We start from the raw sequence: 272,007 nt of genomic DNA on the forward strand, positions 1-272,007 counted from the left end.
AATAAGTGGAATAATGGGAAAATACACCTCAATAGGCATGAGAATTAACATGTCCAAATCCGCTCTCATCCATGTTAAAGGGATAGAGTTTTCTGATACAAAAGGTTGGAACAAAGTCGATGGCCAAAATATATTAGGGCTATGGTGGGAGAAAGACCTTGCCGCCACCATTAATAAAAATTGGGACATGGCAACCGCAAAAATTCGGAAAACCATATTTGGCTATGCGGAATACAACACGCAGATTACATCAAAAATAAAACTACTCAACGAAGTTCTATTCCCAAACCTATGGTATGTGGCTCACGTCTGGCCAATGCCTGAAAGAGTAAACGCTAGCGTTATAAAGATGACGAACAAATTTATTTGGAGCGGCTTCCTTCAAAAAGTTGCAAGGAAAAGGCTATACGCGCCCCCAAAACTGGGTGGTCTAAACCTAATCAACACAGCAATAAAGGCACGGATAATAGCTATTAAAAATATCGCTAAGATCTTACACGCAGATGATAACGAAAGAAAACGTTTATTGGTTAACTCCATGGAAAAAACAAGGGGGCTGAGGTACTTTAAGAAAATCGTGCACGAAGCAAATAATTTCGGGAACAAATATGCATTTAACAATACTCTGCAGTCCACTAAACAAATATACGAGCGCGTGCTAAAGGAGGAGCTGGAAGCGACTCCTTACACAAGGTCAAGCAGAACCTGGGAAAATTACTCCAGGCTGGGAAGTGGTGCGAGGGAGGCGGGCATAATGTTCAGCATATGTTCGGACTGCCTGGTGACTAATGCGATGAGAAAGAGACTAGGTCTACGAGCAGAGGACGAGTGTCCGGATTGTGGGAGGCATGACGACATACCGCACACTGTTCTTGGTTGTCAAGAAAAGCACGATGTATTTTGGCAAACGTTGAAAAACATATATAAAGAATTCGATGCTTTCGGCACGGGAAGAATTAACGATGAGGATCTATTAAAATTGAATTTCCAACTCTTCCCATGCACGAAGAAAAAGATTTTAACTGAACTTGTGGCTGCTTATGTTTTTAGCAAACACTATAGAGGAGACATCAGGTATAGTTTAATTGAAAAAGTGAGATTTCTAAACAAAACTGTAAATATTACAAAGGAACAGAAGGAGTGGTTGCAAAATGTTTTTTAATTAAAAAAAAAAAAGTAAGTGATCTCTGCTTTGGCTCATTTCTCTCTTTCTTTTTCTTATTATATAGTGCTGCCTATGTATATCTTCACTCTCTTTTTTACATAAATATTTATAAAAATGCATGTATAAAGGTGTGCCATATAACTATTCTAAATATTTGTATAACTGTAAGTGATTTTAAAGCATATTTAAAAAATATGTAAATATGTAAATTTTTATATATTGTACTGTGCCAAAGTAAGCAATAAATGCTTTTTAAACGTAGCTTATCTGAATGAAGTACTTGACCGTGAATCGGAGGATCCGGGTTCGAATCGCGGTAAAGGCGAATGATTCTTTCGCTGTGAAATTTTCACACAATTTTTTTTTTTCGTGGGTGACTCCGTGGGTGACTGCCCTGGCCCGGAGGAAGAGTGGACCGGATTGTGGTCCAATCTGGGCCAGGTAAAATAAAAAGCTTAGTCAAGTCCGTTAAAGTGATCACCGTGGCTAGTCCCGGTATACTTAAAATATTTAAGTTAACATCTCGGTTTTTTGACTGCAGGGAAAGTGGATCCGCTGAAGATAAATATGTTTTATGAAGCATTTGACTCTTACATAATTGAGGACGCAATTTAATCAGAAGAGAGTACAAGGTGGATGACATGACTTGACTTGTATATTTGTTTAAACAGGCCCAGATGAGGCAACAATCCTGCCCCTTTCTTCCCCTGGGCCTGGGCTCTTTTACAGAAGATATTATTGAGCATTTGAATTTGGTTGGCACGTATGGCGGTAAGTCCAATACATATTATTATTATTATAATATTCTACCGGTTAAGGTAGGTTTCCATGGAGTACTAAAGAGGTGATCTGGGAGCCTCCCTTTCCTTCCAGCACTGCCTTCTTTAATTCACTGTAAGGCCTACTCTCTTTCAATCTATCTAAAAATCCTATTCTTTTCCTTCCCCTCCCTCGTTTCCCCAACATTCTACCCTCCAACACCATTTTCAACATCCCCTCCCCGCTAAGCACTAACTCCATCCAAACCTTCTGTCTCCTGCGTATCTCATCTAAAAGCTGCCTCTCCTCGCCAACCATATCCAGCACTTCGTCGTTCCTTTTCCTCTTCGTCCATTTCACCCTCTCCATTCTTCTCCATACCCACATCTAGAACGCCTCCAATCTTCTCTCGTCTTCTTTCCTCAGAGTCCACGTTTCCGCACCGTAGAGAGCTACACTCCAAATCAAACTCTTCACTAACCTTTTCTTTAAACTCTTACACAACTCTCTCAGAAGCTGCTTCCTGCTCATGAACGCCTCCTTCGCTAATGCTATTCTCTTCCTGATGTCCTTACTACTGTATCCGTTTTCCTCTAACGTACTGCCTAAATAGTTGAATTGCTCAACCTGCTCAAGTTTTTCACCACCCACCTTTATCTTAAGTCTCACATTCCTCGCTCGTGATGCTTTACAAAACCGCATTACCTTAGTTTTCTTGTGATTAATCCTCATCCCTAACTCCTCGCAACGTTCGTATAACGCATCCACTAGGGCCTGAAGCCCCCCTTGCTGACTGACTGATCAACGCCTGGTCATCCGCGAATCTCACTGATTTGAACATCATTCCTCCCACTTTTATCCCAGCTTCTAACTCATCCCACGCTTCCCTTACCATCTCTTCAGCATACACGTTAAAGAGCAGTGGCGATAGAGGACAGCCTTGCCTCACACCTCGGCCAATGCTTGCCCACCCAGATTCTCCGTCCGCTATCCTCACTTGCGCAGTCTGGGCCATATACAGATTATGAATCAGTCGTCTATCCCTCCAGTCTACACCTATTCTCTTGAGAATATCCCAATACATATGGTCCTTGAATATTCCGTCAAGTCAGGATACTGCTACGGTGTGGTGAGACTCCTTTCATCCACCGATGTAATTAAGGCAGCCTCCGTATAGTGGGCACCACGGGACTCACCACAGTTGATAAATAAATAAATAAATAAAGAAATGAAAAATTTAGTGCATGCAAATATTAAAACAGACAATTTTGTTAAGATATGGTTAATAGATAGTAAGAAGAATATACGAAACTGAGTTTTCAACAAATAGTTAGGTCAAAATTAAAGTGTGTTAAATGAAAGTTAAATGAGAGAGGAGTTGTCTTACATGTGGGCGTGAGACACGTGGGGAGATGAGAAAACATGAAAGGAAAGCTTTGTACCTTAAGATATGAAGAGGGGAGAGAGAGAAGATTACCCCGAGGGTCGACGGGAGAAGAAATAACACGGAGCGGAGGAAATGGGATGAGATTAAATTGTACGAATAAAATATAATAAAAGAGTCAAAAGATTAAAAAAAATTAAGAAAGCCAATCTTCATAGTGGTACTGGGTTTTCTCTTTCTCTGACGAGGTAGGGTTGTGGGGTCAAATGAGGTCTGTTGGTAGGAGGCGGCTCTCAGCTAATGGTGGCTGTTAAGAGAGAAGGCAATTTGAAGGGAGGGAAGCGAATGTATTAGCAGCAAAACGGAGGGAAAGGAAGTTGGCTCACAAAGGGATCGTTGCAGAGTGGAAGGGAAGGGGTTGTCGCATTCAGAGGGAGAGGATTTTGCGGTCTTCAAGGATGAAGTAGAAATGGGTGCTTAGTGTTTGAGATGTAAAATACCCGTATATTATCAAATAAGGATAAATACCCTCAGTATGATCCATTTTATCGCGCGTGTCTTCATGGAATGTACTAAATATAGTGAAACCTAAAAAAATGTAATTACACCAACCTACTGTATAACCTAGGTTTTGATGTGGTGCGTCAACATCTGGTAATGAATTTATGCGCCATTACGAAGCTTATTACATTTCACTATAGAGAACTATCAGTGTTTACCTGGATTTTTAAACAAAATTTATTATTATTGGAGATACGTAAGTAGTATTTAAGTATAGCGCAAATAAATCCCTAATATGGCATAATAGCCGTTTTCTATCAACGCGTTTAGTATTGAGGTTAATATTTCTATTAATTTCATTATTATATCTTATAGTTTCATTAATCACAAAGTACCTCACCCTGAACTAAGCTACAGGCGTGTGAATATCACAGATTTAAGGCTCGATTTGCAAAGAATTTGTTTGAGAGTGTCCGAAGGGCCAGGGAAAGGAAGTGGTCTCCAGATCTGAATGAGTGAAGTTCACGCTAGGGGGTGATCTCTACCCTCACCTAAGCAAACCAATCCTTCGGGTTGAATCACTGAGTGGTCTTAGCCCTCTGACGTCCAAGGGACATATCGATGGCTTCGTTCTAACAACACCTATCTCAAAAATGGTAACTTTTCTGGAGAGGAAAAAAACCATTAATTTCTTTTACTTGCACGCTGAAATTAAATACCGAAAGTTCATAAAACTGAAAAAGAAGCATTCATTTGCAAAAAAAGAGTTGTTCTTAGCTTGTATTTTTTTAATGTCATTACACTTTGTTTAAGATACCTGTCTCAAACTGGCTGAATTTGAGATACGTGTTCTTAGAACTTAGCCATCGATATATGACCCAACATTTTGAAATTCTCTCAAATTGAGAACGTGTATGATTGTTAAAAATGGTTATATTGAATAATAGGCTATTGGCTTCTAGTTTAAAATCCTGTGTGTGATATTCTTCCGATATTGTAGTTCATGCTAAAATATTTCTTTGAGTGTAGGTCAACGTATGTTTTACAAAAAAGTTATAGCCAACGTTTCCGTTTGTTTTAAACCATCATCATGGCTTAACTTTGTACCCATTTATTGATAAATAATCGTAGCAATAAATAAAATAATAATATCAATAAATGTGTACAAAGTTAAGCCATGATGATGGTTTAAAACAAACGGAAACGTTGGCTATAACTTTTTTGTACAGCAGACGTTGACCTACACTCCAAGAAATATTTTAGCATGAATTAAACGAGGTCAAGATGAGGAAAAAAAGATATTGTAGTTTACACATTGTTAAAAAAATTCACTTGAAATGATGTTTACGAAGTGGAAATTTGATATTTGATAACAAATTAGTGAGAAGGTCAATCATAACAGGACTTAAAGCCTGTGGAGTTAATGCGATAAACTCCGTATTTGGCGCTTTAATTTAAAAAAATTAGTGTTTTTATGCCATGGGACAAATGGGACCATAAGGTAGCGAGAGTAGGGTGGTTTCCTATAATTTTTTTATTGCCTAAATCGAAAGATTATTACTCCTGGAGTACGCATTTCACGCTCTTAGATTTTCGAATGGCAATATATGTTTTTCGCGATTAAACGAAAAGTGAACATTTTCTAGCGCGCGAAAACGCGACGGCTAAGTAGGAATGATGGGAAAAGTCCGTGTGATGTATTTCTGGTTCCAGCTCGCCCTTTGAGGTAACCTTGAGGCGAGGCTTGAGCGCTGATACGACGCAGGCTGCTAGCAGGTAGCCGAGTACCCTGCTAGCAGGTAGCGCTTGGCTTAAATACGGATAATTACTACCTTATCAAGCGAAGGAAACTTTCCAAACTTAGGTAATTTTAATGGGTGATTATTATGAGATGTTTCCCTAAGCTCTGTGACTCATGCATGCATTGGTAATCTCAGACGATGAAAAACTCCTATCTACTCGTGTAGAAACTAGGTCCCTGTGACGTCACGTGGAGTGGAATCGCATGGGCGCCAATCTGGCCTTTTTAAAATGAGCTTAAAATTGACCATTGCCATTCGTTTAAACTGGATTTCTTAAACCAAATAATTTGTACATTATGAATACACTAATGGTGGGTAAGGAATCGCAATCAAAACCTTACGTTTTCTTTCATGAAGGAAACTACCCTATTGGTATTATTTCACGTCTCAGACTGTTTCTTAGAAACTATTACAGATATAATATGAATGTTTTTGGAATCTACGCATAAATATTAGCCTAAAAACGTATTTTTTGATGCAATCTAAAATGGCTGCAATCCTTATTGACCTTGGAGGGTTAATGGATGAAGTAGAAATGAGTGCCTAGAGCTACTGATGTGAAATACCGGAGCATTTTCATATCAGGATAAATTATTGTCGGTGTTTTAACCTGGATATGCTTACTGAAGTCATGATACCGAACTAGTATATGAGAAACAATTTGTTATTTGAATGAGAGTATTTTACCGGTTAAGGTATGTTTCCATGGAGTATTTATGAAGCATTTTAGGATTCTCTCCTTCCTTCAAGCACTTCCCTCTTTAAATCACCGTGAAACCTTCTCCTCTTCATTCTATCTAAAAATCCCATTCTACTCCTTTCTCTCCCACACGTGGAAAGGATGTTGAAAACGGTCCTATAAGGTAAAATGTTAGGTAAACGGGGGAGAGGATGGATTTTTTAATTTATTCAGTAAAGATAATATCTACGATGGTAAAGAAGTGGTTTGGTGTACAAATAGTTTTGTATTTAGGTTTAATATTCATTCAATTTTCATAGTTTTAATTGAGTGTCTTCGGAAGGTAAAGTAGTAAGGTGACCTTATATTAGTTGGTGCCTAGGTTTAGTGATGTGAAATACCCCTTAATTTTTATAGCAGGAAAAATGTATTAATCATCCGATTATTCTGTGAACATCATTGTGAGGTGAATTTAGTTAAAATAGGCAGTTGCCGTATAAAATATATTTTTTGGTGGATTATGTTATAGAGAATGAAGACTTATGTTCCTGCGAGATCCTACTATTTGGTGATCGTCACAAATATATGCGGTTATCAATTAAAAATACATGCTCGTATTTCGCATTTAGTGGCTGTGGAAGATGCGCGAATTTAAGATTATTGTTCTTTCTAAGGGTGAGAGGGGGGAGCAAATTGAGGAGGATATTAAGTCACTGACACTTGATTGAAAGTTCTTCCTCTGAGAAATATGTACTAATATAAGGCACTAAAATATTTTATGGTAGAAGCAGCAATGTGCCTAAAAAAAGGACTCAATTATTATATCTATAATATTCGCAGAGGTACTGGGTAATTTATAATTGTTCGTTTTTATTCATTGAAATGTATTTCCACAGAGTTGAGCCTGTGACTATAGAGAAGTAGAGATTCCTAGTAAAAAATACCTGTTAAGCATCACTCCTAGGTATGTACAACTATTTGTTTCCGTCAGTATATTGCCGATGATACAGTAATCATTCAATATAGCACGCCTACTTTTTCCAAAAATCGAAAAATTTTTCCTCGGAATCAGTCTTTTTTTCGACGAACGTGGGCAGAAGCTGAAGCCATTTCTCTCTCTCTGTGGCGATTTGTGGCCCAACTTGGCTTCTCTCACACGTCCCCCGAGTGCATTTTCAAAACCGCCGAGACGCGCGCCAACCGTCACCCTTCTCCAAGCCATAAGTCAATCCACTGTGCATGAAGCGCAGTCCGCCAGCGAGTCGTTTTGTGGTTTTCGTCTGCAGCGATCCAGACTCAATCCAGCATAATGCTATTTTTTATTGTGCTGAATGGAGTACTCCCCAGCTGCACATTGGTGTATCGTGTTATTCTTTGCGCGTTTAAACGACCGCGGCTTCCGCGATGGTAGCGTTTACGGACGAATATTGCTCAATTAGATCGTAAATTTTTACTTGATTTAAAATTTTCCTAAAACGTGGTGCTGTGTTGTAATTGCAGCTCAATAGGAATGCACAGTTTGGGGAATGATGAACGTTCTGACTAACTTCTAATTTAGTTTTTCATTTGGGTAATTACTATTGGGAGAAGATTAAACTAAACTATTGGATATTTTTGAGTTATTTTACCTTTTCCGAACATTATACTTTTTAGTTCGCAAGGAGCCAAAATTTCCTATTTCGTCACGTATTTATTAATTGAGCAATACATAATATTGAGACATTTTGTATGCGAAGCTCGAGTGCTTATCTGGGCCTCGGCCCGCGTGAGTTAAAGAATAAAGTCCAACCCTGGAGTTGCTTCTGAGTCCAATATTCCCGAAGCGCCTGCACTTATCGTGAAAACTACTTCAAGGCTAAGATACAAGCCTGGGAAAGTTTGCGATTTTCTTTCATTAACTCCTCGTGCAAGAAAAATTCGATGGCATGCTGTTTTACTCGCCATATCGTATTCGCTCAGTCTTCCCTTCATAAGTTTGTTTGGATATATGAGGGGAAGAGCTCCCACAGACTAAAGACTTGTGTCTACTCGAGACAAAAATTCGGCTTTAAAATGTCTAGTTAGCTTTAACCATAACTGTCGTAACTTAAACTCAAGAATATTTGGAAGATAAAGTTTAGAAAAGTAGTTCACAATATCGTTTGGATAAACACATGGCATTAAGTTGATTATATTGTTAACTCTGATCTTCATGCTTCGATAAAACTTCATGAAACATTATAAATCGGCCCTTAAATCTCGAAGTGGAGTCTCAAGTGTCGAGTGATATTTGGAGAGCTTAGAAACATATTGGCGTATTTAAAAATCAAAATTTTCCAATAGTTAAATAATAATTTCCAAAGAAGTTGGAATTGTGCATTAACAGTCGAACTCCCGGTTTGTGCTGCTACCTTGCGGTTCCAGGTGTGACTCGCAACATCATACTTTTAGGTGGATATACTATTTTGGAATTTGTTGCTATGGATGCCGAAGAATCAACAAAAATTTACTTCTACACCAATATGTTTCTCAGCCTTCCAATTGTAAAAGGGAATGATACTGTTTAGGATATAACATACGAAAAGTTTAGGAGAATTAAATTTTTGCCAGTAGGCACGCATAATTCCCTGTTCTAGATCGACGAAATCTCAGAATTCTAACCAAAACTGTTTTTCTCAGATCTCAAAATACCTATAGCTGCGTGATTTTCAGTGATTCTCCTTTCATTTATACATTGCTGTTTTGGAGAGGTCTCCGAGGTTAGAGTCTTTATAGTAATTGATCTCAAAGTTAATCAAAGTACATCTATTAAAAATAATAGAAGTAAAGATGGTTTTACAGTTATAATTAATAAATATACGGGTAAAATTCATGCAGTTTCAATATTTTGACCATCTAATACATTTCGATTTAATTTTGTCTCTCATCATAGGGATAGTATTACGTATCCTACTATTATTGTAATAGTAAGTAGAATTATAATTGTGTGATCATGAAAATAAACTGTTAGTTCTATTATTCATGATGAAGCTTCTTGAAAACTTACTGTGCTCACGTTGCCATTTTTAATCGGAGGAATCGGGATTTAGGAATACCTACTTTTCAGCCAAATTAAAACGTAATTATTAGTGGCAATTTTGGATTCTGATAGCTTTGTTCAGTTGAAGGTGTTTTTTGGTACCTTTTAATTGAAGAATGCATTAAATTCGTTGCTAAAACTTGCTATTTCTGGATACTAAACAAGAGCATAATAACAATTATTATCGAGATCGATCTACCCAATATAGATTTCATGCGGTATATGAGTCAAGATAATCCGAATGCCATCGAGGGTTTCAAGTTAATCATAAAAAGTGTTGAAGGAAATTTTTAAGTTTACTCTAATTAATATTGTTAATAATTGTACTTTCAAAATTTTTCGGTTCGTAGAAGTTCCCGTAAACAGTGGGAACCACTGAATCGGAGACATGTCGGAGTTTAGCACTAGCCTCCAATCGATACAGTTCTCAGAGAAATGTATAGATCAAGATCAAGCATTATTTGGCCACCAGTGACACGTGCTTTAAAGCACTGGTGTTCTAATATCTCACGCTCCGGTTAGCGACTTCATTCCCTTGCCTTCATTCCGCCTACATTGCGAGGAAGTTTGCTTCGAGGTGTCTATCCGAGATCCTGCCCTGAAGCCCATCGGAAGGAAACCATGAGGGCTCCTCGATCAATTAGTGGCAGTGGTCTCGAGTTGAAAAGTAAGCATGAAGTATGCAACGCAGTATATCCGGAGTGACTTTTTAATTGACTCCCTCAGTTTCTATGGACAGACGACCAACTTTTGTTTCGTATGCTGCTGGTGACGCAATATTTTCCGCCTCCAAATTAGCCAAGCCATTGATGCACGGTATCCAATTTCCTGCTAACTTCTCCGCTGTGTGACTATATTCTGTGACTCTCCCATTGAAATTGGGGCTCGTGCGAGAAAATATTGGCTGAGCTTACATTCGCGTCGCGGAAGAAACTTGGCGGAGCGTATATGAATGTCGTTACGAGCCACTGGTTTCATTTTCCCGTCGGTTATTCGTGCGCAAAAGACAATGGTGCTAAGTTATACACTGGAGGCGTCCTAGTAGTTTACCAGGACTGGCTGCAAGCAATTCAAGTTTTGGATAGGAGGCTGAATAATATCGACTCTGAGGCGGAGGACGTCAGAAGCATAAATAACTAGTGGAGTTCTCGAAGGAATTGAATCGCGAAATTAAAGGATCGGGGACAATTTAGAATGCAAGCAACGCATATCGGTATTTTCTCGCAGGGTGCAAGCGTCTGAGTCCCATGACTGAGAGGAATGCAGTCGGTATAAGTTTCAAAAAAGAGTTCATGCGAAAAGTTACGCTCAAATTACGAGTTATTCTGACCTTGATTTGGACTAGCAAGTAATCTGAAGGAGACAGTTTACTGCAAGTTTCATAGAGATAACGTGTGTCAATTTTATTCTCATATTACAAAGTTGTTTGAATTGAGTAAGTGCTAATTAGAATTCTTTAAACGAAAGCGTGCTGAATCTAGCGCAAACAATGGCACGAGCAATAATTAGGGATTGCCGTTGCAATAAAAATGAATACTTACCGTGAAATTAGTATGGAAAGTGAGAAATATTTTAAAATAAAAGAAATGAAATTCTCTCCTGGCAATAAGTTATGGAAAAGAATCAATAAAATTAGAAATAAAATTTTAGGAGATAATACAAGATGACAGTTTCCATCAAGAGTTTCTTCGTCTGATATGCATGTTGACTACGTAAAATTCTGGACTTCAAATTGCCTTAGGATTCTCGCTTTCGTATGGTTGATCTGTACTTGTTTTAAAATTTAGACTTTTCTCCGTCAGGAGGAAATTTTTTCCATCTCATTCAGGATATTAAAAAGACAGACCTTGGCTGTAAAGGCCACATATTCCTCTCCACAGTCATTATCTATTTCTTTTAATTGACATGCATAATTATATGACAGCGAGAGATATTTTAAAATAAGGGGTGGAAAAAAGGATGCTTTGATATTTCTGGCTAAGGGAAACGTTTAAAGAGCTAAACCACTACATCTGATGTATCACAAACGTTTATTCAATATGTTTACCAGCGCTGTTACGCGGATATAAAATCCGTTTATCTATAGCAATCTGAAATATTCAGTCGGAAGTTCTTTACAAATTTTAGCTCATCAATACTTCTAACACCATGCTGGTTTTCCATCAATCACCCACTTTCTTTTCCTCAGTACATTGCTCTCGTCAGATTTTTCTAACGAATATTTTGGGCTGCAGAACGTGTCCAATTACCATGCTCTTTCTTCGCTTCTTAAATTAAACCTTCACCTCTTCTCGCCTTCAATTTCCCTGAGAACTCAACTGTTGCTCTATTTTGGCCATCATCCTTATTCTTTTTATCCTTCTCATATTTCGCATGTTAATTGATTTCAACCGAGAAATTTAGTTCTAATTTTACGTAATTCCAGTTTCAAATTTGCAATACTTATTTATTTAAAGCATATTGCCATAAGTACGCTGTCGCCTGGAGGTAACGTTAGAACCAAAATAGTTGAATGAAAACCATACATACTTAAAAGAATTTTAAGGAACAGTAAATATACTTACAGGATACAAAAAGCAACACCATACTACTAAAAAAACGGAAATTTGAGCCAAATATCCTTTTACCTCAATAATTTACTATGCTCTTAAAGGAACCACATTGACATCAGCAAAGTATCGCGGAACATTTACTATTAAAATTTTTAATAATTTCGGGGAAGATCTTGAATGCCTTCAGTCGAGTCATGTAACTCATTAATACCTCGATGCAGAAAGGGCTCCTTCAAAATATTCGTTTTCTGCTTCTTAATTTTCAATTCCTATGTAGCAGGGTGATTGCAGCTTTTAGGCCTTTTCCTTCCAATTCAGCGCATGTCTAAACGATTTGTAGACCACATAAGACCTATTAATGGCTCTCCTTAATTGAAATGGTTTCCATCCAAACACCCCGGTATAGCATATCTGTGGCATTGTCCCCTTTTTCGCTTAGATTGTATACAAATTGCCTGGCTGCCTTCCTTTGAACTTTGTCAAGCTTTGAGTTACTTGTTTTACTATGAGGATTGTTATGACGTCGGTACATTTTGAAAATGATAATTACTATTATTTCTTATTTTAAAGCATTTTTTCAGTGCCATTGATGCCGTACTTAGCAGAAAAAAGTTGCGATATGGCTAGGGAATTGACGCTAAAAAGATGAATGCAATTCCTCTCTTAATATTTAGTTCTATTGCATAAGTAGAAAGTCTGTGAACTGTGAATATATTTATCCTAAGCTGTTATTACTTTATAATTACTTGTTCTCTTCCTTTTGAGGGCTAGCAATTCAATTGATCCTTGGAGTTTTTTAACAATACTTCGTACCTTCTATAATGCACTCGCTTGGGACTCCTTGGGGTTTTTTTAGTCGTAAAAAGTACATAACTTTATTTATTAGCTAGGATAACATTTACTTCGATTTTGCTTGACCGCTTGATGCAGCTGCAGTCAATATTTTCTCAAATGAGGACAACTACCGTTTAAATAAGCAATTTAATTATAATTTAATGTCACTCATAAGATAATAGTTAAAATGTTTGACTTAGGTCCTTTAGGCACGAATAAATTTGCTCTACGAAATGTTCACACCTTGCGGATGAGATTAACGTAACTACAACTGCCTTTCGATAAACACGCGGGAAAATCAAAATTTTCACTTTTGATTACTGAAATATAAACTCTTTATGCTTACTCAAATGCAACGATTACTCGCCCGTGCTTTGGGGAACATATTACAAGTAAAATTACTTTTTTAAAATGTACCGATCACGAGTAAAAATTACCAAATAATTAATCGTCAACAATTATTCGATTAACTTTACTTCGTTTTATCACATCATTGCTTGTGTGCTAGGCTGGAATGAGTTTTACCCTCACCTACCCAAGCCAACCCTTACATTGAAGCATCTTTTTCAACATTTTCTCTAATGCTCCGATATCAATAATGGGTGAATAATTATTTTTATTAAAGGGTAACCGTCCGACAGAAAACTCGAACTGCATCATAATAGGGACTGAATACCACCCTACTCATTAAACCTTAAAAACAACCAGTAGCATTGACAAATATAACACGATTAAAAATATTTAAACCATAATTAAAAATCAGATGGAGTGAAAATTTTCCGTTTAGGTGACATAAGGAAATACGCATTTTGTACGCAAGAGTTACCATCAAAGCTTCCGGTAGCAATTATGAATCGGTTGCTTATAGGGTAAGGAAAAGATTAATTCTCCAAAAGCCGTACTTAAGGTTAAAAAATGAGATGTCCTATGTTTCCCTGCACTATAGTGAGCACATTATTACAAGAACCTTTCTTACAATACCACGGAAATCAAAAGGAAGTACGTCATGAGGATCGCAAGAGGCTATTGATAAATAGAATCCTCGTAAGCAAAACTAGTGCATTTGAGAACTCAATACACATTTAGTTACTCTGAGGTAAAGACATTTTCAATAGAATACGATCATAAATGTTACGCGCTAAAGAAGGTTCAGGGCTTGAAATAAATCCGATCATTGTAAGGAGGTTCATTTCCTTAGAATCGATACTAGGACTATATTATCAAAATTTCCTAGCAAATAAACTGATTGATTACGATTTTATTTGTATTCTCTGCAAATAGTTGGACCAAACACAAATACTACTAAGAATTGAGGCGGAACAAATTTCTCACAAGAGGAAAAGGGGAAAAAGTTTCTAAACGCATCCATTAACCAGGTGTGTTCTCCATGTTGATGCCTTTGGTAGCTCTACCAAAATTATCGTAAAAAACTTCGAATCAACGACCTAAATCTAACTTTTTTCTTTAAAAGAAAATTAATAGTTGGGAATGTTAATAATGACCCATACATATATGCCTAGTACTATCCTTGTAGAACAGATTCATCTCGGGGTTAGCAGAACCATTATTCTCGGCATCTAGATTTATATATCCATTTAAAAAATATGGACAGTTCTAAGTTGGGTACAGTGTGATAAATTATTGGTTATCAAAGGATCATTGATTAATTATATTAATATCATAAATTCACGATTGCATAACTAGGAACTAGAACTCTTATATTTTTTTCCAAATATGTAGGGATAAAAATAATACCCCAGCTGACCCAATTTTACGTTCATCCTGGCTGTGGAGAGTACGACATTTACCTTATCATATATTTAAGCTTTTATCTCATATTTCAGAACTATTAGGAATTAAAAGTGATAATAACATGTGAAAGAGTTGCACCTCTCTCTAGTCATCATAACCTTTCGTAATTTCGAATCAAAACGCAATAAGGAACCATCACACGAGAAGCCTCCAGCCTCCTCCATGAACCAATGAGAAGAAGCCTGACTCCGTGTATAGAACACGGTCGACACCAACACTGCACTTTCTCAACGGAAGGAGGCAGCTGCAATGCCGGTGAAACTGTTGACTGCAAAGGTGGACACACACTCGGTGCATATCCGGTACATCTCTCCGCTGAATGCTAACCAGGGATGATTGGACCACAATTCAGAACAACCACGAATGCTTCAGGTGATGCGAACACTTCCATTATGATATATCAATGATGAATCTCTGGGACCTCTTCGATTTGGTAAATCTGTGCTTCATTGCAGCTGACCTTATAGAACACATGTCTTAGGATAGCATGGAGAACCATCGAAAACTTAGCATCTAAGGTATTATTCTCCTTCTTTCATAAGGACAATTTCAATGCGAAAGAAAAGAAGAATGTAAGCATAGTGTCTTAGGGACATGAGAGTTGGAATTAAATACAAAATAGTCTGCGATAATAACAAAAATGTGAAACGTTACCGTTCAAATTTTCCAACCTCGTGGCGGAGGAAAAATTTAAAAAAATATTTGGCTTTCATTGGAACTCCAATGCTCTAAATCGAGAGAGAATGGTCAAAGGCCATCGTACTATTGCACACAAACCATCGTCGCGAGCTATCTGGCAGCTCGATGTGGCAGGCTGTAGTCTCGCAGATGCGTCTCACTGACAGGAGTGACAAAACAAGATGAATGGACTGCAGAGCCGCCGGAGACTCGTCCCCATGGACCAAGACCACGGATGCCAAGCTGCGAGCTCACAAATCACCGCCAATACACCGTTGGAGACGGATTGTTAAAGCTTCTGCCGGCGGGGTTTTCGGGAAATAAAACAGATCGACGTCCCTAGGAAGAGTGAGTGCATTTGGCCACATACGGGTGGAGTTTCAAGTGAATAGGATGACAACGTTTGCTGCACGGCCCGTATGGTCATGCCAGTTAACACTGAAAGGACTAGACCCGTGATTTTGTCGTTTAACCTCTACTTAATTTATTATATTGCCTAGCTTTTTTCTGTGCTCATTTTTTTTGACTTTTATTAATTTTTACGGTACGTATTATGTAGTCTTGGAGTATATATCAGGGAAATGAATTGCAAAATTGTTTGACAATCTTTCGATACTTTCCTGTACCTATCTTCATCAGGGCAATGAATAATGGTTAAAATGAATAAATGAATGAGGGCAAGGACGATTTTTAAATTTTTTACAAGAAAAAATTAAAATAATTTTATTGTAAATAAATTAATAGAAAAGGCGATAATTTTGGCATTTAATGAACGTATTTTGATTGGAAGGTATTATGTTAAAATTTAATTTGATTTTTTCACCTAGAAATGAAGTTATACCACCTGTATAATCTAAAAGACTAACTTCCGTTCAGGAAAAGGATATGCTCCCTACCCTTGATTGTGAGATAGTCGTACGCTTCGCAGCAGTGATGACAAAATATAGAAAAGATGACATCGAGCTCAATCACAATTACACTGTCAACATTTTTATTAATTACAATCACAAATCAATCTTTGGAGAAGTAATTAGCAGGATTACTTTTACTTCAATTTTAACCACTAACTAGGATACCCCAAGATGAATCTTACTACAAGGATAGTACTAGGCATATATGCATGGGTCATTATTTACATTCCCAACTATTCATTTTCTTTTAAAGAAAAAAGTTAGATTTAGGTCGTTGATTCGAAGTTTTTTACGATAATTTTGGTAGAGCTACCAAAGGCATCAACATGGAGAATACACCTGGTTAATGGATGCGTTTAGAAACTTTTTCCCCTTCACCAACCAAAATCGGTCTAAATTTTACCAGATGAAGCCACGGATCCATCAGTTTTTTTTTGTTTTTCCCACTTTTTCTTACTTTTCCCATGTCTCTTTATGGTTAGATTCCCAAGATGCCTTACCAGATACCCGCTGGTAATAAACACCATCGATCATCTTTCTTCACCGTTCATTTGACTCATTTTAACCAGGTCAAATTCATATAGGCTATCTATACAGTGCAATGTAGAGTGAAGTTGCTTAAGTAACGATTTCATCCTCAAGATGTTATATCGCCAAATTTTAGCCACTCTAGTCATCGATTGAATTTGCGAAAGATGATTAAACATTAGAAAAAAATTCGTAATTCATTCGTGTTTCATGGGCCTCCGTGTTTTAGAGGATGTTGAATTTTTTAGATAGATATATCGTTGTGAAAAATGAAAGTAAACGATGAGTGTAGTAAGAAGTTAAATAAAAAATAAAATTATCTTTTAATATTCCTCACCATAATCTTGAAAAATGTGAATAACTTTGTATATTTTGCTCGAAAATATCACCTCCACGCTGTATGCCGTTCATCCGCCGTTTCCAAACCTTCCTTAATGTCCCCCATTCGTCGTTCAAGTGCGTTTGCCGGCCCTGGCCGTGTAATCCTCACCCCTTCTGAGCGAACCCTTTGGGACGGAAGGGGCGTGGTGAAGGGGGGGGGGGGGAAGGGAAGGGAGTGCGTTGCGTGGCCGTGGAAACGGAAAGATGAACTCCCCCCCCCCCACACTAACCTCCAATCCACTCTCTCCATCCCCTCAATCACCATTCTTCCTGCCTGTCACCATCCATCGACACCCGTACACGCAGTTGGGTCTCTGAGGGCCTCCGCTCCTCATATAGAACCTGCTTCCAGAATTCGGGGTGATGCGCTACCTTGAATAACTTCTAGGTTCCCAACTCGAGTATCCGTGGTCCAATTCCAGCATACGGCGGAGATTTAGCATTGGAATATTCTTCTAGCAAACCTGTTACCTTCCGCGCGAATAGAAAAAATCTGATATATAATTAAATATTGAACTGCTAACATAAAGAAGAATATCTTAAATGTCTTGTTTGTGGTTAGGACTGGTTCTTCATACATTGGTGTGAATCGCACGTGCTCACTAGTGGCTTGTCAATTGGCTCTTATTTTGTATCCCAAAAGAAAACCAAATATTGAAAAGTCTTGAACTTTCAAAATATTTTTTGAAAAATGAAGTTGTGAATATAAATGTTGAGCTATGTTGAATAAAAACTTTTGGGCTATGTCGCCGCGTCAATTCTTGGGTGGCCCCAACCTTCCCGACCGATGCTGGTCGCTTTCTCAAGGGATTCTGAAGAGGTGGGAATTTAAATTCTTATATGTAGGTATCTGTGTCAGGTGGTGGGGGGAGGGGAACGGGAGGTTGGAGGAGTGGGTTGCTGATTGTTTTTTCTCACTACGGGTTGCAAAGTGCGGCTAATTTTAATGCCGGTGTCCCTGTTGAAATTATTCTTTTCTTCTTTAGATATTTCAATGGCTTCTCTGCACAGTCTCTGTTTAAAACATTTTAGGGTACTTCGGCAACGATTGTTGCTTCCTTAAGGACCCTGTTTTAAAAAAATTTCCCCCCCCTGATTTTGGACCCCCCCTGCGAGCAAACCTCCCCTCCTGGCAACGCCACTGTCTTCAATAAATGCTAGGTGGAACTTCGTTGGAGAATTTCCTGTTTATTTTTAACGGCTGGTATTTTAATACCCACTGCCACACACCTATTGAGACGGCAGAAGTACGTAGATGCAGAAGTGTTGAAGTCCAAAGTCTGCCATTAATGGATGATGATAGAACTCATTAGCGCCTCAAATGGGATACTACCGATTCGCCACCTTTGTAACTACTACCAGCGAGATATTATTTAGAAGTAGAGGCAGTTTCTAGGGCTCTCCACTCTGTTATCTTCTATCGCGGTATATCGCTGGCCAGCCCGGCTGTTAATAGGTCCCATGGGCGGGATTCGAACTCGTGACTGGGGGGAGAACGGGCGTGGGTTTCGTTCGGAGGTAGGGGAATGCCTAACAACCCCTTTCCTCATTTTACCCTCGTCTCCTCCATATCTCTATTTGCCCCTCTTCCGTGCGCGCGTCCGCCATCATCCCCCCTACTACTACCCTCCTTGGCCGCATCTCCTCCCGCCCCCGCAATCCTTTATGGTCCCCCCTCTTTTCTCCGTAGTGTGGCGAAGCAACCCCCTTCCGTTTCTTCCCCATTACTCTCCCCTCGGTGGCTTCCGCTGATCTGGACAGCACTCACGTCCACCGCCTCTGGCTGCTGTTACTGCTTTTCCCTCTTCGCACCGACTCTACCTTCCCACCTTCCAAAAACTCTCTTACGAGAGCAAACGCTTGCCCACGCAGGTTACTGATAGCGAGTGTTTCGAGAGTGTAGCGAGAGGCCACCGCTCTGGAGACTGTGAACCTCTTTGTGTAAACAATACGTGGAACTGAAGTGCCATTTAGTGGGATTCTTCGATCATTTTAGGCTGGGTAGAGTTCAAGTAGAGTTCAGTATCACTATGCCAGCTCATATTTGGCCATGTTTTACCGCGACGAAATTTTTGTTAGGAAAAATATGTGTATACAAGTAATATAAGTGCGCGTGACTTGGTGGAATTCCTTAATTGGAGTTGAAGGAATAAAAAAATTTGCTTTTTTCACATGGCGATTTTTTCTCTCCGTAGCATGGTTTCGTTAGAGCGTGAAATTTTCATGGTGAACTAGGAAATTGGTCAACTTTGAAATGTGAAGCTTTAACGAAATCATGGTCGGAAAAAATAAATTACCATGTGGAAAAAGCAAAGTTTTTATTCCTCCCCTCAGGGAAAATATGTATTTGCGCAATACCTGCGCTCTTTTTCTAGGTAAGATTATTAATTTTTTGTTTGTTTCATGCAAAGAATACTAAATCCTTTTTATTTTACGTTTAATTTTTTTCTTAAACAACGTCACATTATCGATTGACAATGAAAGTGGCTGTACCCAAAATATTCAATCATTTACCAAAGACATTTCACAGTAAAGGGACATGTAATACGATCATAGCTAAGGAAATATCTATTAGAAATGTGAAACAGAAAATTATTTAAAAACTTTTACGAAATAATTGCACTTTAATAAATGCTGCATAAAAAACGCTATTTGACTGACACGTGATTTTATACGTATTATGAATTACTTATTGTATGCGATGTAGCATTTTATTGTATATGATTTAATAATTATTTTAAAATTCATTTTTCAATGAAGGAATTTGAATTTAAAGTATACCGAGACTAGCCACGGTGATACATTATACGGGAGTACCCGCAATGCACAATCGTGCAAAAGATCCACAGAGAAAAAGTCATCCGCCTTGACCGGGATATTAGGAAAAACCTCACCACGGAGCCCGGCTTCCCGGAGTCTGACGGCTCGGCGTCTGCGGGGACGTGAATTACCTCAGTGCATTCCATCCGCTAATCTTAATTTTTATGGGGCATTTGCCCCTGGAGTTTGACTCTTGGTTTGCTAGCTCAGTCACGTCCGTGTCCGTCCTCGTCTGCTCTTTTTGCCGTGAAGGCAAGGAATGCAGGTTACTCCATGTGCCAACTTTCCAAGTTTATACCGACCAGACTCTATCAGTTAAGTGGGTCTCCTGAGTGTCTGTATATTATTAAAAACGATAGAACATTCGGGTGGTACGAAAAAGGACTTGATGCAGCAAAATACCTGACTGAAATATTATATTTTCCATATTATTCGTGCTGTGGGATTTCGATAAAAGCGAAAAACGACATCCCCGGAAAACAAAAAATGAATTTTCGCCATCAAAGTTTTATAACGACAGCAGTGGTTAATATGGGTTAAAGTGGATAAGAAAAAAATATAATGCTGTCATACTATGTGTCTGAAAAAATATTATTTAGGTTAGATTTTAACCACCAAATTCGTTTTGCCTGCGTGGAAAATCCTCTGCCTTACCACTAGGCCAACTTAATCACCGATTCCAGTGTTGTTTCATTACGAGCTTTCCAAATTCATGCAAGGAAATAAACCAGTCTTCTAGTATCACTAAAGCAAAACGAAATTTTAACACGCAAAAGCACTATTTGCAGTGATATTGAGGCGGATATTTTTTGTGTATGTTATGTTTGCTATCTCTCATCGAAAAACTTCAGCATTAATTGTAAGAAAATATAAAGCGGCGGATCGGCCAGTTTAAGAGAGAAGATAAAGTGAAGTTCTGGAGGTTGATTTATTATATTTATTTATTACTACATATTGCTTCGAGTAGGTAATTGTCTAGTGGCAGCATTAGATTTTCATACATGAATAACGAATTTACCAATATAATAACTAAGTAAGAAACAGAAAAAAACACCTATAGAAAAAAAACATTAATAACATGAGCTGCACAATATATTTGGCATTAAACACAACACATATCCCGCATACATTTCCCTTTAATAATGTTGTAAAGAAATATTGCGGAAGGTGAGAATGTTATTTAAATTTCCCTCCTACTGTTACAAAATCAAATAGGTACCGAAACTCAATTTTCAAACTGCGGCGAAAGTGGCGCCGCTCCATTCGTTGCAATACTTTTAAATCCGTCTGTAGCAAAGGAAAACATTCTTTCTTTCAAGCATTCCTCATCGCGATATTAATCGAATGAAATCTAAAGAGCTTTCATCTTAAAATATAGTCTCCACTTGTAAGTTACGCTCTATAGCCTGTTACTGTCAGTAAGCCTTTAGTAAATATTCCGTCTTTTTCGATACAATGAATATACTCGTTTCCTGCCTATGTGACTAATATTCCTATATCACCCAGAGATTTCACCGGGTACTGCATTATCTGTATGCTAGACGTCACGAGAAGTTTTCATATTCACCGCCGAGATACCTCTAGCTCGTGATGAATGGCCGCATCAAACCTCTCACGGTTTGCAAGGAAATAGGATTCCCAGCGCATTTTGAATGCTGTTTTGCCTTATGGTCTAATTCCGAGGATCAAGATTTAATTTTAGTCAGCGACTCGGGGACCGTGGATGGGCTAGTTAAATGGGCTGGCCTAGTCTGGAGATTCTCGGAAATGCCTCCTGTTATTCAAGTGGCATTTTGCTCTCCACCTTCTTTGCAATTAACCTCGTTTGTCGGGGTCCAGAAGTGAAATAATAGCCGTGATTCAGCGTTTTATAGAACTTAATTTGGCGTGCTCACCAACCGCAGTTGCTCTCCTAGATATTATCATTCTTATGTTGATTTTGCTGACGTATTTTTGTATTTATGCATGTATTTTTGATGTATTCTTGCGCTATATAATTTAGAGTCACTTGTTTATTAAATCCTCTTGTTGTTACAACACACACCTTTTATCCATCATCTTGATTTTTTCTCGCAATTATATATATACTGTTTTGAATGACCGATTTACCGTCAAACCACAAGTGACATCGTAGAATATATTTCTTTATTCTTGGCCTTTCGTTCATATATAAATATACACTGTTAAGGTATACGTATATCGCTTGGTGATACTTAAGTCTGAATCGTAATACATTACATAATTTCATGCTCTCAAAAATTTACTTTCATGTAATTAAATATCTATTTTAATTTAGAGTCATCCTCTTCTCATTAAATTTTCATTTTATTCACTTCAATGCTTGTAACATTTCCTCTTTTATTGAATGGGAAAGGTAAATTTTTTCATTGGTAAGTATTCTTTAATATGGACTCCATTCCTTGGCTTGTCTACCATGCAGATCATCTTCTTTATTTGCGTCCATAGGGTAAAACAGTTGTCCTATCAAGCGTAAATTAATGTCCCCATTTTTGCAACGCACTAACCATATTGAAATTTATATAAATATTTTTTATATAAACCAATTTTATATGGTTACATCGATTTTATATAGATTATATGACATTTTCATAGCATAAATCAATATTTCATGACATGTTCCGTAGGACGGTACATCTCGATTGCAAAAAATAGGATTTAACAGTATAAATTATTTAAATGATGTCATACAGATTTAACCATGGAACCATACCCAATAGCCATGCGATTCATGAAAAACACACTTTAGATTTTGGTTAGTTACTCGAAAATCGCGGAAGGCTAGTTAAATGCACTGGCATAGTCTTAACGGTATCTGTTTTAAACTATTTAAAGCTCTTCTAAGTTATAACTCCTCTATTTGGCAAAGAGGAGATATTTTGACGTGAAATGCAGATGGATCGTTCCACCTCATTTCAACAAACGTTTGCCCCTTATCTTAGACATGGCTCAGATTAATATTAAAATTTCTCTAAGAATCTATATCCACTTCATTTGTGAAAAACAATTTGGTGCGATTTATGAGAATTTTACGTTTTCGAATTTAAAAAAATGTGCTTGTGATAAAATCACATAAATCTTTCTTTTTTACCTCAAAATTTTCCTGCAACCATGATTTATGGCGTTAATCTAATACTTTGCATAACTAACAGAATGAGTGAAAATTGGTCAAATTTTGGTCAATTTCCTGCTTTCAATTAAATGTAAATGATTAAAAAAATTTCATTTACTTAAAAAATAACTGATATTTTTTCCTAGTCAATATCTAATATCAATGAGGAACGCTAAAAATGAATCAGTAACACCGGGGGTAAACTATTGGAGGAATAAAATTCATTATGATATTAATCTATATATGCGTATTAAAATACCTCTCTTTAATGCGTCATAATAAGCTTTGTTAATGAGACTGGCGTTCAAACTGAATTGGATATTTAAATTTGAAAATAAATACAGAAAAAATTAATTCAATCATTTTCGTAATTAGATAAATTATGGTAAGTGTTAATTATTTATCATTTTAAATTTTCCTACACACGAAATGTGGAAACAAATAACAGCAACCAGTGGTTATTATGGCCGATGGAAGTGCATATATGGTTTACATTAAAAGAAAAGTGGGTAAAATATAGCACAGTGAACGCTATTACCTACCAAATATGAGTCGGAGGTCTGAATAAGCAAGAATTAATCCTCTAACAGCCATAAAATGGCAATAAATTAATAAATATCAACTAAAATGTATACACTTGGTTCTATAAATATATATGAAATTGAGAGATTTTACAACCACTTATCTCGCAGCAAACCTCTATCCGTCCATCCGCGACCCAATGGTCGCACTCGGTGGCGTTCAGCTCAGCCGCAAGGTTTATAAATTAGTTTTTTTTAAGTATAATAATTATATAAATAGAGAATAAGTAAATTAACATTCCTAAATAATATAAAATATCAACACTGATTGCCAAATGCAATGCTAATGCCTAATGCAACTCATTACCTTACGGCAAAACAAACACAAAAACGTTGCTACGGAAACTCCAGTTCATTTGAAGCCTGAAAATGTGTCGAAGCGAACGTCATCGTTAGAGAACGCGATAATTTCTCTGCTTCTGCTGACTTAAGAGTGCCAAAGACTGTCGTCTACTGAGTTATTAAGAGTATTGAAGACTTTTTTTCGCCTTTGGTACCGAGTGTTCGTGACCATTGTCCAGGAAATATATTTAAAGCGTTCATCGCAAGATGGGTGCGATCTGTGAGTATGAACTTAATTTTTTGAAACCTATGAAAGATAAATTTGCTAACATTACGCGCACACCAGCTTCATAAGTTAAAAATATTGCAAAATACATGGCCTTTAAGACTTAAGAGTTCAAATATACAAAATCCATTATGTACGTCTAAAAAGTCAAAATGCATTTGTTCAAATTAACGATATCTATATACATAAAAGAAAGTCGAAAATCGTGTTAGTTAGAACACTAATAACTCGAGAACGGCTGCACCGATTTTAATGATATTAGGTTCTTTGGATTCGTCTCAGCCCCGGATAACATATAGGACATTAAATAAAGGATAGTTTCCCAAAAAAATTAATCTCTTTCTCAGTGATGTTTTTAGGAGTTAGTAACGCAACAACAATTGATAAGTCGGTCAAAACTACAAATTAAATTATTTGTTTTGTGTTTACCAATTTAATAACTGAACTTTGTAGCAACATGACATTTCAATTACTAAATATATTCAAAATATCGAATTGTATTTAAAAATTTAATTCGAGCTAATTGTAAGCCCAGCTCTGTTTGACACTTCACTACCGTGTTTGTAAACAAATCTCCAAGCAATTGTTGACAAACGGTAATGTCTGTTTTGCATTCGTGATAACGATTAACAAATCGCATGGTCAATCTTTCAGTTTTTGTGATGTTTTGTGCTCATGTGCTAATGAAAACCCATGATTTTCTTATGATCAATTAAACGAGGTATGTTAACGAGTCGGTAAACCATACGCTGTGTTTCTTCCTTCGCTTCAAGAGTGCAACTAGGAATTAAGGATAGGGGGGTTTTAGGTGCAGCTAATACTACGGGTCTGTAGGGTATAGAAAACTCGCTTAAGTAAGCGAAAGGTACGGGGGCCGTCCCCCAGATATTTTTTAAGATAAATGGTTCAAAATAGTTGGTTTTGCGGCTGTGTGAATAGTTAAATATGTTTTGTTTGTTACTCATCCGTCCCCAGATATTAGTAACATTTTTTTATAAAAATATTCTCTGAGCTCTTGGGGGTTTTATCCCCCAAAAACCCCCCTCGCTGCGTCACCGCTTCGCTTCGCTATATTTATTTAGCTTCATCCGCTTTATGTTGCACCTGATAACAAAGCAAAAACTGTTGTTTATCAGAAGGTGCTTCACGCAAGACATTAAACCCGAATGAGTAGGGCACACCGTTGTGCGTTTACGCATGCAGCACGTTTACGCAGTGCATTTTTTCCAAACAGAGACACTATAACTGGCGCGCCTAAAGTCATTTGATACAAATGCTGCTTCATAGGGGCTTTTCTTACGCGATTTTGAGCATCAGCCAAGTGTCGGTCTGGCGTTGTGTTAACCTGCTCCGTGAATGGGCCAAGTTTACGCCACAGACTTGGACCTAAAAACATTTTTTACGGTTAATAACACAAATAGCCAACAACTGAATCCGTAAAATTTTTATTTCATTAACTGCATTACAAAATCACAATGTCCAAAATTTCTTAAGCTAAAACGTAAGAAAATTCATTGAAAAAATCCGCGTAAACGTGCTCCGATCCACCCCATGTAGATTAAATAAAGAATATGTCTTTCTGACAAACAATTTCGATTTTAATTTACGTAGTTTTATTGAATTTGTATCTTTATTTTATTATAATAAATTAACTATGATTAAAAACGATAGAGCCACTCTTGATTTATAAATGGTGTGACTAAACTGTAAGTTAATGGATTGTTAGGCGGTACGAAGTTCGCCGGGTCAGCTAGTTACTTTATAAGAAGAAATGCGTAAGTAATACAACTATTTCATGCATATGTGATTAAATAGAAAATTTTGGAGTCCTATTGTTAGTTACAATGCCAATTGTGTTAATTTTATCTTAATTTTAGACTAGAAAATATATAATAGAAAAAAATAAATGCCTTATACACAGTAATAATTTCTTTTTTACCGTTCCAAATAGGCGTTTACTAATTGATTAATTATTTTTGAGAATTTAAGACTACAAAAGAATTAATAGAAATTTGTTTGAAATGTATGCCTTAAAAAAGGCAAAAGTTACTCTTATCGTACCTAATGTGCATTTACTAGTTAAAAGGAGAAATTCAAGTGGTGATTGTTGAACAAAAGTCTTAGAGTAAATTATCATTCCGCTCGTTTGGATAAATTCACCCACGATTCATCGAAACAGCTCAATTTCAATCATTTCCACGATCGATTCAAATGGATAGAGGATGATAATGCGAAGTGAAAATATTTCACTTCCTATTATCAACCTCTTTCCTTTCTTCATCACTTTGTGATAATGATTCTAATGGAAAAAATAAAGTTAATATGTTGTAATTCCTAATAGGTTATTGAATAACCCAGACCACGGATTAGAAAGATATGAAAAATAGTTTTATTTAAACATGAGTTTTATAATTCTATATCAACCACTTAATTTAATTTACAAATAAAGTCGTCGCCCAATTACATTCAAAATATTTAAAATCAGCATTTTTTCTGGGTTGAAGATTTGTATTTTTGGGACTTCACCGGCCGAAATTGAGAAGTGGCTTTGAGCCACGCTATCAAAGAATCCTATGGTACAATTAATTTCTGCTATCGTTTAAACTATTGGAAAACAAATTATTCGTCAAAAATAAAATTCTTGATATGAGATGATAAAATAAGATTTAATGATAAAAATAATACGATAAAATTGGAAAACCCAATGACTGGCGATCTAAAAGAGCAAACTCCGTGAAATGAAGCCAGTAACATCTGCGTGGCAGACCTCCGTGGAAATTATATTAAAAAGTTTGAGGATAGGTCACTTCGTCCTAACACATTCAAACCTATTCATGGAATAGAATATTCAGACCTAATGCGTAGATTACGATTGCCCACTCACAGACATCTCCTGACAGACTGCGAAATATACCGGGTCACAATGCGATAATTTTTTACTCGTGGAGTAGTTTTTAATAGCATGATAATTATTGATGTATTTTGGTGAATGCATGTGAGTTATGTTTTTATTTATAACGATGCATGAAATCATGTTCAATTGAAAAATTTGTGCATAAATTTCCTCATGATATAACTTTGAAATAAAATATTAGCTTATTAAAACATCAATTAAAAAAAGACTTGGCTTAAATATACCTTGCACTATTTTTAATTACCTCCTTTAGAAAAGTATCTAATATGCTAGGAAAAAATCCAGGACATCTTTCTCAAATCATCATATACTTACGCTCAGCTGACCTTTTTAATAAAACATAATTAATACTTTGTTTTAATTTTTCCAATGTATTTTAAGATCAGACCTGCTTTTTTATAGGAATTATTATTTTTTTCTATTCTCCTGTCATTTTCTTCTTTATTATTATTTCTCTTTCACAGAATGGCCTTAATCCTCAATGCACTCTATAAATATTATACCACTACTTTGTGAGGAAAAAGTTCAGGCTTAACGCGTGCCCAATAGGGTAGTTTCCTTCATCAAGAAAGCGAAATACATTGACTGCGATTCCTTACCCACCATTAGTGTATTCATAATATACAAATTATTTGGTTCTAGAAATCCCAGTTTAGACGAATGGCAATGGTCAAGTAAGCCTCATTTGAAAATGGCCAGATTGGCGCCCATGCGATTCCACTCCACGTGACGTCACCTATATTTTATACGAGTAGATAGAAGTTATACTTTGTCTGAGATTACCAATGCATGCATGAGGCACAGAGCTCAGGGAAACATGTCTTAATAATCACCTATTAAAACTGCCTAAGGTCGGAAAGTTTCCTTCATTAGATAGGGTATTAATCATCTTTTTTAAGCCAAGCGCTACCTTCTGGCAGGGTACTCTGCTACCTGCTAGCAGCCTGTAACGTATCAGCGCTCAAAGCCACGCCCCAAGGTCACCTCACACGGAGACGGCGGGAACCAGAATGACGTCACAGGGGTTTTTCCCAGCATTCATACTTGGCCGTCGCGTTTTCGCGCGCTTGAAAATTTTCACTTTTATTTAATCGCGGAAAATAGACATCGTCATTAAAAAATCTAAAAGCGTGAAATACGTACTCCAGGAATAATATTATTTCGATTTAGGCAATAAAAAATAATAGGAAACCACCATATTGTTCAGTCAAAATGGGAAATTAATGGGAAATGCTAGGTATCTAATCAATTTCCTTCTCATTCCAGGCGGCTGTTTTAAGAAGAACAAGGAGGAGAAGACGGATTTATTGGACTTATACATCAATCGAAACACCCTGCGTAAATCCATTGACTCCGAAATAGCCATTCTCCTGGACCTTGAATTTGAACCTCTAGATCTACATATTGACCCTTACACCCACCCCCCTGTAGCCGATCTACTGGATTTGGTATTGGAACAAAATTTTCTGTTAGAAGATTTCGACCCAGACATTTCGGAAACCACGCCATCATCTCCATCAAGCGAAACCCAACCACCTTCTGTCCCACCCCAGCGCAACCAGTTTGATATCCAGTTAGAAGAAAATTCCGAGTATCAAGCAACTATTCCGGACGATAAAAAATTATCAGTATCAACCCTACCACCTTACCCCAAAATTGAAACGATGCTCTTTGAGTTGCGGGAGAAAAAAAATATTCAGATACTGGTTATATTTTGAAATTATCAGTCCATGTAAGAAAATTTGATAAAATATTCATACATTCTTTGAATTAAATGAGCCAATATATATTACTTTCGTCATCCGAATTTCAATAGCGTAATTATTTATATGAACTGCCATGAGAAAAAAATTCTTGGGACCGGGAATCGAACCAATGCGTAGACCATAGCTCTCGTGGTTCCTGATCTCCCTTGGCAATTTTACCGAGGCTCATGGTACTATATTAACTAAATTAATGGCAAGCCATAAGTCTGTTGCTACATTCCCGGTGCAGTAGAATTTTTTCTCATGGAAATTCATGCATATGTCATCCCTGTGCACGCAGTAGGTTTTGAAATATCTTGAATTGTAATTATGAAATTATTTTGGTGAGGGCGTATTTCAATTTTAGCTAACGTATTTAAATTAAGATGCATGCAAAAATTCTCATTTAGTAAAGTTGTGCATAAATTGAAAAATGTTTTAACATTCAAATGAAATAATAACTCATAATAGTCATAAATTTAAAAAAAACTCCGCTTAATTGCATCTTGCATGAAACTATTTTTAATCGGCAAAATGCTCTATCAATAACATGCCGTAACATACGTAATATTTTTGCATATCCACTTAGAAATTGCTGATAAATATTGCATGGCCTTTCCTTCTTTCACTTTGAAGAGTTAAAAGTTAATTATTTAAGAATATTGTGGATGTGAAATAAGAACCGTGTACAAATCCTCAGCATGGTGTATAACAACGGAAAAAATTTAAGTTCCATGAATTTATGGTAAAATATTAGCAAAGAATACAAAATTATAGCAAACACATTTTTAGCATCTAATCGCCAGTTACGCATATATAAGCAATTTTTTCCATCAATAGCCTAGCATTTTCTAACAGATTACTCTATTTTCAGTGAAATCATCATGAAGATCGATTAATGCCCGGATCCGTCTTACAGTTTTTGAAATGTATTCAAAATTATTGATTGTAAGCAAAATTTATTTTAAAAAATTTCTCTGGATATAAATTTTTGATAATAAATTGAATGTTTGGAATTGCGAAAATGGAGAATAAAATTAACAAGGAAAGCATTTGCAGACTTGTCAACACTAAATTATGGACTTACATATCGTAATTATTAGGCATGAAAAGAATGTCTTATTTAATTTATATATTAAAATAAGAAAATTTGGGGAAATGATGACTCAAAATTTGGTATCTTTTATTTCTGGCCCCTTAGGAAGTAGAGAAAGATGCGAATAAGTCACTAAACCGTCGAGCATCTTTAATTTTTATATCTGATATATTTGTATAACTCGCCATAAAATGTAGTATTATGCAGAAAAGATTAGTTATTTGAATGGATAATGCACTATGGAGAAGTACACGAAAGTTACCCACGAAATATTTAGGATATGGCAGCACTGGTCTTTCTTAACCGAATTTAGAGGCTGTGTGTACATAAAGCAATAGATATTTTAAATTCTCCATGAATATTAATGACCATTTTTTTTACCATGAAAACAGTCGTAGGATGGGCTATTCTACAACTGTGAACTTGAATGTCTCATACCACTATTTTAATATGCCTTGAGTAAACTTAACAAATAATCTACGCATTCTAGTAGTACATTATTAAGCAAAGAAAAATTATCCGCTTGTTCCATGAAACTGCATGAACGGATATTTGAATTATGGTCCAGAATTAAAATTGAAATTCGTCCTAATTAGTGTAGCCGGAAAAGTATTTGTTCCCTAAATGTAATTAAAATTATTATGATATAAAGTAATCCAGTAAAATGAAATTCAATAGACAATATTCAGTGAACGAGGGGATGTTACTTCTTGGTCATTTTTTGTTAAATTATTTCTTTCAATTATGCGTCCATTTTAATATTTTCCGTGTTCTGTTTAAGGTAAAGAGTTATAGGTACGTATGATTTTACACTTTCCCGGCGAATAACTATAGAAAAATCTTCTCGGGATTGCGCGCGGGTTAGATTATTTAAGAGCGCCATAAATAATCTAACCCGCGCGCAATCCCGAGAAGATTTTTCTATAGTTATAGGTACCTTGGAGGGGGTTGTAAATACGCGTTAAACGGAGATTTGTAGGACGAAAAGTCATCTCTTTTGGCATTTGATCCGAGAATTTGGGTCTTTATTTTGTCTTTCAATGTTTTTTTTAAAGCGCAGAAAAAAACTCATTGTAGTTCGCATCGTATACTAAGCAACTCGGAGTTTGTAAGCCAAGGAAACTTCAAATTTCGGCATTTGTGATATTAAGGAAAATTAAAGAACAATCTTTTTTAGTCCCACGGTAACTGTGTAGTAGACAGTGTAACCTATTATGTGGCTTTTTAACTATCTACGTATCTATGTGACATCACAACTGTGTTAACAAACTCTCATTGTGCTTTTTCAAATATATTAGTGGCCCTAACAAAATTTATTCTTCCATTTACTATAATTGTAACGTGTCTCACAGTTAATCCTATTTTAGTCATTTATAATTTGCAATATTTTTTATCATTATTATGGATATATTTGCAACTGACTTGTTCCCTTTTAATAAAATCCGAAGATCCTAGCGTTATGGAGTGGGATATTTCCATATTGAAATATAAACCTGCAATCCTCCACGTTTAATAGTTGTATCAATTAATAAATGGTTCTTTTTTTACCTTGAAGGCGTAGCAACAACGAAGCCTAGGTCGGGAATAAATTCCATAATTGTAAGTTTTTATTTCAATATTGTCACTTTTGAACGTGAAAATAACATTTAAAACGTATAAATTAGGTGTCCATTGTGTGCACTTAAAGTTTGCTCCTGAAAATGGATCTTCTCATCCCATCTCGTTGTCTCTCTACCACTGATGAGGTTTCGGCTTCCTTCCAAATGTCCGCGTTGAATTTTGAATTCTGTCTCTTTCCCGTCGATATCATCATCCCCATCTCCAACGCCTCCCTTTATCTTCGCTGACCCCCCCGTCCGTCAAAGTCCCTAATCCACACTCGCGGTCACTGTCTGCTCTCCAAACCCTCTCTTGACCCGTGGGGATGATTGCTTGCCCCTCCTCTTTTGACTCCGCTCCGACTTAATATCCATGGCTACCATTCACTCCGCCCTTTGCGACTACCCTTTGTCAAACGCATCCATATTCCCACGACTTTGTCCCGACTGACATGCGAAGGATATCCTTATCCCCATTGTTTTCGGTCGGATGGGGATATTTTGGATTGAGTGGACGGAGGAAGTACTTTTCCGGATATGATAAGGGCTCCTCCTGGTGTCCTGTCGCGAAACCTGGTCAACCGAGATGTATTTCGTAGTGTATACGTGTGAACCCGAGTAGCTATCAAACCGGGAGTCTCTTACGGAACAGTTTTGTGAAAGTGGATCGTATTGAAGATTATCATGTATTACTGTCATTTTTGGCCCAGGGATTGAAGCTAAAACCATACATTATCTGAGTGATTTTCATAAATCATATGAGTGCTATGTAAATTGAGCTTGTAAATAAATTTTAAAATTTATTTCTTAAGGGTGTTCAATGCCTCGTACTAATGCATCGCTGCAGGCCATCACGATTAAATCTTTCGTTTCTTAGTCTTTGCCAATAATTAGGCCATTGGTGCATTTAAATTTTTGAGTATATTCAAAAGCGAAGAATGCCCTTGCTGACTAATTGTATCCGTTCCTTAGATTTGACGGAAGTAAGCTGCATTACATTACTCGCGCCAAAACAACCTTTTAAGACACTTGGCTAGCCATCACCTGGCAAATTTTACGGCATGATCATGGAAAATGTCATCAATGGAAAATATGTAGGGAGTTTTCACACTTTTTAGTGTGCAATCGGCATATTTTTCTGCGTAAATTAATTTATATGCGTCATATGCAAGCATAAAAACTTTGAGTATATTACATTGGCACATGAAAGAAGCCTATTTTTTTACGGTGGGGATATTTTGGAATGGACGGAGGACTACTTCTACTAAGGAAACGATAAGGGCTCCTTCTGTGGTTGTATCGCGAAACTTGGTCCACACAGATGTTTTTTTTCGTGTATACTTGTGTGGTCCGAGAAAAACTAATGCCGGTAGAGTCTTACATAATAGTGATGAAGAGGTAGAACCTAATGAAGATTATCGTCTATGGAGACTGCTATGTCAGCCGCACGGAGTGAAAGTTAGACCTCCTTTCATAAGCCGCGCGAGAACTTTTCATTGTTCCATGTTAATTTAGCATTTCAAATTCATTTATAAAGAGTGTATTTCAGTGTGAGTTTATTATGCCATAATTAGGGAAAATACCATCAACGGAAATTATTAAGAGATTTTTGGCACTTCTAGGGATGTGACCTCGATATATTTAGTTCGATACCCTGCCAGAAAGCGTCGCTGCATACCATCGTGATTACATATATCGGTCCTTTGTCATGGCCATGGCCATGATGCATTAAAAATTTTCAATAAATGCTTAGGCGACGAGTTCTCGTAAGGAATAATTGCACCCGTTTATTTGACTTAACAGAGGCAAACTTCTTTGGAGTCGCTGCCTCAAGACAACCTCACAATGTTATTTGTTAGTTATCACCTGTCAAAATTTACGGTATGACTAGATAAAATACCATCGATGCTAAATACTTCGGGATTTTTTATCCTTTTAAAAGTGTCCTCGGAACATTTTGCGGTATCAACTTGTCTCTATGTATGATATTAATGCATTAAAACCTTTGGAGTAAATTTGAATAACACATGGTTGATTCGATTGCTGTAGTTATTCATGAAGATATGCGATTTATAAACTTGGTTTAAACTTTTTAAAGTATTTGACCGATTTAAGTTTGGATCGAAAGGAATTTTCTTCCATCACCCAATAAATGGCGCACTGTGGGCTGAAAACTAAAAAAGATAAATGAATTGTTCACTTTTTACTTCAGAAAAACTATGATTTTTTCTAATAATCGAATAATAATTGAACTCATAAGTGAAGGAATCTACGTGCTAAGTCTTTTTTTAGACCAGGACACCTTTTTGTATTTATTTTGACTTTTTTTGTGTGTTAAGGTTATATAAAATGATATAAAAAATGTTTTCCATTTTTTCAGAAAATTTACAGAAAGGCTTGAGAGGGGCCTCACTTTGATCATTCAATGTACTTCTTATGATTAGTATTATTTACATAATAAATTATTAGTTAAACTATATACTTTCTTACTGAAAACTATCAATTACAATGAAATGAACCTTCATAATTCAGTGGTCCAACTAGTTTATTTTTAGATTTTTCGGTCTCCTTGATTTTATTTAAAAGTGCTTCACGGATCATAATTTGGGCAGAATGTTATTGATCCATATCATATAGCTTAAATACTCGTGGTTGGAAAGATTTCATCGAGATAGTTAAAAAAAATATGGAAGATATTATTTTCGACCAGCTTTTGTCGATTTCAGCCCCCTGTGCGACTCTACCTCAAACATTTGATACCAATCTATATTTCTCTCTCTGAACGATGTTCTATTTCTTTCCTCAAGTTTCCAGAGGTTATCCTTGTTAACTCGGATACTTCTGGTATTGTTCTGCAATGGAAGTGCTGCTGATTTTGAATGGCTAGGGCTTTGTCTCATTTGATTCCAGGAGAGATATTTCTTCCATTACATACTCTCCATGTTATCAGAAGCCCTGTGTTCGCACTCAGCCCGGGAACCAGACCTTAGTTATTTTGATGTCCATGCAATCTCAATCCTTCCGCGCAAACCTTGTTGTGGTCAATCTTCGTTATCTTCTCAATAGGAGAGTTCATGTGAAATATGCGCTTGGAGGTCTTACATTATCTATCCTCTTGATCATAGCTGAGGTGGTCAAACTTGAGGATGCTCCTTGTCGCCATTTCGGTGGCTTTGCGATTATTTTACATCGAGTTATATGACTTCCGTAATGAGAATAATGTCATTGAAGAATACCCTCAGTGGATAAACTTAAAAGGTTTGCAGTAGGTAGGTCATGATTATTTAGCGGATATATTTCTTGAGGTGTAGGTATATAAATAAGATATCCCAGTTTCGAACAATTAAATGTTCTTTCTCAGGGGTTTCATACATTTTTTGAAATTGAATAAGGTGCGAGTATGGCCGATATTACAAAAATATAATTACATACATGTGATAAACAGTATTGGAAAAACATTTTGCGCAGAAAACAAATGCATTAATTGAAGTACCGTAAAGTTCTTTGCCACGATCAACTGGTGATACTTAGGCTATTTCCAGGTAACTTTGGCCCAGAGACGTAAAAATATTTATAGTTCTGTTGTTTGCCATTTTTTTCGAGTTATCGAATTAGCTATTGCGTCAGCCGGTAGGCAAAAGAACTAGATTCACTCTTGAATTAGTTTGGGTATTGGTTCCTTAGAATAGGATGAATTATGAACATATACTAGTTGCGTATACATATACATATTGCAATGTTCTATGTACTATGAGTTTTCCTTGCACAATTATTTTTTATCTCTTTTTCACTTTTACGCAAATAAAATAAATTAAACGATTAAAATCATGGCTCACTTGAAAACAGTATAATATTTTTTTTTGTGGGGCATATTTTCTCCAATTCATGGTTTAGAAATAGTTTTGTATGCCTTTATTAGATTGGTGAAAGTTACTCAAATCCAAGATAACTTTTACCGACATTTTTCAGAAAAATAACTCCTGGTTCTTAAAATAAATCAGTGGTTAAGAAACAGCCTTAGATTTTGAGGTACAGGATATGACAATAATTGTAACCACTTTATAGACATTGTTTAGTAATTTTTAAAATAAATATGGTTGTTTTTTCCAAGAAATCATTAAAACTTGAGCCAAATTTACCTAAGTTGACGGTACGTCTCATACATTGCTACAGCTAATTTTGGTGTGTCAGGTTACCTGCCACTTTAATGTATTCGGTTAATTAAGTATCTACTAATAATTATATAGAGGTTAAGAAGACCGATACCTTCACTGCATAAACGCACAACAATCGCCCACCGAATCAAATTCGCTCATCTACTTTTATAGCCCGGTCAAATTAGCCCAAAAAAAGACTTGTTAAGAAAGGCAATGCGAAAAAAAAAGTTCTTTGAATCGCTTTCTTATTGATTTATTTCCCCATGTTAGTTACCCTTCTGGCACCTTTTTGTTCTAATGTCTGTTTAAATAAGATTCGTGCAAAAGAAGAAAAGTACCTAAGTCGTAAATGCAGGGAGAATATAGCTCATCCATGAGCACTTACAGAGTGACCGAATACGTGATATGAAAATAATTGAACATTTCAACGTTTTCAGGAGATTTTCGTTATTATACGGTACGGTCGTTGCTCGTTACGACACGCAATGCTTGGCCACACAAATACTGATAAGATATTATGTGCTGATATAGTACTTGGCTGATGCATATTTTGTATTGCATCGTGATTACTGTGCTTATAATCTAGAAAAATATTTCGCTTCCGAACAGGACGAAGAAATTATCGTACTTAATGGTAATCAAAAACTACCTTGGTATCAATTTTTTAAAAAAATTCTGGCCTCTCTTCACTTAACTTGGGCCTTTTCGTATCTTTGCCATAACCTAAATCTTGATGCCTCTTTTTCGCCTTTCCATTTCATGTTATTTTCTTCAGTACTCTGTCCATGAATATTGAAAATGAATGGATTGTAAGATCAGTGGCGGATCTACGGGTGTGCCTAGCACTACCATCCTCTGTCGGTGTCGGTCTCTGTCTATAGCCCACCCATTGGGTCGAAACACACACTAGGTATAATCGAAGTATTTGGAGGTTACAACTTTGCAAAAAAGTGCTTAGTTATATTTTCCTACATATTTACCTTGTTTAACGAATTTAAATACAAATTAGCCTTTATAATTAATCGGCCTTTATAATAGAATTACTAAGCAAAAAAATAACAGCTTCAATTTCTATTACTCACAAAAAGCGTAGGTTATCCACCTAATTAATAACGTTTATCGGAGATGTCTGCATGATATGATGCATCAAAGTCATCGCAAAAATGTGAAGGCATCATGAAAAAGTGATTATTGAGACAGAATTGGATCATGTACGGAATTAAACCAGAAAGAACTATTTCTATTATAGGCGGATGTTTTTTTAAAAAGTTCGATTAATTAATAGATAAAAGCATTTTTCGAACGCATGTGCATTATTACAGACCTATATTTAATTATGGAGCACTTTTATACGTGAGTAGCTATGACAATGAAGTGACAGCTATAATGAAACCGTCGCAGTTCCGTATTTAGTTCATCTTAATGTTCTTTTATATTTTAATCGAGATAAGGGAGGGTCGGAATTATTTCCTGGTTATAATGTTGGCTGTCCACCCTGTAGGTCCGGTTCAAATCCCGCCGGTGGCAAAGGTACTTTTGAAGATTAACTATCCCTACTTAAATGCTTTGAAGAGGGCACTTAAAGTGTAGTACACCGTCCGTCGCATGGGACGTTAAGCCGTGGTACCCTTGGCGCATTTCGTTTAGAGCAGGCTAACATTGGTTTCCCTTCACCCTTCCATCGTAGTGAGAATAACATGAGCTGGCGGTCGCCACCTACAAATATCGTAACTTATCTACAAAATAGTCTGACGACGACAACTGTATTCAGTCATTTTTCTCTCATTTCTTCTTCAACTTTTTAGTTGCTGGTTATGTGCTTAGAAGTGGGTAGTCGTGGTGACTTATCTCAATGTATACAGGGTGAAGAAAATTTTGTCGATATTGGATAGCTTACGCTAGCAAGACCAAAAATTACCAATGATACATAGGTCAAAAACGCACCATTTTTTTAACTGCTGAAACTTTGCGCGAACGTAAGTTTGTCCTGTTCCCAGAATCCTTGGATTATTTCCATTCTCCAGTGCAAACGGAGGCAGGCAAAGCAATCGAAGTCTTGAGTTCTCTAAAGAATCCGGCAACAGGGTAAACATTTTTCAACCGGAGCACTTGGCTCAGAGTTTCTGTAAAAAAATGATGCGTTTACGACCGCAATATCATAAGTAATTTTCGTTCCTATTATTGGGTTAAAATGTCGTGACACAATTTTCTCCACACTGTATGATGATGACAAATGTGAATATGAAAGGGGCTGTGTGTTAGTAAAGTTCATCCACCGCAGTTTTATATCCTTCTATATCGTTCACATTGTAAAATGAAAACTGGGCACTCGCGCGCAATGGGGTTTAGATTCCAAAAGAAATAATAAAAAAATATGTATTCCTTAATTTATCAGTCTTATTATTTTAGGGGCAAATGTTGCTCTCTAAGCGGATTTAACTTGGCAACGTAATTTCCTCGTCGTATCAACCGCGGTTGCTTCTTGAAAAATAAAAACGTTTAGAGTAAGTAGAAGTGAGGAAACAATTTATCAGGACTTCCAGTTGGAGTATGTTTCTCCACGGAAAGTGAGGCCTGTATATTAGCGTGGTCCCTATTTTTCGAATTTCTTTCAGGACACCCCCTCATTTTATGCCAAGTAGTGTGAGAACATATCATATATAATATTATTGCAATTGGATAACGGGAAGACGTGCCGCATCGCGCTCAAAGTTGAGAAAGGGCATAGCCGGATAAGAAGGTGAAAAGACCCCCCTTCGGGATTTTTCCCGTACTTGGGTTATGCGATTTGGGATCAAATAGGACAAACCTCCCCACATTTCCAGCCCGCTAGATGCCCACCAGGGCCAGCTAGATCGAAAATACGATTTTCTCTCTTTTTTATATATCTCGGTCAAGAATGCATATTTTTTTATGCGGTTTACAATATTTGAAACCTTATATAATGTAGCAGATTTTCAATTGTTTTCAAGAACTTTGAGCGGGACAAGAAGCTTTGGCGTCGATTTGAAAATTTCTAATGCATGTTTTCATAAAATATGCTTCAGAGGGTCAAAAAGAAAAAACGTTTTCTGGCGGTGTTTTTTAATACCTTTCGGCTGGCGTATTGAAAATATAACTTTTAGGTGGTGGAATATCGCGAAAAATGCGATTAAAAATATGCAATTTTGGTCATTTGGCTCTATGCTCTGGCCCTCCATAACACCCCATTTTATTTATCATGGTATTATACCTATTAAGGTGCGCACCACAGGGACAGATTGTATGGATACTGGTGATGGAAGGCGCTGGTATTTTTCAACTTATTTTCTATGATGAACAACCATACATTGTATATTTTATATGCTGCACCTAAAATATTTTCCAATTTTGACCTCTGGTTCCCGAGATAAGGTCCAAGGTTATATGTAAGGTCCAAGAGTGTGCACGTGCCATCCCAGGAAGACATTTTGGCTGCCACGCGGGTTGCATTTGCTCAATATTTGTTGATCATTCTCACTCATTGTTGAACCATGAAATTCTTTCGATAAACTTTAAAGTTCGTCAATATAACCTTGAATGAATATATCACTTTTTATTGCCAAAAAGGGCTAGCATTTGGGCTGAGTGATTTATTCTCCATAGTTACTGAAATATTTAAAACAGATCGATATGTATACGTGGCCAAACGCTTTGCTGAATGGATTGCTCAGCTCTCCCATTTGAAACCAATGAAGGGTAGTGAATAGATATTTACGTGCGAGAAATTCTGAATTAATTTATTTATGAATTAAATAAATTCAGGTTCCAGGTTCCATTTTTCCAGGTTTTTAGTAGAAAACAATTCAGAAATTATTTTCAAGTGAAAATTTGCTCATAAATGTTACAGTATGGACGAATATCACTTCACACTGGGTAATCCGCGGATTTTAGAATTGCATCACTTTTTAACCCAGTACAACCCAATGTTGCTTGTAAGCAGCATCAAAAATGTATTAATTTTCTGCTCTATTTAGAAATATCTAAACTACGGATTATTTTGTGGTGTAAACATTAAGACAGAAATATTTAGCAGCCACGATAATCATGATTGAGTTCAAAATTTTCAACTTTTTGGAATGAAAAATCTTGAAATTTGATTTCTCCTAGAAGCAGATTGGGTTAGAAAGGGTTAATAGTGGTATTTAGTGCGATATTAACCATGTGAGATTTATTGCGATATTAGCCACGTGAGATAGAAAAAAATACCATATAAAATTCACGAGGGGAGGGGGAGAAAAAATTGATAACAAGTACAAGCATCTCTCCGGTGTAAACAGTTTTTCACGATTACTAAATGTACCGCACCGCGAGCAGGCCGTCCGAAGGTGATGGAGTGCACTTAACGCGCTATTTAAGCGGCTCGTCTCTCGATTCTCCCAAAGGGACAGCACCGGTGCATAATTGTGTAGTGACCCCATTAGTTCGCGTCCCGTCCATGACAAGATTTCAAACGGAGCACAGGAGAGAAGCCGTAAGCAGGGAAGTAAGGAAAGGAGGAAGAGGAAAAAAAGCCATTGGCTGGTTGATGTGCGTGTAACCACAGCCGTAAATCCCGGGAGAAAATAACTCGTCGATAAGAACTTAAAATTTTTTTTTCGGGAAGGGAGTTGCTGGGATCCAAAACACCCTTTCCTACCCACGGCAGTTGTTGGGAACAGATGAAAAACGCCCCGCGAGGGGCTGATGTATGGTGTGCGGTCTAAAAATGCGGGACCCAAGCGGGAGAGAGGAGGACCCGCCACCAAATGGGAGAGATAAATGGATATGTATAAATATATGGTTCCGCTGCGGAAGGCAATTCGCGAAATATTGAGGCCTTGGCCGCTCTTAATGAGATCATGTCAAATCTCTCGGATCAGCACTCTTCGCGGAGCGCGGAGTCAAACAACTTGGGTCATAACACGCGTAGCGGAGCCCGTTTGCATTAATCTCGGTTTATCTTGACTCCACCGACCGTGGATACTCTTCCGATGATGCGACCTTTATTATCGCGCGGATTTGTGGACTGACTGCGCTGATCTATATGATTCTTGATTACCGGTGCCAAGATCAGCGATGCTCAACCCGATATCGCACCCGAAATGTCCCCCAAGGGTTCACCACTGAGAAAATATCGAGACCGCAGTATTAGATATGTTACAAATATGATCTTAGGTTTTCCCGGCGTATCAGTTGCAGAAAAGTTTCCCGGGTTTTCCACCGGTTGATGCCGTCACTTCTAAAATATTCATCTAAAAATATTTCATCACTTCTCTAAAAGTTCGTAACATCGATTTGTTTAATGCCGACGAGGCGCCAAATAAGGGACAAGTCGTCTCACAACGCATCCTTTTTTACCTTCTACCATCTTCCGATTTATATTATCAAAGATAAACGCCCTCCTAGCAGCACATGCGGGATGAATTTTGCTGTTTTCGAGGCTTGGGAAGGGGAGAAGCGAGCGGCGAGGGGACGGGATCGGCTTGCTGCTCTTGTTTCCGCGACGCTGCGTGGGCGTTGGAATATTTTCTCCGCGGGCGCGGACTCAAATTAGGCATTTTGTGGCTAAACGGTGGGAGATACGTCAAAATGCACGAAAAGTTTGCACTAGTAGGGCAGTAACTGGGCAAAATCTATAGGAAATGACCATAAAATATTATATTTTTCGAATTTCAACCCTCCCCCCCTAAATTGCATTGGAGTGAGGGTCAGGGGTTCATGTAGAGGTCTCAAAATTTTCAGGTCTTATTTTTGATCGGTCCCACAACTTTTTTTCATTGGGCCAGATGGATTTGAAAAAAATCGATTTTTGACCTACTATACACCAAGACGCTGGATCAACGTTATCCAAAGATTGACGAAGAAGATATAGGATCTTAGCTGTTTCCAACATTGACCAGTTACTTAAAACCGGTTTACAGCCACAGAGGATGCATTTAAGTTTTAAATTTCACCATTTATACCTTTGAATTTGCCATGCCGAAATTAATTTGACGCCATTTAATTACTATGTGAATCAAAATTCAACATTCTCTTGGTTGCTATTTAATTCAGACTGCTTGAGGATAGAGTTAAGGAATAAAGTGAATACTAGTGATGATGCATGTTTGAGCTTTCATTCCAAATTCAACAGGAAACATTCATCGATCCACGCACATCTATCGATAGGACTTTTGTGCATTCGGTGACTCGATCAATATATTTTCACGGAGTTTGTGTGAATTCATTGGTATATTTTTCATTTTCATTCCAAGTAAAATTGTTACATTCCTACAGGTAAAATAATATTTAATAAATATTTCATTTATATGCTCTAGCCTTGCTTGTATTATATTAAATGGGCTAAATGCTGAATTTTATGTTTCAATAAGAAATTTTCAAAAGTATATCACACATTTACTTGGAATTTATTTTTTTAATCTTTAAATATTATAAACTTGACCAAATTAGGTAACGTTCTACCACACCATTTATTTTAATTTCCAGTTTGCAATTTCCTTTTGGCCAGCCGTATGTGTTGAACACCCGATTGTTAGATTCATTACAATCGATGAAAAATAGGCATATAATTCATATACTGGGATTTTAATGCCAATATTCATAATTGTAGAGCTTTACTTAAAAAAATGGCGGCTCTAACTGAAAAAATTAATGTCAGTTTTTGTTTTTATCTTTAATTTTGATTGTGGAGAAAATATATTGACATATTGACATAAAATATTAATCGATTTGGGAATAAATCTCTCATATCGATACATATGTTGAAGGGTATTACCATTCGTTCTAAGAAAAAGAAACCAAGTGTGTTTATTATTTATTATTCCACTTCTGACAACAAATAATATTATAACACTGCATAACACGTTTTATTATTTGAAACTCGGGAGCAAAAACACATCCACACGCCATCATTATTACAATCCAACTCCCCCTCTCTGCCTCCGTTCACAACAATCTCCGTCCACCATCACTTGCCTCATTGTTCCTCTCCCGCCAATTGTTATATCAACATTCTCCGACTCAACTCAAATAGAACTCGAAATTAATTGTTACACAAGCAAACCCCCTTGGCTGACAATCATAACCTGCAAAGTATGGATTCAATTATAATATGTATCAGGTTATTCATGGGTGGAGGTGAAATCCACAAAAAATCTCCATCACTTACCGAAAAAATGACCCCTAGAGTGGGCATATAGTGCCTCAACTACCATGCTGATACCGGTCTATATGTTCTAACCTACATCTGGAACTATTTTTGATTGCCAATAAATCTAATTCCATGATTTCAGAGCTAAAATTTACATTACCTAAGATTTGTAAAAGTGAGTTAAAGATTTGTAATGAGTAACTGTGACAAGTAGAGCAGCATAAGCGGTTTGCTAGATGAATTATGATGGGAGTCATTACTAGAGCGAAGATCGAAATATAGGCTCTACAAAGCTGATTCAGAAGGGGTGAGTTCGAAGATGACATGGATTTAATACTTCACTTACCATCGTATTATGGTATTCGAGATAACGAGAGGAAAATAAAATTAAATAATGCAGAATAGAAGGATTAAAGGTGCTTTTCTTCCTTAGAATTATCTAGGATAGTAACACCTGCGCCAACAATATGATGAATCGCTGCACTAGCTGCGCCGACCAAAAATCATTTCTACTTTCTTCCCTTTCTCTGCTTTGGGTCTTTATGGTACTCATTTTCCTTTTCGAGATCTAACTAGTTTTATGAAGCTACATGTATATGCATTCCAATAATGCCTAATAATGTATTATTTGCATGTTTTATCTTAATTTGAATGCAGCAATGCATGATCGGTGAGAGTTCACACCGTCTGCTGGCATTTGTACGATTTGTGGCCTTTTTTTCGATGACTACGAAGACGTAGTGTATTGCACGCTGCATTTTGGTGTATACTCACCCCCTACCAAACACCCTAAGGGTTGAACACCGGATATTACATAATTGTAAACGTAATGTGGGCTTATTAACAAGCATCGAATGCAATTGGTAATTGACGCTCGTGTCAGAGTCGCGGTCTGACTGCAGTTGTCAACGCCGGCGTTCTTTCCTCAGTGATATTTAAAAAAAGGAACTTTACCATTTAATTTATCCGAGTGACTGTTTAATTGAAGGGAGAGAGAGGGAGAGGCAGTATAAAAAAAGGCATGACGTGACGTGTTATCTCGAGAGACTCAAAGGGACGGGTTTGAAATTTGGGAAGTTTAATCAAATCCGATTCTCGCGCTGTGCAACCGTCCCTAATGAAACGGCGATTTTCAATTTTGTTGATCACGCGTCGTTTGTGATTGGAAAGGCGCCTTATTTATTGTTATTTTCGGTTTCGTCAATATGATCACGACTCGACAAGTTTCGGATATACATTGGCCGCCGGGAATTGATGTAATTTTCGACCCAGTGTTCAAGGACGCGATTGGCTATTAATGTTGATCGACAGACAGCTGAAAGGGAGGAAATTAAGGTTTTTTTTTGTAATGATTCAAGGCTCACGCTTGGTCGGCTAACTTCGAAAAATCCCTCAAACAGGATTCGCGCGATAATGCATCACATGATTTCCTTGGGGCTTAATTTTAGAATTATTAAAAAGAGAGAGGATTGGTTTGTTTTTCATGCGTTTGCATGCAATTGAAATTTGTAAATTAAAAAAATAAGTAAAAATAAACGTTTGAGTTTACTCTTAACACTGGCTTTATTGCCAAAATCAAAACGGAGGCGTTTAAATCTTAGTCCAATCTTTAATCTTATCTTCAATGTGGATGAAATTGGGATTAGGATTTTTGGGAATAATTAAGTAAGCAGCACTAATTGTCATGCATTTTAGATTTGAGTATGGATTTGAAAACCAAAAATTCTATTTAGTCGTTATTATTTTTGGCTTTTTTACTATTTCGTATTTCATTGCAGTTTCTCATTATTTTCTCTTTCATTTAAATTGCCTTTAGGAGACAAAAAATAAATTTTATCCGCCAAAAAATTTTATTTAGAAATATTTGCAAATGCATTTTGACTTAATTTACACTCTGAGTAATCCTTTACATTATTTTTTATACATGGTAGGCTATAAAGGATGTAAAAGAGAAGAAATACGCCGATATAAAAAGGCTTAAGGGTAGGAGAGAGGAATGGAGAGCTGCGTAAAGCTAATCTTAGAATTGTTGACTAATGATGATGATGATGGTGATGGATAATAAAGTGCAATTATTACCTAAAAGTTTTAAGTAATTTACAGTTTCATGTATGTAATAGATGGTTCCTTACTTGTATTTTGACAATATTAAATATCCCTACGCCATGCGATGTACTTGGTAATTGGTTGAAAATTTCGTTGAAACAAATGTTATTTTAACCCAATTTGCTTGGTTTTTTACTGCATATGTTGATGCATGTCAGAACAATCGATTCTGATATAACTCCAGAGGGTAAGTAATGCATTTGATAAGGCTGGCTGTGTACGTAAAATGAGTGTGTTATTGATTTAATGATGTTAACCACTTATGCTCCACTCCAACAAGCGTATGAGTTGAAGCGCTAACAATGAGAGGTTACTAGTGAAATTTATTGATTAATTAGATCTGATAGATTGACCTCCAATAAGTGTTAAGTAGGCCAAAGATTAAATTCAAAAGGGTCAATGTTCTACCTTTTTTAATAGAAACGTGAGCAATTATTGAAATACGCTCTTTTTTAACCTTCCATTCAAGAATACCGCATTTCTTTATATCTCCCTCTCTAGGAAGAGAATGGTTCACTACGGATTATTAGATGTTTCTCATCCTGTCTTAATCTGTACTATATAATGATATTAAGTTCTTGGAGTTCACAGGATTGTTTATTAATAAACAAATAATCCTGTGAAAATAAGCCCTGATGATGGTTTAAAGTAAACCTAAACGTAGGGACATCACTTTTACATTATTGACCTAAACTCCAAGAACTTAATATCATTATCACTACGGATTCTGATCATAATTTAATCTTATTCATTAACACAATGGTATATCTGATAATTTGAGTACAGAGTGATATAAATTGGGGGAAACCGAGTATTTTTCATCTATAACCCCATTAATATTGACTGTGAATATCTATCGCGATTCCCATCGGGTTAAGAACTCCATTTCTGCCGACCTTTCGATTAATTTTTCATCGTCCTCAGGCCTGCTTGATCGTCATCGGCATCGTCATCAACCAGCCCTGAAGACGATGTTAAAGAATTATATCGAAACGCTGGCAGAAACGTAGAGCATAACGCGGTGGGGAACCCAAGAGAAATCCAATGCTACCGTTCCCCGGAAAAGAATCAAATCCTTCTCATCAATGTTTATCAATTGCATATTTCATGCCTCCCAATGCCATGCAAAGTTCGCAGTTTTCATAAGTATCAGCTAGCAGGAGATGGTTGGTATTTTTCACTTAAGGGAATGTGATATGATACGAATTTTGGCGCATGTGAAATCTCGGGATGCGAGGAATTTTGCCGTGTAACGTTATTAAACCTTGAGTTTCGTGAACCATTTGTCTTCCACGTGTGTTTCATTTCATATATCCGCGAATCGTCGTCGTCGCTTCTCACTGTTGCATGCAGGGGGGCAGAAAAGATCCGGCATTGTTCACAGGTGCAGCCGGCTGTTCTTGCCGTAGCAGTGAGAGATCTTAATCTTCAACAAATATCCCGGAGGTCTCCTTTATGGAGCCGTGAACCCAAAGAGAGAGAGATTGTATATTAACTCGTCCCGAGGTCTGCCAACTGGAGACTATTAACTTGCCCAGAGAACTTTGGGAGGCTTGAAACTAGAGAATGAAATGTGCCCGTGTCATGAGGAAGGAATGAATCATGCCTTGCAAAAAAAAACTTGCTCGTTACGACTACCCAATTTTGGTGGCTTGCACTCTATGGAATTATTCTTTGGACCAATTAATTTGTAACTTGGTTGCATTTTTTCCCTCGCAAGGCCACTCATTAGACCTTAACTCGGAGTGTGAGACCGTTTGTGACTAAGTTAGCCATTACCTTAAATTGTAACTCTTCAATAGATAGTTTCATATTTTTCATGATATATTTTTTTGTTAACAGTAATTGCCTTTATTCGTATAAACAACTTGATCCTTCTAATCCATAAGGCTTGCCAGAAAGTTTCGTTTATATTACCATCTAAAATATTGTGAACAAAACATTCATATTTAATTCAAAATTTTAAATTCATAAATAAATTCAGTATCAGTAATACGATTTTAAATTTATTAAGAAATATTAAAACCAAGATGAGAGAATTAAATATTATCTGTAGTTCAGATAAATTGGTGATTATGTGATAGAAGTGACCGGTATATCGCCTTTAATTATATTAAAATTTGTTCCCCCAAAAATGAATACGGTGAGATGACTATTGTCATTCCTGGTAAAATTAATTTATCTGCCCAAAGATACACAGATTTCATTCGAACTCAGAGGTTATGCCAACACTGGGAAAAACATTATAGTTCAATTAATAGTAGGAATGCTATCTGTGTGAGTCAAAAGATGATTTTCCTCGAGGGAGGGGTATTATGCCATTACCAATTCGTTTCATATTCTCTTATTTTAATTCTTACTCAGATTATTTCAAATTGATAAGATTGTTAAGGTATTTTCACTTGCAGTTTTTGCTACTCCCTTGTAGCAAGCCTCTTTTTTTTAATAAATAATTATTGCGGATATTTGCCATGACATAAATGCGCTAATTCGTCACACGTGCACTGTATAATGGAACGGTCCTTAAATATAATTTTTTGTTCCTCAGCCTTCAGCTTTAGGTATATTTTCTGCCTGATATATTTTATGTGTGAATAAGTATTCGACTAGATTTATTATTCTGAGGAGGTTTTGGAAAGCGAAAAATTGATTCCTTTCCAGGAAGAATCCCCGCCAACCAAAAAAAAGCGTGAGTGTTTTACGTCCTGGATTTAATGCGGTTGCGGCCTGGCTCGTACAGCATCTGCGTCTTCACACGGTCGGGGAGGGCTCGGTATCTTTTTGTCGCTACCTCAACTTCTGTCACAAGACCAGCTTTATTAAGTGGACCATAATCTCGTCTCCGCAGAATATAGGCGCTGGTTGGGTGCTGTGGTACCTACTTCATTCTCTAGGAATGCGGAAATATACTTAACTCCCGCACAATTGAATCAAAATTTCATTTTCATTGCCGAGAACTAAATATTATATAGATTCAACCCTTTCTAACCTTCTCACTCATTTTCCCACCATTTGATAGGTATCACGTATTTAATTTACCGCGCGATAAATCAACAGGGAAAATAATCAGTCGCCTTGACCGGGATTCAAACCCGTATCCCCACAGGGAAGAATGACGCCTCTATAGCTTAACTGGCTAATGCTCTCGACCGGAAATCGAGGGATCTGGGTTCGAACCCCGGTCAAAGCGAATAATGTCTTTGTCTGTAGATGTTTCGCATAATTTGTACATTGCGGGTGACTCCCGTACAAGTTATCATCGTGGCTAGTCCCGTTGTACTTAAATTATTTATAGTAGTTTAATGTCGTGTATTTTTGTCCAGAGTCACTTCCGTGGGTTGCAGAATATGCGAGCGTCATCGATGCGAATGCTGAAATGTTTTCGTAATTTTCTGTGCTTTGATTGTAAAATGCCTCAAAGCATACTACAAACACGCAGTTACTTTTTAAAAATCGCGAATTGTTTCGAGAATGTTACTATAATACATTACTAAATGTTATTTGTACGCGTATCAAATGGATTTCGATAAAACAATGCGAGTGCTCCGTCTAAAACTATGCATTATGCAAGCACATACTTGATGGAATGTGAACTCTTTGTGCCTGTTGGTTTCCATTCGCACAGATTGATTTTCTCGTGTCCGCCTGTACTCATATTCATTCATGTCTTATTCAAATTTTTGTGTTCCATAAAACGTGCCTTGTATCCGGGATGAAAAGGAGAATTTGGGAGACTATTTAAAAGCTAATATTTTGCTCAGGTGAGTGTAACCGTCATATGTGTCGTTTAAAGTTCGATTGAGTTTATGGTGCGTCGTTTAATCTAATTCCGGTGTGATTCTCCAGATTCGTTGGTTTCTCGAGCAATCCAAAATCCTCGACTTTTCTTTTTATTTCTTAAAGCTTTGATGATCTTATAAGGTGTGATGAGAACCCTTAAGAGAAGCCAACAGGTGCTATTTTAATCATTTGCCTAATAATCGGCCGTGTGTAGCAAGAGAATTAATAGGGTGGTATCCTATTATTATTTTATTGGCTTAATCGAAAGATTATTACTACTGGAGTACGTATTTCACACTTTTAGATTTTTTGATGACGATGTCTATTTTTGCGATTGAATAAAAAGTGAACATTTTCAAACGAAAACGCGACAGCTAAGTATGAATGCTGGGAAAACCCCCTGTGACGTCGTTCTGGTTCCCGCTGCCGCAAGTGAGGTGACCATGGGGCGAGGCTTTGAGCTCTGATACGACGCAGGATGCTAACAGGTAGCAGAGTACCCTGCTAGCAGGTAGCGCTTGGCTTAAATAAGGATTATTAGTACCTTATCAAACGAAGGAAACCTTCCGACCTTAGCCAGTTTTAATAAGTGATTATTAAGACATGTTTCCCTGAGCTCTGTGCCTCATGCATCCACTGGTAATCTCAGACGATGTAAAACTCCTATCTACTCGTATAGAAACTAGGTCCCAGTGACGTCACGTGGAGTGGCATCGCATTGGCGCCAATCTGGCCTTTTTCAAATGAGGATAAAATTGACCATTGCCATTCGTCTAAATTCTATTTCTGGTGTTCTAAACTGGGATTTCTAAAACACAATAATTTGTATATTATGAATACACTAATGGTGAGTAACGATTCGCAATCAATGCCTTTGGTTTTCTCTGATTAAGGAAACTACCCTATTATGTTGGAGAAATTTAACCTTTTTTTTCCTAATGGATATCTATTTTCTATTTTCTATCACAGTTGAAATTGCTCATCGACCCTTCGTTGTCAAAGCAAACGCTTCGCAAAGGAATCACGGTATTATTACTGAGAGATAGTGGATAAGTACATGTAAACGTACTCTTTTGAGTGTAACAAGTTACATCTAAAAGAAACGATATAGTATTTGCCCACACATCCCTACACCACATTTTTTTAACTACTGCACTCCCATTTCTGTGATACCCAAATTATGAAACAGTTTAAATTGTTAAACTCAGCAAAACAGAAGTCATGGAAAGACGCGGTAAGTATTCAATCGTGTTAGTAAAATTAATTCGTAGATATTGCGATCAAATTTTCCGCCGCTGATAATAACAACTGGACCGAATGAAATATAAATAAATAAATAAATAAATAAATAACTCTCTGTCTCGGTCTTTTACTTATGCATACAGACCGCATGGCCTTCAAAATTGCATGGCTGCGAATGCAAACAGAGGAAAATACGTCGGTGGATTTTATTCCCCCGACCCGAGTGAAATGTTTGAATGATTCACCTGAGCTCGCAGTCCGCGTTGCGGGTCCAGATTGTGTTCGGCGCGTCTCGCATGTCTGCAGCAGAAGCTCAAATATTTGAATGAATTGAGAAATAAAATGAGAAAACATGCCCTCATCATTCATTCCCATCACACGTGAAAATCGTTCCAGACTCGGTTCCCTCCCAATGCATCGGGAAAATCGTTAGTGGCGATAAAAAGAAAAATCGGCCAGAGGACCTGGGATTGAATGATTCCCCTATGTGTCCTACGCGACGCATGATTACATTCCAAGGTTTATATTCGAAGGTCGCGTCGGGGTTTCTCAATCAGAGAACTATGCTCGCATTCAATTAGGGCTCCCAAAACATTTTGGAAAACTTCGAATGTTTTTAGAGAGTACAAGGATTCATTATGATGTTTAAATTTTCATACTTGTTTTGAAATAATGCCTTTCAACCATTCAACTTCCATTGCCTTCATGACAATAATATTACAGAAGAATCCTGGGAACAGCGGAAAGTATCTGAAATACGATTTATGGCGGACCACCTGGTGGCTAAGAGTACAGTCATGCTTGCGAGCAATTGAAAGAAAATAAATTAACGAAAGGGCTTTTTATCCTTTCACTCGCAGTCCTTCCATACAGTTCATTGTTTGTTCTTTAATTTTAGTTAACCTCTGGGATTCGTTGGCATACCGACTTATCTCGCATGTTGATGAGGAATTTTTAATCTCTTTCTTCGCTGATTGGCCGTGTTTTCTTATTTTTGTCATCCGTACTCAAATATTGACTTTTCCCTTCACTGACCTCTTGCCTGTTCAGTGTATAGATGAAGTGAGGTATATTTTGTGGGCCATCATCGCCTAAGTGTTCTTAAAATCGGCAAGTTATTGGGAATCCCGTTCTGTGTGTCAGTTCAAACTCATGACCGGTATCAACTGAGAGTATGAACAATAACCGAGTATTTTGTTCATCGTGATCACAATTAGGAGACTCCATGTGGTTGTTACTGTTCATTATTGAGTTTAAAAAAAAGAAATTCATGTGATTACCTGCGTAAAATAAATGTGGTTTCCTCGTTTTATCAGTCAGGTCTTGTAATATCGGTGCCACATATCACTAAGCTATAATTTTTTGTAAGGGTTCTGAAAGGTATCCGAAATTACATGAGGTGAGCAGTGTATGTTGTGGCTGCGGTAGTAACAAGGTTTGCTTCTCCAATGGTCTATCCGGAACCCTCTTGTCACATACATAGTGCAGTAGGTGTGTCTGCGTTACCTCATCAGTTTCCCTAACAGACACCTCGTACAAGTTATTAAGCTGAAGGAATCATTGCAAAATCTCATTTGCGGAAACATTTATCTGGTTTTTATGCTAGAGCGTATCGGATAAATATTTTTTCTTGGAGGTTGCTGTCTTTGAAAACAATTTGTGGAATTCAATAATACTGTCCCGAAAAAAATGAAATCACTTGGTCGATTCATATCAATTTTCTTCGATATATCTACCTTTTCTTCTTGGGGATGACCATCATTCAGAACTCAATGGGCTTCTCATGATTGGCTACTGTTCATTTGTTTACTTGGGAGAGTAGAAGCCCTGAAAGAAAGAAATGATCTTCCACTTGTCTTGAATATACGCATGCCTCTTATGTACGTTTTTGGAGTCCTTTCCCTATGTCTCCTTGATCGCCATACTTCGGCGGTTAATATACAAGAATACATGTACGCGAAGTAAACTCATTTCGCTTTGTATTGAATCTATACTTATTTTATAAAAGGTATATCAGGCCCCGAAAATTGTCTATTTTAAATCGCCTTGGTATATTAATTGAAAAAAAACAATAATCATATTTATGTTCTTATATTTGTGCTAATTGGCGGTTTATAATCAAATTTCAGTTAAATTACTATGCAATGTATATATTGTGGCAGACTGCATTTAGTGGAGTGACATGGCTGTCACAAAGCGCTTATTTACACATATTTCACGACAACATACCGTCGATTTTATCTTATTACGAGCAATCGCGGTCAAGATTTTGAGATAGTTGTATATGAATAGTTGCTTTAAGAGGTTTGATGAAAAATGATTGCTATTTCGGTCTTCGTCATATTTAACTGCTACACTGTAAGCCAATTTTCATTCCTACCCTCAAAATTAATGGCAAAGGTAATTTTCATATTACCTTTTGTAGGAAATTCCCTGACAATACATAAATTTTTATTTTTTTTAAAGGATATATAAGAATGAAAGAATATATTCTCATGGCTCTCTTTCTGCTGTGAAATGCCATTATTCCGAAAAACTTCAACCGATTCTGAAGTAATAAAGTGGAAGTTAGATCTATTAAAACAAAGTGTAATTGCACTTTGTCGCAATTATTTTAATTTGTGCGATGCGTTTTGGCTTACAGAGCCCTCTTATGCTATAAGATATCACGGTAGATGAGAATATCACATATATACCTTTGAGGAAGGAGTGGGGGAGGATTTGACAAGTTTAAGGAAGGGGTGAGAAACAGCAGTAAATTGGCTAGAGAGTGAGAAAAAAGATAACTAAAGAGATACGGAAAACCCAGGGGTAAAAGGAGGACTTCAGAAATTATATTTTTTATTTCTTTCAAAAAGTTACATAAGATGTTAAAAAAAAACTTGGTGCTCTAATTCTTGTGATTTTTTCATAATTATGAGCATGAAATTTGCGAAAGTTTTTTATGTGCGGTTGCTAATAAGTTTCAGTATTTTAATAATATGTTGGATTCAAACTATTAAAGATAAAATAAATTATTTTCTGAAAATTAAGAGTAATATTTCCACACGCATGGTGACAATTTTCCCAATAACTTGCCCCACATTTTTTTGTATGATATTCGGTACGATTTGATGGAAGTTCTTAATATTAGTTATATGAGACATTGCAATATTTCCGCAGGATTTATTTTAACACGACGCTCTTCGTAGTTACAAGAAACATTTCGATAATTTTGACGAGCAGCATTTTGTGACTTTTGCTTGTATTAACGAAACGCGTCGTTTTATAATAACTCCTGTGTAAATATTGCGACGTATCATTTAACTCATATTGCCTAACATTCCTCGTGAATGTGAATGAAAATTGGCGAATAAGTCTGCGGAGCCCATAAATGACGCCCGTCTACTTCATGCCATCCGAATATTTTGTTTTGTTCCCCGATCGGTTACCAATCGATAGAGTTTGAAGTTTAAAATGGAGTCCTGGGTTTATTTTTTCGTACCGATGAGATTCCACATGTCTGCGGTTTGGAAACAAATATTTACGACGCTTCAATGTTTTATTCATTCTGTTGTTTTTAGAGTACTATGTTACTTTGTTTCGTTCTTTCCCCATTTAAAATGACTACAGAGAGGCCTATCCCGACGAAAAAATTTCATTCTACGCATCGCACGTGGTCTTGCGGGCTGATTGCATGGAACATGCAAACGCGAAAGCAGGTTTTTTTCCCACGATGCATCATTTGTGGTTTTAAATGGGGTCTAGAGGAGAGAGAATATATATTGCGATTCCGAAAGTTAGTTTATTTTGAAACTCTATTTATGGGAACATCAATCACCATCTCGCAAATTGATGCTCGATGAATACCATTCGTCAGCAACACCGTGTATTGGCAGATCGAACAGTCGGCTATGCCAAAAAGACCACAAAGGTAAGGAGAGTGTGGGGAGGTTTGCGTGTGCATCTGTGTCAATCCTTGGATGATGTCAGTTTTAGGGCTTTCAAATATGTGGCAAAGGTGTATTTTGTTGTAACGTAAAATTCTGCGTCTACATCAAGGAGATAGAAAAATGGACAAAGTACTCCAATAACATGGTTATCTACATAGCATTGTTGATTAGCAGATATATTTGTTTAGGAGTAGTTCTATAAATAAATTATTTCAGGTTGCCAACGTTTCGAATGTGTAAATATATGTAAATTCTCTTTCTCAGGGCCTTAATTCATTTATATGAAATCGAAGATGATGAGGATAACCAGTAAAAGTAATGTCACAAAAATTTAGTTACATAGACATGATAGACAGTGATAAAAAATCATTTGAACAGTATAAAAATACACGTACCTTATTTTAAATGTGGTAGGCCTGTTTTTTTTGGTTCCTATGGTACATTTTATTAAAATAAATGAATAAAAATATTGATAGAATCTGCGCCATTTTAGAAAATCTTGTCCATTCGTCTAATTACAAGAGTGAGAGACAACTTGACAAAGTTTATTAGATTTAAAAATACTCTGAAATGCCCAAACCAATTACAAAAAATGAGAGACTTGTAGGTATTATGACTTAAAATTTTAATCACATTTTCAAGCGTGAAATAAAAACATCTTTATCCATTCGAGTCAAATAAGACATTACAATATTTTTTTGAAATTATTTCCCCACGATGCGTTTCGTTGCTACAACAAACATTTTCGTATTTTTCTTCGGAGTCTTTTTCGCTAATATTTCGAACATGTAATGTTATTCCTCACGGTCTCAATACAATTTTACGCATTGAGACCCTGAGGTTGAACACGAAAACCACATACGAACAAATGCATACAAAATTTTTGTGCTCTTGTAAATGTTTTTGTAACTACGAAACTCTTCGTGTGAAAATAAGGTCAGTGGAAATAAGAGGGACGTTTTTTTTCAACCTTCGATGGGTCATGAACAGAGGCCGAATGAATGATTATTTTTATTATGCTCTAGGTAAAACCTATGAGAGCAAAAAATAGAAAGTACAGGAAATGTTCTACTCTTAATAAAAGGAATTTTAACAAAAATATAGCATTATGGAGATTATTGCTAGGCTAACAAGTAGTAGATATTTAGACAACAAATGTAAAATATTCAATACTAACAACACAAAAATATAAGTTTTAACTTAGACAGTAATTAACACACACATACATATACACATTTATGTAGAGAGTTTTGATAACATCACAACTTTAAGATGATAACTTCAATCAGTTGAGGAGACTGAATTGAGCCCCAGACTTCAAATAGGAGTACAGCCTTCCTTTAAACGACTGAAGTGATTGTGACGTCTTTATATTTGGCGGTAGAGAGTTCCAGAATCTAGACGAAGTGAATGGTTAAAAATTATTTCATTGTTAAAAGTTGAGCACACTCGGGGTATCCTTTCGACATAATCGCCTCGGCAATTGAGGTATTGGTCGTGCCTGTGGAAAAGTTTTACTATAACCTATTCATAAGATGTTACCGCCAGTGACCTCCACTGAATTTTGCCTTAGTTCTCAAGCTCTAAGTCTCTTTGAAAATCCCTCCCTCACAGCCACTTCTTCACTTCAGTGTTAAGATGGAAGTCACAGGGCACTATGTCGACATTCCAAGGCGGGTGATCGAAAATGTCCCATTTGAAATTGCTCAAGGAGCAGTTGGGCTGCATCAGCGCGGAAATGACGGTCGTTGCTATGGATCAGAACACTTCCTGAAGCCAGCATGTCTCCTCTTTCGTTTTGAGTGGGATTGGACGTATTGTTTTACACTGTTTCACACACTAGCCTCATTGCATTAAAAAATTCTCTTTTATCGGCATAAAGGTGAAGACATGCCAATGCTTGAGCCATTCGGCGAATCTTCTGGCTCTCTCTCCGCTGTGCACACTTGGCGGGAGAATCAATTGAGACAGTGTGTTTAATGAGATTGCTGCTAGCCTTAAACTAAAAACTTAGGATCAAAAATAACTTGAGCTTGTGGTGTGGAGTATGCGCAATTGACCTACCTGCGCAGTACCCGCCTGTCGCTTGTATGGTGTTTTTGCTGAGCTATCGGAGGTTGGAAAAAAACGTCCCTCATATATCAAGATCTCATTTTCTAATAGTAAAAACTTTCAAATCGTGCCAAATATCACGCTAAAAATCTTCTTCATGGCAATAATTAGGACTTAAAATTAGCTATTTGACAAAATCTTAGACAATTATGCGAGAGAGCATCTCCAAACGCTCACCGCGTAGTCGTTACACAATCGGCCAGAACCGGAGTCGAAGGCACGCCCGAAAATACGATGTAAAATTCGGGGTTGCGAGTTGTATCAGAGTTTTACTTTAGAATAACAGTGTAGAAGCTTTATAGAAAGAAGTGGTATAAGTCACATGGCGAAACTCGGCGGAAGTATTTACTGTTTTCTTTACATTTATGTAAAACATTGGCTATAAACAGACTGCCATTTTTTTATGTTCAATAATAAACATCTTTAAAAAAACCCTGATTATGAAAGAAAAATAAATGTTTAATAATGCGGCGTAACAGTTATGTCAATAAAGAAATCTATGAAACACGAGGATAAAATCGGCAATTTTCAGAAAAAAATCGAGGGTGGTCGTTTATCACAAAATGTGTTCAACTTTGAGCTCATACATATATATATATTGTTAACGTTAGGGCACAGAAAATAATAAATCGGGCAAGTTCATTTGAAAATATTTAAGCGAAGTTTCTACTTCCTAGCTCAAAACAAGCATTTTTGAGATTTTTGCCAACTTTTTTCGATTTCAGCCCACTGGGCGACGGCGCTTGGCAGACTTATTTCTTACCGAGTGTATCAGAGTTGTTTGGACCCAATGAAGTTCACTATTTCGTCTTATATTACCCCCCTCCCGTTCCCTCCGTAAACTCCCCCAGCTTTCCTCCGCCTCGTGTCGCAACGGGGCGCCGGCCGATATTCGACTGTCGATTGTTTTCCATTTAGCCGTTAAACTTGCCGTAGGGGAGGAGGAGAAGGAATTGGAACCTATCGGAAGTCGTAATGGTTACGGCCCCAAGGGTCGGGGTTGCTAGGGGGGGGCAGGGTCAGAGACGCAAGGAAGCGACCCCTGGAGAACCCGGGGCTTCGGCCGTAAATTGAAAGGTGAAATTTGGTTCCCGATGTTCAAATTTTTCCGACCAGTTTCCCTTCCTGTCGATTACGGTCGGTCGGTGCTTTTATTGCTGCGTGAGGCAGCTTGGAAAAGTTATAAACCTTTCTAACTGGGGACGTATAAAGCCAGCGTAAAGGAGGAAAAATGCGTTGTGAATCTGTTGGTGCACATGAACTAATACAGAATAAAAACATGTTTTAGTAGTATAAAACAACGTTATTATTTCCGAATAAAAATAATACAAGTATTTTTTTGTTCAATTCTTTAAAAAAATCAATGAAATTCACATACGAAAAAATATTTAATTGAATTTCAATTGTGAATTGATTAAAATGCACTTTAGACTTGAAAAATAATGGTAGTTTCTTCGGCAAGGACAGAATTTAATTTAATTCTGAATCACTTTAATGACTATTATATCTTGGAAATTATAATTCATAAGGTTCGACCACACCATACTCAGGAAGAGATCGGGTAGTCCACCGCCACTATAGTGAGGTCTTAGTTGGAGTATAGTGCTATCGTGTGTGACCCATACAGAGTTGTACTGATATCTGAAAACAATAGAGTACTTCGCAGCCTCACCAAATTCGTAATGAGTTGTCAGTTGTTCGGCGAGTTAGAATGGGAATCTTTACAGGACCGTAGAGCAAAGATGAGGCTAAATTTGTTTGGTAAGTGCGGAGAAGACGTTTCCTCAGACGGTGTGAAAAATATCCATCGTACACTAAACAAAACCCAGTGGCACCGACTCCATGGGGCCCGAGCCCCCTCAAAAATTCATTATGGGTGTGAGGAAAAAATACGTCAGGCTTGTCAATTTTCCCCAGAGTGTCCAGATATCGAGATTCGAGTTACGAGGGTTCTAATGTTGATCATATGCCTCTTCTAAAATGCTTAATAAACTTAACTCACTATTTATAAAATTACCCGGGGCAAGATTCCCGGTTTGGCCCCCCCCAATAATTTTTGTAAGTAGGCATCCCTGAGAAAATCTATGGGACAAAACGAAACACAGATTATGTTTTGCAACGGAGGGACCACGTGCTTCACTTTTGAACAGTTTAGTTTCCACCCACGCACTGAGTAAGAAGTAAACTTGAATGAAGTAGAAGTGCGGTGTCCGCCATTAGATGCGTGGGGCATTCATATTTTTACCACAAACAGGAGAACGGTGGACGTAAACTGGCCATTCGCGTTGCAAGCTCAATGTTTTTACCCTTTCAACGTTGAGGCTATTTTTGTATGGTTTTTCCCTGACTGAATGTATTTTTTTGGAGTTTTTCAGTAATACTTTACCTAAGAAACAATTGTTCTTCAGTAAAAAAAAAATTAATGCTAAAGATTTGAATTTTTTCTACGGACGTAAATAGGGTGGTTTCCTATTATTTTTTGTTGCCCAAATCGAAAGATTATTACTCCTGGAGTGCGTATTTAACGCTCTTAGATTTTCGAATGACGATATCTATTTTTCGCGATTTAACGAAAAGTGAAAAATTTCAAGCGCGTGAAAAAACGACGACTAAGTAGGAATGATGGGAAAAGTCCGTGTGACATATTTCTGGTTCCAGCTGTTGGCGTGTAAGGTGACCTTGGGGCGAGGCTTGAGCGCTGATACGACGCAGGCTGCTAGCAGGTAGCGCTTGGCTTAAATAAGGATTATTATTCCCCTATCAAACGAAGGAAACTTTCCGAACTTAGGTACATTAAATGTGTGATTATTAAGAGATGTTTCCCTGAACGCTGTACCTCATGCATGCATTAGTAATCTCAGACAATGTAAAGCTCCGATCTACTCGTGTGGAAACTAGGTCCCTGTGGCGTCACGTGGAGTGGAATCGCCTGGGCGCCAATCTGGCCTTTTTCAAATGAGGTTAAAATTGACCGTTGCCATTTGTCTAAACTGGGATTTCTAAAACTAAATAATTTGTATATAAGGAATACACTAATGGTGGGTAAGGAATCGCAATCAATGCATTTCGTTTTCTTTGAAGAAGTAAACTGCCCTATTCACGTCCTCAGTCATCCGTTAAGAGACCACTTTGAGTTGTGCAGGGTAGTATCAACGCCCCTTTACCACCATGTATTTCTCGAAAGCTTTTAGTTACCCAAAGTGCTGGGAATCCAAAGCCTTTCAAATATAGGAATGCAATATGAAGCATTATTTTTATTTTGATTTAAAATATTATAGAATCATACTTTATCAATTTTGTAATTATTTTGCATATGTTGATATTTTTGTCTGCTAAAAACGCGGTCTGCTAAATAGCTATTTCCCGCACTCGCTCTTATGTTCTCTGAAATAATCAATTGAAATACGTTGTATCCTATTTTGACATTTGAATCCAATATTTCAAAAAGCTCGTTACGACATTTTACAGAACCACTCAACCTCAGGGATCAAAACTTAACTACGAGCAGCGGAGTTTCTATTAATTTAGCTTCCTTCCTGGGGGTGAAGTTTCTTCTCGGATCGAAACGAAACTCATTGGTGATTTTAGTTTCTTGCGGGAACGAAACTAAACCCAGGCCTCGTATTTTCGTTTCCTCCGGGTCGAAACGAAACATTTTCGTTTTGTTTCACCCTGCTATCCTTGCTTTGAATTGGAGAGGGAAGTGCTTGATGGAAGGGGAGGCTCCGAGAATACTTCTTAAATACTCCATGGAAATCTACATCAATCGGTAAAATACAATAATATGTAACTGTATTTAATACACTAATTTTTTTTTTGCTTGCACGCGGCGTTCATCATCACTGGTCAACAATCCTAGGATTGGTTTGACGCAGCTCTCCACTCAGTTTTCCTATCAGCTACTCTTCTCACACCTACGTATTTCTTCTCTTTCACATCCTTCTTTACTTGTACGCGGCGTTCTTATTTAATTATTCTTAAGCTGAGGCCGTTTGAAAGAAAGGTGATAATAAGTTTTAGCTTAACTAGTTTAGTAAGTTTATCAAAACTTAACTACGAGCAGCGGAGTTAGAATCAATTTAGTTTCGCTCCTGGGGGTCAAGTTTCTTCCCGGATCGAAACTAAACTCCTTGGTGATTTTTACTTCGTGCGGGAACGGAACTAAACCCAGGCCTCGTACTTTCGTTTCCTCCGGGTCGAAACGAAATATTTTCTTTTCGTTTCACTTGCCATCCCTGACTCCAACCCGATCCCCAGGAGGGCATTTTTCTCTCCCGTCTCCGAGACCGAAGAGGCCGCATTTAATAATCCTCGCCCCTTGGGTAAACAGTCCTCGTCCCTTTAGTCGTTGAGGGCAATTCGCAGCCACTCACTCCTAGGATGCGCTTCATCAAATTAGCCGTTAAGCTAATTGCAACGACCAGTTCTGACCAAACCCTCCGCGCCGCCCTCCCCAAAGCGGATGCCTACGCCATCAATTTGCCTCGCCGGATTCCGTTGAGTGGCCATTGGAAGATTTGTTAGTCGTCCGCCCGCAGTTAGCGCAGCAGACCGCTAATTTTGGACTGGAGTCCCGACAAACGCGCGTAAGGCCCTCTGGGGGGCAAGCGAAGTGCTCGATTGTATGCAGGTGCCGACGATTGGATCGAAGAGGGCCAACTACAGAATTGACTTACCTGCTTCTTTCACACAAAGCGTGATATCTACGCACTACCCAGCAAGCCTCTTCAATGGTAGTATGGCGGGGTGTTAAGGACACAAAGCCACAAAGAAAAATTCGAATTCCCGTAGAAAATATGTCAGAATCTATTTTAGAAGCAGCCAGATCTCAGGATGGGAATGGCTAGGTCTCCATACCTAACTGCGACTAAAATCTTAGAGGTGCTATTGAAAATTTTGAACGAATATGAAATATTTCAATGTTTGCATCAAAAATAAAAAATTTGGCCCACATCCCACCCACAACAATCGGCTTCTAGGAAAAAATAAAATTCCCGTAACAGGCTTAGTGTACTGCCCCCAACACTTGAAGAGAAAAATGTATGGGGGAGGGCGGAACAGCGAAAATGATTAAAAGCACCACTCTCAAAAGTATAAACGATCACCAATTCAAGATAAAAAATTTCGATCACAAAGGACCAGTGAAAAAGTTTTCATTCTTTAACAGGACAGTTGAGGATTGGAATATACATACTGACCGCAGAAATACTTCCGATCTTTCCTGGTAATTTAAATATGCTTGATGATTAAATTTATTTTATTTTATTCTTTTTTTATTTTACTATTACTCCCCGGAAAATTGCCAAATTGCAACACTTTTTGTACAACTATAATAATTCATCACTGCTTACAACTGAAAGCTTAATGCTACGGCATTTACAACCTCTGTTTCTCATGCAGAACATGTGTACACAGTTAATATCTCGCCGTTAAAACGCCGAGCAGGGTCGAAATAAAGGTAGAGGAAGGTATATCTATATCTACATAATACCACGCAAGCCGCCTTAAAGGCGTGTGGTAGGGGGTGTTAGGACACCAGCCGTTACAAAACAAAAAGAAAATACGCCAACCAAGTTACGCCTACGATTTATTGAAGTCCTTTATGGTTCGGAGGACAGACGAATTCCTATATCTGTCCGTTTGAAAAAATATTTATCTTAATTTACCGTATCTATCCGACATGGAAATATTTTGGCGTTATTGTAAGATGCTCTGTGTGTCGCTCTGAAAGATAACTATTCTCAATTGCTCAAGCAACCTAAAAGCATGGCGTAGAGTCTTCGAGTTTCTAGCAGCTTCGACCCTAATTCGTTTATCATCTGTGTGACACTATCTGTACGCCCGTAGCCGATATTTTCCGTTATTATTTCTTCTGGTCGTAATATAAATTTATGACTGCAACTTATTGGTTGGATCAATGGCAAGACTTCTTACGGACATATTGAAATCCTCTTTTTTTAAGTAATTGGAATAGAATTATTTACTGGAATGGTTTTTAATATTCACTGTAAGTTACTTTATTTAGCTTTATTTGTAAGTTACTGCATTTAGCTTCACAACCCCCATGATGGTTATTTGATGTAAGGGTTTCCAATGCGCATGTCAGAGTGAATTATTGTACGGACTCGCGTCCATACATAGTATGTAAGATTCCTCATGTATCTTGAAAGAAGAGCAATCGTGATTGTTGGCTGCTGTCTTGTTTAACTCTCAATATGTTTTGGACGGTTGAGTGTAAGGCTCACTCGAAACAATGCCACATGCGTTTAACCTTCCACACGGCTTAAGAAGGATTAGGGAATCAAGTTACTATCTGACTCAGCGATAGCTATTTTGTTTCTTTATTATTTATTTATCTCAATTACCCCCTTACAATGAGGCCTTTACATCGCGAGTTTAAACAATCATAAATAGAGGATCACACAAACCCATGTCCTGGAAGGCGCAAAAAAGAAAGCCTTTCAGCGTACCTCTTGCAGTGCCCAGCGATTGCATAATAAGAGTCATTCGTAGAAATATTTATCAATTTTACTATCTATTGATTATTTTCCATCACTATTACATCAATTATCCAGATATAAAAGTGATTGTGGCCATATCGCATCATCATGCTTGCCACGTCGCCGTACTCTCCGCCGCCGCCGGCCAGAACCGGAGTTGACCGCTCGCTTGAAAAAAACGATTTAAAATTTGGGGTTGCAAGTTGGTGCATGATTTCACTTTATATTCACAATTTATATGCTTCATAGAACGACGTTGGTATAAGTCACTTGGCGGAAGTCGGTGGAAGGACCTACTTTTTATCTACGTTTATGTAAACAATTGGCTGAATTTAAGTTTAATTTATTATAAAAATATTATTATATAATTAAGCATAACAAAGTTTGTAATATATCTATGATTAATGATGATACAAATGTTTGGAAACCCTTGAAATAAAAAAAAGTTTTTATTAAGATGGCATAAAATATCTATCAATGTAACTGTTCATGAAACCACTGCACGAGGGTATAGTTGGCAATTTTCAGAAAAAATCGAGGGTGGTGGTTTTTGCCAAAATTTGTCCAACTTTAACCTTAAATGTATTGCTAACCTAAAGGCATTGGAAAGAAATGATCTGGCAAGTTAGGCAATATTTATTTGAGAATATGCATGCGAAGTTTCAACTACCTAGCTAAAAAAATCGTTTTTGATGTTTTGGCCAGCCTTTTTTCGATTCTAGCCAACTCTGCACCGTCGCTGGTGGTGCGAGGAAAGTATAATATTTTAAATCTCTTTTTTTTGAAGTCTATTACCTTCATTTCTTTCTCGGTCACCTCTATCGGTCACGTCTATTGTCGTACGACGGTTAGCAAAGGACATGTTTCACGTAGTCTGAGGAAAAATCTTCTTCGACTTTACCAAGTGAAAATCACGGATATGTGGAATCAAGGAGATGAATATGGCAAGAAAAAGTCATGGTAATCATGAGAAGCTATATTTTACTTTATGAAAAATATATTAACGGTCATAGCAAGAATAAATGGCCCAGTTCAGAAAAATACCGTAAAGATAGGACTGTCGAGATAACAATTTGATTGGCTGAGGTTGCGGAACATTTTTGCTTTTAATAGCGGTTTGGCATGAATCATTTCTTTTCCCCTCTCGTCTAAATTGTGGGGGGTTTTACGTTTTTTAACATATCTCCATTTTTAAGGGGCAATCAAAATCGACTGGCATGCATAATCCCCTGGTTTTTACCTTTCTAAAAGAAAATTAAGGCGTTGCGTTATCGATGGTTCGGAATGAAGAGAAAAGTCGATATTTCAGGAAGCTCTATCGTTATAATATAGGCTCTTACATCGATTTTTTATCCCATTAATTTTTTCCGGAAAGAATGAAATGTTCAGAACTATAGCTATTGTTAGCAGCAATAATTATTATTATATTACTTGCCTTCTCTGTTCGAGGTTGACATCTCATCTTACATCGGAAGGAAGACCTAAGAGAGAGATGGTGGGTCCAACTAAAAATAGACATGGTAGATTGGAAAACGATTAACGCGGACAAAATACTTAGCATGAACCAAATCCCATGATTAGTCAACGCTTTAATTGAGAGGAAGACGGAGCAAGATTTAGTGGGTACTTAGAGTACTTAGTGGGTACTATGACTTTACTGATATTAGATAATAATTTTTTTTGTTCATATCATTACCGCGTTTAATTCATGGTAAAATAGTTCTAGGGGTATAGGTCAATGTATGTGTTGCAAAAAAGATTTAGCGAACGTTTTAGTTTATTTTAATTTATCATGAGGGCTATGAAAGAAAACATGAGAACAATATAAAATACAATGATATACAATATTTTACATAAATAAATGTTCCGATAGAGTTTTTTACAATAATATAATTTAAGAACAGATTACACAAAAGTTTTTTTATTGGCTATCAGTAACCTTACTAGGAATATGCTTGGGGGGGGGGGGGGTAAGATGGCCTGAGTTGGCGACGCCCCCACCCCCAAGCAATACAATTTCCGGGAAAAGTTTTGGAAAATGACATGCCTGGAAATATATTTTACATCATTTTGTCATTTTAAATTTAACTTAAAGCATATGCAGTTATTATATGTCAAAACAAGACAATATGTTAAAAATTTTTTTGTTTCTCTGAGACTTTCGGGGGGGGGGATCTATCCCCCTCATCCCCCCATAGTTACGTCACTGTTGGCTATGATCAACGCCCATGCTGACAGTATGATCAAAATCGGAGATTCTATGGGCCAACTGAATAAATGTACGAATCAGAAAATAACCAAATGTGCAGTTCCCAGAACATGGCGAAACAAATAATGGTTCTTAATCACTAATTGTAGAGCGTACATTTTCGGCAGTGTTTGCCAGTGGCGGATCCAGGATAAGGACAAGGGGTGAGAGCTAAGTGGGAGTTATCTGCCAGCAGTAGTGGGGGTCCGAAGAAAATTACAATTCTATCTAGTGTAAATTGGATTCCCAAGGGGGGGCCCTTAGCCCTCCCATAGATCCGCCACTGTTGTCTGCTGAACTTATTCGGAACTTGTTGAAAATTGTAATGTCTGTTGGTTAAATGGAGGAGTCATGTCTTTGTGGAAATCTTATTCTGGTAAAAAATGGTTGGACCAACCTAAATATGATTTGGAGAAGGTTGAAGCTTCAGAAGGGGAAGCAACGGAAAAAAACAGATGGAGGGGAATATTTGTGTTACTAGCCTGCTCTGTTCGAGGTTGACATCTTACCTTAAATTGAAAGGAAAACTTAAGAGAGAGATGGTGGGTCCAAGTAAGAATAGACGTTTGTTCGGCCAAATGCCAATTAGGGCATACAAGTGTCCCTGGGAGTGAGTGAGTCTCACCTTACTTATCTTGTATGCCTTGGCCCAAATTTGCCTGCATCGGTGGCGGCATTGTACATTAAACAGTTTGAAATCATTGTTTGCCAAAATGAAGGTCGAGGGTTCGAGTCTCTGGCGGCTCCCAGCATGATTCGTTTCATATCTGTGTAACGCTCTCGGAACACCCATAGCCAATATTTTCCGTTGTTATTTCCTCTGTTCATAATATAGATTTATGAGTAAAACCTTTTAGTTGGATCAATGAAAAGTCTTCTTTCGGACACATGGGCGTCATTTTGTCCGTAATTTGGTGGAATTCGATCATTTGAAGGCTGGAATGTTTTTAAAAATTCACTGTTACTATACCTCTCTTAGCTCAGCGCACTGAGTACCTATTGTATGGCCCCTAGATGCAAATACGTAATAGTGATGTTTTCGGGCAGAAATAATAAAATAAAAAGAAATGTGTTAGACGTTATTCGGGAATACTTTTTGCGGGATCTTCCTAAGGGAATTGTGAACTAAATATTGTATTTTTACGCTGCTAATTTTTTGTGTCCATTATTGATCTGGTTTGAATGAAGTCAGTGAGGTTCTATTGATTTAGAAATTGATTTTATTACATTCCACACAGTATTTACTTTAAAAATCCACCGGTTTCAATATTTTCAGGTCATAATCAAGAGATAAAAGATAATGACCTTAATAAGTTTATGAAACAGTAATAAAGTGATTGTGAGTGAATAGAGTGACCTGAACAATTTTAAGTCATCATCAAGGGACAAAATATAATGATCTGAAAAGGTTGAAACTAGTAGTTTTTTAAATAAATACTGTGTAGAGTATAACAAAGTCTATTTTTGAGTTTATCATGTCACCATTCCACGAAGTTAATTTGCAAACCATTAGTTTCAGTTTCATTTATATTTTCGAATGAAATATGCTTGCCACCGATGTTAATGTGATCGAGACCACGGCGTCTTATGCTAGAGACATGCATGATTGAAAGTTCTAGGCCAATTTCTCTCCAGCTTAACCTAAATCGAGGGAGAAGTCGATACGTGAATGCAGCCACATGCCCTGGAATGCATCCAGCTCCAAACGAATGAATTTCCAGTCGGGTTAATTGATATCCCGTTTCCACTGGATCTGTAAAATGATGAAGCCGTTTTGGAAACAGTAGTTTTTTTTGAAGGCCATTTTGAGGCTAGTGAATCTCATTGAGCTGTGTAAACACGGAACTAGATACGGTCCCACATTTGGGTCGCCATGTTCATGCTTAATTGGAAGAATTTTGTGGGAATTTTGCCAGGGGAAAACGGATATATTTTCCTGGAGATAGGATCAGGTGCATGGAATTCGCGCGATTGAGCAATCATAGGATTTAGTTGGCAAGATCTTAAAAAGAAGACCTCGAATGAAATATGTGGAACAGGTGAATAAAAAGATTTGAAAGAGAAGATATACGTGGGTGTAAAAAAAGATACGTGGAGAGGAGAATTGAATGGAGATCAGCGTCAAAATTATCTTAGGATTGTTGATTAGTGATGATAAAGGGAGAATTCTGGATTTTTTCTGAGGAAAGGGGGGGGGGGGGTGCAGAATTGCCGACAAGACAAAAGGTCTTTTCATACTTGAGATTAAGGACAACAGGCAACAAATAAAAAATATAGTACGAAATATTCTCTTCATTTTTCATATGAAATAAAATGATTGAGGCTCCGTAATACACAAAAAAATGAACGTAATGATTACCATGTGTAAAATATTGTCTATTGTTTGAGCGTCCGGGAGGGGCACGTGTCCCCGTGCCCCCCTCTAAATCCGCTTGTGATAATGATGAGAATTTTTTTTTTTAGTACTTCAGCCGTCTTACTCGAGTTTTATTCCGTCATGTCCTTCATTGAGTATGAGCGATATGAGTCTATTTTGGTATTTTTGTACTTATAATGCAACTAATTTTAAATTGTATACCATTTTATCATAAAATTCGTTTTTGCCATACTTATTCACTAATTTATTGAATATAGAGGTTGATTTCCATTGGAGAGGCTGAAAATAATCCGAATATGGCCGTCATCTTATAGCTTTCGTTATTCAACCGTTCCACATGGGTGCCGGAAAGTGGTAATATTGAACCAAACCCCATCCTTTCTCTTACCCCCTCCCCTTGTACAGTAACATATGTTTAAGGGAGAACTCAACAGCACATGACGCACTGGAAAATGTTGTTATCACAACGAAACGCGTCGTGTGAAAATAAATTCAGGGTAAACTTTGCAGAGTCTTATTTGACTAAAATATATAGTGTGTATTGAAACGCAGTTAATTGAACCTTGTGTTGAAAAATCTGTTGCAGCCAAAAATTATTATCGGATCATTATATCTGAGAAAATCATTGCCCTTCATCAACCCTTTATATTTAGCTTTATCGTCTGGGGGAACATGCGGTAGAAGGCTATGTGATAACTCAGTACGATTCGTAAGATTTCGCGATACAGAAGCAGGAAATGTTTCACCCAGCCTATTTTTTCGAGTGTTATGTAAATATAAGGTACTTTTAAGGCGGTGTTACTGAATCACTTTCGAATTTGCTTTTGGGTGCTGCAACCACGATCGTAGAGTTTTACCGATATTTGTTGTTGTCCTCATCCGTAGGCACTTAAGGAATCTTCAACCCTACAAGTGTTCCGCAATAGACTATACTTGGTGTTAGGCAGCTTATCTTGATTGGCTCCTTGTACGTTGTATAGACGTGTTTTGTGTGTTCTGTACTGTTGTTTTGTATATTTTTCTTACGTTATATTTTGATTGACTTGAAAGTTTTGTAAATGTTCATTGCTATCGATTCTTTCAATTTATTTTCTTCCATTGTATTAGACTGAACTGAAATTTTTGTAATGTGTAAATTTTTAAAAATTGGTTCAAGTTGTTTTCTGCTGTATTTGATTGACTTGAATTCTTTGTGTATGTTGGTTTTGGCTGATTTTTTACTCCTGTTGTGTTTGATTGTCTTGAAGTTTTTGTGTAAGCTCATTTTTTGTTAACTAATAACTTCAGGCTTGACTTTGTGAAACCTCTCCATATTGGAATTAAGGAAATAAAACTTTGTAAGGTTCACTGTTGTTTAATTAAGGGCACGACCCGGGTTTCGTAACTTAGTTACATCGTCAGGTGACTGAACCTGCAAGCATCATACATTTATACACAAAGTGCACAAGTGACTGTGAGGACATCTGTCGGAAAGGAAAAGGACTAGTGGGAAGGCGGGGGTGAGGATTAAACACGGACTGAAATAGGGAGAGGGGGGGGGGGGGAGAAGGGGCAGCCTTGATTTGGGACGAGGGTTTTTCCTGCGAGGATAGGTATCTGACCAGCCAGGGGAGGGCGGGGTTAAAGTGGGTGAAAAAAACGCGGGTATTTCCTATCCCACCCTTTCTTCCCTTTCCTCTCATGGAGGCGTCGACGGGCTCCTATCGCGGCGCGCGGCGCCTTCTTCCCTTTTCCTCCCCATTCCAACCCCTCCCCAGGTGACTGGGCGTATCAATTGAATTATTGGGTCCCGGCCCCTTCATGCTGTACCCTTCAAAGACCCACGTTGGGCCCTCATGCTTTGTGCCTTATATTAGTAATATTATTCGTAAATATCTGGAATTTAACCCATTTCTTCCCAACGTTGCGTGTACGCAACGCAAACTTTGCGATTTTTTTTCTCCGTATTTGTTATTGATAAGTAGTTAATATTTTTAAAATAGTTAGTTCAATGCTTTCTTAAACGTTATAAATTTTTCTACGGAAGAAATTTAATAACTTTTGTTTTTACAATGACCTTTTAATTTATATGTAAGTCGTTATTCTAGGCTATCTTCTAAGTTTACATATTATGTTAAATCTGAGGCACTCGATGATTATATCTCTCTGCAAATACAATGATGCATTTGTATTCTAGGCCATTGCAACTATTTGGGTAAATTTGACTAAGTGGTTTTTAAATTATTTAAGAATAAAGGAAGTGTTGCGTTCACGCAACGTTGGGAGAACCCCGGTAATCTAGGTAAACGGCGCGCCGCGGCGGTAGTCGTTTAGAGTGTTTCTTTTTGGATTGAAAAATGAAATGCTTATCAAGAATATGTTATCTTTTTATGGTGAAACTTTAGTTTTAGGCAATTGTACAGTATTTTAGTCCTAAATATACATCTACATATGTGTTGAAGGGTCCTTATTAGGATGTTTGGCAGGTGGTGAGTTTTCACCGAGTTGTGACTGTTTGATGTTTTTAACTTCACGTATCGAGCAAGATTAAATCAGCGTTTACTTGCGCTAAAGTGGGAATTTACTGTGACCTACACTAAAAGGTGCATAAAAACTTTGTTATAGAGTTGTCCAGAAAAATGTTCAGATTTCTGTAGGCGTCTGGAATTCCAAGATATACCGGCATCCTAAGGTAAGAACGATCTGCTTACCACAGTTGACAAGTATGCTAAAAGCAAGTGAGTATGCGAGGGTTAGCAAATAGATCGTAAAGTCGTATTTATGTGGTGTTGTTGACTAGGATTCAAAGGGAAGGTAGTGGGAGGGTAAAATGCATAATTAGGCTGGGCGGGGATAGGATTCTGATGTGAAGTGGTTATCACACCTTAGCTACAAAATATTACTGGAGTAAGGACGCTGATAAAGGCGTTCCTCTTGTGCGTCAAGCAATGTCCCTGAAGCGTTTTTTTGAACCTAAAATGTTCATACGCCTGGTTGGTAACAGAAGTTTGGACAAGGAGGATACGTTTTCTAAGATACGTCCATACTTTGCGAGCTCAACCAAATATTTCTACGGTTTGATGCAATTTCTCATAAATTATCTTTTGACAAGAAGATGATGCCATATTTTGGCCGCCATTCCATTAAAATGTTTATAAGAGGAAAACCAGTAAGATTTTGGGTTAATTTGTGGAGAATGATATCTTCCTTGGGAAAATTTTCTGTCTATGGATGAGCATCTGAAAAAACTGATACCTCTTTGAGTTTAGTAGAAAGGGTTGTAGTTGGCCTGGCAAAAGTTATTGAAGTTGCAAGGTATCACTTATTGTATTTTAAAATAATTTCAAGTTATTTTTTACTGATACTTTTGTCTCAAATGGGATTTTTCCCAATTATGACGAAAGAATCCCTTGTAGTGTGAGAGAAAACAGAGTTGCAAGTTGCCTTCCTCGCAATCAAAAGGAACTGTCCAAGGGAAAGTAAGGTTGTTTTGATTGTATGATCGGTAAAAAGAATGCGTTATTCTTTGAGTTGGCTTGATATGTAACTAAATGTATTACCAAATTTCGGTATATTGGATCCATTTGTAAATTTGAAGTTGTAATTGGATCAACCATCAGTCAGGCATATTTTTAAAATAAACTTGATTGTTTCTGGCTTTACTTTGTGAAAATCCATTCTTAATAATAAAACGTTATTGTACTTTTCCACACGATTTAATTAGTACGACCGGTTTCGTCGCAGAGGCGACATCATCAGGTACAGATTATAACGGATTCTGTACCTGATGATGTCGCCTCTGCGACGAAACCGGTCGTACTAATTAAATCGTGTGGAAAAGTACAATAACGTTTTATTATTAAGGCATATTTTTGTTCAGAAATAGTGTTATGTTTCCTCAAGAAAAAAGAAAACAGTGAAGGAGAAATTACTCATTTTCAATAGCAGATCCTTTGTTACTTTCGCGATATAAAAATTCCTATTATATGACCGGTTGATTTATATTTTCTGTACTTAATAATTGTGTCACAGCCGAAACCGGTCAAATACTATAAATTTTTATAAATACTTTGTGGGTGACATAAATTGTCTGTTATTGATAATATGGAGCCTTCCACAACGACAAGCTTCAAGTTTCGATTTAGGCAACTACCCTTATAGTAACTAAAATTGCCATAATATAGGACATAACGGAATAAATAGTTAGCAAAATGCAGTAAGGAAAGACAAGGTTGGCCAGAATATTGATCGTGACGAAAACATTCACGATGAAGATGCCGAGTTTGTAGCAGCCAGAAAATTAGTGATTTCTAAAAGTGCAATGTTCATCTACACACTGATTGCTCTTCTAAATTTCATGAACAATACAACGTTTAATCAATATTTTCGGTTAATTTTATGTTTGGGTTATAATCAAAAAGAATTATTTGCAAAAAGAAAAGAGTTCCGAAAAAAGGCAAAACGGCTCATTTGACCAGGGGAACTCCCAACGTTGCGTATACGCAACGTTTCACCAACGGCAAACTATAAACAATAAAAACATAAAAATCGATAATTTGCCTTACTTAAGTCTGTTTTATTGCTAATTTATCAAAATATTTGGAATTTTTTAGTTATTAACATGCTTGTGATTTAATGGGTTAATTGATTTGGGGTATTAAAATGGATGTTTAAACAATTATTTAAAAGTATATACCATGAGTATATGTTACTACTCTAACACGAGTCTACAACTACGATTCCAATTCGTGTCTGCTCCGAACATAATGGAATACTGGTAAGCTTGGAAGATTAGGAGGATGTCCGTGTGTTGATCCGGAGGAGACATCTAGGCAGGCTGGGGAATGTTGATGAGGGTGCAACTGGGAAGACTCAAGGATTTAGAGGGACCGAACATGCAAATCTTAGGCTGAATATTGTTTCTGCCCTTACCATCTTGTGGATATTCTTTATTTCAACGCGGGTCATGTATATGTGGGTGTGCATTCTTGCCAATATGCATCTCAAGGACAAGGACTTAGTCATTTCCGGGGATCGGATTTGTGTGGTCAGGGGCTCAGCTAGGAATTAAGGCTAGGGGGGGGGTCTCAGGCGCAACTAATACTAGGGTGCTTAGGGTATTGCATACCCGCCAGGGTATGCGGGAGGTGCGGAGGGCTACCGCCGAAAAAAATTAAGATAAATGGTTCAAAATGTTGATTTTTACGGCCTTCTGAGGGATATTTTATTAATCCTCACATTATTATAGAAGCAATATCAATCCAATTAAGTAAAAAAGATTTAACTTAAAATTTTCTGTTAGCTCTGGGGGGGGGGGTTTATCCCCCAAAACCCTCCCCCCCCTCGCTGCGCCACTGGGTGAGTTGGTTTCAATTTTCATAGGTTACCCGCACAGCACTCATGACAGTGTTGTGCTTGAGGATGCCCTCATGTTGAATATGTTGAACGCATAATTGCTTTAAAAATCTGGCACAAACAAGTTTATTAGCACAAAGATCATCTCAATAACCATCCAGTGTCAATCGATTTTTTTATCACTTGAAGTGTTTGTCAATTCCTACTCGTAAAACCCTTAAGATCAATCAGCACTCCGTGCCTCGTACGGGACGTTAAGCCGTGGTCCCTTGGGCGCATATCGTTAAGAATAGGCGAATGCCGACGCCGCGTTTCACTCCATCCTTCTTTTCCTGCCCTTTCCTAGCGATAAAATGACCTTTTCTGTCGATTGCCTCCTTAAAATAACCATTGCCTTGAACCATGCCTTAAGATTTAAGATTTTTTTGTTATAAAGGGCGCGTCTGTATTTTTTCGGTCAGGTACCGCGCCTCATCCTAAGATACTGCATCAGGTGCTGCAGGCATTCTCAGATACTACATATTGTTGTAGTTGAGGATGCCCTCATCCTGAAAAAGGTTAAACGCATCAATGATAAAAATCTAATTAAACAGAGGACAGAAGTATTTATTAGTACAAAAATAATCTCAATGACCACCCAGCATCACATGATTTTTATCTCTTGAAGGGATTGTCAATCCCTACTAGTAAAAACTTGTAGATATAAAAATGAAGCAGTTAATTTTCCTTTTAGAAAAGATTCCTACCTTATAATGCTTAATGCAGGCCTTTTTCAACCCTTAATAACCACATGAATTTTTTTTCACTCATGCAAGAAATTATCAGGGTATTTTTTAAAGACAATAAAATTTTTTTATTAATACCTTAGTAAGTGAACTTTTAAAATCGAAAGCTATCCGCAATATGTGATGCATTCACTGCCATTTTTGTCTTTACAGCGTCCACAGATTGATATTAGCGGGAGTTGATTATATTTTAAAGTACAGTTCTGAATAATTCAATGCTGTCTGGTATGGTCCTCAAATTTCCGCCTCGGGGAATGACGCCTCTGTAATGTTGAAGCTGTTTCGGGTTTCCCACCGGGTGAGGTTCTCAATCTCTTGCGACGTTTCGAAGGCCGTGTCGTCCATCGTCATCAGGGCTTGATCTTTCTTCACACGCCTCGGTAGCTTAACTGTCTAAAGCATACCCCGGAAAAAAGGGGGATTTGCGTTCGAATCCCGGTATTTCCGGATATTTCTTCTCTGTGGAATTTGCACGCTACAGAGCTGAACTTTTTCTCTCCACACAGCAGGAAATTTGGCAATTAAGAGATTAGTGTGAGCATTAAGTGGAGCTGAGCAAGGGTCACATTTACCATAGGAGCTTCAATCACATAGTGCTTCAACCCGAAAAATGTTTGGGATAGGTGATGGTAGAGTTTACTCCAGACTAATCCACGGACCCGTGAATTTTATAAATGTAAGGTTTAGGGGACAAGTAAATTTCGCCGACCCGTTCCTCCTTATGAGGAGATGGCCCTTTGCACGCAATCCGATTTTGGATGGAAGTTGGAGCGCTGCTTGCATTCACACCGTATTTTAACCGGTCAAACGATCATTTTCTTGGTTGTTCTGTCGGCGCTGGTGATCCACAGTGGTAATGACCGGCTCATAACCGGCATTTTTAAATGTGTAAACTACTGGAAATTCATAATCGAATGCAATCGGTCAGAAAAAAATCACTGAATTATACTAAATAAATTTATTTTTCATGTATGTTAGCACCAGTCATGTTTTAAACAGTGTATGACGGTAGCGCCAAAACTATTCCACAAGGGGGTACCTACATATGTATTCTACAATTATTAAAGGGTTTTTTCGAGGCAATGTATTTGAATAGGAGTGGAATAAAATTATATTATTACGAGCGTGATGCGCCCGCTCCCTGCGGGCTTCCCCCGCTCTTTTCAATGCAGATCCACAGAGGGATAGGCGCGTTTCTAATTTTAAAATGTAGAAAAAAAGGCAGGGTCTTATGTACAAATTTAATTGGAATGTTCATGTACAAATTGAGTTCAGAGTTTACCTCTCGAACATACCACCATAACCAAAGACAGAAAGACAGAAAATGGTTCGCCATAGGCTGAGTACGTGTTGAGTCCAAGACCTTTCTGTGTTAACTTGAAATAATGTGTTGAAAGCACGTTATATTACAAAAAATATAATAATATGTATCTGAAACTAAATTGGTGTCAATTAAATATCCTGAAATAAAGGTTTGCTCTGCACCATGGAGCAAGTGCGTGACGTCAAGATGGCAGATCGCCTCATCCCCTAAGAGTAATATCAAGAGCAATTATTTAAAACCAATTTTAGGAAACAATAGCAATATTTAGGCTAAGTATGTATGTATGTATATTAAGTAAGATATGCCGTCGCATGTTTTCTGATAAATTCTGTGCATTTCGGTAACTCATTTGTAGAGTTTGGTTGCGTATAAGTTGAGAAAAAGGTATCTATACAGTAGAAATATATAAGGAGATCATTTTTACCGATGCATTTTCGGTCAATGTGCAAGCTTTCATGCTTTCCCATTGTTCACTGTTGGAATGTGGACGGCCGATATTTTACCGGCAATCAAAACTCGGTGTGCGTGTGTGTGCGAGGGGCCTTATTCTTGTTTGTTAATTTTCGTATTTTATGTATTAATATCACAAATGTGCTACAGAAGAATGATGATAAAATAGATCGACCGTGTAAGTAACGAGGATGTACTAAGGAGAGTGGGAAAAAAAGACTTCTCTTCAAACGTAAGGGAGAAGAAGGGATAACTTGGTTCTCAAGTAGGCTTCCACGGAGATTATGACGGTAGGCAGCGATTCTGTCGGGTTTCTTTCCGGAAAATGGATAAACGCGGAAGGAAACCCGTAATAATGGCTGACCATTGGACAACTTAGTTAGCCACACTATGAGACATGATGGCCTGATGAAAACAATCATGAAAGGACAGGTGGAAGGGAAGAAGGGCAAGGGACGACCCCGAATGAATTACATAGGACAGGTCATAAAGAATTTAAAAGAGAAGAAATACGTCGCTATGAAAAGGCTAGCGGATAGGAGAGAGGAATAGACAGCTACGTCAAACCAATCTTAGGATTGTTGACTAATGATGATGAATTTAAAAAATATAAGTTTCTAAGGATAACACCTCGTGAGGTTTCAAGTGTAGACAAATTGTTTTCGTGAACTTTTTATTAATACAAACCATCTTTTCTATTTTTAGTACGGCGAGCAGGAAGTGTGTTTTCCTTGAATGGTACAAAAGAATAATGTAGATTTAATTAAAAAATTAGTTAAAAAATGTATAAATTGAACCAACATTTTTGCTGTTAAGTTGAAAAATGATGTAATAAAAAAACTTATGTAATGAGAAAGTCAAAACGAAAATGGCATGTATTTTCAAAGTGTGTGCAATAAACATTTTAAATGGGATGACAATACGTGCGTGTCGGATATCAAACGGCTGTCGTATCTACCCCCTCCTCCTTCCTATTCCTCCTCTGGCTTCCCTTGTCCTTGTATCCTTCCCTTCTCTCCCTCCTAGGGTCTTCCCCTGACCTCTCTACTCTCCAGAGGGGAAATGTCTCTCCTACACCCCCTCCTCCCCTATGTTTTCCTCCCCCGCCACACATATTCCGCGAGGCTGCGCAGTTTACTCTCCCTCTCTCTCGAACCCCTCCCCCCTAAAACCCCTACGGAGAGGGAGAGACCCTGGCATTTCCCCTCCCCCTTTTCTCACTCTCCTTTCCCCATTCACCGATTCCGAAAAAAATTCCCTTAACCTCCCCCTCCGACGTCGCTGCTATATCAGTTCCGCCGGCGACTGCCAAGCGGACAGTCGCGATCACGCGTTCGACTAGTACGGGTCGCAAATATTTCGCTCGCGAGGCCCCTGCTCGTGCGGCCCTGGCTGACTTTGCTCGACGAGATTGCCCCATTCAAGTTGGTGAATAATTTCATCGCCGGGATTTCGTTTTTTTTTAATTCGCTTTTCGAGTCGGGCCAGCTGCAAGTGTTCTCCCGTCGCGCGAAGATCCAAAGGGATCCGGCCGGTTGGTTCAAATACCGCTGTTGGGAGAGCTGACTTCGCCTTCCCGCTTTCATACGGTTCGGAAGATTGCTCGCGTCGTCTTCCGAGGTTTCCAAGGTCGTTGTGAAGTGATTTGATCCCTTTTCTGGAGGAGTGAATCTTTTTTCCTTACCATTTTTCGGTTGGGCTTTATCCCCTACGACCGTAATCCTATTCAGGTTGTCCTAGTGGAAGCGTGAAGCAACGTGATTACTGACTCTCTCGTGATATTTATAATCCAATCAACACTGAAAAACATCAAACAGCTGGAAGTTCGCGAGTGGCTACATTTCCACGACTTTGGGAATCGCAAGATTAGGCTCTTCTTTTCTTTGAATAATCCCTGTCGACGTATTTCTGCGCCAATACCGTTCAGAAAACAACTCGTGCTTGATCCTAACAATGTGAATTTGCCCCCGCCGTTGTGGAGATCATTGAGAGGGTGTTTTGTCCTTTCTCTACCAATGGTACAGGCAGAAGGCTATTTTAGGTATCGGTCGTCAACTGCTTTGTGATAATATCTCTGCATTTCTCCACAATTGTCGTCCTGCCTTTGCTCCGACTCTTCCCTTCCCAGGAATTGTTTAAGGAATAGAATCTCGAATTCCCCAACTCCTTTTTGGTTTGGATCTCTCCGCCTTCAAGCCGGGATTCCAAGCGGAGGAAGAATTGTGCGTGTGCAACGGCTAATCCTCACGGGATGCCGGGCAGCGGCGATCCCTTCTACCTGCTGAACTTAGTGCCGAAGAGGGGCCAGGCACCGCCTGGGAGGCGGGCGCCGGGGGCCGATAGCGGCGCCGGCACTCGTGCCGCCCCGGGAGGAGACCAACTCGCCCCCGCTTACAGATCCGCCTCCGGCGAGCGGTCCGGTATGCGTACGAGGAGCGGCAAGGACAGACCCGAGTTCCCGCACCTCAAAGTACTCTACGCCTCCGTCGTGGTGCTCTTCCTGATCGAGGTGTCGCTGTCATTCTCGCTCTACGCATACGTCTCCCGCGTCGAAGAGGAGTGCTTGGCCGGCAGGATCGTGCACCGGTCCGCGGAGGAAAAGCCACCGGATGACGAGTCTCCGGTCAAAGGGGAGTCGGTCCTCCTCGCCGAGAAGAAGGCGCCGACTGCCCGGGAGGGGAGGAGAACTCGCCGGTCTGCGGTCGAGGACAGCAACGCCGTTCCGTCGAATGATGAGGACTACAACGTGGAATTCTTCCACCCGAAGATGAAGTCCGAGCTGGAGGAGAAGGATAGGGCTCGCCCCAAGGAGGAAACGGTGAACAACCCCTGGGTCTGGCTCACTTCGTACTCAAGGATACCGGTGAGTGAAAACCTGTGTTCACATTTCATTCCAGCAATCCAGCTCATTTATCGTATCAAGACACTATCCACTAACGCGAGAAGGGGCATTATTTGGATGTGAGTTATATTTTCTTTTTTTATTAATAATGATAAAAGTTTGTAGTCATGGAGTCCCAAGGTCCTTAAGATTTTACAGAAATAAAAATCTAGTGTCCTTTTACAATTAGAAAAATTGCAAGAAAAAATAATAAATTCCAAAGAACTTCAACAGAAAATAAATAGTACCGTCTTCATTGCAACAACAACTTCCACTTAGTACATAACTGGACCTGAAATCAGAAATTAGAGTTTAACTGGTACAGAACGGAATTTGAGAAGAATTAAATGGGGAAAGTTCACAAAACATAAAATTAAAAGTGATTGAACCATGGTACATTGAAATGTACACTAGAGACACTATATCTGTTTTACCATTTACAGGAATTTCTAATTTTAATTTGTACAGAATATGCCTCACTTCAGGATACCGGTGAGCGAATACCTGTGTTTACATTTCATTCCCGCAAGTTAACTCATTTATCGTGATAAGATTCTAGCCGCTAGCGTGAAAAGGGGCGTCATTTGGATGTGAGGCATATTGGTAGCGTGTTGATTGATTTTTGTTTATCCCATGATTTTACGTAGGAAGGAAAACAAATTACCAAAACAATCCGTACGACAATGTGATCTTTATCTTATAGTATAATTTTAGCCGCGTTATTAGCGTATGGCAGAGGTTGTAAAGACACCAGCCTTAAACCTGAATAGAAGAATTTATAGCTTTTAGTGTATTGGTAGCGTTTTCATTTCCATTTCATTAGTATTTTGGGACCATTGATTGTCCGCGGAAAAAAAATATTATCCATTGCAGCCTGATTAATTGCATTTGTCGCTAATTTAATGTCATTTTGTGATGCCTTAGTCGAGATAAACAGAGAGAAAACTGATTCACACTGCTGAGATTGAGGAATGAAGAAAATATTCCCCAACTTTGTAACTTGTAGAAGTTATGCGTGTGGATGCAGTTATTCAGAGGACGGAACTAATTACATATTTTGATTGCTTGACTTTGATATCTACGTTAAGAAGACATCTCACTTAGCTCGGTTATCTTGTGTGGTATATATTTTTATGAAATGAAACAGCCATCTTCTCCTTTGAAGTAATTTTTTCATTCCTTTTACATCTTGATTTTTTCGTACCTGGCACTTTTAAAACAGGGTTAAAGTTTTGTGTAGGATACTAAAGAGAGTGTGGGGAACGTCATTTTCACGTTGGAAACTCTTGGCTGAATTTTTTGACGTCTATGATGGCATTGCACTTAATGTTTAGCGGATGGGACACATCCAGAAACAAAATTCTGTCCATTTATAAGAAATAAACTTGCTTAATTCGCCTAAATATTCCTTGTGAATAGTAATTCCGTAGATTCCAGGGCATATCATGACAGAGAGCTCTACTACTTATCAAGAAATTCACCTTAGCAACTCAAATACTTTAGCGTATTAAGAAAATATGAAGTTAATCGTCGACAGAACGTGTAATTCTATCAACCTTTTCTGCATCTCGAGAAAAAACTCGCGTAATTCATCTAATATTCTTCCTAATCTCTAAAAATGCGTATTGAATACGTTTAAAGATGAAACACAGACGTTTCTTTGATGATTTATGCTCACTTTATAGCGTAGTACGTTATTTGATTGCCAGCGGTCTTTAAAGCTAATGCTGTTAAATAAAATCTGATGGCCTGCTTTCCGTGGAGCCTCTATTCCCATAGCGACTCGAGGATGACCTCATCCTTCTCGCTTTAAAGGGATACCAATCCCATATAGAGTTATAACTTAACCCCTCTATTTCGTGAGCCCTATTTACCCTTATTCTCTATGATGAAAATTATTATTATTGCTTTCTTCTGTCTTTGAGTGCCGGGAATAATAAGAGCTTGTCCAATAAACCAACATATTCTTTACAATGATTATCATTGTAAAGAATATGTTGGCATATCCTTTAATAATCATTGGAATTATTTACTGCAAATTTCCACGATTATAAGGTTTAGTACAATCTTGGTTTCAATGATACTACACATATTATACCATGAAGATGATGTAGTAACATTTAAACCCATGTTGCAATAAACTTAAAATTGGGGAAAAATTGCACGTAAATATTTCAACACGGAAAAATTCCTCCGCACCACTCTGGAATTATCGGACTTTTTCCTTCATAATAACGTCCAACGCCCTTAAGTGGGCTTGTAAGGGCTATGGCTAAAAATGAGGACACTTTAAGGTTAAGACAAGGCTTTTGTTTTATTGTTCAGTTTGATTTAAAAAAATGTAGTGAGAGGCTGTCTTGAAACAAACCATTTAGGTCATTTTCATGACATCAGGTCATTGATTTACAAACAATATTTCGTGCCACGTATGTGCCAATGCTTATATCTTAGGTGCCAAATGATATGTGGTTGGGATGGTGGGTAATTTGAAATCGACATTCTTAAAATGTGTTATATTTTTTCAATGCTTTCTTAAAATATAAATACTTAATTCATTTCATTCCTGAGTTTTTATTCAATAATAAACTTAATATTCTTCGTAATTGAGTCCTTTTGGAAATAATTACTTTGGGCTTAAAATATTTCCTTTGCACCCAAATGGATTTCTGAGATATTTATTGAGGCAACCTCAATGATTTGCGCCGTAATATTTTCGAATTCCATTTCGGACGAATAATGAAATATTCATGGGATTGGTATGATTATTTAGCTATTCGAAGCTGCTCGGCTCATCCATTTATACGTTTCTTACGAGCAAGACGGTATATTTAGTTTTAAAATGGAGGTGTTGAAGTTTGAGGTATCCTTCTTTTCTTCAAGTCAACAAAAAAATCAATTCACAGCTTGCAATTTCTGTTTTGGTTCAGTAAATCTTTCGATATTGACCTTTTTAGTGGTGCATGGATCATGTTTATATTTATCGCTGCATCTACCTTATGTACAAATTCCCCACTTATTATACTGCATGTTGATAAGGGATACTTTGTAGGAATAGCTATTGTTGGCAGACGACAAATTACCAGGTGCACTGGGGTTTTTAATTTGTGCGTATTGCGGGTGGATGCGTATTTACAAATGGTCCGGGTCAAAATGGGAGTCTTTGAATGAAGCGCAAGACAGATTTTTTTCGTCACTAGAACATACTAAGTGTTTTCAGAAATTCATCACCTACTTTTTAGAACAGCATAGTTTTTCCTTTGATTATATTTCTTTTTCCTTTTTTCCTGTTTGAACAATAATTCCTATATCTCAATTGATAATCCTTAGGGGATTAGGGAGTCGGTATTATTTATGTAGCGGTTCTAGTGTTTGGGAAAACTATACATGCGCCAATTATGTATGGCACGCGCCATAGAGTTATTTTGCTTTTAAAATTTGAAGTATATCCATTAAGAATTGAAAGCCTGCTACTTTCACTATCATCTGCACGCAGCCTGAACTTTTCATTTGTTATTAATCAGCCTAGCGCTTAAGGTAATAGTTTTAATTACTTTATTCATATATTAAGTATATTATTTGTCATTATTTTAATTTCCGTTTTTTAAAATTTATTTCATATTATTAATTAAAAAAATATATTTCACACAAATATCATACGTTTCAGATGCTTGGTATAACTAGTGAGTGAAATGATAAAATACCTAATGACTAGGATCATCTTTCATAAAATATCCTAATTTGGCATCGTATTTCTTTTCATTTGATATTTTAAGATGAAAGAATGATCAAATGGAAGGAGGAAATTTCCAAAGGAGGCTAAAATTTAGCGCTAAAATGGCGACTGGGACAGAGTCGGTATTTGCCGTCCATATGACTCAAAGTGTTTAAGTTTCTCATTCGTATCGCCTGTGTGCACCTATTGTTGAACGGAAACACGAGCGATAGCCGCATTTTGGGCAGCGAGCATCCTCTCGGTTCAAGGTTCAAAGTTGACCCTGCTCTGTAGCGCCTTTCCCTTGAACCCGAGTCACTTAATCTATCTTTTAAAAGTTTCGCGTGCCGTCTGGCTTGAAAATGAAACAGCGTGATCAAAGTTTTAAGGCTGAGATCCTCTCTCGCCAGTCTCCCGGTGTCTCTGTGTGTCTGTACGCAACATGTTAGCCCCCTCTTGTCCCTTGTGTTCAGCGTTTCTCCGCGAACTTTCGGCGTTCCTTTCACGACTAGTCTACTATCGATGTCACTAGCAATATATTTTTTACCTTTTTCCTTCCGGATTACTGTTTGAATTGATGAAGTAATATGCAGTTTTGGCTAGTAATGAAGTTATATGCAGTTTTGAAGTAATCGAATTGCTTGCAACGATTACTTCTGCATCTAATTTTTACTTGGAAAGATTCATTTTTACCTGCAATTTACTTCTTACGGTGAAAGGGGAATCGTTTTGTTCTTAAAAATCGTTGATTGCTCGTGATCGACGATTAATTTATTGATTTCACTGATTTACTTAGGGTTAGAGGTAACTTAGAATCCCTGAGTACCATAATTTGCTTGTACTATAGGTTCAGCAACCCTTATCTTGTAGCCCACTTATGATAGATACAAAATATGACACCCATTGTGTTGCTACGGAAGTTGAAATTATATACATTGAGAGTGAAATTGCAAGTTCAGCAATTTCTATGACTTAGTTATTTAATATTTTTATTTAAATATTCGATAGTTATTAGGAGACTTTAGAGCGGACAAGATTACAAGAAGTAATTGCAGTTTTAATTGTAATTTTACTGATTACTTTTCTAATCAGTATCTTGTAATTTTAGAGGAATGAGGGGCAAGAGTACACATCTAACAAACAATTATAAATTTTGTGCATTCAGGTGCAAACAATAACTTTTATTTTTACTCAATTTGTTCGCAGTTACATTTACAACAATTTACTATCTTCCATTGCTTCCGAAAAAAATAAAGAATTGCCGTTATTCATCAAAATGCAAGAGAAAAACAAATAGGAATCTTGCCCCTGATGTGGTGTCGCTTATTATGGTGATTAGGACTCTTTACCCTTAACTTTGTGATTGGGACTGTTGCCCCTAATGTTGGGCAGCAGTCCTAATCTTAGCATGTGAACTTTCCCTTACCAGAATATGTGGTGCAAGGTTCTTTTCTCCATGTATTTCATTCATCACACAATATCCAAGCAACAATTGGTGGATCTCAGTACAATTTTCCACAAACTCCACAGTGATAATCAGTTTTTCCGGGTGAGTTAATGCCCAGTTTGCCATCCATCAACCGCCGCTCAGCGTCACAACCCTCAACCTTATTTTTAGATATCTTTATGTATAGTTTCTGGGCGTAGGGGAAACTCGTAAAAATTTCAGAGTTTTCCTTCGAGTTTATACGCCGCTTTTGCACATGCAATGCTTTTGGATGTAGTCTAATGCTCTCAGGAGAGACATGTGGCTGTATTACGCATATCTAATAATGAAACGCACCGAAAATTCTGAAATTAAGCAATATTTACGCTGAGACAATTCATCAATATCTATAGCAGCTACAATAGAACGTACAGATTCTCCATTGTTCCTTTTCAGTGTAGTTAAATCCAAAATTTGTTTTCCAATTTCTTTCCGATCGGGTTTTCTCTCAATAAATTTATCAACAAAGTACATGTGATATTTATTTCAGAAACTATCAGGTTATATACATAAAGCAATGGAATTAAGTGGGGCAGGAGTCAGCGCCCGTGAGGCAAGAGTCGTCATGGAGACACTTGCTCCAGGACTCTTGCCGCAACGGCACTCGCAATACCTCATACGCCATAGCAAAACCACATGGTGGGCTGCGAACCTGATAACTGCATGAATATCCGAGGCAAAGAATGCATTTAAAGGATCGCTAGACAAACATAGTGGTTAAATAAACACTTAAAGCACAGATAAGAATTTCGTGGTCCTACCATTTAGATAAAAGTCGCGCCCACTCACGTGCTTTAGTTCGTTGTCTCTACTGAAAGTACCCATCTGTTACTTTCAGGCACTTAAATGAGACTGATTGACTACAAGTGGCATCATCCCGGCATTTAGAGGAATATTTCGGAAAAGGAATCTTGCCCCATGTGGACTCTTCCCCTCACTACCCTAATTGATCACTATTTTAACGAAGTATCTGTGATTGAGCCGAGTTACCTTCTCTCAGCACTTTTATCAACACTGGTTATATTTTTATCTTAATGCATGTTGCTCATGTCGAAGTATTTTTTGCCATACTGTGCATTGACTCCCTTTGCTCGGGCAAGGAAAAGCCCATACAAACAAAATTCAAGGCCGCAGTGACCGGGAGATCTTGAGGGTTCCAAAAAAAACTCCGTCCCCCCCTCACACTTCCCCGGAATTTTAGGGTAATACGTTACAAAGAGTCCCTTCTCTCCTAAGAACCCTTCCAAAATGTAATCTCCTTCTTAAAGTCACCGAATATTTTCCTGGCCTTGAAGAGAAGTGGGCTCGTTCACCAATTTACATTTATTGTAGATTGTAATTGAGTTTGATACACGTATTTTTTCCGATTTTGGATCGGTGGCATATTTTCGTGACGAAAAATTAATGGCCTCCACTATTTTAAAGATGAGTTAATGACGTCACAAACTTTTCATCTTAATCTACAAGCTACCCCGCAAGCCACTTGAAAAGGCCTGTGGTAAGGGGTGTTAGGACACCAGCTGTTTACACATAAAATGCTCAAACAAAATTACGACTAGTATTTATTAGAGTCCTTTATGGCTCGGGGAAAAACGAATTCCCGTATATATCCGTTCGGAGTAATATCAGTCTTGATTGAATATTTTTTGTCGGCAACTTCTCGGCCTCGTCCATCCGTCTCACGTGCTTTGTTTTCATTTACACGCACAAGGTAAAAATTGTCATCTACTCATGAAGGCAATCGATCTACGTTCTGCAAAACCTAAGCACGAAATTCAAGACCGCAGTGACCGGGAGGTCTTGAGGGTTCAAAAACTTCGCTTCCTCCACCTCCGCGAAATTTCAGGGCGATACACCACAACCCGATACACCCCTACAGGGCGAAACAAGACTATTAATAATTTATCTGTCTACTCATTTACTATTCGGGGGTATTATGTAGGAGAATGAATTTTGTAAGGGTTCTTGTAGAAAAGGGCCTCTGAATAACTCATTTGTCTATTAATTTGCCATTTGCTAATCATAGTCGTAAGAACTCGTGATGTGCTCACGGAGCCATCATCTTGTGCCAGATGATGGCTCCGTGAGCCGAAAAACGCATTGTACGGATAAAAACAATAGTTGAACAGTGCAGTTACATTGTATGCATTCATAATTACATACATAATTGAATATGTCAAACTTCCACTGAATATTCCTAAATCGGTTTACTTTTTAGAAATATTTTCATTACCGTATGAGTGCTTGAAGGCGAACTCCGTTTATAAAGCGATGCTGAATGACAACTTTCCAGTTGTATATACTGTTTGAGAGGATTTTGGACATCCTTGCCCCTTCAGCCATCTAAGTAAGTGCCTCAGGGTTCATAGCGGCCAGGGAAATCGGGAAAATAATAATCGGGACTGGATTTTTTGGAAAAATATCTGAGTGCAATTAAATTTTATTTTAACAAACCAATCACTCATATCCCCAATAATAACTACGTGCAAATATGCATGCGGGAATCGTTTGGTTTTTTTATATTCATCTCGGAAAGTGCTCTTTTTCTAAGAGGCTAAGATTGGTAGAGTTCATTACCCTATGACGATTTTGCATTCACGAGGAGTGACGGAAGTGCAGTTTAAATTGATTGATTCAGCTTGCTCTCCACTTGGGGGCAGGCCAGGCGCCTGCACTGCGTTCGAAAACTAGATTGCGCCACGTCGTTATTCACTTGTTGAGTGGTACTCATCATTTTACCATGATGCGATGTTTCCCAGTTGAAGTTGTCATTACTCATATTGCCAAAAAATTCGCCATTTCTAAAGCCTGCAACTCCTTAAACGTAATAAAAATGCGTCTAGTTAACAGTTTGCCTCCTGAAGCAAGTTATGCCAGCCTCTATAATTTCAATACGCTATTCATGCCCGGCTCACAAAAAAGACCTTTTTATTCTATGGATGAATTAATGTATGTGACAAATGTGACAAAAATTTCTGTGATTAATCAATTTTGATTTCAATTAATTTATTATAATGGGCCTTTTTGGCCCATGATATATTTTACAAGAGCACAGCAATTCACGAAAAAGCATTTGACATAGATACAGAGAAAAAAACATGACAGCAGGCTCAATCACTGTTCCATATATTATGAACTTTTGTATTTAAGTTAAAGTATAAATTTATTCTTGATTTTGTATTTGTGTATGACGAGGACTAGTGCACTTTAGTGTTTTAGCTTTCAATACATGTTGATGAAATATGTACTGTACATCTCGTGAGAATTAGGGAATTTCAATTCCCAAATGAGTTTACTAATATCAAGTAATAATCTCTACCCTCACAAGCATCGTGGATTTCTTATTCATATTCCATGAGTTTTCATGAGTCATTTCCATTCAATTTTATCCTCACACTCATTACGTATCTTTCATGGCTAATATTCAAACACCTCCTATCATCTTCTTACCAGGTGCTCTGTAGATAAAAAGTATTCTTTGCTTTATCTCTTTATTCAGAATAATGTTGTATATTATATTTTATACGGTAATGTGCATATTTTTCGTAGTCTCGCAGTTTATTGCTTTAGGACCATAATATTTGCACCTTAATTCTGGGATGTGGATATTAATATTGGATAGAATATTTGTTTTCACGAGCCATGTGTTTAAATAAGGCATGTAGTGATACGAAACGTTAGCAGTTCAATGTTCCCATTCGGGAACAAATTCATAAAAATTATATTTTGCGATTGTGATTACTTTTATAGCTTTTGTATAGTAAATAGAGTGTTTAAGTATTTTATTTAATTGTTTAAGTATAAGTTATAAGAATATACATACACTAGTCATGCAGTGTATTGCATGACTAGTGTACACATTGGTCGTTAAGTTCAACAGATTCAGGCTTCAATTGGTGGAAGTTAGACATATTTAAATAAATAAAAGATCGTAGCACTTTTCCACATTTTTTTTCTTCTTAGCTAACCCAAAGGGACTCCTCACCCCGTCTTCTTTTCCTGCCTCGCTACTTACTCCTGCCTCTCCATTTCTAGCGACACGCGGCCTCTCTGTTTACCATACCCCCTTTTTTACTCTTCTCAACCCCCCCTCCGTTTTCTGTGGCTCTTCCCACGTGTCGTTATTTTATAGTTATTACTAGAGTCCTCCTTCCAGCGTGGCTCCCCCACATCCCGTAGTGTATCTTTTCCCACTGTATCCACTCTGTACGCCAGTTCCCACCCCCTTCTTCAAAGATGTCAAATCCTCCCCAACCCCCTTTCTCACGGGTTAAAGGTGATTTTTAAATGTTTTGCTGTGTCTTGTACCAGTTGATGGCTCAGTGAGCCGAAACGCGTTGTACGCAGTAAAACAGTTTTTGGAAAAGTGCTACAATCTTTTATTTACTTAAATACATTGGTCATTAATTATGCTTCTTGAAAATTGGTTATGTTTATCTCCTCTTTTGTGATTATGCGGTTTATTCGATATTTTTCCCCACATTCACTCTCCAGAAAAAAAGCGCTCATTCATTCAAAATATCAATATGTATTGCGTTGTTAACTTATTTTTTTGGTCAAAAGTATATTTACTTTTCAAGCAATAGCAAAATATTGTGGCGTGTTTCCATACAGGAAACATGCTCGAAAACGCATTTAAAAATTTTTGTTCGGGTTTTCTTTCATAATATCTCTTAATTAATTGTAAAATAAAAAGGATATGCAAAAAATAATAAAAATTAGTTGGCAAGTTAGTCCGGTCTTTGAAGGGTTAAGACGAGCGACTTCCGTAATTTGGCAAATCCTGTATACGATTTAAAGTGCTCACGAGCAAACATAACCAGGTTGATATTTCTTTCAACTTGCTCATTGACATGGAACCAAGTCAGCCTGTGATATACTTAAATGGAAAATCTCATTTATGTAAACGGTGCCGCTACCTTCAACCCATAACATGTGTGTTTTATGTGCATATATCTATCCTTCCTAAACACATATTATGTATTAATAGGATTGAGAATATTAGATTTCAGATGATGTGACGTTCAATTGAAACTTAAATAACGTAATTTTTGTATTGACGAAGACATCGGTACATAATGACAGAATTTATCGTAAAAACAGCACGAAGTATGCCTTCAAATACTCACCTTTAGAGTTTTTAAACCCTCGTTGGACGCATACACCATGCATTGCGTCGGTCGTTTATGCATTGCATCCAGGTTTTGTGAAACTCTGTTAAAATGCTGAATCGTTAAAAAATCTCTTTGAATGTAAGATTTGTAAACCCGTGGGCTATGCAGGAGGAAGAGAAAAGAATTCATCATATTTACATGTCTCGGAATATATTCCTAGAAACCTTTCTTATAACATTTCATCATACATTTCCATCGCGCATTTAAATATCACGGATTTATGAAAAACAGTTGCAGTCATCATTTAGTTGAAGTCCTTCATTTCCTCAAAAGTTTTTAGCTCGTCTTGACTCACATCTGTATCATTATGTCACACGCGCTGTGTCGCAGAAGTTCACCCTCCTGAGAGCACCCACGTCGGGTGTGAATCACTGATTTGCGATGCCCCAACTCGTCGAAAGATCTTTCTTTGCATATGCGAATTGAAATCTTGCGAGAACTAGGAGAGGAGGTGGTTGGAAAAAAGTCAAATATTGAACTTCGTGACCCGTCGTCTCCGGAATACAAAAATATCTTACCCCTCCTCCCCCCCAAGATTCTCTTGTGCCGTCCGTTGTGGAGCAGCAACGGCTGCATTTCTTTTCTCCGAATTCGTTACGCGCGAACATGCTTGAAAGCGTTTCTGCGAGGCGGAGCGCTGCGCCTGGCCCCGTGAGATGAACAAGAAGAAGAAGAGGAAGACTTGAGCCCATCGTCGGTCGTGCTCCCAACAATCCCGCCTGGCTCCCGAGGAGACGGAGAGGCATCGGCAAGAATGCATTATTTGTCCCGGAGACAAGCCTTGGCTCTCGGCTTCGAGAGGGCGTTATATTTATTTCCGTTGAATGGAAAGCAAATACCGGGGACGTGCCTCCTCGCACGTATTCATTCCTCGCTTTCAATCAGTGCCACCAAATGCTAGACTTTCACTCTTCTCTTTCCACTTCTTCCGTGCCTGCCTTGATCTCTTCTCCTCTTCATTCCCTCTCGCGGTATGGTATTTGGAGGAGGCGACCGACAGCTGATGACATTTGCGACAAGGGAAGTAATGTTGGAGGGAAACCCAGAGTCGTTTTTAGCCTGCTATTAACGACAGGTGCCAAGGGGACAACAGCTTAACGTCCCATCCGACGGACAAAGTGCTGTACTAGAAGATTTTACGGGTAGGGATTGACAAACCCTTCCATTGATAAAAAATTAAATGATCTTTTGATCATTTGAAAAAATTGGTATAAAGATTTTTTTGAATCTTTAGTACAAATATCATTGGTAAATAACTATTAAAGGATCAAAATGTTCGTTTTAAAGTGATTTCAAATCATCTTTGTACTAAAACGCGTTTTTGTCCTCCATCAGATATTTATCATTGATTCATTCAACCTTATTCGACGTGATAGCATCATCATCAAGTACAACATTATGTAATGAGTGCTGTACGGATAAGGGAATGAAGGGTGGAGAGAAACCCGGCGTTGGCGTTAGGCCGCTCTTAGAAAGAGGCGCCGAAGAGATCACAGCTTTGCGTCCCATCCGACGGACGAAGTGCTATACTCAAAGTGCCCTCTTCAAAGTACTTCAGGAGAGATTGGATCGGTCGATGAAAATTCTCCGCTACCACCGGAATTTGAAGGAATACTCACTGGGTGGGAGGTCAACACTCAAGCAACCATTCCAACCCAGTCCTCTTAATTTTTTTATAATTACAAACTACTGCATAAAACAATAGGGTGGTTTCCTTTTATTTTTTTATTGCCTAAATCGAAAGATTATTACTCCTGGAGTACGCATTTCACGCTCTTAGATTTTCGAATGACGATATCTATTTTTCGCGATTGAACAAAAAGTGAAAATTTTCAAGCGCGGGAAAACGCGACGGCTAAGTAGGAATGCTGGGAAAATTCCGTGTGACGTCATATTGGTACCGGCTGCCGCCGTTTGAGGCCACCTTGGTGCGAGGCTTTGAGCGCTGATACGACGCAGGATGCTAGCAGGTAGCCGACTATCCTGCTACCAGGTAGCGCTCGGCTTAGATAAGGATTATTATTCCCCTATCAAACGAAGGAAACTTTCCGAACTTAGGTATTTTTAATGGGTGATTATGATGAGATATTTCACTGAACTCTGTGCCTCATGCATGCATTGTCAATCTCAGACGATGTAAAACTCCTATTTACTCGTATAGAAACTAAGTCCCTGTGACGTCACGTGGAGTGGAATCGCATGGGCGCCAATCTGGCCTTTTTTCAAATGAGGTTAAAATTGACCATTGCCATTCGTCTTAACTGGGATTTCTAAAACCAAATAATTTGTATATTATGAATACACTGATGGTGGGTAAGGAATCGCAATCAATGCATTTCGTTTTCTTTGATGAAGGAAACTACCCTATTGTACGTTGTCACGCGCACGCGTGCAACGTTATATAAAAAAAAGAATAGGGTAATAGATGGAAGTGTGGAGAAAATCCCGGTGTTGGCATTAACCTGCTCTTACCGAGAGGCGTCAAGGGGACCACGGTTTAACGTCCCATTCGACGGGCGGTGTGTTGTACTTGAAGTGCCATCCACAAAGCGATCAAGCAGATATCGGGATGTCTCTGAAATATCTCTGGCATACCGGGGATTTGAACCCAGGCCCTTGGAGTGCGGAGCCATTACTCTAGCTACCACATTAAACTCTATTCCTTTTTTTTTCTCCCTTAATGGTTCAGTATCCTTGTCTAATTCCCTCTCATTCTCATTCACCTCTGAAAAGAACGTTGCATTCTTAAAGTACTTAATTATTAGTGGAGAGAAGGTAGCTAGCACCCTCTTCCGAGAACACGTGTAGTAGGGCGGATCGGAAAAATCGATTTTTTTCAAATCCATCTGGCCCATTGAAAAAAAGTTGTGGGACCGATCAAAAATAAGGCCTGAAAAATTTGAGACCTGTAGGTGAACCCCTGACCCTCGCTCAAATGCAATTTAGGGGGGGAAGGTCGAAATTCGAAAAATATAGTATTTTATGGTCATTTCCTATAGATTTTGCCGAGTTACTGCCCTTTAGGGCAAAAATTTCGTGCATTTTGACGTACCTGCCACCGTTTAGCCACAAAATGCCTAATTTGAGTCCGCGCTCGCGGAGATAATATTCCAACGCCCACGCAGCGTCGCGGATACAAGAGCCGCAGGCCGATCCCCTCCCCTCCCCGCTCACTTCTACCCCTCCCACGCCTCCAATACAGCAAAATGCATCCCGCGTATACTGCTAGGAGGTCATTTATCTTTGATAATATAAATCGGAAGATGGTAGAAGGTAATAAAGGAAGCTTAGTGAGACGACTTGTCCCTTATTAGGCGCCTCGTCGGGGTTAAACAAATCGATGTTACCAACTTTTAGAGAAGTGATGAAATATTTTTAGATCCGAGAACGCAGGAAAGGAGCCTACGGTCCATGAAAAGGCCTCTCGAGAGGCTATAAAGGTGTGCTACCTTCGGATATGCGCTCCAATTTCGGTTTTGTCCGACAGATATGATTAAATGGATTTTGGGCGAAAGCCGCTCGCGTCCCCTCCCCGCAAGCTTCTCCCACGCGCCAAATGCACCAAAATTCACACCAAGTGCGTCTTACTTCGTTAGTCTAAATATTTAATGTTTCAGTATCGTCTGTGGATGAACAATCACGAAAGAATTTTTCAATTACCTGCTTTCCAATCTGTATTTCTTATATCAGTGTCATTCCTCGTCTTTTGCTGTTGTCAACAAAGTTTTTGTGAATATCTTCACGAATCTCTCGTCCATATCTATAACAAAAAGAAATATTTAACTTCAAATCTGAAAGTTCATCAACAGATTTTTGAAAATCCACAGCCCTAAGGTCAGATGTAGCCGGAGGTACTGTGGTCTCTCTCCAATATGTCATCAGCGAGTAGTCCTTAAAGTTGATGTTAAAATCCAGCACTTTAAAAAATCTCGGATCGGCCGCCAAACAAATACTTGCAACAACGCAAATTCGGTCCTTAGATTGCCCTCCCAATATTTATGCCGCAAATCTAAGTCAAATTAGTGCAATTAGCAAATAGACCTCTGTAAGGGATGAAATATGATTTGATACTTTCCCGGCGAATGATGTGGGTAAACTCTTCTCGGGATTCAACGAAATTTATCCCTGATGATGAGTCCCGAGTCGGAGCTTGAAACGTTTGCCATTATGGAAAAATTAACCCGGTGGGAATCCCGAGAAGAGTTTACTCACATAGCAAGGGATGTTGGAATTATGCTTGTAGCATAGGGATGATGCCTCCTTTTTGGGCGGTATTCACCATCGCATTCAAATCCTTTTTATTTTCGTGTATCTAATTTTCACTCGGAAAGGAATCGAGAATGGCAGATTTTATAACTTTTGCTAATCCTACGACTGGGGAGGCAAACCCAAAAGTGGGACCCTGTTTCTTCAACTAACATCACACATTCCCCTCTAAACTTGGATTGATAAGTGCTCTTGCCTTTTTTCATCAGACAAAAGTATAGTCTTTCACTCCATAAAAATGTAGCCCTTTGATGACACTCTTTGATACCTCTCTTTTCGTATTCACAATAATTAGCATCTTTTTCTGTCTACGTAAGTAATTCTTGCAAACTACCTTGGATGTTTCTTACGAAGTTATGATTTTTGCGTCAACTAATGTTGCGGGGACGATCATTGCTGTTTCTTGGTTCTTGCATATACCTCTATCACATTTGGCAGACGCATTTTCCTCGCAGAAGTTCCAGTTTGAGTTTAGTCCTGAATTTTTATTTGATGAGGAAAGTAGAGATAAAAATCGGATGATATCTCTTAAGTTTAATTTTCTTCGGATGAATTGATGAAGAATATTTTTGATACTATTTTCCCATACAAGAATTGACGATGTTAACTCAACACTCTCCGGCGATTCTCTTTTTTTTCCTCAGTTGTCGAGTTTCTTTAGGACTCAATTCTGCAGCCACCATCTTTAGTTTCGTCCGCTGGTCTCTCAACATACTTATTCATTGGGGGGAACATTATGCTCCTTCTTGCACTTACACGCAAAAATATCGCATAATTTCAAATGTTCTTTCCAAAGTGCTTCAGGTTTGTACTTAAGCAAAAACCCTTCGTTTGGCCTATTCGCATTTTCCGTAAGTTTTAGTACTTCCTTTTGTACCGCTAAATCATTTAGTCACACACATAATGGAAGGGAAGGGTCACCATAGTTCGCACACCTTTATAGCCACTCGAGAGGCCTTTTCATGGACCGTAGGCTCCTTTCCTGCGTTCTCGGATCTAAAAATATTTCATCACTTCTCTAAAAGTTGGTAACATCGATTTGTTTAACCCCGACGAGGCGCCTAATAAGGGACAAGTCGTCTCACTAAGCTTCCTTTATTACCTTCTACCATCTTCCGATTTATATTATCAAAGATAAATGACCTCCTAGCAGTATACGCGGGATGCATTTTGCTGTATTGGAGGCGTGGGAGGGGTAGAAGTGAGCGGGGAGGGGAGGGGATCGGCCTGCGGCTCTTGTATCCGCGACGCTGCGTGGGCGTTGGAATATTATCTCCGCGAGCGCGGACTCAAATTAGGCATTTTGTGGCTAAACGGTGGCAGGTACGTCAAAATGCACGAAATTTTTGCCCTAAAGGGCAGTAACTCGGCAAAATCTATAGGAAATGACCATAAAATACTATATTTTTCGAATTTCGACCTTCCCCCCCTAAATTGCATTTGAGCGAGGGTCAGGGGTTCACCTACAGGTCTCAAATTTTTCAGGCCTTATTTTTGATCGGTCCCACAACTTTTTTTCAATGGGCCAGATGGATTTGAAAAAAATCGATTTTTCCGATCCGCCCTAACGTGTAGGTACCCATACCGTGTATCTTTTGAAATGGAAAATTAGACGCCAATGACCCCGGGAGGAAGAATAAACCACACATCGAAATTTAAGTAATGTAATTTAATGTAAGGATTTGTCAGAAATAAAGGACATTAAGGAGAGGTTAACATGACGAGATGAACGAGTTGGGATCTCTAGGGGTGAATGTCATTTATGAATGACATTTATTTTGATTTCGAAGTAGTAAGATAAAAAAAGTATGTACTTTCGGCTTGGACATATGTCAGAAGTGTACGAGTATATGAGTGATTAAAAGATTTTGCACTCTATGGTATTTATTTCGAGGTTGATTAAGATGCGTTTATCCAATAGTCACTCTACATGGACTATATTTTTTACACTATCAAGGATTTTCCCAGTTATATTATATAAAAGTATGTTGCTCGGGTATGGCATCCATCCCTCTGAAAATACCCTTCATTCTATTTCTACTTTAATATACTTTAATTTAATCTTACAGGTCCACTGTAAAATATAAATTACTTAATACATTTTCCACACTTTAATGTAAATTTCCACAACCAACCATGGTTTCGGCATTTTATGTCGTTGCCAAGGAAATAAAATCCCTTGTTAATGACATATGACGTCGATTTACCTTCGGTAGCGGAGTTTTATATGAAATTACCATTTGTAGTTTTTATTTTATTAAAGATGTCTCGCTTTTCCGATTTTATCTGATTATCCTACTGTTATATTCAACGAATTAGTTAATTACGGGTTATGCTTAACGCTTATTCTTTGTATGTTAGTCATGAGGGATAATCGCTCTAGAATTTCACATCCCTTATTGTCTAGTTAAATTGGATTACCTGGAGAGATTCGCACTCCTGTTTTGATGAAATTGAGTGCGAAGAGCTATCCCACGGTTTTACATGACTAGAATGGGTGACAGATTAACACGGAGTGTAGGAATTTTCGTGTCTGAGTTGTAAAGTAAGATTGGAGCGTGGATTTCTCAGAATTTCCTTGACTTGAAACTCGTACCAACATTTCTCAATCTTAATTCTCCAAATCTAATTACGCCTCTATAGAGCGCATTATTTTCTCATTCTCCGGTGAAGATGCGTACTTCACACATCGTGGAGCATTACATGTTTCTGCTGTTCCTTCACCAAATGGTCAGATCAAGACATCTCAGTGGAATGTGACGCTACCTTAATGGAATGGGACGCCTGATTTGAATTAAGAAACAGAAGGCGCTGAAGCTAACTTTCAATGATTATTGTCTCAAAGTTTGCCGTAATTGGTGCTTAGATCAGGGATGACGAATGGAATGATATACATTCCCTTGTGTTAATGCAACTATAAAACTTTCACGTACGCTTTTGCAGATAGAGGATAACTTTCCTTTAGCCTTCTGAGAGGATGAAATAGTTGAACCGCTGATTTCAGGCGCAATGCATCTACTAAGCACACATCAGAATAGAACATGAACTCATACAAGTAATAAGCATAAATTTTAGGGTTTTATTACATACTCTCCTTTGATTTCCTAGATGCGCGGCACCAAATTCTTCGATTTTCTTAAGTTTTTGTCATATGTGCACCGAATCATTCTTCTATGCCTATTCAAGGCGCTGTCAAGGCAATTCAGCAATAAAATCCAATGATCTTGTTAGAACCTAAACTCATATAATTCTCATGGTGATGTTCAAACCTCGCGTAGTGCTTGTCTGATCAGTACCGCCCGACGGCATGTTGCTATTCTCAGCTGGATTCAATCATACTGAAAATGAAATAGGTAGGAGGACATTGCTGCAATTTCCTTGTTTTTAGCCTTCATGTCTGGGATATTTTATTGGCAATCATGTTTTATTTTAGGCGATTACAAGTTATTTCTGTCTCAATGTAGAAATACTCCAAAAAACCCACTGTCAAAAGACATTTGTACTACTATTATTTGTACTACTACTATTTTAACTACCACTGAAGTAGCCACTGACCATATAGGTATCAGGGTAGAGTTTGGCCGCAGAGCGTTACCTTGGAAAGACCTTACCTTTTATTCGATAGCGAAAATAATGATGCTGCCAGGACAAAATAATGATCCCAACCACATACCTATTACTTTCATGTGAGGTCATATGGGGCTTGTTTTGGATTACGTTACCTTCGTCCACACCGGAAAACTGGCTCAAAGCCTTTTCATGAATTTGGGATCCTCTGGCCATGTTTGGAGGTCGTTACTTCATTGTAGTCCGGGTGATGTTGTGGTACCACGGTTGGAAACATAGCCCGGTCAAATTAACCCAAAAAATAGGGGTACCCTTGTATAAATTGCCAACAAGCTGAAAATTTGCATGAACCTCAAGGACACCACTTTAATGAAATACTGAAAAGTCCCCATTGATCCCGTGTGTGCAAAAAATTTTATTCAAGGTCAAAGGTCACAAAAATTAGTGTTTTGTATTTTTTAGTCAAACTGTTAGTTTTGTGATAAAAATTGCTCAGACCAAATTTGTAGATCAAAAAACTTTCTACAAAATTGTGATTTCACTTTTTTCTCTAAGATTTACCGTTTCTGAGAAAACGCCATTCGAATATATGCGAGTTACGCGTCCAATAATGTTCGGAGAGCGCAACAATATAGTCATGCATATTAGGAAGAATACAGCTCCAGCATACATTCGAATGGCTTTTTCTCAGAAACGGTAAATCTTAGAGAAAAAAGTGAAATCACAATTTTGTAGATAATTTTTTGATCTACAATTTTGATCTGAGCAATTTTTATCATAAAACTAACCGTTTGGCCAAGAAATGTAAAAACTCATTTTGTGACCTTTGACCTTGAACAAAATTGTTTGCACGCACGGGATCGATGGGGACTTTTCAGTATTTCATTAGAGTGGTGTCCTTGAGGTTCATGCAAATTTTCAGCTTGTTGGAAATTTATGCAAGGGTCAATGTCTATTTTGACCGGGCTAATAGTGTTGGTGGAGGTTGGTGGATCTCTTTACGCATATCACCCACGCAGTGGCGCAGCGAGGGGGGGTTTTTGGGGATAAAACCTCCCCCCCAGAGCTCAGAGAAATTTTTAAGTTTAATCTATTTTACGTAATTGGACTAATACTACTTTTAGAATAGTGGATAAGAAACCCTAGGGCGGGCTCGCAGGTTACGCTTCTGGGCGCAGGGTCTGGAAGCGTTAGCTTATCACCTCTGCGCCTCAGAAGGAGGAGGACTGGAAGGATAAAAGGAAGGAGGCGCCGCCACGATAGGAGCCCGACGACGCCTCCTGGGAGGGGATAGGGAAGGAAGGGAAGGGACGAGGAATCCCGCATCGTCACAAAGACGGGCGTGTCCTACCATCAGCGAAACCAGACAAAGCCATTAATGTGCCAGCGATTTTAGTGGATTTTCCTATGAGGAAGAAAAATCCATCGATCAAATTGCTAGATACTACTTTTAGATTAGTGCAAGGACTAATAAACTCTCAGGATGCAGTAAAACTCACCATTTTGAACCATTATCTTTATTTTTTTGTATAATGGAGGGCCCACGCACCTCCCGCTTACCCTGGTGGGTATGCCACACCCCCAGGCCCCTCAGTATTAGTTGCGCCTGAAATCACCCCTAACCTTTATTCCTAGCTGCGCCCCTGCACCCACGAGTTAGTGGTATATGCGCGCAATATTCTCTAAATCCATTATAACGGCGGCGGTTGATGGCTCTTACTGAAAGTCATCACCTTTTGTTTCCCCTTTTCGTAGAATGGATTTCGGGGCATTCATTTCTTAAGGCGGGAGCGTTGATGTACAGCACCGCTGGATAAAGATAAATACGTCGAAAATTTGACCTCGCGTTGTGTTTCGCCCCCGGGAGGATTAGTTTGGCTTTAGACATCAACTTCCACCCTTCCATCACTCATGATGGTAATCCACCCGCTGGAGTGAAGAGAGATACAACTCGCCCACGACGTTATTTTCAGACGTTGATGGGCGTTGTGCCTTTCACATTCCTTTTTTTGCGACAATTTAATCTCTGTCGGTTTATTAAATTCTCCAAATGCCTGAATCGAATTATCATGACAATGAATAGAGATGATGAGTGGTTTACTGCTTTGTCTCATCGTCTCTTCGACTTTCGTGGCATTTTTCGGTTGGCTTATGATGTTTTTTTTTTATATAAACGTTATAGCTTAGCAAAATTGTATTTTCTTCGAAATAAGTGTCCACTCCGTGTTCGTAAACTTATTAATTCTTTCTTCGTTCAGTCGAAGTTAGATTTCGGATTAATTTGTTTGGGAGGAGCTTATTAGAATATAGGAAGGACCCGGTATTCCATTGCAAAAAAGGTAATCAGATTGGCGTTCCTGAAAAATCCTTGGAAGAAAAATCCTCACCTTTTCACTAGACAAAGAGTTCTTCCCCTTAGAAATATGTACTGCTATAAGGTACTACAAATATAATACGCAAAACGCGGCCATGTGCCTAAAAAATTGACAGAAATATGTATATCTAATCGTCGAAGAGGCTACTGGGCTACGTTATCTGATTACCTATGAAATAGCTTTTCAAAGGATCGTATTTGTTCATTGGACCCAAATTACATACTGAGCCACCAAACAAAATTAAAGAGGGAAATTTTTGTTGGAGTACGTAAGGTAAGTTTAAATTTTTATATGATTGATAGTTGCCCAAGTTATCTAACGATATTTGATAAAATAGTATTATTTTAGACTAATGAAAAAATAATCTTCGTTGCACCTGAGTCGTAAGTAAAATATTGCTTAGCTATTCGTTTTTCCAATATTATTTTTAATAGGGCGTTGAGTTATACATATTTATCCAGCATACATTTTTATCAATAGCTAATGTTTTTTTAGTCCCATTAGCATGTTACATTACGCTCAAATATTACATCGATTATATTGTCCAAAGTAGGCGGATGCTAGTCATAATCGCGTTTCGATTAGTTAATAATAGCGAAAACATTTGAAGCAAGTATTTGCGGTGTATTGTGTTTGCTTCCTATATTAGAATTCATTAAAAAAATCGGTTATAAATTTTAAATGAAAGATTAATTGGAATGTTTATTTGTAGGGCCTGGAGACAATCGTCTTGGCAGGGAACTTATTATCGATAATATTTGATTTGATATTATCGTAGATATTTGAAGGCTTTTTCACCTCTCAATGTAGTTTTGGATGTGTTAAGCTCTTGATTATTTTATATCATTTATTATCATACTATCATATTTATTTTATTATCATATTTATTGTTAAGTATTCTTTAAAAACTAAATTTAACATACTATGCACGTAATATTTTTTTGGTATCATTTTAAATCTTCAATTTTTGTGCAATATTGTGGATGTCATAACAAATTATAGAATTCGACCGTAATCTTATATTCTTTCATTGCCAGAATTGTTTAGCAATATGTGCTATTTGTGCCATAGATAGATAGCGTATTTTCGCATTTGCATCGGATGAATAAGCTGTCTCTCGCTAGAGCGATTTCTAGCTTTTATGATCATGCTTGCCGCTTTTGAAATACCTCAAATTTCGCGTGACCAGAACAGCGATGGCGTGTCCTGTATATTGTGACATGATTGAATAACCCACCTGTTCTAACCCCACTACGGGGAGCGAACAACGAGCTCTCTGCGTAAAATTAGTATCTCTAGATATATACGATTTCATCGAATGCTTTCTGAGAAAATAGATCATACGAGGTATGCTTGGGACTCGAACCGGATATATTGAATTTTTTCCTCGTATTTTGCAGCATGAAGCTATGTTATGAAGTTTGGATGAGATTTCTGAGAACCACTCAGCATTCGCGGAATGTAAACAATCGGACCATCGTGTAAATTGGAATGAATACGTCTATAATTGGAATTAAGGCGTTTCTGGGTGACGCTACTATTTTGTCCGCTATGAAAGGGATAGATTTCTTCAATATAATTCGTGGCAATGATTAGTATTTCAATCAGAATGATTTGTAAAGAGTATTATGCACAGAAATCACGTCCTATGTAATCAGTAGGTTGCGGATGAAGAAATAAAGCTTGGGTATTATTCATCCTCAGATAATTGGCAAATCGATGCAGTTTTAGTGTTTTGCTTTTCAGCGATAGTTAGCTGAAATATTTTCTGGGCAATAATGGTCTCATATTTTGATTTTAATCTGAACCTCCTTTTTTAATGATGAAAATAAATAGTTTTCCGCAATGGTAGACATGAATGCACCCTAAAATTTCGCGCTTCAATTGGTCTTAGCAATCTTTATTGACATGCGTTACCTAGTAACTGACCCGAAAGCATATAAAACAATATGATATAAAAGGTTTGCACTGGCTAAAGCCCGATTAAAAAATAATATGCAACCCTTTTTATTTTAGTGATTAAGGTAGGTCTTTCTCTCTCGATATTTAAATTCCCGGGAAGAATATTAACATTGGATGAATGAGTATTCACCGAAGCAAATACAATCGTAATGCGATAATCAGCTGATAATGATGATTCAATTCCTTGACCTCAACAAAATACGTATATAATATTAATATTATGCTCACAATAGTATGCATTATGGAATATATTCGAGCCAAAGAAAATACAGGCGGGTGAATTATACGAAATTAGTATTTTCTGGACCAATCTTTTACCTTAAAGACGTTGACTGCTTAGGTTACGATTCTCCCTTCATTAATTCGTACCTGCAGATTAGAAGTAGCCGTACATTTTCGTTCGCTCCCTTTGATGTCCCTCATATTATCCCATTCCAACGATCTTTCAGTCCGTACCCCGAGAGATCATTAACGGATCAGAACAAAAGCCATCCATATCACAGTCTTGTACTCACTTGGGAAGTAAGCCAGCCTAAATAACAGTAATCTATGATATTGTAATTTTTTTACCCTCGCGAGAATATGGATGGCGGCAATTAATTGTCGGCTACTTTTGGGTGACAAGTGGGTGGTTATTGGCACCGGGCTGCTGACCAAGGAATTATTTTGCGCAATATATTTGCTAGAACTGATTTTGGCTGCAAGTTTTATCATCCAGACCTGATAGGTTTATTTAAAATGTATATCCATATCAAAGTCCATATTCCTGCAAACATAACAATAAACATATAAATTCTCAATCATGCCGTAGGTAATCGTGTTTGGAAATGTTTCCAGTACTTGAATTGGAAATTGATTAGATGAACTTCATTCGAAAGTACTTACTTCAGTTCATTGCATTTTTGCGTTTGAGCGGTGTGTTTACACGGCGCAAGTGCTTTTACCTAAAAATTCATTAAATTTAAGAATACGCATTTAATTACTTTCAATTTTGAAATTACGAACGTCTTGGTATATTTTCATACCTTCTTTAGGGCTATGAATCGATATGATTACATTGATTTGATGCATAAAGGCATGGAAGGTTATTTCAATGTTTTTTTACAATAAAGGAATTAAGTAAGAAAAATGTTTCGATCGCAAATTAACTAGTCAGATTATAATTTAAATTTATAAAACGATGAATTTAATTTTCCCTTTGCTACCAAATTTCCCTCTTTTAAGCCCACTTTTTTTTTAGCTTTTCGGTAGGCATTCCTCTGAAATGGCCCGAGCGATCCACTCCTCCTCCCATCCTTTTCGTTCCGTAAGCCGTAAAATGCTTATCTCCATGGAGTCAGGATGGGTGATGGGTTGCCTCCATTGTGACGTTAACTAACTCGCGGGCGCCCGCCCACCATGCTGCCCTCCCCTATAACTTGACGTAACCTCCGCGGACATGCTCCCCACGCCAGAAAAAAACAAATGAAGGCTTCTGTCATTTACACCCTTCCGTAAATCCATGCCTCTGTCCTCCCCTCGCCTACCACCAAGGGGTTTTAAAAAAAGCTTTTTATTTTATACTGCTTTTTTCATGGAAATTTTTTTTAGCAAGATCAGAAATTTTATTCGCTAAACATGTTTTCGGTATTTCCGTTGAAATAGATATCTAAAAAAAGCATTCATTTTGGGATGGAAAAAACAGCTTTTCCAGTACAATTTATAGGTATCTACAGCGAGGACAGTTTTAAGGACAGCTGTAAGCCTCTGAACTGCCTGCTCATGACTAGATGTAACTACCGGCGACAGATATTCCACTGAAAATGACTTCCTTTAGTTCCTATGCGTTATGACCACGATATCCATGTCTTTATTCCTTACAGAATTGAAAAGGAAGGTACCACGATATGATAATTTTTTTGATGTTTTCTTTTAGCATGAATTATTTTGTATTATAATGCATACTTGCAATTTTTCACCATTATAAAATGAATTAATACTTAGGTTTCAAGGTTACCATATCATCTTAAAGATAAATCTATGTCGTAATACAATTTGTAACCGAGAAAAAATTGCAAAACTTTCTTTCAGTGTGGAAAAATTCCTCTCCATCACGCTAGAATCTTAGGCTTTTATTTATGAGCTCTTTCGATTTCGATACAGGATTATTTTTCTTCATCTTACGTCAATTTTTCTTGAAAAAATCCCAAATAGTCACTTGAATTGGAATTAAATATCAATCGTGCAGCTATAACCTTCATAACATCGATTCCATAGTTTCTGCTGTGTAATTTTCGCATATTTAGGTCGAAATAATCCCGAAAAACGAACTATAAATCCTTACTTTTTTGTTGATTTACATTTCATTTCACAACTAGAGCTAAAAATTTTTAAAGAGAGCGTTTTAATCGGATATTCGTGAATTATTTCCGGATATTTTCACGCTGCATGAGTGAATTATTTTAGTGATGGAGCGTCTCTGGTTAGTAATTGTTTAGTTCATCCCGTCGTGCGAAGATATGATTTATAGCTGCATTCGTGTGCCTGTTCTAGCTGTGGGGACTTATTTGCCCCCCAGACTCTAGTCTGCATATGCCGCGGTCGGCGAACCCTTGGTCCGAGAGGAATATAATAATATTAACAACAACAATGTCGTTTATTTTCGTAGGCACTGGGGCCCATGAGAAAATAAATGCACAGCTTTCTAAATTTCCAGCATTGGTAGATAAATAGAAGAAAATAAATAAATAAATAGAATTACAGACAAATGCAACCAGTGCAGATAGCCAAGAGCATGAAAAAAAGTTCAGCAAAACAATATTTTCAGCAAAAAAAATAAATAATCGCACTTAGATATAACAGTCTAATTACAAGAATTTAAGGTGATAATTCGTTATGACAATTATGTGAAACAAACATTTTTTAAAAAGAAACTATTACATTAGGATGACACTGTGATTTAGAACAATGCTAAATTTAGTTGACCCTTTATTCACATGTGTATCAATATAAATAACAATAACGATAATAAGAAGAATCAGGCTAACCATGAATATAAAAAAAGAAATTCAACCTGAGGTTAAGGAGGCATTTTTCAGAAACCCACATGTGCTATGTCTAAATAAGATCGAGTTCGTTTTATGCTGTCGATATCAGGCAGAGATGCCACCTCCCTTCCCTTCTCTCCATACAATCGTCCCCTTTCTTCGCGGATATGTCCCACATTTTAACCGCCCGTATATACTTCACGCGATCTGGCTCAGTGGGTGGCGCTACGTAAAAAACCATGGCTCTCCAATCTTCTCTTCTTTTGCTCACAATATTTTTTTTTCAAAAATAAAAATATTTATTATACAATTGCGCATCAAAATTATAACAACATTAACCAACCTCTTTGTTCCAAATGCTCATGTAAAGTTTATGTAACAATAAAGTTAAATTGCGCAGCGTGATTGCATAGCAATTATTAATTATAAATGTTTACAAATAAATCCTACTGAGTCACATGGCTCGTCAGGAGGTGATTGCTTGAACAGATGACAACGCATTAATATAACACGTAAAAATAACATACACGTACTTAATTATTAAAACCTAAATCAGTTTAATTGGGTTATTTGCAGTTGATTTTGGAATAGGAGCCACTTACATTTTCTTTTTAGTTCCGAGATTGCTGTTATTTTTCCTATTTTATGATTATATGATTGAGCAATTTTGATAATAACTCATAGGAACTTATGGGAAAGGATATTTCACCGCTAAATCGGACATCTAATCAGGTGATATACTTTTGCTAGCAACGTTTCCCATTTTTATACACAGGTACCCATTACAATACTGAATATTCTATGTAATATACAATTTAAATATTCAATATACTGTGAAATATACAATACTATGAGCTATAAAATATGATGTAAGACTTTTATTCGTTGACAATATTTGTAAATGTATCCGTACTTCAACTCATTAAAATTTTGTTTTTTATTGAATAAATATAATTTTTCAATCAACCATATTTTAATTCTTATCTTAGTATAGTTTCTTGTTATAAGTTTACTTAAAGTAAGTGGTGTCTGATTGAAATTCTCCGGGTACTAAAATTTTAAAAACGCTGTCCTTAAAAGTATTTTACGAGAATTAAAATTCATATACGAACGTTGATTGTTTGTTTAATCGTTCGTTATAAAGAATAATTTCAAATTTCCCTTGTGTGTCATAAGTTTCATAAACGCATTTTGGCTGGTTGCTTAACCGGTCGCGGAGGTATTACGGAAAATAACCTCGAATTTCAGTATCGTGGTGGTGTCCGTCATGCGGAAAGAAGCAAGCCGTGCTATTTCTCAGTTGCGATCAATTTTTCATCTGAAAATTTGTCCGGAAATCAATATTGGGGGTAGGAGTTAACCTGAAATCGATTAAATTGATTGTTTGAGGCGTAACTTGGTGAAAGAGGTGCATTATTAAAATTAAAAAGAAGAACTTTGTGCTTTCACATAAATATTTATTCACAAATTTACTTGCAACATTTTAAACCTATGCCGTAATACATTTTGTAACCATGAGAAATTGCAAATATTTCTTTCATTATGGAAAAGTTCCTCTCCATCACGCTAGAATCTTAGGAATTAATTTGTGAATAAATATTAATTTCTTATTTTTAATTTTAATACTGAAATCGGCTTTCATTATGCTAATTGATTTTTATTTCAAAAGCATCCTTGATAAAAATAATTTATTTCTTCTCATCTTCGTCCAGTTCTGTGATTGGAAAGAATCTCAAGCGATTCGTGTTAATGGTGCTGGAAGCCCTTCATACCTTACACCCCGGCTCAGTGGGGAACTTTTTCCATCGCCGAGGGGTGAATTGAGTTAGCTCATATTCACTTATCCTCCCTTCCATCGCCCTGATTCATTTTCCCTGTCCATCCCTTCCGTCCATCATAGCCGGTGCCCTGTCACCCCATGCCACACACCTTTGCGTGCGCAGGGGGAAATTCAAATGAAAATGGATGTGCGCTGATGTAAAAAGGTGAAAATGAAAGCATTGTCTTTTTTTTACTGCTAATGGCGAGGAGATCCCAAGAGGTCAATCCGGTGACGAAATGAATTGAAGCCAAATGTGTTTGCGCAGGGTCGATGTTTGTGAAGGTCACTGCCATGCATTAAGGAGGTAGGATAATGACTGCTCGGTCCAAAATAAATACTTTTGGCGTTTGTCTAAATGATTTTTTCCTTATCCATCGTTAAAAAAATATGATTAGTGTAATCAGAATGTGAATTATAAAAACCTTAAATATATAAGTTCACACTTTCACTTTCGGGCTCTTTTTGCCATTCGGGGCACTTTTGTCATGAAATAAGGTGATTATTCTTTAATTACAATTTGGCACTGAAAAAATGCTGCGGTTACGTGCCCACATTTTATTTTTATCGCGATTGTTATGGTATGACGAACAATACACCAATTTTTAAAAATCAAAATCATGCACAGTTTTTAGAACTTTTCCTATACTTAAAGAAAAAAGTGTATGACCATGTGAATTTTCAAATGCGAATTCCGAAACAAAGTTCGGAAAGATTGTTGTCGTCAGTATAGAAGGTTCATTTACAAGTGAACGCATTGATATTTTCATGAAAAGCTTCGTTTCTCGGTAGCGTCTTGGAGTACAAAATCGATTTGCTCGTAGTCTAAAAATTTGTTTATCTGCGATATGTGTTGGTCATTTTGTTTTGAAAGCCTCTCATATTATACCTACACTGGTATTGCTACTAATCGTGACGAACTGAGATATAATGCGGATAGTATCAATTTTTAGTCTCAAAGTGAATACATTTTGGTACTCGATGAGAAAAAACGAATTTTATATGGCAGCATGTGATCAGATGAATGCCACGAAATATCATTCATTAATTTTTACTATTTAGCTTGAATTATAATTAGCAGACCGTATGTCTGTTGGTAACATGTGCTAACGAGTAAAGCAATTGACAACATTATTATGATAAACCCTTGAAGACTAATTCTTTAACCGATTTTTAAAAGAAAACATTTTTTGGGAAGGGGTAAATATTCTTCCTGTTAGGCCATCTTAGTCCCTTATGATCCTGTTCAAGAGGGAGAACTGACTTACAGTTTTTACTTTGTTATCGGCACTTTATCTTGAACTGGGGATTGGTAATTTTTTCTTACAAAGTTTGGTGTAATCATGTCCTTCCAAAGTTCATTCAATACTTTTACCTAATTCATTATTTTGTACATCGAACATAGCCTACTCCTTTTCTTTCTCTCCTGTAACCTCTACAGTTTTAGCACTCGAAGCGTTTCGGTAAATCGTTTGTGAAAATAATTTGCCTAATTGGTATATACCACCTCTAACGATTATCACTGAATTTTTTTTTCATTCTACCTGAATTAATTCATCACAATACAACAGTTGGCCGAAATAATATGGCCCGCGGGCCAGTTAACACACAAAAATGTTTTCGTTCATTTATTACGGCAATTCTATTCTGGCTGGCTTCATTCTTCCAAGCCTATTTACTGAAAGTGTTTTCTTTATTCTAAGGAATTTTGAACGCTTTGATGAGAGGAACTGATTTTCAATTTTTTTGAATTGATATTTATTTTCTTTTTCACCGCAACCACGTTACGTAAGGGAGTTTTGGAACAATCTCAATCTAAAAATCTAAAAATACAATTAGTGCATTCTTGTAAATGAAAGACACGAGTTAAATCATAAGTAAGGCGGAACAATGGAGGCATTTTGGACATTATAGAGGAGGTCTGGATATCTATATCTTCTGGTTTTGTGCTGCCCAGTCCGTCCTTTCAGTCGGAGGCGATAGAGCGAAGAAGCAGGCGGTAAATCATGGGAGAGGATACATCATCTCCTATTGTTTCGCTCAAGGCTCGAGTGTCTTCCTGTCATTCTCAGGATATCCGCCCTTCTCTTCATCTGGCTGGCCTCTTGCTGGATTGCGGAAGAAAAACCTACGCTTCTCTTCCAATTGATACCATCTTCTATCCATCACGGGGATAAATCATTATTTGCGCCATGCCAGTCTAATGACATTCCGAAATTCTTCTTTTTCTAAGCAACTGTCCGAGCTACTTCGTCGCATTGCTGTCGACAACGTCGCGAAAAAACGGAACGTAGTATCCTTCGGAGCTCTAAAAATCGTTTATTCCCCTTTTGATGGCGTATAAAGTACGTTTTTGGTTAGGCATCATCTTTTATGGTCTAGAACTACAGGGTGGTAGTAATAGCTAACATTAATTGATATGATGGGGCCAAAACAGCTGGAATATAAGAGTTTTGACTCTCTTCAAACGAGGGGAGAGTTTATTTTTAATTAAAAACGATTTTACAATTGAAAAAGCGTAATCAATTTTAGAAGCTAGGTCCATGTCATGCACTGAACTATGCGAATACTCGCATTATTTGACTTTGTAACTCATAATTTAAGAAATGTAATAATAAAATTTACTTAACCCATAAAAAGGTATCCTAAATTACAATAAACGGTAGTATTTGTAGTCCTAAGTTTTTTTAGGTACTTTCTCGGCATTCTTATGTTTTCGAAGCTGCTGGAATATTTTATAATCAACGAATTTGTGTACCTACACAAAAACCTACTATCATGAAGCCTTATATTTTAAATTCATACGGGCTTATTTGGTTCCCTGTAAATCCATAAAATTTATGTACTAAACTTAATTTTTATGAGCGGGTTTGAATTAGCATTTGAGGAATGAAGCACTCCAGAGTGAACATTGCAAGGTTGCCCGTGCATGATAAATATCCTCACGACGTGGGATCCTCTTCGATCTGTTACTTTGCTTAAAAGTAAGCCCTTGAACTGGAAAATCATGCACCGCTCTCCCTTATTAAAGTGACGGAAAGATGTTTATTACCTACTAGACGGATTTCCTTGGTTGAGTTCGATCAGATCAAGCTATTTTCCGATTGAGACGTTCAAATTTCATTCAGTTTGGGGAAAAGCTGCCGTGGGTTCGAAAATAAAATATTCCGGAATTAGGGAGGGGGAAATATATATATTTTTTCTAATAATCTCTCCAAGCGATTCGACGACGTTTCCATTATCGAGAAACGGAGAAAAATAAGCAGGAAGTTTTCATCTTCCTTCCCAACATTCCGTTCGGCCTTCCATCCTCCTTTCCCTTTCTTCATGATTCGATTTCCCGGACGAACTGTTGGTGTAAACAATTAGAAGGAGCGGCTTTAGCCTTACCTTCTCTCAATTCCCCTCCCCATACTCTCCCTCTTGCCTCGAACTCATTCCCTGGGGGCCTCTTCCGATATTGGATCACGAGGGTGCGTAATGGCGGGAAAAATATTTCGCGCGGCGCGCTCGTCAATCTATCGCCTTTTGCAGCGCCTCTGGTGGCCGCAATGAGAGGTTGCTTGTTTGTTTGTTTGTTTTGCGTGACGAAGAAAATGCTCGTCTAAAACCTCCGATCGTTTTCAAAAACAGTCTCGCCATTGCGTGGGTATCTATTCATCTTCATTTATCATCACTGCAGTGGCCGTAGATTCCAAGATAAGCTTAAACTTCAGAGGATTGCTAATAACGCAAATTCGCCATTTTATGGAATAAGAAAAAAAAATTTACTGCAAAACGTATCGAAGTAAATAATAATTATCTCCCGGCTATTTTTGGTAACTTATAATTCAGTTTTTCTCTACTAGGTATGAAATGGCCTTAAAGTATTTATTCTCATGCCCTAACCCTCGTTATGGACTGGCAATGCCTTTTGCCGGAAACGTATAACGTCATTATTCGTTTTGTGTTATTCTTGAAACGGTTGTGATCCTCGGTTTTATTCTGTCATTGATACTTCGTCTCAGCTGTGAGTGATGCATTGGTGGGACGATAGTTCTACCCCGTTGCTTGAATGTTCTTTTTTATCATAGTTGAAAGAAGACTATCCATGATATTAAGTTATCTAAAGCTGAATAACTACGTTATTGTTCCGTTCTGCATTAACGAATTCGCTTATAATAGTCTACTTCCACATGGAGTGGCCACTGAATCGTATTAGTTTTTGCACGAAATTTCACTCTGATGTTGATCCATCTTTTGCATGAATGCATTCGTGTGTTGTCGTTTTTTGCAGTACGTATATTGGGGCACTGAAAATTATTTGATTTAGTTCCTATGAAGGGGATTTTATTTAGGAATTTCACGGCTTACCTTAATTGGCGATTGAAGCTGACATTTTTCTACTCCTACATACTAACCCCGCAAGGCGCCTCAATAGGTGCGTGGCTGGTGGTGTCAGGACACCAAACGTTAAGAAATAAAAAGGAAATGCTCTAACGAGGTTCCCTTTAGCACTTATTAAATCACTTAATTGTTCGCGGGTTAAACGAATTACCTTACCTATCCGTGTGGAAAAATATAGGTATCTTTAATTTATCATTTCTGTCGGACCTGGAAATAAAGTGGGGTCCTAATATGATGTCTTTCGTGTCATCCTGTTCTGAATTGTTTTTTTTATTGACGAAATAAATTTTTTTCTCCATTGGCAGTACACACATCTGCAAGGCTAAAGTCAAGTATAAAATTTACAAACAATTACATACATACGTGAATATTGAAATTATCAGGACAAGATTCTTGGGAATTCCCAAGATAATCATTTAACTATGATATGTAAAACATTAAAACAGAGTCCAGAGGGTTAATAAATACTTACAGAAGCATGGAAAAAATAGGCAATTCTAGTTGCCATCTAGGAAATTACCTTACAATGCATCCTACAGATATTCATTAATACTGCAGTAGCATTTTTCAGTTAGGAGAAGTTTTAGTTTCTTTTTAAATAAGGAGAGTTAGTTGCTATTTTATATTTCTTCGGGAACTTTATTGTAAACGATCGAGGCAGAGTGCTTAAGCAATCTAAGCCTAGCGCGCACCCTCCGAGTCTCATGTGGCTCCCAGCCTGATTCGTTTAGCATCTAAGTAACGCTTTCTGTACACCCATAGAAGTTTTTGAATATTTTTCGTATAATCGACCCACGGGAAATATTTTTGCGATAATTGCTTTTACGATATTTTTAGTTCCTTAAAAACGATTCCTTTTGTGGGTGGCATTGAAGTAGAGCCAATATTTTCTGTTATTAGTTCCTGGAAGGATATGTAGAGAGGTGTTGCAGGAAGAAGCTGGGAGTGATAATGGTGGTTGTGTTTGTACGTGTCGAGGTAGTTGGAAGGGGCTGGAAGACCCACGTCCCCAATGTGCAAGCTGTTTTATTAATTGGCAGGCGTCCTCCATCGGAGATTGAACTTACTTAATGGCACTCATCTCCGATATCGCTGGCGATATCTCGCGAGAAGATGACACTCCACTCCTTCGCTTTGTTTTCCTAGTTTAAGGCACGAATTTCATTTCGCGCACATTCTCCTCTTGTTTGGCATCCATTTTCCTCTTGCCTGTGCTCGGCGATCGACGATTCGTTGATGGAATATTGGATGTCCAACGTGATAAGGCCTTGACTGAATTTGAGTGTTGAATGATTTTTTGGTTTTCTTCGTTCGATGAAAATAAAAAAAAGAGATATGGTACGATAAATAAATTTGGTCTTCGTACAGTAGTTAATTTGCGGCAAAAATCATTCAAATTACCTTTAATGGCCATCAAAGGGAATTACAGGTTACTAAAACTCGGGTCATAACATGCAATTAAAAATCTCTCACCTCATTTTATCGTATATGTTAATTTTTTTAGATTATATTCTGCGTAATAATGGCCTAATAGGTGATACCTCACTTGAAATATAGCTTTTAAGTTATTGTGAAGTAGCCTTAGCTTTTAACTAAAGGCGTTAATTTAAACTGATATCAACGGGATTTAACACTTCTGTATTGGTATAAAGGGAGCTTAGCATCAGAATGAATAGTTATTCTGAATTATCTTTTGCTTCCGAGGAAAATTTTCATTTGAATGTTATTCCTATATACGGGTCTTTAGCAGTCCCACCATAACGCACCTTCATGTGGATGAAGTTATATGGAATTCAGGAGTTTAACGCGTAGGTATGTTATCTCGAAATAAAGAAGTTCATTGACCAGCGTTTTTCACTTGTTTCGAGCAAGTTTTGCTTTTCACCGAGCACGATAAAGCGTTCGCTCATAGACACAATCGCTATTTTTAAACATTTTTATTCTGCTGAAATACACGCCCGAAGGCGTGAGCAAGCGGAATTTCTTTTATTTTACTTTTTCCATTATTTTTTGCCTCTGAAAGTTTTCGGAGACATTGGAGAAACTCATTAGGGAGAGGCGACGCGTCGGCTCATCGTAGACTCTCTTCCTGCCGAACGAACTTCGGAGAGCTCAAATAAATAACGATGGTGACAATGAATGAGTGAAAAAAAGGAATAGAGGAGAATTTTGCGGCGAGCGTGAAAGATCTCTTTTTTTCTTTGATTCGCGGGGAGACAAGCGCGATGCGGGGACCATCTCGCGGTGCTATCAGGGAGTGAGTTTCTTTGGATGCTCGCCTGCCATCCACCTTCTTCGTCTTCCGGCCGATTCCTTAATGGTGGGAAGAAATATATATATATCCTCGTGCGCAATCCTATTATTCAACTCTGTCTTCTTCGGAGAGTGCGAAATTCTTTTCAGTATGCTCTTTTCAGCGGATAACTTTTTTCTCTCTCACGCTCTGTCGTAACGCCACTGTTTTTGCAACGGCCGATGTTGTGGATATTATATGCAAACATTGAGGTGTGGGACGCTGAGGCCGAGTCTGCGAAAATAACTAGCAAGTGACATCAAATGGCCATTATTCCTCCAGCTCTTGATGCATACGTATTTCAGTGTGACAGCAACTGAATCATGGTGGATCTGTACTTCTTTCCATGCATGCGGTAAAGATAAAACAAGGACGCTGGATTGTCGATCAAAATGGTAAAACATAATTTTTTTCCTTAGGCAATGGGACACGGTACTAATAATAGATAAGGTATCGAAATAAATTTTTAAAAATTGCTCGGTTACAGTTTCTTTTAAGCTCTGTTAGGTTCCCGGCAGATATCCAACCACCAAAGCAACATGCTATTTGGGAAAGCTCGTGGATTTACATGTACACATAGATTGATGTTTCTCCTTAAATGGAGCTCGGGAAAAGATTTCAACGCGCAAGGGAAAGAATGATTCTTAATATACTCGGCGATATCAGTGTTCCATGCTCTCATCTTGGCAGTTTAGAACGATGAGTTTTCGTTTATACGAGATTATGATATATCTTGTATTATTTTTTACCCTCTTCGTGCGGTGGGCAGATATATTGGTTTTTGCGGCTCAGGCGAAAAGTACGGTGGCCCCATATATCGGCTCTTGCGTAAAAAATTGGAAAATCCCTATAACTAATTACAACTAGAATTTTAATAAAAATATTTTTTAATTATAACTTAAGACCGCGATAAGATATCGAAAAATACAATTTCATAGTGTTTTTTTTCTAAAGTATCACTTTTACTAATTTATTCTCCGCGTAACTCACCAGTACCCAGGATTTTGGAGTATGATTCTCTACGGAAGTGAGGTGTAGGCAATGATAGTCAATCAAGAAATCAATAAAATATAGAAATGTTATGAAGAAATCAAGGATAGAAGTCTTCGAAATGTAGTGTTACATGAGAATGCTTGGAGTCCTAAAAGAAATTGGAATTATTTACTATGATAGGAGAACCATCTGCAGTTTATATAAAAAAGTAGCGGTGATAGAATCAGTGCCCAGCAGGGAAGAAGCAAGAATTTGGAAAGGAGTGAGACAAAGCTGTGTTTGTCATCCGTAAGTTTCAACGTTTATTTCGAGAAAATCATTAAAGAAATCAAAGAGAAGGCCTCGGGAGTAAATATCATTTGAGAAAAAATTAGCATGCTAAGATTTGCCAACGATACACCTAGCAGAGACGGAGAACGATTTGAAAATATTCTGGCTAACATGGGTGGGTTATGCATAAATATATGCTGAAAATAAGTAAAAAGAAAACCATATTAGTATGCAACAGAAGAGAAGAAGTCAAGACTTACAAAAAAAACAGAGAAGCAAAAACTTGAAGAGTTGGATACATTCTGTTAATTGGGAAGCAGGATAACTTACTACGGGAGAAGAAAGAAAGAAATTATCTTTAGAATAGCCCAAGCAAAGAGAGAATTCCACCATAAGAGAGACCTGCTCACAGCGGGAAACTTTAACATCGAAGCAAAGAAACAATTTACAGGAACCTTCATTTGGAGTATGTCTCTCTATGGAAGTGAGGTGTGGACAATGACAGTAGCGAAGAAAGAAAGGATAGAGGCCCTTGAAATGTGGTGCTGTAGAAGAATGATTAGGATCAAATGGATCGGCCGCATTACTAATGAGGAAGTCATAATAAGACTAAGAGAGAAGAGAAGCCTCATGAAAACCTTGATAAGAAGGTGGAACAACCTTATGGGCCATGGCTCATGATGGACACATGCTGTCTTGATGAAAACAATCGTAGAGGGACAAGTGGATGGCAAAATCCGAAAGGAAAAACCTCGGATGACACATATGGAACTGTGAAAGAGAAGAAATACGTGGGTGAGAAAATATTAGCTGATAGGAGAATTGAGTGGAAGCCGCGTCAAACCAATCTTAGGATTGTGGATCAGTGATGACGATGATGATGAAAATCGCTAAAAAGAATTGCAACTAGAAGTTCTATTAAAATTATTTTTAACTTAAATATAGAAAAAAATCTCTGTGAGATGTTGAAAAAAATGTTATTAATAATGTTTCATTATAAATTGTACATTTTACTAATTTACACTCCTATTTCTTCACTTGTATCACAGGAATAAGGTTGGCATTAAGGGTGATTGTGATAAAATATTCTTCGGCAGTCATATTTCATACTCTATCTACGCTGCTGATGAAGATAGTAATCAACGAAAGATCATGGTAGAAGAGAAGGTTGGTGAGTAAGTGGATGGAGGAGTGTCCAGTGGAATTCGCTGGGATGAGGGCCTTGGGTTTAGCGACTGCGGCGGCCGCAGGTGGTCGAGGGTCAAGGGTCCCTCCAATATGTGAAATAGGCCCCTGCCTGAATGTATCCCTCGAGAATCCAGACCTCGTCCCTTCTACATTGTGCTTCTAGAGGTGCGGTTCGGTGGAGAAGGTCTCAAGGACTCCCCTTTTAGTAGAATGTCACGAGGCCCCTGTGGAAAGGAGGGTGAGTTTATCGAGGGGAAATTGTTGAATTTAAAGGAACATCGTGTTGATGAAATGTGGTGACCTTCATAATAATACAAGCAAATCTCGAAAGGTCAGAGAGTCCATGTAAATATCTGTTATCAAAAATAGCCATGTAATATTTTAGTTTGTCACTAGCGATTTCTTAGGTATTTCTCCTGAATATGGAATTTTCGTGACACAATTTTTAGAGGAAATTATTAAATAAATAGATACATCATAAAATTTTGGAAGATGAAAAAAATTGTAAGTTATTGTTGTAAAAGTATGACCAGAGAGTCAATCTAAATATCTGTTATCAAAAATAGTCATGTAATATTACGGTGTGGCACCAAAGATTTCTAAGGCTCCATGAATATGGAATTTTTGTGGCATGACTTTAAGAGGCATTAATGTTATTTCTCCAAGTCTCATATAATTTTGAAAGTTGAAAAGTCTTTTAAACTATTTATTGTAGTAATTTGATTATTCTTTGATATTTCAGGATAGTTTTGTTAATGCGTTGAAGTAAGGATAAAAATAGAAGTAATATTCCTCCTCATATTTTACGATTTCACGTGCTTGCTGATTTTTGGGGAAAAATGAAGTATTGGGCGTGGATTGGATTATAATTAGACATGCATGGGTTCACTTTAGTCGTATACGATTTAAACTAATGTAAAAATTTTGTTAATTTATACTTTTATGCATGAATTAAGCATTTTTAGTAGCGGTATTCAAGAAAATTATAATAGGTAAGAGTAAATTTTATTGGATGCAAATCAAATTTTGGCGATGTACCAGTCGGAGGAATCTGACCGTTCGTAATGTAAATATCTGATATAAAAATAGCCATGTTATATACATATAGTGTATGGCACTAAATATTTCTTGCGCACTTTCTCATTAACAAGGAATTTTCGTGCCACAAATTTTTAGAGGAAGAAAGATTAAGGGGAAAGAGGATTAGCGCTTTCCCGGTGAATGGAGTTCGTGAAGAGTTCTCGGGCTTAGGGAAGCGCGAAAAGTCAGCATTAGCAGAGCATCGGATGGAATTCATAAATACGGTTGAGTTCGACAACACCAAGATCTGCTCTGCCGATCCAGTGACTTTTGGGATCGGCTCATCAAAGAGTCAAAATCAGACTGGCCAAGAACACAGTCAATATACATTCCGGATATGCATTGAGCAACACTTGGACACCTGTGCTCAAAACCATCAAAACGGCTAGGCAAAATCATCACCAACACGCCAGACAATCAGCAGCTAATGACATCCAAACAGCAGCCACCTGACGACGAGAGTGACTGTATATGACTTTTTTAGCCGACAACTAACGATTGCTATAAATCCTTATCCACATAAATCCAGATCAATTGCCAAATAATTTCATGAAACGTGGGGAAAAAAATAACAATATTTTAAATATGACGTTACTCTAACACCCGTACGGATTAGGTTTTACTGGAAAAAGTGGACATCCATATAAGCCTAAGTCAACAATAACTATAGTTCATGGTTTACAAGAATGCTCTCACAATTTAGCATTTGAAATGTACGCACCTAAGTCCCTAAGATGTCGATAATCTGTATATAATATGGTTTAAAAACGTTGAGTTGAGTTCGACAACACCAAGATTCTCTGCCGATCCAATGGCTGTTGGAATCTACTTATCAAAGAGTCAATTGAAATCCGACTGTCCAAGAACATAGTCAATAGAGATTCCGGATATGCGTTGAGCAACACTCGGAGACCTGTGCTCAAAACCGAAACGTCGGCAATTTTGCAGTTTCTGACCCGGTGGCAATCCCGAGAACTCTTTACGGAGGAACTTTTAGAGGCATTACTGAGATAATTCTCCAAGTCTCATAAAATTTTAAAAGATGAAATATTTTAGCAAGTTGCTGTTGTTGTAGCATATTTTTTCATTCATACGCTTGCTAAATTGAGTACAAAGCAGCATTAATAGTATCTTTAGTAAGAATAGCCTTCAGGTATTTTATGTTAATTGGGGGGGGGGGGGGGCGACCGACAGCTGAGGTCATTTGCCTCTTGAGGGAAGGGTATGCAAGGAAACCTGGCTTCGTTATTAGTCTGCTCTCAACGAAAGGCGCCAAGGGGTCCACCGCTTAATGTCCCATACAACGGGCGGAGTGTTGCGCTTGAAATGTTCTCCACACATTCAAGCAGGTATTGGGTAGTTTCTGAATGAAAGTATATGTGACACCGCCGGGATTGGAACCCACACGGTGGAAAGCCTACACTCTAGCCATCACACCAACCTCATTCACATAGCTTTTAATGTAGGTTTAATTTGACTTTGATATTTATCTCACATCATGACGATCAAATGCGAAATTTCCATGCCAAATTCATTTTCTAAACAATCGCTCAATACCCTCCCGATCCGAAGTATTCTCCGCATGTACTTCCACCTTCGCTCAGTTTTCCATATGCTTATGAAATGTCCCGCGAATACACTTGCATTCTCAGTCACGCTTTCATGAAAAGAAGTTTCGATTTATTTTTTTATCGCAATCCCATTTAATGGCGTATTCAGTATTTTTTCCTTTCTCTTTCCGTGTATCCATTCCGCCGCGAGTGTGAAAACTCCTTTCGCCAGACCGTTTCGACGCCGCGTTCGCGATCCCAGTCATTACGTAGTCTTTTCCTCCGCGCCTTTTGTGCGAGCAAGTGTGAGTCGGTGAAAGGGTTGCGAGAAATCCTTTTTGAGAAAAACGGAATCGCACAACAAAGCGTGCGCCGTCGGTGAGCTGATGACGACATCGACAATATCCCCGCCCGAACCTGCTTTCATTTTTGTGTTTGGGAGCGTGTGTTCGAATCTTTTATCGAGATCTTTTACGTTCGTATTTAATCAATCGCTAACGAAGATCCGATGAGTGTAAACCTACGGATTATAAACCAACATCTTAGAGACTTTGGTGCGTACATGTCAAATGCTAAATTGTGAGAACATTCTTGAAAACCATGAACTAAACTTATTGTTGACTTAGGCTTATGCTAATGTCCACTTTTTCCAACTAAGCCTAATCCGTAAGGGTGCTAGATTGACGACATACTCAAATAGTTATTTTTGTTCCCACGTTTCATTGACCCGTTAACGCCTAGCGGAACTATATGGTACCAACTGGTAGTGCAATAATAAACTTACCTTTTTTTGTTATTTATCGTAATTTGTTTGGCATTTTGAGAGTTTTAAACAGATAAGCATATTTATAATAACGTTTCTCAGAAAAGTTTGCATTTTTAAGCAAGATTTGACATTTTTGAGTAATTTTGGATGAAAATGAATCTTTATTTTTGCGAAAATGGAAAGCATTTAACGTTTTTGACATTAAAATGTGAAATTCGAAATGCTTATTTGCACCTAATTATTCAGAATTTAATTGATTTTAGAATTGAATATTACGAAAAGGTTCGGTGAATCTTTTAATTCAGGCATTACCGGGTCAAATTATTTTGCAGTCGATCATTTAAAATAATCGTGAGCTGTCGGCTAAAAGTTAAGAAAATCAATCATTTTATTTGTCCACTTCTGTGGATTTTTTCCTAAAGATTCTTCGTATTAGGATAAATTGCTTCGTGATATGCTTTTGCATCGTAGCTAACGACAGGAAATAGCAGTCTTCTGTTTTTTCGTGAATGCATTGAACTTTCCTTGTTATGCGGCTATTTTCCACTCGTTGCGGCCTAAATATTTTCTGATATATATTATCTTAATATGGAAATATTTTCTAAATATTATCTGAGAAATCAATTGGATGGACGTGCTGGCCTCTTGGATTTCTTGATAAAGCTCCGCGAGTTGATGTAAATGAGGATATGCAAATTGATTGGCCTCTTGGCTATTTGTTATTATTAATTCCGATTTATATTACGAGTGGTAATTGAGCTAAATTCAGAATAATATTAATTAGGATAATTTCAGTTTTCTGTATAAGAATTTACGGTTATTCGGTGTTGATGACAAAAATATTAGGATTTCGTTCACTGCGTCAAAATCAATTATGTGAGGTCATTGGGACAAGGATAATAACTCGTCAGGTTTTGCCTTTCGTAATGTGCGGCATTAGTTACCAAGGGAGACTTTAAATTGATGAATTGATGATTTTGAAATTTTTTACCCTACTAGTTAAGTATAGATATTACCCAGTGCATAAAATATATTACAGTTTTTGATGCCTTTCTAAGTAAGCGGCAACTTAAAAATTTAAACATTAGAAGGATAAATATTTTTCAATGTTAATTATCAACGCGCAAAATAACAAGAAAATAGTTCTACCACTATAGTGAAAATAGCTTAAACGGTATGGGTATTATATGCATTCAAATTAGAGTCTCTATACTTTAGCTTACACGGACAGTAGATAACGCTTCTTATAAATGAGCTAGTAGTCTAATGTGTTTAAATAACGCTAAGACTCTTTTGTGCCTCTCCTTCATATTATTTAAGGGCCGCTGAGGAAAGTTTACGACGGGAAATGTTCTCCCTGTATAGGGCTGCAAGCAATGGGTGGAGCTTGAGAGGGTGCGGAGAAACTAATAAATGCCGTGCTTACAGTGGCCTGATGCTGGAGTGCTTGGGAGGAAGAAATGGCCTGAAGACGTCAGGTCTAGAATGAATGAAAGGAAGGGAAGTTATGGAAGAGATTTATTCCAATCTCTCTCGCGGCTTCCTTGTGAGCATTTTCGGGTCCTCGACCTGTTCAAAATAAGAATGACGACTTTCTTATTTTAGAACGGTCTTCACCCTTGTTTTATGAGCCCCGTACCTCTTTATTTCAACTAATTCTCTTGAACCATAAATCTCGACTATTTCAAGGACTTAATAAGTGAATTTGGTTACTTTAAAATAACGGTAACATGTGCCCTATAGACTCTAACCGCCGTATTCATAGATTTCCGCTAAAACACGCTAGTAGGGCGACTAACTTAGTCGGCTACTAAGACCTTTTAGTCGCCTACTAAGATATGGTATTCATGGATTGCATTACGTGAGCTACTAAGAGCTACTAACTTAGTATGCTACTAGCCAGCTCGGCAGCCGATACTCGGTAGCGATTTGGGTTCAACCCGCTAGGCTACGCTTGACAACACTGCATCTGACTCCTCCGCGGCGTGGAAAATTCGTAACACTATCAAACAAAAGAAATTGATTCAGCAAAGTGCATTGAAATTTTTACTTCATAATGGATAATTCGATGTGATATCGCATCTCAGACATATTTTTTGATTGCTGTACACAAAAATTATGCAATACCTTTGGGAAAGGGTAGATTTATGAGTAATACCGAAGCATTTGTATGTTTGAGATGCAGTTATTGAAAGAAATAAATAATTTTGTCGAAGCTCATACACTCACAAATCACTTCACTTGTCACTTCACTCTTTACTTCATCGTCTATATGCAATCAATTCACTTAGGGGCGCATTGAATGTGCAAATTGTGTTCACTTACACTAGAGGCACAAGTTCATTGCAAGTCGTAGCTTCCTCGCAGCTACGAAAAACTTTCAATTCCTGTCAACAATTACACTACATACGTTGCCTGCCTTACTTGAAGAATGGATTCTCGTCTTCCATTTTGGCACAAATGCATAAAAACTGTATAACAGTTTATAATATATTTATATAAATAAAACCGGAGTTCGATCATCCACAACGGTCCGCCACATTTAGTAGCTCCCTTAGACAAGGCCGGAGGGCGACTAAGAACCGGCTATGAATACCATTTTGCTAGTATGCTACTACTTAGAACGTTACTTGGGCATTAGTAGCTTACTAAGAAAACTATGAATACGGCCGTAAGTACTGAAATCCTTCAAATTGAGTTTTTTGGGGCTTAAAAAGCGCTCTCATTATGAAGAACGTGAAAGTAGTCTTTTCGGAGCAAATTTCTGTTTTCTGGTCTATTTCTGAGCATTTGCGAGTTATCGTCCGTTGTAAAACCTGTTTCCAAGTTATTAAAATATTTGGTAATAGCTGAAGTTTTGTGACATTTCTATGCTCAACGGATGAGGTTGGTAGAAACTATGTTGAAGTAATTAAAATTTTTCCGAATAGCTCTATTTGATTTGAATTTTTTATGCTTTACGAATGAGGTTGGTAGGAATTGATGTGGAATTATTAAAATAGTTTGTAATGACTCAGTTTTGTGATTTTTCTGTACTTATGGAATGAGGTTAATCGAAGTTAGTATTAAAACAGCTGAAAATTTCCCCATTTTTTGGGATATTTCTATGGTTTAAGGTGAGGTTGGTAATATATGAGTCGAATTTATTACAATTACTACAAATAGCTTTTTTGGTGACATTTCTATAATTTAGCGATGTGATTGGTAAAATTTAGGATCGATTCAGGTATGGGTAGTTAGGTCTCCGCGTTGGTACGATAGTGCACACAGAAGTCTCCAGCTAAGCCCACCGTGCGCCGAGTGGATGGTGAAAGGAGGAAGGCAAGCGGATGGAAAGCAAACACTGAGGAGTGTGGTGGATGAAGAACGTGCGGCCGCCCTCGTCTCTTCCTCGCACTCCACGTGACCCAGCAGGGGTCGTGGAGGGCGCTCAGCTGGGCGAACGTGTTGTTTGTACTCGCGAGGTTCGAGGTTCGCACTACGTGATATACGCGCCCTCTGCGGTTCTTTCCTTCAACTTCCAACCCCCCACCAACTGTAGGTACTCTAAGGGCGCCTTCACAGATCTGCGTTGCTTCGACGCCACGAGAGCTCCCGCCCCACCAGCCAATTTCGCCCTTCATAGTTCTGCGCTGCGAAAACAAATGAAAGACAAAAAGTGTCGGCTCCTAAAAATCGGCCCAGGAGCATATCAACTTATTATTTCGAACCAAACACACAATACATGTGTAGTTTTGTGCATTTTTACGCAATTTCATTTCTTAAAATATTCTTCTTAACTATAAATAGCATTTGAAGTTAGTATGGCGACCATAAAGTCGATAATCATGCATGTAGTGATGACCCTTGCCTATGCTTTATTAAGACCTTTAAATTTTATTTCCTAACTCGGAATATTCGAAAAATAACAAACTACATACACTCACTGAACATGAGTAACGTTAAATGTTATCAGGAATATTTATTAATGATAACTGTTGTTCTAGCAGATTGTCCTAGTCGTGCTATCTAAGTAGCTCCAACTGAGCAGATCATGAGGGCACAATTATTAGATATCAATTGGAATTTAAACGACCGTAATCACTAACATGCTGTATTTAGTTTGTGATATCATTGACGGGTATGTGTTATGCTAATCTATGCTCCTCAGTGATGGTAAACTAATTTAGGATTAACATTTATCTCATGTAATCTTGCATATTTGTATACCTAGGCTTCCCATAAACAAACACCAATTCGAAATCGTCAACGTACTGCCGCTTTCACGCAGAGAAAATCCGACAGGTTCAATTTTTCTGCGACGACGCAGCGAGCTGGAGACGTGACGTCATCAATTCTCAAAGACGGGCTCTGATTGGTTCGCTTGCTGCGGCGTCAACGAACTGTGAAGGCACCCTAACATCCTCACCTCGACATAATGTTTGGTATGGCGCGATGGTTGAAACTAGATTCGGTTCAGATATCTTCAGCATTTGCGGCATATATCACCTCGTTATTTAGTTGGCGTTGTTATGAGGTTAATTACGGTCAACTGGGATAGCTTTGGCGCAGAGACGTAAAAAGAGTCATAGCTCTGTATTTTACCTTTTGCGATAGTTCTTACATTAGTATACAGGCAGCAGAACTGGCTTCGTGCCTGAATTATTTTGGATATCTGTTCAAAATAATAGAAGGAATTTTAAAAACTAACTGGTTGTATAAAAATTGATATATTGCAACATTCAGAAGCAGAAATGTTTTTTTTTAATTTCATTTTACCCGAATAAATTAAATGTATAGGTTAAAATCAAGGAATATTTGAAAATAGTACACTAAGTGATATTTTGTGTGGAGTATCTCTGTTCCAATTGGTGGCTCAACACTAAAAAATGATTGATTTTATTAGATTTATTCGGAAAGGATTGATTATTAATCATTTTATCTTCATTTAATATTTATTTGTTGATTTTATGGGTGGAAGATATGTTTATGCGATTTCTCAGCATTATTTAGCTCCTAAAGCTTTTTTCTACTTGATAAATGACAATCCGCTTGCGTAAAATGTCAGGGAATGTTGCTTTTTGTTAAAAGAGAAACGCCAGAGGTATATGGCGGCTTTTGTTGGAGATACGTCAAGAGAATACGGTAGGATTTCTTTTCCGCAATATTGTGACAACGATGCAATGCCTGTTTCGTCACTCGTGTAATCTCACCCATATGCTCACGGACGGATGCGAGAGTAGTTTTGGGCACAGCGCTCGTGTTGTTTGCTCGTAAGACCTACGTGATTACTGCGCTATTTCTAATCCTGCGTTATCCTCATCGTGTCTGTCCTCGCGTTCCTATTACTCTGAGGGATTTGCGAATTCCATGCATACTCCTAAAAGGAAAGACCTCCTTTGACTTGTTTTTTAAGCTAGTTTTTCAATATCTAAAGAATGAAATGTTACATTAATATTGACATGTCACATATTAGTGGCATACTCAAATACGTCTTTACGATGACTTTTCCGTGCACATTGCGGATAGCTATTTGCTGTTCCTACTATTTAAAATTTAAAAAAATATGACCAAAACTTTTCTTTCCCCGGTTATTTAGTGTGGAAAAATATATTTAAAGGAAAAAACGCACTAAAGAAAAAAGGAAAATAATTTTACCAGGTGGGCGTAAATTATGCATTTCATTTTCATGGCCCTTAAAAAAACGACTGTAATCATGATTCTTTGGCCGGTATAATTATATCTGCGCAACATTACGAAGTGGAAACATAATCACAGATACGCTAAAATTGTATGATCCACAAATTATTAAATATTCCGGACCCAGGTTTGGACACAATGTACCACGTCATTTTCTAAGGTGTATAGTGTCGATACCTGGGACTGACTATTACATAAATTGCAGAACATGCAATGTTAGTATGTCCATGATTACGTTCCCTGTTACACAGTTCCACCAAATATCGCCATCCACGCTTAAGTTGATTACGAAGTGGAAATTAATTATTTCTCTGAATATACTCTATAATACTATAGAACTGAGTTCCTTCCATACACGTGATACTTTAGTTAAATAATCGTTCTTAAAGGGTATCACCCTTAGATTTGGCGTTTATGAAGACGCTATCCAGTCACTGGTGTGTCACCTAGTTCATCAACGTCTTCTTACCAGCTGCTTCTCTGCCTTAAAATCCTTTGCATGTTCGTTACCCTTATGTCTTTTTCTCTCTCCAATACGAAGTCTAGCTTCATCGGATGAATGCGTGAGCATATTTTTAGCCGGGAAAGAGCTTCCATTCCATGCTATCCTCCTCTTTATTTTCAGTGGCAAGACGAGGCCATATTCGCGAGCAAATATTTTTTCATCCTCATATTTCTTTTGTATCGTTCCATCTGCCCATATACGTCTTTCCTTTTATGCGTCTTCCACTCCGACCGTACTGTCGCTCTGTTTGTAAGAAAAAAGGATTGCAGGGCGGATTCTGTTTTAATGAGCGGGGAAAAGTGGAAGATTTTATGTGGCCATATGTTTTTCCCTTGTATCCCGTCTAGCTTTTTATTATCACTCCTATACTTTTCTCTCTTCAATTGTAGAATGTGAAAATGCGGTAATAAAATACAGTAATAACGTAATGAATGACTCTATTTATATAGGAGTAGGAATGGGGTATTAAAGTACCTTAATTTAATGTTTATAAATCCTGAAGAAAGTTAATTTTTGGTAAATTTTGAAAATCTCCTCCTGTTGGTTGCTTGTCGCTCCTGGTGAATCTTTTGCAGCATCAGTCTTCCATTTTGACTGTTCTGTGAAGAAAAATAGGATTGCAGGGACGAGTCTGTCTGACGAGTGAGGGAAACTAGAGGTTTTATGTGGCTATATGTTTTTCGCGAGTATTCCATCTGTCTGTTCATTTTTAAGTTTTCTTGGATATTTCACTGTTACCGCTTCTGTAATTTGACCGCTAATTTTGGAAAAGTAGCGGTATGGGTATTAGTGAAATATCCAAGAAAATGTATAATGGAATACCACAAAGTTAATAATGAGTTAGTGAATTTTGCTCATTTTTACTACCACATCGAACCTTCTCTATTGGTAGAATTAATTATGCCATTAGGAAATTAATTAATAACGAAGTAAATGACTCCTAATTTTATATGTGAGTAGAAATGAGATGCAATGGTACTTTAGTGTAATTTTTATGAATCTTAAGGAAAAAATGGGAGCTTGAATTTGTGTAGTGGACAGAGTGTTGGCTTTACACTCCGTTTGTCCGTATTCTAATCCCGGCAGAGCTGGAATTGGAATTTTCAGAGGATGCCTCATCCTTGCTTGAGTGTATCCGTCCGTTGGATGAGACATTGGGCCTTGGTCTCTTCGGGGCTTTTATTTAAGAGAAGGTTATTGTCGACTAATTTAATAGATATTATAAATTGACCTTAACTATTCGCGATCGCTTCCTCAAAATACGGTTCCGTGTTACAATCCACCCTTGAGTCTTGTTTGATCTTTTACTTCATCCAATTTATATACTTTATTTTAATAAACACTCATAAAAATTACTATTAGTCCTAAAAATCACATTTTCAGTATCAAAAACTCCAAAATTTTCGGGGGAGGACTCCCGGATCCCCTTTTTCCTGGTGTGTGTTTCCGTACACCTCGGATGGGCCCCGAAATTTCCTGTAAACCCCCCATTTCAAAATTTTAGTTACGCAACTGCCAAAGACATTAAAATTATTTTCAATGTTATGGTCGAAATTGTATTATTTTGGTACCTGATCTCTCTTACTGAGTACTTGATTAATTACTCAGTTGGGAATCACTTCTGTTGAGTATATCCAGATGTAGGTGATGTTATGCTTTCATATGTGGTTTCCAAAACTGATGTAGTTTTAGATGGCAGCTTTCAGTAGGGACTTAAAGGGACTTCGAAAAATATCGTGACAAACCCTGGTATTCTTTGAGGGTAGAGTTAAGCAGACACATTTTTCTACTGTTGAAAGTAGGTTTGAATAAATAGGGAATCCATTGGGATTAACCAGTTATTCTTTTAGTCACCCAACACAACAATCTCATACTTCAGGTGAGAATTAGTCTTTCCTATAACGCTGCTTCGAGTACGTTTAGTCATCTACCTGCTTCAGTACATGTCTTCTTATTTTTACGTTACGTTATATTTTTCTCATCATGCTGGAGAAACTCAGCATATTAAACTTTTTGCAGTAAATATTCGTACCGTACTTATCGCATGTCTTCGCATGCAATGATATCACATGTAAGATTACTAATATTATTACCTCGATATGGTATTCACCATCAAATTTACAGCATTTATACTATATCAGGTGCCCCAAATTACTAACATTTTATTATATCTGGAGGAAACACACATAAAATCACTCATACCCTGGATATTCAGGCATGACTATCACCCGCGACCTTTCAATTTGATAAGCGACCCAGCGAGGTCGACAATTTTAGCATACCCTTTCGTCCTGCTTTGAAGGAATATGAGACAAGAATTCTTTTCTGAGAGGAGGATGGATTACGGAAACATATTTTCTTTATCTATCGCTCCAGAATCGGGGATTTTCCTGCTTCGAATTGAAAAGAGGAGGCATTTCAAGCAAAAATCCCCGCGATATAATACACCTGAGACTTCGCTCTCTCGCGTCGCCGTTTCTTTTGTCATTTTTCGGTGTCGTCTTCGCTTATATATATTCGCACCCTCTCTCCATCTCCGGGCCAGGCGGCGTGCTTTGCGTATTCTTCAAGGGTCGACATTCTTCCTCATTCGATAGATATGAAAAGATGCCCCGAAGCAGTTCGTCGCATGCCACTCGCGCGCATCAACCATTCGATGCCTTCTTCACTCGCCTTTTTTTTATACACATTCAATCAAAACAGATGCGGCAGTTTTTGGTGACAATCTTCCGCATCATTCCTTGGAAATTTTATCCCAATATTTATGTATCCCTTTAAAAGGACTTTGCGAATTGATTAGAAGAATATTTTAGCTATGTGAACAACATAATGATTAGTATGTATAAAAAAAACTCGCTACTGGTAGAGCACCCGGCTGGCAATCGGGAGGTTCTGGGTTCGAGACCCAGTGTGGCCACATTCCCCCTCTGATTTCTGGCTTTTTCCATCCACCACAGCACTGTTATCCTGGTCCTTCCCCTACACTGTTGTCCTCGTTAGGACGCTTAGATTTGCTATGATTTCGGCGGGGGTTATGCACAGAAAACCCCCTTTGCTTTGGCACACAAGAGCAACCAGTAGATGGCCCTGGGGCAGCTCACCACTCACAAACAGAAGAAATGGACGAGGACACAAATATTAAAGGAGAGATACACACTCACACGATAGCTGGAAAGAGACAGGAGCATGCGTTTCGGACGCCACCAATCACTAGGGTGTACTCGTCCACCTTCTAACACTATCTAGTCAACGTTTTTGTCACATATCAGGGAAAATGTGAACGTCTATATTATATTTTAAAACTAGCTATGAAATACCTTAATGAGGCTCACGGCACTTATCACTTCAGCGAAGTATTTTGTGATAGTATTTATTTTTATACCTTTGTTTCATGTTTTTCTTGTGAGAAACTTGACACCTTGAAGACGCAAAAAAATATTTATTCTGAGCAAGAACAATTCAGAACCTATTGTAGTTGGTTTGAATATTTATCTCTTTAGCACTTAACGTCATTCAAATTTTCTTCAAATTCAAATGTGTCGCTTTCCATTGTTGCTTCTTTTGATTTAATATTACTGGAAATAATAACACTTGGTCATCATTAAATTGGGATTTCTTAATATATTGAGGCAATATTTATACACGAATTCACTCCGTGTTATAGCGTCTCTCACTCAAACACTTTACATGGCTTACTGAGCAGTAGAGTATTTGATAAGAGGTCGAAGTTGCATTAATCAATGGTGCTATATCATCACTTAAGAAATGGTCAACCCTTAATCCTAACTAATGGTAAATAATACAGCAATTCCCAATCGTATTCAGAGAAAAATCCAACGCTTTCCAAAATATTTTCCATTGTAAGAGCGGTGTCTAAGATATGATTTACATGATGATTTCGATCATCTACATACTAAGCCTTTATCAACGTTGACCTGGTTCATAAGAAGCCAAGCTAAAATAAGTTAACCTGTTGTGAACAAGAATATAACGTATCTATCATGACTTCCTGACACATTTTATGACACTATTCTAAATCTTGGGATCATACTTTAAAACTTCATTTTTCAGTACTCGTCTGCATCTCAGGTATGAAAATTATGCACCAAAATTATCTAGACTTTGAAATTTACAAGTTGAAAGCGCAACTTTTAGCAAGTGACATGCAAGTACTTTACCGGCTTCGATTGCAGCGGGAAAAATTCCTCGCCTGTGTAACCCGACATAACCGCGGTTTCGGATCCCGCCCCTGTGGAATATTCTTGATCAAGGGCGTGGCTAGAGTCCAATATGTGCGTTTTCATGTAGTCTTACGCAAGCGGGCGCTTCATTGTCCGAATTCAATCCAATTTATAATTATTATAAAGGAATCAAAGCTAATTAGGACCTGCGTAGTGAGAGTGATGAGTTTTCCTCATATCCACATGCTCATGATCCTTGAAATCGGTGGTGGTGGCGCGCTAGCCAATGTTCGTATTAAAATTGCATGACCTTCTAGCATGAAAATTATAAAGGCTGATCTCAAAAACCACTCACCATCGATATATGAAGAGACCCTTTCCCGGCGTGAGTACCTTCTCTTTCCGGGCTTCCGCACGGGTTATAAACTCCATCGTTGCCAACGTTTCGAAGAGCGAGTTACTCATCTTCTTCATGGCATGAGATAAAATTAAATGGTAACCTTCCACACAATTTTATTTACTAAAATACCCACCCGGTTTCGACACGTAGTGTCATTATCAAGGTCAATAGATCTTGATAATGACACCACGTGTCGAAACCGGGTCGGCACATTAGTAAATAAAATTGTGTGGAAGGTTACCATTTTATTTTATTCTCATGGATATAAAATATTTCCACCAGATATCGCCAGACACTGTGAATTATATTCTTCATGGCAGCCTGATGTAGAGATACGGAACATATTAGATGTCAGCGCCGAAGGCGCGTATAAATTTGCTGTACCGGTGAGAAAAAAACTCACCACAACCAGCCAGTTTACAAAAGAAATTAATTGGCATGTGTGTCGTTGTCAGTGTAAGTGGTTGTTGTGAAGAGGAGAAAAGATTGTGAAACAATTATTTAACAAAATTTTGCTTTAAAAGAGTAAATCGTATCATTTTTTCCTTTTTCAGAGAGAGCAGCAAAATATTTATTATTTTATTTTTTAAATTGATTTTTTCATCACATACGGAATTCCAGATTCAGGTATAGGAATATTAATTGTCCTTAAAGCAAGAAAAAATTTAAAACCATTAAAAATCTGTGATTGTAGAACAACCGGGTTCATATACGATTGTCCAGGGTTCAAGCCGGATGTGATTGGTGGAGGCGTCTAATAATTGGGTTCCAAGATTGGCTAAGGTGGAACCCTTGGTCTCGGTTAAAAGTTTTTCTTTTTGTTGGCCGGATCTCGATTGATTCTTTCCTCATTCTCTCCCAGAAGGCCCGCATCTTCGAAACGTTGGCGGTGATGGAGTTTTAAACCCGTGAGTAAGCCCAAGAAGTTTCAGTGCTTATCTACTCTTAAGTTCAACCCTTCTCTTCCCCTTCTTTACAATATTTATTTATTCTCAGAACCAAAATACTTAATAGATATGTTCGAACATCAACCACAGTCCCGCACTATGAGTACTAGAAGCGCGTCGTCCGACCTTTATTGCCTCACCCACAGAACCACCAAATAACATCACTCCTTCCTCGTAAGCTCAACAAAATTATGGAATTCCCTCCCCATCAACTGAAAGAATATTTCGAATGTGCAGTCCTTCAAATCAAAACTTCATTCTCACCTTTCCCGCAAAACATAATTCAATAATCTATCATTAACAGTCATGTAATCCTAAATTTAATACCCAATAGAATTTGCGGCGGTTTTCCTTTTTTTTCTCAACTATTTTTTGGTTTATTATTCATTAAATGTTATACAATCATAAAATGTTATCAAGTGTCAAATTTTTGATTTATTATTATGTTAAAAATACCTTATTAAATGATATATTTACGTTTTCATGTTTCGATTAAATTCAACTTGAAAACCGAAACTTAATTATCTACTGTAGTATGCTATTTATTTTCGTTTATATGAAATTCGCTTATAATGAATATGTTATCAACTGTATTATGTATGTAATTTGCTCACCACTTATGTACAATTTGTGCTCTTAGGGGTATTGTACCCAGAGCAAATAAATATTATTGTTATTATTACTAATACCGTGGGTATTTCGGTGCCCCCTTTTGATATTAGTAACGCCGTTTACATCTATCTCAGCATTCCATCGCGCCTAGTGCTCCAAGGAGCTTTCTCGCCGTGGAAGATTGGTTCATCTTCTGGGGCGCAAGGATCGTTATGCATGTTTGGAAAGCAGTGATCGGTTAGCGTTAACGAGGCGGTTTAAATGTAGACTATAAGCGTACTAACGATAAGTGTATTTGAAGTCGGTGATAGTCCCTCACCTGCATTTACGGGATTAAAATCAAATTACTATGCATTATATGCATCTACATATTGCTCCGCTAACTGCACTACCTCTCGTATAGAAAAATAGATGCATAGGTAAAATAGGTAATATAAAAATATAGCATATTTTTAAGTTTTAGGTGCTTTGATTGTTACCAGAATTTTGCTACGGTACTCTCATTTTCCGGAGAACAACGGATTTGAATGAATATCCTTATGATAATGTCCCCATCTCTTCAAGGACTAATTCCCTGATGACGAGGAGCATGTAAGCAAGGGAATAGATGGCATTATTTTATAGAATATTTGGGATTGCAAAAAGTATGAAAAATGGAATGAATGATTGTTCAATTATTTAAAAAAAAGTATGATTTTAAGGAATGGCACATATTTCCCACAAGACCTGCACTCCAAGACACTAACCTCCCCTACTCCCACCCATCGTGGTTCTCTATCCCATCTTCAATTTTTGGTTAAGTTTCTGCACGACGCTTTCTCCGTCACGTCCTGCTCGTCTTCCGCTCCTCCTTTCCCCTGTCGTGTCCCTTGGAGGATTGGTTGGTGATCCGTGGCTATTTGGAGAACAGCAGGGACCGCTTAGCATGAAAGGAGACACTCCACAAGGGCCTTTCATCTCATTCCCCTGCGCCTGATCACACTCTCCCTCCAAAACGCCTTCCTTTGCATTGTGCTATTTTCGCTGAGTCGCCGGGGCGCATGATGAGCAGCTCCTTCCCTCGCACGCCCGGTCGCCTACGAAAGGGCAAGTGGCTTCAAAGTGTCCCCCTATCATTTTCTTTCCCTCTCCACCCTCCCTAGATCGCCTCCTCACCCAACGTCCACCTCCCTCCCCTATTCAGCTCGTTGCATTTCAGAATATCGGTTTGAGCATGCGTTCCTTACGAATCCTGTTAACTGATATTTCTATTTAACCCATTTCTTCCCAGTGTTCCATAATCGGAACAATAATATTGATCTCAAGAATTGACTATATCTTTTTCCATTAGAATATTTAATAATGATATTAATTTTATTAGCAAGGGGTAACATGAATACTGCCATCATTGCAAATTTCTTGTAAATACGATTTATGTACTTACAATTAGTATAAATAAAAATAACAAAAAATACCAAAAAAATTAACTCGGGCAAAAGTGGGTTAATGCTGATGCAAATTAAGCAGTACTAAGAAGAGTGGGAGGTAAGAGAAGTCATAAAAACTTTTAAATAAGGATAACTGCTTATCACCTGAGCAGTGTGTGGAAAAGATCCCTCTCCCAAAATATGAATGAGAAATATAATTTGATACATTTTATGTTATCTTTTCCACATTCGATTTTCATTTAATGGAATTAATTTTTTACGTCATCAGCCACATACAAAGCATATTTCACTATGGAAGCGAGGCTTGGAAGTTGACAGCTGCAGAGAAGCCAAGAGTGGAATCATTCGAAATGTGGTGTTATCGAAAAATTATGAAGATTAAGTGGATGGACAGAGTGATAGATAGATTTTTCTCATTTCGGCAATAAGGAATTGCTAAGGTGAGTGGGAGAAAATAAAAGTCTCCTAAAACCTTAGGGAGAAGAGGAGACAACTTAGTTTTAAACATAATGGCATGATAAAAATGAACATAGAAGGACAAATGGAGTAAGGAACGTCCCGGAGTGAGCTACACAGGACAGATTATTGAAGATATATAAGAGAAGAAATACGTCGCTCTGAAAAGACTAGCGGATCGGAGAGAAGAATAGAGAGCTGCGTCTAACTAATCGTGGGATTGTTGACCAATTAAAATGGTGATGCAAATTAAGAAGATATTTTGCCGCCTGAACGGTGGTGAAATTTACTTAATTGCCATGAGAAAAAATTCCCCAAGCCGGAAAATCGAGCCGCGGACCTCTGACTCTGCAAGTCTCTCATCTGGTTGTGGTTTCATAAAAGGGTTTTTTCCCTCTCGTAGCCATCTTGGGTGGTTCGTAACGGCCTAACGTCTTGTGCCATGGTCAATTAGGAACTTGTATTGCGTAGTGATCTGCTCAGTGGCCGGTAAGCCACGGTCCGTGTTTCGATTCTCAGTCCAGTGGAATTTTTCTCATTTCAGCAATTCATGTGAATTTCTTTCATAGTAAATGTAGAGCCGTAGTCAGCCTTGCGCGGCGATAAGAGTGCGCCGAATTTATTCTAGTGCTAGGAGTGCTCAAATTGGTCCCAGAATCCCTTGTGTTGTGCTACCTAAGCAAATACATGAATGCATAGACAAATGCAAGAATACCTCGGGGTGTACACAAATGATGCGACCTGCCCTGCCCACTTGATAAGTGTAATTGAATGGGTCCGTTGTTTCTCAATTACCTTTGAATGTGTACAACAAGTACCTGAGTGAGTGCATGGGTAGAGTAGTACCTATGTTGGTCTTATAGTATCTTATGGATGATCTAATACACGTACTTGAGAGTGCATATTTGGATGCCCTAATACCCATGTAGCTCTTTAACGTAATACGCTACACAGTAGTTGATAATCGTTACCCTTATCATAAGTAGTCGAACCCTTTCTTGTGGACGTTGATAATTTGTATTTACCCGTGTTAATCCCAACGTCGAGGGATGTTTTGGACCTCTTAACGTGTCTTATCACTGAAAATTGTTCCTAACCTGAGTAAATTTTAGTCGCTCGATTAATTGGGATAAATAAAGATTTTTTTTCTTATCATGCAATTCATCTTTGGCCATTAAAATAATTGGCGACAGTGGTTTTGAATTTAAAACAAAAATATGTTTTACAAGTATTTTTGACGATAAATCCAGTATTACAGCATAAACCGACGACAGGTCTCTTATCTTATCGCTATTGAATTAAAAGAGGCTGTATTGTAATAAAATTATATTCCTTTTTATAAATTTAGATGTAAAATTCACTCACTCACTCACTGTTATGGCCATTTATACCCCAAATGATATTTAGCCTCGCCAACTGTCTGTCTCCAACTCTTTCTCACTTATGCATCCGCCTCGCTGACTCCCATTTTCCCCATATCAATCAGCACCTCATCCTTCCACCTTTTTCTCGATCTTCCTGGAGGTCGTCTTCCATCAGGGTTTTCTGCCCAGACTTGTTTTACTGGGGCCTCTTGCTCTCTTAGTATTATGTGTCCTGCCCATCGAAATCTGCGGCTCTTGGCTTCGGCTACTACGTCTGGCAAGTTGAAAAGGTTCCTGATTTCCCTATTGTGTTTTATTCTACATGTTCCGTTCTCTCTCGCTGGACCAAAAACTTTCCTTAACACTTTATATATAACAATATAAAATTACAATATAAAAGTACTCAAACAAATGAAACGTAATATGTGAAAACGTATGACTGGATTTTTGAAGATATTTCAGTTGATCTCAATAAGACTTGGGACGAAAAATATTCTTGCTGCCATTTTATTTAAAGTTACAGCGAGCATGAAGCGCCCGCTCCCAGCGGGCTTCCCCCGCTCTTTTCAATACAGGTCCATAGAGAGATAGGAGCGTTTATAATTTTAAAATGTAGAAAAAAAGGTAGGGTCTTATGTACAAATTTAATTCTAATGTTCATGTAAAAATTGAGGTCAGAGGACCTCTTTAAACACAACATTGGAAGTAATTACACTATCCTCTGTTAAACGCACATGATGACTCATACTTACGTATCAACAGGAGACTTGAATGTGGAATCAGCCGCATTTTGATAAAAGTTATTTAAAGAATGCGAGATATTGTTGCAAATGAACAAATGTATCATTTTGTGCGCCGTTAACGTCGGGAATATGTACAGTTTTTTTATTTGTTGTTTTTTTTAATTATTTAAAAACCAATTTTAGGAAAAATAGCAATATTTAGGAAGTAAGGTATGCCGTTGAATGTTCTCTGATAAATTCTGTGCATTTTCGTACCTCATTTGTAGAGTTCGGTTGCGTATAAGTTAAGAAAAAGGTATCTATACAGTAGAAATAATATAGAAGATACGAAATGAAATTTTTAGCATGGGACGTAAACCTCGAAAATAGTATCTACCACAATATATACAATTAAATCAGAGTTGCAATTTAGTTGGCTGGAGAGTGAGTCTTCGCAAAAAGTGTTGCTTAAAGCAAAAATTGAAAATTTTGCAACGCACAAATTTTCCAGCGACTGTTTGTTCGAGTCTGTCGCGTCGGCGTCTCCGAGGCTAACCGGCGTGGCGGCGGTCTAGGCACTCGGCATTCCCTTTTTTGTGTCGGTGGTGGGTGTGGTCGAATGAGACACTATGGCGAAAACTAGTCTGCCTCCACTTTCACTTTCACTCATGAATCGCAACTTTCCTCCTTTCCCTCCAGAATCGTCCATTCGACCTGATCTATGCGACCTGGCCTCTTATCTCTCCGTGAAAAAATCCTTTGAATTTCAATATCCTCCTTTCATGTACTTAAGGAGGGCCTTACGCTACCAGTATCTGTACTTAAGTTAAATATATTACTTTTTTCAATAATCCCGTCTTCCAAAGAATATCATGAGCTGTATGCATGACTAGTCCGTATAAAAAATCAATTCTTGTATGTTGTGGTTATTCCTCGCAGTTCTTCGTAGAAGAAGCATCACATCCAACGTAGGCTTTCCCGGCGTATAGAATTGTGAAAGGCTTCACGGGATTTCCGCCGGGTCAGATTCTTCAACTCCATCTCGGCCGACGTTTCGATGGGCGAGTTGTCCATCGTCATCGTCCAGGGCATGACGATGGACAACTCGCCCGTCGAAACGTCGGCCGAGATGGAGTTGGAGAACCTGACCCGGTGGAAATCCCGTGTAACCTTGCACATCACATCCATGTTTGATCAGTAGCATTTTGTCTGTGTATATAGAGTTGAGATTTGTTAACACTTCCTAGTGCTTTAAACAATATATAAATTTTACAACTTTTTAGAAACTGAAGTATTTTTAAAAAATTAAGAAGCTAGCAAATTTTGACTCTAGATGCTGTAAATGCTTTAACCACACAGATGTAGCACGTTTTTTACACCTAAAAAATTGAGAAGCTAGCAAATTTTTGCTCTAGCTGCTGTAAATGCTTTAACCACACAGATGTAGCCCGTTTTTTACTCCTACAAAAAGAGCCCAAAATAATTTTACAGAAAAAAAGTTTAGCTATTTTTAAAAAGGTTCGTTTTATTGAAAAGAAAGACGGCATATGGTCCCTTGAATTATTGAAAATTTCAAACTTTTTATGGGAATGTTGCGATAAGTTTTAGAAGAATATGTAATACGTATCAAAAATGAAAGTCTTGGCACACAGGTAAGACCATATTCGCTCTCGCTTACAGACGTCAATATACCAGCAGATATTAATTTTATACTCTTACATGCGCACCACGTTTTTTACTTTTCAATCCTGTTCTATTTAAACTTATTGTAACTTTTTCATCAAACATATTTTAATTAAAAAAAATAATTTGTTGGCCGTAAGCCGCTCTTTTTTTATAAAACGTGTTTTCCATAAAATATGAAATTTTTATTCCGTGATATCATTTTTTTCGTTCCTCTCTATCTGTTCCTTATGCCGTTGCACCATTCTTCTCCCCTCCTTTCCCATATTTATTGCGTTCCGCATTTCCTCCGATTGCCCTGATTTACATTACCGCATGATATATTTTTTTCTCTCCTCCTCTCACGCTTCATCGATGGATGGATCCTACCCTCCGCTCTGCGGCCCATCTCATCCATTGTGCGTGTGCCTCTTTGTGTGTGTGTGCAATGGATTCGGGGAGCCCGAAACTTTCGCTGACCATATCTCCCGCTCGGAGGAGAGAAAAATAATGCTCGGGGAGTGTGGCGAAAACCGATGTATCAGTGTATTTTTTATGGCCTAAGTAAATATAATCCACCACTTTAGGGAAGTCCTCTATCGTTAACAATCTCTCAGACGTGCGAGCCGAATATTTTTGAGGTTTCCATTGGAGTTTTTATCCAGTTCCGGTATTTCTTTCCAGAATGATTTATTTTGGCTAAGATATCGTATTTTTTCTGTGGATTGTGGCTCAAATCCAGCAGCAATAACTTGAGTAAAGACGAAATTTATTCCTATTCATTCGTTTTTATTTTTTATTTTGGTTTGGTAATGGTGCTTGTTTGGTAGTCTGGTTTCGCCAGCGAGAGCAATGTCGCGGCAGTGTTTGCATTACGTAGTATGATATATTTCGTATGATTCCCTGTTAGTTGTAAATATTTTCATAGCTGGGTTATGTTATCATGTAAGATATGTGCAAACCTGTAGACATATTCTAAGTATTTTGCAGCTACCCGAATATTTATCATCCTATTCGGGTAGCCTAATAAATATAGGATGTATTTTAGGAATTATCAAGTATCAACAGTCCCATCTCCACTCATTTAATATGTTTAGTTATAAAAGAAGGTCAGACAGTTGTAAATAACATTTTTTCCTCACCATTCACGGTTGCCGGTTGCAATATTTATTTTTTAACTATATAAAATTCTCGTGTTGCAGTTTCTGTAGCCAAACTCCTCCGAAACGACATGATCAATTCCTATGACATATTGTGTTTATATTTAGTAGGTCTGAGAATAGGTTGTAAACTTTTCATTATTCCGCAGGGCCTATGAGGTTCTGAATCATTTACATAAGAAATACATGCTAACTTCGTTATTGACGCCTGCAGACCTTTTTTATTCGGCAAATTTAAATTAGTAATAATGGACACATTTAGTTGAAACATATACCATTGGAAAGAAAAAGAAATGATAACTCTTATTCATGCGATCAATATTCGTTTTCCCCGTGATTTACGGTGAAATATGTAAAACAATGCATAGAAAAGCTGAAAATTTAGCGTTTTTGGCTTACTGTCCCCTTGGCGACCGTCATAGTTGTTTATGTTGATTGATATCTCTTTCTTAGTTCAGTCACGAAATAAATCCTTTGATATAGTGGTTAAAAAGTTCAAGAAGCTTTCAACTAAAGTTCATGGCCTAAACTATATTCGGCCATTACTAATCCTCTAATATTCAGTGCGTGCAAAAGTTTTTGGAATCTTTTTGAAATGAAATGGAAACACATGAAGGTAGGTTAAATAATAAAAGAGCAAATACATTATCAGTATACTGTTTTCTAGCATTACCTATGTGCTTCAATTATATCTATTATTTCTGCGCTTTTTACAGTGAACAATGCCAGTAAGACGTAAAGGATCTGATTTGGACCGTCGAATGAATAAATCTACATGGATACGAAATAGAAGAGCCCAAAGAACAGACGAACAAATCCAACAAGAAAATGAAGTGCGTATCTGAGCATGGCGCAATGGAATGAATCACAGTGTCAAGAGGTACCAGCTTCGCAAAATCACCAAAGACGATTAGAACAAATACAAGTGCGTCAATTCGTAGTGGACAAACGTAGAGACAATGAGACGTAGAGTTCGTTAGTAAATATTACGCTCATTTGAAAGTGAAGATTGGTGCTATGGACAAGGAATTTACGCATTGTAATACGCTTAAATTAAAAAATGAGCCAGCCGGGATGTGTTGTGCGTCAGGAAAAGTGCATCTACCGGAAATTGAAACACCACCGGAACCATTGAACGGTTTACTTATCGGTAGGGATCTGGATTATAACCTGTTCCTGAAGTCAATTCGAAAATTCAATCCTTGTTTCTAAATGACATCGTTCAGAGCAGCAGAAATAGATAAAAATAATGCTGAAAATGGTTAAGAATTTAAGTGAAAATTCAAAATCAAAGGCCAAGTTCATCACAAAGTGGGCTCATTGCTGCCAATGCCAAGTGAATCACAGAGTGAATCATACAAATTTACTTCATGGGCGGTGTGTACTCTAGAAGTGCACTTGCTGATCGCGTGGATGCACGTTGTAGCTAAGATAATCTCAATTCACCTTCCACCAGAAGCATCGTCGGCAAGATAGAAGCTTTATTGAATGAGCACGACGAATTTTTAAAATTATTCAAATCACACCTGAACAAATTATAAAGTATCAATCACGCTATTTTCATCAATCCTGATAAAACACCAGTTGGAGAGCACATTCAGACATTCAATACACCTGTTGTTGATGGCATTGCTGGAGTCATGGTTGGCGACCGCACAGCTACGCGAGAAATCGTGATTCGAAGAAAAAATAATAAACTTTGAGTTCATTGCTGATCCTCACCGTTCATACGACGCTCTCCAATATCTCTTAACATTCTGGATGGTACAAGACGGATATTGCTTAAATGTTACACAACGGGATCCCGAAGCAGGAGCCGAAACAAAGGAAGTTGGTTAACTTGAAGGATTATAATGCGTATCGTCTGATGATTAGACGCGGTCAGGACAACGTCATTCTACGGTGCCGTGAGCTTTTCCAACAATTCATGGTCAAGATGTACGTAAAGATAGAGAGCGAACGACTTCGATTCTTACGATGTAATCAACAGAAGCTGCATTCTACCATCATCGTGTATAGGCAGTCCACGTCACATGCAAGAATACATTCAGGATGCTATGACTTTCATTCGCAAATGCGTACAACCGTGTTTATTTATTACCTTTACATGTAACCCAAAATGGGTTTGCTATTTGCAGGACAAAATGTAATGCATCGCCAAACCATTACAGCACGTGTGTTCAAGCTAAAATTAACGTCTTTAATGAGGTTCATTACAAAGTTACATGCGAAAAATGCGAAGGCAAGCTGCCCTTCTTGGACGTGATGATTAAGAGGAAAGACGATGGCAGTCTTGGACATGCAGTGTATAGAAAGGAAACGCACACGGACCGATACCTGAACGCAGCATCACACCACCATCCCGCCCTGAAGGCCTCGGTGGTAACCTCTCTACTCCACCGATTCTTCACCATTTCCGACGCCGAATCATTAGATTCAGAGAAGAAGCACCTGACCACAGCACTAATCAGGAATGGCTACGATCGGAAAATGGCCCTCAAAAGGGTCGCTAAGGTCAAGAAGATGCACTCACCACCATCTGAAGAACGCCAGGCCAAAGAGGAGGGGGAATTGACCAAACCTGTGGCACGGCTTACAATTCCATTCATAGCAGGAGTGTCAGAATGTATTGCTAGGATACTAAGGAAGCATGACGTGGTCACAAGATTCAATTGCGTGACCAAGATACAAAACATTGTACCTGGACCAAAAGATCGTATCCCGCAGGCACTATACGAAGGCGTGTACACAGTTCAGAAGTTCAGTTACACTATTCAGAAGTACCATGCTATTTCGCATGGGCTGAAACAAAAAAATGGACACCCCGCAAGCTAGGCACACCGATTAATGCAGCCTCGGTTTATTCAAATCAAACATCATGGGGGAGCATTTACTGTCAATACAAGGCAGACTGAATGTTTTTATTTGCGACTGTTGTTTTTTAATGTCACCGGTCCATTATCATTTTTAGATATACTTCAAGTGAATGGACAACAGTATCCAACGTATAAAGATGCATGCCTTACAATAGGCTATTCGCTTTAGTGTTGACTACATGTTTCCCATCCTGAGCAGAGACGCTGTGGCATAATCACAAAGAATCAATGACTGATGATATATTGCATCGATATCGTACACAATGCCACGATATTACGATAATATTCAGCGGCGCTAAACACAATGAAGCATGAATTTCTATCGAAGATCTTTGCATTGCCATTGCAAATTTACCACTCAGTCATTCCGGTATGCATTCACGAAATTGAAGTGCATCTGATTTAATGAACACTGAAATGAATCGTGAACTGCAGATTAATACTCAAGAAATTACTCGCAATGTCCCGCTACTGACTGAGAAACAAAGAACCATTTAGGACCGCATTATGCTCGCAGTTCTGCAGGGCAAGGTGGATTCTTTTTTATCGGTGCTCCAGGTGGAACTGGCAAATCATTTCTCATTTCGCTGGTTCTCGCCGAAATACGATAAAATAATGGCATCGCATTGTCCGTGGCATCATCTGGCGTTGCAGCAACTTTATTAGATGGAAGAAAAACAGCTCATTTAACATTTAATCTTCCACTAAATATTCTAAATAATCCGGACGCAGTGTGCAACATAAAAAAACAACCTTCCTTGGCTACAGTGCTGAAGCAGTGTAAAATTATCGTCTGGGATGAATGCACTATGGCATACAAACATTCACTTGTGGCATCGAACAGGACATTGAAAGACAAAAAACAACGACAAACTATTTGGCGGAACTCTGTTACTCCTTCCAGGTGATTTCAGACAAATACTTCCCGTCATTCCACGTTCAACGTACGCTGATGAGATCAACGCTCGCTTGAAATCATCGCCACTATGGTGTAATGTTGAAATAGTACAGCTGAAAGTAAATACGCGTGTTTAAATGCTTCAAGTTCTATTCGCTGAAACATTCTCAAAAAAAAAACTTTTATGTATAGGCGATGAAAAGTGGCTGTACACGAATATACTCATTATCCTTTCAACTTTTACACCGAGAAAGCAATTAACGAAAAAAAGGCTTCAGGAGTTAATGCCCATGGAAAAAAATTAGCGTGATAAGATTTGGCGATGAGGCAGTCGTCATAGCAGAAACAAAGAAGGATTTTAAAGATATTCTGGTTAATATGGGTAGGGTAATGGGTAAATATCAACTGAAAATAGGCATAAAGAAAACCAAGGTATTAGTATGCAGCAGAAGAGAAGAACTCATGGCTAACATTAAAATAGGGAAGCAAGCACTGGTGGATTTGGATGAATATAGTTATTTGGAGAGCAGGATTACTACAGAACCGAAGAGAGCATTCCACTAAAAGAGAGACCTACTAACAGCGGGAATCTTAAATTTGGAAGTAAGGAAACAATAAGAACCTACATTTGGACTATGCTCTTATGCGGAAGTAAGGGATGGGCAATGACAGCAGCGGAGAAAGCAAGGATAGAGGCCTTCGAAATGTGGTGCTACATAAAAATGATGAGGATCAAATGGATCGACCGAATTAGCAATGAGGAAGTCCTAACAATAGTAGGAAAGAAGAGAAACCTCATGAAAACCTTAATAAGTAGAGAACACAACCTCTTAGGTCACATCTTGAGACACGATGGCCTGATGTAGACAATCGTCGAGGGACAGGTGGATGGCAAGAACGGAATAGGAAGACCTCGAATGAAATATGTGTAAGAGGAGGAGAAAGATGCGAAAGAGAAGAAATCAAGAAAGGTGTGAAAAGATTATCTCGTTGGAGAATTGAGTGGAAAGCTGCGTCAAAGAAAACCAATCTTAGGATTGTTGTGTGTCATGATAGGAATGCTAGGATTGGAGTGATGATCATGATGACCAGATATTTTCCAATATAAATAAACATCTCTTGAGTCATGAGTGACTGGCAGGAAGATCAATTTTGGCAGCAAAAAATGAGTCCGTCAACGATTTGTATTTCAAGATATAACAGTTGCTGTCAGGGGACTTGGTGCCTTACAAATGTGTCAATTAAGTTTGCGATACCAACGTAGCTGTAAATTATCCAGCCAAGTTTTTGAACTCATTAGATTTTCCAAGCATACCACCGCACCATTTAAAACTGAAGTTAGGATCTCCAGTTATTTTGCCTCGTAATTTGAACCCACCACGGCAGAGCAATGGCACGCCATTGGTCATTAAAAACTTGATGGAAAACGATATCGAAGTCAGCGTTTTGAATGGCAAGTTCCAAGGAGAAGATGCATTGTTACCGCAAAACCCTAGTATTACTGATAGTCAAACGTTGTCTGTTTGTGGCTTGGATTTGTGTACATCGTATTTTTCACACGGAAAGTTATGTGTCATGTTCTCACATGGGTAAGCCATCCAGTTTGTTTGTGCTGGCTGAAGATGGACTCAAGAACAATATCGTGCACCCAAAGGCACTAAGAGCCTGATAATATTTCTTTATTTAAAAGTCATAATTTGTGACATATATGAAATTCGAAATTTATTGATACAAAAAATGAAAGTAAAATGTATTCAAGTCTTTTTTATGGCAACAGATCCGTAAAAAAATTAACGATAGTCCCACAGGCGTCCTCAAGACGCACTCGCACTCTTATCTCCAAGCTCGCTCTAATTTTACTGGCAAATCTGCTTCGCCCGCATCATCCGTCCGCGTTCGTTCATGTATAAGCAACAAAATTTTGTGACAAATAAAAATATCATCGGGGAAGTATATTTCCATGATACAACAGGAAAGTTATTTGCGGAAAAATGCCTAAATCGCTTAGATTGTGAATATTTATTAAAAGGGGTCGTCAACAGTTCAGTGCGCAAAGGTTGGAAGCAGTGTTGAAACTAGTCAAGTTGACTATTGTTATCGCCTTTTAAAAATCATATTTGACGCTTGAATTGTTCTGAGGTGCAAAACTGCACTCAAATTTCATTCATAATTATGTTCTATTTTGTTTAATTTTTTTTCCTACTCTTTTGTGTAAATAATTGGTTGCTCGAGTACATTACTTGACTTTAGCCGATGCCGCTGTAACTACCTTTACAGACATTTATCATTATCCCTAATTCCTCGTCTCAGTGGACGCAGTGGTGAAGTCCAACGCAAACATTAGCACTCTAAATACACATGGGAAAGATGAAAGGCCAGAGGAGGGATGCAAGGAGAGACAGTGGTCAACCAACTTACACTCTCCCGACAAAACCCTACGCTAAACCCCCAGCTCCTCATTTCACAAAGGTCGTCATTAAAGTGCTAGTTAGTTCGTCGTCAAAAGCGATCGATGTCGGTTTGGAAAGGGTTTCATCGTTAGTGGCCATAGAGGAGAAGGCAAGAGGGTAATCGTTGACAGAGGAAGCCCCACCTAGATACTTGCGCTTTCATTGTTTCAATTTTTTTAAAGCTGGGCATCAGATGGCAGTAGGGAGCAATCCGAGGGCAGAATCCTCTGGATAGCAGTCTAGGCACTACTCCCTCACCAGGTCGTAGTTATTATATGGCAATCCAGATGACTCTGATCCGAGTCTACTGTGATTGCTGTATTGCATGGCGGCTTAGGGCGGATATTTGTTGTAGACAGTGTAAATGGGTCTTGTCTTGCATTTGGATACCTCATGGGAATGTGGCTGCAAATAAAAAGGACAGCCTTTCCGAAAGAGTAAAAGTTTGTTCAAGGTTAACGTGAAAACCTCGTATTCGACTCACTGCATGGTAACACATTGGTTGATGGTAATAAATTGGTAAAGCTGTTTAAATTTCATATTTTGGGGCATAATTTTACTGTGAAAATCTATCCGATATGAAGGTTATTCATTTGACAAGTTAATGTGAGCATGATGCATTTTAACCCACATGCGTTTAACATTATTTCCCATTTGACACAGCCATAATTTACGTATTTATTTCCCATTGGAAATTATTTCGAAGCTAATTTGTGTGTTAGTAACCTCACGTGAACTGGTGGCGCTCTGGTGAGGCTATCACGACGAAGTACGAAGTCTACCATTCATTAATTATTAATACTCATGGACAGAGGACTGGAGAAAATAATATGAAATGGCAAAATGAAAAGGAGACATCAAGGTCTAGGTTATGGCTCGGATACGAGACGGTCAACGGTTACATTAAGAAATGCCACAACTACTTTAAAAAATTTTAAGCTAGTCGTTGTTGAATGCCATAGTGTAAACTTATTTATTTGCCCTCTTCGAAAGAAAAATGCTTTTTTCATTATTAATTATTCAATGAAGATATAATACAAAATATAAATAGCCAAGTAATTATACAAATATGCCAAGTTGAAACAATAGATCAAATTGTCTCGATAAATATGAAAAGTTTATTCAAACATAGATTCTTAATATCACACGCAACTGATTGCACTCAAACTGTAAAGATAAAATTACGACTTAGGCATTTTTCAGTACAAATATTGTTCTAATTTAACTAATTTTTAACGCATTATTATTTTATGTGTTTAGCATGTATTTTTTGTAAATTCTGATTTATTTTACGCGAACACTCTGAACCAACCGTCCATCTACAACTCAATTAAAAATAAATTGCGAATTGCAACTCATTTGCTTATCATCAAAGTGAAGTCAAACACTCGAAAAAATATACCCAAAAATTTTACGGAAAGTCACATAAGTCGATGAAAATAATCACAAAGCCACCGCATTAAAGGCGAGTAGCATCCTCAAGTTCAACCACTTCAGCTATGATCACAAGGATAGATAAGGTAAGACCTCCAAGCGCATATTTCACGTGGACTCATCATTGAGAAGATAACGAAGATTGACCGCACCAAGGTTTGCGCGGAAGGATTGATGTTTCAAGGAATAACTCAGTTCCGGTTCCTGAGCTGATTGTGAGTGCGAACACAGCTCCTGATTACATGGAGAGTATGTAATGGAATAAATATCTATCCTAGAATCATATGAAACAAAGCCGTAGCCATCCAAAATCAGCAGCACTTCCATTGCCGAACAATACCAATTGTCCGAGTTAACAAGGATAACCCCTGGAAACTTGAACAAACAAGTAGGACATCGTGAGAGAGAAATATAGATTGGTATAGAATATTTGAGGTAGCGTCGCACAGGGGGCTGAAATCTAAAAAAGCTGGTTGAAAATAATATCTTCCATATTTTTGTAACAATCACGATGAAATATTTCCGACTACAAGTATTTAAGCCATATAATATGGATTAATAATATTCTGCTGAAATTATGGTTCGTGGAGCATTTTAAACAAAATCAAGGAGACCGAAAAAATCTAAAAATAGACTAGTTGGACCACTGGAGTAAGGAGGAATCATTTCATTGTAGTTAATAGTTTACATTAAGAAAGTTGAGCATGTAACATGCATGCAATTACATGTAGTTGAGCATGAAATTTATTAATTTAAATAATGCTGTTCTTATGAAATACATAAAACGGGCAAGTTGGGGAGATCTTCAAAGAATTCTGTGGGATAAAAATGAAAAAAATGAGATCATTTTACAGACTTTCACAGGCAAAAAGATCGAGAGAAAAACAAAAGTATCCTGGTGTAAACAAAGACTTAACACTCAGATTCCTTCGCTGATGAATTCAATGATTATTCTATAACAAGTAAAAAATCATAGTTTATTTCGTAGTAGAAAGTGAAAAAATAATTTGCAGCTCTTTTTTGTTTTTAGCCCACTGTTTATTGGGTGATGGAAGGAAATTTCGTTCGCTATAAACTTAAAATGGTCACACTACTTGAAAAAAATAAATGGCAATTTAAATCAAGTTAATTAATAAATCGTATATCTTTATTAAAAGTAAAATTACAGAATCTACCATGTGTTATTTAAATTTATTCTAAAGATGCATTAACATTATGCATAGAGATAATTTGATATCGCAAATCATGCCGAGGACACACTAAAAAGTGTCAAAAATACCCCATATTTCCCATTGATGGCATTTTCCCTGATCATACCGTAACTTCATAAAGTCACTTTGCGAAAAAAGTCACTTATAAGGTTGTTTTGAGGCGGGTATTCTAATCTTACAGATAATTCTGATTCTTACCCCCGTTAAGTCGAATGAAAGTTTACAGTTATTCATCACGAGAGATCTTCTCCTTTCAATTTACTGAAAATTTTAAATGCTACATGCCAAGACTAAGAAACGAATAATTTAATCGTGATGGCCTGCAGATACGCACTCGTATGAGGTATTGAACACCCTGAAGAAATAAACTTTAAAATTTAAATCTCCGCAGTCATACTTGATAATCTTCAATACGATCCATTTCCTCAAATCTATTTCGTAAGGGACTCCCGGTTTAATAGCTACTCGGGTTCACACGTATACACGACGAAATACATCTCGGTTGACCAAGTTTCTCGATAGGACACCAGGAGGAGCCCTTATCGTATCCGGAATAGTACTTCCTCCGTCCACTCAATCCAAAATATCCCCATCCGACGGAAAACAATGGGGATAAGGATATCCTTCGCATGTCAGTCGGGACAAAGTCGTGGGAATATGGATGCGTTTGACAAAGGGCACTCGTAAAGGACTGAGTGAATGGTAGCCATGGATATTAAGTCGGAGCGGAGTCAAAAGAGGAGGGGCAAGCAATCATCCCCACGGGTCAAGAGAGGGTTTGGAGAGCAGACAGCGACCGCGAGTGTGGATTAGGGACTTTGACGGGGGGTCAGCGAAGATAAAGGGAGGCGTTGGAGATGGTGATGATGATATCGACGTGGAAGAAACAGAATTCAAAATTCAACGCGGACATTTGGAAGGAAGCCGAAACCTCATCAATGGTAGAGAGACAACGACATGTGATGAGAAGATCCATTTTCAGGAGCAAACTTAAAGTGCACACAATGGACACCTAATTTATACGTTTTAAATGTTATTTTCGCGTTCAAAAGTGACAATATTGAAATAAAATCTTGCGATTCTCTGCAATTATGGAATTCATTCCCGACCTAGGTTTCCATGTTGCTTCATTATCTTCAAGGTAAAAAAAGTGGAACCATTTATCAATTGATATATTTTTTAACGTGAACAATTGTGGGTTTATATTTCAATATGGAAATATCCCACTCCATAACGCTTTGAACTTCGGATTTTAATCAAAAGGATACAAGTGATTTGCAAATATATCCATAGTTATGGAAAACAATACCGCAAATTATAAATGACGAATTCAGGTATAACTGTGTGACACGTTACCATTATAGTAAATGAAAGAATAAATTTTAATATTACTACAGTTTACTATTATAAAGTCTACTATTTGAAAAAGCAAGATGAGAGTCTAATAACGCAGTTACGATGTCAGATAGTTACGTAGATGGTTACCAAGCCACGTAAGAGGTTACACCGTCTACTACACAGTTACCGTGAGACCAACAAAGATTATTAAATATCGCAAATGCCGAAAATTAAACTTCTTGGATTACAAACTTCGAGTTGCTTAGTATATGATGATAACTACGATAAGCATGTTTTTTCCTGCGCTTGTAAAACATTGAAAGACAAAATTAAGATCCAAAATCTCAGATCAAATGCCAAAAGAGATGACTTCTCGCCCTAAAAATCTCCGTTTAAAGCGTACTTATCCTCCAAGGTATATCTAACTCTTTATCTAAAGCAGAACACGGAAAATATCAAAATGGATGCATAATTAAAAGAAATAATTGACAAAAATATGACAAATATGTATCATCACCTCGGCCACCGTTCATTTTCTATTGATGTTAATTTTTTTAGAGAACAAATAATTTTCCGTCTGCACTAATAAGGACGAAAGTGGAAGTGTAAAAACATTACATAAGTTAGTACAACTTATATACCGAGCGTCTTCCTGATACCGAGACGATATATCGGTCCGACTTATTTGAATTTTTTATTTCGTAATTGTGGCCTTTTAATGCTGCCATCTCATTTATACACATGTATTTTATCTCTGCTGCTTACTAAAATGGTTTTACCGTAAATAATAAAATGAAGTGGCTGAAATAATTTAAAAACTGAAATATTGCAAATTCCGGAAAATAGGCTTGGCAGTCTTCTCACTTCTCACTCAAAATGGACTGGCAGAAAAGGGTTAAAATAGTTGCATGCAAAATGGGATTTTTTCATTGATGGTGATTATGAGCTATTCTTTCATTTCAAGGCCAAAATATTTTTCAATTCATGCACAGCTTTACTAATTGAGCATTATTGCCTGCATTTTAAGCTAAAATTTAAATACACATTCAAAATGATTTAATAATTATTCAATGAGAATTTAATAAGAATTCAAAATGCTTTAATAATTACAATAACAAATATTAAAATTACTATTACAATAATGCACGGGGATAACATATGCATGAAATTCCATGAGAAAAAAATCCCCTGTCCCGGGAATGGAACGGCGGACTTTTGGCTTTTCGTTAATTTAGTCAGTTTAGCACCATGAGCCTCGGTAAATGGTCAAGGGAGATCAGGAACCTCGATGGTGCCAAGGTCTACGCAGTGGTTCGAATCCCAACATTCTGATGTAATGTATTCGCGCATTCATCAAAAAGAATATACGAATTTTTCCATAAATTTTCTTACCTGGACTGATAATTTCGAAATGTATCCAGTATCTAAAATTTTTTCTCTCCCCCAAGTCAAACAGCCAGTCAATGTCTCAATTTTGGGGGAAGGTGGTTGGGCTGAGCTGGATACTGATAATTTTGGGTTGTCCGGAATGGCTGATTCATACTCTGAATTTTCTTCTAACTGGACGTCAAACTGGGGGCGTTGGGATAGTTGAGAAGATGGTTGGGTTTTGCTTGATGGAAATGTTGGCGTGGTGTCCGAAATGTCCGGGTCGAAATCTTCAAACAGAAAATTTTGTTCCAATACTAAATCCAATTGATCGGCTAAAGGGGTGTGTGTATGGGTCAAGGTGCAGTTCCGGGGGTTCAAATTCAAGGTCTGGGAGAATGGCTATTTCGGATTCTGTAGATTTTCGTAAATAATTTTGATTGATGTATAGGTCATATATATCCGTCTTCTCCTTATTGCTCTTCTTAAAACACCCGCCTGCAATGAGAAGGAAATTATTAAGATACGTTTTGCATAAATTCACCATTTCAACTCAACAACTGGGCAGACGTGTTGAACCTCAACTTTTTTCTGACAAAGTAGTGGTATTATTTTGATAGAGTGCATTGGCGATCAAGCGACGGCGGTTTTGCACCTATTATTGACTGGGAAAGGAAAAAAGAAATATAAAATAATAATAGCAATAAAATAATAATAATTAATACTATTATTAATAACAATAACTATACAAAAGAATTCTCGATTTTATAATGTGATGGGAAAAAAAGATTAATTATATTTAATATAAAGCCTAGCTGTGCGTACGCAATGAGTCGAGAGACATGTTCGGGATTGTCTCCTAGCACATCAGCTACTTCTCTCAATGAGCTTATTAAAAATAGTGCAAGAAGTATTTCAGCCAACTCTTTTTTTAATTGATCTTTTAATAAGCTGTTATATTATTTCAATGTTGCATCATGTGGAAATTTATGCTCAGCTTTATTAATTAAACATGATTTCATCCAGACCACAGTCCTGAGCTCTCTTAAATATGTAGAAGCAGAACAATATTCACGATCTCTTACGATCGTGTTTGCTCAGACACCATGCAAGGCATCATATGAAATGGTGTTTTCTTAGTAACGCTTTTGTGACTGTTAAGGTTTGAGTTACCGATTGAGTTTCTTTAATATAGCATTGCATTGGGCAATCAGTGTTGATATTTTATGTTATTTAGGAAATATAATTCACTAATTCTCCATTTATATAATTATTGCTAGCTGACCCGACAAACGTTGTTTTGCCAAATAAATTATTTAAAGTAAATATTTTGGAGGTCAAATGAAAAATAACTTACGTATTTTAAGTGTGTGGGTATGTGGTACATGACTGAAAGAAGAAGATGCTGTGGACGATGTTGACCGATACAAAACAGTAAACATTCATTTTTTTTAATTAATCCTAAATCACGTATTGCTGCTTTTGGTTCTGTTCTACGCGTCCGTTGCGTCCTTCTTTCATTACCATTAGTTACGTCACATTATGCAATTTCTGTGGTTTCTTGTCCTTCTAAGTAGACAAAACCCTTGACAAGGTCTGGTAAAACATAATTAAAAGGATTTCACTCTTACCTATTAACCCGGTAACGCCTGAATTAAAAATTTCATCCCAACTTTTTCGTAATAATCAATTTTAAACTCTGATTGGTTGCATGCAAATTTAATACTTTTAGCACTAATAGTCTTGGAGATACAGCCTGGTTCAATGTGGTACCGCTAGGCCCTTAAGAGGTCAAAAATCGAAATTAAATAGGCATTAGTAATTTCACATTTTAATGCCAGAAACGTTTCAAATAATTCTATTTTGCACAATAAATTATCAAAATTACTCAAAAACGTCAAATCTTGCTTAAAAAAGCAAACTTTTCTGAAACACGTAATTATAAATATTCTTATTAGTTTAAAACTCTCAAAATCCCGAACAATTTACAATAAATAACAAAAAAATTCGTTTAGTATTGCACTACCAGCTGGTACCATATGGTACCGCTAGGCGTTAACGGGTTAATACTGTTGGTGCAAAAATGTTTTTCTGGGGTATGCGTAGGCTCATTCCGTGCGCGATATACAGTTGTTTGCGGTAATATATGTATAATACCATCATCAGATCTGCTTTGTTCTCTTACCTAAAAATCCTGTCATGTGACCATGAATTCTCAGTTCCAAGTTTCCCACTTCTCTGGGTACTGTACTTCCCGAGCAACCCTGGGTGGCCTGCCAAGTAATCAATAAATTTCAAATGGCATCCCTATCATAAATTATGGATATTAAAAAAAACGTTATAAGCCTCTATTTTTAGTAAATCTATCTATAGCCTAAAAAAACAAACTGGATTGTTTACCCTCGCGTGAACATGCCACGTACAATTGTCCTTACGAAGAACACAGTGTGCCTCAATGTCTCAAAAAGACATCGTTTGGCCTTGAGACTTGTCATTGCGAATGCCAATCTAAATGGAAATTGAACCCGTTTTTATTCAATTGGCACATCTGTCGGAATGATAGTGAATCGTGGTAGTAATACATCTCCTTGGAACATGCCATTCATAATTTATGGTGATAAAAAGAGATTTCACACGATATAAACAATACTGACGATCGTCAAGGGGACAGTATGCCAAAAACGCTAAAACGCTCAGTTTCTTTTGGATGTTTTTTTTATAAATTCACCGTAAATCACGTGGAAAACGAAATTCAATTGCAAGAATAAGAATGTGCATTGTTTTTCTTTCCAACAGAATGGTTGCCTCAACTTAATGCGACCAATGTCACTAATTTAAATATGCAAAAGAAAAAAGGTCTACAGTCATTAAAAACGAACTTTACATGTATTTCTTATGGAAATGACTCAGGGCCCTGGAGAAGAATGAAAAAAGGTTAACAACATATTCGCAGTCCTACACGGAAAAAAAAGTTTAGTCAGAACTATCGAATTCTGATGAAATTTATCAAACTTTTGGGTTCATATGGCACATTGAAAAATTCAGTAATTATTACCAAACCAGTTTGATAAATTCTATCAAACTTATTTGGCAATTGTTACCGAAATGGCTACAGCAGTTCGATAAAAACTATCAAAATCGAAAGGGTAATAAAACCGACGTAGCGTGCACGTGTGAAAGATTTTCAAACCAGAAAACACTATTATGATTGAAAATCATAAAATTAGGAGTTTGGCGTAAGTTTCTGCAAAAGAAATACAAAAAAAAGAGGAAAAATAACAAGCCTGCATGAAGCATTGAACGTGGGCCCCCCGCGTGGTAGCAACGGACTCTAACAACTAGTCTAAATCGGTTGCCATAATAAATGCTTATTTAAACGATCTAATATATTATTATTGCAAGTATTTAACCTTTGTTTTGATATGTGAATAAGGTGTGACTACAGTTTCCCTTTGTATGCTTAAGAGGAAAACTTGATGCATAAAATTGCATTAGGTAGTTACTCCATATGGATATCTAGTGCAGATGCGCAAGAAAACTTTATTTGCAGGCTTATTACATCGATATAGAGATGGCTTTAACGTGCTGGGTGATATCCTTAGCATGGATTGGGTCTAGTATCACGGCTTTTATCACATGTTATTAAACATGATCGCGAATGATTATACCTCAGGAATACCTCTAATTAAAGTTTTAATGTGTCGAAATACACAAACATCTCCTTACAGCTTTAATATCTATGATAATATGTTATTCAATCAATGTCTTTGATGCACCAGCTAACGGGTAGTATTGTAATTTAAAGCAGGAAAAAACAGAAAAATGAACGTAAACAAAATTAAAACGTTATCGCCATCACAAACAATGAAAACAAAATCATTTTACCCACCTATCTTTTATGCAAGGCCTGTTTAAGAATCTTTCAACTGCAAATGTGTTTTGGTATAAACATAAGAGGAACGATAGACCGTTCGATAGATTACGAAACACTTGGTAATTTCTATCAAACCAAATTTGCATAGCGATGTAGAGTTTGATAATTTTTACCAAACTAGCAATCACCTTCGTAAAATTAATCATAACTTCGATAAAAGTTATCAAACTCAGAATCGTATTGAATTAATTCGGTTATTTTTACGAAACTCTTCCGTACAATTGACCAAATTATGCAATACCAAAATGTTTGATGAAATATATCAAGAGCTCACGCTAGCGTTTGGTAAAATAAATCAAGTGCTTAATAATTTGCATCAAAGTTTAAGTATATTTAACAAAAATACTTCCTATCACACCAGTTCGATAGTTTTAATCAAATCTTTTTTTCAGTGTACTGAACATATATACCAAATTTCATAAGAATCGGTTCAGCTGTTTCGGAGGAGTTTGTCTACAAAAAACCTTGACACGAGAATTTTATATATTAGATTTTATCTATTGGATACATAAATAACTAGTTAATACGCCTCACAGCTTGGCTTAGAGCCACCGAGTGCATCCATTGGGTCTCGGATGGAGGGTCGATATCTAGATATAGAGGTTAGCAGCGAGATAAGCGAGTTCACAAATTACAAATCAATTTTTAAGCATCATTTTATGAATATATAGAAAGTGGGTGTAACATCTCTCAATATCATATATTTACTGAACCAGGTGAATACATTTTCGTGGATAATTATTTATTGCCATTTAATGGCTGATAGAGTATTTATTATTGCTGATTCAATCCTCCGACTAATACTTGGTAGGTAAAATAGTTCACTGTTTTTTTTTGTATCCTCTTTTCTTTTAACGCTATCATTGATGTAAATCAAATTAGTACTTTAACCGGTCATAATAACCACCTGTTGCTGCTATTTGTTCTTTAATTCCGTATTCATGAAATAAAAAAATAGTCATAGTTATGAAGCAAACTTAATCTAATAACCAAATTAATTGAATAAATTTTTGCTGTTTTTACTTCCAAATTTAAAGGTTTTAATTTTCAAATTGAAATCTTCAATTCAATTTTAACGTTAGTTTCATTAGTAAAGGCTTATTATGACGCATTAAATGGAAGTATTTGAATACGAAATCATAGATGAATACCATAATGAATTTTATTCCTGATATACTTTTACCTCAAATGTTACTGATGCATTTGTAGCGTTCCTCACTGATATTAAATATTAACCTGATATTAATTTCAGTTACATTTTAATCAATAATATTTACCAAAAACAGGAAGCATTTGACAAATCTTTACGTATTCTGTGACTTATACAAGGATCTTATTATTATAATTAAACCTAAAATAAGCCAGAAATCATGGCTGCACGAAAATTTTGAGGTATATAAGAAACATTTATATAGGCTCTTGATTTGATGCGCTTTTTTTGGAAAAAGTTCGAAAAATAAGAATTCTCATAAATCGCACGACATTATTTTTCGCTAAATAGCCACGGTGAAATACGGTTGTGGTAGATATAGTTTCATAAAGAAATTTTAATTGAAACATGGGACCCAAAGGGACAAGTATTTGTAGAAATGAGGTGGAGTGACCTTCCACGTCAATCCCCAGTTTTCAAAATACAGACGGTATAAGGAAGAGAAGTTTTAAGTAATTTTTAACAAGTGCTTTGTGCGCTTCAATGGCAGGGAACAAAATTCCGCTTTACAGTAAAATTGTTCTACTCTACGGACGTAAATAGAGAGGACCAACTGCATGGTAGATTAGCGACAAAATGAAATCCATGTTAAAGAATAATTCAACAGGAAATTTCACAAGCCCGATACAGAAAAAGTAAAAATTTAATAAAAAAGTAAGTTTCTATATTATAAAATATATGTCAAAACACAAAAGTAATTTTTTTTGTGAGCAAGTGACATTTATTACGATTAATACTTAAATATGACCTTGAGATATAAGTAAACCTTAAGATTTCATACTTAAATACGTACAACAGGTCAAGGACCAAAGGAAATACAGGATTAAAAAAAAAAGAATGTACGTATTAATTGTAAATAAAATGCAAGTATTAATTGTTCCAAATTGTCAATCTGTGCTCCTCGTCTCGGCTAATGGAGAGATAAATACGTAGTCTAGTTTATATTAACAGCCGCTAGATGTAAAATGTCTTTTGTTTTGCTTGGTAATTGTCATATGTTTGTAATAGCTACTCTGCCGCAGAAATCATTTTGCGACCTCGAGATCACGAAGTGCGATTCCGTGAATACAGTGAAAAGACGTTTCGGAATGAGGTACCAAATTGTTCCACCGAATGGGTGGAACATTTGCATATTGTATTCGCGACAGTTTTTGGATACAGGATGTGTATAAAAAGGAATGAGTCCTGGCCGCCCTCGCGATTCTGAAGAAAATGTTGCAAGAATTCAAACTGCTTTCCATCGAAGTCCTTCAGAATCAACTGGTTGTGCCAGTCGGGAGTTGGAACTGCCTAAAATGTTACCCTTTGACTCCTTCCTGTGGGATTTCGTTATAGGCAACGTTTATGTTCCACCACTCTCACAGCACCTTGAAGAGGCGAAGAAACTGGTCCGTAATGCCATAAAATCAGTCACGAAGGACATGCCTGCCAAATTATGGGAGGAATTCCAGTATCGACGTGGTATTGTGCATGTTGCTAATGGAGAACATATTCAACATCTGAAATTAGAACTTGAGAGGTTCGTAAATACGAGTGTGAAGTTACTTATTCGTATGTCTTAAAGTTTAATAAATATATGCATTCTAAAAACGTGTATTGTTTTTGAAACACCCTAAATATTAACTGCAATTTCACTTATGGCTTGTTTGTGAACCAGAAATTCGAATCATCATGTACAGGGTGTTTATGGAAGAATTTTCAATACTTTAACAGGTGGTAGTTTAACAACTAATCTCAAAATGTGCAATCGTATTGTTCATACTCGCTCAAAGCTCTCGCTTAATCGAAGATAATTGTTTCAGACGAATATAATCACAGATTATCGTCCAACTTCAATTATTTAAATGTCCTTAAAACGTAAGAGCATTAAATAAAATGCAGAAAAGGCTTTTCCTTGGTGACTGCAAAGTGTATCAAATTAATATAGCTCAGTATCTAATGAATTGCAAGCCCATTTTTGTGGATAAAAATGCTTAAAATGGTGTCCTTAACTACCATCCGAAATTGTTGCTTATTCTTCTTTAATCACCCTTCATAATTGCAAGAAAATATAAGCACTGCAATCGGTATAATGAAATAAAATCATAGGAAGATACGGGGTGAACGGTACGTGTTGCATCAGCAAAGAGAATTTAAGAAACAAGTGGTTCTATATTATAAGGCGTAATTACAATATGAGAATCGTAATTTTTAGAGGGCAACTGCGGTTGATAGGCAACGCCAAATTAAGTTCTATATAACGCTGAATTACGGCTATTATTTCACTTGTGAGCCCGACAAACGAGGTTAATTGCAAAGACGGTGCAAAGCAAAACGCCACTTGAATAACAGGGGGCATTTCCGAGAATCTCCAGACTCGGCCAGCCCATTTAACTAGCCCATCCACGATCCCCGAGTCGCTGACTAAAATTAATTCTTGATCCTCGAAAATAGACCATAAGGCAAAGCAGCATTGAAAAATGCGCTGGGAATCCTATTTCTTAGAAAACCGTGAGAGGTTTGATATGAACGAACTGGAGGTATCTTCACCGTGAATATGAAAACTGCTCATGTCAAGCATGCAGAGAGTTCAGTACCCGGTGAAATCTCTGGGTCATACAGGAATTCATTCACAAAGCGCAGGAAAGGAGTATATTCATTGCAATGGAAAGGACGGTTTACTAAAAAATTGCTTAAGGATTATAATAATTAAATAATTATTAAAGGCTAAAGAGAGTAACTTTAACGTGAGTCATTTTGGAGACAAAGATTTTCGATGTAACATCTACAGTTTTGATTCAAATACTATGACCCTGAGAATTGCTTGAAAGAAATGGCAATTTCTTTGTTACGCATAGTAGGATTCACACGATACTCCTTGGAACTACAAGGAATGGAAGACCACTTGATTACAATGGCGGATCTATGGGAGGAGGGTTTTGGGGGCTATAATCTACAAGCTGGGGGCTTAGGGTATCCAATTTACACTAGCTAGAATGATAATTTTTTCCGACCCCCATAACTGCTAGAATTTTAACCCCCCCTTTGTCTCTATCCTGGATCCGCCAATCATTGCTTATGCAAAAATGTTTCTTGCATATGAAAAATTTCTCTTTGAGTAAAAGTTTTAATAAATAATTTAATGCAGCTATAATTTCGTTGTAATCAAAATCTAAAGTGTCGTTTTTATTATTCGCATAGAAACACGGAACAGTAAGTTATTTTGCAAGAGAATTTGTGTGGTGAAATCCTTTTCTTCAAACACGGAGATATAAGTCCCTCCGAATATGTTATTATACACACCAAATATAACTTTTCTAATTTTTTTAAATTTTAAAATCTGTTTGTTAAAATGTTCTATCCGGCATTTTTCACACTGTAAAATAATGTTTAATGCGTGATCATTTTATTTAAATATTTTTTATTTCATCTTTTCATATAACTATCCTAGAAAATGGAAAATAGACTTCCGAAGCGTCGTAAATTATGTTTTTTTATGTATGGTGTAAACTTCAAGAGTTTATATTTAAATGTAAACAATATCTCAAGAACAACATAAATGTAATGTTTTACACACGATAAACGACATAAACACTTTTCGTGTAACTTACATACTAAATAAAAGCAGAATAATTTTCAGCCAAAAAATATCTCGAAAGAATATTCCCCTAAAATATCACTACCTGACAATTAGTACAGTGTGGAGCTGAAGCAAATTCGAGATTTTGACAAAATTAAGCTGATTAACTACCGATTATATGACGGTCACAAACTTTTGACACGCTCATCGTAACATATGGCACTTTTCCTGGTAAAAAGAATGCCGTCAGGAAATACCATCTTGAAAATATGTACTTACATCCGAAACTTTGAATGAAGTAACATCTCGCGAATTTTTCGGAGCGTATTCATAACGCTTATCCGGAAAAGCAAAAGTGACGAGTCCATTTTTGCCAAAACTGTACGAATATTTCATACTAAAGAAAAAGCATTTGATCGGGGAACGAGGCTTAGCACTATTAAAACGCTGACATTTTCGATTTTCCAAAATTTTTAAATTGATTATTTTTATACTTAATGAAATTAATGCTGTTTTTTTGCGACTGCATTCAATAAAAGCCCACTATAACCTGGGTAAGAAGAATGTCCCCACCCATTCCTAAAATAATGTAATTTTATTATTTCCTCGGAAAAAGCATGTTTTAGCTAACTGGAAGAATGTTATTTAGATAAATTTAAACCTTTTGATATGAAAACAACACCAATACAAGTTTATAAATTAAAATAATTAAAATTTCTAAGGAATTTAACTATAGCATAACATTTGACTGGCCACGATTCATAAACACAATCATTATTAGCAACTTGTAGCACATAATAATTATCGTCTGGAATGATGAAGAGAAAAAAAACAAGTTGAGGCAATATGAAAAAAGAGATGGGTACATGGCAAGACAAAGAACCAGAGGGGGGCTACTGAAATGAATTAGAGCTTTTAGATCGAAACATTGAGAAGTGGTTGCCCGAGATTTTAACACGAGCGTCTGGCTCTCCCTGATAAGTTTCTTCCGTTCCGACTGCCCCTTAGCTAGGATTTTCCCCAATATACTTACCACACGCTCGTATATCATTCACGGATGCCAAAGACCTCTAAATATTTTCCTCTTCGTCTCGTCCACTCAACGTGTCGTAGTTTATCCTACGGCCACTTTTTCTCAGCTATAGGGAGATATACGACATCGCCGGGTCCATATGAAACGCGCGCCTGCTCCGCAATTGTCGATTTTATGTCATTTTATCGGTCGCCACTTTCTTCCGTAGTCCCGTGATAACAGACTCCGCTCCGCTGGAGACTCAGAGACTGCGCGGAATGCTTAGATTGCTTGAGCAAATGAGGATGGATATCTTTAAGAGAAACACGGAGAATGTCAAATTAGATCCCCAAAGAAGCGATAAATTATGAGAGATATTTTGCTAAATGGATATAAGGATATGCTTTCCCCAAACAATAAGGGATTTTTATCGCCCATTCGATACATGATGATGCGTTATTAATCGTTATCTATTTGAGGATTTGCTTTTTATAGATAAATGGTTGGTGCCCTAACACTCCCTGCCCCACGCCTATTTGTGTAGTTTGCGGGGTAGTAAGTAGACATAGATGAACAGTTACAAGGAAAATAAGCGTGTCACCGATAATTGGGTGTCCTGAAAAAATTAATATTTTCCAGAATCGGAGCAATGGCGAATTTAATGAATCATCGAAATAGATATGCACCTTTTCGTAAGTTAATTCCGTTTCCATGAGTGGCACTCCTTGCCATTCCATTCCCCAAGCGCACCGACCAGTGACGTATTACCCCCCTCCCCCTGCCTTTTAAACCTCCCATTCCCACTTCACATTGATCCAAACAGGAAAAATGTAGCTCCAAAACTGACACTATCGCAGTATTAACACGAACTGCTGTAGTAATTTGCCGCTCTATTTTATTTGGTCAACCGGTTTCAACGTTTACACACGTAGTTTGACGGCTCTTGATAATGACGTGCGTTACCAAGAGTTGTCTAATGACGCCTAAACTTTGAAAGTGGTGAAGCAAATAAAATAGCGTGGAATATGACTACAGCTGTTTGCGTCATTACTTAAAATGAAGATCACAAATTGGACTCGTCAACAATAGATCTGACATTATCATTGTGTACTTGAGAATGATCAAATGATCGAAATGGATTTTACGGAATGAAATTAACTTAATTTAAAGTTTCATCTCTTTTTCGTAAACTCAAGATGTCCTACCGTTACGTCTTACCTGCCTCAGTTACTTTCATCCGAAGTTAATGTGTGGTGATTGATGTTACAATAATTCTTAGAGTGTAGGTCAATGTATGTTATGCATAAAAGTTTTAGCCAACGTTTCTGGTTATTTTAAACCATTATCAGGGATTCAGTATGTTCTAAGTTTCCTCTAATATTTCTTCTTAAATTTTCCATTTTCGAAGTCCACAAAATTGGTTGAGGGTTGATGTTGTTATGCAGCTACTTCTTTGGATTCTTCTCCTTGTACTTCTATATTGTAGTATGAGATGACGGTGATATGAAAACCAATCCAAAGAAGACTTTAAGAAAGAAATCATCACCATTAAACAAATTGCTTCTGCCAACGGTTATTCTCAAAATTTAATAGATAAACTGATTACAAAAAAACAGAGAAGATTGGCTATCGACCAAATGTTTTCGGCGAACGAGGATAAAAAGAAGCAGTGGTTCACAGTGACGTACCTCGATGCCCTTTCTCTGAAAATGGCTCATCATTTACCCAAGGACAAATTCCGCTTGGCTTTTAAACCTTATTCCACCTTAAGGAGACTGATCGTTAAATGCAAGGACCATATAGACCGATTGGATAGATGTGGAGTATATTCTTTGAAATGCAGCGATTGCAATGGTGTATACGTGGGACAGACAGGAAGAAGTTTTGAAATCAGGAAAAAAGAACATTTAAGTGCTTACAAACATAATAAAGATGAAAAGTGTAATTTTGCTAAGCACTTAATATGTAAATGCCACAGAAGCGATTTTAAAATGAATATTTTAAATTTTTGCAATGACCGCCGAGAAGTGGATTCTAGGGAACAGTTAGAAATTTTAAAAATTATTGAAAATCAAGATAGTACCCTTATAAATGAATACCTCTACCCATCCTTTTCACCTATTCTGGCGTCCGTTTTAAAATTCATCAAGTAACTAGGTAACAACAAGATAAACAAATTATAATTAGCGCCTGATGATGATGATTACTCATTGAAACCCGGGTCGCGCTCTTATAAAATAAGTGGTGTAAGTAACTGTTTATATCCAGGAAAAAAGGTGATATGAAAGACGGTGACGGTGAGTTTTTTAAACGAGGTGAAGATAAGGAAAAAATAATAATGTGGCGATTAGCAATTCACTGTTTGAAAATGAAATTCTTACAAGCTTGACGGTTACCCATGATGTCAACGCCACAAAAGAATGCGTGGCGAAGTGTGTGAGGTAACGCTATCTCAGTTGTGCCTGGAAGAAGACAAAAAATGCCGCTTTGCATCCTAGCCTTCAGGGCTTATGATGTTGAGTATTTGACATGACGAATTATCCTTTTGTGTCATCTGAAGGCTAGCGAGTGAATTGCACGAGAGTTCTTATTTCACTCATAAAATAATTTACCAAAAGCAATAAGGTGGTTTCCCGTTATTTTTTTATTGCCTACATCGAAAGATTATTATTCCTGGTGTAAGCATTTCACGCTCTTAGATTTTCGAATGACGATATCTATTTTTCGCGATTAAATGAAAAGTGAAAATTTTCTGCTGCTGCTAGCAGGTAGTAGAGCGCTCTGCTAGCAGGTTGCGCTTGGCTTCAATAGGGATTATTAATACCCCAATCAAACGAAGGAAACTTTCCGAACTTAGATAATTTTAATGGGTGATTATTAAGAGATGTTTCCTTGAGCTCTGTGCCTCATGCATGTATTGGTTATCTCAGACAATGTAGAACTCCTATCTACTCGTATAGAAACTTGGTCCCAGTGAGGTCACGTGGAGTGGAATCGCATGGCAGCCAATCTGGTCTTTTTCAAATGAGGTTAAAATTGACCATTGCCATTCGTCTAAACTGGGATTTCTTAAACAAAATAAACAAAATAATTTGTATATTATGAAAACCCTAATGGTGGATAACGAGTAGCAATCAATGCATTTCGTTTTCTTTGATGAAGGAAACTACCCTATTACACCATAGTAGATACAATTAATGTGAGAACCAGCAGTCATGAGCAACTGTTTGTTCGAGGCGTTGCAACAATGCATGTAGAGGTATACAAGAGGCATAACGCCAGAATTTGGTGCCGATGAAATAGGATTCGATGTTAGATTTTACTGGCTCATACTTATGCTACGTATTAGGCTAGAAAGAGTACAGATTTACCCAAAAACATCGTTCAAATATATATATTTTTTGTGCGAAACTACTTATCCGCCCTGTTACGGGGTACTTTTGTGCTACTTTGAACTATATATTTTTTATTTAAATCAATGCTGGAGTTAGTATTTTAACATTCATTGTATAACATCTTCTCAAGCTTGACGTGGTGGAAATGCGATATAACCACGGTATAATATAAGCAAGCAATGGCAATATACACATTTTAATGAATAACTCCATTACCCACCATGGTTTCGACTCCCTATGTCATCTTCAAGGTGATGAAACAGGCACTTTATCCTCTAATATTTATGTCTAGAGCCAATATAGGAAGAGCGCGTATTTGAAAGTGGCGTGAGGGGAGTAGGAGGTGAAAACAGTTGGGGCGAACAAATGAAGGCCGATAATACAAAACATGTTAATATGTTTTATTCTGTATTGACTCACCTTTGTTAAAGTTAAGCCTCCCTATGACGAAAAAAACCTTGACCTTCACCCACACCCCACTTTGTTGTATGCTTTGTGGATTGTTTGTTGGGGCATACTTTTTAAGAAATCGTGCCACAAGACTAAACAAACATTTTTGTGCTTACAAATATAACAAAGATAAAAAGAGTAATTTTGCTATACACTTAATATGCAACTGCTATATGAGCGATTTTAAAATGAGTATTTTAAAATTTTGCAATGACCGCCGTGCACTGGACTCTATCGTGTTTCCATTAGTTTTCAGATTATCTTCATCGCTTACATCCACTTAGAATAACTGCCTCCTTTTAAACGCATGGTAGGGTGGTTTCTTTTCTCTCCGAAATCATCTTATTCCTTCCAACGACCCCGTGGGTGCTCCGTCTAAAGAGAGATAGATAGATCTGCGCTCTGCGATGCCCATTTGTTTTCTCTCGCCTCGAGGCGGGCTTTTCGCCACGCCTTCGTACTCACAGAGATCGAAAACCGTTCCTCAAAAACCCAATCGGCGTTCTCAGAATTTCTTGAGAGCCTGCCTGCCATCGGGATATGGCTGGCTGTCTGCGCGGCACCCTTTTCAAGGAAATGCCCACCATTCATTTATCAGTGGGTACCACCATCCTTCGATGCATATACTTCATTTCTCTCCCCTTCCCAAACTATTACCTATAGTTTCCCAATTATATTCTTCAAAGAGTTAATTCTTTATCTGCCACAATGTCTTAGACTCCATCTGGGATTTTGTCCTTCAGTTTTACTCTTGATCATGTTTTTCACGTTATCACTGGGCCGTACGACGTGGACTACTGTCGGCGTGAAAATTATGTACCACTACACTTTGCAAACTTCTATCTGGGCTTGTATGCATGCTAAAATAATGAACTAAACGTCATTATTAATAATTTATTAATGCATAATAAATATTTACTTGCATCACCTGACGTGTGTACGAAGGCGCAGTCAAAATTGCGTTGTGTGAAGCAGCGGTGTACTGCTAGAACATATGCGAGAATGCGTGGACGTGAGATGGAAAAATAGCCCCTGTTCTTATTTCGTTCTGGCATTCGAGCAATTCCTCGCCACTTTAGAAATTAATGCAGTTATAACCTGCGCAATCCCGCGTCGCTTGTGAAACGGCCTTTAAGCAGCGGGTACTCTTGGAAGTACCCCTTCGCAAAAGGAGTCCGAATTTCGGACAAAGAAAAAGAAGGGGGATAGTTTTTCTTGGGCTGGGTGACAGAGGTCGGACAGGACCGCGGCTGGATTTGGTCGCTCACTCGGGATATTTCGCTCAACCCTTTCTCCCCTCTCACTTTCCTTCTCTCTCTCTCCCCTCCTCCCTTTATCGGCCATCCATCATACGCCAGCTTCACATGACGTCGTTCCCACGGTTTGCTGCCTCCCAATACTCAGCTGCTACATCCATCCACGCCTGCCTCTCGTAGTAGCGCCGACTGCGATCACCGCTCACGTATCCGCTGGCTACCACGGGGGAATATCTGCTCGTGATCCCTTCTTAGGTCGAACGATGATCAAAATGCCATTTCGCTTCACCTTAAATCGGTCTAATTATCTACAAGACGGGTGTATATATATAATTTCTTATATTTTTTCGGCACTTTTTTTTCGTCCCTCTCTACCTGACGAAATGGTTTCTTCTTCTTAAAATATCTTTATTTTTCTGATTCGGGAATTTACTGACCGTTTAATATGCTCGCTGGTGGATCATCTTTTTCTAAAAACGCATTTAATAAGTATTATGATATAAATTTCGAATTATTGACCAAAATGTAAAAATATAATATTTGTCCTCGGTGGATTCAGTATGAAGCCAGTATATTAGAATAGACATAGGAAAGATATGGCTCACATGACCAACAAAAATGTTAATTTCATTGATGTTTTTCAACTTTAAATAAAAAATATTTAAAAAACTGATAGCTTTACCGTTTATAATTCACGAAAAAATTAATGCACAAATGAAAAAACAATGAAAAAAACGATGCACATTCTTGAAATTTGTTTTTAATAAATCTTATAATTTTCTTGGGTCCTTGAAGACATACTAAAGATCACTCCACCGCATGATCTGAAAATGCTAAACCATGCCAAATCTTATTTTTCAAAACAGGTGTTGGGCAAAATTTAATTAAATATAATAATTTGTTTAATATCACACTAAAATCATTTTCTGCAACAAATTATTTAAAAATACTGGGGTGAATTGATTTTTGAAAAATATGCATATTTATTTTACTTTACCTTCAAAAAGGCACTGGCTACGGGTATCATATTGGGAAAAATTTTGCCATTCTCGTTTTTGAATTTTCGCAATCGCATATGCATCTCATGTGAAGACAAGTTTTTTTAATAAATATATATCATAAAACGGTATAAAATAGGATGAAATTGTTGAATAGAGGGGTTAAGTCACTGAATTTGAGTTTGATTAAATAGAAGTGGACACACGTCATTATGAAACGTTAAAGGCGTGGGCGAAATGCAGTGTTATATCTGCTTGAGTTGCTTAATGTGTGCATTTTCTTTTGTTCATCTCTATTTACATCAACACACTACCCCGCAAGTCTCCTCAATAGACGGCGGGATTAGAACATCAGCTGCTTAAAGATTAAAAGGATATGCTCTGACGAAATTAAGACGAGCATTTAATGAAGTCCTTTATTGGTCGGGGTAAGAATGAATTCCTATGCTTGTCCGTTCGGCAATTTTTAATTTATCGTTTCTCTCGGACCTGGAAATATAGCGGGCTTCTGATATTATGTCACCCGTGTCACTCCTAATGATATCTATTCGCAATTGGTCAAGCAGTCTAAGAATTGCGCGGCAGCCTCCGAGTCTCTAGCGGCTATCAGACTAATTCGTTTAATGTGTTGTACACAAATGACTTATGAACGAAATAATTACGGCTAGCAGGAATTTGCCAATCAATGTTAATTTTTACGGCACTTCATGCATAAATCAGCTATCGCAGCTTTTGCTTAATCTCTGACGCTTTCTCTCAAACCTATTCCCCTTAAACCTAAGGGAGATTTCGCCACTTAATTCATCGTATAATTTAATGGTGGACGTATTTGTTAAAAAATTACATTTTTTTCTGTTCCTTAGGCGTGAACAGGATATTGTAGAGAAAACATGATCCCCGTGACAAGACAAATTTAATGGAAAGAAAAGTAAATGCGTTGCAGAGAAGCTTTTGAGAGGAACTCTAAAAACCCTAACAATACAGATAATGCGTATGTACTCTACATAGACGTTTATTAGGCACGAGACAAGCGGAGACTGCCGCTGCAGACCACACTGGTGTGAACTGAGGCAATGACAAATGACATGCGATATACATATGTTTCATCTCCCTCCTTAGAATGAACCATGAATACTCTACACCATAAATACTCTAATAATCTCTATGGAATCAACAATTCAAATTCAACAATTCGGTTGAGAAATCTAAACACAAAAACTTTTAACAGTAAAAACCAATTAAACAGTAATAAACAAATTAACATAACTCACAATGATATCTTATAAATTTTATAACAACAATAACAACAATTCAATTCACTATTGAGTTGAGTAGTCTTTCAAATACTTGGGCTTGCGAATTACTCTGCCTACCCTAGTAACAACAGAGTTATTGTCACTAAAGGGCTCAGAGGGGCTAACATGCACACCAACACTGGCACTATGAGGATCACTGACATTTACTTGAACATCACCCCCAGAAGGGCTTACATGCACACCAGCACTGCCACTAGTAGGATCACTGACATCATCCCCAGTCCTATAACTTACTGGGTTATAGGACCTCCTCAGCATTACTCTATTTCGACGAAGATTGTTTCTATCTTCATCTCTTACCAAATAGCTCCTAGGAGCATTTTCACAATGATAATGGCAATAATTCCCCATCCTGCCTTGATAGTTTTCGCGGCATTTTTTATTCGATAGTAAAACGGAATGGCCCCATTATCTGTCTCCTATTTTCAAATATGAAGTTTACGCAAATATTCAGAAACTCTTATCTTTCCAGAATGAAGTTTTAGCCTGGAATATTTTACGATATTTCTCCCTCTCGGTTCTTTCGACTGAAAGTAATCTGGTCTTGTTATGAGGGCATAAAAGCGCAATAAATGTATTTGACTGCCCCTTTATACTGTGTTGGATAAATATCAATTTTTCTTCGGTTTTGGCGGACAAAATATGGCCGATTGAATATTCAATGAAATCACCTTTTTTTTAACTGAAAAACGTTATTACGAAATGGGTATCCATTTCCTGCCGGATGCCGAATTTTCAAACAATGCGCTTGGAAATGTTTAGCCTAATATCATTACGGAGCGCGAGATATTTTAAAATTGATGGAGTATTATTAATAAGATAATTTGATTTTGCTCGTATGGTAGTAATTGATCAACCATTATCACTGTATTTTGTACACGCATAAATCGAAGGTTAATTGTTTTGGAAAAAAATAACATTTATTTAATTTTACCGTCACTGCGGTACCGGCGACAGTGCTATATTGGGCTAAAAATTTGACATTCTCGTTAACATTTCAACATTAATTTTGTCATTCGCTTTTTATCTCGCCTGAAGGCATGGCATTTGTTAAATACATGTCACGAAACGGTAGGCAAATGACCATTTTAAACATTCTGTAACTGTTTGGGCAACTTAAAAAAAATCTTCCACTGTTCCTAACCTTTGATAGTTTTCGTCAAAATGCAGAGACTCCTGCTTTATTTAACCGTTTGGAACCATTAGATGCTACTAGAATCCGTTTCATTGACTTTGGGCGACTCACAGTGTTTTTTAGAACAGCTAATGCTCACAAACATTTTTATGTTTGAGATCGAAATATCGTTTTAGGTGACCCTCTGTATTTTGCATAATTTTGAAGCTCATAACTTTACAGCAAAAAGCATATAAACTCGTAAAAGTACATAAATAATGGTAAACGGACGGTTACCACCTAAAAAAATTGGAAAGGTGGCCAGAAAATCCGTACTCATGGGACTTAAGTATTCAACTATGTACCTTATGTATAGATATGAAAAAATGAGAACTGTTATTCCAGAATTAATGAACCGTGCGGTGAAGGAAGTTGCCAAAAACGAAGGACTGTTTTTGGAGTGAAAATCTTTATTTGGAAACCTGTTTATCCCCTACATAGCTTTAATTTTATTCAGCAGTGAAGTTGATTTCAAATATGTTAATCCTCTCACGTGAACGTCGGTGAAATTCACATAAAACATGATAATAATATTTCCCTATACTGGAAATGAAAGCTGAAAATTTGGCTTTCCGTGAAGTTGAAACCAAGAGGTTTGGAAGATATTTTTCTTTTCTATTAATCAGATGGAACCCAGGGGCCCCGTAAAAGAATTTTCAGGATTAATAGCGGATGGAGTGGAAAAAACTTATGGATATTACTAATACAGTCCTTTGCTCATTTTTAACGCTAGGTTTATATGTTTTGCTGAAAAAAAATTCGTTTAAAGGAAAGTGTTTGGCGGAGGACAGGTTTAATAATGTATTGATATTAACATTAATTTTTCTCTAAACATTGATAGTATGTGGGTAAAGCGATAATAATTGATTCATTTAATCAAATTTTGCTTTTTCCGTGCCCATTTTTAGTTATTATGAATCCAAGAGTTTCAATTAATTACCTATGTTTATGAAGCCTTAGATGAGCAGACAAAATGTGAGTTTTTTTTGTTATTCTATAAGCTTTAGTGATAGAGAGTTCATTTTGTAGGGTTATGTAATAATCCATGCCATAGGACTTGAAAATCAGAATGTTTTAAAAAGACCGTTGTCTCTATCTTCTGAAGAAAACACTCCATTCGTGAATTACAAGTTCTTCTATGAATTTCCAGGTATGCTGAAAACTTTAGTCACAAAACAGTCATCCTCCTTTCCCAAACTACTCCCGCTCGAATGTAGAGATATAAATTTTGGGTAATAATTCCTATTATGTAGAGTTAATAATAGAATTATTATATAATTTGACTCTCTGAGCAAGAATTCGATCCTATGTCCTTCTAAAACATGCATATGTGATCATACTTTGCTTGCAATTCGCTTATCATCGTTTGTTCATAAATTAGTTCAAGTATGCTGGGACTAGCAACCGTGATGACTTACGGAGTCACATCTGAAGTCTATTTGCAGGAAAAATCCACAGAAAAAACATCCTTCACCTTGACCGTGATTCAAACCCGGATTTCCGGTTAAGTACCTGAAAACCATTTAAGGCCAATGGTATTTTTCTCTGTGGAATATTCGCCCAGTTATTGATAAATTTATATTGTCCAGAGTATTAATCCAGTATACACTGATTTGCAAATTTTCGGGTATTTTTACGCGTTGTTTATAATTATCTTCTTTTTTCTCTTCCTGCTTCCACACATATTAGCGGAGAACGTTCATTTCATGCCAACCCATGAAACGCTTTCATGTCCCATATTTAAAAAAATAAATCATCTTTTCCCCGTGGAAGATGAGAGCTGGAGAAATTTCCGCGGAAGGGAAGCAAGTATGGAGATGAGGAATGGGGGTGCGTTATGTCCTTGTTTCTTCCGTTGGCAAAGTTGAGGGAGACGACATCGCATCTTCTACCCCACCCTTTCCACTTCCAGTGTCCATGGAAACGCGTGTATATATATATTTATGTATATAAATGCATATATAAGTATATTCTCCTCCTCCCAGAAGGACGCAGAGCAAGGACGTTCCGGCACATAATGAATATTTAGCAAATATTTCCTCTTTTATTGGTTTTTCTCCTGGGTTTCGCAGGTAGTCCGAGGGATACACTTTTCCATTCTCTCCATCTCTTCCCGTGGGGGAAATTTTTGGTCTTCTCCCCACTAGTATCATATAAAGGGGTCCGGTGTAGAATTTCTCCATTACGTTTTTTTTGTATTATAGAGCCGCTTTGTTTGCTTTCATAGGCTAACTTCTGGGAGGGTCATAGTATTAAAAAAAATTCACAAGAAAAGTTCGTAGAACTTTCAATGACGATCCTCTTTGGTTAATTTAGTAAAGAAAACTATATTTTTCATTGCGTCATCTTGTTTTACTCTCTGCAATCTGCATCTTTGGAGAATGTTTATCAGTTTGGTGGGCATCTCCAACTTTCTCGAAATTTGCCCCCTCTATCCTCTCATTTTCTCTGCCTTATCCTAAAATTCTGCTAGTTTTCATTTTGAGAAAGTCCATGATGGCCGTGGATGTAGTTTTTGTCATCTTCGTCGTTTTGTCGGTTCGTCGTTTGTCGTCATGTAATCTAATTGTTTGAGTGCTGGTTTGTTACGTGTTTGTGTTGATTTATGCCAACCATACGTGCGATAATTCTCTGTATTTCTACTCTCATTATGTCAACATGATTATCCATTTCTTGCTTCCATCCATATTAGTGTAGAACGTTCATTTCATGCCGACCCTTAAAACGCTTTCATGTTCCATATTTAAAAAAAGTGAAGGAGTTCAGGCTATAATTTCTCTTTTTGTTTCCCCTTAGATGTTTTTTGGATTAAAGAACCTTTCAAGGATTTCATTTCGTCGTATCGTCATATTCTATCCAGGATTGGAGCATGTAATTTGGTCGATAAACATAACTTTTTACTCTAATGCTTATCTTGTCTAACGTTTTACTGGGTTTGCTTAAGCTCTGATTTCTGGTAGTTCACTTTCTCCGAATTTCTCTTATTTCGGTAGGTGTTTGAACTTAAATTATAAACAAGCTGTTCAATTACAGCTGTTTATGTCAATTTGTGACAGCCATATGAGTTATTTCCGAGGTTTTGGCCCTCATAAAACTCACCGTAAGGATTTTAGTTATAGATTGAGAATACCTGTGCATAAGTTTTCTCTTTAACTCCCTTTAGAAGTTTCTAGTTCCCCAGACCCTTCTTGCTTGCTTCAATTGAATGGAGTTGGGAACGGTCGAATTGTCTATTCGTCTTTTAAAAATTGCTCGTAGAGCAGCCAATTATTATATTGCTGCTTTAAAATCCAGGAAGGAACGTCAAGGTTTTCAGGCCGTTATCTTGTCAATTTATTCTTTCGTGAGAAGCTGCTAAGAGCGAATAAAGAGCTTCGTACATATTTTAAATAAATTACACTGGGAGTCGCAGACTCCGGCTTCGTGATAGGCTTAGATTGCTGTAGCAAGTATGATCTTTCAGAGTGACACAGACCTAAGAAAAGTACCTTATTTACAGGTCTAAGGGAAGCGATGAAGCGATACAGGAGAGGAGAAAAATATTGTCGACTATCTCAAAATTGGACTCCGATTACAAAATTTAATCAAAAAATCGAATGCAGAAAGCCTCAGACGACTTGTTGTGAACAAAGCATATTTTTCTGTGGAAGAATGGTCGATCGTCAGTCCAGGGAATCTGAATACAGGGGAAGGGTCAGGTAGGCGCCTATTAAGTGGTCCGAATGAAGGATTGTGTGCTCTCTGAGGTGCCAGCCTGAATTTAGGACGTTCTGCAAAAAGCGTTTCAGTAACGCCGTGCGGGTCACAAATAATTCAGGCGTAATGCCTGTTGCTCGCGGTAAAATCTTAACTGAAACAGTGTGTAATGTGAATCAAAAATTTTTACTACCATACGGGAATACTATTGGTGAGACTGAAAATTATGTTTTTTTAATAGATGGTGTTTTGTATTGTGCAATGCAATTCTGAAGGACTATTTGTGGACTGTTGCTATTTATCATCAATGGTCATGAATTACTAAAGTTTGCTGACTGTTGTTGTTACTCAGCGTTACGCAGATTTTAATCGATCTAGGGTAGGAACCGCTTGAGACTTGAAGGTGGCACAATTTGATTTTTATTTAAATTTCCTCTTAATGGAATGTCGTCAAGTTGAATTTCTTTGTTAGGTTGATTTTGGAATTGTGTTTATATCAATACAATCAGTTTTACAACGAAAGTGAGTTACATAGTTTAAAATAAGTCCTTTAAATATTAGTTCTGTTAAGTCACTAACTTTGAGAAATAAATGATTACTTTAGTATCAAATTTTAACATTTCAAATGTTCTTATGATTCCGTGTATCGACCGTTTTCAACGTATGAAATCAAGTCAAAATTGATATTCATTAAATATTGTGTCCTTTTATGCGGAAATTTAATAAGTTCACAAATATCACGTTGATATGGGGTGTATTTTGAAATGATTTTGTTCATTACTCATTCGATCGATAAATTATGGCTAATATTTCGTCATGCACACATCATTTAGCCCTTAAAATCCCAAATAGTTCTGAAATTACTTACCAATGAGAGACATCATTAAATATATTTTATCTTCTTTTAGCATTAAAAAAAAATAAGTTTCATCAAATTTTGGAAGCCAAGTTGCTTCAGAAACTCTTCGAATTTATTTTCAAAGCATCGTTTATTACTAAAAGCCTGGAAATTCAGCCAATCAGTCCGCCTCTTCACCTTTCAAGTTTCTAAGTTTTCATCACACTCCTTATTCTTTCACTGTGTCATTGTGGGAGTTCTTCCTTAGTGGATATTTCCTTCCATTTCATATCGTCACCATCCATTCCCCTGCTTTCATTTATTAGTATTCATCCTCAGTGTCGTTCCTGTTTCTAAAATTAAATTGTATTTTCAAAGCAGAGGAGGGAAGGCGGAATTCTAATTTAATCTTGCATCGACGGCTTGATTTTCCCTTGTTCATGTATGGTGTTCAGGAGAGAGTTATTGTTAGGTATAATTACAATAGATTCTTAAGATATGGGGGACATGAAACGCATTCTTTTCACTTCTTAAGTGTCATTCATAGGTTAAAAACATAGTATAATAGTAAAATACATAGCTAAGAAGTGTTTTCAGGAAACTCTATGGCATCGATGCTGAGCTTCACACGTGCTGGAAGAAGAATTTCATCCCAATATCATGGAATTCGACCTGATTTTGTCAAATTTAACAAACTGCGTATAAATTAAATTTGTAAAAATGATACACCAAAAAAGTTCATTTCCCTTATTTCACGTTTTAAAATTATTTACCATCCATGAATGTCGGTGTTAAAGCTATCTTTTCGACAAATTATCTCTCTCAATATATCGTTTCAATAGGTCCTATGAAAATGAGGGGGTTTTAATGTGATGTACTCCTGTCCTTCTAAAAGATATCTATTCCCAATCGCGGAAGCAATCTAAACCAAGCGGGCAGCCTTAAAGACCTACGCACCAAGATACTAATTAACATTAGTAATAATTCTAAAATTATTAACTCTTAAGAAAGAGCGATACAAACAATGCAAGCTGCGGCCATTTTTCTCGCGCATAATTCATTGAAAAGACAAAGATTACTCTACGTTATTTATTTTTAATTTTCTTCGTTTATATGGGAATTATCGGCCGCCATTGCCATCATACTCGCCTCTGATGTGGAGCTACCCAGAGAGACATTCTGGCGCAATTCGCGAACGTGGCTGGTTGAAGGGAATAGCCTGAACGCCCCCACATCCCGAGGGATGAATCCCCTCAATCAATCTGCCATTGAGAGGCGCAAAAGTTTCGCCCACACAGCAGCGGTTAGGCAGCTGGCACGTCTATCGGACGACTACGGGGGAGAAAAGTTAATCCGACCGGAATATGAAATGCTTGATCAATCGTTCCCGCCTGCGATGTTGCTCCATGAAAGATTCTCTCTCCTTCAGTTATTATTTTTCCAACGTCTTGCGTTTGGTGGGATATATATTGGTGATGTAATTCCGCGAAGGAGTCTTTTCTCGGTTTCCTTCTGCTTCCGTAATAGGGTGGTTTCCTATTATTTTTTCATTGTCTAAACTCCTGAGTACGTATTTCACGCTTTCAGATTTTTAAATGACGATATCTATTTTTCGCGATTGAATGAAAAGTGAACATTTTCAAGCACGCGAAAACGTGACGGCTAAGTATGAATGCTGGGAAAACCCCGTGTGACGTCATTCTGGTTCCCTCTGCCGCCGTGTGAGGTGACCTTGGAGCGAGGCTTTTAGCGCTGATGAAATGCAGGCTGCTAGCAGATAGCGCTTGGCTTAAATAAGGCTTATTAATACCCTATCAAACGAAGGAAACTTTCCGAACTTAGGTAAATTTTATGGGTGATTATTATTAAGAGATGTTTCCCTGAGCCCTGTGCCTCATGCATGCATTGATAATCTCAGACGATGTAAAACTCCTATCTACTCGTTTAGAAACTAGGTCCGTGTGACGTCACGTGGAGTGGCATCGCATGGGCACCAATCTAGACTTTCTCAAATGCGGTTAAAATTATTGCCATTCGTCTAAACTGGGATTTTTAAAACCAAATGATTTTTATATTATGATTACACTAATGGTGGGTAACGAATCGCAATCAATGCCTTTCGTCTTCTTTGATGAAGGAAACTACCCTATTTGGTTGCTTGGCTCATGTCGAGCGACGGTTGCAGAGGTTCACTCAGAGATGGGGGAATCGAAACAATATTCTCAGAACCTCTACTTGTTTATCTTGTGAATGGAGCTTTCAAGAGGAGCGGTATAGAGGAGACCCATTACTATTCCATAAAAGGCTCATTTTCGTTGCCACTTCGATCGCATGTATTCGGTTTTCAAAAATGTCCGCGGCGTGCTGATGAGTGCAATGCGATACTTTTTTCCAATATTTTGCTGTATAATGTTTGTAATTGCGAGGAATAGCATTGAAAAGCTATGAATTTTTCTAAATCGCATCATCATGAATGTGAATTTCGATGAATACACCTAATTATACATTATTACCCTGCAAAACTCGGATCAATTTTTCCCTTAGCGATGCGAGTGGCAACTTTTTAAACCCATTAAAATGCGCAATGGTTTGCATCAAATTTAGAGGCGGAATTTAGGATCCTCTTATGAAATATTCATGGGAACCTTAATCATTCAGGATGCACAGAAAGATATGGAAGTATACATGCACACTTCTTAAAAACAAGTGCGATTTAATTAAGGGGATTTTATTACGTTAATTACAATGGTCAACAATCCTAAGATTGATTTGACGAAACTCTTCGCTCAATTCTTCCATCGGATAATCTTTTCACACCTACGTATTTCTTCTCTTTATCTGTTACGTGTATTTTATTCGGGGTCTTCCATTTCCATCCTTGCCATTCACTTGTCCCTTGAAGGTTTGTATTTATCAGGCCACCATGCCTCTATACATGGCTATGTTAATTGCTTTTTATGTTATGTTATTGCATTGCTTTACTAGCTCTACGCTGTTCTGTGCCTTGCCGTGACTTTTCTACCACGTCCAACGTGGGGTTTGCTACTCTACGGAGACATTTATTTTTCCTCTGAATGCTGTTGCCTTTCTAAGTTCTACAATGTTTTCATCAGATTTTCATCAGCGAATGCCTTTTTCTGTTTAAACTCTACCACAATCCTCACGGATGCTTTCATATTTCTAGAATGGGCCTTTTAATTCCTATTATGCCCCATTTTTATTATAAATTGGATAATGTTAGGGACGTTTTGTGACACGTACCGGTTTATATTCAATTACCAAAGAAGACCACCCTCAAATGCCAATTAGGACAGACAGAGCGTGGGCAACGTAGACTAGGGTGCCTCGTTTTGCCACTTTTTTCTAGAATCAAATCATAATGCCCAGTAAAAGTTGCGTACCTGAGTGGGTATTACAGACATGTTTTTTTCCAAAATCGGTAAATATCTTCTGTTCGCCATTTTGTCATGAAATTTCGAAATTTTTAACGAAAAACGTTAAAAATGTAAATAATTTCAATTTTGTTTTATCAAGCACTCATTTTTTCCAATTACGTATAACATTGGTGTTTCCTTGATATATAGGCCAAATAGATCAGCTCTATTACTATTAATTATCGAGAAAATGACCTTTTATCGTGTCCCCAAAAGCAGTTTTGTGGGTTCGGCAACCCGCAACACGCCGCCTCATTTTACGCCATGCATGCGATAAATGACGCGAAATAGAGATGTTTTTCCCGTTAAAACGTGGAAATCATGTCTGAAGTTGTCAAGGGTAGTCACTAGGATGAGATTATGCTCTTTTATGCCATCGCCGACTGTATTGACCATATTTTTGTGTAACAAGATATCACTGACAATGGTAACTATACACCTGGGGTGAATGTACACCACTGTACAACACTTTACACGTAGGGTGTATGGAACAAAATGAAAAGGAATTAGCCGTTTCTGAGCTTTTTATCGCAGAAAGGCGTAAAATACCAAATAGTTTAATAATTTTTCATCGAAACACCCTTTACATACCGGCAGATGTTCTTGGTGCGATCCTTTTTTGTATATGGGATAGTAAAATTTGAGAAATCCACTTGATATTCTGTTTTACATTAGTTCTGCTTCTAGTTTTCAGTTAGGCTGGTATACATTGTTTTGGAGTTCATTAATTAATCTCATGACAGCAAAAAAATGGAGTTGCAATTAAAATTCATTCTTTTATCGGCCGGTCGCTGGAATATAAATAGAGCAATGAAAGCCATTGTTATCTCTCATGAGGAGAATTTCAAGAAGGATAACTTCGAGAAGAATTTCAAGCGCTCTTCGTTAGCAAGTGTATTCTTCCAAAGTTTCCAAGTTTGGTTTCTCGTCGGTGAAACTCAAATTTTCGGAATCATGCTTTGATTGTTGTTCACAATCACTGTTAATCAGCGTCAACCGCTATTTCATAATTCATTTTAATTTATGCCAACAAAATTTTAGAAATAAATTTATACTAGCATTTATTTTGTGATTTGTATTTAGTTTTGGTGCTGGCATTAAACTTGAAAGCAAACAATTAGTGAAAAAAATTCAATGGCGATATTTTTCATGAATTTTTGGTTGAAATTATATAGGATAAAAAAATTAATTCCGGCTGATGGTCACTTAAAGCCCACTGGAGTATGAATGCGAGGCGTATTTATACCTTTTTTAATTTTAATTATTAGCTTCAATGACTTAATTGGCTTATATACCACGAATCGTCGTTTAATTCAAGCTTAGTTTAAAAAATATTTATTATGACGAGCAGCGTAACTACGTACTTAATGTTATTGGAGTGGAATAGCGGAGGTAAGTTAATTAAAATAAACAACAGATGATTTATTTTCACCTGTAGAATAATGTCAGTAACGGTATGAAATTGTGGACAGCAATACATAATTTTTTATTTAAGGAGAGAATTATCATTTTTGCATAGAATAAAACTCCTGTATGCTTATTAATTAAGTTGAGTGACCTCCTTTTCCCAGTTTATTGTTTGATGTAATGATAACTTTTCGAAACTCTGATACCAATGTAGTAAAATGTCTCCAAACAGTATGAAGTCCGTTAAAAAGACCGATTTGCTGAAAGAGTTGACTCTCTATCATGCAAAATAAACAATGCAAGACGTGGCTTGACGTTGGAATTATGAGTTGAGAATTTCGGATAAACGTCTGCTAGTCTATAAATAGCGTTAGAATGGCGTTAATTAACTTTGAAATAATTTGAGCGAATCTTCTCTTGAAATATTCCTAGGCAACACCTCGCAAAAGTAATTTTGTTCATGCATTTCCTTAAAGCCATCATAAGTTTACCAAACTCAATCTCATTTTTACGGCATGATCGAAGACTTATTCCAATCTAATCGGGTGTTTTCCCGGCGTAGGTGTTGGATGCCCCTGATGCCCCTGATGGGCATCGAAACGTCGGCGGTGAAGGATTTATTACCCGGTGGAAAGCCCGAGAACTTTTCATCCTTATTCCAATCGTTTCTATGTCACTCATTGATCAGAAAGTTACATTGCTGTGGTTAACCATCATTTTTCCTCAGACAGCCTCCATGGCAGGTCTCTGTGAACTATTCTGAACCTTATTTTAAGTGGTATTTTAAGGAGTATTCAGTGATGCTAGCTCACGAATTTCGGCACTCTTCATAAGAAATTCAGTCGTTGGAACCAGATTCCTGCGTATCGCAAAGTATCGCGGATGTGCCGTACTTATGAGGCAGCTGAAGAGAAGAGATTTTGAATGAGGGAGCATCAAAGGGCCACCAAGAATAGAAAATTTTGCTTATCCGCCATCGCCGAGAACCTACGATATATGAAGGACCAACGCACAATGTGGACTTCGCAGAGGCTAAACTTATCGCTAGAGAGAAGAATTGCAATCCCCAACTTATATGAGAGGATAAAAAAACAGTCATATAACCTCATCTCAACAGGAAGGGCAGCTACTCGCTCTACAACACCTGGAAGAAACTCCTCCACAAATCTACCAATCAGGACGCATCTACCCGAAACCAAGGCTTATATAAGACGAAAGAAAACTTGCATCCGAAACTTCAAGCCTGAAGACGCATGCTGTAACGCCGGCGAAACTGTCGGAGGAAGACGAATCGACGCGAAGTACAACCCGGAAGCCAAGCTGCGCTTACTGAGCCACTACGAGGAAGCCCCTATCAACAGAGGGAAGAGATGCTTTTTCGTCGATCGAGAAAAGCTTGCGATTGAAAGGAGGTGATCGTACGAAGGGATGTGAGAGAAGGCCCCTTTAAAAACGGTTGAACAATTCCGTCGGGAAGGGAGTTTGGGTGGAGGCTGCGGGATAATATCCTCCTCCTTTGAGTTAATAATCGCCTTTAATCGCTCAAGCTGTTCTCGTTCGCAGTACCCCTCCCGCTCTTCTTATTCGACCTGCAATTCCTCTCTCTAGAACCCTCGCTTCGTTTCCATTTTCCACATACATCCATCTCCCCATCACGTTGATAGATACTCTCCAATTCACATGGTTTTTAAAGAGAGCAGTGTTTGTTTGTAGAAGTATGTTTTTGTGTGTCTCAAACTTTTGCCTTTATTTTTCCGCAGCGCTGATATGCACTAAATTAATCAATTTTCGGGTTTCCTGCTGCGTGGAATGAATTTATATTGCTCATCGTTCCTAAATATGTTACCCCTTGATAATGGTTTCATTTTCATGAAAGATTGATGTTGATGTATTGATTAAGATTACCAGGCAGCACTTCAAGAAATACTATGTATAAATACTGTGTTCGATACCTGTCAAGATGCAATCTTGAAATTTTCCGTGCTTAACAAAATACAAATGAAAGTTTTCCAATGCGTCAAAACTACTACGGGCTTATAGAAAGATTTTCACAGTTGTTAAACAAGTTACGTTTGGAGCCGTTAGGTTAATATTACTAGGACAGTTGAGGATAGATATCCTTCAGGTCGACGTTTAGAGCATCCTATTAGCACTTCATTAAATATTACAGGTCCGAAATAAGCGATTAATTAAGAGAGATATATTGCCAAATGGATACGTATAGGAATTCTTTTTTCTCCCGAACTACTAAGGACTCAGATACCGGATCTTGTTTACAGCATTTTATTTAATGCATTAATGCCTGGGGCTAACACCCGCGCTACACGCCTATTGAGTATTCAGGCGTATTGCAGGGTAGTTTGTAGATGCATTTAAAAGTTGATGAATAAATTACATCTCAGAAAATATGGAGGTATAAAGTGAAAATTAGCAAACTTGGAAAAATTGAACTGGATCCTTTTTAAATTCCTGATAATCGCATCTGGTTATCAGGATATGTAACTGTGACATATTTCCTGATCCAGTTCCCCGTGATGGCAGCGTTCGTAGTTATTTTCTTTTAAGTCTTAGCATTTTTACAGCAACGAATTATTTACACCCATTGCTATTCGTAGATATCTCAAATTCGTTCTAATTCATTTGATGAATCTCTTTCTTGTGAGACGCAAGCCAACTGCTCACTGAAATTTATTTTTAAGGATATATTTTAGCATATTTTTAAAATTTTATCCATCGTTTGCATTTGACATAGTTCCTTAAAGCATTTGGTGCCTTGCGCAGGTTTTCTAAGGACGTCTTGTACTACATTTTCTTACGCCCAAGAAATAATGTAAACAGTCCACGTAATCATTTAACTTCATAATATCCTCAATTATTGTGAATTTTGTAGCTTAGGTATAACTCCATGTAGTCTCCCTGTATGTCCAACCTAAAATAATATCATTCCAATTTAGTAAAAATAAGTAAATCTTTTATAAAAATTCGTCAATTCACATGTTATTCTCAAAGCCTATATTTTGGCGTATTTAGAGGAATTTTAAGATAACATGAAGTTGCTCGAGGGCTGTAAATGTTTAGCTTCAGTTCTTAAACTTAAGGTGAACATGACCCATGTTTCATTGGTAAGGAAGAAATTCAACCAGCAGAATCATGGTTTTAGTAGATGTATGATGCGATTCTACTCTGAAGAAAAACTTTTGATGAGCAGTATCAAGAAAGGCAGATCTCCTTACAGTGCCAAAATATATGGCACATGTAGCACTTGGGTAGCAGGATATCATGATTAAAAATATATATCCAGCTTGACAAAAGCAGGAAGAATTAAATAAAAACAACATCATAAAATGCTTCTTAGCCGTGCATTTCAAATTATTCTTTAACTGTATACGTAAATATTTTTAAGCTTGAGGCGAAAAGACTTCACAACGAGTTGTGATGTATTATCCACAGTAGTAAATGGTCCAGTTCCTATTCTAAAATTAAAGTCCCTCAAAACTTACCGTAAAACTAATATTTTTATATTTGTAAAATGTTTTTGAAATTAACCTGGGATGAAAAAATAAAAATATTCAATGCCTTGAAAGGGTCTACGAATTCTTAATTTAATTTTATTATATTTGGAAACCATTTACTGGCTAATGGTTTGCTACAATTGACCTAAAGTTACTTTTAGTAAAAGTGACTTTCGCATTTTTCAGTTCATGCATCATTCATTACTCAAATTAATATTATTTTTGTATTTGATAGTAGTGGAAAAATATTTTATTACATTTTTTGTTTGCATTTCATTATCGCTCGCCTTTCATGCAGCGAAAAATAATTTGAAGCGAATGAAAATGTTTGTGCATGGCAGTCATCGTACGCAGTGAGCTTCACGACTCAACTCCTTCATCGTACTCCTTCAGCGTAATTAAGAACGTCATGCCTCGTTTCCAACTTTTATTTCCACTAGCAGTCATCATGTGTGGGGTTTTCTTTCTGCTGGGTTGAGGTATTAGTTTTCCCCGGTAGTATATGCTCCCATGCATTCCACAGCTCTCTAATCGGCTTCCCCCTTGAGAGTCCGTGTGTTCCATGTCAATGCAGCAGAGGCCCTTAGCCCACCATATCCGTTCGGATTTTTTTAAATCCATTTTTTCCGTCGCTGGGTAGCGATTCAATTTCTGATTGGATCGTACATCCCTCGCTAACATTTTCTGCTCCATTCCCTCATCCGCAGCGGGAGTTGTGAGATGCTAGATTGATTATCGGATTGATTATCTGAAAAAAATGTGGATTCAAGTCTCATCGACGGAAATTTATTTGACATCTTTTTATAGCTTCCCATCATGGAGTTTTTCCCATGCTGACAAATGATGGCTTTTCGTAATGGAGCTCGAGTATGATTTCATTATTTTAAATGTCCAGGGGACGATGAGATGCTCATAATATTTCGCTCGCGTCGGGAAATCGCGGCCATTTGTTCAATGCGTGTGTGGAAGTTCCTCTAATTGGGTGAGGATTGCAACTTGTTGATTGTGCTTCTCTCCACCGTCTGTGTGCTGCTGTTTGGTAAGATTAAGCGAAGTGATAATTCAAACGTGAGCGATGCACAAAAAATGATGGATCGCAATGTTAGAACGACAACTTGGACGTTTTTAAAATGATGTAATCTGAGCTGTTCCTGCTTTCGTTAAAAGGGGATTGAAAGATGTAGAATGTCTTATTATGTCATTTGTTCAACTGTCCCCAAAACATTTTTCCAATTAAAAGGAAAAGAATAATTTAAAAAGTCTCTATTTCATACCTGGTGATGGGGAAATCGATTTTTATTAAAATTGAAAATCGAGTGCTAATAGTCAAATATCGAGAACATTGAGATCGAACCATGATATTCGAGTTTCGATACAAACTCGATTTTTCCACTTCCATGTTGAACATATCCTTTGATCTCAGCAGCGTCATTGCCGGCCTAACGTCATTCGTCCCATATTAAAGGCTTGTTAACTTCATTAGCTACTGAAAATCAGGCCTACGAATCATCAAAGTTTTCCCTGTGAAGGTCACCGGGAGTTATAATTTTAATTGCGCCTCTTGATTTTTAAGATTTTGAAAATGACTTTTCTAGATAATTTGTACTCGAGAGAAGCCAATGTCTTGCTGTGAATAGGGCTGATTCAAATTCAAATATCAGGGACAAGTGCTAGAATGCTTCTAAGCCGCTGATGGTATCTTCAGAAGGTCATAGCATCAACTTAAATGCAATATGAATCACAAATCACGTTTAAACATTTCAAAAGCCTTGTCAGTTATGAGAATTACTCATTCATGGCATACTATCTGCAAGAAATGTTGTTCCTTTATAAGTTATTACAATTTTGGACGGTAAAATTACTAAATCCTGCTGTGGGAGAATAAGTGGGAAGTAGCTCTTTTAATGAAATCTAAAACCTATTTTACGAGAAGTTTGTATTTGAGAGTATCGCTTATGGGAGATTAAGCTGCAGATAATGGAGATAAAAAGCGAAATCCTAGATAAATTTAATTATAATTTAATAAAATTAAGGATACGGTTAAATTAGTTGGAATTATTTTATCGATATAAATGCAAGAGAAATTGGTTGAAGTTGTTTCGGGTTTCCCACCGGATGAGGTTCTCCATCTCTGCCGACGCGAAGTTTCGATGGTCGTGTCGTCCATCGTCATCAGGGCTTCTGAAAACCTCAGATCTTTCTTCACAGCCCTAATAACAATGGACGCCACGACCATCGAAATTTCGGTAGAGATGGAGAACCTCATCCGGTGGGAAACCCGAAACAACTTCAATATCATCATACGCCGGGAAAACCTCAGATTTCTTCGCGAGAAAAAAATCATCGATATTTTCTCAACAGTAAATAAATGATGTAATCATTTACTGAAAGCTTTTACCCAATCAGCTAAAAACACCCGGAGACAAGGAAAGTGATAAAAAAAGGTTTTAATATCCATACACGAGTAGGTTCAAGTCCCAACACTGTATATCATGTGCGCAACTATCAATCTCAATTATCACAGAATAAAAGTTCAAGAAATCCATTGAGTAAGGGACGAATACTGAAAATCTCTAGGTCACTGAATGACTTCCGATTTCGTAATGAGAGGGTTAACGCAATAGAAAACCTCAAGCGGTGTTATTTATGGATACCATGAGAGATTATTCATGCGTATCACTGGAATATAGAGGTCAATGCCAGTAAAGGCCAGCCTCTAAGGCCAGTAAAATTGGAAACGCACGCCATCGGTCATCAAGAAAGCAATAAGAATGCAGCAAAAACTTTTTTCTCAAATTTCTCAAACCGCTCAACTCTTCCATTCTATTTTTGCTCACTGAAATCAGCAATCAATCGTCATTTTTATTTTAACAGTTTAATTTCAGAATTTCTTTTAAAACCACCAGATAGCCACAGTCGATACATGAATAATACAGTCATCATACTGAAATAATTATTATAGGAGATATCTACCAGAAATATTTATTAAAGCATGATGAGGTAATTATTACTGATTTATATCAAAAGGTAATAATTAGTACAGCTTTTGCCACTATTTACTAAAGTTTTTCTTTCAGATTTACGCAGCAATTAGATGCAATAGTGTAATCCATTCTCAGGATTAGTGCAGCTCATTGTTCATTTATATGTTACTCCTGGTTGTCATTCCCTGTGATGATGGTTTTATTTAGACTCATGTTTCTGGTTGATTCACTGATTATGACTACTTCGCAGTTTTTGTAGAAATAATGAAATTAAACCACTAATTCTCCGTTTTTTTAGAAGAGGTTAATATACCGCAGCGAATAAAAATGACGCTTGATTGTTGATTTGACAAAGCAGCGATCGGAGGGGAAAAATGAGCAGATCTGAGAAATTTGGAATAAACGCAATAAAACTTCATTTCACGCAGCATTTAACCCGAAAATGGATCGCATTTAATTATCCCCATTCTAAAATGCGTGTTGATTTTTATAGTTAACTTTTTAATATTCGAAAACGGAAATGAATACGCTATTAATTGCATTGTGCAAAACATTTTACGGCACGCAATAAAAGTGTATCAAATTACGGAAATTCAGGTAAGCGTATCGTTCTGGGCAGTTTTAAACTGAAAGAGTATTCCGCGAGTCGAGAAATAGGAATCCTTTGAAAATTGAAATTACAAAATAGAAACTCTCCTGAATAACGTGTTTCAAAATTTTTAGAATACGCGATGATAACTGGATGCGGAAAATGTGATCCCTTCAAGGTAAGGTTTCGTCTTAGGTGGGTATGAAACTTAGACTCAGAACTCTGTATTCCAGTGATTTAATAACCTTTCAGCTTGTTAATATTGATCGAAATAAACTACCCAATTATGATCAGGATTATAGTTGTTTTGAACAGGATTAATCTATTTTTATGTGGGGAGATGGCTACTCTAATACCCCCATTCATGTGTTCCTGTGCTACAGCCTCACTGAAATCCATGCCTGAGCAAAATGGAGGTGTATAGTCATTTATAATGATAAGCATAGCTAATTCACCCTGTAAACCCTGAATTACATCGTTGCTACTTCTTTGCAGGTACTCCGAAAACAAAAAAAATGTAGAAAAATTTTCTGCTTGAAATTCCAAACTAACCCTTTCAAATATTTATACAGCACATATACCTACGGTGGACACTGTCCACTGTGGGTATGTATGCTGTGTACTGTGTCCACTGTATATACACGGTGCGTTCCGAAAGTATTGCAATTGAATTTTCTGTGCCGCTCCTATTCGTTGGATTGAAATCAAACCACTTGGAAAATTTGTGGTCAACGCAAGGCTTTACAACGAGATTAATTTCAGTGCTCTTTAAGCTGGTAGAACGGAAGGACGTCAGTTATTGTAAACCCCTACGCTCCCACCCTGTCGCGAAAAAATGTAATCGACAATAGAGCAAAGTTTAAGTTTTGTTATAGACTGAAAAAATCTCTTGAGGATACAAACAAAATGATTTGTGGGGATAAGGGGAACCATTCTGTCCTACTCACAAGTTTTGAAGTGGTTACAGGGCTTTAAGAAGGGCTGACAAGAGGCAGTTCCACAAAATGATGAGTATGAGCACATGAAAAGTGAAATCAGTGTTCGTTTGTTTTCCTCGTCCCCTTGCCGATCCCCAACGACGCTCTCTTGGAGCACTTTTGTTTTCTCCCGGAAAATTGAAGCCATCTGTAGGTGAGTGAATGTGTGAGTGACTGCTTATTGAGTGCGTGTGTTTCCACAAATCACTGGCTATCCCTAACAGGCCCATCCTCTGAATATTCCCGGTTTTTTGTGGAGCGAGAATCCTTAGTGGAGGTCCCTGCAGCCCCCACAAAGGATCATTTTGTGTATGTTTGTTGTGAGTGAATGTGTGTGTATGTGTTTTGGGCTTTCCGGTTGAGAGGCTGGTGTTTGGTCCCTGCGGTGAATTTTTCCCCCTTTCCGCACACCAACGCAGTGGAAATTTTGACTTGCAAGGTGGACGAGCCGTGGGAGAATTACAAGGCCAATTGAGTATTTCCTTTCTACAGCTCCGAGGCCGTAAAAGCTCAACCCCCATATTTGCATTCAGTGCTCAATGCCTTTTTAGACAGCGAAGGAGTGGTCAATAAGGTATTTGGTTCTCAAGGACAGACAATTGATGCTGGAAATACTCCAAAAATAGGTCATCAGGATGAGAAAATACATCTTTGTTAACTGTCAAATCCATCTCGAAAAAGTGCCTTGCTACAACGCATTTTGAGTCCGCGAGTTCCTGGTAAAACACTAAGTTCAAACGCAGCCTCAACCTCCCATAGTCCTGAGGTCGCCCCACAGAGTTCTTTCTGTTACCTCAGATTTAGGCATCCCTGAAATGAACCCATTTTTATCCTTAGAAGAGAAACAATCAGTGAAGAGGACTTTGCTAGAGGTCCCCGAAGAAACCTTACTGGACACGTATCGGTCATGGCAGAGTCACTGGAAAAAATACGCAGAAGCCCAAAGGCATTACTTTGAAATATGTACAATTTTTGTGCAAATATGTTCAATAAATTATAAAAAAATAATTGCATTACATAGAAAACGCACCCTGTAATTGTACATTGCGCTGCTTACAACGATAAAGGTAACTTGGACCAAACGTTAAAAATAGATTCAATCACATATAGGTGGCAAAATAAGGCATCAGGCTCTATTATTATTTGTTTTCCTAGCAGATTAGACTGCATGCGAAATAAAATATATTTTGAGAAGAGATCTGATCACCATTACGGGTTGAAGTAGGTCAAGTTCTAGACCGGTTTAATCTAATTTAAGACGACCGGTTCTGTCGCAGAGGCGACATCTTCAGGTACAGAAATCGTTATTTTTATAGTTATTTTGTTGTTTATTTGATTGCTATTACGCGTTGGTAGGGGAGGGTTGCGTTAGGGTAGAAGCGTTACTCAACTTCAGGGGAATTCCCAAGAGGGGGGAATGGTTGACAAAAATATTCTCATTTGCTAAAATTCCATTCCTGATGTGCTTCATAATCTCCAACTCCTCCAAGCAGTCCATCCTTCTTCCCTTTTTCTCAAAGTGGAGAATTTCCGGAGCAAAATCGCTCCTGTGGTCACTCTCCCATAGGTGCTTTCGTGAAATGCGATTTTTCTATCTCCCTGTTTCTTAAATACCTTCTGTGTTCCTCTGTTCTTACTTAGAACGAACGTCCAGTTTGGCCTATGTAACAGGTCTCACAGTCACTGCCACTGTCTGTAAATGCCTGTAAATGAGTCTGTAAATGGCACTTTTAATGTTAACGCCACATGTAAATTTCATCTTTCGTATTGTATAATAACGCCCTTAAGTTAGATGTGTTATAATATGCAATTTTAAATTCTCCTCTGGGAAAGAGGTTTGCGGTTGCTTGTGAAATATGTCCGTAATAACTGAGTTTGCACCAGCGTTTCTTATGTTTATTATAATTGGATGATTGGCAGATGAGCTTCTGTAACCGGAGGGAGCATTTCTTCCTAAAAAAACTATCGACGACACTTTCTTCGTATCCGTTGAAGTATTCTGAAGTTGAGTAAGGCTCCAACCCCAACGCAACCCTCCCCTACCAACGCGTAATAGCAACCAAATGAACAGCAAAATAATTATAAACATAACGATTTCTGTACCTGAAGATGTCGCCTCAGCGACGAAACCGGTCGTCTTTAATAAATTGTTTGAAAAAGTGCCATACATTTTTATTGCTTGCAATGGATTTTCACCAAGTTAAGCCTGAAAAAATCTATTTTATAAATTCTTTTGTTTAAAGAATGTAATTCCTCGATACTATTATCGTAATAACGATGTTTTCTTTAAAAAAGCATATTTTATTTTCCTTTTGTGCTCGCTCTCAAATTGTACGGTCTCCACTAAAAAAATTCTTAAAACCCTCCACATCCCTTATAAAAAGTAGCAAAAATATGAATACATATTTTTAAAATACACGATGAAACATAAAATTTATAAGGAACAGTAAATTTTATTTTCTCATAGGTACGGAGTGAATCAATGTCTTCGAGAAATAAGTAACTTTTTGAATCTCTTATCGTATCCTGCACCTCTAAATAAGGAAACATTCACTGGTACACTAATATTGTAAGTTCTCCATTTTATTTAATTATATGAATTATGTTTCGACACAATATATTTTGTCAGTTGAAAGGTAAAAATACTATTATCTAATTTCCACTTTTGAGAATAATATATTGATTAGAGTCAGACAATTAAAAAATAAAATTGTGGAAAGTACAATATTACCTATTTGCGATTATATTTCCTGTTACACAGTACCACTAAACATCTCTACCCACCCTTAACTTTGTTAATTAGAGCACTGAATGAGATACGGCTCAGCAGTTTCTTTAAGTCATCATCGTCTTGTGGTGTTCTGCCCGTCGGCAGGTCCCCCGCGCCAATGCTGTCTCCATTCTCTCCTGTCTCCGGCCATCTCCTTGAAGTCTACATATCTTCCAATTTTTATATTTTCAATGAACTTCAGCCTTCTCCTTCCCCTTCTTCTGACCCCTTCCAACGATCCCTCCAAAGCTACTTACAAAATTCCATTCCTTCTCATCAAATGTCCCAGCCAGTTACCCTTCCTTTGATTTATTTGTCCATCAACGTTCTTTTCTCATCTATCATATTTAACATTTGCTCATTCGTAACTCTATCCGTCCACCGTATTCTTCCTCCAAACCCACATCTCAAACGCCCCAATCCTGTCCCTGTCTCTCCTCCTCATCGTCCAAGTCTCACATCCATACATAAGCACACTCCACACATAGCATTTCATCAATCTCTTCCGCAATTTTAATTCCAGTACCTTGTTACACAAGGCTCTCTTCTTCTTCTTGAAAACTTCTTTCGCCATTCCTATCCTTCTTTTTATTTCCCCTATACTTTTCCAGTCTTCAGTTAACAAAGTTCCCAAGTAACTGTAGCTTCTCACATTCTGTATTTCACCTTGTTTTGTCTTCACCCTCATACCATCTACATTTCTCACTTTAGTCTTTTTAACGTTTATTTTCATTCCATATGTTTCCATTCCTTCCTACAACGCTGTTACCAATATCTGCAATGACTCTGTGTCCTCGGCTAAAACCACCATATCATCAGCAAATCTAATGCATCTTATTTTTACTCCACCAATACTTATTCCCTCTTCTCTTTCATCCAATGTCACACTTATCATGTCTTCAACATACATATTGAATCGAGTTGGTGACAAACAACATCCTTGCCTAACCCCTCTACCTAGCTCCACCCATTCAGTCATGTTTTCATTCACTTTCACTGCTGCCTTTTGTCCCAAATACAATTCACTTATTAGTCTTCTTTCCTTCCAATCTACTTTATTCATCTTCGTATTTCTTGAAGTAAGCTACCAAAAACTAGATGTTTATGTTTAAATTTACACTCCATATGGAGTTTTGGGGGAAAGTTTTGTGGGAGAAATCGGACAAATAAAAGTGAGGTTCAAGTTTCGAGAAGTAAGCACCTTGATACTGAACAGATAGGCAATGGTAACACATTGGCAAATGTGGACTATCAAAAAAAAAAAAAAATTAGTACTTGCTTTTTTCCTACGTCAGCGTTGAATATTGAAATCCGCTACGGCATCCATATTTTTGGGAGAAGCCTCCGTTGCCGCATTCTTGCCGATTCCGCGTTATTTAGGGATAAAACACGTGAACGCCGAAAGGATTTCGACCAGTGGCGTTGTCCGCCACCGGCTGTCATGAATTTTATTCCAAAATTTAAGCCACGGTGACACGTGATGGAAAGGACTATTCACTTCTCTGACGAGTGAGTTTTTATTTTGAGCGAACTGCATTCAAAAAATATTTCTTGGAAAACCCGTCCAAATCTCTACTCAGTATACCAACTCTTAAATTTCTCTTTATTTAAACTGTATCAGTTTTATTTCACCGTGTTATTTTAATCATTTAAACAGCATTGTTTTAAATACATTTATAATTTTTAAAGTAGAACTGGAGACAACACATACTGAAGACTTTCCCAGGAATTTCCTCCAGCAAAGACTGGGGAGAATTTTTAGCGTGACTATCTAAAATTAGATGTCAATTACTTTAAATACTTAACCTATTTCCATTCCATGATAGTAATATATTTAAGTGATTATATGTTCAGTAGAAATTGTTGGAAAGTGTTCCTTTCAAGGAAGTATTGACCGTATCGAAAAAAATTCAATTCAAATAGCTATTGTTCCTTGAGCTTGCCAAGGCTTTCATCCGCTGTGTATCTTTTGTAAATATCACGTGATTTTTACATATTTTTACATTGTTGATAACATTTTGGAATCTATCATCAGCATTTTCAAGTGATGCCATCGTCGTTAAAGTCTCATTGTCTTTACATCTATCCCCTTTATGTATTTGTCATTTTACGATTTATTTGATTTGTGCGCCATCCTGCTGGTATGGAAGCTAATTTCTGCGGAAGTTTATCTATTCGCATACTTGTAATGCAGAGGCGTGGACTTTTTTGCTAATTCTACACCATTGAATTAGAGCGAAAATAAAGCGCCGTGAACTGAATGAGTACCTAATTTTGTAAAAGTCCTATTTCAATTGTAGACGAAATCTTAACTTACATGATCAAAGCTGTAAACATCGGGGCGGTATTTTGCCTCACGCCCGTCTGTCACTCATTATTTTTTTCCCAAAACTCTCTCTCGTGGAAATGGAACTGTCAGTCTCTTCAATGCGATCGATCGAAATGGCTCGGTCCCCGAGTTTTCGGGAGAAGGGCTAGGATTTTGAGGTGAAATTAAGGGAGAAAAGATTGAGAAAAAGACCACTGGGGGAATTTCGTGGCTTGAAAATTTTCAGATACCATTCGTACGATTCTACCCTAGTGTTACGTTTCAGTTGGCTGCCATGCCTTTGAATTCTTTCAGTATTATGATAAAGGGTAATGCGTATCCCGGGCAACATGCTTCCGAATATGAATGTCATTGTATGTACATTGGGTGCCCTACGTCCATAAAGTGCACTAAAATGCATGTCTCATACAACATTCTGTTCACAATTTCTTCTGGTATTCCCCAGAATCTTTAATGTAAAACTTGGATAAGAGTAAAGACAGTTGGTTCATTTTATCCATTTTTCCCCACCGCAGACATTGGGCTACACTCTAACGTGCTGGGAAAATGAGGCTTTTTATGAACAACTGCGCAGTAAATTTTTTTCCATTGTTAAAAATGCCCCGCTTAATGCTTTGTTAATCTAATCCGGTCATTAGCTAAGTTTTGGAGCTGGTAGAAATAATCCAACATGCAGAAAGAGTCGGGTGCAAATCGGGATTTCACTGAAGATGTAATCCTTTATTTATGCTGGAAAGAAATGTATCACATCAGACGTTGACACGTTATCGTCATGAGTCAGCGTAGCAAATCGATTACAGATCATTCCGAGAAAACTCTTTGATTAATTAACCTCCATAATATTGTGAAAGTTCTACTTCGCCTGCTAAAAACAGTTGGAGCGAAGCACATAAATATCTTAGAAATCGTAAGTAGTGATTTTTCTGGGCGTAGATTAGATAGTTAACTTTGAACCTGGTCTTCATTTATTATCATATGTTTTCCGAGAAACGATATCCCCTTCAACTTGTTATTATGATATGAGTTGTTATGATTACGAGGTATTTGAGGAATATAACGTATAATGAATTCATAAGTTTCTTGCGAGTTTGGGGAGCCCGTCCGTTTATATTTTTTTATTATGTTGGTATACATACCACTACATATTCATATAATTTTCATCTGCATTCATCGTTTACTTGGTCTGTGGCAGCCGCTAAGATAAGACTTTTTTTTTGAGACATTGGTGATTTTCGGCTCACTTTTCATTGCTTGTACGTAATTGTTTTGCCAAAAGAATTACTGTCACGATGCCCCACCCTCCAAATTCGTCACATATGGCTTCGTGTCCTGTAATGCTATTTATACAAATAAAGAGAGCGATAAATGGCCTACGCGTCGTTTCACATGAAAATATGGAATTAAAAGAAATCGCTGACAAAGCTAAATGTTATCCCAAAGATCGAGAAGTGATTCAAGGATTGAAAGAAGCACTGGCAGAGGTGCATGATGGGGACTATTTTGAAAGCGATAACACTTATGTAGACCAATAATGAATTTAAAAAACTATAATTCCCTTTACTTTCTGAACATCTGTCTGCGGCTCTCTGTGGTGTATATGAAACGTGTAGATTTCTTAAGTCCTTACATGCGAAGCGTGGGTGAGCTTAATTCAGAGTTCAGGGTCAATGAATTCCAGTTGAAGCCAGTAACATCCCTGGGGCACCTCGTACCGTCCCATTGGGATACTGGGCCTTTCAAGAGGCTTTTCCTGGATTTGAAATGGGGATTTTTGACTAGAACTCAGATGGTAACCCATACTTCGCCTCCGTGATCCCGCTGCATATACGTTAGACTAGCTTGAATGCCCAGCTATAACTACAATCTTTGTTTTTAGCTTAGGAAAACTGTTTGAAAAAACTCTCGCCGTCGTACCTAATGCCCAAGGCCATGAAATCCACGTCAAAGTAATCTGCATTCCTTGGTTTGACAAGCGCTTTAAGATAATCTATAGGGTCTCATTGATTTTATAGACACAGCATTAATTCGAATAGGAGATAAAGGTCAAATGATCAGTGAATCATAGTCTCTTGTAATTGCAAAAACTATGGAGAAAAATCACCGCTCTATTTCAACCTAAGAGATGCATTTTGATACATTAATGACAGGAATATGTTAGCCCTGACGTCGGCTCTGAGAACTTAAAGGAATCAATGGCTTTTCAGCAACCGTTAAATGAAAAGCACTGCAGGAACATATTACTTTGTTCGCAGTCACGCGCACGGGTACAAATTTAAATACACCAACGGATGAATATTTTTTCATGGCAAACTTCATCCGTTGGTGTATTTTGCTTAATGCAGATATTCCCCGTAAAGTTGAACGAAATCTTAAAAGACCATCTTATAAAAAATCTTTGTTTAAATTTTTTTTAATTTTACGGCCACTGCCGTGGGCGGATAGGCGGAGCTGTAAAAATTTACGTCAGAGTTTCCCTCTTAGGTTCTGATCCAACTTTTCATCCACTAACACTAATGCTATAGGTGACCATGTTAGCCAAGGCTCTCTAATACCCTAACCTTTAGGCCGCCCTTAGAGGATGCTGATTTTAATAAAAATCAGTGCTTGCGAAGTCACGGAGCTGAATTCATTACTGCCCCCCGCGGGCGGTCTTCAATCATCGCCGGTTTATCATCCGGCAGCACTGGAGTGGATTAAATTACGCAAATTTAGATAAGCGGTCGTATTTAGGCGAACATCGATGGGTGATCGGGATGCCCGCATCATGGACGCGTAAATATTTGCCAATTTGCATCCACTTGACTCGATTCATGATGCCCCTAGGGCGCCATGCGGGACCAGGATCGCATACGGTTATTCACTCCGCGGTGCTAGGGAGGCAGAATCACGGGGAATCGCTGCTGCCTCGTCGGCTATCCTTAACATCCATTATCCTTATCAAAGATTTTCGTCCTGATTGTGTAAGTATGCGTTCTATTTTGCTTTACTCTAGCCAGCCCATGTTAATCGTCTCTAGTAATTTTTTGAATTTGTTACTTTATATTATCACTGCATCTTCCAAGCTCATTTGTCTACCATTTTTTTCTGCCTGCAATCCCTTCCACGTAGTCCTGCTAATTCCATTCTCACTACTTACTGCGTTACTCATTCGGGGTCTCCTCTCCCCCACCACTTCCTTGCTTCAGTACTTACTCCCACCTCTCCATTTATAATGATTGTTGATAAATAATTGTGAAAAACAACCCCTATTTTAACCTGCCTTTTCTGCTCTTCTCCATCCTCTTGGCCTTCCCGCTTCTTTGATTCTTTCCCCACGTGTCATTCTTCTATATTTTTGACTAGAGTCCTCCTTCCACCCCTGGGTTTTCCCGTATGCCATTAATTGTATGGTTTCTCTCTGTCTCCCCACTGTAAGTCTGTTTCCCGCCCCTTCCTCAAACTAGTCAAATCCTCCCGAATCCCTTTCTTTGAGGAATAAATGTGATGTTCTCATGTACTAAATTTTTTGTATATGATGCCTAAGGGAGCCAAAATATTCGTATACATCAAATAATTGTGGAAATGTGCAACTACCTATCATTTGAATTATTGTGTACCGATTTTCGAATTATTATTTTTGAAAAATATGGTAATTATTGTTGAATTATCTCATCTAATTCGTATTCATTTTGGTGCTTGGACATAAATATTTTAATGCCGTTCTTTCACGAAAATAATGCACATTGACCAGAAATGCGAGTATGTGAGTATTGTTTGAAATCACCATGTTCTACTTTGCCATAATGAACTGCCAGCAGTCCGTAGATTACAATTTGACACAGTTCTCCACTCAAATTTCCTATCAGCATGTTCATCTATACTCAAATATCTTCTTTGTTTTACTATATCATCGCTTGCTAATTTCTTTATCTTCTCACTACATCTTCCCACCTCATTTTTACTGATTTCCGAAGTAAATATTTGTCGAAAAACATGGTAGTTACTGTTAAATATTCTCTCTTAATAAGTATTTTTTTTGAAAAATAGTCATAAATAATTTAATGCTGCTCTTTCACGAAGATTATGTAGATTGCATCTAAAACGCAAGTATTCCAGTATTGTTTGAAATATCAATTTTTTACTCTATCATCACCTATAACCAGCAGTCTGGAGATTATTATTTGATGCAATTCTCCACTCAAATGCCTCATCAGCAAGTCTGTTAATATTTACACATCTCCTCAATATTTCATCTTTCATCACCTGCTCTATTTATTGTAATGGAAATCTTCCTCTTCCGTTCATCCCTTCCACGCTGTAAGATGCATCAAGCAAGTAATACCCTCATAAATATTGAGCTAAGCCTCGGTAATATAAAATGCATACAATCTAACTAAGCTTTCCTCATGCCAGTTTTTATGTGCAGTTTTTTTGATGTAGAACAGTCTTTGCAGTACGTAGGAAGAGAGTGGAGGGAAATGAATATTCTCCACTGCTATTCGTTCGCTGACTTCCGCCGCGTTGAAATGCAGGAAGGAAGAAGCGGTTGAGGTATAAATATCGAAGCGGGGAAATGAGAAACAGCACGAGCGAGTGAAAGTAGGTCTTTTTTCCAATCAACTCGGCCAATTAGGCGAAAAAAATGACGGAGACGGAGACCCGTGACCTGAAACGAATTATTCATCTAACGGTTTCTCGATACGAACGTGATGGATAGATTAGTGACGTGTACGTTGCGTGAATTCAATGCGAAGCTAACTGTGAGGGGCGGAATTTAACCACTGAAGGGTTGATAAGCGATGGCAGAATCCACGTAAAATAAGAAACTGATGGATAAAATAGTTAAAAATATTTGAAATAATTTGATTCCAATGATACACTTCATATCATGTTTATAATTTATAAGCAATTGATAGGACGCATCATTTTTAATAGGGTCGTTTCCTATTATTTTTTAATTGCCTAAGTCGAAAGATTATTACTCCTGGAGTTAGCATTTCACGTTCTTAGATTTTTAAATGGCCATATCTATTTTTCGCGATTGACTGAAAAGTGAAAAATTTCAAGCGCGTGAAAACGCGACGGCTAAGTATGAATGCTGGGAAAAGCCCGTGTGACGCATTTCTGGTTCCCGCTGCCGTCGTGTGAGGTGACCTTGGGGTGAGGTTCTAGGCAGCCGCTACGATGCAGGCTGCTAGCAGGTAGCAGAGTACCCAGCTACCAGGTAGCGATTGGCTTAAATAAGGACTATTATAACTCTGGCCTTACTTAATCTGGCCTTTTTCAAATGAGGTAAAATTGACCATTAGCATTCGTCTAAACTGTGATTTCTAAAACCAAATAATTAATGTAATATCAATACACTAATGTTGGATAACGAATCGCAATCAATGACTTTCGTTTTCTCTGATGAAGGAGACTACCCTATTGACCGATCGTTGACCCCTGTAGTAAGAATCAGTAAATACGACTAAAAATATCGCCATAAGTAAACACGGCTACTCACTATTTACCACGTGACGCTGGAAATTTACATCTCAATGAGCCCAATAGGGAAAATTGGACACATATTGAAATGAAATAAAATTTAAATCAAAATGTTTTTAACTCTCCTCACCAATGAAAGTCACTGAGCACCCTTTTAATATTTTTTCTCATACCCACACACACACACACAGGACTAGTTTACCATTCGCTAATCGTATGCAGGTCACTTAACTCAATATTACATTATCATCGATTCGCTATGGATGCGTTGGGACCAATGTAGTGACGTCACCCGCCTTTTACTAATTCTTACTTTAAGGTCGTACTTTATATTATTTCGTGATTTATTCCTCGATTGTAACGTACGTTATCGGATCAGAACTTTTCAGGGTATTTGGACCCTTTTCATCATTTTCCTGTACCATAAATTTAAAAATTCTACCTCCATATTTTCTGTATGGTAACATTTTCTCGTTATTGATACAGTCAGTTGTTGACAAGGGTCTACTCTAAGGCGTATGCTGAAGAGTTCAAGATGGTTCTTTAAGTTTGAAAAGATATATTCGTAACCGAACAGGAACGGCGAGTGTCCTCTCAAATGGAGATATGGCTGCAATGAATAGCCAATGAGTGTTGTGGATGCCTTGCTCAGGTATAAGGTGAGGAAACGATGTAAAATTAATCGAATTACTGGTAAAGAATACATCTTTGGTAATTTTTAATTGTAATAGCTGCATTTTTGAGAAAGTAGTTTTTACTTGCAGTCTACTACTTAGCTTATGCAAGCATCGCAGCGCTTTAGACCATATTTAGTATATTTAGGATAGTGAAATAAGTGAAAAATCTTTAATTTGGTATAAATCTGAAAAAATGCCAACTCAATAACAATCGACTGTCAAAATATTTTCTAGCAAGGCTGAATAAATGTGGAATGTTGAGGTAAGCAACTAGTGCTACCTACCTGCCTGCCTCCGGAATCTAAATAGAGTGTTTCAGTCACTCTTCACTGATGAATCCGATATTTCCATCGACGCTTTAGACATAAAATCAAATGAATAAAGAGAACCATAATTCAGTTTGCGGCCACTCGAATTGAGGGCTTAACTTCGATCACCTTGAGAGGCTCGTTCAAAGATTCCATCGGCGTTACCCTAAACCTTTAGGCAGTATGAATATGCAATGAGTTCGACGTTCGATCGGGTTAATTCCACCTCACTGATCGGAAATGTAAATGCTGTAGATGAGAAGCCCCGTGACCTTTTTTTTATAAGCTCAAGGCTGATCAGCGGAATTAGAGGAGAGGCTTTGATTCCGGTCGTGTCTACAGGAAAGTCTCGAGTCCCCTGGGTGTTAGTTTAAGGCTTGTAAGAGGCGGAGGTTCTAATTCCATGAGGTCAGGAGACTCCCACGTTTTCTCAGCAAAAGATCACAAATCAATGGATAACGCTCGGATAGAATAGTGAATAGGACGCTAAGCAAATCTAATATAATTATCTGATAAATAATTTATGTATATGTTCTGCCATTAATTTAATATCAATTCTGTAAGGAATGTTGTGAGAATCTTTCATAGGGTTAAATATCTTTAGAGTTCTGTGTGCAGCAATTTAGTACTTTCCATATATTTAAACTATTAAGTTTTTTATTCTGTTATTAGAATAAATTGTTTTTAACACAAATTTCTCATTACACTGTCTGGATTTTCCCAAAACAATCAAAATGATACCCGAGGAAACAAGTTCTTTATTTATTATGATACAATGGAAGTTCGATGCATTAAAACAATATGTAATTGGATGAATTCTTCCCGGGTTCTCAGCCAGGTTAAATCTTTCGCATAAGCAGACGTTTCGAGAGACGACTTGTCTTCCATCTAAAGGCCGTGTTACACTCTGCAAGTCCAATTTCACGCACATAATTGGACTTTCAAAGAGTAACACGGCCTAGTAGATGGGAGACAAGTCGTCTCTCGAAACGTCGGCTTATACGAAACCTGGCTGAGAACCCGAGAAGAATTCATCAATAGCATTCACCAGGAAAAATTAAAATCTTTTAAAATGTAATTTAACTTTTCCACGATTATTAAATACATAAGACACACTTCAGCTCACAGGACTATTATTGGGTACAGGAAATCACAGTATATGAGAAAATCACATTTAAACATTTCAGGCTGAGGTGGAGTAAGATTTGACAAGTTTGCGGAAGGGATGGGAAACAGACATACTGTGGGGAGACAGTGAGTTTCTCAAATTGTCGAATACTCACCCACCTCTTCCTCAGATATATGAAAAGTGATGTTGCCATGCATCATGATGTATTATTTTGCGAAAATTCCTCACAAAAAATCATTCGCCTTGCCCGGGATTCGAATCTGAATTTGAGGCGTCAATCCCCTCTGTGAACATTTGTAGACTATATCTGACAATATGGTCTAGACTGCTGAGCATATTATACCAAGATCAGTCCAAGTCGTGAGCACTGCGCCGCCGGAGAGGAGTGACACCTCCTTGCTTAACTGGGTAAAGTACTCGACTGGAAATCTGTGAATCCGGGTTCGGACCCCGATAAAGGTGAATGATTAATTCTCTGTGAAATATTCGCACAATTTGTGCATTGCTGGTGACTCCGTAGTGTTATCACCTTGGCTATTCCCGGTACACTTAGAATGGTGATGTATCATACCAGATTAAGACTCTATAGGCCGCTATACACGGTGGATGATCATGCGAATGATCATGCTGAATGATCACGTGATAATTCACAGGATCATGCGAGAAAAATAGAACATGTTCTAATTTTCACTGAATGATCATGCGCATGAAGGTTCATTCGCGAATTGTTTCGTCATGCACGGTGAATGATCATGCGCCTGACCATGCTGAATGATCACGTGATCATTCACAGGATAATGCGAGCAAAATAGAACATGTTCTAATTTTCACTGAATGATCATGCGCATGAAGGTTCATTCGCGAACTGTTTCGTCATGCACGGTGAATGATCATGCGCCTGACCATGCTGAATGATCACGTGATCATTCACAGGATCATGCGAGCAAAATAGAACATGTTCTAATTCTCACTGAATGATCATTCACAGGATCATGAGAGCAAAATAGAACATGTTCTAATTTTCACTGAATGATCATGCGCATGAAGTTTCATTCGCGAATTGTTCCGTCATACATGGTGAATGATCATGCGCATGATCATGCTGAATGATCATGCGAATGAAATCATTCGCCGTGTATAGCGGCCCTGTGAGTCTATACGCGTCTTGCACATTAAAATAATTGCGGAAAAGTACCACTACATTTTATTTAAAAGATCGTAAAACCTGAGTAAGTTCTTCAGCGTGGTACCTGTTTCTCTCTCTCTATCTGCATTATCCAAATGTAAATCGTGCGCTTCGGAAAATGCCTTCCTTTCACCGCACCGCATGAGGGTTTCAACTGAGTCGCTGAATTCGTTAAGGCGTGCCGCCGCGAGGGAATCGGAAACAGCCGTTTCGGAACACTCGCCTTCCTTTGTTTGTCGTCGCAGAGACGGATCAGGGGCGGACGGAAGATGGCAGCACTGTGTCCGCTCGGGGACTCTAAGCGTCTCTCCATCGTCTCGTGTGAATTATTCATTTTAGCCGGAAACGTCCTTTGACGTTGCTAAACACTGTGTCCTTCGAATGGGAAAACATGAGTGATGCGAGTGTAGATAAAGGAGAAAACCAAGACGCCGTTGCATTGTAGGACCTAGCAAATCTTTGCGATGGGATTTTTTTAGCGTATTAAATGAAGGATCGACCAAGAAAGAGATGAGTAAGTGCTAAGAAAAGAAGGAGAAGAAAAATGCCTTCTAAAAAACCTTAATGAGAAGACGAGAAAACTTTGTTGGCCACGCTATGAGACATGATGCCCTGATAAAAGCAATCGTAGCAGGTCAGGTGGAGGGAAAGAGGGCCAAATGATTCCCAACACATCTCGAGCGTCTCCATGGTAACGTGATGTTTAGTCGAGTGACTTGCATACTGAATATAAGTAAAAATAATCAAAGATGCAATCGTTACCAGTAATTCGATCACTTTTACTCCGTTAAACCGTATCGCTGTTTAGGACGCATTAGATGATGTTGTGATGATGAGTTTCTGCTGAGATCAAAATAGGTAAAACAAAATCCAGATTGGACATAGGAAGTGCATTATTTAATGCAAGCTGGACGAATAGGAGAAGAGATACAATCACGGAGGATAAAGCACTAAAGAAAAACAGACGGTGAGGCTGGGAAGTTACTGATAGAAATGAATGGAACCCGAAAAAAAATGTCCCCTGCTGAAGATCAAGGGACAGGTGCCACGGGAAAAATCAAACCAATACCGGGGTAAAGAACCCTCTGGCTGAATACTGACATCAAAAAGTATAGTCATTAAAATATTCAATATTCCTCCGAAGAAAACTTGCGAACGGTAAATAATAAAGCACTGCAGGAACAAGTGACTTTGTACGCAGTCACGCGCACGGGTGCAAAGTTAAATACATCAAAGGATGAAGTTCGCCTTGAAAAAATATTTGACTTAGCCGGGATTCGAACTCGGATCTCCCGATTGTCGTTAAGGCGTGTTAACTAGTTCCACCACCAAGCCATTCTTCAAGTTTCATTCGTTCCTGCAGTGCTTTGAAATTCGTCGACGCAGACCAGGGACAAAATAAGGGTTTTTCACCCCGACAGTGGCTTAGTAAGCACGACCCTCGCCACATGTGCCCCAATGTGAACTTGTGACGTCAACATCTTGTTCGGTAAAACCCATCCCGAAGTTCACTCTGAGAAAATGGTTTGGTGGTGGAACTGGTTAACACGCGTGACCGGTAATGGGGAGATCCGGGTTCGAATCCCGGCTAAGGTAAATATTTTTTCATGGCTAACTTCAACCTTTGGTGTATAAGGAAAAAAGCTCTTAGCTCAAAATTTTTGAAGTTCAAAAATGTTTTTGACCTAAAAATCAATAGTAAAATTTGTGGAAAAAATGTATCTACCCTGCATAGCAGTAGTATTTGTATTTAATTTTCTATTTTTTTCTGAAGTATTATCTCATGCTAACCTCTCCGCAACCACCCTGCGAGTTCTGTTTGTTTATTTTGAGGTTTCATCTTGTGGCAGAGAAGGTTTCGCCCTCAAAAGAATGTCTCGTTTTGCTTGGGAATTTCCAGTAACCTCTCGTCAACCACACCCTCTCTCTCTCAAGAATCAAACCACGGATTGGCCTTGGGGCGCTTATCTCACTCCATTACTCCCGTCTTTCCAATCTGAAGATTCCCCGAAGACCTTCCCCAGAGAGAGAGAGAGAGAGAGAAAGTAAAAAAAGGGATCGCTTTTATTTCCTCGTTTTATTTCCTCTCGCATGGAAAAATTGAATCCCTCTTGAATGGCGTATTAATAAAAAAGATTAGCTCTCGGGAAATCCTCTGCTGTGCTCTCCCAATTTCTTCCGTCGGCTTGATATGTTTTCCCTTTTGTTATTTTTTTTTAACGGAGAGGTTAAGTCCGTTCGGGAGGAGGAGAGGGGAAATTTAATTTTCCTATCAAATGAAGCGGTGTGGGTCATCGGTTTATCTCTTGAGTCGGAAAAGATTTAATGTGAGAAATTGATAGTTTGTTTTATTTTTCTTTCTCGATTCAGAAAATCTGAGTTGGATTTGGGAAATGGCTCTCCTATTTTTTCCGTATTTTGGGGGTCACACCATAAATTTCCATGTTTCTTTAGCTTTTGTCTACCATTGAACACAACATGATCAGTTACGATTATAAATAATCAATTCTCTGAAAAGTCTTTGATCACTGGTAGTTTTTATGTGGCCGTGTTAGGAAAATTCTCTCGATTAGCTTACGCCCGCTTAAAAGCCATATTATGCCACTTGTAACTGATGCTTTCGTTGTAGTACACTTTATGATCGCCTTAGTCTTTTAAACAGCTGAATTTTGTAATTGAAAATCTCAGGTACTAATTAGGTACATACGAAAATATTTATTCTTCGGGATATAATCCATTATAACAAAAATAATAATAATAAAGTTTACAGACTCATCTATAATTACAAAAACAGATAAACATTTCATTTCTGAAATGTCAATATATAATAGCTTCGCATTTAATAGCATTGAAAATGCGTGTAACTATGTAGAAAAAAAGAATATGGAGTCATAGCCGGATTTGATACAACACAAAAAACTCATTTTTCTTAATTCAGCAAAAAAACAGCAGAAAGGAACTATAATAGCAAGAATACATATTTAAAAAAAAATAAGAGCAACTCATGGTATTCCCGAGAGAGTAAATAATCGTAATATTATATTTTCATGCCAATGCGATAAGTTATTCGAGTAAGTTAGCCAAATTGATGTAATCCTTCTCAACCTTCAAACCAAAGTCTATCAGATTTCATCCAAATTAAAAAAACTGGCATTTTATGCTTCTGATGGAATCAGGAATTAGCGCTCTGCATTGCTTAGTTCCTGGTTTGGGTTTATTTGAAATTGAGATAATAATTTTTCTTTACCACGATTCCGCACTGGTATTAGTGATATTTTAGGATCTTTGTCACATTATTTTCATGACTACAATTTTTTCAGTACTTTTTTGGAATTTTCCTTACTACCTGTCTCTTGATCTTCGGCAGGGGATATTTTTGTTCGGTTTTCATTCAGTTTTCTCCTATAGTTTTCTTGTCTCATCATATGTTTTTCTTTGGAATTTGATACTATGTGGCTCTATTTCTTCTCTTATTCATTCGGCTTGCTTTATATTATGCACTTACTTTGGCTGTCCATTCAATGCTCAGTAATTCTCTCGAATTTATTGCGTCTCCAAGACTCTTGAAAATTGCTGACTTGTTTTTCCGGTGATCCGTAGTTTTAAACCATGGAAACCCTATGTCATTACAAATGTTAACTATACCTGTTTTCTTGTGTCCAATTTTATACTCACTCAGTGACTTATATCTTATTGGTCGTAATTTTTGTCGGAATATTTTATGTTGATCTCTTTCGTAATTCTGAAATTTCCTATTATACGCTCTTGAAGAGAGACGATAATTTTTATCGCTATATGTTTTCATCCGGGATGGATTTTCGCCACCAGCTGCGTTAAGCATTTTTGTTGTTGCCTCATGACCAGCGGGGTTTTCCTTTACAAACTAAACATATTCATATGGTCTATAATGCAATACCTCTGTATCATAGGCGTTTTACATTTTTAATGTTTCTGGAATGGAAAACACACAACATAAATAATTTTGATGCGAATGTGAATAGAATGAGAATGAGGAGTTATGAGTGTTACTAGCTAAAATAGAAGTGTAAACTTCAATAAATGGATTTTTAACGATTTTTCAGACTGAATTTTTGCAACTTTGCGCCCGAATCTTTCCAACTCTCTAATGTATTATATTGCATTCTTCTCCGAGTGGAAACGTAACTAATAATGGCAAATTATCACTTTATTGTCAGGGAAATTGTAATCATTATTAGTTCAATGGAGCCTCTTGGAGAACTATTTGGAGTAATATTTTCATCTCCCAGGAAAAAGGAAAGCAGTCCATCTGCTGCTGAAGTCGGACGCATAGAGGCGTTTTGTGTGTTATATATTGATTAATGGAATCCAATTAATTATCGCCCACGATACAACGATAATATATGCATAACATTTCCTGTATCCATATTCATTTTCAAAGCATTGGAATATGGAATTCAGCAGCAATATCCATATCCATATGTAAAGGTGAGGAATCATTCCAAACGACATAAATGTGTGTAAAGAAAATTAATGTTAAATTGCAAGTGTTGGTGCATAAATTAACGCCTTTTTCCATAAAATGAATACATGAAAATTTTATTTATTATGCTGTAATTAGCATATATATGCATATATATTAAACGTCTCAAAACATGTCATTGATGATTGTGTTTTATGTTCCAATGATTTATATTGTACTTTATCTAAGTTTTTAATTTGCGGTAGCCAATTATAGATAATTGCAAGTTTTTTTAAGCAGTAACTTCGATTTTTTTTAGATTATTTTACCATGAGAGGAAATGAAATATTTTGATTTGAAAATGTCTTTGGAAAATGGGGGATGCGATAAATTTTAGTGTAATTATTTCTGTCGGGGCGTTTTGTAAAGCGATTAATCGTTATAAATTCTGGGGAGGTTATTTCTGATGTGTATATATCATAAAATTAATATACATCGCACAGGGTATTATATGATATGTTTATAATGTACGCTGTGGTATATCACACATATATGTCTGGCCGGTAATCACGAGGTTCGAGTTCGAATATCTGCTAGGCCGCATGATTTTTTCGAGACGAATTTCATCCTTGATATAAATGTATAACTTTTCATATTTTTTATGTTTTACGTAGTGCTTTTTGTGAGCGTTCACCTCTCCTCAACTTGAGCATCGGAAGGTCGTATTCGTGCGAAAGAATACGCCCTCAAGTTTTTTCGGAGCGAAACGTGTCACGCTCTGGACCATCCCAAAAAGCGCGCTCGTGCGATGATATTTTTATCGTGAAAAAAACTCACCTCGGAGGGAGTGGGACATTATTTTCTCTGCTCCTCCACACATCACCACATTTCTCGTCGTCGAAAAGAAATAAATGCCTACGCTCACGCGTGTGTGAGGTTGCAAAACGACTTTCACTTCGCATTTATGCTTTTTCTTGTCTCTCCTGTTTTTCCCATGCATGATTCGAAGTGAAAGAAGCACCCACCCGCAAGGCGAAGGTGAGGTGCGAAGCCCTGGAAGTGTATGCGTTGGTGAAAGGGAGAGTGAGTCTCGTGTTTGAAGGAGATGCGAATAACACGTGGGTGGGGGAGATGGTGTGCTTTTGTGGTGGCGTAGATAAAGATGCTGAGTACTGCACTCAGTTCACTCTCAGCCTTGAAAGGATTGCTACCCAGGTGAGAACAAGCGACGAGAAAGCCTCTGTGTGTTGCAATAGATGTAACGGCTTCAGGTTACACTATCACTGCAGAGCAGTATGACATTATTTTATATTATATCTCATCTTTTCTATGTATTTTTTTCATTATTTTTCTTTCGGGCTTTGCCGCTTAGCGACATCGTGAGGGTATTATACGGATGTTATTATTTCTTTCAACAGCTGGTAATTTTTTTCATTGTGGAGGTAGTCTCTTTAACATAAGAAATAAAAAATAATTTATTCAAGGGTAAAAGAAAGTACGTCGAAGAAAGATCGTAATTTTATTGCTTACAAAACTAATCACCCATTCATGGTAGCTTTATATCCGTAGATATTCTTCCTCATGGGTGCTATTCTACCGCTTAAAAAACTTGTGAGAACTGAATGACATCAAGTACATTGAACCATTCGGAGGGATATTAAGAGTTCTTTCGTCGTGGGAATAGCCATCATATTCTCCATATAAATAAGGCATCGACGCTCCTCGCATTTAGCTAGGCGTAGAAAAGTCTGAAGCCACGTCTCACCCATGGTTGAAAGTAAAACGATTCCTTTGTAATGCCTTACAATTTAAAATTTAATTCAATATCTGGGGGTATGTAGAGAGGTGAGAACTTAATTTATTTGTAGTAATAAAACGAATTACATTTCCAAGCTACAATTAGCGTGTCATTAATGCGTAAAATTGGTTTAATTTTTATCATACTGACGATATTAAGCGTTCATTCTCACTATGTGGAAACATAAATATTATATTTGCTGGGAAAAACTTTTTTACTATGGGGGGAATATATCTCATTTATATCGCCGATTTGTAGATATCGACCAGTACCGAATTAAATCTTAGGACGTAAGGTCAGGAAAAAGTCAAAAAACATTAGCTATATAATAATATAAATAGAAAATAACAAGTGACGAGATTTTAATAGCTATAGAATTTGCTCTTTTTGAGAATGAACACTAATTGTAAATTTCGGCTACGTTCCCCATCTAAAGGTCGGGTACCAGATAAAAAAAAGAATTCTGAATAAATAAAAATGATGAATTGGATGGATGAGGCAGATACTTTGTGGAGATCCATTATGAGATATGAAGTGAAACACTTTGCACTTTCCACATAAAAAATTTATTACACTAGAGTCGACATGTTTCGCTGCACTGCAGCATTATCAAGACTAAACCAAGAAATTAACCATACCAATATATATACACAAATTGCACACTCGCAACATTTGAGAAATGGGGGTGGAAGGTGGGGTGGAAAGGAGGGTCGGGAATAAATTTTTTATGTGGAAAGTGCAAAGTGTTTCACTTCATATCAAATAAAAATGAGATAAATTTCAAAATTAATGTCGTTAAAAAAGAAAATACACTAGATAGTTTTTCTTCAGCGATTCACTAAACTGATAGAATATGGCGTTTCTTTACGTATTTTAGGCACGCCTAATGCGTTGAAAAACTCTATTATGCATAGGGTAATATAATTATCCCTAAATAATGACGTGGTGAAATTTAATCTTCGGGAAAACCTGATGGGAGCACGATAGTCTAGTGGGCTTGGCTGCTGATCGTTGGGTCCCGGCTTCAAGTCCCGGTTGAAACCTTCGGAACCTAACAAAATCGTCGCAGTGACTATGGACTCCTCCCCCAACCATAAATGTATGATTTTCACTTGACTCTTCATTAGTCCGAGGTGAGCTCCAGCCTTACCTCTTAGAACCAACCTAAGGGTTGAAAGTAAGTAAATGGCGAATTTGTTACTGATCCGACTGTACGATGTCAGTTACTCATTCAGCTATTCATTTGTCAATCGGTATCTATGATGTCCACCAACAAAGTCGGTGGAATAGGGTAGTTTCCTTCATCATAGAAAACGAAATGCATTGATTGCGATACCTTACCCACCATTAGTGTATTCATAATATACAAATTATTTGGTTTTAGAAATCCCAGTTTAGACGAATGGCAACGGTCAATTTTAACCTCATTTGAAAAAGGCCAGATTGGCGCCAATGCGATTCCATTCCACGTGACGTCACAGGGACCTAGTATCTATACGAGTAGATAGGAGTTTTACATTGTCTGAGATTACTAATGCATGCTTGAGGCACAGAGCTCAGGGAAACATCTCTCAATAATCACTTATTAAAATTGTCTGAGATCGGAAAGTTTCCTTCGTTTGATAGGGGAATAATAATCCTTATTTAAGCCAAGCGCTACCAGCTAGCAGGACACTCAGGTACCTGCTAGCAGCCTGCGTCATATCAGCACTCAAGCCTCGCCCCAAGGTCAACTCGCAAGGCGGCAGGGGGAACTAGAAATAAGTCACACGGTCTTTTCCCATCATTCCTACTTAGCCGTCGCGTTTTCGCGCGCTTGAAATTTTTCACTTTTATTTAATCGCGAAAAGTAGATATGGTCATTTAAAAATCTAAAAGCATGAAACACGTACTCCAGGAGTAATAAACATTCGATATAGGGAAAAGAAATTAAAATAGGAAACCACCCTATTGTGTAAAGTTTTGTTTTTCTAACTTGCTATTGAAATGAGAAGTCGCATCGCTATCCCATATAGGATTGAGGGTTCGTCCTGCGGTAACTTCCTGCCTGAGGCCGAGCCTAGTAGTCGCTCCACATGTGGATGGGGAAAGAGAGAGTTTTCCCTTTTGTTTCTTGAGTGCCCTTCCCTTGGCCATTAATTTCTCCGGGCGACAAAATATCCCAGGCGGGAAGGGTCACTACATTTCGGCGGGTGAGGGAGCTTAAGTGGCCGTGGAGTTGGCACTGGCCGTCGTGGTCAAAAATGGGCTTTTATCTTTGGGCCATGTTCAAAGGCTTTATCCAACAATATAAGGGGAAGCTCAGACCCTAGCTGACCCTTTGGGCCGAAAGTTAATGCTGTTGCTGCATTCATCCTCCCATGGCACCCTTAAAGAGAGCGAACCTCTCCCGATCAAATGATATTATCTTTCCTTTTTAATTACTGACGCCATGAATCTTTATCTGTTACCTCAAGGTTTACTGAAGGCGACAGAAAATCATATCAAGATTTACTCACATCCCGAGGATAAATAGTTTTCCCTGAGAAGATACTAAAGTAAATTTTTACATTTGTGATACAGACTAATTTTCACATGACTTTAAATATCTCGAAAATTTCCAGATAATAACATTTTTTAACGAGAAATGCACCATGAATTTAGACTACCCAAGTAGGCATTATTCAGCCTCATAGTCCCATATGCCTCGCGAAAGACGAGTTTTTCTCGCTACTCTTGTGTAACTCATTAAAATTTCGCACTGGGTGATAATCAATAGTTATAATGTGATCCATATGAGATATATGGATGTAAATTGAAAATTGTAATAAGTCTGTGATGTTTGTGGAAAGTAAATGTGCTTCGTCAGTTAGATTCGTTATTATACGTATTAAAGTGTTATAGTTAGATTATAATGCGAAGCGGATTCAGTGACTCGACTCACTCAAATGCGAAGGGGACAATTGTAAGTCTCTATGATAGTTGAATAGCGAATGAATTATAGACGCAAAATTTCTGCTGAAGACGCCGAACTTGAAAAAATATTTCTAACGCAGCCATCATAAAATCTAATCCCTTAAATTATCCTCCTTTTGTGAGTCAAGTAACATTCGTCAAACACAATGAGGTACTAACCGAGAACAACACGAATAAACTGATGCCTGGAATTCATTCCATATTGTATTTACGAAGTTAATTTTGGCTATGATCAAAGTTATATTTCTCATTTTATCTTAAATTCATCACCACAAGGTTTAAATGCATTGTAAGTTGCCATAAATTGAATAACGATATTTGCTTTCTTCGTTTAGATTGTATCTTTTTATTTACCTTAACCATATCTTAATATTATTTCGTGAACCTATTTAGAAGCAAGGCATTTTTTCAACCTCAGTTGATATAAGTGATAATTTTTGTAACCACTAAAAATAATATGAGTGTTATGTTTATCACTAAATAAATTTTTTCTCTCTTTGCAGGTAAGCAGAATTTATGCAGTTCCTTAAATGTCCAGTTTTCTCGGTGGAAAGGTAGACCTTATTAAGTAAAGAACCTTGATGGGCTTCCCTTGAATTATTTGTGTCAGGTAGTAATGGATTGATGGTATGGTAAGATGGCGAAATTTTTAAACGATGCAATGATAGAAAACCTAGTTGGAACGGAAAGTGATTACCTTTACTTAAACTTCGCGATGTGTCGGAAGCGCTTCGTTACCCCATTTCACGAGGCTGCGATTCAAATGTGTTCATTTCTCTTCAAATACTCTTTATCTGAGATTTCCTACAATGTAGATGAATCGATTAGAAATTTTCACCTAGAGGCAATATTTTTTCCGCGTACTTTGTTGCTAAATCTCCTAAGCTCGTAGCCTCCGATATTTTCAACGCTCGCGTTACAATACAAACACAAAATAATTTTTACCTAGACAAACATTTCTGCAGCCTCCTCTGGTGTACATCTATCTCTACATGCTAATTCGCAAGCCGCCTCAATGGGCGAGTGGCGAGGGGTGTTATGACACCATCCCTTAAAAAATAAGATGGGATTGCACACACGAAGTTCTGCCTAGTATTTTTTAAAGTCCGTTATTATTTCGGGGGAGAAAGGAATTCCCTTATCTGTTCGTTCGATGAAATATCTCTCTTAACTTTTCGTGTCTGACGGACTTGGAAAATAAAATTGAGTTCTAATATGATGTTCGATGTGTCGCTCTGAAAGATTTTCTGTTCTCATCGATTCTCAAGCAATCTTAGCCTAGCGCGCCGCCTCCGAGTCCCCACCAGCTCTCAGCCTAATTCGTTCAACATCTCTGTATCTCTTTCTGTTCGCTCGTGGCAGATTTTGGGGAATCGTACAGCTTTCCTTAGAATTTTATCAAGTTCACAGAATGCGTCCTTCTGACACATGGCATTGCACTACAACTCTTATCTCTGAAAAAGCATCCTCTTCCAATTGCTATTCATGATTCAATCTCCACGTCGCTCTTCCAGCATTAATTTTTATTAGTAATTAAATGTACTGTTACAATAAGAGTCGACATTTCGATATGTCACTGTACCATTGCACGCGTCGTTCACTCACTCACATCAAAAACGCCTTTATTATTTCCTGACTGTTCCCTTTTCCAACTCGTCCGTAATCGATGGTGCGGTGTGTCTCACTAACATATGCATATATGTTCCCTGTCCATCCACGTCACTCCAAAATTAAAGCAGAGGAAGCCAAGTGTTTTCTTTTGTATACCCCTCGCGAACGAAGTAGGCCAGAAGCAGCAGTGGCAGTCGGTTGTCGAAGTGCCCGCGTCCTTTGTGTCTTTTCGGAGGTAATCACGCTGCTTGGTCCTATCGACTCGAGTGTTTTCCAATTTTCTCCTCTTTAATTAATGCGCGGGTGGCTGATTGATCGGAGGGAAGGGGGACGGTTGATAGACGAGAGGCGAGGGACGTGTACCATAGCAACCGTGAACGTGTAGTGAGGCAGCGGAGAGACGGAGCGGACATCTCCTGGCAGAGTCGAGATTTTATTAAAGTATTCCACCGAATATCTACTGGTTTGCGCGGAGTATTTTTGAAATATTCTTGCTGTCTTCCCTCCACTCACAGTAAAAGCTTACTCCCTTTCGTTTTATCTTAAAATACAACCCTTTTTTTTCCTCTCCCTTTTTTACCCAATATTCTACATTCTAACTCTATTTTCAACATCATCTCCTCCCCGCTAAGTACTCGCTCCAGCCATGCTTTCTGTCCCCTCCACATCTCATCTAGACGATTCCAACTCGTCACCCACAATGGCCAGCACTTCTTTGTTCCACTTCCTATCCGTTCATTTCACCTTTTCCGTTCTTTTCCACGCCCACAGCTCGAGCACCTACAGCCTTCTCTCGTTCTCCTTCCTAAGAGTCCATGTTTCCGCACCGTAATGCGCTACACCCCAGATTAAACTCTTCAATTGCCTTCTTTTTAACTCTAATGTAGCTATCGTCTCATCATCTCCTTCCTGTTCATGGATTCCTCCTTTGATAATGCAATTCTCTTTCTGATGTCCTTACTACTGTATCCGTTTTCCTGGATGTGCTGCCCAAATAGTGAGTTAAATATGGTGGATTGTGAAAGCTGGACGATGTCAGAAGACGCGTTAATCCATCTCGACCATAATTTATTTCGCCTTTTATCATATATCACCTATTCTAACTTAAGTCGCCGTTTTATAATTTCAATTCCATCGTTACGGCCTCCAATGTCTGCAAAAAGATTTTCGACGTTAATTATTAATTTATTAATACATAATATTTTATAATCTATGACTCCTGTAGTGCCATTCCTGCATATTTATCGTGTTTTGACTTTAGCGCAGAATCTGAAACTTATATACTATAAGTGTAAAATAGTAAAGTCACCACTGTAAAATTGTCAAGATTATTTGCTTCAATAAATATTTAATACTGTAAAAGGGGTTAAAGAAGCAAACATTGCGTGCACAGAACGTGGAATATCAAATTCTCAAATTTAAATCAAAGGAGCCGACTCATTTTCTATTTACCTCATCGTTGTAATTTTAATGTTTGTATTTTCTACGATGAGAAAAATATTGTCAAGGGAATTCCGTTTTATCTTTTCATGCCTGTACTTTGTATAATGATTTAACCCTCCATTGGTCCGGTGGGCTTTCGGTACGCTGCTGGTATGGTGGGGTGTTTGGACACCCCATGTGAAAAAAATCGCGTGTAATTTTTACTCTTTCCAATATTCACGTACAATTTCTTACAATAACTCTCCTAGATATCTTGAAGGTGTTTCTACTTTTTATTATATATTTATATTTAAAATTACAAGTATAGGCATATTTTTATTTTTTTCAAAATGCGTCGGTCTTTATTAATAATAGTAGTCCTGAGTATTAATACATACTTATTTGTTTTGTAGAGAATGAAGACTTTTACATTGACTATCATACATTTTTAAAACCGAAGACTGGAAAACCACCAGGTGCCATCGGCGACTATTCTTTGCTGTAATATGTTCCCCTGAAATTTGACGTAAACAAACGCAACACCTCTCGTTTTAGTTGTCAGGTTGGTCGCAAGATGTCGCACTTTGATTCATTTCGATTTGTTGAAACGGTTTGCGCAGGATAAAATTATTCGGGTCTTTTTTTGAGCACACGTTGTATTTTTGCACACAGATAACGGCAATGTATTTAAAAGAGATGTACTTAAACATAAAATTTAAATATATTTGGGAAGATACTCAAAGTATGAGGTTCATAAGTGCAACAATAGCTAAAATATGAGCTAAAATAAAGTCTTTGGGTGTCCAAATCCCCCAACTATCTAATACACGGTTCAATTTCATGACATGAGATAAGGTATTTAATTTATTCATCCAATTGCTCTGTAAATGTAGGCATTAATTTTTATATGATATATTTCTGGTATTAACTGATTAAGCTTGGTCGTTATTGATCTTAATTGGATCATTCTCAATAAGTTTTTCACATTGATAAGAATCATATTTCATGAAATTTATCGCGGCATAAATAACGATGTCAAGCCATTGTTTTGTGGGGAACTCTAAGCAACGAATATTTTTCTTTCGATGATTCAAACAATAGATGCATGATTAGAAGTTCATTCTCATCTATACCGTGAACACGAGTATAGCGTTTCTACATATTGCGATCTGCCATTCAGGCAAAACATCAATCTCCATGGTGATCCGGTCATTTCGTTCGAGATTTCACGATATGAGGATGTATTTGCATGCATCTAAATCCGAAAGTACGCTGCTTTTCCATCTATCCTTACGCTTGAGTGCTCTTGAATGTTGGTTTTTGTTTACGTTGGGAAAGAGCCATTGGTGGAATTCTATTTGTGGAGGCTATTGCATATTTTACGGAGGAAATAGAGGTGCCAGACAGCTGCTTCCGTGCATAGTTGCAATCCCGATAGCAGGAACTATTTCTGGCCTTTTAGGGCAGAAGTCGACCTAGATCAAGCGTTTCTCGTTTGAATGGAGTTTTTGTTTTCGTACAATGAAATGAGGTATTGTTGCTGGAATTGTGTATATAGTGTAATTTCAATCTGTATTCAAATTTATGGGCGTCGAATTCATAAAGTATCCTTAGTCTGGTCGAAGACTTAGGATTCTTTTAATATACAGTAACCTATGTGTGTATGCGATGCATTAACAGATATTTAATGAGTTTCGACCATCCTCATTATTTCAGCATACACATGTTTGTTTTGTCATTTCTTTCTCCATCATCATCTTATACTCTGGAGCATACTTCCTTTTAATTATTTTCTCGCCTCCGCCGGCAACGTAAGTTAAAGAATGATCCCACGAAAACACATGTATGGAGAAAGGACATAGAGAAGGAGTATGTTGAGATTTGGAACCGCGAATTTGCGATTTTACGAGAAAATGATTACTCATATAGTCTCATTAAATAGATCGTTTTTTAAATTAAAAATTACATAAATGAATTTTTAAAGTTATTAATGCATATAAACAAATTTTACTATGCTCACGTATGTTTAAAAATAGAAAAACTACATAGTTCTTCGATGCTAGTTGTGATTAATAAATGTTATATTTCCAATGAGTGCATAACGAGGTTTTGTAAACATATTATCAGACTTTGTTGGTAAATACAGAAGAATCATTCTTAGCGTGTTATTTGTTATGTTAGAATTTAACTATAATTACTCACCAAGTTTCTAAGGTATTCTTTAATTGTTTGATTTGGTTAAACACCTGTTTTGTCTCGGAAAGCTTGCAAAACTATTTGAATGTATAATACATTATGTATTCGTTGAATTCTGGGATAGCCCTGACAATATGACTTAGCGAAACGAAAACGTGATTTTCGTTTAAAACATAACATACTAATCTATTCTGAACAAAACTCCAGAATGAGCTTAGTTTTAACAGTATTGGTCGAGACAGGTAATAAATCAAAGTGAATCTAATATTTTTCCTCCACACTTTATTTTCATAGTTCATTATTTCAGCTCTCAGTGACATAAATTCATCTACGCAGGCGAAAATCGTCACGGGCATGAAGAGGAAAGTAGAGGTTAAAAAGTTACCTTGGAGGAGAGGAGTTAAAGTGGAGTAATGAGAAATTAATTCCACATACTGCCTCACAAGCCGCCTCGATAGATGTGTGGCGGGGGGTGTTAGGACTCGAGGTGATAAATAATAAAAAGGAAATGCTCTTACAAAGTTCCCATTAGCATTCAATTCTATTTTTAAAAATATTTAGGCACCGGTGAGATTCGAACTCACGATCTCATGTTTACTAGACAGGCGCTTTGACCAACTAAGCCACGGCGCCCTCGATTTTGTCGAAGGAGATAAACGTATATTAAAAACAGACGACTGCCAATGAAGGTGATCACGATGAAACTATTTCCTTTAAAAATATCACGAAAGCCTCGCTTTATGAAGTCGCCGTTTATTTTCCGGAGTATTTTCTTTTTTCGTGGCTGATTTTCGGATTTCCATCTTGTTCCCAACTTTTAGTATCAAGTCATCGTAAAGATTTGAAATGATTCCGGATTGTCTCCATCATTTTTATCTGGGCGTCTGGACGCCTTTGCCATCTTCCCCACCATTTTTGCCGGAGCTTCCTCACTATCGTCTCTCTCTCTGGACAACATCCCCTCCTCTCAGGAGGTTCAGATATGATCTTCCCCCTCCCTGGCTACACAGATACAGGAATGAATACTCATTTACAATTCATGTGCATGAGGTTTTCTTTTTCACCTTTTTATAGTTTGTCCGCTGTCGTGAAGTGCGCGTTCCATTTCCTGGCCGACCGCACACGAGATGGGCCATTTATCCCCATTTGCCCGGCATTACTCTACCAGGGCGCGAATTCGTTCTTGTTTTGTTTTACAGCCTTTCGCCTTTTTTTATAATTTCCCTCCGAGCGAATTACGTCCTCAGCTTATATTTGGAGGCTACTGCCGACCTTCATTCTATCGAGGATGCCTTTTAAGCCGTCTTTCTTGTTTTGGTTTGCGCATTTGAAGCTATTCTTTCCTCCTAGCTATAATAATATTCTAATAGTAATTCTAATAATTCTATTTTTGCATACTCCTCCCTCAATTTCTATCCCTGACTTTCTAATGGCGGGGGCGGGTATGTAATTTCCTTTTTTTTTAACTTAATAAAACACAGTGCGTGAATAAAAATTTATTTCTTTTCTTCTTGTCTTGACCTCGTTTAATTCATGGTAAAATAGTTCTCGGAGAATAGGTGAAATGTATGTGATGCAAAAAAGTTTTAGCCAACGTTTCAGTATATAAACAGATACGTTTCAGTTTGGAAACTGAAACGTTGTCTAAAACCTTTTCGCATCACATACATTTGACCTATACTCCAAGAACTATTTTACCATGCTGATTTGTAAATGAAAAACTTTGCTGTCCCCCCCCCTCCTACGCGAAGCGCAACAATGTAGCGCTCTACAGACATCTCCTCTCCACCCCTTTCCCCTCCCCACCCCTTCCACTCTTTCCCCCCCTTTTTGGTATATAACCCACAGCAACGCTACTTGTACTGCTAGTCCTATGAATATGATATAGTGTATCGAAACTAGTCAGGAAAATAAAGTTCCAAATTGTAGAAACAGCAAAGTTTTTCATTTACAAATCAGTAAGATGGATTTCTACAACGTGAAGGCCTCTACTATTCAGTGCATATTTTACCATGGATAAAAATTTATAAACTTCTTCTTTTCATAACTTAGGCACAATTTTAAAGTCCAGTTTCACACAGTTTTAAGGAACGAATCAGGTGGATGACCTTTCACATTCTCTTTGAAGAAAACCGATTTCTCACTAAGAAAACCGATTTCTGGTATTTATCATGGTGATTGTCGGCATAACCAGCCGCAAAGTTCAGTTTCATAATGCGTTGGAACAGTAGGTAATGTGCGTGCGATTGTCGCGGAGGCCATTTTTACGAGAGGATGTTCTGTGTTTGCAACCCAGCGTGCCATTCAAAATCTCTGATAAAGCGCATCATGGCCGCTAAACTTTGTACAAACTTTACAGTCACGACTATTTTGAACTAGACCACTAGCGCTTTGCTACGACATAGACCGACTGATTGGCACGCATTTTAAAAAGGCAAGTTATGCTGCCGCACTCCGCGACCCCTGCTACGCTAGCATCTGAGATTACAGCAAAACCAGCAAGAAAATCATAACGGAAGGGCTTTCATTAGACACCCTTAATTTATTGAAACACAAAAAAGTAATGTTTTTCTTGTAACATGCCCACCTCCTGCGAAGTTTAAAGATATATAGGCCCCAATTATTGATTATCATTATAGCGTGAATATTTGTGGAATCAACACCCTATGCTTAATCATTTATGCAAATATAGATGTGAAGCTGAATTAGACATTTGTAGAAAATCATTGTACTCTGTTATTTATCAAAAATTAAATAATGAGCGTGATTAATTTAAATTTTTTGCCATTGAAATAAGCAAAAACATTTTCTGTACCTCAAATTCATTTGTTTATTCAAAGAATTATCACTAAATAATAAATAAAACGATAAGCATGAAGTAGAAATAAAATTTTTCGAGCGCAGGAAAACTGCGGCAGATGACGCCATTGGTGAGTTTTGAGTAGAAGCCGCGTAATTTTTCGAAGTCATCATATTTTTTAGTGCGAGGGAAAAAACTGAAATTTCGTGATTCAACTTACAGGCTTTCATCCGAGGTCGTATCTAATTTACTCCTTTCAGATGGAAAATATAATGCAAGTAGACCAAGCTCATAACTCGAGAGCAATGAAAACATTATTTTATATTGCATTAGCCTCCACGCCCTTTTTCCACGGCGCGCTGCGGTCGGCGCTGTTTTCCCAGGCAAGAACTTAATATGCGAAACAATCACGGACTCAGGAAATAAAAATCATCGAAGCCAAGTTAAGCGCGCTAATGGGTTGATTTTTTTCTTCGTTGCCTAATGAGAGCAGTATAATATTTTACCAGAAGTTTATCAATTTAGATTATTCTTTCATATAAGCTATGGGCATCGTTGTACTTCAAGGCCAATTACTGCTAATTGCTTAGAAAAAACTGACTGGTTAATTCGGGAATTTCTTCGAATTGAGTGCGTATTTTCTTTAGATAATAAATGCAACGTTATCCTGAACCTCGCGAACAATCTTCTATATTATTACTACTGTATAGATACCTTTTTCTCAACTTATACGCAACCAAACTCTACAAATGAGGTACCAAAATGCAAAGAATTTATCAGAGAACATGCGACGGCATATCTTACTTCCTAAATATTGCTATTGTTTCCTAAAATTGGTTTTTAAATAATAATAAAACGGTAAATATTCCTGACGTTAACGGCGCACAAACTGATACATTTGTACATTTGCAACAATATCTCGCATTCTTTAAATAACTTTTATCAAAATGCGGCTGATTCCACATTCAAGTCTCCTGCTGATACAGAAGTATGAGTCATCATGTGCTTTTAACAGAGGATAGTGTAACTACTTCCAATTTTGTGTTTAAAGTGGTCCTCTGACCTTAATTTGTACATGAACATTCCTATTAAATTTGTACATAAGACCCTGCCTTTTTTTCTACCTTTTTAAATTAGAAACGTGCCTATCCCTCTGTGGACCTGCATTGAAAAGAGCGGGGGAAGCCCGCTAGGAGTGGGCACATCACGCTCGTATTTGTTAATATCATTGAATAAATTCAGATAAGTTTCTATTTGCCTTTAAAAACTCTCATAAGTCATCGGGAGAATTTATATTTTCATTTTGATGTATATTTACGTAACACGTAAAAGCTAATTTCTTGTTTATCCTCCGCAATCTTTACTTGCGTTCTCCCTCATAATCAAAGGAGGGAAGTCGTTGTATTTCTATATCTCGAAGCTATGCATAGGAATAATCAATAGTTATCCGAGCGCCTTCCCTTCAAACGATTGATGAGCATACCTCAAGTTTTATCAGAATATTCGGGAAATCAATATTTCTTGAAAAGAAAATAATTTCTTTACAAATCATCCGTATTTTAGTTCATTTTTTTCTCATTTTATTTGAGCGCTTGAATATTAACCGCCCTTCAATCGCAACTTAATTACTTGAAAACATAAATAAAATGTTATTTCAGCATGAAAATAATAATCACAACTTTTTATAAATACATTTTCGCTATGAAATTTTGTTGAACAAAATATACTTATCTGGGACATTTTTATCGCTTTGATAATAAATTATACCTCGAGTTGTGATTTAACGAATGAACATTCCAAAATGCATAAAAGAAAATATCATAATTTAAAATTAGCATTGAAATACCCGTTAAAACATATTTTTTCACTGAAATGAATCGTATCAACCCGAAATGTGAGCTTAAAAGTTTATATAACCTAAAATCTTAACTCCGCGACATTTATATGTATTCAAAGTGATAAGCATATTTTATAATAAGAGAAGTCATATAAAGATCCCCACGTAGAAGAAAGATATCACGTATATTCTTTCATCATCATCAGTAGTCAACAATCCTGAAATTGGTTTGGCAACATCATCCGTACAAAACCTAATATAGCAGTCTTTAAACACTCATACCATTATAACGCCCCAAAAAGTTATTAAACCCCGAAGGAAATAACAGAAATTTGGTATAAAACCATCCTTCTCAACTAATTGAGAGTCTGGCTGTTTTTTCAGGAAAATATTGAAAGCGGTTTAAAACTCTTGACTGGAGATTGATGGGAGAGGTAATTTAATGATTCACAATCCTTTTGTCATAATAATTACTATGTTGTAGTCATTGTTCTCTGATTTTGATATTTATTGTTGCGATGAAGACATTTTTGTGCTGAAACTTGCCTTGATTCTTCGGTATTTTTGTTTGTCAGTGCTGCTACAAGTATTGAATGGAAAACCCAGCAAAAGAGTGCTCTTCTGGGATGCCTGATTTCATTCTATTTTAGCTGATATTGTATGCTATGAGCCATATAAATTAATGAAATTAATTCAAGTATTATTATTAGTTATTCGAACAGTTAATACTGTTTCATTTATCATTAAGGTTACTACAGGATATTACTAACGTTTGGGCACTTGCTTTTCGTTTGAATGAGTTGCTGTTTTTTTAAAAACTAGCCGATTTGGTCATATATCTGTATCCCTCTCGAAAAGTTTTGTAAATTGCCTAATACTAAATACCCTGGTTTTCGTTGCCTTTCATTAAGGCCTTCACTACTAGTGCAGTTTTTTGCCACCTATTTCACATTTATGGAAAAGTTTCATCACACCTCACACTAAACTATAATATTAATGAGATAACTTCTTACTGTTCTCGATTTGAACGCTTATTTCGCTTCATTACTAAGGCAGAGATTTTCTCAGGTTTGGTACTGGGTAAGGTCGTTTATGGCCGAGGTTTCGATGAGAGATTCCCTCATTGACTGTCCGTCTTAGCCCTGATGACAATGAGGGAGTTTTTCATCGAATATTTGGACTTAAAAAACCTTACACGGTGCCAAGCCCGAGTAGGTTATATTAATATTATTCATTGGGAAATCCAACGATCATTTATCGGGAATGATTTTATTGCTACTGCAAACACTGAATCTCCCTCAATTATAAAAATAAATTGAATCACATATGTACTATTAATACAAAAAAATGGAAAGCAGGGGCAAAAAAGACGGGTAATACCTGAAGAAATCGAAGTAGGTCTGAAGCATTTTCCATGCATGTTTATATCTGTTGGTCGGACAACGTGCCTTGGGGAGAGATCGCATTCGGACTGTGGGAGATGACCAGATCCGTGTGCGCGCATTTTAATACTGTTTCATTCATCAGTAAGGGTACCTCAGGATCTTACTAACATTTGGACACTCGCTTGCCATTTGAATGAGTTGCAATTTGTTTTTAAAAACTAGCCGATTAGGTCATATATCTCTATCCCTCACGAAAAATTTTGTAAAATGTCTTATGCTAAATACCCTGATTTGTGTTGCCTTGCATTAAGGCCTTTATTGATAGCGCAGTTTGTTACCGTCTATTTACTTACCTATAATGGAAACGTTTCATCGCACCTTACGCGAAACAAAAATATTAATGAGATAACTTCTTACTGTTCTTGATTTGAAAAATTATTTTGGCTCCATTATTGTGGCAGAGATCTTTTCGAGTTCCGCACTGTTTACGGCCGAAGTTTCGATGAGAAGTTCCTTCATCGGTAGTTAGTGTTAGCCCTGATGACGATGAGGGAGTTTCTTATCGAGTCGTTGGCCTTAAACAGACTTACCTGGTGCCAAGCTCGAGAATGTTATATCAATATTATTCATTGGGAAAGCCATCGATCTTTTATCGGGAATAATTTTTATTGTTAGTGCAAACACTAACCCTTTCTTAGTTATGAAAATAAAATAAATCAAGTCATACTAGTAATATAAAAAATGGAAAGCAGGACCAAAATGGACGAGTAATGCTTTGAATAAATCGAAGTAGGCCTGAGGCGTTTTCCATGCATGTTTATTGCTGTGGGTTAGACAGCGTACCTTGGGGAGAGATCGCATTTGGACCGCGGGAGATGACCAGATCCGTGTATCTCAGTGCGCGCGTTTTAAAGTTCCGGGAGAAGCCGTTGCGTGACAGCCGTGCTATTCTCAATCCCCGGGCATAAATCGTGAAGCGAACGGTTTCATTCCATCCCCTCGAGTTCCCTCGTCCGAAGCGAAGCCCCCACGACCAAAGAGAGGGAGATAGCCTCCTCCCCACAGCAGCGTTACACGTTTCTAAAACCTCCCGTGAATTTCGGATGGCCTCGGGCAACGTATCCCGGTCAACCGCGACATGTCGCTACGCCAGAAAGCTTAAGTGGCAATTACCGCGTGCTAATTGTGTATCGCTCCGGATGCGCCCGCGGCCGTCTCCAAATGGGATTAACAATCTAGCGAAATAATTGTAATGGAGGGGTAAAAAAAAATCGACCCATTTCTGGATCCTTACAGCAGTGGCCACGGTAGAGAACGAAATACGTCCAACAACTAACTGCCTTTTACTCCATAAATCTCCTACTCATTCCGATTCCTCTTGTGGAAGGAAGCCCTGTGCTTTAGGGAGACCGACCTTTACCAGGGAAGACGCAAGGTCATTATACGCCTTGGTGCGTTTGGTGCAAACGGCAGGATTAATTTTAGGATGGATTCAGAGAGTAGGTAAGGATAGCCTCTGGCGTCGGAATTGCGCTTGCTTTGGTAAAGTGTTGTGGAGGTCTCCTTGTAACCTCCACAGTCCACATACGACGGATTGTGGTACTGACAGGCAACTTATTGTTGTTATCAATTCTGGTTCACACGCGTATGATCCAAGTTTGATGGAATTGTGTACAATTAATGGGGTGAAAGATGAAACTTAATAAACGTTTACATAACAACAGGAGCAATAACTTGTGGCCATTCGCATCCGTTCAAATGTTGGCTCAGTTATCGTTATTGCCTTCAAAACTTGGTGGCATTGTATATTTTCTTTTAGATTTCCACTCTCAAATTCAACTTCTTTCGCTTGCTGAATTTTCAATAGCTCTCTCCTAATCTGGGTTATCGTCTTGATTTCTCCCGAGTTAAAAATTCGTTCAGAAGTATTTTTACATGATTTATTTATTTTAAAGGATGATATGCAATGCCCATAGCAATTGTACCTCAATAGGATGAAGGCTAAGGGAAACTTATGAGTAGGCCAAGAGCCAAGAGGTTCAGTTGAAGGTATGAGAGCGTGCGTAATCCTGATCCGCGAGAGAATCGCGAATCCAATTTTCGGGTTTGCAGGTCGTTATGAGGGATGGAATCAAAATATACGGGCTTAAATGCAGTGAGAGTAACGAACACGGGAGGCGTGGTTGGTTCATGGTTATAAAAAATGGAAATACCTTTTCGCTCGGAAGCGAAAGCCGGAACGAGTGTGGGCAGAAAGATGAACTAAAAGCGGGCATGAAAATAATTGAGGGAGGAAGGGGGCCGGTATTCAGGGGGGGGGGGGCGGCGTAGGGAAGCGCGGTTGTTGTACTCTGAGGGTAGCTCCCCCGAACCTTTGCGAGGTTATGAATCGTGTGATTCAGGCCCTATGTTCATATTCGGACACGCATGACACACGTTTTAACGATATAACCGTGGTATGAACACCCATTTTTTCCATGTGTTGAAAAAATGCTTCTTCTATAATTTTACGTATCACAGCGATTAAATGCAATGTAAATATCACTTTACACTCTGTTTTATTCTCAATCCTATTTTTTACATCCACTTCAAGATGGCTCTCTCCTTAACAATTCATTATTTATCTTTTATCGCCATAGCATCGTCTCAAACAAAGAAATTAAAGAAATAAAAATAATAACAAACATGCTCAAAAATAAACAAAACAAACAACAAATGAACTTAAAAACATAAAATAAACTAAACATATACAAAAGTGATATTGGTCATAAAGACATATGCATCAAACTTTTGACATTGAATCCCAGGAAAAACTAAAGATGACTTGTGTAGCTGAGCATTGTGAATACACAGGCAGTCATAAGTGCGCTCCTTTCAGACTAGCCTGTGCAAATTTTTTGTATTCCTAGGAACCTGTTACTATTACGAATAGTGATAGCAGGGATTTTCTACTAAGACTTACCGTCAAGACCGAAACTTGCTCGGAAAGAAAGTACATTTTTGGGTCTATGCCTGATTTGCGGGGCCGCTGGACCACTATGCGGCGTAGTACTCTGTATTACCTCACGTTGTAGCACTTGAGAGTAAGAATTCTCTTACTCATATGCGATTATTGCATTAAACTTAAAGTTTGGATCACGATCAATGTAAATGAATGCTTGTTGTGATTCAGTTTCATTTTATATCTCTATAGAAAAAAATTAGAATGCATAGGAATATAATGCTCTTGTCCTTTCATTTTCATTTTTCCCTTCTTTAAATTACGCGTAAAGAGTTTTGTTCTCTGTTATTGTTATTTTTTGGAATTTGTTGATAGCTGTTGATTATGAAATTTGTGTCAAAGTTCGTGAAGTCTTTCTATGAAAAAATGCACTACTTCAAATAAAAATAAAATGAGACTGTTCAAATAAAAATGCCATTTTTGTACAACTCCTTTAAGACGCATAGACAGCATATATATTTGTGGAATCTTTAATGTTTATGTAGTTACTGCCTTTAAATTAGGCCTGAATGTAAAGAACTGCAGGTTTTCCTACATCTATTCCTAGATCTACATTCATCTATTGACGCAGTTATCACTAGTACCTCCAAAACTTGGTGGCGTCAGATACTTGATTTTAAATATTAATTCCCAATTTCACCCGCCCTCGCTTGCTGAGTATGCAGAAGTTCTCTCTATATCTGAGGTATCATATTGATTTCTCGCTTGAATAAAATTCATCTAGGAGTTATTTTTATGTAATTTATTAATATAAAAATAGCTCCTGAACGAAATGCAATGTGGCCGCACGTGTGGCAATATTACCATCTGTCACATCACATCTTTTATATACACTTTAGTACGTACATAACTATGTTAAAATTCATGCTCGTGTGAAGTCACTTCCTTTCATTGGCCGTGGGCCGAAAATTTCCATAGAGAGAGAGAGAGAGAGAGAGAGAGAGAGAGAGAGAGAGAGAGAGAGGGAGAGAGAGAGATAGGCAAAGGGAAAGTAGCAACCGGAGAAAAATTAATTTATTTTTTCCCCATTTTCGTTCTTTTTTTTCTCGGCGCGATAAGTGGCCCTGTGGGCTGAGGTCGCCTCCGGAATTTTGTTTGCCATCGTCCGAGGCATGGAGGGTGGTAGGGGGTGAGTGGGAAATATTTTTTTGTGAGGAATTTTTAGGTGGGCGCAGTAGTGGAGTTATCATCCCCCCTTCCTTCATTTCTTCATCCCCTCCCTCTCTCTCAACAGCCAACGACGAGGTTTTGCTCATCCAACCAATACCCCCACTCGTTTCCCGATTTCCAGAATGCCTCGCGCGGTAAAGGTGGGATAAAAAAATATCGGCTCATTTTGATGAATGGATTCACATGATTTGGTTCATCGTTATGATTCGATTCTCCAAATTTTCGTCGTAAACCAAGCTATGGCAAGTAACTATTTTTTTAAACTGATTGTTGACGAGTTGACTTTGCGGAAGTCCATAGATACTGATAATTGAAACAGCAATAGTATTTTTCCTCGCATTTTTATTATTTGCGAACGGTTTCAATGCTTACGCATCATTATCAATAGCTGTCTAGCCTAAGGAGTCTCAAGCCTGGTATTTATATTGAGGGTAGGTGTAGGTGGGGTGAAATATAGTAGCAGGAATGGGGGAAGGGTTGAGGTTGGTTACTCGTTTGCGGGATGTCTATTCAGGGTCATCGGAAAAGGTTTTGAAGGGAGAAGGAGGAACTATCGCGTTAAGGAAAGGCGAGGTAATCGTCGGTACCACCTCATTGACAAGACATTCACCGAACAACTTCGAATATACACCTATTTCAAAATGTTATACAAAATCCAGTTTTTTACCTTTTTCAAATGCATGTAAAAGTTTTAGGTTAAAATCGGATGTACTATCACAGGTATACAAATGTTTTGCTAACATAGATTTTTCAATATAAGTACCAGGCTTGCTGCTCCTTAGGCTAGACAGCTCTTGATAATGATGCGTAAGCATTGAAACCAGTCGAGAAAGAATAAATAAGTGTGGAAAAATACAACTACTGTTTCAATTATCAGTAACTATTTTTTGTTTTGAGCCTAGTCCTTCGAAAGTTGACGAATGCATTGTGTGAATCGCAGGTCGTTGAATGATTCTGAGAAACTTTGAAGCACTGGATTTCCAGAATTGAAACGGATATCTCAACGCATATATTTTTTCCAATGGTTAACCAAATATTTCATTTCATATTTTGAATTATTTTCAGCATGATTATCCTCTTCAAATTCCCTAACTTTCTTTTAATGCCTACTCCTCTGATCTTTATTATAATTATAACTTAAAAAATGAATACTCCGCAAAAAAAATATTCTCAAACAGTCTAATAGTTCAAGCTGTGACGGTGGTCAGGAAAGACTGGAAGTTAATGTAATCTTAGCTGTATATTTAATTGATTTTGGGCAATTGAAGAAACAGTGGAATCTGGTTATTTGTCCCACCGTATAAGTGGCAGTAACCTTCACAGATAAAATCTGGGCCAGGGTTCGAGAAGAATCAAATTGAGGAATTGGGTACATTTTCTGTCTTTTTGGACGAAAAACCATTGAAACGGGGAGATGTGTTTTTCCAGTACTTATGCGAAGATATACTAATTTTTTTGACGCTAGAAACCAATTTTGTGAATATATTCTCCCTCTTCATCGAGCTAAAAAGGAGAACAAACCATTATTTCATCGTTTTTTGTAACTTTTCGTAATTAAAAGCCAAACGCTCCCACATAAAGAAGCTGATAGAAAAATGCGTATATTTTTACTTAAATGCTGATTTTCGATATGCATGCTGATAGCTTTTTTGTTTTGCGTAAGTTAGTTTAACTTATAGATCAAAGAACAATTAATTTTGATTCTCTTATAGCCTTCTTTGTTTTTTACACATTAACTCTTGAGGTATTGGTCGTTCATAAACAATACTAATGTGAAGACTTTTACAAAATTTATTTAACATTTTTAAGGCTTTATATGGAAAGATGAGAGGTAGAATGAATGAAAAAGTCGCCAAGTATTAAAATTTAATAGTGCAGTGCAAAAAAATCCAATAAAGCATTTTAAAATATTGATTGTTTATTTTTTTGGCATAGCAACTGTGCACTAATCTTGCAATTAGTAATATACACACTTTTGATTCCGATATAACTAACATTTTAGTTATATTACAGGTATATTACAAATCTGTTGAGGGTATTCTGTAATTAGGTACAGAATGCAATATATTTTTTAATATTTAAAATATTGTTTATACATGTCAACACATAAGTTTTTAAATCTATTAAAAATGTTGTATATTATTTTTCACTATAAAATAAATTTTTAATACCTGACCACTTTTTCATTTATCTTTCAATGTAATTAGCTGCAAAATTAATTTCTAAAATGTCGAAAACCTTGTTTTTCGCATTATATATACCTCGAGAGTTCGTATTGAAATATAAAAAAGAGGCTAAGGACAATAAAAATATATAGTCTTCTTTGCTACATTTCTACGTCTATTTTAATTATCTAAGCCCATAGCCCAAGCTATGCGCAATGTACCATATGGTTCAATTCTATCGGTTCGTGTCCATGAATTGTTCATTTTGTACTAATCGTTCATGAGCGACACAGCGCCAATCTCCTCGTCGTTGCGAGTCGGAGTTCTGCCATTCGAGGCGTGAGAATTTCGCCGAACTGATATCGCTCTCTCTCCCTTCTAATTTCGCCGTTGGGGAGAGGCGAAAAAAAAGAAGGCCGAAATGCACCTTGATGCATGATCTCACTCGCTACGTTTTTTTATATTTTCGTATTTCTCTCTCGCACGCAGCGAAAAACGAACCATTTCCCGTTGGCAAATATCTTCCGATTGGAAGCGCCTCTCACACGCTAGGCCGCTTGAGTTATTGGCAACATTTCCTCCTAAAGGTTGTTTTCGCCATTTCGAATGGGATTCTATTCAGTTTTTTTCCTGCAAGTTTTTACGTGAAATGATCGTTCACGTAGTAGGGGATCCTTACCTTCGCTATTCTATCTTCGTTTTTTATCGTTTCACGAACATGGCTACATTTCAAATTTCTTTTTAGCGGTGATCATGAAGTGGAATTTGTTTCTACGTTTCATTGATGTGAAATGATTGATCTACAACAAAATATAAATGGTGTTTTAGTGCGTGGGATGAAAACGGGGTTGTTCACTCAGCTCCGAAATCACAATATAATGAGATTAATCGGTAAATTGAAGTAAAATATAAGTTACTTAGAACAAAAAAGTTTTCCTTATCCAGACATTTTCTCATACCTTAAACATGAGAAATTGCAGAAGTTTCTGCATGAGTTGGGGACGTCATCAGAGTTCTGTATCATTAAGTCTTTCAGGCTTTCACAATTAATCGTAATAATAATCATAATATATAGAGAAATTACGCACGAATTGTAAAATTAACTACTTTTATTTACTTAATAAATGAACCACTAGCTGAAGAAAGGCCTCATGTTGAATATCGCTAACTTCACAGGGGAGAGAAAAAATCTAATAAACCCATATAGACTACATGTATAGTTTTTAAATATTTTTGTATAATATGACAGGGCATTTATAACTTACATATGCTAATAAAATAAGAAAATATTCAAGGAGAGTTGGTTGGAGATTTTTTTATTACCTTTACTTGAAAAATGAATTTTATGCAAATTTAGAAAAGTTTCATCATCATCATCATTAGCCAAAAATCTCCATTCCTCTCTCCCATCCGCTAGCCTTTTCATATTGACTTACATCTCCTCTCTTGTACACCCTGTATAACCTATCCTATGTAACTAATTTGGACAGTCCCTTGCCCTTCTTCCATTCCACCTGTCCTGTCATTGTTTTCATCAGGCCATCATGCCTCATAACTTGTCCAACTACGTTGTCCCGTCTTCTCCTTAGGGCTTGTAGAAGACATGTCTTTTCTCCCACTCTTCTTAGCAATTCATCATTACTTACCCGGTCGATCCATTCTATCTTCATCATTCTTTGGTAGCACCACATTTCAAATGCCTCCACTCTAGGATTCTCAGCTGCTGTCAACGTCCAAGCTTCGCTCCCATAGAGAAACAAGCTCCATATGTAACAACTGATAACTTGTTTCCGTACTTTTATTCATGTATCTTCAGCTGTAAGTAGATACCTTTTTTTTTTAAAGCCCTCTTCGCCTGCGCTGATTTACCGACTATTTCTTTCTTACTTCTCCCATCACTAATAATATGGCTTCCTAGGTTACAAACCTCGTTCACCTGTTTTCACTCGTTCACCAAGCATTTAATTTCCTAGTTTACTATTTGTCCGAGCCTCCTGTCTTTTGTTACATACTGATTTTTTTGATAATATTTAGATCACCCCAAAAAATGGACGAAATCTGAAATTGCCATCTTATGAAAAAAATATTAGCTTGACTTTAACGACTTAAGAAATAAATATCATGAAAACAAACGCTACTGTCATGCTCAACCAATCAGAGCTATGAGAGGTGAGCAGAGAGTTTTCTACTGTATCCGTGTCTCTTATTGATGTTCACTCCGAGGATCGGACGCATTATTTTTCAATTTCTCTCCCTCCGACACCACTTTCCGTCTCCAATCATTCCAAACGCTTGGCGATACCGCATTCTCTGAATCGGATGCTCATCATTGGAGGCAGCGAGGCAAAGAGTCACTTCTCGGTGGCGACCTTACGAATCGCCGTCCCTGTCCGCACCGCGAAAGCAGGCCAATGAAAGATCGAAATGCCTTCCACCCGCATGAGAGGCGCTGAACGACACCATTGAAGCGGGCGAATAGGAACTTCCGGAGTGGGGAAGAAATGCTTTGGGGTAATTTATCCCGTCGCGATGAACGCGAACCGATCTCGGCCAGCGAAGAAGAATCGATCGAATCAGATTGGGGAATACGATTCGAGATCCTCGAAAACAAACGCTACTGTCATACTCAGCCAATCAGAGCTATGAGAGGTGAGCAGAGAGTTTTCTATCGTATCCGTGTCTCTTATTGATGTTCACTCCGAGGATTGGACACGTTATTTTTCAACTTCTCCCCCTCCGACACCACTTTCCGTCTGCAATCATTCCAAACGCTTGGCGATACCGCATTATCTGAATCGGATGCCCATCATTGGAGGCAGCGAGGCAAAGAGTCACTTCTCGGTGGCGACCTTACTATACAGCAAAGTACCACCAAGAAAATACGTGTACTTTTCTCGAATTCTGCAGAACTTTTAGATTTTTTTTATCAAATACCGGCACCACGAAAGAGAACGTTTATATTTTGATAATCGTGCAGTTGAGGAATTGACGAGGAACTTGTTACCTGAGTCAGTTGCTTGATATTTGAAATTCACGATTTTCCGTATTTTTAATCCGTATTTAACAACCACAATGAATCCCGCCTAATCTCATCAAGATAGTAAGATTATCCTCACCACAAGATCTTGCACTAGACAGTAAAGCTCAAAAAAGTGAACAATATAGGAACACCGTACCTAATGTTCAAGCTAGGTTTAATGAAAGTAGGAATCAAATTGAAACCTGAATTAAATACAAAATAACTAAAATAGGGTGGTTTCCTATTATTTTTTTTATTGCCTCAATCGCAAAATTATTGCTCCTTGAGCACGTATTTCACGCTTTTAGATTTTTAATGGCGATATTTATTTTTCGCGATCAGGTAGCAGAGTACCCTGCTAGCAGGTAGCGCTTGGCTTCAATAAGGATTATTAATACCCTGTCAAACGGAGGAAACTTTCCGACCTTAGGTATTTTTAATGTGTGATTATTAAGACATGTTTCCCTGAGCTGTGTGCCTCATGCATGCATCAGTAATCTCAAACGATGTATAACTCCTATCTACTCGTAGAGAAACTAGGTACCTGTGACGTCACGTGGAGTGGCATCGCATGGACGCCAATCTGGCTTTTTTCACTTGCGGTTAAAATTGACCATTGCCATTCGTCTAAACTGGGATTTCTAAAACCAAATAATTTGTATATTATGAATACACTAGTGGTGGGTAAGGAATCGCAATCAATGCCTTTTGTTTTCTTTGATGAAGGAAACTACCCTATTACTCTGCATAGCTCGTTGCGGGTTAAAAATGATTTACATTGAAGTGCTTTCATTAGTACGCAATCAAAATACAAGATTAGAAACGAAATCACGAAGAAGCTCAGCCTAAACATCAGCAGACGAATTTCATCTTCCTGGCAACAGGGATATTGCAGAAGGCGAATGTTGACCCAACTTAATCACTCGATTCTCATCCGATCGACTTCTCCGGCGACATAATGGAAGAAACGTTCGTCGAGGAAACGTATCCGTTTTGAAAACTTTCTTAATTTAAATTGAGTCGAACGCTTCGTGTGTACATTCTAAACATGTTTACTTCGCTGCAGTTTGCACTCAATTCCCTGCCAGAGTTCATCCACGGGTAGACGTGAGGTGAGAAATGAATCATCCAGTTCGGCAGAGGACATTTCCTTAGTTATTCTTACTATACTAGCACTAACTATTCGGCAACTTGGCACAATAAATAGGAAATGAAATGCTGTAATTCGTCGAATGATATTATTTTTTCTGAAAATCTTGATAATGTTTGCACTCACTAATGGAATCTCTTCTGCCAATCGCTTCAAAAAGTGTAACTCCGTTATCCATGACAATAGACTCAAGGACTTAAATAAAAATTTAAAGTCGGTTAGTGGTATTTTCGTGGGGCCAAGAAATGGTCAGGTATACAGGATGGAAGGGCGACCCCTTTTCGAACCCTTTCTCGGGCTCTCAGAGATAATCCGGGTCCTCGGGAGACGGGCGTCACAGTATGAGGTAACCGCTGCCGATATGACCTGTCGTAGTACATTTTTTACTTTACTAATGCCAGTACTTGGAGGTAAATAATTCCACCTATCATAATAATTGCCGTTTGGCGATTAAATGCGTCTTTTGATCGAGGTTCTACGATGAGAAATAAGGATTTTACGAAAAGTGATCAAATTTACGCCCATTGCCTCCGCTGAATTGGCAACGCCGAAATTTTGTGAGTGGAGGGCGGAACGCGAAAAGCTCCTTTTTCTCCAGTATGCCTGACCATTTCTTGGCCCCACAAAACTACCACTAACCAAGTCGGTCTAAAGTCTATCAGCAATCTAAGGATAAGAAGGCAGTCTTGATTAGACCTTACCTTCAAGCTAGAATCTCTCACATAAATACAAGGTAAATTCATTTTCGTTCACCTTCTATCCCAGACATCTTTCATTTCGTTATTCACTCAAACATCTTTCCTAAAGTTTCTAAGTTTACATGAAACGCTAAACAGTAACCAGGCCCGTTCCTGAAACTTTCATGTAAAAATGTTACCATGGTAAATCTACAGGGTTCTCTTCCTGAGAGATATCCTTAAATTGTTTAATATTCATCGTTGTTGCCACGTCACAAAAGCTGGCCAAAAGTCTCTGTAACCTTAATTATAGCTATTTTAATTAACGTTTTTGCATATTGTTTTTTTTAAAGATGCAAAGAAAGTTTTGCATGATGATTACTTCCACAATATGGTTTAGGAGGGCGATGAAAATAAAAAAAAAGGTTAAGTGGAGAAGGAATATTTTTCAGGGATAGGTCGAAATTTTTCATGCGGAAATATCAAGTGAAAATTTTATTTCATTGATAACAACATTAAAGCTATAGATATAGCTGTGCAAAGTGTAAATAATGATAAAAAATTGCTGTTGGGTCCTTGAACTTGAGTTTTTGGTCATTGAAGCGAAATAATATGTAAAATATCATTAAGAAATATTTTCACTGTTAATAGCTCAAAAACAAAATGCTAAAACTCCTAGTTTTAGTCAGAGGATGATGGCTCCTCATATTCCCTCATATTTTTTTTCTATCATCAGAACATTTTTCTCGCCCTTTAGTAAAGTTTTACTTTGCGGTGGACCCCCGCATAACAAGAAGTAAAAGGATCTGGTGTTATCAGAAGCCTATGGAAAAGGTCATGGTTTGTGGTAATCACCACCTTCACCATAAAAAATGAAATATTTTAATGAGATACCTCTCTATCGTCTTTGATGAGATAGTCCAAACAAAAACATATATTCAGAGCGTTCAAAAAGTAATATATAAAAATTCACGTCTGATTTCCAGACATTTTACTGAAATGCAATTTTCATCAAATTGGGAACATAAAAAAACAGCTATGCGTAATCAAAAATTGTAGAAAATAGAAAGCAAAAAAAACACTATACCTTTGGAGCTTGATACTAATAAAATGGGGCACTTATTGTTACGCACAACGCGTCTCAGAATTAACTAGAGGAATCATCGCAAATCTGAATTAATTAATAGGAAATGCATCAATTGAGTAGCTTTAATGGAACAAATGTTTACATAAAGGGATTAAGGTAGAAAATAAATCATCTTGGCACCCTTTGGGTATTTATTTTTCACTTCTTTTCACACATGTGGAACTTTTAAAGTATTTGGTTACTTTATACGAAAGACCGAAATATTTTTGGAACTTACAAACAATCCGGGAAAACCGGAAATCAGGAAAATCGAGATGAGTTTTTCCATCCGAATGAGATTATCTTCGCTAGCTTTTCCATCTCTCTCATGATACAAATATAATAAAACAATTGCTTCCTTTCCACAGAGATTATTTCTTCACCGACCATGGTTTCGAAAATATGAACTCTCATTGTCAAGGAATATTGAATAAATCAATTATGAATAAATATATTGTATAATAGGGTAATTTCCTTCTTCAAAGAAAACGAAAGGCATTGCTTGCGATTCGTTACCCACCACTAGTGTATTCATAGCATACAAATTATTTGGTTTTAGAAATCCCAGTTTAGACGAATGGCAATGGTCAATTTTAACCGCATTTGAAAAAGGCCAGATTGGCGCCCATGCGATGCCACTCCACGTGACGTCACAGGGACGTGTTTCTATACGAGTAGATAGGAGTTTTCCATCGTCTGAGATTACCAATGCATGCATGAGGCACAGAGCTCGGGGAAACATCTCATAATAATCACACATTACAAATACCTAAGTTCGGAAAGTTTCCTTCGTTTGATAGGGGAATAATAATCCTTATTTAAGCCAAGAGCTACCTTCTAGCAGCCTGCGTCGTATCAGCGCTCAAGGCTCGCCCCAAGGTCACCTCACAAGGCGGCAGGGGGAACTAGAAATACGTCACAGGGACTTTTCCCATTATTCCTACTTAGCTGTCGAGTTTTCGCGCGCTTGAAAATTTTCACTTTTATTTAATCGCGAAAAATTGATATCGTCATTTAAAAACCTAAAAGCGTGTAATGCGTACTCCAGGAGTAATAATCTTTCGATTTAGGCAATAAAAAAATGAAAGAAAACCACCCTATTATCAAGGGATATCAACAGTTGTGGAAACTTTGTTCGGTTAAGAAATAAAATACCTGGAAATAAAACAGCTGTTTTAATTTTATTATAATATCGGTTCTCATTTTCCACAAGTTTTCGCCTAAGAAGTTAAACTCGTTTGCATTCCTGATGGACGTTCGTTGGTGATGTGTCGATACCAGAAACGCCCAATGCTTTAGATTTATCCACTCACCCGAGATTTCTTACCCGGATATGCGCAGAAAAGACTTTATACGAAGCTACTCGTGGGAAAGGTTGCAACCTTGATAAGAAAAGAATACTACACAGATGGTTGATTGTAACTGGCGATGTGGAAGTTTTCCGAAAATAAACGCTATGGCAACATCAGAGACTTCACACGAGGACGAAAAATTCCAGGGATTTTGAGAGGAAATGTAAGCGACACTGCCAATGAATGGAGTGGTCTATATAGGGTAGAAAGTATCGTCGGACTGAAGGTGGGAATTGAAAGCTTTGAAAGAAGAAACCCCTAGTAGAGAACTCACGCACGCACACATCCGCACACGCGTACCTAAGGTCTCACTCCGGATACTTTCTCGAATGAAACATTTTCTAAATTTTCTCCCCTCTCCGTCAATATTATTTCCTATTGGCTTTCGAATAAAGTGAACCCGAAGAAAACAAAAGACTGCGCAGCCGCGGGAGGGTCGGACTCGGAGTCGCCACCTTACCCTCTTATTTCGACCGTGTTTATTTTCGAAATTGGATTCGCGACCTTCGGAACTCGCGGCTCTTTCGCGTTCGTTCGAACGATGGAGAGAGGAAAAAAAGATTAATAACGCCCATTCACAAAAAAAATCAATATGGAACCATACGAGGGGGTTCCCGCGCGTTTGAATATCGGTGTGTGTTTTTGGGTCCTCGTATTTGCATAGTTAACGCGAAAGGGTGTTTGATCTAGGGAAAGGGGTCCTCGCTATAATTCCAGTGATATAATTAAAATCTACTCCATTTGTAATACATGCTATCCTTCCGATGAACTGCGGTAGCTTCAAACCGTCCGATGATCAAAGACAAACAATGAGCATAAAGTGAAATGGCATAAAGAATAATTATCTCTAGAGAGAATTTTCGGAGATTTCTAGACCCACCTTAGCCATGTAAAAAATACGTGGAATCCTTGTCAAAGAATTTACTGATTTTAAAAATTACTGGCATAATTTGTAAATGGTAAGAATCGATGAAAGTAGCACGCAAAAAACCACCTTTAACTCTTTCTAATCCAGAGCTGTTTCTGGGAGAAATCAAATTTCAAGATTTTTCATTATGAAAACTTGAAAATTTTACGCTCAATAATTGTTATCATGGCAGCTAAATATTTCGTCATTAAAATTTACATTACGAAATAATATTTAGTTTAGATATATCCTAAATATAGCTGAAAATTTTAACATTTTTGATGTTGCTTAGAAGCAGCATTGGGTTATAAAGGGTTATTCATGGAAGTTTAATATCAAAATATAAAAAATTAAGCTTGATAACACTCCCAACAAGGTTCTTTTTAAAAGGAATAAGTGATACAGTGTATTTATTGGATAACTATATAGAATTCCACAGCGGCTCAAGCTTCCAAAGCGGCGAGATGGATAATAAACGGGTTTTGGGTTTCGACTGTTTTATGGTGAAAACCGATGAAAATTTATCGTGGAAAAGCCAAATTGTTTTCAAGACAAAATTAAATTACGATCATCATCATATGTCAACGATCCTAAGATTGGTTAGACGCAGCTCTCCATTCCTCTCTCCTATCCGCTAGCCTTTTCATAGCCCCACATCATATAATGTCTCATAATGTGGCCAAATTAGCTGCTGCGTTTTCTCATTAAGATTTTAGAAGACTCTTTTCTCTCACTCTTCGCAGCACTTTCTCATTATTTACTCGGTCGATCCATTTTATCCTCATCATTCTTCGGAAGCACCACATTTCGAATGCTTCTACTCTTTACTTCGCTGCTGCAGTCAACGTCCAAGCCTCGCTTCTATGGAGAAACATGCTCCATATGTAACTTCTGATGAATTGTTTCCTTACTATATACTATACGTGTATTTTTAGCTGATAAATTAAATTAATTTCATAAATTTTAGGCAAGAAAGAAGAATTTTAATTCATTACTTCTTAGAAAACCTACATTTCAAACATCTCCTATAGCTGTGCTTATCGATGTATAGTAAAAATTGACTACTAGAATTTGAAAAAAAAACTGTACTATATTTTTTGTTGCATAAAAGTAATGATTGAAGTAAAACGTAGTCACGTCATTGTAATAACTTAAAAAAAAAGTGTTTACTGAATGAAGAGAGAATAGAAATATTCTGTAAATCTGTACTCAAATGCTACTTTAAAACCTCGCAATTAATGCAGAACTTTTTAACTATACATGCGGAAAGTATTTTCTCCGTTATCTTAGTGGTGAACATACCTTATTAAGGAAAGTAATCGCTCTACGAATATTCGTACTCTTTATTATTTTGAGATCCACAGTAATGTGCTTGGCCAGTAAGGTGTGTGTAGTCTGAGCTTTTTATCCCAATTTAAATGTCTGGTACTGTGACTTATATCCGGGCTTAAGTCAGACAGCAAAAGTAGCGTTAGTTAGCATAGAAATTGGAATGCAAGAACATGTTGCTTTAATCCGTAGCTATTTATTAGCTACTCGTGCAGAATTTTCCGTCTTTTTTTTGCACTGAATTACTAAGTATGTTTTAATGACTCCGTGATTTATGTTATCAAGCAGCCACAGATTAGCTTCGGATACTAGAACAAAGAAGTTCGGAAGTTGAGGTAATGAATGAAAATATTTTCATAAGTTTTACAATTAAAAAGAGCTAAATTAATGCTCTCCTTCAAACCCTTTAATTAGGAAAACAGTTAGGAGTGAGCGGGAAGTCGAATAAAATTTTCGACGTAAAAAGCGTAGAATTATCTTTACTAATTAGTTTTTTCACGTTTCACAAGATTTGTTGCTTCCAATTGAAGTAGCTACCATATTTCCGGGTTTATGACACCCGGAAATACATTTAACTTATTCTAGTCTTCGTTCCTGTTATCCAAAGTTTGTATCTATAGGCATGGTCTCGCTTTTTTATTCTCGGGAATAGTAACTAATAATAACGATTGATTTTTTCAACTTTTTGATCGGATAATTTTAGGACCACCATCTTTCGAGCCGGCCAAAGATCATGAGAAATCCAATTATTTCTCCATGCGTGAGTTAAATTCTGAAGGTGACTGAGTGATTTATTTCAAAATTTAACTGCTATCAAATCTCAGCATGATGTCACAGTGTGGTCACTCCTATGATAAACCTGTAACGCGAAGAATTTCGCTGTCTAAAAAATTATAATCCGTAAGATTTTACACTTTCCCGACAAACAGACTATTTTAACCCTTAACCAGTGACGTGCAATTCTTGATACACTATCAGTGACGTCTGGGAAACCGCAATAAAACAAAAATTCATAAAACGTTACAAAGTCATTTTTATTGCTTATTTTAATGTTTCTTTGACTTCTCAATTATTATAAAACTTCAGTCACTAAAATCAGGATCAAAAAACTGATATCAAAAACACTTGAGTTGCTATAATTATCGTAATTTTTTAAATGAAGTACTTAATTATCCACGGTATGCAACTAAAAATGCTTCCTTATTAATTATTGTTATTATTATTATTCTTGAGAAATCGCTAGGAATTGTTTGTTACAACTTTTTGAATTATTTTCACCAGCATTAGGTTTGTTGGATTTTCCAATTTAGTGACGTGAGCCCTCACAGATCGCTTACTTAAATTCAGTTGAAAAATTTCAGGAATAAATATTAAGAAAGTTAAATTTTGAAAGTGCTATGTCCTTATTATACAAAATTATGACGCTCACGAGGATAATAGATAATTTTAAACAGCAATTTTGAAAATATTCATAATTTTAGAAACGCAGTGGTCTCATCGGGTATGATTTTCCAAGAGCACCGACGCGACGTTTCGGGTGCCAATTCGTTACCCATTCTCACGGCTACTCAGCTGTAGAAAGAGATATACCTAGGACATTTCTATTCTTTTTTTGGGTAGGATAGTGAGAATGGGTAACGAGTCGGAACCCGAAACGTCTGCGCTATTAGAAAATCTTATCCGCGCGGAATTTCGAGAAAAGTTTAAGTATAAATTATTATACGTATGAGAAAATGACTTAAGGTCTAAAAAAATGGTACTTGCTGCATTTAAGAAGAGTTATGATTTTTCCTCGTCATCTTGCTTAGGCGTATATCTTCAACATCTTCACTTCATATTCCCAAGAACCATATAGGTAGTGCTCTATAATTGTAAAAATTTATTTCTATACTGTGCTTTTACTTAATATGCTCAGGGTATTATTTTTTACATTTGATCACATGTATAATCCCATAAATATAAGATTCCCAAATATTTGCAACCGTGAAGCACGACATGAATGACCTACCTACTGCGCATTTAGTATAGAAAATCACGAAAACAGTTTAATAAGCCTGAAAAAGTCGGGGAATATCAATTTAGATATTCAATTGGCTACCCTGGTTAAGAGCGATTAACTTTTTTCTATATTTCTGATAGGGTTGCTCTTCGGCAATAAACTCCGTTTTTTATTCATAAAAGACTAAAGAGGATTTGTTATATACATCATAAAACTAGGAATTTCCTATACTTTTCAACATAATGTCAATGATAATTTAGGCACTTATCATACCTATAAACGAAATTTTGAAATTCCTCTTGCAAAACACATGCCTGGATAAAAATATGCTTGGCGGAGGCCTGTGCCTTGTGCCATCCGGTGACTGCACTTTTGGGTTGTTCATCATCCTCAAGTCACTGGGAGCCAAGCCATTTCTTCATATGCATAAACCCAAACGACTCCTTCACTCATAATCTTTGGGCCAACGACAGCTCAAAGTTCCCAATGAATTGCTGGTTCCGAATATTATTTAGCAGTTAACAATAGAATTAAAGAACGAAATTTAAGGCCGTTTTACACGGGGCACGGAACCGCGCAGGTTAGAGCTGCATTAATTTCTAAAATGGCGTGGAATTGCGCGAATGCATGAACGAAATTAGAACAGGGGCTATTTTGCCGTCTCGCATCCACGCATTCTCGCATGTGTTCTAGCAATTCACCGCTTTACACGACGCAATTTCGATTGCGCCTTCGCACGTACGTCAGATTGCGCAATTCCGTGTACCGTGTAAAACGGCCTATACACATGGCGAGGTTTTCTATTGCAGCACACATTTTGACAAGCTACCAAAAAACAACTACCGCTCAAACGGCATTCTCTTCAGGGATGGCAATAAAAATTAAACGAAAGTCAAGACCGGTAAAATTTCAATAGAATCGTTCCGAGGAGCGAAATGTAGAAACGAAAAGAAAAAGAATGAACCCTGGGGGCTAAACTCTGAGTCGAAACGAAATCGGAGTCAAAACTACTTCGGGTCGAAACTAAGTTAAAGTCTGGGACAAAATGAAGCGCAGATATTGTTTCGCACCGAAAGGACCACGTGCTTCACCTTCGAACAGTTTAGTTTCGACCCATACACCGAGTACGATGTGTGGGAACGAAACCCTTAGGACGGGCTCGCGGGATACACTCCTGGAGCAGGGACTATAAGCGATCAGCTTTTCTCCTTTGCCACCAGAAGGGGAAGGACGGGAAGGAACAAGGAAAGGAGGCGCCGCCGCGATGAGAGCCCGACGACGCCTCCAGGGGAAGGACGGGGAAGAAAGGGGGGGACGAGGAATCCTGCACCGTCACAAGGCGGGCAGGTCCTACCTTCAGCGAAACCAAGCTTACGCAATTAATATGCTACCAATTTTAGTAGATTTTCCTATGAGGAAGAAAAATCTATCGATCAAATCGGTAGATACCGAGTACGATGTATCGTCGAATGAAGTAGAGTTGCACCCTACGCCATTAGATGTGTGTGGCGCTCATATTTTTACCACTAACACGAGAACGGTGAACGCCAACTGGCCATTCGATTTTTAAGCTCAATTTTTTAATTTCTCTACACGTATGTCAAACGTAATAGGTCAAAACTATTCCCTCTCGTCCCCCTTCACTCAACTTATGGGATAGAGAAATAACTATGGAGAGTAGAATTCGATTAATCTAGTTTCGTTCTAGGGAGTTAAGTTTTGTCCCGGGTCGAAACTAAACTCCTTGGTGATTTTAATTTCGAGCAGGAACGAAACTAAACCTAGGCCTCATATTTTCGTTTCCCTCGAAATCGAATCGAAACGAAACATTTTCGTTTCGATTAACTTGCCATCCCTGCTTCTCTTTACTAATACAGCACGCCGACTTACCCGCCCAGCGTGCCGACGCAACAATGGCTGCAATACTCCCTCCCTTTTCCACATGGTGACCAAATGGCTGTTTCTTTTCGAACAGCCCTCATGGAATTATTGGGTTCTTTAGCAATCATTTTTCAAGCAGCACTGGCTCATTCAATAATGCCATATTTCCATCAACTTTTTTGCCATCGTCTTTACTAAGAGATATTCGTTTTCAGCGTGAGTAATGTTTTCGGTTTTAGCCATCAGTTCGTTTTTGCGTATGTAATCGTACCAAACTTGACGTGGTTGAAATGCGATACACCCATGAACACAAATATAAACAAAATAATTCCTCAGTCTTGAAAACTCAGGGTCTTGAAAATATCATAGGGTGTCGAACCCATGGTCGATAAAGTTGTAACATTAATAAAGTGTGGAAATCACCCTTTGTTTACATTAGCAACGGCTTTCCGGCGTTCCTCCGTGCAGTGTTACCCAGATATTAAGCGAATTTGGCTGGGAGCCGCTGGAGACCCGGAGGCTGCGCGCTAGGCTTAGATTGCTTGAACAATTGAGAATGGATATCTTTAAGAGCGACACAAAGAACATAATATTAAACCCACACTATATTTTCAGGTCCGATAGAAGCGATAAATTAAGAGAGATGTTTTGCCGAACGAATAGATATGGGAATTCGTTTTTCCCCAAACCATAAAGGACTTTAATAAACGCTAGTCCCAACTTTGTTGGAGCACTTCATTGTTTTTTAATGCTGTAAATGGCTGGTGTCCTAACACCCCCTGCCACACGCCTTTTAGGCGGCTTGCGGGGTATTATGTAGATGTAGTGTTATCTAAAGGCGACATTTTTTCCAGCCATTCTAGTGGCGTTTTCAGGTCAGAAGTTGGCCCGTTTAATCACAGGTGGGTTCTGATTGGTCCTTGATTCTGAAGATCCTTTACCAAGAGTTAGTTAATGTGTAGCCATCTTTTTTCCCTTATAGTTCTCTGGCTGCTTTGTAATTTCTATTTCATCTCGTATGGCCCACGGGTAGTAGCGGCTTTCTTTAGAGGTGACCTTAGCCTTCTCGAAGTCCACCGTGTGGCCCACCATCAGAGTTAAGTACTAATCAGAGCCTACATGTAATTAAACCGATCATTTAGAGCCGACCCACGACACGCAATCTCTTAGATATAACTTGAATCACACGATCATTTTCTTTCGTCGCGAAAAGTGGTCACTAGAGCGATCATTTTTCTGAATCACACGGTCCCTCCCGCCGTCGCCTTTCACATCACCTCCGATATCACAGCTCGTTGTCATAGGAATCGCATCACGAAAATATATAGCGTGTTTGTTTATCTATGTCGTTCCCACAATTGTCAAACGCTGCGTTGCAATCGCTCCATACGGACATGCATTCCGATTGGCTGATGTGGGGTTTTAGTGACGGTTTTAGCGACGGAAAAAGCGACCGGACGAGTGATGAAAAAAGTGATGGGAATCCTCATCATTAAAGTGATCGCGAAAAACAATTGCCGGCGACGATAATTTGCGAGTGATCACTCTAGCGATCGCGATAGTGGTCACTCGGAAATGACAGATAAAATGATCCCCTGATTCGGGCTTAAAACGTACAATTTTGATGCACCGATACTCCTGGCCTGAAGACGCTAGCATTATGGCTGGTGAAACTATCATTGCCTTTTGACAACGCTACGCGGAAGAACGCCCGAAAGCCGTTACTGATGTGGAGAAAACCCGCGGAGATCTCAGATCCAATCACCATTTTTTTTCTTTTTATTTTATCATGGGTAGTCCATTTTCACTTCATCATATTCTAATGCATCGATTTTTTTATGCCTGGCGCAGACTATGGGTCTCAGGGTAGGGTTTCATTTGGATGTGAATGTTGGGAATGGACTAGAGTACGGCTTGTGCAAGTGTTTTTTTTTTACTATTCGATAAAAATCCCCAGCGGAGATCCGGGACGGCTGTGATTTTTTTTACTTTTGGTACTCCGCTCCATCGCCATGCGTTATCAAAGTCCGTGGAAGCCCATCGAGGGATCGCATCCTGTCCGGAGATTGAAGGGATTAATTCTCGTCAGTTCGATACTCGATGCTTTCCATTGGCCGATCGCTGTGCTGCGGGTTGCTACGGGGTTTAATCCGTCCCGGCTTGATATTGCCTCACCCTACTCAGCGAGGGAGTCGAGAAAATAGGCAAAAAAACGAGTCATGCACACACGCACTCAGGTAGGTGGGAATTGAAAAAAAAATGCCTACGGGTACTTGTTGCAAATAGTTCCGATGCAACTGGTTTTAATTAATTCCGTTCCCTATGACCACGACTCATGCGGTGTTGAATGAGAATAGTGTTTTTTTCTACAATTTTTTTCCATCAATTTCTCCCCGGAGAAAATATCCTCGGCTGATTACATTCATTATTTTTTTTTCAATGCTTTTTGAAATTGAATTTTTTCCTATATCCAACCGGATTAAATTATAGTATTACTTTTAAAATCGCAAGTTCTCGTATTCTATCAACCATTACATAACTTCATGATTTTCACTGCACTGAAAGTTCTTGCTCTTCGAAATCTGTATTGCTATTAATTACAAAAAATATTTTGTGTGGGAAGTGGCAACGTGCCGAGAGAAGTATACAGACATTATGCATAATTGTAGTAGTGGCTACTGGATTCGTATGCCTTACGCGTGCCTCACGCTTTTCAGAGGACCTAAGGACCAGAGAACTTTTTGCTCATAGGACCTAAATTATAGTACGATAAAACTACCAAAAAATAACATAGAGACATATTGAACAACTTTTCTTTGATTTGCTAGAAAATGGTTAATATCTCGCGTAAACATTAAAAATGCGCATCGTAAAAATATTTTTAAATTATTTGTCATATGAAATACAAAATGTATGGATTACGAGATCAAGGATAAAAAGATTATATTTTCCTCAGATATACATACACATTTATGGAAGCCACTTTGTGGAAGTCCATCATACAAAAAATATATTTATACATAATGATAAGTAATGGGCTTTTGCCTTATAACTCTTATTTTCCATCGGCTTCATGCCGTGGAAAAGTGCCTGAATTTGTGTATTCGCTAAGAATATTATTGTTTAATTCATTTTTCTGTAATTCTTACATTTTTTATCTTTACAAAACCGATAACAATATATGGTATATTCCTCAAAAACACGCTATGCAGAGCTTAAACTAATGGGAGATAAAATTTCGAGTGCACAAATGTATTGTTCTCCTGGATATAAATTTACGCTCGAAGAATACTCTAAAAGTTTATTTAAATACGGTTATACTGCATATACCCATGTTCTGAGCATTCACCCTGGCTGTGTGTACAAATTTCTTATTCTAATTAATAATTTTTTTATTCTTGTAGCCACTCGTGCGGAATAACAGGATTTTTTTCTTTGGTTCTCCCCTGGATAGCCTGGAATTTTTATCCTGCTAACTTCCCTAAAGAGATCTCCTTATTAACGCTCACTTTTTGCCCTTTTTCTGTTATCGAATTCTTTTTCTGTTACAATTGCATTGTATTTTTGCGTTTATTATTTTATCCGTTAGCAATGAATATATTTAATCAAACAAATAGGCATACATTAAAGGTGTTCTGGATTTTTTTATAGGTCTGTGTACTGTGGAAACCGTTTATCTCCAATTCCAATAAGCTGTCTCCGGAATATCCAGTTGTCAGGAAATTTTGGCGAAAGAAGTGGTGTTCAAAGGTACTTTTTCAAAAGCACGCATTTATATCTACTGTTGCTAACTAATTCTAACATCAAACTAACGGTATGCAATAAGTGCTACTAATGCAAACGTGTCGTTTTGAATAGGTGTGTAAATGACTAACCATTACTACATTTACTTATTTCGTAAGCTAATTAAAAGCATATCGACGGCTAAGTTCTAATGACACGTATCTCAAAAATAGGAACTTTTCAGGACAGCAAAAAAAAACTATTTATTTTTTTACTTTCATAAAACTTAAATTGAAATTAAAAAATCAGAAATACATAGAACTGAAAAAGAAGCATGCATTTGCAAGAAAAGAGTTGCTTTTTGCTTCAATTTTATATTTTATTAACAGTATTAGCAGTATTTATCAGACCGGTCAAATTTTGAGATACTTGTTGTTAGAACTTTTCCATCGATATTTTCTTCAGTTGAAGGAGACAGGGGAGCAGCTAGGAATTAAGGCTAGGGGGGTTTTAGGCGCAACTAATACTTACAGGTGTGGAGGTATTGCATACCCACCAAGGTAAGCAGGAGTTGCGGGGGCCCTCCTCCAGAAAAAATTGAAGAATAATGGTTCAAAATGGCGAATTTTACGGCTTTCTGAGGGATATTTGATAAATTCTAACACTATTCTATGAGTAATACTGATCCAAATAAGTGAAATGGATTAAACTTAAAAATTTCTCTGACCTCTTGGGGGGGGGTTTATCCCCCAAAACCCCCCCCTCGCTGCGCCACTGGAAAGAGAAAGGAGTTGATGCTGTTTTTGCAGTTCCTTGTAGGCACGATAGCTATTCATAAGATTGGATACCGGACCTGAAGTGCTAACTGATTTCGACCGTCTTAAGAATTCAAGTCCTAGAGTGGGTGGTTTGAAAACGAAATGTCACCAGTGTATGACTCAATGCTTAATTTTTCAATATTTTGTCAGGTTTATGTTTTTATACATTTTTAAATAATCCTAAAGATATATCCGTTTGATCCTGTGAGTGAAATTTTGGCCAGTGCCCATTAGCCACAGACTTTCAAAAGTAAATACTTAGCAAATAAGGGTCCTTCTCGTTCGGAACTCGTAATATTGAAATGATAATGATAATTTGAAGGAGAACCACTATGAATGCGGAAAAATGGCCCTCGTGTTTATGAAAAATCATTCATTTAGTTTTTATTTTGCTAACTGGGACTATGCCTCCGCACTTTTGAAGTAATTGAGGAGCTTTTTATTGGATCGTGTAATAGAGAGAAAGTACATAATTATCGCCAATCGCACAATCTCATCTGATGAAGGAAATAACCGGAAGTGGTATTGTGTCTCAAATTTGTAAAGGTTCATTTTTATTTTCATTTTAGCTAGCGTAAGTTCATAGATCCTTGACATTGCATGAAGCCCATCTCTTGCATAATTTTTTTCTAGATTTTTTCCCAATCAATAAAGATTAAGAAGCGTTCTCCAAGCACTTAAGGCTTTATTCATTGGATATAAGTGATATTGATACGCAATCAATCACTCAGTATGCATTAGAAAACGTAACCTTTGTGGCTTGATGGAAAAAGTTATATTTTTTTTAAAGAAAACGCAAATTCATCGCTCTTGGCACCCGGGATTCATTTACTAAGGGGAGGACGTTGATCGAAAAAGCTTATCTTGTTTTAATTGCTGATAAATCCCGTCAGAGGAGTCTCCATATAGGCGTAACCACATGCGGGATAGAGAAATTCATTTTTCACTCCCTTCTCTTTGAACTTGGTAAAAATGGCTTTAGAGAGGCTAAGTGATGCCCAGCGGCTAAGTAAACTATTAATGGAGCGGTGAATGTTCTCAGGAAGCACTGAAAAAAATAAATGGCTGCTCTTTTGTTCCTCATGAATCAAAATGTTCCAATATTTTTCTGACCCTCGCAAGGGTAGCGTTATTCTTTTCTTTTCCATAGAGTTTTCATTTCTCAATTCCATGAAAGCTGGAAATTGTACCTTACCTACGATAAATAATTCCTTATGATTTCTCAGAACACTCCAATGAAAGTTTTTAAATTATTATTTTCATATTTGATCCTGATTTATTTCGAAACTATCGGCTTGAGATAAATTAGCAGATTATCCGTAAACACAGGCAATAAATATAGCCAGCAATAAAAATGGATCCATATTTATTGTGAGCAGTAAAGGTAAAAGATATGAAAGATTTAATTGGGCTTAATCACAATACAAATTTCAAATTATAGTTAATTACAAATTAATTTTTGAAAAAGATAAACAGTTGGATTACAACTCTTACTTTAAATTTTGCTTGGTGCAAACCGGCTGTCAATATTTTCTCAAACAGGGACTCCTAACGTACAAACTAGCGTTTTAACTTTTTTTCGAATGTCATTGCATGTAATAATAATGAAAACATTTTATTTAGTCATGGTAGACATAAATAAATATGTTCTACCAATATATTCACCGGTGGATAGGATTAATACATATGTAACTGCATTTGGATCATCGCGCGTTAAACTCAAATTTTCACTCTCCATTACTTAAGTGAATCTCATGAGCTTTGCAGAATAATCCAAGTAAAATTTACTTTCTAAAAACTGTATCAATCACGAGAGTGAATTACCAAAGACTTCATCGTGACATCTTTGTGACATCACATCAAGTGGGAAGTAGTTGATTGCTGGTGAATTGAGGTTTAGGTTATAGACCGCGAGGTCTCAAGTTAGAAATAAAATCGATCCTTGACCCCTGTACTTAATAATACTGTGTTATGGCTTCATGGTTTTCATATAATTGGACCTGTGTAAGAAATTTCAAGTATGCAAGGATAGGATCCTTCCCAGTGAGAAATGAATAATCAAATCTACGTTAATTCAACGTCTATAGATCGTTATGTGGTCGTCGTAGAATTTATTTTCTCTGATATTCTGATAAGTCGGGGGTTGATTAGTGGAGGAGGGGCAGAGTGGTCTAGTGTTGAAGTCTTAAAATTAACTGAGAGACGCTATTAAAACATATCTGACAAAAATACGAAAGCTAAAATTAAACAATTATTTTGTTAATTGACATACATTAGCCTCAATCCCGGAGAACAATCGTTGCTTCCTTCAGTAACTTGACAGGAAGCGCGTGGCGTTCAAGCGTGAAGGAAGTTGCTGTAGAAAAAGGAGTTGAAAAGCCGGTCGAACGTGTATCGGTCGTTGTTGGTGCCGTGTTCGAAATTTTTGCGGTACGGATTTGTGCAGATTTCCTTGCTCACACATTTGCCTCAAATACACCAGACCTTCTACTTGTGTCACAGTTCTTAGTATTTTCTGCGTGATGTGTGACATGCTTAAGCTGGGCGTTGTAACTACGTCTAATTCATTTTTATATATTTGCACTAGCGCCACGGATGTCAACATGATCTCTCATTTTTTTGTTAAGGGTGTCTGCTTATTATTCAAGATACATATGCAGGACTTGAGGTTGCTATTCGTGAATATAAAATTGAAAACGCGTAATTATTTCAGCCTCAATTTGTTTACACATTGCGTGCTCGATTGAAATCCGTCATTGTGGCCACAATAGATGGTCATCACTAGTCGAAAAGGTTGTTATCTCCGTAATAGTTGTTAAACCTTATCTTCTATTGCATCATAATCAACCGAAATTCGCTATGTGAAAAATCTCAAGTAAGTAGTCGATATTACGTCGATGTCGTCGACATCGAAAAAAACATCGATTTTTGGACCATATAGGCATTGGTTGATGTGTTACCATCGACGTTTTATCGAAGACTACTTCGACGTCAAATCGACGACGATTCGATAGCTCATTTCTCACTGGGCTTGTAAAGCCTTCGGGAAACCGCGAAATCTGCGGAGGCCAATGGAAAGGAGCTGGGCCTCCTCAAAGTGAAGTAAGGACACACTTACAGAGGTAATATTATCATCAAAAGAACTTAGAAAATATGCAGTAATGATTTATAATATACATTGGAAATAGAAACCAAAATAAGATATAAGATGCCGTCGTAGGTTAAAATTGGCGGTGGGTTCTGAATATTGAATGGTGGGGTAGGGTGAAATACAAATATGTGTACGGAAGACTAATAGGATAATAATAATAATAATAAAATGCCTTTATTTGGGCGAGGTTGAGACTAAGAAGTCCCCTCTTCCACCTAACTTCTCGATAGCGTCAATGCAAGCATATTAAAAATGGTAGACAAACGTTTACAAAACAAAGGATAAACAATATACACTATTCGTGAAATGTAGAAAATATAAACAACTGTATGTGCAGATTTTGTCTAAGAAAGATTTCTGTTTGTGGGAAAAAAACATGAGGATAAGGGTGTAGTATCCTTTAGCGAAAAAACGCACTGCAGGAAAACGCCAACACAAGAATGGGGGCGTGAAAAACCTGCGAAAACCTACTGAGTGAAAGCTAAAGTCGTTTTATTTGTCATATACAGCATAGTTAATGAGGTACAAAGTATACACAAATATTACAAATGCAATTAAGATATAGCTGTGGAGCACCGCACGACACAGAAGAATCCGTTAGGCAGGCCATCTCAAATTACAGTGGTTACGTGAGATAAATAATGGGAGTGGTAAGTCAATAATCTGAAGCTAGAAAAAAGTGCTCATGCTTTGCCGGCGTTGCTGGTAGTGAAGTAGTGGTTGCTTGTAGTGATTAGTATTCTGTATATCTTTACTCTGTTGCATTTACATGACTATAGCTTGATGCAAATAGTTTGAGTACAAAAGAGTATTGCTTTGTAACAGGTTGGGATGTCAGTGTAGAAGATAGCTTACAGAAAGTTATAGTAAACATTACTTAATGTGCGTCATTGACTTTTTGATTCGAATTCTGCCTTGAGAAAAACCTTTCAATTTCTTACTAGATTGATGTAAATAGAGTTTAATGCATTTAGTTCATTAATAATTCATTATTTAAAATAATTACAACCTCCCTCCTGCAGTAATGAGTGTCCCGTATCGTCTCTGTTGCACTTAAAAGCACAATGGTCCTCCCCATTCTGCCGCTACTCAAAATAGATTCGCTTTTTAAAGTAATAAGTGGTACATTGATGGAAATGTCAGATGAATCACGAATCGGTAATTAACTTCTTCCATTTTCAGAGTATCCGATCCGCCTAGCTTCCCGACTAATCCACTTATCTGAGCAAACGTCGACAGCTATACCTCTCATACCGAACAGCGCCGCTCAGCTCCGTGGGTGAACGCAGGAATTAATTGTCCGCGCCACTCAGCGCAGTTTGCACAGTCTATGCAGCACCGATCCGTTTTGTGTCGCAAAGTATGCAGTTACGCTGCAGGCGAAGCGTAGCAAGCCCTGGGAATTGAGTTGAAGTGTCAGTAGCTGTATCAAAGCCCGCGCGGGTCGCCTGCGAGACGTAATCGAAATGGTACTCTGGCAGACATTTGAATTTTCTCCGGCTGATTATTCGTAAATTCTTTCATAGAAAAAAAACAGTCAATAAGTGGAGTTCACGACTCAAAGCAAGTACTTCTCGCATCTCAGTTATTAAATAATGTTTCCATTTCATAGATGATGTTCAAAGGGGTTGAAAGAGCAATGGAAAGGTACCGAGAACATAAAAAATTCAATCCTTTTATTTTTAACCTAAACGTTGTACCAACTTCTATATCCTACTTTAGGGCCATTTTAATGTAACGTATGTGATTTTATTTCAATAATTGCACTCAATTAATAGTGACTCAAAGAGGAGGGTGATGATGAACCTAAATTTTAATCCATATCATGAAGTTTAAGGTATAATTAATATTACAACCGCTTTCTGTCCGAACAAGCTAAATATTCCAGCATTAATAAAAATTTTTTGTATGCTTACACAAGTATTGCCTTGAAAATCTGTGTAAAAATGCGAATTTTCAAATGCAAATCTTTCGGAAATTTTGCTCGTGAAGAATGTTTTAGTGATTCTACTATAAGATTATTAGAGTTGATATGGCATATGAAAGCAGCTGAGGAGTCGAATCGCATCCAGAATCTCGAGGAAGCCAATATTCTTTGGTATCGTAAGCCACATCTATAGGAAATAGTGTAAAATTGCCATATTAGTAGCCTAAAATACTATTCTTAAATATAAATAATAATAATAATAAATGATTTTTTTTATTGATCCAACGCAACGAAGCATAGAATAAAGTATCTATGCTGAAGACACGCATTTTGAACAATCTCACGTGATATAAGAGGGAGTGTGGAGGGAGGGGTCGAGCAATTTCTCACGATATCTCACTAAGCGGATGGGTTCCAAAACTCGCCGAATGCAACTCGTGTAGTTACTCAACGCCTCCTAGTATGACCCTAGCGTATAGCCTCTAGCGACTCCGAGCCTAATTCGTTTAAAATCCGTGTAACGATTTCTGTACACCCGCAGCAGTTTTTGACGTATCACGAAGCTTCATTTTGTATTTAATTAAGTTCACGGATTAAGCTTTTCTGAGCCGTATCCCATATTCTTGCTATGGTGCTCATATACTGAATTCAAGTAGTATTCCTGATATTCCATCGTTAAACTGTTTTATCTCTAGTTACGATGGATCGATAACATTTCGAAATTGAAATTTAGCATTCTAGTTCCCTCGGATGCGTTTAAGGCCTAAATCACGTGAGAGAGCACAACGGTCCCGCTTCGATTGTCACTGTGATATCGCGCATTTTGCCTCATTGAATGGTGGCTGTTGACGGCATCACTCCAACTCGGTTTTAACTTGAAAGATATATCAGCTTGATTTCCGTCACTCGCTGCGAACTCTCAATTAACGTCTGAATGGATGGGTTTCCGGTGAACGAGGAGGGACGGATATTGCTATCGGAACGACTCAAATCTTCGATCCTTTTTAATCGACGGGGAAAACCGCACGGATATTCAAGGTAGTGACAAAAAACAGCAATATTTCAGCCGAATCTTTGATTTCACTTGATTGATTGAAACATTTTTGCAAACAGCATATGCCACTGATGAGAGACTCAGATGATATTTTAGTGATCGATCTAGGCATCGCTAGTTTATTCATTAAATTATTCTACCGATTAAGGTAGTTTTCCATGGATTATTTAAGAAGCATTCTGGCAGTCTCCTTTTCCTTCATGTTCTTCCTTCTTTCATTCACAGTAAGGCCTTTAACAAAAAATGGCAATATTTCATGCGAATCTTTGATTTCACTTGATTGATTGAAAAAGTTTTGCAAACGGCATAAGCCACTCATGAGAGACTCAGGTGATATTTTAGTGACCGATCTAGGCATCGCTTGTCTATTCATTAAATTATTCTACCGTCTCCCATGGATTATTAAAGAAGCATTCTGGCAGGCTCCTTTTCCTTCATGTTCTTCCCTCCTTCATTCACAGTAAGGCCTTTCATTCTATCTAAAAATCCTACTATCTTCCTTCCTATCCCTCGTTTACCTAATATTCTACCCTCCAGCACCGTTTTCAACATCCCCTCCCCGCTAAGTACTTGTTACATCTGCCTTTTGTCCCCTCCGTATCTCATCTTGAATCCACCTCTCTTCACCCACCGTGTCCAGCACTTTGTCGTTCGCATCGCTATTAACAACTCAATTTTAGTGCATAATTTGAGGTATTAAATATTTTTGATTAAAATTTCCAAGTTCAGAGCTAATGATTGGGGGTGAAATATTAATGGTCGCTGAAAGACTAATTGATATTGAATATAAGTAGGTGTCTCTCTGTAATTGTGTTGGAGTTAATTTGCAATATGTGATATGCATTATGTCATGATAATCAAGCTTCATCATGGTATTAAATCAGAATCAACGAGTAAGAGGTCAAAAAACCGCACTCACTTATTTTATCCGATGTAGTTTTGTACATACTTTGCATCAAATCAAGATGCAATTTTTTCTCCATGACTCTGATAATAAATTTTACTTCTCTTTCGAGAAGAAATCAGGGAATTAAATCCCAAAGTAATTTAAATTTTGAATTGTCATTGTTGCTATTTTTTGTTAATATCATCCTCTGTGTACTTAATTTGTGTTCTCCAAGAGGAAGTTGAGAGCGTGTAATGGATTCGTGAAATGTGTACAACTCCATTATAATCCATTTTCTGGTGTCGTAAATGAACTATTTTGTCAAATTGAAAAATGAATTATTTTTTTGAAAGCTTACATTTTACAATAGTGTAATTAAACTGATGAAGGTTTGACAAATAATTTAATATGCTTCTTTAAACATGTTTTTTTTTAAATAAAGTAATTAACAAGGTGACAGAAATTGCAAATATTCATCACTGTAAACTAAATTATCGTGAATGGGAAATATTTTAAATTCAGTTATCAGTTGCATGAATTGTGTTGAAAGTCGAACTCTAGTTTTGAAATATTGGTTATCGACAGCAGAAAGCGACATCCTATTTTGGCGGCGAAATTCTGTAATTTCACCTCGCGATTCATCCGCTACCCTGAGTAGGGATTGAAAATCCTTATTTTCCGGACTCCGAGAAGAACTCACGCGCAGCGAATTGGGTTTGCAGTGCCCGTGAACAATTAAAGGGGACAAATTTGCATCATATTGATGACTGCTGCCGCGAATGGAGGAAGTAATTTGATTTTGAATGACTCATATATTCCTCCGTCACCATGCCTAGAAACCGATTTGCTGCGCCAAATGGAGTCATTTTAATACATTCGGGAAAAAATTGATTTTTACCATCCAGCTCTGGGGAAAATGACTATTTTCTGCGAATGGAGAGCATTCCTCTCAATGTCTTAATATGGTTTCGATCGTAGGTGACTTCCATTTCCTCCAGTTATGAATAGGAATTGTGGCTATTAATCCTTGATATTACTTGGAATTCGGATTCAAATTTGAACATTGATTAGACGATTTGATTAATTACGGAGTCATATCTTTTCTAAGATTATGGTCTATTTAGAAATTAAAAGCTCGTATTCATATTGGAAGTTTTAATATATCGATCATAGAGATAATGTATAACTACTGTCTAGTTAATTTATAGATACATGTGTACACTTACTATAACGAGGAACAAGATTTTCACTGACATATAAGTGAAATTCCACCCACCTTGGGTGAACTTAAGCATTTGGACATATTCCCAAATTATGAATTTCCAGCGCATAGCCAAATAATTGAAAAGCTAAAAACCTTAAATACTATTGAGGTGATTATGCAATGCCCTCTCATTACAGCTTGAAAATTTAAATTTCTGCAGTTCGATTCTGTAAATATCATTAGCCCGTTATTCCTGGAATTAAGGCGCCTCTGTCAATACACTGAAGTCAGTGTGGCTGGATCGATTCTGTAACGTATGACAGAATTAAATAACATTGAACTTAGTCCTGCCAATATACCTAATGTTTAAATAATAAATTGGAGTCATCAGTACTTGTTTATGGTTCTTGTGCGTATACCGCGATGTATAATTATTATGAATGAATGCAATTAGCCATGAATGAGATAAAATATGCGCATATCATGATGAGAAGAGATAAATTACAACCGGGTACTTATGCCTACGGAGACGACTTCGAAAGGAAGATGGCCCACGGACTCGCATCCCATGATAGATCCTCATAAATAGTCAATTGCCCTTTATCCTGAGATAATTGGCCCATTTTGGATAAATTGTTGATTTAAAATAAAAAGTTGACTGTAGGTACATTCTATTCTTAAATATGGCATCATAATTTTTACCTCAGTTTTTTAATTCTTTCCGAGTGCCTCGTGATTTTTTTGGTGCTTTTCTCTGGGTCTATTTTCTGGTGCTTACTTACATATGTGTAAATCTAAACACATATGCAATACCGAGATTAACTTTCCAGTCTGAGTCCTGAATAGTTGTTTTGTGGACGTCAATTGACATTCTAATTGTGCGAAAAATCCACGGAGGAAAAATCATTTGCCTTGACCGGGATTCGAACCCGGATCCCCCGATTTCCGGCCGAGTGCTTTAGCCAGTTAAGCTACCGAGGTGTTATTCTCGAGGAAATCGAGGGATCCGGGTTCGAATCCCGGTCAAGGCGAATGATTTTTCCTCTGTGGATTTTTCGCACAACTAGTGCATTGCGGATGACTCCGTAAAAGTTATCACCGTGACTAGTCCCGGTATACTTAAATAACACTCTAATATTCCATTTTCAAATAAACCATGAGTGATATTAGGCTAAAACGAAAAAAAAACAATCGTTTTTTCCATGAATCGCTGCGTGGACCCGAAGAGGACTTCCTGGAAATAACCATTGATAGTGATCGTGTCCTTTGGACGGATATTTTAGGAAAATGAGGGTATTCTGTGCGCTGACCGAAGGATGTGGTCTTCCCACTGCGGTCGGATGACTCACGGAGCCGATAACGAGAATTGATAGGGGAAGGATGTATCACGTAGAACTGCGGTATTTGCTGTACAAAGTTTTCACAAACCGTAAACTTGAGTCTGCCAATGAAAGGGTTTTATTTAATGTGTGTGAAACTTGTATAAACCGGACGGGTTGAAGAAAATTGGACACGCGAGTAAGTCACCGCTGAAATAAATGTGTAATGTAAGGTTTCTGGGAATAATAGGTTAAATGCTGGAATCAAGGCTGAAACGAAAAAAAAGCAATCTCCTTTCTTGCCAAGACTCGCAGCATGGACCCGAAGAACACCTCCTGAAAATACCCATCGATAGCGATCCTGTCCTTTGGATGGAATTGTCCCCATATTGATTTCACGCCTAAAAAAATCATTGCTATCCTCCTATAGTATTAAATGGTAATTCCTTGTTTAGTTTTTCACGGTGATGTGAAGATTCAGCGCAGAATTTTCCGAAATATGCACCGCGAGTGTCCATATTTTCAGACCATAGTTTTGCTGGCATAGCGGCTGACTTCTTTAGCTTGCTGAAATACAGAGAAGTGTTTCAGAATTAAATAGTTTATTTCCAATGCTCATCATCATCACTAGTCAACAATCCTAGGATTGGTTTGACGCAGCTCTCCACTCAGTTCTCCTATCAGCTAATCTTTTCACACCTACGTATTTCTTCTCTTTCACATCTCTCTTTACTTGTTCCATATATTTTGTTCTTGCGGCATGAGGCTTCTCTTCTCTCCTACCCTTCTTAGGACTTCCTCGTTACTAACTCGGTCGATCCATTTGATTTTCATCATTCTTCTGTAGCACCACATTTCAAAGGCCTCTATCTTGCTTGCTTTCTCCGCTGCGGTCATTGTCCATGCCTCACTTCCGTATAGGAGCATACTCCAGATGCAGGTTCTTATAAATTGTTTCTTTACTTCCATATTTAAGTTTCCCGCTGTAAGCAGGTATCTCTTTTGGTGGAATACTCTCTTCACCTGGGCTATTCTGCTGATAATTTCTTTCTTGCCAGTATGAAATCGGTATTTAAATAATATTCTGTAGTTTTAGACATATGTGCAGAATATACCCTGCACAGAAAATTTCTTCTTCAGTGCTTTTAAACATGATATTTTAAGTTAACATTTGTCAGTGATCATGTAGCAGCAATTGTAACATGCGTTATCTGGATCTCTTTCCTTCCGGGATGGCTATTGGTCCAGCATACGCCCGAGACTTGAGAGAAACCGGCAGAAACCTACGTAGACCGACTTGTAACAGATCATGATGTTGATGCTGCAGAAAAAGCCTATTGATATCTTGATGACGTTATCCTGGTGTCCTTTGCTCTGCTGGAGGGAAGTGCTGTACATTTACGGATTGGAATCAATATACAACATAATACATTAGAGATGCACTAGTCTTGTCAATAAGCAGGTTATATTACTAAAAAATACATATTTTATTTTCACTTCGAGTCGGGCTTGATAGCCGTTTGTCATATTCATGTATTTATATTCCCTTTACCGGAAGGTTGATTAATTCTGGTGAGTTGATTCATTTAATTTACAAAACAGACGAATGGGCTTACTTTTCTGGATAATGAAGAAGAAATTAAATGAGAGCCGTACCTAAGGAGCGTCACATGGCAAGCAAATTAATTTTTAAAACTTTGACTGGCAAGCTCATATTCATGATAAAAACACAAATGGTAATTTCCTTACTATTTAATACAACACTCAACGACCGACCATGGTTTCAACTCTTTATGTCATTTTCAAGGCACCATTTTCATGGTTACCATTTCTGTTTTTATCATGGATGTAGCAAAAGTCCACGAAATCAAGCCTGAAATGATTTTATAGGCAAGCTTATAATTATGGTTGGAAGGAAATTACTTTGCTTTTCTACAAAACACACACTTTATTGCCGACTAGTTTCGGTTACACTGCACCATTTTCAAAGTCTTTTCCATTTGCAAAGTAATTTCCTTCCAACCATATAATGGAATTCTACAAAGTAAAGGCCTCAACAATTCAGTGCATCAAGCTTATAATTATTTTTATAGGTTCATGAAGTCTTGTCATTCTTCCATAACGGTGGCTGGAGACTTCACATTGGACCTTCTTCCCTGATGATTTCCGATTGTCATTTGTCTGTGCTGCACTCTTTCCCTCAGAATTGTGTGACTGGTTCATCGAAGAAAGTTGCAATATGGGCGAAACAGCATCATCTAAAATAATAATTTCATGCATAAATCCATTGCAAACTCGTAATGCAATGAGCTCATTCAACTCTTTTTATTTTCGATTGCGATATAGTTAAATAAACAGGCATGTTATTTTTATTTTGCCATCCGTCGCACAATGGTAACAATTAGAAAAAGTGGATCAAAAGTCTAAATATCGTTTTTAATGATAAAATATCAACAAATGAGAATATTTTCATAATATATTGAGATTCCGAATCCAATTTTGATGTTATTCTGAATGTATCATTCCTATAATTCGTAATAACATTATTATCATTAAAAAATCGCAATACACCACCAATTGATCGACTGATATTGAAACTAAAATTAAAATGCCTTATTAATTTGGATCAACGCCAACATAATTTAATATACGATAGTTATTTATACGTATATCTGGTAATTAAGTTTACAAATATTAGTACAATCTGTAATCTAATTAAAAATAACAATAGTATTTTCCGCCTGCATCTCCGAATTCTATACCTTTGTCTTCGTAACTGTTGTGATTCGAGTAATTTTATTGAAAGTATCATTGGAGAGAAGAAGAAGTCACAATAATCTTATGACTAAAACTAGTCTGCAATATGAGTAAGAGAATGATTTTGAAATAAAATGTAAAGAATCACCCTTGGATTGACCTTGAGTATTTAACTTACCTCAGTAATTTAATGTCGTGGTTCAGGGGATTCCAATTAAAAAAAAATCAGACTGGGAAATTTGTGATTGAAAATATTAAATTTCACATTCACAATTATCACAAAGCACTTCTGATACATTATCAAAGAGTTAGATTATTTAATTTTCAATGGTTTGTGTGCCTATAGAAAGAGCTCTGATTCATCACAGGGTATACATTTATTGCCAACAAGAGCATATTTTCCATAAAAACCTAAATATTTCGTACATTTTTCTTTCATTGTTGGTCGCAAATATCTCTCAATGGAAATATTATCTTGAATCAATCATAATTCTCATAAAATGTAATTCCAAGAAGTAACAATTACACACTCACCGGTAACTACGGCATTAATAAAGTCTATTTATTTGACTCTACCCCTGGACAATAGCAGCATAGCATGATGATCAAAAACTACTTAGTTTTATACTAACTTATTTATATTGCCGCAGTAATCTCTATATGCCACACTAAAAGACAGGGAAGACAGCTTTTAGAGTCAATATGAGAGCCTTGCAAAGCCTCTCCATTGTCACCAATGCTAACACTTTCTGACATAATAGGGTAGTTTCCTTCATCAAAGAAAACGAAAGGGATTGATAGCGATTCGTTACCCACCAGTAGTGTATTCATATTATATAAATTATTTGGTTTTAGAAATCCCAGTTTAGACGAATGGCAATGGTCAATTTTAACCGCATTTGAAATAGGCCAGATTGGCGCCCATGCGATGCCAGTCCACGTGACGTCACAGGGACCTAGTTTCTACACGATAGGATAGGATTTTTACATCGTCTGAGATTACCAATGCATGCATGGGGCACAGAGCTCAGGGAAACATGTCTTAATAGTCACCCTTTAAAATTACATAATTTCAGAAAGTTTCCTTCGTTTGATAAGGTATTAATAATCCTTATTCAGGCCAAGCGCTACCAGCTAGCAGGGTACTCTGCTACCTGCTAGCATCCTGCGTCGTATCAGCGCTAAAAGCCTCGCTCCAAGGCCACCTCACACGGCAGCAGCGGGGACCAGAATGACGTCACACGGGGTTTTCCCAGCATTCATACGTAGCCGTCGCGTTTTTGCGCGCTTGAAAATGTTCACTTTTCATTTAATCGCGAAAACTGGATATCGTCATTTAAAAATCTAAAAGCGTGAAATACGTACTTCAGGGGTAATAATATTTCCATTCAGGCGATAAAAAAATAACAGGAAACCACCCTATTGGTAATATGAAGCCCTTCCACCACGTTCAAGCCTCTACTTTCGATTTAGCCACTTCCTGGGATAGAACTCCTCTAGTTGTACTTTACAATACGCTTTAGTCTCGGACAGCAAGTCGGAAGCATCGTTTTTACTGCAGGGGATAACGTGTTTACACCCCATTCTGGGATGTCTTTTTCGCATCCACCAAACGGTTCCTGCAGACCGTTGTCGAATAGCCGTAAACACCACTACGACCCGTCGCATTGCCGATCCGAAAGGGGGTTTTCTCCCTCCACGCATTCTTATGCGCCTATTCCTGCTCGACCCGTAATCCTATGGCGATCGAAGGCCTTAAAAACCTTTTGAAGATTCCTTGCGTCCCTTCATATATACCCTAACCTCGACAAAGGCGAGGACAGAGGGGAACGGCCTATCTCGAAGCGGGGGAAGTGAGTCGTAAGGAGTGACAAGGGGTCGCCCCACCCCTGTTATCTCTCCTATCGGGGCTCGAGCTTTTTTTTTCTCTCTTTCGGGAGAACTCCTTTCGGGGGGCCTGCCCTCCTCTTAAACTCGGACCTTATCCCTTCTCATAAGTTTATCCCTTCCCTCTAAGTCCTCTTCGTCCCCTTCTCTAAGGGACACCGCGCCCTGATAAGGACACCGGTCACACCCCTTTGCCCCACCTTGCCCTCTTCTTAAAGGTCTCAATCCCGACCCCTTCCTTCCTTGCGGTCCATTCCTCTCTCAATATCGCCCATTCACCCAATGATCCATATCGTTTTTAACCTCTTTTAACTCCTCCTTCCTACCGGCTTCAAGTGAATTTCCCGTGTGTATATTTTGGGGGTTTCCTTCACTGTCATCAAGAGTAGTAAATCTGACGTATTTGATCGAATGTTTTGCATAGATAGCGAATCGCGATCGCAACATTTTTATGTAAAAATATTGTATATCGTTGTATGTTGTCACCTTTGTATTTAATATTGTTCATGTTTTCTATTTCATAGCCCTGAGGATGATTTTAAATAAATCGAAACGTTGGCTATAACTTGGTTTTTATTGACCTAAACTCCATGAAATATCATAAAAAGTTATTAAACAAGGTCAAGAATAGAAGAGGAATAGTAGTAATAAATAGCACATGCAAACAATGAAAAAACCTTTTTGCTGAAAATACCTTATTCTTATGTTATTAAAGTTGCTGAATCCAAATATGATGGTTTAAAGTTGTATCACCCACCATTTATTTACATTTTACAGTTAAATTTATGAAATCAAGCAAATTTTTAGAATTTAACAGCTTTTTATAGTTATAATAAAATTGAAAAAGTAGGTTTGATGAACGAAGATAATGAGGATTACTGTTGGTACTTCACCGAGAAGTTCAGCAAGCGATTCATCGCAGAAAAGGCTGCACAAGAAGCTTCAAGGAAAAAAGGGAAAGAAAATGTAGACCAATTCCAGTTGACAAGTGAACCCTGTATTATCACGCTGTAGTAAATACAAACAATTTTATCACGATGTAGTGAACAGTAAATACAAGCAATTTTATGATGTAACACAGTGTTTCATTGATTTCCCTGTATGCCGTATAGAGGTATTAGACTAAATATTAAATACATATTGCTTGGAAACTATGTGTGATAAAAAACAACTAATGCCAGGTTTGGAATTGGCACCTCAAAATCTATAGAGATCATCTATTAAAGTAAAAAAAGTTTTCAAAAAACATTTTTTTGTTGGTCTGTGTAATTATTTAGTGGTTTTAGTTTATGCAGTGTAGAACGACAATAAATCTTGGAAATCCAAGGGGAGGGGGTACGTTTCCGGGGTCTTGAGCTAGAGAAAAGAATGCTCCTGGGATGTAGCCTAGTAACAGTTCTTGGATAAAGATAAAAATTCAGAAATATCCACTCAAAACACGGAAAACGCGTATTAAATACCAAAAATACGTCTGTCAAATTTTTTTCAGTCGATAAGGGAAACAGCACCCTGTCAAAAAAAACCTTACGTGCTGGAACTTTCTCAATGAAATGTTCGTAATCAACATCTCGAAATCCATTCGGTATACCCTTTCACCCTCTTGGGAGGATTTTAATGCTGACCAGTGTAATTTGCCTTAAGTTTTAGAGAATTCATCCAAATATGAAGTAGCAATAATGATGCAAAACAAATTCTAAAGTAATTATTCATCTACAGATTGTATCGATATTGCTTAATGAGCTATCAAAGTATAAGATGTACCTTCATATAAGTCTTTCAATGCAGTCCTGAGGATGGTATCCGTTAAATTCAAAAACGTTGGTAAAGAATTTTTTTTCTATCATTATATTTATTCCGCCTACTAAGTATAAGTGTTGGACGATTCATCCATAGATGAGGTAGCAATATTTTCCCACCCATATACCAGATATTGAATTATCATCTCTCTTAATATTGCATCAATTTTGTTCAAGATGATATGAAAAAGAGGAGTTGCACCCGTAGATTTTTTTTGTGCACGCCTGATGATTGCATTGATTAAACGCGGAAACTTTGGCTAAGAATTAATTTTTAACTATAGTAACTGACGACAAACACTTGCTATTTTTAAATAAATACTTCTTTAATATATCGTCCCAGATGTGCAATGTTCTTTATAAACTTATTGCCCTCCACATATAGTGTATCTTTAATTGACCTTTCATCACCTAGATGTCTCCTTTTAAATTGAAATTAACCTAAATATTACGTTGTAGTTAGTAGATACCTGTCACATTATTTTCCAAATTAAGAATATGCCTTTGTCAATAAAAAAATACAAAATATTTATACCCATATAATGAAAAGAATCAGTAGTCTTCCGCAAAATCTTTAAGGATTTGTCAGCAGGTGACATAATTTTAATCAGCATATACTTTTCTGGCAGCATTTTCCATTTTTTATACACAGACATTGTAATAATCAATATGTTACAAAATTTAACCTTTAAATGCACAATATACAAATAAATATACATTAACAAACCCAATTCAGCATAAAAAATTAAATTATTTCTTTTCGAGGACAATATTCGAAAATCCATCCGCATTTCAACTCATTGCAATTTTCTCTTTTTTTTTAAAGAAGTAATGCAATTCTTCAATCAACTATCTTTTAATATTTACCTTAATTTCGTGTCTTATCTTAAGGATTCTTAAACTTCAAGCTGTCTGATTAAACATGGGAAATGGAAAAAGATATTACCTATATACTTAAAAATAGATTTTTAGTAAAACCATGATCCTTCTCTTTTCTTTTTAGTATAAAATATAATAAAAATTAAACCTCAAGTCGAACTAGGCTATGCAGTAACAAACGCTACCGTTGTAATGAGCCTATCATAACCATTTATCAAGTGATTTCGGATTTTACAATTTCAATCTGTGTCGTATGAACAGAAGCTTATTATTCCTCCTGTTCATATTTATTCTGAGATAAGTTGAGACGTGACGCTCACAAATACTTCGATTCCCTCCTGAATGGAAGGGTCCTTGGTCTCTTAAACTTGCCCTCTCACCAAAAAAAGTGTCGGCAGTAAAGCGAGCGTTTAGCGCTGTTTTTTATCTGTTTCCCTGCCGGGTGCACTTATTGTGCCGGCGATTTACCCCCGGTGGATTGATTTACGAGGTGTGGCGAGGGTTGACGTTTTTATGATCCGGCAATCTAAGCAAAAAATATAAACGAGACAGCGGCGGAATCTATAAAATAGGATTACAGAACTCGGTGGATTAATGCCCTGACACATCATTCTGACGCCCCGACTTCTCAAATGGCTCCATTCGCACGTTTTTGGCTACTCAAAACTTCGTCGTATATTTCTGACGCCCAGTTTTTGCATCTCTTTGTTTACAGCATTACACTGTGACGATTGATCTTCGTTCTATTCGGTCGATATTCTTTTCTACGGTTATAGTTCAGTTTTGCCTTTCTCTGTTTTGCACTTATTGATGTTGGATATTGTGGTGGTTAAGGCATCCGTTATGGCTGATGAAATTTTGAATAATTTTTAAATGTAACGGAAAATGTAAATCAATGTTCGGCGAGTTCACTTCGTGGAATGGTGACAGGATATAATCAAAAATAAGCTTTGCTATGTTCCACACAATATTTATTAAAAGCTCCACCGATTTCTACAGATACCCTTGATACCATTTGATAATGATCTGAAATGCTCGAAACCGGTGGAGTTTTAAAAAATAAATATTGTGTAAAACATAACAAAATTTATTTTTGGTTCTATCACGGTAAAATGACTTTGGTATTTTGAGGACATATTAATTTTTATTTTTGTTGGCATGGGATTGGCATACCATATAAGCCTACATGTTTCATAGTTTCTGGAATAATTGTTTTGTTACAAGTGCCATTTAGGTTAGAATTTAAGATCCGACTAACATCCATAAATTATAATTTTGGCCAGAGCGTTGCTTTCTTGAGTCCCCAATTCAGTTTCTGAGGCTGCTTGCGGAGGTATTTATTGCGGAGGACTTATTAAACAAAATTTGTTATTAAAACCTCGGTATGGTAATTTCGGAGGGTAAGAAGGGATGAAGAAATGCCACTCGGAGATAGAGATGTTTTTCTTATTTCAGATTTGGAAGTATTTCTTTTACCCCTTGAAAAAACTATCCTGATTTACTATTTATTCGAATAGGTACTTTTCTCTTTGCTTCACCAATTGGTCTTTTCGTGCAGTAGTATGCATAGTATTTGTAGCTATTTAATTAGAATTATTGTAGACTATCAATGGCGACTGTCATTGCTTTTCTCCCATGGAATTGTCATTTAATTCCCAATTTTTGACAATGATATCATATTCACTAGAATGATCTCCGAAAAACATAACAAAGGGTGGGAAATCATGCTTTGCAACTATCTAGGTTAGTGCAAATTTTATCGCTGCAGGTGGACTAACTGATTATTCATTAGTAATTAAATTTCAATTAAATTATTATTATTTTACACACAACTTACCAAGTTCACGCGATAGTTTCAACTAGCTAACGAGCAAGACGAGCTAGAACACTCAACTATGATAATAGTACGGAACGTCTAGAAAAGCATGGCAATTTCAGCTTAATCTTTTAGTTGCCCCCCCATTTTCTTAGGCAGTGTTCCTCGGATTTAGTTTTTTGCTTTCAAACAAAATATTACAGTGTTTGTTGACTTAATGGCTCAATCATGCTCTTTCGTTGAATAAACGGATAAGCAAATGCATCAGACCGTCCGAGCGCTCGAATTTTCGTGCCTCATGAATTTTTCGCTCGCATGCGATTCACGCGAACTTCAGGAAGCGTTTCCCTTTTGCGTGCCAGCTAATTTCAGGGGAATGAGATATGCTGAGCGCTTTTAATATCCGCAGTCATCGCCTGGATATTTGCTGTGAATTATGCATGAGGCTTGTCTCACTAGACGTTATGAGGGAATAGGATAGGAAGAAACATCTAATCAAAATACATCAAGGAGCAGTAAGAATCCAAGTATTAATGAGATACGAGATAAGATAAGTTCATGAAGGGGAATTGAAGAAGGTAGGTGCTAGAGTGGAGTTGTGGAATCATTGGTATCCATGCCCTTAAGAGATACGTGTTGCAATCATACCCAGGAAGTGCGCGTCGGAAAAATTTGCAGCGAGACCAGATTACCGCTTCGGAATAAATCCATGTAAGTTGGGGATGGGAGATAAAAACAACGCTTTACACGTTTTAGCTACTTTTTTTTATAACAATGTCTTCCACCTTAGAGTCCTCTTTCATGTTTTTGTCGTCATGGATTCAACGTTTTTCCAACTCCTCTTATCGAAAGTGATTTAGATTTTTTTACAAATACAGTATATTTGATATCTACATCAGTAATATCTAGTACCATGAGCCTCGGTAAATTTGCCAAGGGAGATTGGGAACCTGGATAGCGTTGTGGTATAAGTAATGGCCCAAAAAATCAAAGGTTCGTGGTTCGATTCCCGGTCCAGGGGAATTTTTTCTCTTGGAAATTCATTTACAGATTTGATAAAGCTATAAATAATTCAATATTAAATATGAAGTGAGTGGAAATGATATATTTAAAGGGGTAGTATGGAAGCAGCCACTCTGTTTTGGTCATGTTAGTAGGATGGATATAATATCAGATGGCTCAAGCATATATTGTATTGGAGACATAAGAAACTGAAGAGAGAAAGGGAAAGAGTGATTAGGAGAATATAGGGAATGCAGAGATCAATGGAAAGAAGAGGAATGTCATAAAAGAGAGTCATGGAAATTAAGTGCATGAAAACAACCACAGCCATGCAAAAGCTGCAGCATTTATTATTTTAAAATTTAATTCCATACGAATCTGCCCTTGGAAAATAAGATAACATCAACTACCAATTTTCACTTTTAGAACGTAAATATGAATAATTTTACCGCACGATGAATCCATTCTCGCATTAAAAGCTTTCAAATGCGACTTAAAATTATGAATACGAATGAATGAAAACGAGGACAGTCGCAAACAATTCTGCCGCATGAACTTCAGTGAAATTAATAACCACAGGTAAAAATTCCGTAGGAACGGCGATCAAACCACCGACCTTAGCTTTCTGAATCATATCTTTTTCTTGCGAGCCACCTGACATATTTCAACATGGATATACGCCTTTCGTAAGTGTTCAAATTCCGTTATTCTGCTTATATATACATGTAACCGATCGTTTGTAGAGCTTTTCAGCACTGCTAAAACATATCGACTTTTGTGGAGTTAGTTACTGTCAAACTTTTGATGTAATTTAACGTACGAGCTTTCAGCACGTAATTTTGGAAAATGAAAAAAAGTATATCGCGGAATTTAAGTTTCATACTGTTGATGGAAGCTAGCCAACCTGCAGAGCGTTATCTCGCGGGAATGGATTTTCTGCGGCTATTATATTGCTTTGAATGGCGAGATAGGCCTGTGTGGATGTAGCGTAAAAGGTCAAGAGTTTAAATCAAGATCTAGTCTTTCGGTTCACACGTTTATACGGAAACAGTATCTCTTTGTGTCCGATAGTATTGGGAAAGATGTTTCAAATGAGGGAATTGGGAGCATATAGCACAGGGTGAACCGATATAGTGAAGGGAAAATAGGACCTTTACCGAGCTGTGGAAGGAAATATCGTAGACTAGGAATGCGGGTGTTAAGACTACATTTGGCGATCTTGCCTCGGTGTAAATCTACCTTATCTTGAAGATTGCCTTTGATCTAAAATAGTGGCGTTGAGAGTTGGAGGGCAACAATATTTTCCACCATTTATAGTGTCTTAGTTCAAATGTACATCACTGATTTTCTCTCCGCGGGAGCTATACTTCATCGTTTTCTTTTTCTAAGGGCAATTAAAACTTTTAAATTCGCTCAGTTATCCCTAAACGCTGTTAAAAAATATAGACTACTCTTACGGTTGGCATTTGATTCTTAAAAGATTTGGTCGTCACTAACGGTATATTTGAGGTAATTAGTAAAGTATTTAAGATCCATAATTGCCCGTTTATACTGTGTAACATCTATATATATAAAAGAAAGTCGAAAATCGTGTTAGTTAGAACACTTATAACTCGAGAACGGCTGCACCGATTTCAATGAGATTTGGTTCTTTGGATTCGTCACAGGCGGGGTTAACATATAGGCCATTAAAAAAAGGATAATTTCACAAAAAAAATTCATCTCTTTCCTATGGACATGCATTTAGGAGTTATAGTAACACAACAATTGATAAGTCGGTCAAAACTACAAATTAAATAATTAGTTTTGTTTTTACCACTTTAATAACTGAATTTAGTAACAATATAACATTTTAATTACTAAATATATTCAAAATATTAATTAAATTGAAATTACATTTTTAAAATTTAATTCGAGCTGATTGTAAGCCCAGCCGTGGCCCAGCTCGAGTTGACACTTCACTACCGTGTTTGTAAACAAATCTCCAAGCAATTGTTGACAAACGGTAATGTCCGTGTTCCTGTCGAGGAATCGAGTAGTTTGCTCATCAACAAAGAGTTCCAGAATATGATTGATCACCAAAAGAATCAAAGATGGTTGATTTAGTGAGCAAGAACGAAGATGTGGATGACTAAAACGAGGTAAATTCAAATAGTTCGTACTCTGCATGGATTCGAATCTTTTAAATGTGTAGCAAACGAAGACGAAATCACCAACTATCTATCTGAATATTTTAAGTCCTTGGACGTACCTGGCTTACCAAGGCACGATTTACAGAAAAATGTAGTTTCTGTGCTCATGATCTTTCGAAGCCTAAACCAACCATAACTATCCAACGGAACGTGTTTGATCATTAAAAAAATTGGTGATGAATGTGATTCACGCAACTTTACTCAAAGGAAAATTCAAAGGTTAGGAAGTCCTCATTCCGTAGATTCCATGATCTCAACTCATGTGCCCTTTTGAGCTAAAACGTATTCAATTTACAATTCGTGTTGCATTCGTGATAACGATTAAAAAATCGCATGGTCATTCTTTCAGTTTTTGTGTTGTTTGTGCTCATGTGCTAATGAAAACCCATGATTTTCTCATGGTCAATTTAGCGTGCTATGTTCACGAGTCGATAAACCATCCTCTGTATTTCATCCTTCGCTTCAAGTGCGTAGCTAGGATAGGGGGTTTTGGGCGCAGCTAATACCACGGGTCTGTAGGGTATAGAAAACTCGCTAAGGTAAGCGGGAAATGTGGGGGCACTTCCCTCAGACATTTTTTGAGATAAATGGTTCAAAATAGTGGGTTTTGCGGCTGTGTGAATTGTTAAATATGTTTTGTTTGTTAGTCATCCGTCCCCCTAATATTAATAACAAAATCTTTCATAAAAAAATTCTCTAAGCTCTTGGGGGGGGGGGGCTTATCCCCCAAAACCTCCCCTCGCTGCGTCACTGCTTTGCTTCGCTATATTTATTTAGCTTCATCCGCTTCATCTTGCGCCTGATAACAAAACAAAAACTGTTGTTTCTCAGAAGGTGCTTGACGCAAGGCATTAAACCCGAATGTGTAGGGCTCACCGTGGTGCGTTTACGCATGCAGCACGTTTACGCAGTGCATTTTTTCCAAACAGAGATACTAAAACTGGCGCGCCTTAAGTCATTTAATGCGAATGCTGCTTCATAGGGGCTTTTCTTGCACGATTTTGAGCATCAGTCAAGCGTCGGTCTGGGGTCGTGTCAACCTGCCCCCTGAATGGGCCAAGTGTATGCAACAGACTTGGACCTAAAAACATTTTTTTACAGCTAATAACGCAAATAGCCAACAACTGAATGCGTATAATTTTTATTTCATGAACTGCTTTATTAAACCACAATGGCCAAAATTTCTTAAGCTAAAACGTAAGAAAATTTGTTGAAAAAATCTGCGTAAACGTGCTCCGATTCACCCTATGTAGATTCAATAAAGAAAATGTCTTTCTGACAAGCAATTTTGGTACTCATTTACGTAGTTTTATTGAATTTGTACCCTTATTTTATTACAATAAATTAAACATGATTAAAAACGATACTGCCGCTCCTGATTTATAAATGGTGTAAGTAAACTGTAAGTTCATTGATTGTTAGGCGGTACGAAGTTCGCCGGGTCAGCTAGTATTATATAAATAAGTTACATATAATATGTTTTTAGAAAAGTTACAAATCCGTGTAACAAGCGAAATGTAACATTATGTTACAAAACAAAAATTCGTAATATATAACAAGCTTTTGGTTTCACGCACGAAGTGGGAAAATGTGTAACATGTTACAGAAAAGAGGTGGGGTTCATTGTGGGAATAGACTGTTGACGGGTGAGCTGCGACTTAATCTGTAACATTCTATTTGTGCATTTTTGGCTCCGCTGGGCTCTTGTTATAAAATAAATGTTATATAAAAGAAATATTATATAAAAAATGTTACAAGTAACTTTTTTATACATAACATGTTTATATAACATGCTACACAGTGTAAACGAACCTTAAGAAATACTGCTCTTTAGGTTTAATCGAAATTGAAAATTTTCATTTAATGATATAATTTCCCCGGGGATTCTATTTATTTTCCTACATGACAGACCAGCCCTGAAAACAACTATACAAATATAAATGTTAAATGCTACCTGTACTTTGCTTACAGTTATCACCGACTCTCCACGAATTGTTTTTATCGTCATTTGTGCCACTCTTACCAAATATGAAAGCAGTAGCTTTTATCATACCCGTGACCTGAACGATGAGAAAAATCGCAGGAGGACTGGTGGAAGGGGAGAATGGTTAGGGTCGGCCCCTGTATGAGTTACATAGGAAGGGTTATAAGGGATGTAAAACAGAAGAAATACGTCGCTATGAAAAGGTAGCGGATAGGAGGTATTATTATTACTATCGTAATCAGTTACAATTTGGCAACTGGCCAGGTGAGAACATGTACATCCAAAAAAGAAAGCACAAAATATGCACAAAGTCACATATAAACAAAAGGTAGGAATGGAGTGCTGCGTCAAACCACTCTTCGGATTGTTGACTATTGAAGATGACGACTTGAATACTAATTTATGGCTATTTTAAGCAAGAGACGAGAATAAAGCAGATTTATTGATCCCAAGGCCCCAAAAGGTGTCGAAGTAGAGAAATACGATGTGGAAAGTAAATGAAGGGGTTTCTTGCTTGGTGGTGCCTTGCCAAGAGGAAATATTAGTCTCTCGTATTCCCTCCGTACCCAAAAATTCAAAATTCTTAAATAGGCGGTCATCACGCGAGGGGCCACTTCGCAACCCTTTCTTTTTATCGCGTCATCGGACTCTCGTGTTTTTCTTCATGTCGATCTGTCGACTAGTATGTTGACGATGGTCATCGAGGTGTTGAAGCCCATACCCCTCTCTTTGACATGAAAGGCGTTTTTCCTTGGATCGGTGGTTCATTTACGAAAGCAACCGACAGCTGATGTCATTTCCGACATGATGGATTGGCAGACAGCTTTGTAAATAGAAATCGTTATTCTACAAGGGAGAAGAATCCAGTGAAACGATTCTGTGAACGAAGGCCTTAGACGCGTTTGAAATTTTCGTCCCAATGAGGGGTTTCTGAAAAGAAGAAAAATGAAATCTGGCAACTTGACAGTTGCACTATATTTGGTTCACATAAATTTTAGAAAAATTAATAAATTGCAGTTAAATAGATTTTAATAAAATGCAATTTGATCATTTTACAGGTTTTTTTTTTGCTCATATCAGTATCATATTATATTTTTTGAATACCAAAATGGGATATTTTTTCCTTTTACTTTTCTCTTTTTTGTCTTTTACTTGAATTTAAAATGCAGAATTCAAGATTTTTACTTATTTGTTCCATTTTTTCACGATTAAATATTATTTACATGCCTAATATTTGCCTCGTAATTTATTTATTTTGAATGCATCAGTGCCCCAGATTCTTGCCAATAATATCGACGTGTTGTTGTTGGCCTACCGTTGTTGAAAACGCCTCAGTTATATATCTGTTAAAGGAATGCAATCGACAATGCGTTCTTCAGGATTTCAAATTACATATATCCAGGAATCACGTAACAGCCTTTATGAAAACCTAACCCTGAATTTCGACATTATGGAATGAATTTCCAACACGTTTATTGTAACCTCCGTGAAGGTCACGCGCGAGGGGGTGAGGTGTGCGGGAAAAACGGAAAAGGGGTGAGGGATGTGGAGGGGACGATGACGTGCACCCTGGGAGAGAGGGGTGGGAATGGAAAGGGGGACGAAGGGTGATTTGGGGACTGGAAATATTTCGGGGAAAAGGAGCCCTCAACTCAAAGCTTCGATTTACAGACCAATTTAATGACAACCACACAGTCGGAGCATGTGATACAATATCGAAGCAAAACAATGAGCATAGATTCACCTATAGAGCAAGTTGAAAAACTAGAATTTCACTATAAATAAAATGTTTGGGTCTTTCTAAACTAGTTTAGGCATACAGAATATCGCAGGAAAAACTTACCAACGTATTGAATAATAATTAACAATAGTACCCACCACAAAATACAGGTACATACAACCTACACTCGCACTCATCCATTGGGAGAATATAGTGAGGAGGAGGGGAGAAAGAAAAAGGGAATCGATAAATGAGATGGTGGTTGGCGTAACATGGTGAAACTCCTTCATGATGCACAAAGGTTAAGAAAACACTTAGCTGTTTCACAAAATAAAATATATTGCGACCGGTTTCGATACAGCGTATCATCATCTGGCAATTACAAGTATCAGTACACAGAATTTATATCGGCAAAAAGGGAATTATTTGATCACACGGAAAAATGTTCTTCCTGAGATTTTCACAATCCTCACTGGGGAGGAGTTAAAATAAACAGTGATTTTCAAAGTTTTTCGGTGGCATTTAGGGTTTTCGGAGTTGGTTCCTTCCAGGGATGGCGTCTGAACAGGCAGTGTCTATTAGCGAAGTCTGAGCGAACAACACTGAGGGCCCTCCCTAGACGGTTGTACACTTAGCTGAAGACGCACGCCCTCAATAGGGTGGTTTCCTATTATTTTTTATTGCCTAAATCGAAAGATTATTACTCCTGGAGTGCACATTTCACGCTTTTAGATTTTTGAATGACGATATCTATTTTTCGCGATTAAACGAAAAGTGAAAATTTTCAAGCGCGCGAAAGCGTGGCGGCTTAGTATAAATGCTGGGAAAAGCCAGTGTGACTTATTTCTGGTTCCCGCTGCCGCGCACGACGAGGTCGAGTGACCTAGTTCATTGTTTCATTGTTATTTATCTGTAAATACTGTTGAATATCTTTCGTTCATTATTGGTTACGTTGCTTAATATTATTAAACTTTTCTCCTGTTATTGTAGTCCTCTGTAATTGGCCTCGCGCTTATTTTGGACTGGATTAAATAAATAAATATATAAAAATAAATCTCTGCACGGAGAGATTGGTTCAAGTAGTTAACTGTTTAAATTCATGTCGGCGTATCCCAAAAAGAGACCGTACACAAAATACAAAGCATAAAGTAAGGCATTATGTTTGGTAATCTCGTATAACATTACTGTTGACACTGAGGTGTACTGAAACATGATGATTCGGCAGTAAATTAAATAAGCGGAACTAATTACTTCTAATCGAGGATATAAATTTTTGTTCTAACGAATTTTCTTTTATTATAGCACTTTGTTTAACTTTAGAAATAAATCGTAATGAAATGGCAAAGAATTGAGGCGGAATTCAATTTGTTTTTAATTTTGCAGGCATATTTTGTTTGGGAAAAGTATTGAATCGAATGAATGTACGTTTCAGGGAACCGTTTTTATCGCAATATATTTATAATTATCTATATCGTAACGTACTCAAAATCTAGAATTTTTGGAAAAGTTATAATCTCGTAATCATTTCATGAGACTCATTGGGACGTTTTCCGCGAGGAGCGAAGAATGTTTCAGCATAGTTCTATTCGCTTGCAGGCAAACTTCCATCGTGGTCTCTCTCTCTTGTCTGCTTTTCCATCGCGAATTATCAAGATCGCCTCGTTAATTACGAGGACGCACGTCCGAAAAATAAAGAAAAGTGCAGTGTAAGCGGACACCTGCAGATGTCGCGTCGAGCGCCTCTGGGTGATTACTTTAAACTTGTCAGGCGGAAGCGTCGAGGGTTGCGCCGCGTGAGCGGAATAGTAACTAGTCAAGTTCGTGAATCGCGCGCCGCCACTCGTGAAAAAGCTTTTGCGCTACGCGATATTCATTTGTTTCCTGATATTTCCTTCGACCATGCAAATGATATGATACCTCATGGACGTCATAAAACTTCATCATTCATCGTTCCTTAAATTGTAAGCGCCTCGAATTCATGGAATGTAAGTTTTAATATGTGATAATGAATAGACGTAAACTCTTTACATTCTAGTCCCGAGTGTTAGCCTACTCCGTCGTCATGGTTTTGAAGCATTACTATTTCTTGAGAAAGCGTACCCATGCTATGCGTTGATTTGCAGGGAGTTACTCCTGCATATGCAGATTATGTCTCTAAGTTTATTTTTTTTTATTCTTTGATATGACTCCCTCTGATATTTCTGCGGGAGTTCCTAATTTATATTGATTGTTTAAAAGAAGCGGTCCACGTTGGAACTTGGCGATAACATTTTCAGGGCCGATGCGTGCTGTCTGCTTTTAGATCTGATTTTTACTGCAAAAATATCAGTTTAAGGATTAAATTGTAAATGAGTTTTAAATGATTCTTGTTGATGGAGGCTGGATTTCAGAGAAGACGCGAAACGCTAGCAGTAAGTAAAGACGTTTGTTCCTTACCTTCAATCCTCAGTCCTAAGATTGCTAGAATTTACTCTGAAAACAATGGAGATTAACTGTTATTTTGTACAAATCACATAAAAAACAATTTATTTGTATTTTGAGTGAGCTATTAGTAATCTAAAAAGGGTTTCACTCTCCGTATATAGCAATATTTTTACCTTCTGGAGAATCACAGAATATCGCTTCCACTACAGATCGAAGAAATTGACAAGGAATTGATATGTATGTGGAGAAAATCGTGTGCTCTCACTATCGTGCTATAACTAAATAACTAATTAAACATTATTGATAGCCCAATTTTATTAAACTGGAATCTCTATTTGTTTTGACTCTATACGTGCGGTAAAACTTGAGTGAATATTTGGGTAAGGGAGTGATTAGTCAGAGCATATAGAATATGATATCATATGTATAAGTGTCTGACTGGGGTGGCGCGCGCTCACTCTCGATGCGATATCTCGGGAATCAAAGGGCAGATATGAAAGAAATTCGAGGTTATACTCTGCAAATGTCTAATGAGTCGTTGTAGAAGACAAAAAAGGGGTTGAACAATCCGAGAGTGACATCATCTTCAGTTTTGTCCGAAAAACGCCCAAAAATACCAAAATTTCAGAACTTTTGAGTGCGATGCGGCACGTTTTCCCGGTATCTGATTGCAGAAATAATCCTCATGTTTTATTTTCTCACCAAATGGAATAAAACTGGGGGGCGTCCCAAACGAGATTCCAAAACTTCAAAAATAAGGACCACCCTAATGTATAGTTTATGTATAATAATAAATATTCACTGATTGCACTATTGAAAATCGGTATTTTGGTATGGTGCATTGCCGCGGGGAAACTTTTGTCTTTGATGTTTCATTTAAGGAAGAGGAACAATATGAATATTTCCTTACACGAAAAGTTTAGAAATATTTTTACACATGATAGACGTAATTTACATATGGCAATATTCATCTACTCTTCAAAACCTCGGTAATTGAAATCTACCTTTCGGCCATTTTAAAAATCAAGGAAAGAGTAAATTAATTTTAAAGAAGTCTTTGTAATGCGAATATGTCTATCTCTCAATAAAAAATATAATTGAATTCTCCAATCAAATATTTTGTCCGTGACGAGATGAAGAAGAAGACCGGGGATCGGGTTGGTG

The 272,007-nt window shown here is 37.6% G+C and overlaps 2 protein-coding genes, 1 long non-coding RNA gene and 1 other non-coding gene across 4 annotated transcripts; 3 read left to right on the forward strand and 1 right to left on the reverse strand.

The window, feature by feature from the left end:
- Positions 1-23,936: 23,936 nt before the first annotated feature.
- LOC124165929 lies at positions 23,937-28,842 on the forward strand. The gene is made up of 2 exons (XM_046543467.1): positions 23,937-24,137; positions 28,324-28,842. The coding sequence occupies exons 1-2, from the start codon at positions 24,125-24,127 to the stop codon at positions 28,773-28,775; spliced, it is 465 nt and encodes a 154-aa protein (XP_046399423.1). The 5' UTR covers positions 23,937-24,124; the 3' UTR covers positions 28,776-28,842.
- Positions 28,843-76,320: 47,478 nt separating this feature from the next.
- LOC124164966 lies at positions 76,321-243,423 on the forward strand. The gene is made up of 3 exons (XM_046542204.1): positions 76,321-77,856; positions 241,956-242,054; positions 243,415-243,423. Exons 1-3 carry the CDS (start codon positions 77,245-77,247, stop codon positions 243,421-243,423), a joined length of 720 nt encoding a protein of 239 aa, XP_046398160.1. The 5' UTR covers positions 76,321-77,244.
- LOC124165892 lies at positions 137,351-139,082 on the forward strand. Its single transcript, XR_006866345.1, has 2 exons — positions 137,351-137,518; positions 137,619-139,082. It is a non-coding gene; the product is annotated as an uncharacterized LOC124165892 (long non-coding RNA).
- Trnat-agu lies at positions 213,066-213,139 on the reverse strand. Its single transcript has one exon. It is a non-coding gene; the product is annotated as a tRNA-Thr (tRNA).
- Positions 243,424-272,007: the final 28,584 nt, after the last annotated feature.

Source organism: Ischnura elegans, chromosome 9, assembly GCF_921293095.1.
Source record: "Ischnura elegans chromosome 9, ioIscEleg1.1, whole genome shotgun sequence".
Classification (NCBI taxonomy): Eukaryota; Metazoa; Arthropoda; class Insecta; order Odonata; family Coenagrionidae; genus Ischnura; species Ischnura elegans.

Bases quoted from the DNA above. Each gene is read 5' to 3' on its own strand.
- LOC124164966 (XM_046542204.1), top strand. From the start codon at position 77,245: ATGCCGGGCAGCGGCGATCCCTTCTACCTGCTGAACTTAGTGCCGAAG. The intron at 77,857-241,955 runs GTGAGTGAAAAC...ATTTTTTTATAG, and splicing joins CTTCGTACTCAAGGATACCG to GTCTGTGTACTGTGGAAACC.